The sequence below is a fragment of the Diabrotica virgifera genome, chromosome 1 (assembly GCF_917563875.1).
Source record: "Diabrotica virgifera virgifera chromosome 1, PGI_DIABVI_V3a".
In the NCBI taxonomy this organism is placed as follows: domain Eukaryota; kingdom Metazoa; phylum Arthropoda; class Insecta; order Coleoptera; family Chrysomelidae; genus Diabrotica; species Diabrotica virgifera.
This window is the reverse complement of record NC_065443.1, coordinates 117,102,126-117,390,483: the sequence shown is the minus strand read 5'-3', so window position 1 is coordinate 117,390,483 and position 288,358 is coordinate 117,102,126. Positions and strand designations below refer to the sequence as shown.

Here is a 288,358-nt window from a genome sequence, read left to right as displayed (position 1 = left end):
CATAATTGTTATAAAATCAACTGTTCCAGAGTTACGGAGGGTGAAAAGTGGAAGTTTTCGATACTTTTTATATTTATCGATTTCTCCCCCCTCTCCCCCCAAACCCGACGCTCAAAATGGTGTGACTTTTTTCTAAACATTATGTGGACCATATAGAACAATTTGATGTTAAAGGATAACTTTCACTGTGGATGTCTGGGTTTTTGGTATAGTTATACCATACATTGCCCAAAAAATATAAAAAGTATCGAAAACCTCGACTTTTCACCCTCCGTAACTCTGGAACCGTTGATGTTATAACAATTATGTATACAAGATTTTTTGTTTTAAATTTTATGTAGAACATTTTTGTATATAGTATATAACATTGTTTACGCTAAAGCATAGTTTTAGAAATAGTGACAAAAAACGTAAAAAAACTACTAATTTACCGATTTCTCCCTCATCTGCCCCCCAAGCCGGACGCTCAAAATGGTGTAACTTTTTACTGAACAATATGTGGACCATACAGAACAATTTGGTGTTGGAGGAAAACTTTTACTTTGGATGTTTGGGTTAGGCCTTTTTTGGACCAGTTATACTATACTACCTCCGTAACTTTGGAACCATGCATTTTAGAAAGATTATGCATAGGTCCTTTTTTATTTCAAATTTAATGTAGAACAATTTTGTATAGAGGGTTGTTCATGCTAAACCGCATAGTTTTAGAAATATTGACGAAAAACTTAAAAAACTACGAATTTGCCGATTTCTCCCCCTCTCCCCCCCCCCCCCCAACCCGACGCTCAAAATGGTGTGACTTTTTTATGGACATTGTGTGGACCATATAGAACAATATGGTGTTGAAGGATAACTTTCACTTTGGATGTCTGGGTTATGCCATCTTTTGGATCAACTATACTATACTAATAATAGAAATATAACTTCTTACGTGCGTACAAAGTACAAACGTATTGTTTTTTTTATTTGTGTGCTCTTATTTATTCGATGTAAAACTGTTTCATTTCTTATTCGATCAACCTTAATTCAATATTACCTCTGGAGTCAAATATCTAGTTTAAGAATTATAGAACTAGATTGTTGATCAGTCAAGTGTACAAATTGTTTAGGAGAATTATTAACAACAGACTGACTTACAAAATAGATAATTACCAAGCGGTAGAACAAGCTCTGGCTTCTGCAAAAGATATACTACATCTATCAGACCATCTGCTGATAATTTCAAGAGAGTTCATTGATGTAGAAGCAAAATGAATACCAACTATCCGTATTTCTTGCTATCGTAGACTAGGTATTACAGTATTGATATGTAAGTATGGTAGATCGAAAGGTAATGATATGTATTGATATGTAAGCCATAGAAGAAGCTAGAAATAATTGTAGACTGGAGTCAATATATAGGCAATTAATAGGTACAGAAGAGCTGGGGTACCTCGGATTAATATCAATGAGAGCTCGGATCCAACATTCTTCTTCATGTACCATGTTTTTTCAGAACGTTGGTTACCATCATAGCTATCTTAATTTTAGTCACTACCACCCTAAATAGCATGGTTGTATCAACACAATACCAATCTCGCAAGATCTTTAATCATAAGGTTCTTCTTCGTCCTGGACTGCATTTGCCTGATATTTTTCCTTGCATAATATTTTGCAGCAACCTATATTTGGGACCTCTTATTACATATCCAAAATACTCCAGCTTTCTCTGCTTGATGCTTTTTATAATCTCGGTAGTCTTGCTGGGACGCTCTAGTATTGTGGAGTTTCGAATCTTCTCCAACGGATCCAACCGCAAAAATTAAAAACCGATTAGAACAACCCTATCTTTGTAAAAATGAGAAACGTATTTTGCAGCCACGATCTTAGTATTGACCTTCGCGTTCGAATGATGTTTTCAATATTTGTCCAGTTCTACTGTATGGAGTGGAAGCGCGAACTCTGTGGAGCTATGCTTAAACGCTTGGAAGCCTTTGAGATGTGGAATATAGACAACTCCTAAAAATAGGCTGTGCCAAAAGAGTTAGAAATGAGAAGGTCCGTAGACGGCTGAACTAAACAACACAACTGATCAATACATTAAATTTAGCGATAGTAACATAAAAATTGAGATTATATTGATTTTTTCCCACCTTTAGACGTATCAGAGGAGTATGTCAACTAAAACTGTCACTGTGACAGTGACATTTCTCAAACTCGTCCGATACGTCTAAAGGTGGGAAACAATCAATATAATGTCAATCTATAAGTTACTATTGCTAAATTTAACACTTCCACTAGGTTCATCTCTTTTTATCTCACAACTTAATATGTTTTCCATCTTTTGCGTTATTTTGCCGGTTATTAGTGCGCTCGTCACTGTATAATAATAGTCGAAGTGGTGAGACCGCACCCGTCTGAAAAAATTTCTGATTCGATTTCTTTGTGGATTCCTATTCAAAAATGTCCCCTTTAAACAAATTTGAAGAGTGCCGGGCCGAATTTTTGGGCAGAAATTGTTTAAACTATTTTTATCTACTCTATGTCATATTATGTGTAAGTTTTTAGTTTGTGAAAACTGTCATTATAGATAGCAGTGCGTGAAGTGTTTAAAGTGTGCGTGAAGTAACAATGTATTTTAAATGGGACTTACTTTTTCGCACTGTTTTTAACACCCTTTCATATAATCAAATATACTTAACCTTCGCGTTGTCATGGTGATGACATAATGAGCAATAAATTACGACAAAAGTTTTGACAGTTTTGTGGTTTGAAAGAAATTAGAATTTTTAAATGTCAAAGTTCTAAAAATTGTAGAATAGAAATGAATTCCGGTGACGAAGAGTTACAGTTTTTTTATTTGTTTATGGTAGAGTAGCTAAATTTTGTATGAAACTGTGCGTGAAGTACTTTTTGCGAACTTACGCGATGTTTAGCACTCGCTCCGCTGTCGCTCGTGCTCTAAAAATCGCGTGCGTTCGCAAAAGCACTTCACGAACTGTTTCATAAATAACTATTTTAAACAAATACAAAAGATCACCTTTTTTTGCTCTGGAACATATATTTATAGGTTTTTGGGTTATTTTAAACAAGAAAGGTATCTGTAATTTTTTTAAAAAATTGACAGTTTTCGAGTAATAGGCGATTTAAAATCTGAAAAATGCGAAAATACGCATTTTCGAGGCTTAAAAACTCATATTTAAATTAGTATTTTTGAGGTTACCTGATACTTAAATTGAAAATTAAACATTCAGCTTCAAGATTATGAAGAGTGATCGCGTCTAACCTTAATGTGTACCGTTGTTTTTTAATTGTTAAACATGCGTGTTTATCTGATTTTTTGCCGGTGCGACGAGTTTTTTTTTTAAATCTCCTATTTTCCTCCGAAAAATATTTTTTCTAGATTCTTTGTGATATTCTAAATAAAATAAATTTCTTGACATTTTTCTCAAAAGTTAATAGTTTTAAAGTTACAAGCGATTTAAAATCCGAAAAATGCCAATAAACGCATTTTTGGATTTTAAATCGCTTATAACTTTTGAGAAAAATGTCAAGAAACTTATTTTATTTAGAATATCCCAAAGAATCTAGAAACAATATTTTTCGGGGGAAAATAGGAGATTTTTAGAGGAGAAATAGGAGAAATAAAGCTCGCCGCACCGGCAAAAAAATCGGATAAACACGCATATTTAACAATTAAAAAACAACGATATAAATTAAGGTTAGACGAGATCACTCTTCAGAATCTTGACGCTTCAATTTAAGTATCTGGAAACCTCAAAAATACTAATTTAAATATGAGTTTTTAGGCATCGAATGCGTTTTTTCGCATTTTTCAGACTTTAAATCGCTTATAACTCGAAAACTATAAATTTTTGAGAAAATTTACAAGATACCTTTCTTGTTTAGAATGACCCACGAAACTTAAAAATATATGTTTGGAGCAAAAAAAGGTGATCTTTTATATTTGTTTAAAAAAAATTGTTTAAACAATTTCTGCCCAAAAATTCCGCCCGGCACCCTTCAGATTCCTTTAAAGGGAACATTTTTGAATAGGAATCCACAAAGAAACCGAATCAGAAATTTTTCCAGACGGGAGCGGACTATAAAGAGACGCATTGTTTACATCTGATCATTCAGGGAAAGATCAAAAGTAAACTAGGCTAAAGAATCTAATACAATGGTACGAAAAATGGACTACATCATTATTCAGAGCTGCTGTTAAAGTCACTATAGCGAATAAGGTAGCCAACACGACAAGACGGTTGATATCGGTCATGGAACTAGAAGAAAAAAAAAATATAAAAATGTATACCATTTTTATTCATTCAGTTGCGGTGCGAAACCAAAACTGTCTTAATTTTCACTCAGATCAGAGAGTGCAGCCAGCACCCTTATCGACGATTTCACCTCTTGTTAGAGGTTCATCAGAGACTGCATAGGCTGCTTTTCTCTGGCCCAGGTAAAAATCTTCGACATATCCATCTCCCACCGCAACTGACGAGGTGGTAGTAGGTGCCTAGCGGCATCTGCTAAATAAATGACTAAGTTTTTCAACCTAATAAAAATATTTGTAAATTAAATATTTTTAAAAGATTTTTAATTGAACAACTTTATTGGCCCATTTCCTGGTGACAACCTCCAAGGCTTCTACAATATGCAGGCCAAATGGATGCTGCAGTGAAGACTAAAGGGAAGGAATTCTACACTATGCAATTCACAACCCCCGTCTGCAGCGTGGTAAAGTTCCAACGGAAAATGGACCTAGTTACTCTATAGGAGTAATACTAATAAAAATAAAAATGTATACCATTTTTATTCATTCAGTTGCGGTGCGAAACCAAAACTGTCTTAATTTTCACTCAGATCAGAGAGTGCAGCCAGCACCAGGTGAAGTGCAGCAGGTGAGGTGCAGCAGAGAGTGCAGCAGGTGAAATCGTCGATAAGGGTGCTGGCTGCACTCTCTGATCTGAGTGAAAATTAAGACAGTTTTGGTTTCGCACCGCAACTGAATGAATAAAAATGGTATACATTTTTATTTTTATTAGTATTACTCCTATAGAGTAACTAGGTCCATTTTCCGTTGGAACTTTACCACGCTGCAGACGGGGGTTGTGAATTGCATAGTGTAGAATTCCTTCCCTTTAGTCTTCACTGCAGCATCCATTTGGCTTGCATATTGTAGAAGCCTTGGAGGTTGTCACCAGGAAATGGGCCAATAAAGTTTTTCAATTAAAAATCTTTTAAAAATATTTAATTTACAAATATTTTTATTAGGTTGAAAAACTTAGTCTTTTAAAAAAAATAATTTTTAAATCGTTAGAATTAGAAAAAAACTACATCCGCGACAACACCGCGCCACAATCCATTAAATCTCCCTCCGTCAAACGTCAAATTAGTTTGAGTTGCTAGTACTCGGTAGTCAATAAGACATACAGGGGTTGTCTCGATGGAATTAAACGAGAAGGCGGAAGTAGGTCAAAGAGTTAACTAGCGAATTCTCAAAACCTCTCGATTACGTTTCCAATAAACGGGAATTTGCAATTCGAGGGGGAAAACAATCCGGAAGGAACACACACATTTCAATTAGAGCTTCAGTCCTACATCAAATAAACGAAATGTACGGATAGACCTTGACGTATGTTTAGATGCTTTCTAATTGTTCAAATACCCTTTAAAATGTTTTCCAATGAAGTTATTACAGTAGGGAAGAAAAGTATGCTAAATTTTCAATTACTCGAGAGTTACGGGGATCTACTGGGTTGTGAAAAGTAGGCACTAAAACCATAAAAAGTTAAGTTGAGTTTTCCATAAATTGGGGGACTTTTTTCCATTTCCAACAATCGTTTTTTCCGATTATAGCTCCATCTATCCATAATTTGAAAAAATGTCTCGAATAAAAGTTACTTATTTTTACGTAATCTGTAATAAAAATGTGGGCTCCTATTTAAGATTTTAAAGTAACCCCCACTCATCTCCGTGGGGGGTCGTGTTTGGTGTCATTCGATAGATTTTTCAAAAATATTGAATACGTGTATTTTTCAGTTTACCGATCTGATGTTCATTTCGCGAAATATCGCGGAATTCGTATTTAAAATTTACCCCCCACTCCACGTATTTTTTAGTTTTTTGATCTGACGTTTTTTTTATTTAAACAAAAATGACCTTGCATCAACTACTAAGACGTATTAGCGGGGGGTACAAACACAAATTACAAGTATGTATTCAATTTCTTGTATAGAATAGAATAGAAATATGCTTTATTGTCACTGAAAATTATACAATTTTATGGACAAAGCTTAACATAGAGTCACGAAAAAGATATACATAACAATAACAAATACAATTTTATAAAATTAGATAAATCGTCAATAAAAAAAATATAAACAAGTTAAAAAAGTGAAGTAAAAAAACAAAAACCAATATATTGCAAAATTACTATAAATTGCAAAATTGAACATACAACATAATATAATAAAACACAAACAAAGGAACTAATAAGTTTATGCTGCTGTATGTGACACCCAAATATAGATAAATACATTTTAGTTACTTGTACATTACTGTGATTTCTTAGTTAGTCATTAAGAAACTCTTCTACTGAATAATATGGTCTTTTAGATAAATGAGCTTTTGTCATTTTACGGAACTTGAGAAAGGATGTTGCAGATTTGAGTTGTAAAGGGAGATGGTTGTATAGTTTTTTGCGGAATATAGTATAGATTTCTTTACTAACTCAGAAGACGGGATCGGTAAATAGACATCAAAAGTTAAATTTCTGGTGGAGTAGTCATGATGAGGCCTTGCTGGAAAGACATGCATGTGTTTACGAATTAAGCAAACAGTTTCTAAAATATACAAAGATGGAAGGGTTAAAATTTCGTGATCTTTAAAGTAACTTCTGCAATGGGTTGTTCTTCTGAGGCCAAACACATATCTTATTGCTCTTTTTTGTAATTTGAAAATAACATCAAATTGGGCAGCTGTACTAGACCCCCAAAAAGGAAGACCATATCGAAGATGAGACTCGAATAAAGAAAAATATGTTATTTTAGAAGATGCTAAATTGAGTTCCTTCGAAACAGATCTTATGGCATAGCAGGCTGAGGCGAGTTTCTTACTTAACAAATCGATATGAAGGGACCATTTGAGGTTGCTGTCTAAAAGAATACTGTGACACTATTTAGTCCGCTCACAAATTGGCCTATTTCTTCCCGAAGCTTCTCGGCGTTACGAGACAATACCATTCCTATCCACGGCGTTCGGAGCGAGCGCTGCCGAAGTATATATAAAGAACCGAAATTCGTTCGCAGGCCAGTTAGTTACTAATTTCGACGCGATATTATATTGTTACGTTTTTGTGAACGGGTTTGAAATGTATTTTTAAAGTAGATAAATAAATATTTGCAAATAAATTAAATAAGTTAGTATGTAAGTGTAAAATAAATTAGATATATTGTTGTAAAATTAAGTGTTAAATTGTAAGTGTTATAAATTAAACAATTTCAAGTAAGTCTTTTATTTATTTAATAATAATTAAAAGTCAATTCGCGTAATAGTTCACAAATAAATAAATCAGTACAGTAATAACCCAACAACTGGTGATCAGAAGTGGATATAATCAACATAAATTTTCGACTTAAATATAGTGTTGAATCTTTTAAAAATAAATAAAATATAAATCGTAATAAATAAAGTGTGTGATCATGTCTTCCTTGTGTAAGCTAACAACTGCAGATCTGAGGCTTGAATTGGAAGAAAGGGACCTGAACTCTACTGGCAAAAAGGCTGATTTAGTCAAACGTCTAAAGGACGCCCTAAAAGAAGATGGTCATGATCCAGAAGCCTATTTATTTGAGGACAAGCATGCTGCTTTGGTTTCATTAATTTCGAAAGTTTCCTGCTGTGTGACCAAACTCTATGGACTAGTATCGTTGCTACAAAACCAAGTCTCTGCTTCTGAAGTAAAGATCAAGGAGATGGAAAAGAAGATAGAAGAGGATAGGCCCAAATACAAATCGGAGCCACGGCCGATAACTGAAGGCAGTGTAAGTTGTGCTCGAGTCAAAATTCCAACTTTCGACGGAAAGTCTTCCTGGAACAGTTATGTGAAACAGTTCGAAGCAGGTGCAAGAGCGAACGGATGGTCTGAAAAAGACAAAGCTGTAAACCTGGTTATTGCTCTTCGAGGAGAGGCTTTAGGTGTACTTGAGACCGTAGCAGTAGAGGAAACTAATGATTATGAACAACTTATGAAGAGACTAAACATGCGCTATGGGCAGGAACATTTGGAGTATGTCTATCAGGCGCGGCTTAAAAATCGACGACAAAAGAAAGATGAAGCTCTTCAAGAATATGAGCTAGATATTGCCAGGATAGTGCGATTTGCTTATCCAACAGCTCCCAAAGACATGATGGAAATGTTGGCTGTTCAAACATTTACCGATGGTCTTCGTGATTTTGAAATGCAGATAACACTGCGATTAGCTCGTCACAAGACGCGGGTCGATGTATTGTCCGCGGCCCTCGAGTTCGAATCAGCTACGCAGGCCTCTGGTGAGTACAGTGCAGTTCGAACTGTGAAAGAAGAGGATGAAGACAAACTTGACCAGCTGGTAAATATGGTGAAAGGCTTTACATCGAAGAAAACGAAGACCATGAATTGCTGCAATTGTGGTGAAAAGGGGCACGCACGGAGTTTAAGGAAGAACGCAAATCAAGAAACTCGCCAGCAGGAAATAAGAGAACGCACAGACCCTAGGGGGGTAGCCTCGACTCAGAACTACTCTAAAGACCATCTAATACTAATAGCTTCTTTGAAATGTCGTGAAGATAGTGTATATGTAGATGGAGAAATAAATGGTAAAAAGTATACATTGTTGGTGGATACCGGAGCGACCAGGACCAATATACGACCGTCAGTTATAAACAGCCGTAAGAAACTCTTACCAACGAGGTTGCGACTACGGACTGCCACAGGTGAAAATGCCAACACCCACGGAGAAATCCAGATACAATTAAGGATTGAAGCAGAAAAGTTCGTCCATACTGTCATAGTTGCAGACATCGAAGAAGATGTTATATTAGGAATGGACGTAATGAATTTGCATGGATTTCAATGGGATTTTAAGAACAGGGTAATCAAAGTGGGCAACGAGGAGGTATTTCTTCATCCACATGATGACAGCACTGTGCTAGCAGCCATTAAAGAAGATACAGTTGTGCCTGCGAGGAGTGAAACGATCATCGTAGCGCGGCTACAGGGAATTGTAGAAAAAGGAACACCTGTTATGATGGAACCATGGAACCACGACGAGGAGGTTGGCCGAGGAATCATAATTGGAAAGGAATTGGTTACTTCTGCTAAAGAAATTCCCGTGAGATTGATTAATGTCAATGACTACCCGGTGACCATCAAGAAGGAGACAAAAGTAGGAACTTGTATAATCCGTCAGACGACAACACCAGATAATTCCAACGACAAGTTCTACCAAATGGTTGCAGTTGCAGGCCAATCTCTAAATCAAATGGAAAAAAGGAAATTAAGGGAATTTCTTAGGCAATATCGTGACATATTCGTACCGAAAGGAGGAAAGACAGGAAGAACGACAGTTGTCAAACATAAAATTGACACTGGTACCGCTAGGCCAATTCGTCAAACAGCTCGACGATTACCACAGGCAAAGAGAGAGGAAGCTGAAAGGATTGTTCAAGAAATGAAGAAAGACGGGGTGATAGAACCTTCTACGAGCCCATGGGTCTCTCCGGTGGTCCTGGTCAAGAAGAAAGATGGAACTACGAGGTTCTGTGTGGACTACCGTTTGTTGAACAATGTTACCAAGAAAGATAGTTATCCTCTGCCTCGGATCGACGACACGTTGGACACATTGGCTGGAAGTAAAATGTTTTCTACGTTGGACTTGAAGTCTGGATATTGGCAGGTAGAAATGGATCCAGTGGACAAGGAGAAGACGGCCTTAATAATAACCCAACAATACCAAGAAATTTTACAGAATCAACGGTAGAGATCTGGCTGCTATTCACAAGCAGGGGTTGAAGAGCACCTTTATATCATAATGCTACCGTTTTATCCACGTTAAAGGAGAGTAAATTAGAGTCAGACCAGGTTTTTATCGTAAGAAGATCAGAAGTTATAGTTGCATGAAGAGTTGCAATAGTTGAGTTGCTCCAAGTGATACTGGTATCATCAGCAAAAAGAAAAATTTTTCCATCGATTTTTAAATTAGTGATGTCATTTATAAAGATAAGGAAAAGTAGAGGACCCAATACTGAATCTTGTGGTACTCCACATACAATGTTTTTGAGACTAGAGTCAGTATCATTTGCTCTAACCAGTTGTTTCCTATTATTTAAGTAAGATTTGAACCAATTCAAAAAAATACCTCGAATTCCATATAAATTAAGTTTTTTAATCAAAATGTTGTGATTTACACAATCAAAAGCTTTGGAATAGTCACAGAAAACAGTGGCAGTATAAAGATTATTGTTTAGTGCTTGGTAAACCTCGTGAAGTACAGAAAACATGGCATCAGTTGTGCATTTATTAGTTAAGAAGCCGAACTGATTTTGTGATAAAATATTGTTATCAAAGAGAAAGGACATAAGTCGAGTTTTTATGAGCCTCTCAATAATTTTGGAGAGTACCGGTAGTAGGGCAATAGGTCTATAGTTGCAGGCATTAGATTTTTCGCCACCTTTATGAAGAGGAATAATAATGGCTGTCTTTAGGCACTCTGGAAATTTACCGTTTTCAAAGGAATCATTAATTAGTGACACGAGGAGTTCTAACACATTATTTGTGAGATTTATTTGCACATTTGCACATATTTATTACAGTACTACAAGATTATTTGCTTTTGATACTATTGATCGTTTGGATCAATTCAGATTTATAGATTGGTCTTATAAAGAATGAATTCGAGACAATTTCTGAATTAGGGAGATAGGAAATGGGATCTTGTTGAGACTGAATAGTTGATGTTATATTTTTACTCACGTTAATGAAGTATTCGTTTAGATTTTCAGGGTTTGGAAGGGCAAATGTTTGAGCTGCGTGGGTTTTATTTCGAAGATCGTTTATTATGAACCAAGTTTCTTTTGCAATACTTTTGGAGCTTCCCAGACGATTTTGATAGTAGGCTTTTTTAGCTGATTTGATGAGTTTTAAGTATGTGACTCTGAAAGTGGTGATATATTGAGTGACAGAGACGTTGGTAGTAAATTTCTTGATATAAAGTAGTGAACGCATATTTTTTGCTGATATGCGGATACCTTTGGTAGTCCAGGGTTTGCGACGTTTTGGCTTAATTAATATAAATGAAGCATTTTGGAATTTTTTCGTCCAGCATGGAGTTATGTACTTGAAATTTTCACAGAAGATAGGGAATAGCCCAAGAATCAGTTTCTATATCATGCCGCTGTACGCTAAAAGCTTAGGGGTGGTTGCCATCCCATCTCGGATGCGGAAATTTTTCATTACATTTTGACCATGGAAATCGATAAAAAATGCAATTCTAAGAAAAAAATGTTCTTTACGTTTTCTTCGTAAAACTAATATTTTTCGAGTTATTCGCGGTTGAAGGTAACAGTTTTTCGACGAGGAGATCGACTTTGAGGGTGAGAATAAATAAAAAAATATACATTTAATCAAAAAACTGTAGCTTTAAAAATTTTATCTTTTAAAAACACAAACAAAATCCTTTTTTATAATTTTGCTGCAACCAATACAAACTGAGATATGGCATGTTAAAGGTTAGCTTTTTCGACAAATGTATAATTTGAAATATTCAATGCCAAATAACGGAAAACTTTGCATTTTTTCCATTTTGCAAACGGAATTAGACTTTAATGCCCATATTAAGGTTTACAATGTTTTTATATAATTTTTGAACATAAGGGGTACTTTACACCCCTAAAAATAATAAACGCCCTTGAGCATGATATATAATATAAAGTACAGGGTGAGATGATCCTAATACCAAATTTTTATGCAAATCGGTGCAAGCCGAAATCATTTTTTTAGGATAAATAATGTACTTTGTTATAATTGTAGTTAAAATGAGGAATATTTTTAGGTAATAATGGATGAATAGAAAAGTAATGATTTCTTGATATCTTCTGAATATCTTTATAATAGAAACTAGGTCTTTAAAGTTGAAAATGTTTGTGATTTCTGCTATCTCAGATGTATTTTTTAACATTCCATTCACTATTTCGTTTCCAATTACTCCACTATGTCCTTTAACCCAAAGTAAAGTCTTTGTTTTTTTGTGGATTTTAGATTATGTAATAATTTTTACATAATCTACAACGTTCTCGAAATAATTAGAAACACACCAAGTTAGTGCTTTCTGTATGGCAGGGCAGCAGCCTCTGCAGTAAAAATAGAACAATCAAGAATTCGATATTGTTCTTCATACTGAATAATTGTTGTTTAAAACAAAAAAATTCGAAAAGAGTACTTTCATCCGTTTTTGATCCAGCTCTATAAATTATTGTCAAGTTTGTTTAGTTTAGTTTTTTATTTATACGCTTGCAAAACCCTACTTGATATTTTACTTTATAAACTTCCATAAATATGCAGTCTGTTCGTATTTCCGGCTTAAACTTTTATAATATTTAATAGAATTCGCTTTAGTGTTCTTAATTGCAAACAACTTTGTAGGCATAAAATAAAACAAGATCTCCAAAGTCTAGTAACACAAATTAGAAGTTATATTTGTCGGGGCTGCAAAATTTTTAGAACTTTTTGAATGTTTCCTAGCAAATTGTTAAGTGTTTAAAGTTTACGATCTCTCAGAAACAGAAGCAAACAAAGAAAAATCGATACACATTGTTTGCACCAATTATGAAGTTTCAAGAAAGAGTTTACGGCATTTTAAACAGTCACTTGTTCGACTAGAGTCTCATTCTGCTGATTATAAGGGTAAACCGATTTTTTCTGCATCATTTAGCTCATTATACCAATTACGGAGTGGTGAGTTTATTATTATCCTTTAATTCAGTTTTTCCATTGTTGCCGCTCTTTTGTCATTTCCACCATTCACACACAATGGGATCAACAGTGACGAATTTGACGTACTTACTGGAGTCAGACAGGGATGCGTGCTTTCTCCGTTTATTTTTAACATAGCTATTAGACCAGGACGGATCTGTTTTGAGGTGGATGTGAGAGGTGGCATTCGGATTTTTGCAGATAAAGGTAGGTGACAACTTCAATAATTATAATTGACTTATGCTCCTTCTCAAATATGCCCGGAACATTAATAAAAAAATTAAAATATTTAAAGATTTCGAAAAACATCGATTTTTTTCTTCTTTCATTGCTTATAACTTTAAAAAAATTAAAAAAAACAGTAAAATCCTGTATAAAAGGTATATTTAAAAACCCTCAAAAGGTCCACATCAAATTCATATAACTAGTTTTCGACTGGTTTACCAGTCATCATCAGTGCTTACGTGCAATGTACATGCTAACCACCAAGATAGTATGTGCTTGCCGTCTCACTTCCAACATGTGAACAAGTCATATCTAGATCTCAGATGTTACCTAGGGCAAATTAGATAATATTTTAAACATCCAGGCTTAAGGTAGCATTTTATACCTATGTTTCCTTGACGGACTACTTTTACTGGGCTTTGACCCACATATTTTTGTATAATACTATCTTGGTGGTTAGCATGTACATTGCACGTAAGCACTGATGATGACTGGTAAACGAGTCGAAAACTAGTTATGTGAATTTGATAGGGTTTTGAGGGTTTTTAAATATACCTTTTATACAGGATTTTACTGTTTTTTGTATCACATGGTATACAGCCAACTACAGGAAAACTTTTTCCTTGTGGATTTTTTAAAATAATTCATTTTGGAACAAAGTCGTAGAAAAATAAAATAAAGATAATTAAATTTTTTATGACACACGACTGGTTAAAAATGTCTTAAAATATTACCCTTCCTGCAACATAGCAATAAATACAAAATATGGGGGCAAAAAAGCCTGTTTTTATTTAATGTTTTTCAACCACTTTGGTTGAACTTAGAACCTTCGTAATTCGCTTAGAAAATTCTAACAACATACTTAAACCGCCCACCAAATTTCATTAAAATCGACCTAATAGATTTTGCATAATAATTTTGCAATCTAAATTTTTTTTAAAAGTTCAAATTTTTTAAAAACTTTCTGAACAAAAAGTAGACCATTTAAAAGTTTACTAATTTTTTTACACATAAAGAGGCGCTCTACCTATCTAATACACTTTACAGAATTAAAATCGGATTATTAAAGCGGCCTCAGCACTGTTTTAAAGTTGTAAACAATTTTTTGGCTTTTAAACAAATACAGTGAGGACGTTTGAGTTGGAATAAATTCAATTTCTCGAGAATGAGCGACTTTGGAGATAAATCCCGAAACAGGTCGATGCTTATTTTTAAATTATAATTTTTTGGCATATACAGTGGGTGATCAAATTATTAGAGTCACTTCAGAAAATTTTACTTTTTGTTTAATGGTATGTAATGTTTTTTCTTTACGCGGTCCACAGTTGCCTTTGAAACTTTAATAAGAAATGGATGCTATCAACTGTTGGAGTGATAAGTGTTGCATAATAAAGTTTTTATTTCTGCTATTTTCCTTGGTGAGATGTCTTTAGATTTTCCCATGATGTTCTGGTACCACTAGTGTAACTAACGTGCAATGTTTAATAAATTCACAAAAAATAGTATAGCGCTGTCAGAATGGGTGCGTTCGGACGACCACAGCGGCTGGACAGCTGAGCCAGCAGTAGCTGTCAGACGTCACCGCTGGAAGCCAGCCGCTGAGAGATTTACTAAGCTTTCCCTATCACGGCTGGATACAACCACTCAGCCGATTTCTGCTGACTGCCAGCCGCTATGGTCGTCCGAACGCACCCAATATCACTAGAGAGCAATGGAATCTCTCACAGTTTATTATAACTCTAAACACCAAGAATACAAAATAATAGGTACACGAGTTGCAAGCTAGGCTGGACAGCTCTGACAAACAATGGCATATGAGTCAGGCATTGCCACGCCCGTGTGTTGCCACTATTGTCAGACTATTTACTGCACTTTCGTAAAGTGTAACAAGTTAGTCAAAATAATGGAAACAAACTTAATAACAATATATTATATGGCACAAATATACAGTGCTAGTCAAAACTCCGTACCCCCCCTCGTATCTTTTGAACGGTTATACCTATAATAGTGAAATTTGGAGTGAGGAAATAAACGGACGTAAGCTTCTTAACTAGTTATGACAGGTGACGTAATAGTGACAGATGACGTTACAGAGCCACTGTGACCGATAATTTTAAATGGGACCTTATAGCAAGTGATACCTCGTTTGAAAGGTATTTAAAATACCTATTCAGTCATACTAATTTTTTTGGGTTTAAGTTGATTTTGATTTTGGTGAATAAATTAAATAAATATAATATTGTAGTTTCGAATTTAATTAATAAAAATTCAAATGTCCGCCTATGGATTTTTTGTCAAAAAAGTTGACGTTTTTTTAATTCTCTAGTAGTTTTTACGTCAACGTCAACCTGTTTGACAAGTAATCATAGGCGGAATTTTGAATTTTTATTAATTAAATGCGAAACTACAATTTTATATTTATTTCATTTATTCATCAAAATTTGCTTAAACCCAAACAAAATTAGTATGACTGAATAGGTATTTTAAATACCTTTCATACGAGGTATCACTTGCCATAAGGTCCCATTTAAAATTATCGGTCACAGTGGCTCTGTAACGTCATCTGTTACTATGACGTCACCTGTCATAAGTAGTTAAGAAGCTTACGTCCGTTTATTTTCTCCCTCCAAATTTCACTATTATAGGTATAACCGTTCAAAAGATACGAGGGGGGGTACGGACTTTTGACTAGCACTGTATATCTTTTTTTGTAAAACATTGAATTTCACTTGGTGGCTCTAATAATTTGATCACCCACTGTATATCATACTAGTGACGTCATCTATCTGGGTGTGATGACGTAATCGATGATTTTTTTTAATGAGAATAGGGGTCGTGCTATAGCTCATTAGAAAGGTTATTTAATTCTCTATTCACTAATATAAACATTAACATAATTATTTATACAGTCTGCCCAAAATTTTTTTAATTAAATTAATTGAGACAAAAAGAAGAATGTACATTTTACTGTTGTCCTAGAATAGGAAAAAATGTTTATTTGAAAAATAGCTATTGTTTTCGCTTAAATTCAATATTAAACTTGCCACCCACCAGCCTCTTAGCAGTTTGAACATTTAATTCATTTTTCAAATTACATAACATTTTTTCTGTTGTATGACTGCAGTAAAAATGTATTTTGCATTAAATAAATTACCTACATTTTTCTTTTTGTCTCAATTAATTTAATTCAAAAAAAATTTTGTGGGCACCCTGTATTAATAATTATGTTAATGTTTATATTGGTGAATACAAAATTGAATAGCATTTCGAATGAGCTATCACACGGCCCCTATTCTCATTTAAGAAAATCATCGATTACGTCATTACGCCCAGATGGATGACGGCACTAGTATGATATTCTATGACGGCACTAGTATGAGAAAATGAATTTATTCCAACCCAAACTTCCTCACTGTATTTGTTTATAAGCCAAAAAATTGTTTATAACTTTAAAACAGTGCTGAGGCCGCTTAAATAATCCGATTTTAATTCTATAAAGTGTATTAGAAAGGTAGAGAGCCCTTTATAAATATGTAAAAAAATTAACAAACTTCTAGATAATTCTACTTTTTATTCCGAAAGTTTTTAAAAAATTTGAACTTTTTTAAAAGAAATTTAGATTGCAAAATTATTATGCAAAATCTGTTGGGTGGATTTTAATGAAATTTGGTGGACGGTTTTAAATATGTTATATGAATTTTCTCAGCGAATTATGAAGGTTCTAAGTGCAACCAAAGTGGTTGAAAAACATTGAATAAAAACAGGCTTAATTTGCTCCCTTATTTTGTATCTATTGCTATTTTGCAGAAAGGGTAAATACTTAAGACATTTTTATCTAGTCGTGTATCATACAAAATTCAATTATCTTTATTTTATTTCTTTACGCCTTTGTTCTAAAATGAATCGTATTGAAGTTATAAGCAAAGAAAATAGAAAAAAAGCGATGTTTTTAGAAATTTTTAAATATTTTCATTTTTTTATTGATGTTCCGGGCATATTTGAGAAGGAGCATAAGTCAATTATTATTGTTGAAGTTGTCACCTAATACTCCAGGGTGATAAGCTAGAAATATGTTCGGGACACTCAAAGATCCGGGTAGCTGACTACTTTTTTAGTTATTGTAGACCTATAGGAAAACACCTACCTGTTTCCTGCCTAGAGTTCGCTTCCGTTTTTTAATAATTAACAATTTAGTGCAAAAATCGCGATTTTTGCGCTAAATAGTTGACATAAAATTACAAAATTGAATTTTTTAGAACATTAAAAACCTTCAAAATGCCGATTTTTGAAAGTTAAAAAGTTAATTTGTTGCTACGCAAACTGCAAAATAAGTCAAAATCGTTATTTGTTAATAACTTTTACTGAAACTACCTTAGAACTTTAGTGTTTCACCCAAAGTTGGGTATTGGGGTACTTAACAAACCCACATAATTTGAGACCGATCCATTAATTAGTTTAAGAGTTATTCAAATTGTTTATCCCAGAGACCTTTATTTTGCAATAACATAAGACAGAAAATAATGAAGATAGGGAAATTCTGCGTATGCCAAATGAAAGTAGAAAACTGATGCTATCAAAATGTACTAAAAAAAGATAAAAAAATTGTCTAATATAGTCAAAAATCCTAATGCCTTTGTGAAATTTTGTAGTTTATAAACATTTAGAATAACTTTAAAAGTATTGTTCGTAGAAAAAATCATTTTACATATTTAGTCTTGTCTCCAGGGGGGTACAACGGCCTCCTTTATTCAGATGGACTTACCCAAGTTTTTATTATATATTTTGACCCGTAGAATACGAATTCATTGGGTAACAGCTGGTCCTGATGTCGATAAGATTGTTGTGTGTGTGTGTGTGAGAGATCCTGGCATCAGACAAAATCTATTTGCCACAAAACATGTAAATTCTTAATTACATTAAATGATTTCATATTGTCTATTTCTAAACTATACCGCTATTTTTGAATTTCTGATAAAATTAATGATGGAATCTAGTACCGCTTTATCTGGGGAAGAAAGGAGAGCTGTAATATTTAGTGGCAATGGACACTCGTGATGAATTAGTTCTTGATACAGAATTGAAGAAGATTGAGAGTTCAGAGAACATTCAAGAAATATATGATTTAGATCACCAATGGATACATTGTCACAACTACAGACAGGAGAGTTAAGTATTCCAATTTTATATAAGTGAGATGGAAAGCGAGCATGATTCAATTTTAAACGAGTCAATACTGACATTTGTGCTCTATTATAATTAAAGGTGAAATGAGGAATGTCTTTTGGAAGTGTAGGGTGAATTTTGAAATACGGGTTTGTAGATTTATTTGCAATTCTTTTGTAATCAGTTTCCCATTTCCTTCTGATATTAGGTTGGAGAGCATTATTCAAATCTTTTAAATTAAATACTTTGTCCATATGGTGGCAACTGTGACTACTTTTTGCGGCTATATCCGCAATTTCATTACCTTCGACTCCGCAATGTCCTTTCGTCCAAATAAACGAAACAGTTACATTATTTTGTTTAAGATCCATAATTAATTTTTTAATGTTCAAAATTAAGGCATTTCGGAATTGGTTTATTGGGTGACCGCTAATAGCTTGTAATGCTGATTTTGAGTCTGAAATTATTGCCACATTCGTGCATGTTTGAGTTGCACACCATTTTAGTGCCTTTTCAATAGCAAAGGACTCGGCGGTAAAAATGGAACAATAATTTGAGATTCTGTACTTTTCAATATGATTTATGTTTGAAACAAAAAATGCCGAACCTGTGTTTAGCTCCGTTTTTGACCCATCTGTATATATTTTAGTTAAGTTCGACCCGAGACCATTTACAATGGATTTTATCATGGCTTGGTTTAAGATATTACAATCTGAATACCGAGGGAATATGGTGATAGGTTTGTCAATTATAGAATCGAAACTGTGTGCATACAATGGTATTTTATTAAGTTTAACAATATCATTTTGAAATAAGTTTGTATCAATAAATGCATCTGACAAAGGAGGAGACTTTTTCTTTTTCCAATAATGATTTGTCAAATTCTCAATTACAAGAAAGTTAATTTTTGCGATCAAATCACTGTTGTAACATCTATATTTTAATAGACTTTTATTTGCTAAAAACTGTCTTCGAAAACTAAGAGGAAGTTCTTGAGACTCTGCCAGAATGGCATGATTTGGTGAAGATGCCATTGCTCCCAAACATATTTTCAGAGCTCTATATTGTATTCGATCAAGGGTAAGTTGGTTCGTATTGGAGGTAGAACCATAGAGAGTACACCCATAATCCAAAATCGAGCGAATATAAGACTTGTAGAACATTAAGGAAATTTGTTGATCCGCGCCCCAGCTCTGTTTGGAGAGGAAGCGCAGAAGATTAATTCCCTTTTCACATCTTTGTTTGACATACTTAATGTGACTGGTCCATAGAAGTTTACTATCTATAATTATACCTAAATATTTATATTCTTTTACGATAGGAATAGTGTATTTACCTATAGAGAAATTATCGACTAACTGATATCTGTGCCTTGTGAAACACATCACAGCTGTCTTTTCTGGTGAAACACTAAAACCCATATCGTCGAACCAGTTTTGTAACCTGTCAAAAGTACGTCTTAAGTCTATCATGCAGCGATCGTAGGTATTATGGGTGACATAAATGCATAAATCGTCCGCGTATTGAATAATTTGTATGCCATCGCTCATCAAATCATGCAAGTCTGCAGTGTATAAGTTAAACAAAAGGGGACTTAAAATAGAGCCTTGCGGAAGCCCGTTGTAAAGTACTCTTGGACCATGTAAAACGTTATGACTATCTCGCAAAAATACTTTTCTATTAGCAAACAAATTTAAAATATTTATAGAGACTCTTTTATTGATGCCAAACGTTACCATTTTTGAATATAATATTTCCAAATCTACCACATCATAAGCCCCTTTAAGGTCCACAAAAAGACACAACATGTAATTATTTTTTGATAGACACAATTGAGCATCTGTAACTAAATGGGAGATTGCATCAATTGTGCCTATACCTCTACGAAATCCATACTGATTTTTTGGTAAAATTGATCTGTTTTCGACAAAATGTTCGAGTCTAAATTTTATAAGCCTTTCGAAAGTTTTTGTAATACACGATAACAATGAAATAGGTCGGTAGGACGAAGGTAAGTCAGGTGGTTTCTTAGGTTTCGCTAGAAGACACACAATTATATTTTTAAGACTATCTGAATACTTTTGTTTCAACCACCAATCATTAAAAATTTCTAAGAGAAGAAGTTTACCACTTTCAGGCAATTTATTTATTATCGTATAAGTAAACCCGTCAAGTCCAGGTGCAGTATTTTTTGATTTTTTTAAGGCTAATTCTAATTCCGAAAAGCTAAAATTTTTTGAGAAGGTGTCTGAGTCTTGATGGAAGTGAAATTGATTAATGTCGTTAAAAATTGGACCTGCAGCAGATGAAGGAGCCAATGTATCAAGAACTTTTTGAATAAGGCTTTCGTCTAATTGTGGTTTTCTTTTTTGATGGTGTTTATTGCAAATAGATCTTACAGTGTTCCATATCTCAGTCAGAGGAGTGTTTTTATTTAATTTATTCAAAAACATTTTCCAACTGTTTTTTTGTTTAAGTTTGAACGTACGTTTGACATTAGCAGAAATGTCTTGATATTGTAGATAATTGATAAAATTACCTTGTTTTTTAAACTCGCTGAGAGCTTCTTTTCGTTTTTTAACAATCGCAGAACATTCCTCATCCCACCAATAAGGTCTTGGTACAGAAGGTGTGAAAGATTTCTTAATAGGCATAGATTTCGATGCTGCGACCGTGATTGCATTGAGGAAAAATTCGATTTTGTCTACCGAAGTTGAATTCCTATCTAAATTATTGAGCTTACTAATTTCTAATTCAAAAATATTTCCAAAAACAGACCAGTCAGCACGAGAGTCATTCCATTTTGTTGATGGGTTGATGACAAAGGAGGAGGGATTGATTTGAATTTCTATATTGATTGGGTAGTGATCTGAACCTAATGAATCTGAATCTACTGACCAAGCTATACGGTCGGCTAAAAGGGGAGATGTTAGAGTTAAGTCAACGGCTGAATGATTACTAGTTGGGGATATTCTTGTTGGTGTTCCGTCATTCAATGTAATTATTTCACAATAATCCATGGCCTCCACTAATATTCTACCATTTCTGTCGTCTGCAATTGGCCCCCACATACCGTGGTGAGCATTAAAATCTCCCAGAAAAATAGTTTTTGCAATATTAAACTGAAGGAATAGGTTGATCCAGTCATTTATTTCTATTCTAACATCTGATGATCTATAGATTGATACTAATGAGAGATTAATTTTGTTCAAAAAAACTGCGCATGCTTCTATACTGTCATCGAAATTATTATTAATTTCGGATTCTTGGTAATCTATTCCCTGTCTGATGAAAATACCTACGCCACCGTAACCATCTTCACGACATTTATTGATAAAGTTATATCCGTTAAGTCTAAAATGATGACCGGATGTGAGCCATATTTCTGATAGAACTATTATATCTGTATGGTAGTTGTTAATATGATGCATAAGACTGCCTTTGTTACTATAAATGGATCTACAATTCCATTGTAATATAGTTAGTTTTTCTGTAATATTTTTAGTAGCCATTTTCACTATCTGTGAGAATGGATTCTAAATTATCTTCATTATTATCGAATATTGTAATGATATTGTCCCTGATTTTATTTAATTCAAATTTTCCTTGATTATTAATTATATTTGTAATTAATGAATATATCTGTGAGATAAGTTTATCTCGACAAAACATGAAATTATTCTGTTGTGGAGCGGGTGTATATGGAGGAAGAGAAATTTGTCTTTTTTGATGGGAATTTTCTAAATCTGAATTACTAGTGCTTGGAATCTGAGAAGAAGTGTCAGTTCTTCGCCTTTTAATTGTTTTTGATTCTAATGCGGTTGAATTTGATTTTGGTTTATTTAAAGGAGCATAATAAATTGTTTTGTTTGCTGGTGCTAAATCGGGAAAATTTTCAAGATTATTTAATATATCAAACCTATTGTTGGTATTAATTTTGGCATAAGCTGGATTGTTAATCGATAATTCGGCATCCTTAAAACTTTTATTTTCGAAAGCCATTACTTTTTTTATGTCGTATTGTTTTTTGTACATTGGGCAATCTCTTGAAATTGAAGGATGATCAGAAGATTTACAGTGAACGCACATTTGCAACTCGGAATTACATTCAGCGGAAGAATGCTCATTTGCACATCGAGAACAACGAGATTTGCCTTTACATTGAACGATATTGTGTCCGTAACGTAAACATTTTCCACATTGGACAACTGGATGGATGTATGGTTCTACAGGGAAATTAACCATATTTATATTAATAAAGGACGGAATTTTATTACCTTTAAAATTTATTACTACCAATTGTCTATTGACAAATTCTTCTTGTTTGGTTTCAGGGTTTATAATTTTTCGTTTCATTCTTCGCACTTCCGCCACTGGAACTATAGAATTAATTGCTTTTTTCAAGTATTCTTCAGTAAAAAAGGTATCAACGCCACGTATTATGCCTCGTTTATGCGTGAAAAATTTTGGGATATAAGCAATCAACTTATTTTTTGTTAGTATTTCGTGATTAATTAATAAATTAGCAATTTTGTATGTTCTAAAAATTACCTTAACACGTTTTAAACCTACAGAATGAATATCAATAACATCATTTCTAAATTCAATTACTTGTTGTAAATAAAAGCCAATTCTGATAGGAAAAAGACGACCAAGATTCTTATCGGTATGTTCCAAAAATACCTGATACGGACCTGCATCCGTTGGTTGATATTTATTATCAAAGTCATATTTTTCGAAACCTGAGGATACTGTATCCATTGAAGAAACATTAATTTTATTATCATTATTAATTATTTGAATATTAGTATTTAAATTAACCGAGGGCGGACCAGGACCGCCCCCGTTACCTGACATTTTCTGTACAGCAAATCTGTCTTCAAAACTCTAGTTTTCCGCAGAGTACCACAAAACAGAAACTATTGATTAAACTCTGCACGTGGAAACAAGGCCGGAATGTACCAAAAAACTGCCAAAATTAATAATTCTTTGGGACGAACTCCAAAAAACGAACACGACTTTGACAGTTATTTTGGATAAGATTGTTATAGACAAAGAACTTGAGGAATTACATAACAGCGATTTCTTGCAAAACAAATTTTTTTTTATTTTTTGGGTCATTCTAAACAAAAAATGATCTGACAAGTTTTTTCGTAGGATGCATAGTTTTCGAGATAAACGCGGTTGAACTTTCAAAAAATAGAAAAATTGCAATTTTTGAACACGAATAACTTTTGATTAAAAAATAAAATAGCAATTCTGCTTACCGCATTTGAAAGTTCAACTCAAATTATATCGGTTTTGATTATTTGCATTGCTAAAAATTTATTTTTTTATTGTTAAACAAAGCTATAAACACCTAGTGCGTGAGTGATGTTTTCAATGATTTCTCATTTAAAATCTAACGAGTAGTATATAGGTAGAGTAGCTACAAGTGGAAACGCATGTACATACCTATTAGGCACGTGAAACACTGTGTTTATAGCTTTGTTTAACAATAAAAAGATAAATTTTTAGCAATTCAAATAATCAAAACCTATATAATTTGACTTGAACTTTCAAATGCGGTAAGCAGAATTACTATTTTATTTTTCAATCAAAAGTTATTCGGGTTCAAAAATTGCAATTTTTCGATTTTTTGAAAGTTCAACCGCGGTTATCTCGAAAACTATGCATCCTACGAAAAAACTGGTAGGAAAAGATTTTGATTAGAATGACCCAAACAATACAAAAAAAAATGTTTTGTTTTGCGAGAAGTCGCTGTTATATAATTCCTCAAGTTCTTCGTTTATAACAATCTTATCGACATCCGGATCACCTGTTACCCAAAAAATTCGTGTTCTACGGGTCAAAATACATAAAAAAATTGGGTAAGTCCATCTGAATAAAGAAGGCCGTTGTACCCCCCCTGGCGACAGGACTAATTAGAAAAGCTGGTATTTTACACGAATTTTTAAAAATGTAGTTTTAGTCGTGGTAAGTGAAGGGGGAGCTGGGAGCCGACAAATGCTAAACTAGAGAGACAAAACTAGAGAGACTAAACGAGACAAAAAACTAAAAAAGGCAGCTTAAACTACTATCATTTTCTATATCTCGGGATCTACTGGATATATTTTGATCGTTCTTTTTTCAATTTGTATGTAATTTTTCTGTACATTACAAATATGCAATTTGTCTAGACATTTATTAATTAATAAACGATCTAATTTGTTTAAACAATTAAAAAAAATGTTTCCCAAAAATCCATGATTTTAATCATACTATCGTTATTATTCATAAAACAAGTTAAGGTATATTTTGATAAATAAATTATCTTCAATAAATAATTATCTAATAAAAATCATTTATTTATTAAAGTGTACTAACGAAAAAAATCGAAAAAATCGCGATTTTTGCACTAAATCGTTTTCAAACAGGTAGGTTTTCTTCTTATAGGTCTACAATAACTAAAAAAGTAGTCAGCTACCTGGATCTTTGAGTGTCCCGAGAAAATCCTTATTACCCTGGACTATAACTTTATCTGCAAAAATCCGAATATCACCTCGCACATCCAAAAGTAGACGTTTTTTCACAGCTCCGCCCTGGTCTATATAGACTATGTTCTGCCCGAACTAGACTCCGACTCAAAAGGGATGCAATATACGTTAACCACACGCCTAAGCAATATAGAATACGCCGACGATATCTGCCCATTAGGATAAAGACTCCAAGATGTGGCTACCAATTGGAGCCACTTTCCACTGAAGCCAATAAAAGAGGTTTTAAAATAAATATTACTAAAACCAAATCCATGAGAGTAAATGCAAGGAACAACACGTTATTTACTATCGACAACATGCAGATTGAAAATGTGGAATCGTACCTTGCTCAAGTGTCATAATAGCAAACGGAGGTACCGAAGACGATATTCGTATGAGGATACGAAAAGCTCAACAAGCATTCAGCATGCTCAACCCTGTTTGGAGGTCTGGCGAGTATACTCTAAGGACAAAGATCCGAATATTTCAGTCAATCATCACGTCTGTTGTAGCCTTGCTCCAGTCTACTCTACGGATGTGAAACTTGGAAACTGACCAAAACCCTTACAGATAAGCTGCAGGTCTTTGTTAACAATAAGGTCTACGGGGAATTGTTCATATTTTCTGGCCTAGCGTCATCAGAAATGAAAATTTATTACACCTGACTGAGCAAAAGAGTAGGGGTTGCCAGCTTCTTGAAAATTTCAAGATCTTATCTTGATCTTGTCTTGATTTCAAGACAAGATCAAGACAAGAAGTAATTTTAGATTTTAAGACAAGACAAGAAATTTTATATCAATACCAAGATTTCTTGTCAAGAAAACAAGAAATCTTGAAATATCTTGTCTACCTAATAATAAAATAGTAGATTATACCATGAGTCAATAATGATGGCTATTATTCCCGAGGAATATTTACGAACCGAGCCGCGTTAGCGGCGAGGGAGTAACATTCCGAGGGAATGAGAGCCATTATTGCGAGTAGTATACTCTACTTTATCTACGACAAATTAATTAATTTAAGATTTTTAATGAACAACTTTATTTGTTAAAAACATTAAAATTAGTAATAGTACAATTAATATGTATATTTACCTTATGTAAAAGATAAATTTCATCAGGAGCTTTGTCAATCAATTTCCTAATTTGCTCTGGGGTTAGAGTGGAAGACTTTTTTGCTTGAAATCCTTCCGATTTTCTCTTTAGAAACGCTCTTAGTTTGCCGTATTTTTCCAGATCAACGTCATGGTTTATTCTCAACATAGATTTAATCATTGAATATAATGACCATAATGAAGACGGTTTATATTTTGCACTTAATTCAGCGAAATAGGCCAGCAGAACATTTTCGGAAAATGATTTCGCGTTGTTTCGAACACGCCATTCGTTGAAGGTTGCGTACGTTTTATTATAAATGGATTTCGATGTTTCAGGTATTAAGGTAGATGCTGTTGCTGTAGCTAGTTCTACAATTTCTGGTGATGTACAATTAAAAGATTCTTCATTTTCGTCCATCTCAACACAAACTGTCAAATATACTATTCGTTTGACAGTGACACTTTTTGAGGTTGATTATTTTGTTTCCGTGGTGAATTTTGTGATTGTTGTGCCAGAGGGATTAATAGCTATTAATCCCGCATTATTAATCCCTAAGGGATTATTATATGGCATTATATTGCAAACACCACAAGTATAATACATATATTATGTATCAGTCGTAGATAAACTATATTTTATTTTAATTGACAAACTTAGCGGATTTTTAAATCGGAATTGATAAGCCATGAATTAAGGCAGATAACACTTCTTATGGAGTCAACGCCTATTTAGCAGATTTCTTGGCTTTGTTATTGTTAAAGCTGCTCTTGAAAATAGCCTTTCATCAGGTACAGATGTTGCTGGCGTTCCGAGAAAATCCTTGGCCATTTTCGATAAAGACGGGTAGATATTTTCGTGTCTTCTCCACCAATCAAGTATGTATATTCTCAGAATCTTCTGACCTAGGCTCATTTAAGTATTTTTCAATTTCATACTTCCAAGATTCTAAGTTATCCTTATCAGCTTTCTAAAATAGGTAAGTAAAATCTAAATCAAATTCGTTATCTTCTTTTTTACTGGCTCTGGTATTGGATTCTATAGATCATTCTGGGATTTATTAAAGTAGTTAGCTTTAAATATTTGTTCAAATTTTTGTACTATCTCTGATTATAGAAGCTTTTCCCAAGATGAAGAGGAAAATTCCTCTACTTTATGGCGAGGATTCAAAATAACAACAATACAGTATATCCAATTAGTTTTGTTATAGTGTTTAAGTATTTTATTTCTCGCAGCTTGAAAGCAGTAAATTAATTGCTCATCGGTAGCGTCTCTATCAATTTTATTATTAAGTTCATGAGCCCATATTTCCAGTTTGTCCAAAAGTAAATTTACTCCAATTACCACCAATGGGAGTGTGCAATATTTTTCCGCATCAAGAATTGAAGAAAGTGTTTTAAACTTTCTCAGATACTGACAAAATTTATTGATCAGAACTATTCTTTATCTAACATTTTCCAATTATGTATTTAGATTTTGGTTGTCGTCACAAAATATAGTTTTAAGCATTTTTTACACTTAAGCCCCATGTTAGCATCTCGAAAGTTGAATGCCATCTTGTAGACACATCTAGCTCTGGCATAGTCATCTTACAATTTATGGCCTCGCAAGCACTGTTAAGTTTAAGTTGCATTTACCCTGAGTTTTTGATTTTTCTTACAAGGTGTTTAATTTTACTTACAGGAGAGTTAAAATCAAAAGTACTAGCATTTATAGAATTTTCTACTTCAACCTCATCCTCCAAATAATCAGAATCCTTTTCGATGTCTAAACTGTTTCGATTTGGCTCAGCAATTGTTATGAAATCCTGGACAGCTAAGCTTAGAATATGTGCGAAACATACAAAATGCTTACCGTAAGCATGCAACTACACATCAATTTTGGGTTCGTCAGGAAACAAATGCAGATCAGGGACTCCCCCCAGTGGCAGTGGAGGCCGTGTTAGCACACAACGCAATAAAAAGGTCGCCGTGGAATCATCCGACCGGGTAATCAAGAAATTTCAAGATCTTGAAATTTCTTGAGCCAAGCCAAGATATAAGATGTCAAGAAAACGTCACGACAAGATTTTTTTAAATTTCTTGATTTTTTCTCAAGACAAGACAAGAAGTTGTTGTCAAGACAAGAAGTTGTTGTCAAGACAAGAAGTTGTTGTCAAGACAAGAATTATTGTCTTGTCGACCCCTACAAAAGAGGGTAGAAAATGAAATAAAGCCAGAAAGTGGGATTGGATCGCTCAACACTCCGAAAAAAGATAGTTCCAGTATTGCAAAGACTGCACTAGAGTGGAGTTCCAAACGAAGAAGAAAAGAGGTCGCCCAGCACATACTTAGCGAAGATGCATCATGGACGAGATAAGAGGTCAAGAAAAGTCTTGGAATGAGGTGAAGGCCCTAGCGCAAAATATGGTGCGTGTTCACTAAAGCTCTGTGCTCCACTTAAGAGTTCAAGAACCTGATATAGGAAGGAGTTAACCATTTAAAAAAGTCATTTGTTCGACTATTGTCTCATTCTGCTGATTATAAGCGTAAACCGATTTTTTTGCATTATTTAGCTCATTATACCAATTACGGAGTGGTGGTTAATTATGTGGGCATATGAAAGGTAAAGCTTTTTCCTTCTAATAAACCGCAAAATAAGTTAAAAAAAAATATTTTTGTGACCAAAAATTATTTTGTAAAGTTACTGCTATTTTTAACTTAAGTATAAATAATTATAATAACTTAACTGTTGTTCTTGGACAAAAATTTTTAGATATTATTTAGACAAAGAAAGAAATAGAAGTTATTCGAGTCGATTAGATTCGTCAATAAGATTAGATTAGTCAATTAAATTAGTTATTTATGAAACAGTTCGTGAAGTATGCTTTTTGCGAACGCACGCGATGTTTAGAGCACGAGCGACAACGGAGCGAGTGCTATACATCGCGTAAGTTTGCAAAAAGTACTTCACGCACAGTTTCATACAATATTTTATCTATGATGAACAAATAAAAAAACTGTAACTCTTCGTCACTGGAATTTGTTTCTATTCTACAATTTTTAGAACTTTGACATTTAAAAATTCTAACTTCTTTCAAACCACAAAACTGTCAAAACTTTTGTCGTAATTTATTGCTCATTATGTCATCACCATGACAACGCGAAAGTTAAGGATATTTGATTATATGAAAGTGTGTCAAAAACTTGTGTGTTACTTCACGCACACTTTAAACACTTCACGCACTGCTACTATAATGACAGTTTTCACAAACTAAAAACTTAGACATAATATGACAGAGTAGATAAAGTATATTTATAAACTAAATTTTTAATTGTTTAAAAAAATTACATTATTTGTTTATTAATAATATTTCTAAAACATTGCATATTTATAACGTACGCAAATAGTAGGTACATTAGAATTAAAAAGATCAACATTAATCAACTAGAACGGGAGATACAGAAACTTAAAACATTTTGAAGTTGGTTGAAATTATTTTTGAACGCTTGATTTTTAGTTCCCCCTTAACATTGTCCGACTAATCTTCATTTTAAAGTTATTTTAGCCTCAATTTTAACGCTCACAGACAATACTGTTTATCTTATCCTTACCTAGCCGTCCCAGAGTAACTTTTTTGTATAGATTCGTATAAAACTTTCAGCTTCTTAAATATGAAAAAATATTCCGTTACGAGTAATAGTTTCAAAGTTATTAGAATTGCTTAGACGTTAAAAACAACAGTAATTTTGATTTGTTTAAAAATGAGCCGTCCACGATGCGCCAAAGATGAAGGGTTATATTAAAACGTTAAATTTAAAATGTTAAATTTATAAAAGCCGCAAAATCTCTGGTTCTAATCAACCAAAAGTCATGTTATAATTTGTGGGATTTTATTACATATATCTATTATAAAAATGGATTAGTTAATTTTTTTAATTGTTTATTTACCCAGTCATTTGTTTAAACAATTTAAAAAAATATTTTGTGAAACAAAAGGTTATGTAGTGATAGTTAACTTCAATATTTATTTATTTTATAAGTTTTTATAAGTAAAAAATTAGCGTTTAATCTTTTGTCTATTTTGTTTATTGCAGCTTATTAGCTATTGATATTTGCTATTACCAAATTTACAAAAGCAGGCATAATTAGATGGAAAAGATGAAAACTTGAGTACATACCTAAATATGTGATGAGAGGGCAAAAATAAACATATTTCACAATAAGTAAATTATATTTTCAACATAATATTACAATTTATGAATTACACCTCTTAGTTAATTGAAAAGCATAAATCGGTAATGTTGTATAGTCTCTCTTACAAAGAAAAGATCAAAAAGAGTAAAGATCTTAAATGGTTAATCGCCATTTTAGAAGATTATAAAATTCTTAAGTTTTTTATTGCCTCACAAAAGGAGCCTGAAGCATAACTCTTTTCAGGAAAGTATAAAAACGTTAAGTCGCAATATTAAGTTGCTTGGAGAGTTGACTATACAACATTTAAGGAAAAAACGATAACTACTCGAGGTTGTCATATGTACGATAATTTCACTAGATACAAGGTAATTAATTAGTATTTATAATTATTTATTATTTTTGTATTTTTTAAATTCGAAAGAATATTTTAATAAGTTCCAAAATAACAGATAACATTATAAATAAACAGTGGTGCAAGGTATACAACTTTAAACCATAAGATAAAAGAACCCAAATGTCAAGAGAACAGCAATCCTAGTGAAAAAAGGTATAAACCTAAAAAGGTCCTTGTTCTCTGGTATAAACACACACATAACTGCCTACACCAGCGGGACTCAAAACCATGGAAGAATCTTCTATCGCAGTCCACAATACAAATAACGTCATCGTACGTCAGACCTAGAGATCCCATATTCCAGTGGCGAATCTACGGGGAGGAAAAATAAGGAAATTTCCCCCTCTAACAAGTTCCAAATTAAGGAAAAAAATTGTTGAAACATAAAAATATATTAGCTGCCATGAAACTTAAACCACAGACAGATTAATTGCGATAACCACAGATAGATAAGAAGACCTGGATGCATTATTCAACCCAACAGAACCAACAATCATCATAGTTGGTGAACAGATCCACTAACTGGTAGTGTCAGATCCACTAACTGGAATGACACAGCTACCAACAGAAACGGGAGAAAGCTTAGTCAGCAATCTCGAAAACAGAGACGGAATAACAGTGACTGGGCCAATAGAACCAAAGAACTTCCTTGGAGACAACAATCTACCTACTCACCTAAACATAATTGTAACAAAGAATCTACGACTCCACACAGAAATACAGGCGCTAAACCATGTAACATTAAATCATAATTTACTGGAGATTGGCACATGGGAAAATATCCACTCCTCAACTTACAAGAAGAAGAAGACAAAACGGTCTTCTTCAAAAGACTACCGACGACTCTTCAACAGCAATACCGAAAAGAAACATATCAGCAGTAGAGGTAGATTCGGTGTTATCAGTCAAGAGCTAAGGAAACTTTTAAGAAAGCTAATTAGGGAAAATAAAAGGGCAAAGAAGAGAGCTAGAAGAACAAGAGCCCAAGAAAACAAGGACAGAACAAAAAGACTATATAGGCACATCAACGACGTCCTAGAAAGACATGCGAGCGAGAAATGGACATCCATGAAACCTAGAGAACCATAGAAAATCAATGCCACCTCTACATGGAAAAAACGGTGTAGCCTACACCATCGAAGAGAAGACCGAAGTTATAATAAATATCTTAGAAAGACAGTGTTCCATAAACTACCACCAACAAGAATACTCTGGACTTTGAAGACGAAGTCGAAGAATACTACTACAGAAGACCTGCAGAAGCAGGAGATCCAACACTGAAACATACATCTCCAAAAGTAGTAAGAGACCTGATCCGAAAAAGCTCACAAAAGAAAACACCTGTCGTTGGTTATTTCAAAAGCAGTCATTTACCTGGACAAGATTATAAACGCACTGATAGATTCGGAAGATTCTCTAACTGATGGAGAGAAGCCTATGTGAAGTCAGGAAAAACAGCATTATTTCACAGAAATCTAGATCAATATGCCGAATGCCAGAAGCCAGCAAAATTGCTGAAAGAGTAATACTCCCAAGGCTCAAAGAAGAAACAGAAAGACTACAGGTTTTAGAAAGCCAGTTCGGATTTAGAGCCAGACACTGAACCGAACATCAGGTACTCAGGTTAACTGTTTAACTGCGAAAATTTTACTGTCACCGTTGCATGTTATGATTTTTTTGTGACGAATATTCTTGAGTTGGGGTTGATTTCATGTAATCGAATGAACTATCTTTCAGTAAAATCGTCCCAGGAACGCAACTTATAAATATTGGCAATATAATTTTAAAGACTTCTACTTTAAAATGTATAAAATATATGTCTGAATTGCCGATATAAATAAGTCAGATTAAATAAATTATTAGAACAATTTTTTACTAAGCAACAACATTTTTGTTTAATTCATTAATATTTTTTGTATTTTGACAACGGCATCCGATTTGGAATTTGGAACGTCGGAACGTTAATAAAATCATTTTCTTTTAGTAAAATTGTGGTTTATTTCCCATCAAAACTAGTTAATTATTATAAATGCCACAAGAAAATAGCTTCAGAACAACATTAACTGAATACATGGCACAAAGTTCTAATTTACAAAATAAAGAATTGTAGATACAGCCATGTCACCACAGAGATAATCTCCCATTCCTCGCCAACCAAAAATTTAAAATTTAGAAGTCGGAATTACGGAAGAATTCGGAAGAGGAGACTGTTCTGTATCCGTTGTTGTAAAACATATACACAGCCCCGAGAACACCAGGCACCATAATCATCCTTTATGCAGACGGCACGTCAATAGTGGCCAAGCACAGAAACCAAGACATGGCAACTATAAACCTTCAGACAGCACTAGACACACCAGAAGAATGATGCATACAGTGGAAAATTGCGGAAAATTCGGAGAAGGCCCCAGCAGTGATGTTTTTGAAGAAGCTCTGCGTACTAGCCGAACAAGAGACTCACGTTCACATCCTATGTTACAAGAACAGTACAGAAGACAAAAATGGTACAAGCGAATATCAGAACCGTATCTTTGGGAAGAAGCGAATTAACATTCAACAAAGACAAGTCTCATCCCCAGCATCATACTGTCCATCCTGACCTACGCATCTCTCGCTTGTAGACAGAAGATCTGCAAAACGAACAGAAAGATCTAAACTTTCCACAAGGAAGCAGTACGAAACTGAACGTATCAGACAAATCAGACGAATCAGACGACGCAATACTGATAGCCCGAGATGAAGTTAGTCTGCCAAGATTATTCCTTAGTTTTAACATAAGAGCAAAATAATTCATTATTACAATTTCATCTCAGAAAACTAAATCAATAGTAATCAGTAAAGAACCAATCAGATGTAAAAGAGAAATGTATGGCATCGGGATCGGGATTGAACAAGTAATGGAAATAAAATACCTTGGAATTATTACACTGCCCAGCTACGAGATCTGCTACAAAAAGCGCATAGACTGACAGAATGCCTTAATAACACTATATGGCGAAACCGACATATTAACACTGAGATGAAGTCAATAATTTATAAAGCTAGTGTAAGACCAATAATGACATAATATGCATTAGATGCAAGACCCGATACACCCACAACGCAAAGACTGTTAGAAATGGCAGCAATGAGAGTACGAAGAAGAATTACAGGAAATGCACTAAGAGATCGAAAGAGGAGCGAAGACATTATAAGAAAATGTAACGTACAGTATATAAACGAATGGAGACTAAATAGAAAAAATAATGGAATAACTACATAAGCGCAAAATGGGGGAGACACGTGTGGTCGTAGTAGCAAGTAGCAAGACATAAATCACCAATCGGTAGAAGAAGTATCGGTCGAGTGCCCAAAAGATGGAGTGACAACCTTCCATAGAGGTATCAGTCCACCAAGAAACAAGCAGAATTGCTTATAAAGAGAAAGAGAAATAAGAAGATAATAGGTAATAGATAATAGATAATAGATAATAGATAATAGATAATAGATAATAGATAATAGATAATAGATAATAGATAATAGATAATAGATAATAGATAATAGATAATAGATAATAGATAATAGATAATAGATAATAGATAATAGATAATAGATAATAGATAATAGATAATAGATAATAGATAATAGATAATAGATAATAGATAATAGATAATAGATAATAGATAATAGATAATAGATAATAGATAATAGATAATAGATAATAGATAATAGATAATAGATAATAGATAATAGATAATAGATAATAGATAATAGATAATAGATAATAGATAATAGATAATAGATAATAGATAATAGATAATAGATAATAGATAATAGATAATAGATAATAGATAATAGATAATAGATAATAGATAATAGATAATAGATAATAGATAATAGATAATAGATAATAGATAATAGATAATAGATAATAGATAATAGATAATAGATAATAGATAATAGATAATAGATAATAGATAATAGATAATACATAATAGAGCTGTGTCAAGAAGTGTATGAGATTAGATATAATAGAGAGATATTACGAAAATTCTTGATTGGGAAATAAGTATAAAATGTCGATCGTATTTTGTTTTGGTTTTACCTTTTCACACGTATGGCAACACTGGAACTAGTTAGTATTCGATTACCACGTAAAAGCAACCCAGCAGATTTATTCGACAATTTCAATCTGATAATAGCAGTAAGCACACATAATCATAAATAGCTGCTTCATTATAATTCATATGCTAAAAAACAAACTAACATTCCTCAAGAACCGGCAAAATTAAGAAGACATTAAGGGTGAAATACTGCTTTTTATGTCAATAAAATACCCATATACATGAGTCTCGGCTTTTTAACTTTTCCCGCTGCTGCTAATGGGACGGACTCGCCTTATTAAGTTAATTGACCATATCCTGTGGATGCTAAATATTTAAGGAGTCTTTGAAACAATAACTGAAGGATTTGACCAAAGCTAATGAAAGGTAGTTCGTTATTGGTCATCATCATCAAAGGCATCGTTAGAGTAAGTGCTCATGGAGTGCAGTCTTCACTTCACACAATGTTAATACTGTTCTGAAGCTACTTTCTTTTACCACTTTCTTTAACCAATGTTAAGAAATTAAAATTAGGATAGAAAAGGCTAGAGCGAATTTTATCAAAATAAGAAAAGGCAGCCGTAAGATCTATAAATGTTATGGCAGATTTTTCACTTCTTTCAAAGCCAGCTTCGATAAATGTAGTTAAGGACAGCACTTGGTCACAGCCACAGCAGCTTCGTCCTCTTCTAAAACCAGCTTGCTCAATTGGTATAGCGTCCTCAATGGTGTTACATATTTGGTTATATAAGAGTCGTTCTAATAATTAATAACAGCAACTGAGTAAGGCGATAGGCCGGTAACTTTTAGACAGCTTGTTGTCTTTGCCAGGCTTCTGGATTGCGATAATTTTTGTTCTTTTGAATTCTGGGGGTAGCACACCTGTAGTCACAATGTCGCTAAAGAATTTTTTGAGCCACTGTCGTGTTTTTGTACCAGTGTGGACTCAGGATACATTCCATCGAAGCCAGCTGATTTTCCTGTTTTGTTTTGGTTAAGCGCTTCGTTTATTTCATCCAATGAGAAAGCACGTGAGTATTCTGATGTTACGGGGGTATTTGCTTTAAGTTGTTTAAGAGCTCTTCTTACGGTCAATACATGAGTTTTCTCAGATGGAGCTCGAGAGTTCTTAATTATTCTATTAGCTATCTTATTTAGCTCAATTATTGATTTGTTTAACTGTTGTACTCTGCTTGCTTCGCCAAGTTTGCGGATCAGTCCCCATGCCTTCCGACTGAAACGGGAGAAATCAATATGTTGTAAGGTCCTTCCATTTATTAAGTCTAGTTGAATCCAGTGACTTCAGTAAGTTGTCACTAATTTCGGGATCTTCCGATTTTAAAAATTTGTCAGATAGTTTTTGGCTTTCTTCCGTCCAACCTGGGATGTACCCCTTTTGGAAACCTTGGGGGATATCAAAGTAAGTTATCAATCGAAGTAGCACAGAAAACGACAATAAATATCGTTCCCATACCACCAGATTGGCAACAGGTGGAATACTTTCTTTGATTACACCTCCTGAGATTTTCAAAATTTATAAATCATACAGGATGCCGAGAAAATTAGGATGAGAGAATTTTAAATAATTCACAACTCATCTGCTCAGCGTGGTAAAAGTTCCAACAAGAAAGATTCCTTAATACTCCTACAAAGGAGTAAATGAATTAAAAATGTATAAACATTCTCAATTTCTTTGCAACACGAAAATGCAGCAGCTGCATAATGCTCTGGTTAAATCGGAGAGTGAAGGAAGAGTCTATACCGGGCCCAAACCTATATAAAGGCCCAAAGTGTGATGCCTGGGGAAATCGGAGAGAAGAGGATATGGGACTACTGATGAGGGGGAAAATACCACCGAAACCGGAATAGACTCTTCCTGCACTCTCCGATTTAACCAGAGCATTATGCAGCTGTTGCATTTTCGTGTTGCAAAGAAATTGAAAATGTTTATACATTTTTGGGGGATATGTTTTTGGCGATAGAGATAACCATTCCTAAAAAACGGTGATAATTATTGGCCTTTGGGTCAATGAAGCGAATGCAGGTGTCCAGCAAATCCGATATCGGATGGTAATACGATGTTAACCGACAACGGAATCTTGGACTGTTAATGTTGACTTAATGACAAAGCTGGAAGATTTTAAGATGTGTCTTTTCAGGAGAAATTTTAAAATACCATTGACCGATCATACTACGAACGAAATGTGTGTTCTACGGAATGGGAGGAGACAGAGCTTTTGAAACCATTAAAAGGAGAAAGACAGCATATTTGGGGGCACATAGAAGTGATAAGTATGAGTTGTTGCAGATGATTAAGAAGGGTAAATCGGAGGAAAAAGAGGTCCTGGTAGACGACAAATATATCGGTTGAAAACATTCCCGACTTCTTCTTCTTCAGGTGCCATCTCCGTTACGGAAGTTGGCAATCATCATAGCTATTTTAATTTTTGAGGCAGTAGCTCTAAATAGTTGTTTTGAGCTGCATCCAAACCATTCTCTCAGGTTCTTTAGCCATGAAATTCGTCTTCTTCCGCTGCTGCTTCTGCCATCTATCTTTCCTTGCATTGTGAGTCGCAGGATGCCATACTTTTCGTCCCGCATCACATGTCCGAGATACTGTAGTTTTCTTTCTTTAATTGTAAGTTCAACTTCCTTCTCTTTACCTATTCTTCTCAGTACTTTGTTGTTCGTAACTCTATCTACCCATGAAACCCTCATAATTCTTCTATAGGTCCACATTTCAAAGGCGTTAAGTCGTCTCATTGTCTCTACATTTAGCGTCCATGATTCCACTACATAGCATAGTACACTGTATACATAACATTTTGTTAGGCGTACTTTAAGAGCTAATGTTAAATCTTTGCTACATAGGATGTTTTTCATTTTCATAAAATTAGAACGTGCTTTTTCGATTCTGACTTTGATTTCTGCAGTGTAGTCATTATTTTCTGTTATAAGTGTTCCTAGTTAAGTGTACTTTTTTACTCTTTCGATCTGCTGGCCCTCTACTATCAAGATTTCGTTATTATTATGGTTGTTTTTATTAATTTTCATAAACTTCGTCTTTTTGATATTGAGAGAGAGTCCGTACTCCCTACTACACCTTACTATTTTACTCATGAGTCTTTGCAGGTCTTGTAAACTATCGGCTATTATTACTGTATCATCTGCATATCTGATGTTGTTAACTAAGACTCCATTTACTCTTATGCCGACTGTTTCATTTTCCAGAGTTTCTCGCATTACCTCTTTAGAAAAAGCGTTAAATAATAGACGTAATAGTATGCAGCATTGCCTGACTCCTCTCTTTATTTCCATTTCTTCAGATGTTTCTTTTTCAATTATTACTATTGCTCGCTGATTGTAATAGAGGTGTGTTATTAGTCTTAAATCTCTTTCATCTAGGTTTTTAGTTTTCAGAATTTCCATGAGTCGATCATGTTTTACTTTATCAAACGCTTTATTGTAGTCTATAGAACAGACGTAAAGAGGACGGTTAACATCTAAACATCTCTGTGTCAGCACGTTGAAGGAGAATAATGCCTTTCTGGTACCCATACCATTGTGGAACCCATATTGAGTGTCACTAATATCCAACTCCACTTTAGAGTGTATTCTGGCGTGGATAATCAGCAAAATTTTCAAGGTATGTGACATTAAGCTTATCGGAGGTTCGGTAGTCACTGCATTCTTTGGCATTCACTTTGGCAAACACACAAATGATGATGTCAACATTTCTCTAGGGATGATTCCCATAGTATAGATAGCGTTGAACAGTTCTACTATTATGTCCAGGTTTTTCTCGTTGACCAACTTTATCAGCTCGCTAGGTAATTCATCTGGACCAGCAGATTTATTGCTTTTCATAGAGTCTATTGCCTGACTAACCTCTGATTTGATTATCTCTGGGCCCACATCTCCGGTTTGGCTATCTACGGATGTACTAGCTTCTCTCTGGTCATGAAATAGTTCCTCGATGTACTCTTTCCATCTTCGTAGTTTTCGTTCTGTCTCCATTATATTTCCATTTTTGTCGAGCAATATATTTAAGGTTCTTCTATTTCCTATTCCGGCTAGTTCTTTGATTTTTTTATGTAGGTTGAAGTTGACATATCTGTTTTTCAGTTCTTCTATTTCTTTACATTTTTCAGAGTAGGTTTCTTTAGCCTCCCTAATTTTTCTTCTTATTTGGTTTTGAAGCTGTGTATAGTGGGTATTATTGATGATTTTGTTTTTCTTCTTTCATTCATCAACTCTAAAATTTCCTCCGTCATCCATTCTTCTTTCTTGCATTTGGTTGTTGTAAGTACTTTCATACTTGGTTCTAATATAGAGGTTTTGAATAATTGCTACTGCTGTTCTACGTTGCAATTATTTCCTGGGTTTCTGTCTAGATTTGTGTTGATTTCGTGTTTCAGATTTTCTTTTGTTTCTTCTGACTTTAGTTTCTGTATGTTAAGTTTATTGTTGTTGCGGCTTTTTTGCGTCTTTTTTAATTGAAGTAGAAACCTAGCAATTAGAAGACTGTGATCAGAAGATACGTCCGTTGCTGGATATGCCTTTACTGCCTGAATTAAGTTTCGATATCTGTGCTTTATTAGGATGTAGTCAATTTGATTTCTGACGATTTTGTTGTCTTTGTCAGCTGGCGATTTCCATGTATAAAGGCGTCGCTTAGGTAATTTAGAGAATTTATTTGCGGCTATAACATTATGCTCCTGGCAAAATTTTATTAGGCGATCCCCTCTGTCGTTTCGTTCGCCAATTCATGACTGGACCGGGTTAAACACGCAGACTTAAAAAAAGCAGAATTTAGAGACAAATTTGCAATAGCTTTAGCCCACTTTCATTATTGGAGTTGGTACTAGAAGAAGAAGAATGTCATTTAAACACATTATACCTTTGAGGATAAAAACAAGGAAGTAAAAATTACATGAAATACCAAAAATATTGAATACGGTTCTGTCGTATTTTATATCTTTGCGCTGCTAGACAATTATCAAGATTATTACAAATGTATACAAGTAAATAAATAGCGAACGAGAGAGAGTAAGTACACTGTTGCCGACAGAAGAGACCGATGCCAAGCGGCATTTTCATTTGAAGCAACTGGTGTAATTCACGAAAATTGCCTTTTCTGCGTTATTGTCATCATGTTAGTCCTGGAGATGTAGACGAAACGGCCTACAGGTGCTATATTACTTTAATACAGGCGATAGTGATCAAAGTCATCAAACGGGATCAAAGTCATCTAACGTTTTAGATCTGTCAGTGATAGAGATGTATCAAGTCAAACTAGTTTGATTTTATTCAACAAACTTGACTTGACTTGAAAACCAAACTTCTTTTGTAAAAAAGTTTGACTGGACTTGAATTTGATATCTTTAGATTTGACTTGAAATCAAACTTCTTCAAACAGTTTGAAGTTTGAATATACTCTTACTCTGTACTCTGCTACTCCTCAAATTAGTTTGTAGTTCATATTAGGGAGTCTATAGTTGACTTGTTTATTACATTCGTGTTGAGGTGTGTGCTTTGTGAAAACATAATATCTCAACCTGAATATTTTTCGGCTCAGAATAAGTACCGGAACAAAATGAGTCTGATTTTGAAGGTATTCCCACTGCAAAAATTAAAAGAAAAAAATCTTTAATCGAACCCGAATTAATTAAGATACTGATTAATAAATATAGGTATTGATTTATTTGATGTTGCGGCAGGTGATTTCAAAACAATGAAAATTGCAAAGTACACAGAGTTGGGCAAAATACTGTATATAAGTATTTGAAATACAAAGTACAAAAATACTCTTGCGCTTGTATTTCAAATACAAAATACAAAATAAAATTTTGAAAATACTTTCAAAATACAAATATAGCTACTTCCTGACGAATTTTATTCAATAGAAAGCAAAGCAGTTGCGGATATTTGCCTTGGGAGGGGAAATTTGGTTTAGGGGGAACTTCCAATGAAACACCAACCAAAAGACATAAGAAAGATAAACCCAAACTACATAAAAGACATAAATAATAACTTATATGTAAGTATTAAGTTCCCTCAATTTTTCTAACTAGCGTGTTTATTGGTTTGAATTTGTCTGTATGTGGTTTAAGTTTCAGTAAGGTAATATATTTGTATGTTTCAACCATTTTTTTCTTTAATTTTGAACCTTGTTAGGGGAAAATTTCCCCTTTTTCCCTCCCCGTAGATCCGTCGCTATTACAAAGAGGTTATAATCTGGTGTTCTTTATCAAAACTTTTTTGGAGGTTAACCTCCTTAAAAACAAAAAACCGAAAATGAAAAACTTATTTGTTTGAATAAAATGTTATTTTAAATTATATACATTACACATACATTCTAACACATTGATCGCCGTCGACTTTTTATCTAAAATGATTAAAAATTTAATCTTAGGTTCATTATATTTCGAAAGGGAGCGTTCAAGTATTACGTAACGCGATTTTTGAAGATTTTTGAATAGGGGTGATTCATCCTAACAGATTTACAAGACATCAAAAGGTGTATTTTTCAATTTTAAAGTATTTTCAAAATACTATTTTGAGTATTTGAAATACAAAATACTTTCGCCTCTGGTGTTTCAAATACAAAATATATTAGTGTATTTTAAATAGTATTTGAAATACAATGTATTTCAAATACATACGACCAACTCTGAAAGTGCATACTTGTATTATGTAAAAATAAAGAACAGCCTTATAAAATTACAAATAGTGAACTAATTCTTTAAAACAACATTGCAAAGTCGCAAGAAATTCATTAAACCTACTCTATCAAAAATAATAATTTTGTTGTTCCTTCATTAATTTTTGTTAAAGTAGATTACGCTTGGTATGATAAAAAAACCATTCAACGAATTCTTTTTTTTTATCTAATAACGCTCAAATAAAAATATAAAAAGTGATATCGATAAAACTAAACTTGCCAGCAAGCAATTCTAAGAGTATTTACAGGAATCATTTTCAAGAATTTTAGGACCCTATTTTGAGTATAATCGCTCCCTGTATCAAGTTACTTTTATATGGCACTCATTGTATTATTAATTTTCTTATCTTAATTGGCAACTAACATATCTCTACTAAATAAATTATTTTTCAAACTCTTTCAAACTAGTTTAACAAACAGTTTGAATTTTCAAACCTGTACGATTGACCAGTTTGACTTGACTTGAATTATTTGTCAGAAGGATTGACTTGAGCTTGACTTGAAATTAAGTCAAACTCAAGTCAAGTTCAAACATTTAAGTCAAACTTGTGCAACTCTAGTCAGATATCAGTTAAGCACATTGGCGTGCTGGCCATATAAATGAATCGGTGCAATCACCGAGAGGCCGCGGCCTCTTGAGGTCGGTCAAATAGGTTTTCACAAACATTTTCAGATGTAACAAAAACATATTTTTTTAATTTCTAATCGGATGTTAATTTTGCTAATAATAATAATAAAACATTTAAAAAAATCAAATTTTTTTTTATTGTGAAATACAGTTTAAGTAAATGAGTAAGACTCTATAGTATATATACATAAATGGATTGCTACAGATAATATTATTTATTTTCATACATACAAGTATATTTATAGTTTTCCAATTTCCTTCAAACATGTATGTACTCTGCAGAATTAGAAAATTGAAAAACGTCTTGCTCATTTTTGACCGAATTATTGAAAGTGTTTTTTCAAGACGATTTGATCAAGACAAATCAAATCGTTTTATGATGATATAAGCACTCTACATCCTAGAAATTTTGATACAATAAAAAATGGTATACCTTTGATGGCATTTAAATCATTTACTGAACCTGAAGAACTGAAAGAAAGTTTTATCCTACCATATCTGCGACTGCAATTAGAGAAGAACTCACGAATTTTGCTGATAAATGGATTGTATTAAAATAGAATTTTGCAAAATACTGAGATTATACAAGATGGAGTTAATGATGAATACGTTCAACCTACAGAAAATATGAAGGATGATATTATTAGATAATCCAAGTGATAATGAATATGAAGTAACAAATGACAATGTTGATATCGTGAAAACCTCACCTCCGTGTGGTACTAAAAAGTGTAAAGATTGTATAGCTTGCTGTTACGCTGTTTTGCATAAGTAGGTACAACTTATATCAGTGCGTGCTTATCCAAATTTAAATAGTATAATATAAAGCATTTATTAACTCTTTCATTGACACAAATATCTTGCGAAAAAAGTTTTTCAACATTGAAATACATAAGAAATCGGTTAAGAAGTACTTTAACACAAGATCACTTTTATGCTAATGGCTATAGAAAAAGAAGCTTTGTATAAGCTTAAAAATGATGAAGTAATCGACGAATTTGCTCAAAAATCTATTTTAATGCGGAAATTATTGATCGAGAGTTAAGTAATTATTTTATAAAATAATTATTGCAAAAGACTATTTAGATTATTGCGTTGTATTAACATTTTAAATATTGTTAAATTAAAGTATTTACTCTGTACTTGTATTTGTACTCTCTTGTATAATTGATTTACTAAAATGCAAATGCAAATATATATGAATCATTGATTCAAAAATAATTTATATTTTTGTTTTTTTTTTGTTTTTTTAAATACCTAATAAAAGATCCTGATAATAGAAGGTAAAATGAGGATGGGAGGCCGCTTATCTATAAAATCACCGGGCCGCTTGAAAAGTTCCAGCACGCCACTGGTTAAGCAACGTTTTCCTACTAGTACTACCCAACTCGAACAAACCTAGAAAAACTATTTGAAGACCAAAGAGATAATACCTTTGAGCTACAAGAATAGGTAAATGATGGACCAAGAATATTACAACAGAAAGTTTATTCTGCAATAACGCAGCTAAAGGATGGCAAAGCAGCAGGGCCCGACTTTCAAGCAGAACTACTCCAATTAATGGACAATGAATCAATAACAATAATCACAAACTCAACATAATATACATATATAACTCTGAAGAAATATCAACAGAATGGTACAAGTCTGAGTTTATTACTCTTTCAAAAAACCAGTAGCCAAAAAATTCGACCAATACGGTATGTAAACCTGATGAGTCATCTCCTAAAATTATTCCTTAAGATAATCCATAAGAGAATTTACAAGCTGTCATCATCATTCTCTTTGCCTTATCCCTATGCGGGGTCGGCTTCCCTAATTGCATTTCTCCACACAATTCTATCTTGGATCATATCAATGTTAATACTTTTTACCAACATGTCCTGCCTTATCGTCTCCCCCAGGCCTTTTTTGGTCTTCCTCTCCTACTCCTTCCAGGAATGTGCACTTCAGCTATTTTTCGTATTGGGTGATTAACGTCTCGACGTTGAACATGACCAAACCATCTTAACCTATGCTCTCTTATTTTGGCATCAATTGGTGCCACACCTAGACTTCCCCTAATATACTTATTTCTAATTTTATCCTTCTTTGTCACTCCACTCATCCATCTAAGCATTTTCATTTCCGCCACATACACTCGTTGTTCCTGTTCCGTACATCATAGCCGATCTTATGGCTGTTATAGAATTTTCCCTTCAGTTTCATTGGAATTTTTCTGTTACACAACGCACCACCCGTTTCTTTCCACTTCATCCATCCAGACCTAATTCTACTGCATGCATCTCCATCTATTTCTCCATTACTCTGTATTACCGATCCTATGTACTTAAAGCTATTGCTTTTCACAATAATTTCACCATCCAAAGATACCATTTTATTAAATAAAATGGTACAAGTTTTGTAGTAACTCCATCTTTAAATGAACATTCCAAATTATACTATGTTTTTGTCCTACTAAGTTTTAAACCTTTTTCCTTCAGAGCTTGTCTCCACTGTTCCAGTTTTTGTTCTAAATCTCTTTCACTATTTCCTACTAACACTACATCATCAGCATACATTAGGCACCACGGAATGCTACCCTGTAGTTTCGCTGTTATCTGGTCCAAAACTAATGAGAATAAGTAAAGACTAAGCACCGAGCCCTGGTGCAATCCTACTTTCACCTGAAATTTATCAGTCTCTCCCACACCTGTCTTAATACTAGTCGTTACTCCTTCATACATATCTCTTACATCCTTCACAATCTTTAGATATTCGCCAGGGACTCCTTTCTTATTGAGAGCCCACCACAGAATCTCTCGAGGAACTCTACCATATGCGTTCTCAAAATCAATCAATACCATATGAGCGTTGGTCTCTTTATTCCTGTATTTTTCCACCAGTTGCCTTACAATGAAAATTGCATCTGTTGTTGATCTGCCCTGCATAAAGCCAAATTGATTATCGGATATTTCGGTTTCTTCACGTATCCGTCTATCAATTACTCTCTCCCATATTTTCATGGTGTGGCTAAGTAGTTTTATAGCCCTGTAGGTTGTACATGTACATTATTGTATGTCTCACTTGTTTTTGTAGACAGGTACTAATATACTAATATACTGCTTCTCCATTCGTCTGGCATTTGTCCAACTTCCATAATTCTATTAAATAGACCTGCTAACCAACTTATTCCTGCCTCTCCCAATGCTCTCCAAACTTCCCCAGGAATATCATCTGGTGCGACTGCTTTTCCTTTCTTTATTTTTTGAAGCGCTTGAGCCACTTCCTCGTTTGTTATTCTGGTAACCATTGCTGTTACTGTCTCCGTTAACTCCACAGGCTGTCTGTCAAATTCTTCATTTAATAAACTGTCAAAATACTTTCTCCATTCCTTTTTGACCTCCTTTTCGTGAATTAGTATTCTGTTATTTTCATCTCGGATACATCTAATCTGATTAAAATCCTTGCTTTCTTTGCTCTCTGTTTGGTTATTTTATATATCTTTGCTTCGTCTTCCCTGGTATCAAGTTGATCGTATAGGTTTGAATACGCTTCTGCTTTAGCTTTTGCTACTGCTACTTTCGCTTCCTTTTTGGCGACCTTATAGTTTTGAAGATCTATGTCCGATCTGGTTTCTTGCCACTTTTTATATAATTGTCCCTTCTCTTTTATTTTTCCTTGTACTTCATTTGACCATCACCAAGTCTCTTTATCCTCAAACTTCTTTTCTGACGTTTTCCCAAGTATTTCAATAGCCGTCTCTCTAATAATATTGTCCATTTTTCTCCAAACTGTGTTAGGGCTTCCTTTCATGTTCATAAAGAATTTACAAGCTGTGTGAAAGCCAAATTTCCCCAACCAGTTTGGGTTCATAAATTCTGTTACAAGAGAGGCTTTGTTCTCAATACAAATCTTATTCCAGAGATAATGCAACCTACAGCACGCCAAGATACTGCAAATACCAAAAGAAGAATCAGAAATTAACAACCAAGATCTGAAAATAATTAGAAACCTTTACTGGAATCAGACCGCAAACCTTAGAGTTGAAGGTGAACACACCGAATATGTGAAAATCATGCGTGGAGTGAAGCAAGGCTGTATTTTGTCTCCTCTAATCTTCAACCTCTGCTCTGAAAGATTATTATTTATCGAAGCTGTGCACGAAATTGAAAAAGGGATGCTACTAAACGGGTACCTGCTAAACAACATCAAGTATGCAGGTGGCACCATGGTATTCGTGGACAACCCAGAAGACCTACAATTCCTTCCTTTTCAGGGTGGACGGAAAGTCTCTTTACAGTAATAAATTGTTTTTGTTATATTACATAGAGAAAAAAGAATGTATGTGTACTTTATACGCACGTAAGTTATACGTAAGTTATACTTCTATTATGTATATGATTTCAACGAAATAAATATAATTTCAACAGGTTATTTGTATTTTATTTAAAGATTAAACTAATTTTTACATACTACTTTCCAAAAATGTTTATTAAAACAATACCAAAAATAAACAAAGTTAGAAAACACACGGATTCGAACCGGGGACCTCTCGATCTCCAGTCGAACGCTCTACCACTGAGATATACTCCCTTTGTTTTTACGGATTACAAGATTTCCAGACATAGTGACAAATAGATCAAATGAAGTATAAAAATACTTTAAATACCTATTACTTACTATCTTATTTTCGAGGAAGACAAATTCAAAGACACAAAAATTATAATAAATATATTTACTAAACACACTAATATATTCTTTTCACACCCTTTTTGGACTGGTATAGATATATAGTCCAGAGAAATAAGATTTTTCTCGTGACACATCCCCCACCAGGCCGAAACCAAATCTTTTGAGTAGTATGGACATGTATATTAATAACCTTTATGTTTTCTGCAGCCGATTTTGATGATATACATAGTTATAAACAAATGAAGATGAAAGAACGGTAAGTTTTCGCTTTTTTCGTCTATAACCAAAAAGTTAAGCATTTTAAACAAATTTGAGAGTGAGAAACTCATAAATTGTATAAAAAAAACTTCAATATGGCTTTCGCTGAATATGTCTGTCCTTATTGGTTGCTTAGAAAATTGCAAAATAAATCATAAGAGTCTTTTATAAATATTCATAACTTATGTAAAAATTAACTTAGAACCTTATTATTACACGAATTGCTGAGACTTCTGGTGCTTAAATTATATTTTAAATTTCAAAGCAATTGGTCAAAGAGTTTAAAAGTTATTTAATATGTTTATCCCAAATTCATCTTTTTTTGCAAGACTATAAGTCAAAAAATTATGAGGTTACAGTAAGACTTCTGACAGTTTATGGAAGAAGAACATTTATACTACTGACTTAATTTAAAAAAATGACAAAAAGTAATTTTAAACAGTGTAAAATTATTTTGCAAAAACACGTCGTTTTTTTGCTTACTTATATAAAGACCGGATTATATGTTTTTTGCATATCGATAACCATCAAAGATACAATCAAACGCTTCAGGATGTGGACGAATTATGATAATTAAAGGCGTTTGACACTAATTTAATTTTACATATTTAGAATATTTTCTGTTTTTTAACATATTTTGATGGTTTGAACATATTTTCGACCGTTTGACATATTTTTAACATATTTTGGCATATTTTTAACATATTGTGGCATATTTTGACATATTTTTGGCTGTAAACAGCTTGACACAGTTAACCATGTAACAATGGTTAGGTTTATAAATGATGCATTCATGAACTTTTTCCTTCCCGACATTGTTCCAGCTAACAAAATCTTGCTTATGGTTTCCGATGCTGCGTCATACATGGTCAAATCTGACCAACAACTAAAAGTTTTATATCCCAATTTAATTCATGTGACGTGTTTGGTGCATGGTTTAGACAGAGTGGCGGAAGAAATTCGAAATTCATTTCCTACATTTAATAGTTTAATTAGCAACGTGAAGAAAATATTTGTAAAATCGCCTTTAAGGATTCAGATATATAAAGAAAAATTACCAAATACTCCTTTGCCACCGGAGCCTATAATCACAAGTTAGGGAACATATTTAAAAGCTGCCTGTTTTTATGCGGAACATTTTCTCCCTATAAAAGAACTAATTTTATGTTTTGAAGAAACAAATATTGGTGCGATTTCAAAATGCAAATCAAGTTTAGAAAACAGATCACTGCACAATGAGCTTTGTTTTATTAAATCGAATTATGAATTTGTTTATAAAACCATCCTCAATCTTGAAACTGAATCGTTTCCACTACAAGAGTCCCTTAATTTAATTCAGAAATTTAAGGAAAACGCTGAAGAAGTTTCTGGAAGAATTGGACAATCAATAAATAAAAAATGGATTGAAACTTTACAGAAAAATAGTGATTTAAAATTATTATTACAGGAAGCAAACCAAATTATTTGTGGCGATTTTGATGTCAATACCAATTTAAATGCGGAGATTGTTAATGTTTGCACCAATCACATCAGTTGATGTTGAACAAAGATTTTCAACATACAAATTACTACTAACGGATAGGCGGCATAATTTTACTATTGAAAATATTTAAAAACATTTGATTGTGAATTGTTTTTATAAGAAGGAATAAAATGTAGAAACGTAAGTAATAGTAATAGGTACTAAATAGGTATACATTCGTATATTTAGGTTAATTTTGTCAATATATGTACTTACCGTTATTTAATAAAACTTTTATACATTTTTTAATGCATATTTTCTTGTTACTTTAAAATGTTTTTCACATATTCCACATATTTGGAACATATTTTAAACTTTTAGGGAATATTTTCAACATATTTTACTCATATTTCAGACATATATATGCACATATTTCAGTCAAATCAGGAACATATAATCCGGTCTTTACTTATAAACAATTAGAATAACTTTTGAACCGTTACCCGTAGAAAAATTATTTATTCATATTTGGAAACACTGAATTTTTATACACATTTAGAAAAAAAAACAATTGTCCTAGGACAGTTAGGGAAGAAGATAGCCCCCCTTTTTTTAATTCACATGTTTTTGCAAAATAATTTTGCAGTATTTAGAAATATTTTTTGTCATTTTTTTTAATTAAATTAATAGTATAAATCTTCTTTCATAAACTATCCAAAGTATTAGTGTAACTTCATCATTTATTGGGGTTTTAAATAAATATACCTTTTACACAGAAGATTTTTTTCTTCAATTTTCATCATTTTCTGACTTATAGCGTTGCAAAAAATTAAATTGGGATAAACAAATTAAATACCTTTTAAACTATTTGACCAATTGCTTTGAAATCTAGGGTATGATTTAAGCACCAGAAGTATCAGCATTACTTGTAATAAGAACGTTCTAAGTTAATTTTTACATAGGTTATGAATATGTATTTATAAAAACTCAAAATTTATGATTTATTTTGCAATTTTCTAAGCAACCAATAAGGATAGACATATATAATATTCAGTAAAGAAGTACAACTTCAAAAATAATAACACAATTTTATTTGTAAGTTATTTATTTATCTAAAACATTGGTATGCATTCCTCCACTGTCGCAACACAACTTTATACGGCGCCATGTTCGTATGTTCATCCGTCTCATGTGACGTCCGTGGTCACTAACGTAAAAACTTGACGAACCCCGTTTCGCAAGTGCTCATTCAAAGCATATCTGCTTTTCTGCTTTTTTTAACCTCCTCCTTCATAAAACCCCACAGTGGATTGTCCGGAGTTGTCAAATCTGCAGTTCTTGGAGGCCAGTGCATTGGTACAGGACATTTTGGAGAATCTTGTCCAATCCATCGGTCCGGGAAGATTTCATGCAGGCAGTTGCAGACAGTCAGAGCAAAATGGGTTGGAGGCTCCATCTTGTTGAAAATATACAGTGTTGGCAGTTCTCTGAGTAGTAGGTACATTCTTTCACGGTTTTTGCTGTGAATTTTAAAGAACGACTTGGATTGACATGAAATTTGGTATACGCATAGCTAACATGTCAAATAAAAAAAGTGATATGGTGCCGATGTGTGCTTTTACCCTGAGGGTGAGTTTCACCCCATCTCGGGGTTGAAAAAATATATGTTACGTTAACGTAAACATTTTATTTTCTTATCTGAATACTTAATTAATGGATTATTTCAAAAAAAAAAATTTTCATCTTTTTTCGAACAACTTTAACTCCAACATATGTAAATTTGATACTGTTTTTATCTTAAATATTAAAATAATCTTTAAACGTTGTGGCTGAAGTAATAATACAACTAGGTTACATTGACAGTTCTTAATGTCATTTTGAGTTCTTCTTCTTCTTACTCTCTTTCTTGGCTTGCATACTTGTGCATCTGCCAGTACATTTGATTATATTGCAGCTCGTCTTGCTCTAAGCTAAGCAATGCTGCAACACTGAAATGAAAACCTAAAAATGTTGCCTTGATTTACCAAGTAACCAGGGGAATATTGGGGGACGTAAGTGCGGGTCGAAGTATTTTAAATTCATAAATTCATTTTGTTAATATTTAAATGAATAATCACTGCTTCTAGTTGTTCATGAGTAAGATGTTGCAATATATTTTGAACATTGGAATTCTTTGGCACTCCTAATTTTGTAAGTTCGATTCTCAAATTAAACTGCTTGGATACTCTTATTGGACACTGCAGAAGAATATGATCTAGATCCTCAATTTTTCCGCTTTCACAGTAAGGATGTTCTTTTACTTTTAATCTATATAGATGTGAGCTTGTGCAACAATGTCCTGTTCTTACTCTTATCATATTTGTCAAATGCCTTCTATCTGTGTATGGGAATTTGTGAAACCAGGGTTTTTCTGGAAATGTTACTTGTATTTCTGAATACCATCTTCCTTTAATTTGTACTTTTGACTTCCAATAATGATTGTGTTCATTTTTTATATTATCTTTTAGGATTGTCCAAAGTTCTGTATAGTTTATTTTTATCTCCTGGGGAATCTTAAGACACCTGCCAATGTTTGTCAAATTATCCACATGTTCATTGCCCTCTATTCCTGAGTGACCTGGAATCCAGCATAGTTTATAGTTTCTGCCGATACAATTGGCCTCGATAATTAATTTTTTTGTTTCTAGTGCAATATAATCACTTTTTGAATTAATACCTATTTGACTTAATTTTTGTATAGCGCTTTTAGAATCACTAAAGACAATACAATCAGTAATTCCCTTATTTAAGCACTCAGTTATACCCTTATTAATTGCTACTATTTCTGCTGTAAATATATTCATAATTGAAGGTAACTTAGATGAAAATGAAAAATCAAGGGTTGCTCTTGAATTCAGTTGTCAGTTGGCCATTGAAATTCAATATGACCTCTTGTTTTTAAAACCTCTGTCAATTTTTAACTTTTCTCTCAATTAATTAGGTTATACTTAATTTTAGGACTTTTAGAACACTGGTGATGGATTTTTTAATCCGAAAACGTTTTGTATTATTGTGACCTTTATTTAGGGTATTTTAAAATATACCTTTTACAAAAAACCTTGTATTTTTGTGATTTATGGTATACAGTCAGCTACAGGAAGTTTATTTTCCTCGTGGATTTTAATAATATATTGTTACTATGAAACGCTTACAATTTTGAACATCTTTAACAACAAAATACTTGGGTCACAGAATATATCCTGGTCAATTATGTGCTTGGATCGTCCATCAATAACAAACAATTAACTTTTTATTAAGTTCACGTCTTAAATCAATTATTTATCAAATACACTATCAATATTATTTAATCAACAACTCAAAATATTCCCGATGCCATGTCAAATATTTAAAATTGTCACTGTCTTGTCATCATATTTTATTTGACTCGTTGCGTTATACAGTGACGACGTTTGAGTTGGAATAAATTCATTATCTCGAGAAGAGGCGAATTTGGAGAGAAATCCTGAGATAGGTCGATTTTTGTTTTTAAATTATGACTTTTTGGCGTATATATCATATTAGTGACGTCATCCATCTGGGCGTGATTACGTAATTGATGATTTTCTTAAATGAGAGTAGGGGTCGTGTGATAGCTCATTTAAAGGTTTATTAATTCTCTATTCAGTAATATAAACGTTACCATAATTGTTTATATAGGGTGTCCAAAAAATATTTTTTTTAATTAAATTAATTGAGAAAAAAGAAGAATGTATGTAATCCATTTATTTCAAAATACATTTGAGTGCTGTCAGAAAACAGAAAGAAATGTTTATTTAACAAATAAACATTGTTTTTCGCTTAAATTCAATGTTAAAACTGCCACCCATCTGTCTCTTCTCTTAGCAGTTTGAACATTGAATTTAAGTGAAAAGCAATGTTTATTTATGAAATAAACATTATTACCTGTTTTTCTGACAGAAGTAAAACGTATGTATTTTGAATTAAATAAATTACTTACATTCTTCTTTTTGTGTAAATTAATTTAATTCCAAAAATGTGTTTTGTACACCTTGTATAAATAATTGTGTTAATGTTTATATTACTGGATAGAGAATTAAATAACCTTTCGAACGAGCTATCACACAACCCCTACTCTCATTTAAAAAAATAATCGATTACTTCATCACGCCCAGATGGATGACGTCACTAGTATGATATATATGCTAAAAAGTCATAATTTAACAACAAAAATCGACCTATCTCAGGATTTTTTTCCAAATTCTGTCATTCTCGAGATAATGAATTTATTCCAACTCAAACGTCCTCATGTATGACAAAGATAGCGAATGTTCGATTTGGAAAATATCACCACGGACATGGTGTCCATTTTTTTCAAATCCTGAAAAAACTAACAAATATTTTTAAAAAATTTAAACGCAGAATGAAAGACTAAATTGTTATCGAGGGCAGAAAGTACCTTAGAATAAATAAAACTTTTCTTTTGAACGAGATATTTGAAATTAAAATTCACACTACATTTTCTGTTAGTGTTTCACCCCTGTAACTTATTAAAATAAACATTATAGAAGTTTTCAGGGACTTTCTTTCTCGATAATAATGTAATCTTTCATTCTGCGTTTAAAATTTTCAAAAATATTTATTAGCTTTCTCAGGATTTGAAAAAAATGAATCCTATTTAAATAGCATTAGAGCCTAAACTACGTACCCATCCCCTTAATGATTGTGTTAATCTTCGTGTACCATATAGATTTTATCTCCTTTTTACTGTAGTAACTAATATTCTAAACCTAAAAGATCCTAAATCCTAATTGCGTTAATTAAAGTTTTTGTTTGTTCTCTAAACTTTTGTTTCATACCTTAAAAACTGTGTTACGACACTTCGTTATCCATTCTCTTTAACGACATTATTTTCTAGTACATTATTTGTCTAAAACAATGCATTAAAAACTGTAATTTCATTATATAAAACCCTAAAGGCACCAAAAGATAATTCGAGTCCACTTACCGCCACTCATAAAAACTTTTCAAACAAAATGTAAAGACCAGTTTCCCGGAAAATTCCTAAGGACGTCAAGGTAATTTTTTATTTTCATTAGAATTTTTAAGAGCAGACTCAGATCCAACTTTAGCACAACTTGATTAGTGTCAAGAAAGTTTGGATCTGATTTAAAATGAACTTTTTAATGTCTCAAGTTATATAAGAGATTGTGGCGTGACATTCAGTGATGAATTGTACTAATGTAAAATATTATTTTGAGTCAACAGTAAGTCACAATGTATTTAAGGGTGAACCAGGACATACCATATGCTCGTTTTGTAATTTTACAAAAGTGTTTGATAAAGTATCATTATAGTTCTCTTCATCATTATCAACATAAGAAGTAGACTTACAATTTATCAAGAATCTCCATTTTGGACTTCGTTCCTTACCCTTTAATTTTTTATTTAATCACGTGCAGCATTCAACTCATATAATCAAGTGTTTCCACTTCTACAACATTCACTTTTTGTTTTTATTTCCCTGTAACTGTCGATTAAGCAGTAATATGCAGTGCTCTATATAATAACTGGTCTATCAAATCAACTGTTTTATAGAATATACCGTCCAATACCGATCATATGTTTTTGTATCATAACATATTTACCTTCATTTCATTCATACTGCTGAAACTCTACTGGACAGTAGCGTTACAGCAGTATGGATTCTGATTGATACAGTATGGAATGATCAGTATAATTCTGAATACACTTTCCCGCCAGTGGATGTTAATAACTTAAACGCAAACCGGATTTTGATGGTTCAGCAGATTCATCAAGAAGAGACAGCAGTCTACCTAAAGAATGATTAACTAAATGGGAACTGGAAAATACAGTACAACTGAAGATGTAGTTCTACTAGGAGAGCTAGTGAACCCCTCCGAGTAACGGGCTTCCTGTAAGGCTAGAAATTTGTACAGGGATAAGTCATAGCACGCCAAGGCTAAAAACCATGACCTGGCAGCCATCAGCCCTGCACGTGTATCTACCAGGTGAATCGAAAGTTGCATGGTTTAGGGGGTAAAATAAACTTTCTCCTGTAAAGCTTAAATTTAAGCATGTGTTTGAGTAAGTCATTTAGAGGAAATGTGTAGATACAATACCAGGCGATTCTGAACAGCATAAGACCTTGCCAGGGAAAGATTAGGGTTTCTTTTCTTTTTTCCTAAAATTATGTAAAAAAATTCAAAAACTATATGAAAAAATGAAAATTTCAATGTTGCCAAGATAGGCAGATATTACAATATCTAAAAACCCTTTGTTTTTTAATTGCTAATCAAGCGGGCGCAACACTGTAGTACATATTATGTAATGGCCGTAAATATATGTACGGAAAAATATTCTGATTCAATTGTTTTCAATCTTGCTTGAAAAGGTTCCCTATTAACAAATTTGCTTGTTGTCATGGTCAAAAATGGGTCAAAAATGTTTTAAACAATTTTTTTAAACTTGAAAATTTTCCGCATATTATACAGGGTGTAAGAAAAATGCAGGTCATAAATTAAATCGTATATTCTAGGAAAAAAAATTGATCGATTAAAACCTAACTCACCTTAGTACAAATGTGCACATAAAAAAAGTTATAGCCCTTTGAAGTTACAAAATGAAAATCGATTTTTTCTATATATCGAAAACTCAGAGATTTTTTATTGAAAATGAACATGTGGCATTCTTATGGCAGAAACATCTTAAAAAAATAACAGTGAAATTTGTACACCCTATAAAAAATTTATGTGGTTTTGCTCCCTTAAACCTGCCCCCAAACTTTTGTGTAAATTCCAATTAAATTAGTATTGAGGTACCATTAGTTAAACACAATGTTTTTAAATATTTTTTGTCTCTTATTACTTTTGCGAAAAGCCAGTTTTTATCATGCATTTTTGTTACACCCTGTATTCTCGGAAAATTTTTAAGTTTAAAAAAGTTGTTTAAAAAATTTTTGACCCTGGAAACATGCAAATTTGTTAATAGGGAACCTTTTCAAGAAAGATGTGAAAAAAAAATTGAATCAGAATATTTTTCCGCACATATATTTAATGTCGCGACCGCTTGATTAGCAAATAAAAAACAAAGGGGTTTTAGATATTGTATTGCAAAAACTCTTCGGGATTTCATAATCGATGTTTAAAGAATATCTACCTACCTTGGCAACATTGAAATTTTCAGTTTATCACATAGTTTTTGAGGATTAAAAATGACCGATTTCGCAATTTTTAAATTTTTAATCGCTTATATGTCGAAGAGAAAAGTCACTAAATAAAAGACCTTTTATGTTTGGAATGATTTAATAAACCTAAAAATACTTGTTCGATGCAATATAAATAATTTTAGGAAAAAAACAAAAGAAACCCTAATCTTTCAACTCCCTGGCAAGGTCTTATGCTGTTCAGAATCGTTTGGCATTGTACACATTTCTTCTAAATGACTTACTCAAACACATACTTAAATTTAAACTTTACAGGAGAAAGTTTATTTTACCCCCTAAACTATGCACTTTTCGATTCACATGGTAGAAACACGTGCAGGGCTGATGCCAGCCAGGTCATGGTTTTTAGCCTTGGTGGGCTATGACTTATCACTATACAAATTTCTAGCTTTACAGGAAGACCGTTACTAGGAGGGTTCAGTAGTTCTTAGACTATTCCTAAGAGAGAGTGATGTCGAATAAAATGTTAGAAAATCAAGATTCGCAGAAAAAAAGGAAGAAGAGAAGAGCAAATCCAACAGAGTGGAAAAAACTAAGGTGAAAATTCTTAGAAATAACGGAAGTTCTTATCTTTCATCGGCAAAAGTTCCAAAAGAAGTTTAAGCGAGGGTTATTCAGAATATTCAGCAACCTTGTGAAAATAAATGTAGACTCAAATGTTCAAATAAAATCAATCGTAAGATGCGAGAAAGAATATTTATTCAATACATATTGGCAAATGTATGTATGATTTTGTAGCTACTGACCAAAGAGCGAAACATGGTAACCATAAAGTACTGAAAACTAAATTGGGACCGAACATTTGTGAACATATTAATAGCATACCAAGAATAGCAAGTGATTACTTAAGAGCTCAAACAAGAGCTGTGAAAAGCTATCTCATTTCCTTATCATGAAATATGAAAAATTCTATTTGGAAGTGATTTGTCCACTTTTATATATGATTATTTTTTTTGGTTAGAATGCATTAACAATTGCCATATTTAATCTTGTTCTTCTTTATAGACCTGATTGTCTGCTTTTCAATGTGCCTCCATAAGGTGTCGTTCCATCGGCAATAACATCAATATTGTAATATAATTTTTAAACATTTAATGTCTGAATGCTTCTTCTATCCAGTGGCGGATCTACGGGGAGGGAAAAGGGGAAATTTCCCCCTCTAACAAGGTCCAACATTAAAGAAAAAAAATTGTTGAAACATAAAAATATACAGGGTGTTTCATTGGGAAAGTAATATACGTTAACTGTAGAAAGAGGACACTTAGGCGATCTCAAAAATACCATACTTAATGGATCTTACTCCATTAATAACAAAGATACTGGGTGTTTTATCTATTTTTCCATTTTCTTAATTGGTTCATAACTTTTTAACCACACTGTATATTTATTTTTATTGCAAATAATTATGTGAATTGCAAAGCTAAAAGTAAAATAAATTAAAATATGACTTAATTTTAATTAATACCATTATTTAATCTAAATTGGTAAAATGTTAATATTTTAGTGTTTTTTTTTTATGTGTGAAAAATAGTTTTTGGCGAATATTCATCTTTAAATAATAAATAAATAATAAAGGGTCAATAAAGAATACATCACTTTAATCCACAAAATAGCTAAAAATTATAACAAAACAGCGAAAATTTGCAGCATAATCACTATTCAAAACTAAAGTACTTATTCAAAATTATCACCATAAAAAATTATTTTTTTTATACGTAGGTACGGTAAATTTTTGTAGTTAGGTACCTAGCGCCATGTGTACTGTGTACTATGTGTGTTGAGTAAGTGTCGTGTTACATTGCAAACTCGACGTCATTATCTTTGCAAAGAGACGCTAATTGTATCCGAACGTCTGCGGTCCCCCCGGTGAGTACCGATCCCACAAGGACATAAACTATTTTCATTTATTAATTTATAATAAACGAAAAATTTCTGACTCTGGTGAGATTCGAACTCACGACCATTCGGACCTTTCGATCCAAAGGTAGGCGCTCTTACCACTGAGCCACAGAGGGGGTCATCAAAAATTATTGCTATGTGTGCAAATGTTAATCTTTTACCAATTTAGATTAAATAATGGTATTAATTAAAATTAAGTCATATTTTAATTTATTTTAATATGAACTTTGCAATTCACATAATTTCAGAATTCAAATTCAATTTTTTACCAGAAAAATAATTTTGCCGAAAATTCAAAGTATACCACTAATTTTGTTTTTCATCTTCTTTTCAAATGCAAAATCTATTTTAAAAAAATTTAATATACAAGGTGTTTTTTGGGTTGGAACATTTATACAATATTTTTTAATCCGGACCTGGATTTTTTATAATTGTAATTAAATTAATTGACTGGACACCTAAAAGAATATTCGCGTGTTAAATATAAAATCAATATACAGTGTGGTTGACAAGTTGTAAGCTGTATTTCAATTTTTTTCTACTTAGAGCTCTCGCAATTCACTTAATTTCAGAATTCAAATTCCAAATTCCACCAGAAAAATCATTTTGCCGAAAATTCAAAGTATACCACTGAATTTAGTTTTTTATCCTCTTTTCAACTGAAAAATCCATTTTAAAAAAATTTATAGTACAGGGTGTTGTTTTGGGGTCGGAAAATTTTTCCAATATTTTTTAAGCCGGACCTGGATTTTTTACAATTGTAGATAAATTAATTTATTGTACACCTTAAATGATATTTACGTGCCAAACATAAAATAAATATACAGTGTGGTCAAAAAGTTATGAACCAATTAAGAAAATGGCAAAAGAGATAAAACACCTAGTATCTTTGTTATTAATGGAGTAAGACGCATTAAGTATGGTATTTTTGAGACCGCCTAAGTATCCTCTTTCTACAGTTAACGTATGTTACTTTACCAATGAAACCCTGTATTAGCTGACATGAAACTTAAACCACAGACAGACAAATTCAACACAATAAACGCTAGTTAGAGGGGTCCGGACAAATAATCCCCGGACAAAAAATCCCCACAAATTATTCCTGGACAAAAAATCCCCGGATAAAAACCCCGGACAAATAATCCCAGGACAAAAAATCCCCACAAAAAATCCCCACAAAAAATCCCCAAGAAATATTTGCTGCCGAATAGGTCTCTAAAAGTTTTCCCGAAATTTTGCCAAATTTCGAATTCCAATTTCATGCTGAAAACTTCAAAATTTAAATGACAAAAGAGTGAGTTTTTTTCAAAAATCGTGGAAGATATGGAGAATGAGCTAAGGCCCCGTTCTCTTGACAGGCGCTTAACGCGCGTTTTAATAACGCTCGATTACAAATACATACATTTTAGTGAAGACCGTTCACATGCTAACGCGCGTTTTAGGTCATTAAGACGCGCGTTTTAGGTCATTAAGACGCGCGTTTTAGGTCATTAAGACGCGCGTTTTAGGTCATTAAGACAGCTTTGGCATGTTAACGGTCTCAAGTAAAGTGTATGTAGTTGTAATCGCGCGTTAAGCGCCTGTCATGAAAACGGGGTCTTAGCTCATTCCCCATATTTTCCACGATTTTTGAAAAAACTCACACTTTTTTGTCATGCATAAGTTTTCAGCATGGAATTGGAATTCGAAATTAGTTAAAATTTCAGGAAAACGTTTAGAGAACTATTTGACAGCAAATATTTCTTGGGTGATTTTTTGTCCGGAAGTTTTTGTGGGGATATTTTGTCCAAAAAAATTTGTGGGGATTATTTGTCCGGGATTTTTTGTTGGGATATTTTGTTCAAAAAAATTTGTGGGGATTATTTGTCCGGGATTTTTTGTGGGGATTTTTTGTCCGGGGATTATTTGTCCGGGGATTTTTTGTCTGGGGATTTTTTGTACAGGGATAATTTGTGGGGATTTTTTGTCCGGGATTATTTGTCCGGGGATTATTTGTCCTAGCTTCCCCCATATCTTGGGTGCCAGATCCCAATATAATGAATACGACAGAGATATAACAGAGATAGACCACTTTAAGTACCAGTTAATGGAATTAAAAAGTATGGTCATCAACTAATTCTGGCAGAAAACAGAATTTACTGTAAATTCAACAACCTTCTAAAAGAAAGGAAGCTCACTCAGAGTACTAAACTGAAAATTTACAGAGCAGAAATTACACCAGTAATTAATAAGTGATGAAAAAACATTTAATAAAGACAGGCTTGTTTTGCCCCCTTATTTTATATTTATTGCTATTTTGCAGCAAGGGTGTTAAATTAAGACATTTTTAACCAATCGTATCTGATAGAAAATTTAATTATCTTTGTTCTATTCCTATACGACTTTGTTCTAAAATGAATCGCTTTAAAGTTATAAGCAAAGAAAGTAGAAAAAAAAAGAAATTTTTTGAAATTTTTAAATATTTTATTTTTTTATTAAGGTTGCGGGCATATCGCACCTTGAAAACCATAGGGCAGTAACTGCAAAAATCATAATATTGAGTTATGAGCATTTTAAGTTTTTGTAAAGTTAATTTTATTTACTGTAATTCCAAAAATTAAGCTGCAAACCTGGTATTTGACACAATTGTCTTTAATTTTACATATTTTTATATGAATTAAAAAGTACGTAAAATTTCCCCCAGGAAATAGGTATTTTAGCACATACGGCCATATGGTTTTAAAAAATATATCAATTTTCGCACATGATACAGTCAAAATTCATATAAAATAACAGTTTTTTATTGATTGTACTTATTTATTACAAATTTTTAGTGTTAACACTTAATCAAAGTCTTGCATATTATAATCTGTCGCTTATATATTGTCTGTCGGTTATAATTCGCTTTTCTTTTGGGATAAACCCATCTGCAGTATGACGTTGTATATCAATTTGTTATAGTCTTGTCGCTTATTTCCAGTGTTGCAATCAAATCTCTATGCAGCACTCTATGTTTTGTTTCATTCAAAGGATGTTTCCTTAGTAGATCTTGCTTTCATTTTACGAGCGTGGGTCACATTTTGCACATATTGCCATATAGATCTGGGGTTTTGTTCCAATTTTAGAACCGTAGAGCATCAACTACTGCAGATAATGCCTGATGGTATACAAAGAAGAATCGATTTTTGACAAAAGCCATACAGATGTATCTTTCTGGTGCCGAATTTAAAATTTTTTTCAAACGCTGCTATATAGCATTAAAAAATAGATTTTTTTTCCTATTAGACTGCATTCAAAGGTCATTTCATGAAAAAATTGCAGATATTGCCATATGGTTTTCAAGGTGCGATATTTGAGAAGGAGCATAAGTCAATTATTATTAACGAAGTTATTACCTAACTTTATCCGCAAAAATCCGAATGCCACCTCTCACATCCACCTAAAAACAGATTCTTCCTGGTCTAATAATATATGAAAAAATTTTTGTCCGACAAATATACCTATTGGGCGTTTTAATAAGTCCGACACGTAGAGCATTTCAAATGACAGGAATTATGTTGGTGATAGATAGCAGTCTGATTTTTGCATGAGAGTTTAATGAAACGGTAACAAATCAATTGTAAGTTCTGTCCGACAAAATACATGGGACGTTTTCGTAGTCTGACGTTCGAAACCTGTAACCTGTTCCACAATTAAAACTTCCCCTGTTCCAGTGTTCCCATATATCAAAATTTGTCAGACTAGACACCGTTAAGCTATTAACAAATTTCCAGCTTGCTATTAATAAACTTTTTTTGGCACGCAGGATCCAGGCCTGATAGGTACCTAATGGTCTAAGTGGTAGAATTTAGAAAATTGATGAACATCGTCAGATTTATCAAGGCACAAACCCTCTGCTGGATGGACATAGATGATCTCACCAACTGGAGATCAGTAAGAGATAGACTACGAGGAAGGCTCAAAAGAAGATGGGAGAACCAGTTAATAGAGGGCCTAGGAAGATATGAGTTAAAGAATGGAAATCCGTATGCAAAAAGAGGAAAGAGTGAAAAATGAATATGGATGCCACGCAACCAATATTAAACCAAGAAATGAGGTAAAAATGCTAGATTTATCGATACCGGATTAATAAAACAATTGAATATAACAACCTCCAACTATAGTGTTATTATCCAATACTAGAACATTAGTTCAAAAATAATTAATTGAAAATGAGTTCTGTAATGTGAAAAGTATTGAACTTTCTTTATAAAACTCCTTTAAATCATAATAGTTATTTATGCTATAAGTGTTAAAAGTACACGTTTAAGGTGATACAGTAGCGATCAACAGGTAGCAAAAACGCGTTCCAAGATTGCGGCTGTAATTTTGAATATTTTTTCGAGATATTTGGCACACATATTCGTAATATAATAAAGAATGGCGGTGCAGAGCCCAATTTGAAAAATATATTAATATGTGGAAATTACTCTGTAATTAAATACAATATTAAAAAAACGAGCCGGTACCGCCATTAAGAAGAACAAAAAAATACACTTTCTTCAAATAAACTTTTTTATCCGATGCCTAGATTTTGTGTCATTTTGAAACTACTAAAATTTTTTATTTCATAAAAAGTTCATACTAAAATTTTTTATTTCATAAAAAGTTCATAGTTCCAAAATGACACAAAATCTAGGCATCGGATAAAAAAGTTTATTTGAAGAAAGTGTATTTTTTTGTTCTTCTTAATGGCGGTACAAGCTCGTTTTTTTAATATTGTATTTAATTACAGAGTAATTTCCACATATTAATATATTTTTTAAATTGGGCTCTGTACCGCCATTTTTTATTATATTACGAATACGTGTGCCAAATATCTCGAAAAAATATTCAAAATTACAGCCGCAATCTTGGAACGCGTTTTCGCTACCTGTTGATCGCTACTGTTTCCTCTTAAGGCACGCATGTGAAAGTTTGCAGAATGAGCGATAGCGAGTTCTGCACTTCACATGAGTGCCTTAAAAATGTACTTTTTAACATGCATATCATACAATATTTTTTCTACAAACGTAATTACAGGACAATATCTACAAAAACTTTTACTTGAACTTGACTGACATTACATTTTTATATTTTTTTGACATTACATCCAAATTGCCTATACGGACAATACGAACTGCAGTGCCTTAAAGCAGCATTTTTAACGCTCGTATGGAATGCTAAAAAATGCATTTTTAACACGGTTGTAGAAAAAAGTAATTAACTCATGATATTTACATGAAATTGTATTGAAAATCATCAATTTGAAAAAAAAACTCAAAGGGTTAATAACTGAGATAGACATAACTCAATAAGGAAATAAATGTAAAAATCAAAGAAGAAACAATTAGGATTTATTTATTTAAAAAAAAATTATTTGTTCTTTGTATTGCTCATGTCAGCCCTTCTTACTTATTTTCAGTCAGCAGGAAATCACTTGTTCACATTTCCAAAAATCGGTTAACTCTGCCCATCGGGGGTTAAGATTAGTGTAAAAATTCCGAGTGGCGCATCGCCGTGTTAAGGGTGATGGGGAACGTTTATATCTCGCGCCGTCATGGCCGTGCAGGCTCAGTGGAGGCCGTTTGGAGTTTTGTGAGTTAGTCGCACAAGAGAAGAAATCAAACAGAGAATAATAATTATTATAGTAAATAAATGCTATTTTGGCCTGCATAAACACCTGAAAAGTAGAAACTTAAGCCAGAAAACAAAAATAACAAAACATAAAATTATTATATAGGTACTACCAGTGCTAGATCTGAAACGTAAACCATCTCCAGGAAAGATGAAAGCCTCTTGTTAATATTTTAACGAAGAATCCTGAGAGAAATATTTAGAGGTGTAACTTGGAAGGAGGAGGTACAGCTATGAGATATACTACAAATACAAATAGATATCTGGTGCTAAAGACGTGATATCTCTCATAAAAATAAGATCTCAGCAGAATAACCCTCCTAGTCAACAAGAAAGTCTAATCATCTATGTTTTGCTTCATATTCTACCTGGATTGCTCGTTGGTCCACATATGCATTGAAAAAACTTCCTATTACGATTCTCTGCTCTGACGGAAAAGCTGTAATTAGGTTTCCTAACTGATCATGGGAAGCCTCCCTTGCATTCTCACCCAGACCAAATTAAGAAGCATTCACATAGACAATATTTAACTCTAGATTACCAAGTAGGCATACTCAGAAGAAATATTCAAAAAAGCATTAGAAGATGAAGTAGCAGGCATAAAAATAAATGGCCTACCCATATGTGAAATTAGATACGCCGATGACACAATACTAATAGCAGAAACTATTACAGATCTACAAAGAATTTTAGATAAGGTTGTTGCAACAAGTGAAGAATTAAGAATTTGGTCTGTCACTAAACATAAAGAAAACGAATTTCATGGTTATATCAAAGAAAAATATTAGAAACATCAATCTACACGTAAATAATAAGACGATGGAACGAGTTCAGAATTATAACTATTTAGGGACGAACATTAGTGAAACAAACGATTATATCAAAGAAATCCGAATTAGAATAGAAAAGGCTAGAAGTGCATTCACTAATATGAAACAAATATTATGTAGTAGAGACCTCAGCCTAAATCTTAGAAAGCGAGTACTAAAATGTTATGTATTTTCTGTTCTTTTGTATGGTGTGGAGACATGGACTCTCAATAAACAATGCCTCAATAGATTGGAAGCATTTGAGATGTGGACGTATGGAAGAATGCTGAGAATCTCCTGGAGAGACAGAATAACCAATGAGGAAGTACTAATGAGAATACAGAACAGCAGGGCGATACTGGATTCCATCAAAATAAGAAAACTTCAATACTTGGGTCATATAACACGTGGTGACAGATATGAACTCCTAAAATTAATTATGCAGGGAAAGATTCAAGGAAGGCGCAGCATAGGTAGGAGAAAAATGTCCTGGCTGAGAAATCTCAGAGAATGGTTTGGATGCAGCTCAACTGAACTCTTTCGGACTGTAGTGTCGAAAGTGAGAATAGCAATGATGATTGCCAACCTTCGTCGCGGAGATAGCACGTAAAGAAGAAGACCAAGTACAAGTTTCACGGGTATTTCTGAAATTGTCCTCAACCGGAAATTTGGACGGCGGCTTTGTTTGCTTCCGAAAATTTTTACCTCAGGAGATGCCATTATTTGAATGTAATGTTTTTTAAGTTGGCGGAGATCTGTTAACTCATATGACCTGAAAATATTTTTGGACAATTGATTCCTGAATGATTCTTCAAGAGCACCAATACAACCAAAGGGCAGTGTTACCCCGCACCCCCTTACATTTTTCTGTAGAGGCCAGGATCGTTACTAAGGATTGCTCTTCCTGCCAATGTATTGTTCATCATATTATTCCCACATTCCCCATAGTCCATATAAAGATAAAAAGCTCACTCAGAGTACTAAACAGAAAATTTACAGAGCAGCAGTTAAACCAGTAATCACATATAGGTACATATGGTGCTGCTGCTGAAGTACTGTGCTTGATAGATAAATATGAAGAAAGATTAAGTATCCTATAGAGAAAAATAGCTCTTAGCTCTTAAAGTACGCCTAATGCCTCCTCTACACATCGGCAGACGCGTCTGCGGATGCATCTGCCGATGTATCATCACGCGCTGACCACACATCTGTAGTACACATCTGCAAATCGTTCAGTCTGTGTTAATTCTCGGATGACGCAATATCTACTTTGAATTCACTGCGGAAACTAATGCGTCGTAGAGGTCCGAGGTAAAGAACAGACGATCAAATTACCCCATCTACACATCTGCAGATGCATACGCAGATGCCGTCCGCGGACACGTCTGCCGATGTGTAGAGGAGGCATAACAAAATGTTACGTCTACAGTGTTCTGTACTATGGAGTGGAATCATGGACGTTAAATGTAAAGACAATGAGACGACATAACGCCTTTGAAATGTGGACCTATAGAAGAATTATGAGGGTTTCCTGGGTAGACAGAGTTACAAACAATGAAGTACTGAGAAGAATAGGTAAAGAGAAGGAAATTGAACTTACAATTAAAGAACAGGAGCTACAGTATCTCGGACATGTGATGCGGGGCGAGAAGTATGGCATCCTACGACTCATAATGCAGGGAAAGATAGATGGCAGAAGAAGCATCGGAAGAAGACGAATTTCATGGTTGAAGAACCTGAGAGAATGGTTTGGATGCAGCTCAAAACAACTATTTAGAGCTACTGCCTCAAAAATTAAAATAGCTATGATGATTGCCAACCTCTGTAGCGGAGATGGCACCTGAAGAAGAAGAAGAAGAAGAGAAAAATAATTCGGAGAGAAGGGCCCACTAAACTTAGGTAGGTAATGGTGAATTTAGAAAATAGATAAACTACGAAATAAGAGAAATTCTGAAAGGAGAAAACATTGACAGATTTATCAAGGCACAAAGACTCTGCAGGATGGACAAATATGAATGGGAGTTCCAGAAAGGAAAGACCCAGAAGTAATTATCAAGAAAATCAGCAACTGGAGATCAGTAACAGGTAGACCACGAGGAAGACCCAAAAGAAGATGGAAATACCAGATAAAAGAGGGTTTTGCACAAAGAGGAATGAGTAAAAAAAGACTGGATGCCACACAACCAATTCTAAACCAAAAAGTAGATGCGGACTGATTCTCGCGACAAATGAAGTAAAAATTAAATCCTAGGTTAATCGATTATTCCTGTTTCATCGACTTCGAAAAAGCGTTCGACAGGGTCCGACATGAAAAACTAATAGAATTATTGAAAAACAGAGATATAGACAGACGAGATTTACGAATTATCATCAATCTGTATTGAAATCAAAAGGCCAATATAAAGATAGAAGAAGAAGAATCCGAGAATATTGATATAAAGAGAGGAGTAAAACAGCGTTGTTTTCTGTCGCCGCTACTGTTTAAGCTGTAACCTTTAACCTGTGTAACTGTACAGTGAAGCCATATTTCAGGAAGCGATAGCGGAGCTAAGTGATGGAATCTCTATAAACGGAAGAATAGTAAATAACATAAGATTCGCTGATGACACCGTTATAATGGCAGACACTCTGGAATCTCTACAGGAATTGCTAAATAGAATTAACGATTATTGCATTCGATACGGACTAAAAATAAACAAGAAAAAAACTAAATTTATGACTGTCTCAAAAACAGAACATGGAAATGAAAGGTTAATGATAGAGCAAACCCAAATAGAAAAAGTAAAGACATACAATTATCTGGGAACCTGGGTTGATTAATGACCAAAGCAAAGAAACTAAAGTCCGAATTGAAACTGTAAGGCAAGCATTCATAAAATTGAAGACACTGCTTACAAACAAACCTTCATTTGCCTCTCAGATTGAGGGCTCTAAGGTGTTACATATTTTCTATATTGCTATACGGAATGGAAGCTTGAACATTGAAGAGACAACACATTCATAAGAAGAAAAAAGGCGTTCGAAATGTGGTGTTGAACAGAAGAATATTGAAAATTCAGTGGGTTCAAAGGATTACCAGTGTTAAAGTGCCACCGACGTTTAAATAAGGAGTTAGAAATTATGAAGGGAATAAAAACTAGAAAATTAGAATATTTGGGTCACATTACCAGAGGAGAAAAATATGAGTTGCTGAGAATTATTATGCAACGAAGGATCCAAGAAAGAAGAAGTATAGGAAGAAGACGCATCTCCTGGCTGAGGAACCTTAGAGTATGAGTATGGTTTAACTGTAGTTCATTACAACTGTTCAGAGCAGTAGCCAACAAAGTGACCATAGCCATTATGATATCGAACCTCCGATAGGAGAGGGAAGTTTTAGAAGAAGAAAGTTAATCGATACAGGATTAATAAAACAATAAAGCATTTAATGCTGCAACAGTACTTAAAATAGAATTAATTTGAAAAGTTCTATATAAAGAAATATTAATACAGTGGAACCTCGATAAGTCGGATTAATCGGGACATCGGCCGATCCGGGTTATCGAAAATCCGGGTTAGCCGGAGAATATGGTAAAAATTATTAAAATACGGTATACTTAGAGATAAACTCCATTATAAATGCCAAAACATGAAATCCATATGCACAGTACATCTAAATTACATACAGTTGTATAGAGTATTGTTTATTTCTTGGTAAAAAACTCAGTTGAAATGAAAAAAATTTTGTTTTGTCTGATGAAAATCGGTTTGGGTTAGCCGGACTTCCGAGTTATCGGTGGTCGCCTTATAATCTCAAACAATAAACCCACGACGTTTACATAAAATTGTATTGAAAATCATCAATTTAAAAGAAAACTCAAAAGAGTTAATTGAAATAGATTTCTCTAACTCAATAAGGAAATATCAAAAAAGAAACAATTAGGATTTATTTATTTAAAAAAAGTTATTTGTCCTTTTTATTGCTCATGTCAGCCTTGCTTACTTACAGAAAATACCTTTTCAGTCAGCAGGAAATCACTTGTTCGTATTTCCAAAAATCGGTTAACCCTGCCCATCCGGGGTTAAGATTAGTGTAAAAATTCCGAGTGGCGCATCCCCGTGTTAAGGGTGGTGGGGAACGTTTATATCTCGCGCCGTCATGGACGTGCAGGCTCAGTGGAGGCCGTTTGGAGTTTTGTGAGTTAGTCGGAGATCGGCTTTCGTGTAGCGGTGAACAGAAAGACGTAGTGAGAGATAACGAATACGAGAATCGCGGAACGACGAAGAGAATCGTCAGGTGTGCTTTTTTGACGTGTTGGCGCGTGGTCTGCAACATGCGAGTCCTCACACAGGTAGGATTTTTTTCTTATTCAAAATAACAATTTTATGCTGACGAAAATAAAAGTTGTGGTATATAATTCGATTTATATGTCATTTATTTAGTATTTGCTATAATTTGTACATTCCGCTATAACTTGTTATTTATAGAATTTTCCATTCATCTCAAAAATTTTACAAAATGTTATTGGTAAAAAGGTGTTAAAAATTTTCAGATAATTGATAATTTGTACTAATTTCAACAAATTTGTATAAAATATTGGCGTAACTGGCGCGTTTTTAGCTATTGACGAGTAGTTTTAATATTTTTTGGGGATAAACCATAAATTTATTGAATCTTCAACTCTCAGATCGAAAACAGAGTTTTCGAAATCAAATTTTTTAAAATCAACGAAAGCTCTTGATGTTTTGGTAGCATAAACTAATTATATCGCATAAACTCAATATAGTTAATATTGACTGTTCCTCTTAAACTGACACCTTGTCATTTTGATCCTTTTTATGTATTTAGCTTTATTATATCTATTTATTGAAATTGTGTTCTCTTTTGTTGTCTATCCAGTATTGTTTCCAGCATCTTTCTTGATATCTCCAGTCCATTGCATCTAAGATCCTTTAGTCCTTTCCTCCTTATATTTCTTTGGTGACCAATATATTAGATATTTCTTTATTCCATGTCTAATCCTTTTGTCGAATGAATAGGACCGCATTTAGGTCAATTGGCGCCCTAGGCAATTCTCTAGTATACACCAAAAGTGGATTTAATCTACGATGTTTATATACATAATAACAGAAAAAATTGTCATTCCAGTTTGATCACATCAGAGATTTCTTTCTTGATTTTTCTTTGGTAAAATCATCTATCATGTCGACATAATTTATCGCCTTTGTTACGTCACTTTCTAGGAACAAAATGGACAAATTGTTAAGACGTTCTTGCGCCATACTTGATCGGAAATTATTTTTAATTCTTAAGGACCTTAATGACCTTTCAGCGGACACGTTGGCAACTGGGATGCACAACTAAATGTGCAAAGCAATGTCAAAATTAAGGAAAATATCTTTCAATTCATTCTTTTTTAAATATTTAGATATGTCAATTAGTGATTTTATTGTGGTATCCAAATGACCCTTTAAGTGAATGCATTCATGTGTAATGACGTATCTAGGTCGTTTTTATAAATTTGTATCAGATTTTCAGGATCTTTAATAATTTCTTCATTGTTTAATTTTTGCAAATCTGTTATAACACGAAAACATAACATTCCAAACGTCTATTCAGGCAGGGCTCTTATCAGTGTCGATTATAGAATGTGTGGATTTTCATCTCATCACTAGCTGAAAAGTTTAAGTTTAGTTCATCATCGGCCCCCTCATCAAATTGATTTCTTTCTCTTACTTATTTCTTTATATGTTTTATTTGGGCACAATTTTTTGGCTTCCTCTTCATAAATGGCCAAATTATTTGTAATTAAGGTAAAGTAATTTGAAAGAGCTTACTCTTTAACGACAGAACCCAGATCCATTGCAAGACTCGGGACATACTTAGTGGATAGGTTCACTCTTCCTAAAATATGTTGCCAAATGACAGCTAATAAAGCCATTTCAAAAGCGTCCATTTTTTCAAATATAGAATATTTCACAGCTGCAGTTTGACACTCACAAATATTGTTTCACTAAGAGATTTCACAACAGGTGATTTTAAGTTGTCAGTCAAAATTTTTCATCTATATTATATGTGGAAACCGAGAAAAATGTACTTATATAATTCTTGTAAAAAATGAAAAAGAAGTGGCGTTCAGACAGGATTCTGCTGCAAAACAAAGTACGTAGGTACTCAGCCAGTTTATTGTGATTTTTTATTCTGGCCTACGGCAAGGAAAATAAAATACACTCTTTTTCGATGTAGAATAAAGTAGCCAATTCCTGAACTTCATTTCACCGTTTAACATTTTTCTGAAAAAACGATTCCTTGTCAGGGATCTGTTTATTCCAGTTGAATGCTCTCTATTGGCGGAACAATGGTAGGTTCCAAGTTTCAGTATAAATCAGACTAAATTAAGTCTTTAGTTTCTGCATATTACGCAAAGTACATTTACATTGCAGTGTTCAATTGCACCAGAAACAGAAAAACACCAGAAGTTGCAAATGATTTATGGTGTAGGTTTCGTTGTAATTATTTCAGAAAAATAACTTTTCATTTTTCTTTTAACTCCTTTTGGCTCTTGTGTTCCTAGTTATGGCCCAATGTTAGAACATTTCTGTCTATAACCTCGTATCATTCAATGCTCTTTTTCTCCCAAACTCCCCTCCCCAAACCCGTTTTTTAAGTTTATGATTTAGTCACCCTAGTATAACCTAGTACCATTCAATGCTCTTTTTCAAACCAAAAAGAATTATAAATAAAAATTAAAAATGGAAGAGAACAACAAAAGAAAATGTTTTAGTGTCTACTACTACATACTTCATTTTCCCGATTCTGCATTTTTTTGCTAATCTCACAAACATATTTAGAATACTGAAAATTTCCTCCAACTATCTAATAATAACTGTTTAAAATAACTCGATATAAACCACGCAATTATTTCCACCGATATGGTCGTTGATCCAAAGTGGACTTAAAGGAAAAACAGTTAACTACCTAGTAATTTTTTAGATAATGACTTTACATTCACTCATTTTGTATAATTATTGATAATCACAACAACAAGCATAGTTGCATCTTTTTATATAAACGTACTTAAATTTTAATTCCATGCGCAACAAAGTCTTCGTTTTTATTGTATGTACTTTCTCTTAGATGGTCAAATTCTTGATGGCGTGTAATATTTATAGTTTACTATAATATTTATATTTATACGACAAATTTGCAAATTAATAATATAGCTCCGGATATTATAATAATAGGCTCCGGATAATGCTGAATATTATATTTTTTATGCTTCAGTGTACTATGAATATGAAGATAACAGGACCATTTCTTCACTTTATTCATGCATTAAACTGTAAGTTATAAACGGGGCAGTAGATACTTTAATAACAGTAGTAGTATTTAAGTGTTTAACGATGTAAGAGTTACCGCCAAGTTGTAGTAGCACCAAGCAGTACCAATACATTTTCACAACCAGAACAAATCTGAAGGATTTGCATCAAGAATAGAGCCGAGCAACGACATAGACTTTTCACAATGTTGTTTAATACTTGTATGCAGATGTAGACCATATAAATAAACAATGGCAGATACTAGTAAGAGAATTTAGAAGAATTAGAAACAATCTTTAGAAAGTAATAAAAGTTGAAAACATTTGAAAACATGTGAATCGAAGGCGCACTTTATTTGTTGTATGCAAAAAATACCGTTAGATATCTAAAAAAAATGTAGTAAGTGTGTCCAATGAGCAATGGTAAAGATAAAAAAGGATATGACATAACAAAGAAGCTTGTCTAATGTCAAAATTGGCAAATTTTTAACAATAACTGTAAAAGGGATCTAAACAGTCCCGTTACTATCTACATCTATATCATCAATTTCTTTACCTGTAGCCCTGCTTCCTAAATTAAATTCTTCATAACTTTCTATCTTGGGCCATATCAATATCAGTCTCCTTTAAAATATCCTTCTAAGCGTCTCCTCCCAGGTCTACTTTGGTCTTCCTCTTTTACTCCTTCCAGGATTCCGCAGATCAACAATGCTTCACATTGGGTGATTATTGTCTCGACATTGAGCAATTAAACAAACCATCGTATTAACCTATGCTCTCTCATTTTGGCATCAATTGGTGTCAGTCCCCCAAATATATTTATTTTTGAAGTTATACTTCTTTAGGCGCGATTGAGAGTAAAATTTCATAAAACTGCGCTCATGCGCACACAGACAGTATGGCGTTTTGTTGCTGAATCTTTCAAGTTATGTATAAATATATCAGTGCAAGAAAAGGTGTGAAAAGAAAATATTAGTGTTTTTAGTAAATATATTTTATAATTTTTGTGTCTTTGGATTTGTCTTCCTCAGGAGTAAGATGAGTATTATTAAAACATTTTATTGTATATTTATTATACTTCACCTTCCAGTCTGTTTGTTACCGTGAATTGTCATTAGGTACGTCCGAACCGATACAGACACAGTCCTCGTAGCGTATTTGATATAGCATTCGGCCAGAGATCGAGAGGTCTTGAGTTCGAGTCCGGAGCAATCCTATACTTTTTTTTTTATTTTTTTGAAAGCGGTAAGCACAAAATTAAATTAGTGTTTAAGAAAATTAAAACAAACTGTTTAAAGTATATTTAATTTTAAGAAATCATATAATAGAAGTATAACGTCTTACGTGCGTACAAAGTACACACACATTATTTTTTTAATTTTATCGTTTTGTGTTACTCTCCTCATCCATCTAAGCATTTCCGCTACATACATTTGTTATTCCTCTGTCTTTTTATCTGGCCAACATTCAGTTTAGTACATCATAGCTAGTCTTATGCCTGTTTTATAGAACTTTCTTCCTTCCACTTCATCCATCCAACTCTAATTGCACTGCATGCACCTCCATCTATTTTCCCATTACTTTGTAATACCGATCCTAGGTACTTAAAACTATTACTTTTTACAATCCTTTCACCATCCAAAGTTGTTGATACTATTGCTATGATGATGATCCTTTCTTATATCGTATTAGTCTGCTTACGTTCGCTTTCTGCAACCTCAGTGATTTCTCGAGTAGTGTAATTTCTGTGGCCTATTTCCCATTCACCAGTTTTTCTTTGCGTACGTCATTCTCTTTTGTATATTTCTATACATTTAACTAGCTCTCGTTTTTCTACTAGCTCTTGTTTTTCGTCATCCATGATTGTTCTTTCTATTCTCATTTGTTGTCTAATGCCGTCGTTTCTTATGTGTTCCAGTCTAGATCCTCTTGCTGACTTCCTCCAAAAATCTTTCTCAGTGGTTCTCCTAGGTTAATACTGGTTTTAATATTGTGTTGTGAATTTGTTTTTATTTTCTGTTCTTATATTTTTTTGCCACAGTACCCTGAATTCAGGGCTCCTACCTCTTTTCCCTTTACTTTATGTTGTATAGTTCATACGTTATCTCAGATCTCTGCTGTCCCTCGTACATTGTTTAAACCTAACAAAATGTCTCTTCCTGTCATTGTTATCACCGTCGGCAGCACAAGTAGTACTACACCGACATGTTCACATACGTTATGGTATTTACCAAACGCTTGTGTGTCCGATAAACGATTTACAAGTAGCAGTGTAAACTTGTCAAGCACCTGTACTGCCTACTGCTTGTGCAACATACAGGGCGATCTGATCAAAAAAGACATATTAATGTACGGGCGGATTTTTTGTAATGTGAAACTTGTAGTACTACACAAGATTCCTATATTGGAATAATTATAAATATCGGTACCTTCTGTTCTCAGTTTGGTACAAGAATTTACAAAGATAATAGAACAAACCAATAAATTCGTATCATGTGCTATCAAAAATTGTACTACATAAACAATTGTCAATCCCAGTATCGCTATATTTTGTTCATGTTCCATCTTCTTCTTCAAGGTCCATCTTCTATAGCAGGATGGAAATCATCACGACTATGTGGACCCTGTTGATCGTCGCTCTTAATGCATAAAAAACTACTGCATTCAAACCATTTCCTCGAGTTCTTAATCCAGGATGTCTTCCAACATTTCGCTTACTCAAATTTTCGTCTTTAGATAGTTAATATTATTTCCTCTTCATTTCCGATCCTTCTAGTTACTTCCACATTTGACAATGTTTAAATACATGATACCTATTCGTAGGATTCTTCTCTAACACCAAACTCTAAAGGGGGCGAACTTATTTACATGTACTTGTTTTAGTGTCCATGCGTCCAAGCCATAAAGAAGAGTAGAGAACACGTAACACCGAAGCATCCTTTGGCGTAGTTCTAAAATTGTATCCCCACAACAAAGAAAGTTTAATGAATGATGTTCATGCTATTTCAATACGTGTTTTAATTTCTTTTGTTTGGTCTACAATTTATGTTATTCATGTTCATAAGTATTTGTAGTTATCTACATTCTCAATTATAGTATCTTCAGTAATCAACTGGATGTTTGTATCTGCTGATTTAGTCATCATTATACATTTAATTTTTTCAAATTCATCTTCCGCCCGTCATCGTTGACAAATAAATAATTGTTGTTATCCATCATCATTATGAACAATATCAGATACGCAGATGACACATTGTTAGTGACAGGATCAATTGAACATCTTCAAGCGTTATTGAACCGAATGGTGGCGTTCTGCGCGATATATAGACTGAAACTCAACGCAAGAAAAACCAAGTTTATGGTTATTAGTAAACAGGCAGCCGTAAATAATAATAACTATAACGTAACAATTGGTAATGGCTCAATTGAACGCGTAAGTTATCTTGCATATCTGTGTACTCATATTAATGAAAGCCGGAACCCTAGTACAGAAATAAAAAGAAGAATTGCCAAAGCAAGAACAAGTTTTATGAAATTTAAGAAAATCCTGTGCAGTCATGATCTCAATTTGGAATTTCGCATAAGAATGGTTCGATGTTATATATTCCCAGTACTACTTTACAGGTTTGAAGCATGGACCCTGACAGAATCGCTTTTAAAAAACCTAGAAGCATTTCAGATGTGGGTCTACCGCCGTATTCTGAAGATCAGTTGGATAGAAAGAGTCACAAACGAAAGGGTTTTGCAACGTTTGAGCAAAAGTTGTGAAGTAGTGAACACGGTTAAAAGGCGTAAATTGGAATACTTTGGTCACATAATGCGTCACCCAGACACATATATGACATACTTCACCTTGTCATGCAAGGTAAAATAATGGGAAAAAGAAGTGTGGGCCGCCGTACAACTTCTTGGCTTAAAAATCTACGCCAATGGTTTGGGAAAACTAGCACTGAACTATTTTGTGCGGCTTGCTCTCTTTTGGACCTCTCATACCTCTCTCTAGCCACTTTCTTCTCCATAACCTTCTGTTGCACTTCAACGTTCCACCACTAAGTTTTTTGTCCCTAGGAAAAGATGATGATGATGATGACTGTATATTTTGTGACTATAATGTTTGCCCATGAGGTGAGTTTTGTGATACTAATACATAAACCGACAATAAATATCGTTCTACATACCACCAGATTGAAAACAGTAGAAAAAATTAACGTTCACTAAACTAGAGAGAAACAGAAAATCTAAACAGAAAAAAATAAGTTTATCTTATATAAGAACGGTTAAGTCATCATATGGTTTTCATTCCTTGATTATTTCTACCTTTTCCCAGCACTTTTTCCACCATTTGTAAAATAAATCTCCAACTGTTGATATGTTTTTTGCCGTTGACAGTTCCCCCCTTCCCCTCCTATCGTCGGTCGGCCTCGGATTAATTTGTTCTAGCCGGATCAAAAGAAGGATCACTGTGTATAAGTGCTACCGCATACGGCTCACTTTTTATGTTGTTTGAGGCCTTTTAATAGTGCCGCCGCTTATTTATAAAATTAATTGTTCAGATTACGATACAGGTATGAAAAGTTGATGGCGTGTAATAAAGATTGCCGTATTGAAAGAGAAGAACATTGGTAGGCACAAGGAAGTTTAAATAACACTTTGTTAATAGTGATGACCTGCTTATAGGGCGGTATTTGCTCACAAAGGAAGCATTGTTTGAGCTTTCTGAATTACTTTCTTTGTAAATAAGCGAGTAGATTGTTCCTAGTTGAGATGTAAACATTTTCAAACCACATGAAACAATAAAACGCTTAGTAGACTCTATTTACAATAAGGTACAACTGTTTTCTGTTGTAAATGCCACGTATGGCTTAAAACAAAGCCATAATTAATGGCTTCAACCAATATTGTTGATTTTTTCATGAACAGACAACAATAAAAACTAACACACTAGCGAATATAATGCAGATAAACTGCTGCTCAAAAGTTAGAGATATGGAATATTATGCTCATTTTTATAGTTGATTTTTTCGTGAACAGATTGACGGATTCCGCTCATTTTTTTTTGTTATTTTAGATTTTTCTTTAGTATTTACACAGTTGTGCAAAGGTTTACGCAAACTTCTTTTTTGTACTTATACCGGGTGGAAGAATAGAAATGTTTTTCTTATGTTAAGTTTGTGCACCCTGTAGGGAGGACGAGGTTCAGATGTTAGTATACATCGAAATTGTATTGTAGTCTAATGTTTTGTGAACATTTTCTTTTTTGAATGTCCTTGATATCTTTAGAAACAAAGAAGATAGGTGGTTTACTCTTTAACAGGTGTTTTAACTGAAACAAAACTAAATTAACAATAAATAATAGCAGTTAACAAAACTTCAAAAACAGAAAGGCACATAAGATAAACAATTCTTATCGACACCTATAAGAGTTATTTGTCGACCAGGTAAGCGGTATGCACAGCGTAATATAAGAGAGACGAGATTGTTTAATGGAGGCCATGTGATGTTTTGGAGCGGAATTTCTCCGAGAATAAATAGAGATTTGGTGTCTTCGTGGAGGCTCCTTAAATAGCGAGAGGAACATTACACAGATTTTTTCTTTAAACACTCTGTTCCTTTCGCACTATATATGTAGAAACTAAATTCATCTTAGTGGTATGACAAGACATGGCCTCTTCCCGTGTCGCATGTCGTCAGTAAAAACACATACTAAAGAATAAAACCGTCTAGTTTCTTTGTTATTAAAGATATCAGAGAAACTAAAAAAATAAAATATTCGCAAAATATGAGACTACACCATAATACCTATGTATACCCACCTTTATGTCTTTTCCTCCCTACAAGGCGTCTCAAACTTTTGTTTCGGTTAAGAGACATGTTAAACTACAAAAAAGTCTCTTTTCTTTGTTTCTAAAGATATCAGGGACATTCAAAAAGCAAAATGTTCACAAAACATAAGGCTACAATTAAATTCTGGTGAATACTCACATTTGCACCTCGTCTCCCCTACACGGCGTCTCAAACTTAACATAAGAAACACATGTCTTATCTTCCACCCGGTATAAGTACAAAAAAGAAGTTTTGAGTAAACTTTTGCACAACTGTGTAAATACTAAAGAAAAATCTAAAATGATAAAAAAAATTAGTAGAATCCGTTAATCTGTTCTCGAAAAAATCAGCTATGAAAATGAGCATAATTTTCAATATCCCTAACTTTTGACGAGCAGTTTATATTTATTAATAGTAGGTATAACTGCAGATCACTTATTTGCATCACTGCAAAAATTAATTAAACATGTTATTAATTACAGATCAATTCTTTACATAATTAAATTTTATTTGACCCACTTCTAATGACAATTGATCGATGTCTAATTTCCACGCCATTCTATGTAAACCACGTCAGATTCGCTGATAACATCGTGATTATAGTGTGAGCATATTCGTGAAGTTACAAACTATGTAGGAGTAGAGAGTATCTAAATCGCAGGCAGCTCCCAATACGTCATCCTAGAAATGAGTATGACAAAAACAAAAACAATGACAGACATAAACGATCCCAGATATATAACTATAAATGGCAATGAGATAGAACAAGTCCAAGAATATGTCTACCCAGGCCAAATTCTGAAACTTGACAAAGAGAACCAAAATGCGGAAATCACTTTGGTGCGGAAAGAGTAAGACTGGCATGGGCACTATTTGTAAAACTTGGAAACTTGAAAAAGTTGGATACATAAGAACCGCAGAGTAACTCAATTATTGAGGACCAAAGTGTTCAACCAGTCCATCCTTCCTATCATGACATACGAATCTCAAATCTGAACCATAACTAAGGCAAAAGTGAACAACCTAACCACAACAGAAGGGGCAATGTTAGGTATACAGTTGTCAGATAGAATGAGGAACGACTGGGTAAGATCAAGAACAAAATCTAGGATATTACAACAAAAGTTGTCAAACTTAAATGAAGCTTCACAGGTCAGACTGCTAGCCAAAAAGTCCAACGTTGTAATACCACAATACAACATTGGAAACCTCACAAAGATGACCAAGAGAAAGAGATGAGATGGGTAGACGATATTAAAACATTAGCAGAACTACATTCGAAGTATATTGCTCAGGATAGAGATCCATGGAAGGAGTTGGAGGAGGCCTATATCCAAATATGGACGATAGAAAGCTAAGAAGCAGAAAAATAAAAAGATTGACAAATTTAAAATTATTTACCGGAGCTGATAGGTACATTGTAAACGTATGATACTAGATTATTTTTACATTTCCAAATATAGTGCAAAAATTAATAGGGATTTACATAGACTATGCTGTATATAGACTATAAAGTGAAGCACGTTTTAAAAAGAATCTGTAGAAATAGTCTCTGTAGCAGAGAATCTCAAACATTCAACCATATCTTGCATGCCTACGATCAGAGCCGTCCGGTACATCTTTTCAATATGATGCAAATCTTCGAAATGCCGCCCCTTAAATATTAGTGAAACTTACCTAACTTTTATTTTTATTAAAAGAAACTACACAAAATTAACGAAAACTTCTATTTTAAAAACAAATATACTTTAAATTAAATGAAATATGTATTAACACTACATTAAGTGGGTATGCGCAAAATTTGCTTGAAATGCTTTTTAAATGCATTCATTTTTTTTTCGAATCCTGAGAAAACTATTTAGAATTTTTGAAAAATTTAAATGCAGGCTAAAAGATTACATTATTACAGAGGGCCTAACGTCCCTGAAAATATCTATAATGTTTATTTGAATAAGTTACAGGGTGAAAAAAAAAAGAGAAAATTGAGGGTAATTTTTAATTACAAATATCTTATTCAAAAGAAACCTTTTGTTTATTCTAAGGGACTTTCGACCCTCGGTAATAATGTAATCTTTCAATCTGCGTTTAAATTTTTCAAAAATATTTGTTAGTTCTTTCAGTATTCGAAAAAAAGTGAAAGCATTTAAAAAGCATTGCAAGCAAATTTTGCGTCTATGCTCTTAAGTAACATTTACAAAAATTATAATGTTACCCTTCTGACTTTAATTTTGGTAAAACTCATCAATCAGATTGGTGTAATCTAGTTGGGAGAGACAGGTGTAGCAGGTAGTGAGAACTCTATTGAAATAAGTGCTAAATTTTTTAGTTTTGTTTGTGTTATGTTCGTAAATAGTTTTTAATTTTGAAAAATTTCTTTCCCCACTAGCTACCGAGACAGGGAGTGTTAATAAAATTCTTAGTTTACAACTACATTTGGGTATAAAGAAATTTAGTCATTTTGGCACAAATAGTTCAAAACCTCTATAAAGGTGTCATGGAATATGGTATCATTTGAAATATATCACGCAATTCTTCTAGAAGATCATTATATCATCAGATTTTTTTCTTCTTCTATTGAAAGTATTGAATAAAGATTCATACAATATTTTTCTAGTGTTTCATCATCTATTTCCCTCAATTTAAAAATATCATATATAAATTTAAAATTTTTATTATGAGTTTCTAGAAGCGAAAATCGATCAATCAAAGAATTAACGGCAATGTTTAAAGTATAGATGAACAAATTTATTTTAAATTTAGCTTCATCTGTTAAGAGCTCCTCCGCATATTCTTTGTAGTCAAATAAACGCTTTTTTCTCCTCGCTCTAATTTCATTTTCAGCTGGAAATTCGGAACTTATATCAAAATTTTCTGCAATTTCATTAAACTTTTGTTTGGTCATTAGCCATATTGTCTCTAATTTTTAATTTTTTCTATAGTTTCTGACAATATTTTTATACAATCTGACAATTTTTTTTTATTTTACTGATTATGTCGCCCCCCTTGTGATGCGACCGCATTGCCGCGTCATAGCACGGCACTGCCCTGCCTGCGATGTATTAGATCCAGGCGGCAAATATTTTTTGGAAACAACCAAGTGACTCCAAATAATGCGTTTCCCATTCAGTAGACATGCATAAGCTGGTACAGGGTACCAGTACCAGAGTCCTGGAATGTGGATCACAAAGAAGTGGAAGATGTACAATTAGCCGATTGACAGCAGTACGACCTGTTTATAACAGGCAGTTTCCAGGAAAAAAAATTTTATTTTGATTTATGATGTTTTAGAACAAGCAAAACTTTTTATCAAAAATTACATTTTTCGCTACTATACGCTTTTTTGGACACCGTATCCATAGACACATACACATTTCTAGGTTGATTTCTATATACTTAAACATATTTTCTTTCATTGTATAATTTTTACATCTCTCTAATTTTGATATTCTTTGATTGGGATGCGTCACAAAAAATTACAGTAAAATACATAAATTTCAAGCAATATGAAGATGAATCTTCAGTTAACTGAAGAAATGGCGTAAGGAGCTTTCAGCGACAAATTCGTTAGTTATTTATTAGAGTATAAAATTATCTCAAATTAATTTACACACCATAATATTTTCACTTCCATATTAATTATTTTATAAATATATAGTAGTATAATATAGTATTTTTACTACAAAAGCGATATTACGTAGGTCAAAATTTTTGACGTAAGAGAACTGTCAAAACATTAGAATGTGACTTTTCATTACTGGCATATTTATTATAAACATGGCAATAATGAAAAGTCACATCCTAATGTTTTGACAGTTCTCTTACGTCAAAAATGTTGACCTACGTAATATCGCTTTTCTAGTAAAAATACTATATACAACAGTATACCTAAAAACGTTTAAAGAGCTATATGATGCTGAAGAAACGCTGAATATAAATGAATACGAAACACATATAAGTGCTACAATCAATGACGAAGAGGTAGAAGCAAATATCAAGAAGCTAAAAGACAGAAAATTACCTGGAACGGATGGTACACCAAAGGAACTTATAAAGATGGAGGCCCAAAACTTGCAAGTAAACTGTCGCAACTCTTTAAAAAAATCTTAAACGAAACAGAAACACCAGAGGAATGGCATAAGAGCATTACAATCCCCATATTTAAAAAAGGACAAAAAACTTGCCCACAAAACTACAGAGGAATAACACTCTTAAATACAACGATGAAACTTTTCACGGGTATTCTGAAGGTCAAACTGGAAAGACAAATCACTAATGCTGAAGAACAACAAGGTTTTACAAAGGGGCGATCTAGAACAGACGCAGTATTTATAATAAAACAAATAAAAAAAGCTATAGAGTTCGGCATGCCAGCGTATATTTGCTTCATTGATCTGACGAAGGCGTTTGACAGAGTTCGCCTGGGAGACATTCTAAATATATTAATAAAAAATAAAACACCGACCAACATAACAAAGATATTCCATAACCTTAATAACAACAACGTAACCAAAGTTAGAGCAGAAGAACAGTTCACTGAAAATGTTATAACACCGGGAGGAATTAGGCAAGGAGACCGTTTAAGCCTCTTCTTGTTTAACCTACTCATGGGCAAAATTATAAACAAAGTAACATCTCTTAATCTCGGATATAGAATGGGCAATAAAAGAATTGGTATAGTGTGTTACGCAGATGATGCAGCAATTATTGCTGAATCAGAAGATGATCTTCAGAGACAGCTCTTTCAGTTCTTTCAAGTAAGCCGCTAACTAAATATGAACATTTCTACCAACAAAACTAAACGTATGACAATACCAAAAAATCCGCTCAGATGTAAGTTATTGGTTGAGAATAACCCCATAGAACAGGTAATGCAATTCAGATATCTGGGCATAGATATATCAAGCACTCACGACCCAGTAAAGAACCTGAGGAGTCAGATCAACAAAGCGTCTGCATTGTCAGGATGTTTGCTGGAGATAGTCTGGTCAAATCCGTATATGCGCACAGATAGTAAAATTAGAATCTACAAGACTTGCATACGACCGATCATAACATATGGCATAGAAGTGCGCGAAGATACCAACAAAACAAACGGATGCTAAGAGTTGCCGAAATGGAAACCCTAAGAACAATAGTGGGAAAACAAGAAGAGACAGAGTAAGAAATACAGACATTAGAGATCAATGCAAAATTCAAGATATTGTAAGATGGGGAAGGCAGCGCAAGAGGATGTGGTGCAACCATGTAAGACGAATAGATGAGAATAGACTCCCAAAAATTTCTCTAGAAAACAACCCGCCCGGTTCAAGACCCCCGGAAAACCACCTAAAAGATGGAGGGATAGTGGACAATCTACCTCCCAGGAAATTAACCAGAGGCAGCTTCAGAATTAAACAGATCAAAAGATCTCCAAGAAGTAAAAGAAGAAGAAGAAAACCTAAAAACCCGTGTATTTGACCAGTACATCCTTCATGTTCTGACGTATGTTCCAGAAACATGGACATTAACAAAGGCCAACATAAACAAAATATAAATAACTCCGAGAAAAATGGAAAGATCCATGTTGGGAATAAAGCTACAAGACAAAAAATCAAACAAATGGATAAGAGAGAAAACACAAGTAAAAAATGTAACTGAACATATAACAGGGTTAAAGTGGATATTTGCGGGCCACAATGCGAGAAAGGAAGGTAAAAGATGGAATGCTGAAATACAAAACTGGAGACCGTGTACAGGAAGAAGAGGAAGACCTCAGATGCGATGGAAGGATGATATTGTAAAAGCTACAGGAACTCACTAGAAAAGCACAGCCAAGGACAGACAAATATGGAAAGATTTGAGGAAGGCCTATGTCCAAAGGTGGATAGAAATGGGCTAAAGAAGAAGAAGTAAACGGAGTAAGTTATCAATCGAAGTAGCACAGAAAACGACAATAAACATCGTTCCCATACCACCAGATTGACAACAGGTGGAATACTTTCTTTGGCTACACCTCCTGAGATTTTCAAAATTTTTAAATCAAACCGGATGCCGAGGAAATTAAGATGAGAGAATTTTAAATAATTCCCAACTCATCTGCTCAGCGTGGTAAAAGTTCCAACAAGAAAGGTTCCTTAATACTCTTACAAAAGAGTAAATGAATTGAAAATGTATAAACATTTTCAATTTCTTTGCAACACGAAAATGCAGCAGCTACATAATGCTCTGGTTAAATCGGAGAGTGCAGGAAGAGTCTATACCGGTTTTGGAGGTCTTTTCCCCCTCATCAGTAGTCCCATATCCTCTTCTCTCCGATTTCCCCAGGCATCACACTTTGGGCCTCTTTCCGGAAGAAGTTATTCGCGCTTTAATTGTGTTTTTTCAGAAATATCTTTAAATTTTTCTACTGTTCATCTTGTTGAAAACTAGCCACTCACCGGTAAAAATATTTCGAAGATTATTGTTATAAAATTTCACTCAACACTTCAACTTCGGTCAATAAAGTTTTTATCTGAAATTTTTAATGTTTGTGCTGACGTTAGCTATCGTGTTTCCCCCTTTTAATTACTGTCCAAATAATTTCCGGGCTTATTGGAACAGCTCCCAGAGCCATTAAAATCAGAATTACGATTTTTCGACATCATAAAGGTAACAATTTTCATCCAGCTTTTCACTCGTGAAGTTATCCATAAAAGTCGTGCTTGATCTCTATAAAGTATAAGGCCATTTTATTTTCGTTAAAAACAATGTTGATACTCCAGGGAAATGAGGCAAAAATATACCATGTTCGGGACACTTCACCAGCCAGGTTGCAAGTAGGTTTTTTGGATACTATATACCTAATACATTATAAATCCAAATATGCCCTTCTAGTTTAGAGAACTAAGGAAAAAAATATCTTGTTGGTGGCACAACCCCCTCCAGGCCGAAACCAAATTTTTTGAGTAGTAAGGACATCTATTACAATAACCTATATGTTTCCTGCATAGTGCGGCCGATATGTGAAACAATTGCACATTTAATGGTACAAGCATATAATTTGGACCACATATACTACAAATATAAAGGTTCAAATTTAGATATGAGGCCATCTCAGATTTTGCCGTTTACAAAAATGGCGGGCATTTAAAATGGCGACTATACATATGTGTTTAATAGTACCATAACTCTTGAACGAAAAGTCCGATTTCAAACAAATTTGGTATATAGGTTCTTTTTTTGATTTACAAGATGGATGTGGTGAACCAGAAGAATCGGTTTACCAAAAGTTGTGTTTTTACTGGTTGTTTATGTAAAAATATGTTTTTTTTTTCAATTTTTTCCCTCTGTATATATTAATTTTTCAAAAAGGTAATACCGCAATTGAAACGAGCGTAAAAATATTTCGTAGGAAAATATTTTAAAATTTTTAGTTATGTTACTTACCATTTAATAAATGCATAACGTATCTTCACATGTACCTATATGTGGCAGATTCGTGCAAATATTATAAGAATTATTGTGAATTTATTGGTAGAATCATATAATTTGGACCACATATACTACACACATCAAGGTTCATATTTAGATATAAGACCATCTCAGATTTTACCTTTTACAAAAATGGCGAGCATTCAAAATGGCGACTATACATATGTGACTAATAGCACGATAACTTTTGAACGAAAAGTCTGATTTCAACCAAATTTGGTATGTAGGTTCTTCTGTTGATTTGTATGATCAAGGTCTTGAACCGAAAGAATTGATTTACCAGAAGTTGTTTTTTTCTTAATTTTTATGTAAAAACATGTTGTTCACCCTGTATATATTAATTTTTCAAAAAGGTAATACCGGCGTTGAAAAGAGCGTAAAAATATTTTTTAGCAAATATTTTGAACTCTTTAGTTATTTTAATTACCAATTAATAAATGCATAACGTATCTTCACATGTACTTATGAACCTATGTGCGGAAGATTCGTGCAAATAATATAAGAATTATTGTGCACTTAATGCTAACAGCATATAATTTGGACCACATACACTACACATAGAAAGATTCAAATTTAGATATGAGGCCATCTCAGATTTTGTCTTTTACAAAAGTGGCAGGCATTCAAAATTAATCTGCCGCACATAGGCTACATGTGAAATGTGAACATATGTTATACATTTATTAAAAGGTAATTACTTACTTTACTTTACTCCTCTTGATTCCATTTGGAACATAGGGCCTCTACAGTCCCCCTCCATTCATCTCTGTTTCTGGCCAGGGCTTTCACTTCTTTCCATGTTAACCCATTGTCTTCTAGCTCTCTGGTAATATTTCTTTTCCAGGATGTCATTGGTCTGCCTTGTTTTCTTTTTCCAGTTGGTTGGTAATCCAGGGCTTGTTTGGTTATATCATCTTCATTTTTCCTTAATGTGTGTCCAATAAACTTCCATTTGCGTCTGTTTATCGTTTTGGCTATCGGCTCTTGATTAGTTTTTCTCCAAAGTTCCTTGTTACTTATCCGATTTGGCCAATATATTTGCAATATTCGTCTAAGGCATCTATTTACAAATGTTTGAACCTTTTGTATAATCTTTTTCTCTATTTTCCAAGTTTCTGCTGCATATAGCAAAATGCTCTTTACATTTGTATTAAATATCCTGATTTTGGTTTTGGTTGTTAATTTATTGGACTCCCATGTTTTCTTCAGCATGTAGAACGCATTTTGGGCTTTAGTTATCCTTCCATTAATTTCCTCTTCTATTCCACCGCTAGCGTCAATTATGCTTCCCAGATAGCAAAACTTCTGTACATTTTCTACTTCTTCTCCTTCAATAAATATACCCATTTCTCTTTCCGTATTTATCTTCATAAGTTTGGTTTTTCTTGTGTTAATCTCTAGTCCTATTTTTCTTGCTTCTTTTGTCACATTTTCTGTTTTTTTCTGCATATGTTGTCTTTTTTCGGACACCAGACATATATCATCTGCAAAGTCTAGATCTTCAAGCTGACCGAAAGCATTCCATCTAATTCCTGTTTTATTTTTCGTTGCCTTCTTCATGACCCAGTCAATTAAGATCAAAAATATGGTTGGAGATAGAATACACCCCTGTCTGACTCCACTGTCTATGTTGATTGGTTCTGTGAGTTTCCCATTGTGCATGATATGTGCGGTATAGTTTTCATAGAACATTTTGATAATTCTTATATATTTTAATGGAATTCCATATCTCTTTAGTATTTCCCACATTTTTTCTCTGTTAATCCGGTCAAAGGCTTGTCTAAAGTCAATGAAATTTATATAGATTTTGCTCTGCCATTCTATTGTTTGTTCTACAATGTTTCTTAATGTGTTAATATGATCTGTGCATGCTTTATTACTCCTGAAGCCCGCTTGGTTTGGTCTTAACAACTGGTCTATAGTTTCTTTCATTCTTTCTAGTATCATCCTTGTCATGACTTTACTCACTGTAGAAAGTAGTGTTATTGCTCTCCAATTGTTGCAATTCGTTTGATCTCCCTTCTTGGGTATCTTTACAATTATACCTTTTTTCCAATCATCAGGTATTCTCTCCTCCTGCCATATTCTGTTTATTAGTACATACAGGATTTCTTCCGATGTTTCTCTATCTGCTTTCAGTAGTTCTGTGGTAATGTTATCTATTCCAGCTGCTTTCCCTCTTTTCAGCTGTTGTATTGCTTTACTTACTTCTTTTTTTGTGAATTCCGATTCGGTGCAGCTTAGTTCTTCCTTTATTTCTTCATTTTCCATTTCGTGTTCTATTATTCTGTTGGCATATACTTCTCTAAAATGTTCGATCCATCACCCTGTATATAATGTTCACCCTGTATATATTAATTTTTCAAAAAGGTAATACCAGCGTTGAAAAGAGCGTAAAAATATTTTTTAGCAAATATTTTGAACTCTTTAGTTATTTTAATTACCAATTAATAAATGCATAACGTATCTTCACATGTACTTATGAACCTATGTGCGGAAGATTCGTGCAAATAATATAAGAATTATTGTGCACTTAATGCTAACAGCATATAATTTGGACCACATACACTACACATAGAAAGATTCAAATTTAGATATGAGGCCATCTCAGATTTTGTCTTTTACAAAAGTGGCAGGCATTCAAAATTAATCTGCCGCACATAGGCTACATGTGAAATGTGAACATATGTTATACATTTATTAAAAGGTAATTAACATAACTATAAAGTTCAAAATCTTTCCTAAAAAATATTTTTACACTCTTTTCAATGGCGGTATTACCTTTTTGAAAAATTAATATATACAGGGTGGAAGAATTGAAAAGGAAACAACATATTTTTACATAAAAAACAGTAAAAACACAACTTCTGGTAAACCGATTCTTCCGGTTCAAAACCTAGATCTTACTCATCAAAAAAAGAACCTTGGTGCCCAATTTGGCTGAAATCGGACTTTTCGTTCAAAAGTTATCGTGTTATTAGTCACATCTCTACAGCCGCCATTTTGAATGCTCGCCATTTTTGTAAAAGGCAAAATCTGAGACGGCCTCATATCTAAATTTAAACTTTTGTATGTGTAGTATATGTGGTCCAAATTATATGCCTCTACCATTAAATGCACAATAATTCTTATATTTGCACGAATCTACCACACATAGGTACATGTGAAGATACGTTATGCATTTATTAAATGGTAATAAACATAACTAAAAAGTTCAAAATATTTCCTTAAACATATTCTTACGCTCTTTTCAATGGTGGTGCTACCATTTTGAAAAATTAATATACACACAGGGTGAAAAAATTGAAAATAAATTATTTACATCATATAAAATAGTTTTACATAAGAAACCAGATAAAACACAACTTCTGGTAAACCGATTCTTCCAGTTCACGATATCGATCTTGTAAATTACAAAAGGAACCTATGTAGCAAATTTGGTTGAGATCGGACTTTTCATTCAAAAGATATCGTGCTATTAGTCACATAATATGTGACTAATAGCACATATATTATGTATAGTCGCCCATTTTGAATTACCGCCATTTTTGTAAAAGGCAAAATCTGAGATGGCCTCATATCTAAATTTGTACCTTTATGAGTGCAGTATATGTGGACCAAATTATATGCTTGTGTCATTAAATGTGCAATTCTTATAATATTTGCACGAATCTGCCGCACTAGCAGCTGATTTTGATGATATACATAGTTATAAACAAATGAAGATCAAAAAACGGTAAATTTTCGCTTTTTTCATCTAGTACCAAAAAGTTAAGCATTTTAAACAAATTTGAGAGTAAGAAACTCATAAATCGTATAAAAAATTTCAATATGGCGTTAGCGGAATATGTCTATCCTTATTGGTTGCTGAGAATATTGCAAAATAAATCAAAAATTTTGAGTTTTTTTAAATATTCATAACTTATGTAAAAATTAACGTAGAACCTATTACATGGAGTGCTGAGACTTCTGGTGCTTAAATCATACTCTAAAGTACAAAGTAATTGGTCAAATAGTTTAAAAGGTATTTCATTTGTTTATCCCAAATTAATTCTTTTGCAACACTATAAGTCAGAAAATGATGAAGTTACAGTAATGCTTTTGATAGTTTATGAAAAAAGAAGATTTACACTATTAATTTAATTTTAAAAAAACGACAAAAAATAATTCTAAATATTGCAAAATAATTATTTTGAAAGAACATGTGAATTAAAAAAGGAGGGCTAACTTCGTCCCTAATTGTCCTAGGACAATTGTTTTTCTGTCTAAATGTGTATAAAAATTCAGTCTTTCTAAATATGAAAAAATAATTTTTCTATGGGTAACGATTAAAAAGTTATTATACATAATTGTTTATAACTAACCAAAAAATCGACATGTTTTTGAAAAATAATTTTACACTGTTTAAAATTACTTTTTGTCATTTTTATTTAATTAAGTTAATAGTATAAGTGTTCTTCTTTCATAAACTGTCCGAAGTATTACTGTAACCTCATAATTTTCTGACTTATATATGAGTTATGAACATTTATAAAATCTCAAAATTTATTACTTATTTTGCAATTTTCTAAGCAACAAAATAAGGATAGACATATTCCGAGAACGCCATATTGAAGTTTTTTTATACGGTTTATGAGTTTCTTTTTCTTATTTGTTTAAAATGCTTAAATTTTTGGTAATAGACGAAAAAAGCGAAAATTTACCGTTTTTTGATCTTCATTTGTTTATAACTATGTCATCATTTGCCTTATTCCTATGCGGGATAGGCTTCCCTAATTGCATTTCTCCACACAATTCTATCTTGGGTCATATCAATTTACCAACATGTCCTGACTTATCGTCTCCCCCCCCCCCCCCCCCCAGAGGTCTTCTTTGGTCTTCCTCTCCTACTCCTGCCAGGAATCTGCACTTAAGCTATTCTTCGTATTGAGTGATCGTCTCGACGTTGAACATGACCAAACCATCTTAACCTATGCTCTCTCATTTTGGCATCAATTGGTGCCACACCTAGACTTCTCCTAATATACTCATTTCTAATTTTATCCTTCTTTGTCACTGCACTCATCCATCTAAGCATTCTCATTTCCACCACATGCAATTATTGTTCCTCTTTCTTTTTCACTGCCCAACATTCAGTTCCGTACATCATAGCCGGTCTAATGGCTGTTTTATAGAATTTTCCCTTCAGCTTCATTGGAATTTTTCTGTCACACAACACACCACTCGCTCCTTTCCACTTTATCCATCCAGCCCTAATTCTACTGCATACATCTCCATCTATTTCTCCATTACTCTGTAATACCGATCCCAGGTACTTAAAACGATTGCTTTTTACAATCAGATTACCATCAAAAGATACCATTTTATTTGTAGTAACTCCATCTTTAAAGGAACTTTCCAAATACTCTGTTTTTGTCCTACTAAATTTTAAACCTTTTTCCTCCAGAGCTTGCCTCCACTGTTCCAGTTTTTGTTTTAAGTCTCATTCACTATTTCCTACTAACACGACATCATCAGCAAACATTAAGCACCATGGAATGTTACCCTGTAGTTTCGCTGTTATCTGGTCCAAAACTAATGAGAATAAATACGTAGAGACCGACCGAACGTGATTTTTTTGGCCGAAGCCGAAGCCGAAGTTCGGCCTGTAGGATACCTTCGGTCGAAGCCGAAGGTGGCTAAAAATTTATTATATGTTAATAATTTAAATAATGTGCATTATATTTTTATTAACTGATAAGTGATAAACAAAAATATGAAATTATAAGATAAAAAGCCAAACATTTATACATTATTTGGTAATAGAAGCGATAATAAAAATAGATAACATTAAAAAACTTTAAAGTAAGTGAGTATTTATGATTACTGGTTCTGGTAGGTAGCTAATATTCGAAATCAAACATCCTAATAAGTATTATACGTAAGAAAAAGAAGCGTGTCACCATTCATAGTAGGGATAGTCGATGGTCGATGTTTTTCCATTAATATTTAGGTAGTCAAAACACCAGTACTCATTGAGTTTTAACAAATACAATAACATTATTATAGTTTTTCAGAATTTTACTACGTGAGAAATATTCAAATGAAGATCTTTGAGACATCTTGGCCTATTGTTAAAATTTATATCCTACCTACTATCTGCAGGTTTGTAAAACGTTTTATTTTATGGTATAAAATAGGGTGTAAATATTATTCAAATTATCAAAGACTCGCCGAAGCATATATTGTTTAGAGATTATTCATATAGTATAGTAATACTGACAGAGCATTTTATTATTCCACCTTCGGCCGAAGCCGAATTTTGGCCGAAGGTTTAAATATTGGCCGAGGGTGGCCGAAGCCGATGCCGAAGCCGATTAATCGGTCGGTCTCTATAAATACGGGCTAAGCACCGAGTCTTGGTGCAATCCTACTTTCACCTGAAATTTATCAGTCTCTCCCACACCTGTCCTAACACTAGTCGTTACTCCCTCATACATATCCCTCACAATATTTACATATTCACCAGGGACTCCTTTCTTATTGAGTGAAAAGGGTTTCACCAGGGACTAATTTTGGTGAACATGGCTCTTATGAAATCCATTGATTTAAAAAAACATTAAATGTTCCTCTTTTTTTTTTCATTACAGCTCACCTATTTTACGTACAAAGGACTTTTAACAGTACTCATTTTAAAGCCTATTTTAAGCATTATAACATCCTTTCTCGTTAGCGTGCATAAAATTTATTCGCTCTCCGCTAGATAGCATTGAATACATCGATTAAATTTCACACAAAATAAGAGACGGCTTTGATCTTCAATATCTCGCTTAATATTACACATGAACACTCTTTAAAAAACCAATTTGTTTATTTTTTACCTGCTACAATTTTGTTCAGTATAATATTATCGTTAAAATGCATATTTTTGGAGATATTTGCAAAAAACTGTTGATAATCGTGAGAAAATTCCGAATTTTCAATTGCCAATAACGTGAAAAGTATTGGGTTTTTGAAAAAACTTTATACAACATTTTTTGTTTAAAATTAGGTCTTATACCGATATCTGAGTTTATTAAAAAAAATTCCACCACCGAAAAGGGGTTGCAATCACCCCCAGGGTGAAAACGGAGTTCGGGTCAATATCACTTTTGAAGTTAAGGGTAGGATAAGCCTAATTCCAAAATTTCATGTAAATCGGTTCACAGTAAAAAATTTCTGAGCTAAAAAGCTTCAATGACTGCACTAACACTCCAAAATACTTTCCTTTTCCCATTCTTTCTTCTTTCAGTTGTCATAAGTGTGTACAAGAACATATTATCAGTTTTTTCAACATCAGATAAAGACTACATAATATACTAAGGCTATTTTGTATGAATCCTCCAGCACGATCGACCGCGAAGTAGAAGAGGTAGAACGGAAGTACCGGCGGTGAACCGGTAGAAGAGAGAAGCCGCGCTGGCTGCGTAGCCGTAGCGTATAGGTCTCCGCTACGGCGGCACTACTTTGTATCTCGGAGTAATAAGGGCCTCTACCACGGCCGTGTCGCACTAATTGCAAGATCAAACGGCGCGCCACAATGGTAATGAGAGCGCAAGTAACGACAAGCCCCTCTCGCGCCCGGCGCCCCCTGCCGGCCCGAGACGCTTCAACTCTCAATTACAGATTAACGAATGCTCCGATGCTTTTTCGCCTTTGGATTTGCTCTCCTTTGGACGAGTGGACGAGACCTGTAATGGGATGAAAGGTCCTCGCTTATCAAATATATGCTTCAGCACACCTAATGTTTGTTAAGTTTAATTATAACGCAAATAAATTATTTGCCATTAATGCCCAAAATGACATCAAAACTTCAGAATAAAACAAAGAGTCGTTTTTAATAGCAATCTGTAAAATTTGTAAAATTGTAGAAGTATAAAGAAATACAGGATGGATTACCCTTGTTACTTATGGAGTTGGTCGTCAAGAATACACTCAAATACCCCTATCTTATTTATTCAATTAACAAATACCATATAAGTGTATTCAGTTGGCAGATGATTATATTATTTTGCTCTAAACGGTAGCAAACCCCAAACTCAACTAACTCCCCTATCTATTCATGTTCACGTATTTATCAACACATCGTTATGTAAATATGTTTGTCTATGTTTTTTTATTCCTTTGTCAAGTTTATCGTTATATCATAAACAACCTTGCTGATGTCTGCAAAACTACATGCGTGAGTTATTTACTTCACCTACGCTGTTTTACTTGAGAATTTGAAGCGTGTGCTTTATGTTTATTGTTTTATAAATAAATATCTAACAGATTAATTTAGGATTTTTAAAAGATCTGAATACAGTAAGGAGGTCTCTTTTTATGCTGATTTTTTTCATGCGATTTTGAAGTTATCGGTTTGTATTTCATTCAAAAATTTCTATTATTAATAACTAGTATAATTAAAATTAACTATTCCCATCCAGATGTCATTAATCTGAGGGTTTGCAATTCGGGTATTCCCCTTGTTCCTTGATGTAGCATGTAGCTATTACATCAAGCTGAGTTTCGCATTAAAAGGTATAACCTGTAATTCTTCGTGACCAGACACCTCGTAACGCGACAGTTCATAACCGGACAGTTGGTAACGGACAATTCGTAACAGCGACAGTTCGTAACGGCGACACTTGGTAACGGCAACACTTCGTAACTATACAAATTCGTATTGTCCGTTACCAACTGTCCGGTTACGAACTGGCGCGTTACGAGATGTCATGCAGGGCCCCCGCGAGGCTGAGCGGCGCCCGCGTGCAGTATATAATTTTAGCGCCCTTAAATCTACTATATCCCCTTCGGAAATAAATCAATATTTCTTTATTTTTTACTCATATTATGTAATAAAACCACAAAAATTGCAAGAACTATTTTTTTTCTTGAAACTGATTTGCTGATGATGGCAAAAAACATATAAAACATTAATATATTGGTTAAGAGCGTAGTTGCAAAATTCCGGGCCAATGCTTTTTAAATGCATTAATTTTTTTTTCGAATCCTGAGAAAACTAATATTTAAATATTTTTGAAAAATTTAAAGGCAGAATGAAAGATTACATTATTACCGGGGGCCAAAAGTCCTTGAAGACTTCTATAACGTTTATTTTAATATGTTACAGGGGTGAAAAGTATTTAGTAGGATTTTTATTTTTAAATAGGTATCTCATTAAAAAAACTTTTTGTTTATTCTAATGGACTTTGGGCCCTTGATATGTAATAATTTAATCTATCACACCGCGTTTAAATTTTTTCAATATATTCGTTTTCTCAGTATTCGAAATAAAATAGTACATTTAAAAAACATTGGTCCGAAATTTTGCCTCTACGCCTACACTCTTAAATCTAGAAAGCGGTACCTTAAATACAAATTGAATTAAATGAGTGTTTTTCTAGATTTGACTGCAGAAAATTCTTTTATACTACCTACAAAGTCAATTTTATTGACGAGCTCTTGCTATATAGCTAATATTGTCAAACCAGATAATCTTTCCTCTACCATAGTAGAACTCTAATAATTTTTAATAACTTTAATTTTGAAAATGATGTCTCACCACAGCAGCAACATACACAGTTAAAAGTGAGGAGGATTCTTAATGAAATAGTGATATTTGGTAGAGATGTAGTTAGATATTTTCAAATATAGGTATTTTGATTATTAAGAGTTTTTAGTACTTAGTAAGTACAGTTTTTACTGGATCAATTAGCTTCTGTTGAAGAGCAAGACAGATTTTTTAAAATATCATTGTCACTTAATGTAAAAACATGATCATAACTAAACATCACATCAAATCTACTACTTAGCAAACTTAGGACTTGATCAATTACCATCATTCACTATTAAATTTAAGCTACGTGCAGCGAAAGGAGCAAAAAAAGCTCGAGAATTATCCTACCCTTGTCATACACGCATATTGGTACCGTTATCATACCCTTGACCTCTCATGTCTTTTATATTTAAGTTTTGTAATAATTCAACTACAAAATTAAATAACCCTTCCCCTGTAGTGTCAAATATTAAATAACTAATAATTAATAGCTAAAAAACTCTCTTGTATTTGAACTTTTTTTTAGAATTATCGTTTAATACAACATAAGCAAAACTAGGTTTATTTGCTTTGTACGACTTGAATATGGGGTACAATCTATAAAATTATTGAATAATATTTGGAACTATGCACCATACCCTAAATATTATTTTTTACTTTAGAAAACATTAATACTGCAAAACAGATATTCGGATATTATATTGTTTTTAAAAATACAATTATTGTAGTAATTATTTATTAACACCAAATATAAAATAAGGTTTTAATTATTTTTTCAGTAATAACACAATATTTGATTTTTGAGATTTCTCTATGAGTCCATGAAAAAATTAAAATTAAAATTGTATAAAAAATGATCTCATTGATAAATATTTGTATTGTTTACCAAACCTTCGGTTAGGCGCCCTTTCGGGGATGCGCCCACGTGCGTCGCACGCGTTGCACGCTCGGTTACGGGGGCCCTGATGTCATGGAACCAATATATGTTTTTTTCACTTTTTTATAGGCTATAGTTTTGTCAAGAATATTTTTTTCGACAAAATGCTTACGTTTTGAGTTATTTGCGAAAAACCGTCTAAACATATTCACTTGCAAATAACTCGAAAAGTATTGATTTGATGAAAAAACTCTATAGAACAAAAGTTGCTTAAAATTAGTTAATTTATCCATTTCGGGACTTATCTTGGACATATATTTTTTCACCCCCGAGATGGGGTGAAACTCACCCCCAGGGCAAAAGTACACATCGGCACCATATCACTTTTTTTCTTTGACATGTTAGCAAAGCGTGTGCCAAATTTCATGTCAATCCAAGCGGTTCTTTAAAATCTACAGCAAAAACCGTGAAAGAATGTACTATTAAGGTCTTTTAGAATATTATGTAGACCAGCGGTTCTCAATCTGTGGTACATGTACCACTGGTGGTACATATCATTATTTGCGGTGGTACACCAAACGCAAAACTGTCAAAATCACCACTATTACAGTTAATTAGATTACCTCTCTAGATAGGTGATAAGTAGTTATTACAGTTAGGTGGTACCAAAAATATTAAAAAGTATTTTGTGGTACATGACTCAAAAAGATTGAGAACCACTGATGTAGACCGTATGATTGTGGTTCCTTTTTCTGCACTTTTTTTAGTTTGACTCGGAATACTCCCATCAGTGGAACATGGTCCGTCTCCAAGTCTGCTCCAGCTCCAGGATAAGTCTTGACAGATGTAAAGCAGTTTCGGAATCTTTTATTAATTAAACTATTTGATTTCTAATAATTCTTTTTTTTATTTACAATTTGCTTCAACCACAAAGGGTTATTAGCAATGAACTGTATTGACATCAAATTACAAAGTTCATATTTAATTTGGTTAATGAGTCCTATAGTACGTAAAAAATTGAGAGTCTTGGATGAATTATTTTCAGTAGTAATAACCCAAGGACATTGATAATTGTTCGAAAAAATTTTATAACAGATTTCGAAAGCTTGTTGCTTGGAAACAGACCGACGCTGTAGGCGGAGGTCTGTTGCCTGTAAGCAACAAGCTTGAGAAAGTTGTTAAAAAAATTTTGAGCATTTATCAATGTTCGAGGGTTATTCGGATAGAAAATTTTTTGCTGGTTATGAAAAAAAAAATACAGAGCAGAAACAATTTATTTAAATGTGCAATTAACAAAGGAACAATTAGAAAAATTTAATGAAGATCCAACATGTTAGTTTCTATAACTGATGAAGATGTATTTCCACTACGCATGCTGTTAATAATTTTATTATGATGTTTTGACAGTAGCTTCTTTAAACTCTGTACCATCTTTTCTTCTCATGTTCACAGCCCAATCCTTTAAAATCGACGCCAATTCTTCCACCGTCCGATTTCCATCTAATTCATATTTTCTATCATTGCAAAAGTCCATAAACGCTTTCCATACAAATTTTTTACTGTAAACAGTATTCTTTGGTATATTTGATTCGATAATTTCATTAATATTCTCATCAGTATTACAACCAAATCGTGACATTTTGAAATATTGAATATTTGAAATGTCAAAATCGAAATGAAACGAAATGTAGGTATCCGTAGCTACATGATTGAGTGAAAACAGCCCATGGGATCTGTTTTCAGTATAATGTTGGTTTTATTGGTTGTATTCAATCAGATGACCACAAATTAATTGATTTCATTGGATTTCTAATTGAGCAAAAAATTTTCACTTAAACAATCTTTAAATGTATTTGGTAACTGTTGATGTTGTCGTTCTATAATGTAGAGGGGGCAGTCTATTATTATATGTTGCACTGTTAGTTCACTATCACACACATAACACATCGAAGGGGCTTCCTTCTTTAATATAAAGTCGTGGGTGATCTTCGTATGACCAAGTCGCAATCTGGACATGATCACTTGGTCTCTTCTCTTAGTAGGATGTTTCGACGGCAATTCACTTTGTTTGATTGTTCTTACTGTAGAGTTTGATTTGTTCCAATTTGTTTGCCATTTTGTCATGATCTTGTTCTTAAAATATTGCTTTAGATCAGTATGAACGCAAGTAGTTATGATGTCTGTTAATGGATTCTCACTCGCATTTTTTGCTAATATGTCAGCTTTATCGTTTCCACTTATCTCGCAGTGTGAAGAATACCCAGAGGAACTGAACTAATCTTTGATTTTGTTGGCATATCAAGAGTTCCGCCTTAATTAACAGCAGGACAGGATGTTCGGGGTATACTTGCTTTAAGGCTGTTAATGCACTTAGGGAATCGCTAATGATTATTGAGAATTTGATGTCATGTGTGTTAGCAAACGTTAATGACTGGAGGATAGCAAAGAGTTCAGCTGAGAATATGGAGGTTTGGGGAGGGAGCTGGTAGGAACTGTTATAGTTATCTGTTGTGAAAGCCGCTCCTACACCATTTGCAGATCTGTAAATCGGTAAAAATATGGATGTGATCATTAAAACCATTTAATATCTCTAATAATTTCTGATTGAAGATTTTTGCTGGTGTGTCACATTTCCTGAATACAGATAGGTTTGTATTACAATCAGGAAGAGCAATTGTCCATGGTAGCATGCTTTGACTGACTTTAAAAATATTGTAAGTGGTTGGAATTATTGTGTCTAAGCTTTGTAACGTTGCTCTCACTCGATGATCTAATAATTCTTCCTTCTAATAATTCTCCTTTTTTCGATTAATGGACGTTATTCCCGATGTCAGTTCATCATTTTCTTTCTTGGAAAATATTTGTAACTACCGTTTAAATGTGTGTAGAACGAGATGGTTATGAGCATTGTTCGAGTCCACTCCTGTGCGAATAGTAGAGCAGAAGAAGAAAAAGAAGCTTTTGCTTCTTGTTGCCTTTCCACCTCATTAATAATGGCGTGTCGGAACAAAGTGACCATCATAATCTAGCACAAAATTTAACACCCAGCAAAAATGTGCATAGCATGCGCCCATGTCGGCATACGTTTTGTCGGCTCGACTCTTCTTCTTCTCTTCGTTCTGCCGGCTCGCTCTTTTCTTTCAATAATCATTTAACGGAAGAGTAGTATGTTATGTTATAGTAAAATACCGATAGTAGTGAGAGTAGCGCGCGGAGATTTGTGCATCTAAGGCGATGTTGCCAAGTTGATGTATCACCAATCTACACACCTGAAAGCACGTTTGATCAAATAATGCGTCTTGATTTTAATATTTGTATGCTATTGATTATGTCCAAAAAAGAGGGCTAAAAGGAACTACAATGTTAAAGTGGTTATATGGTTTCATATGGTAAGTAAATTGAGCCCCAAATATGAAAAACCGCGGACTGCCACCATTTAAAGGGATCTTCTTCTTCTTTGGGGCCGTTCAAGTATTACGTAACGCAGGTGGGGTCAAAAATCGCGTTACGTAATACTTGAACGCTCCCTTTTGACGTCATAACCCTGGATAGATATTTGCCTTTCTGCCTATGGCCTTCCATTTAGACCTCTCTTGTACCCTACTCTTCCATTTTCTTATATTCATGATTTTCAGTTTCTATTTCTATCGAAAGTTTCTATTCAGATTCTATTTCTATATATAGAAAAGCCTCGATAGAAATAGACCTTGGGAAAGAGAGATACCGCATGATCAAAAAGAAGTCCACAACTACCTGGACCGAGCCTAAAAATATAAATGCATTTGAAGAACATATCAACAGCATTCTTGAAAGCGATAGGAATACAGAGCTAAATTTTAACACCCTTAATGACATTATAATAGAAGCTATAAAAGAGAGCCAGAAGATACACTGCCAAAAGACATCACATAAGAAAAGAATAAGCTCCCAAACACAAGCATTAATGGAAGAGCGGAGAAAAATGCAAAGTAATAGAAGTAAAGAACACTATGAACTTAGAGAGATAAATAAAAGAATACAAAAATATATTAGGACGGACAACCGCAAATATAAAAACGAACAAATTCAACAAACAATTGAAGATAACAAGAGCCTCAAAGTTCTAAGAAGACAATTAACAATGGATGGAAATATTCTCATCAACAGAGATGAATTATTAAGGGTAGTAGACGACTTCTATACAGAACTATACAACAGCCAACAAATCCATGATGAGCCACAAGAAGATTCAAGAAAAAGATTAGTCAACCAAGGATCGGAATTGATGCCTGATATATCAACAGACGAAATCAGGAACGCATTGAGAAAAATGAAAAGAAATAAAGCTCCGGGAGAAGACAATATCGTTATAGAAGCCGTAAAGATTGGAGGAGACAGACTTTTAAACAACATAAAGGAATTGTTCAACTTATGTCTGTACCAAAGTGAAACACCTAGTGAAACAAACAACGATAAACTTAAGGGGATGGGTACGTATTTTCGGCTACAATGCTATTCAAATGGGGATTCATTTTTTTCGAATCCTGAGAAAACCAATAAGTATTTTTGAAAAATTTAAAAGCAGAATGAAAGATTACGTTCTTACCGAGGGCTGAAAGTCCCTGAAAACTTCTATAATGTTTATTTTAATAAATTACAGGGGTGAAAAACTAAGAGAAAATGTAGTGTGATTTTTAATTTCAAATATCTCATTCAAAAGAAACTTTTTATTTATTCTAAGGGACTTTCGACCCTCGATAATAATTGTCTTTCATTCTGTGTTTAAATTTTTTAAATATATTATGACATCGGGAATATTTTGAGTTGTTGATTAAATAATATTGATAGTGTGATTTGATAAATAATTGATTTAAGACGTAAACTTAATAAAAAGTTATTTTTATTATTTATGGAAGATCCAAGCAGAGAATACAGCAGGATATATTCTGTGATCCAAGTATTTTTTTGTTAAAGATGTTCAAAATTGTAAGCGTTCCATAGTAACAATATATTAATAGACTACTTTGATTAATCTAACATCTACGACATCGAAGATATAAACGCGAGCTGGGAGAAAATTAAAAACAATATTGAAGAGGCAGCAACAGAAGCTCTAGGAAAACGCAAAGTCATACTGAACAAAAGAAACAACAACAATACACCATGGTTCAGAAAAGAAATAAAAGACAAATGTAAAGAGAAGAGAGACGCCTACATGAAGTATAAAACATCAAACACTCCAGAATCCAGAGACACCTATAGAAGAATACGAAATGAAACAAAGCAATTGGTACGAAGAACAAAAAATGAACACTGGGAACAGTTTACAAAAAGGATGGAAAGCGACTTCTACGGAACACAAAAACAAATATGGAGATTCATAAGAAACCAACGGAAAGAAATGGCAGAATTGAAGGAATACAATAACATACCAGCAAACGAATGGGAAAGATACTTGACGGAACTGTTTAAAGGAAAGGAAAATCATAATCAAAATAATAACCTACCTGAATTAAGACACGAAATTGAAATCAGTTTTCAGGAAGTAGGGGTAGCCATAAATTCACTCAAAAATAGGAAGTCACCAGGACCAGACGGAATAACCAACGAGCTTCTAAAATACGGAGGAGAAAGTATAACCCTAGAGATGACAAAACTTATACAAAAACTAATATTGCACTGCAAGATACCAGACGCATGGAGAAACAGCATAATGATACCAATGTTCAAAAAAGGAGACAAAGAAGACCCCAACAATTATAGAGGTATAAATCTACTAAACACCGCACTTAAGCTAACCACAAAAGTCCTAACCAACAAAATCAATAAACTAACAACTTTATCAGATGAACAACAAGGATTCAGATCCGGAAGATCCTGCGTAGACGCCGTATTTGTACTGAGACAAATCACAGAAAAGGCCATTGAGTACAATAAACCAGCATATCTATGTTTTATAGACCTGACAAAGGCTTTCGATCGCATCCAAGTCGAAGACGTCTTACATTTACTGTATGGAAGAAACATACCAATCAATATTATACAAACCATCGAAAACATCTACTTTCATAATCGAATACAGGCAAAGATAAATGGAAAACTAACGCAGTTTATACCAGTACAAAGTGGAGTCAGACAAGGTGACTCATTAAGCCCACTGCTCTTTAATATAATAATGGACGAAATAATAGAAGCAGTACGTAAAGGTCGTGGTTACAGAATGGGGAATAAAGAAATCAAAGTATTGTGTTATGCAGACGACGCCGCATTAATCGCCGAGACAGAAGACGATCTCCAAAGATTAACACACATCTTTAATACAACAGCCAAGAAATACAATATGATAATATCAGCAGAAAAAACCAAATGTATGACAACATCTAAATACCCACTACGATGTAAAATCGAAATTGATGGGAAAATAATAAAGCAGGAAGCAAGGTTTAGATATCTGGGAATTGATATAACCAGTTACGGAGATGTTGAAGAGGAAGTACGACAACAAAGCTTAAAAGCAAGTAAAGCGGCGGGATCTCTTAATGACACAATCTGGAAGAACAAACACTTAAGACAAGACACAAAAGCAAGAATCTATAAAGCAGCAATTAGACCTATATTAACATACACGGCGGAGACAAGGCCTGACACATCTAAAACGAGACGACTACTAGAAACAACAGAGATGAAAATACTCCGACGAATATCAGGGAAAAGTCTGTTGGATAGGGAGAGGAGCGAAAACATAAGAAGATCATGCAATATAGAAGACATAAATGGATGGGTGACAAAACGGAAACAGGAGTGGAACGAACACATTAGTAGAATGGCAGAGGATAGGATAGTACGAATAGCACGAGATAAGTCACCAAATGGACGAAGAAGTATTGGCAGACCAAGAAAAAGATGGTGCGATAACCTAAACAATTTAGGAGGATAATATTGAAGAAGAAACAGGCTTTAAAGCCTACATACAAGAAGGAAGAAGAAGAAGAAGACTACTTTGATTATTAATTATTAAAAAATCACTTTAACAATTTTCCTCTTTTCTCGATTGAGTATTAGTTTTGTTGTACATATAAATTATTACAATCACTGAATACATTATAGTTAGTGAAAAAATTATCACATTTATTAACTGAATTAATAATTTGCAATTATACAAATAACAGTTATCCAAGAACATTCAAAAGCCATCTCTTTAAAGTTAATGAAGACATTGTCAAGTAGAATGACATTCTAGTAGTGTTTACATATCCATACCAGTAAGAATTTTACTACACGTAATTTGCCGTGTAAAGACAGAAAAAGTAGAGATAGCCGTAAAATATTTGCGAATTATGTACCGATGGTCTTAAAAATCTTTTTTAAATTCTGGGAGAGGTTTGCCCTGAATCGCAGTCCCGTATTTTAAATCACATCTAGTTCTTTAAGAGCAGATTTTTTAGCCGAGTTATTGCATATGACCGAGCTGTGCTCAATTTCTGATCTCATTAAGGATAAAAGATTCCTAGAATCTTTGAGTACGAATTGTGTCCTGTCCTGGAATTTTCTATCCACTACACCAAAAAGAAGATCTATTATATCTGTATACCTAATAATAATCTTACAATAAACCATATTCGGTGGTATGGTTACGTGAAACGAAGGAATGAAGATAGATGGCCAAAGAAAGCTTTAAATTATATACCACAACAAATAAAAAGAAGGGGAAGGCCTTCAGTTGCCTGGGAAGAAAATGTACGGCACATCATGAGAGATAGGGCCATCAAAGAGAAGAATGGATGGACAGAAAAAAATGGCGGTCGAAATGCGAGAAGCGGCAGAGGCTGTAGGATCCTCGCTTATAGATAAATAGATAGACAATAAACCAAGGGAAAACTAAAACTATGATGTCAATACCAAACACTACAGCTAAAATTTTAGCGAGCTATAATAATAATATAGAAAATGTTGAGTCTGTTAAGTGTTGGGATGTTGAGTTAAAGACTGATTTAAATCGGTATTATTTAGGATGGGCACAGGCACGGATCTAGAAACTCATAATAGCGGGGTCAGACTTACCGCAAATATTATATTTTCCAGATGTAGCAATACAACTCACACTTACTCTAAGGATAAAATTCACACATCACAGATACCGACGGTATCAAAAGGATTGAGCTGTGATCTGTGTAATTCTGTGCTATTTTGTGCTTTGTGCTATTCTAAAATAATAAAAAAAAATACTTATAGACTAAATACAATAGGGGGGTCCATGGCCCCGTTGGCCCTCCCCTGCATCTGCGCCTGGTTGGCAGCATTTGGTCGATTACAAACAGTATTTAAATCAAACTTACCAAATACTTTTGGGTATTACATTATCCTAAATTCAGGACCGATATTCAGGATACGATTTAGAACACTAAATTCAGTCACCGAAGCTCGCGATTACACTATCCTAAATTTAGGATCGTAAATTATAAAAGACAGGGTTTGAAAACCAAGTGTTAAAACCACAGGGGTTCGGTTTAAGCAGGTAAAACTTTTAAAAGCAGGTAAAATTATTAACAGTAGACGAAGGGCCACTGATGGACCAAGACGTACCCAAGATGTACAAAAGAAAAAAATCATTTTAAGACGGCTGATTCTTTCATATATTGTTCCCTATGCTTCCTCGAACACCGTACCGGCCATCTGGCTACTGATACAGGTTGCGTTCATTACTGCGCAGCACACTTGTACAGGTCAACATATCGAATTTAAAATTATTGTAAGACGAAAAAGTTTTTGTCATTACTTTCTAAACATTATTAGAAATATGAACTGTAATTGCCAGACATTTCTGTGGTTTTAAAAAGTAATGACAAAAACATTTTTCGTCCTAAAATAATAAAATAATTTAAATTCAATATACAGGGTGATTGATGAGTGTGATAAAGCTCAGTAGATCCGCTGTAATAATAGATAGCAATAAAAATTAATAATAAATAAAAATTGTGGCCAACTTTCAGCTTCACATTACGAAATTAGTTAGATTGTTACAGGGTGTCCGATAACAGTGGTAGACCAAACTTATGTTTTTTTAAATGAAACACCCTGTATTTTATTTTATATTCGAAATCCTCTTAACTTCCTCATCACAAAAGTATAAAGGTTTGTTATGTTATATAGGGCTTTTACAAAGTTATAACCAATTTTTTATGAAAACCGTAACAAGTTCAGCTCCTTCTATAAATAAAAAAAGCACATCAGCGATGGTTTATTGATGCCATATTTTTTTGTTAATTGTGAAATTTTTTAAGAATTGTCGATATTGCTAATTTTCCTTATATCGAATACAGGGTGAGTCAAAACGCAAGTACATTCTTTTCTCAGAAATTTTAAATGGAACACCCTGTATTTTATATTACTATCGAAAAAATCATTACCGTACTTTAATTTTTGTATAATATTCCATATGCCTAAAGTCAGTTTTCGAGATATTCTCATTTTTCAGAGCAAGTTATTAATTAGGGTGTTCTATTTAAAATTACTGTGAAAATAATGTACTTGCGTTTTGACTCACCCTGTATTCGATATAAAGAAAATTAGCAATATCAACCATTTTTATAAATTTTGACAATCAACAAAAAAATATGACACCAATAAACCATTGCTGTTGTGCTTATTTTTATTTATACAGGGAGCTGAACTTATTACGATTTTCATAGAACATTGGTTATAACTTTGTAAATACCCTGTATAACATAACAAACCTTTATATTTTTGTGATGGGGAAGTTAAGAAGATTTCGAATATAAAATAAAATATGGGGTGTTCCATTTAAAAAAACAAAAGTTTGGTCTGCCACTCTGTTATCGAACACCCTGTAACATTCTAACTAATTTTGTAATGTGAAGCGCAAAGGTAGCTACAATTTTTGTTATTAATTTTTATTGCTATCTATTACTATAGCGGATCTACTAAGCTTTTTCACACTAATCAATCATCCTGATTTTGTGTTTACCTGCACAGGTGTGCTGCGCAGTAATGAACGCAACCTGTATCAGCAGCCAGATGGCCGGTACGGTGTTCGAGGAAGCATAGGGAACAATATATAAAAGAATCAGCCGTCTTAAGATAATTTCTCGAAAACGTTGCTAGCTCTTAGACCATGACCAATGCCACTCAGTTATCAGCATCCCGTGACATGTTTATCGTTTTGGGTACAAAAGGTACAGTATTATGGTACCTGTACCAGATGTTCTGTGATTGTACACACATCCGATTTTAGACGGCGCTGTAGCGTGGCCCCCGTACGAAATTATTCCGATTCGACTTTTTTGCACAAATTTACTCAAAAAGAGGTCCTTATAACAAATCCGCAGGGTGCTGGGAGGTGCCAAGATCGAATTGTTTAAACAATTTTTTTAAACAAATTCAAAAAATCAATTTTTTCACTTCGTATACTTTTTTTTTAGATTTTATGGGTCATTCTGGGCAAAAAAGCTCTTGTGATTTTTCTCTAAAATTAATTTTTGTCTAGTTATACGCAATGTAAAATTTGAAAAATGCGAAAATGGCTATTTTCAAGGCTTAATATTTTAATTAAAAATAATTATTATTATGAAAGTCAGAAAGTGACCAAATCAAAGTTTAAAACCTCTCCTTCAAGAGCCTGAAGAATTATTGTCATTATTTTATTACAAAGCTATTATTTGTAATTATTAACAATTAGCGCTATATAATAATAATTTTTAATCGAGTTATTAAGCGTTGAAAATGGCTATTTCCGCATTTTTCAAATTTTAAATCGCGTGTAAATAGACAACAATAAATTTTAGAGAAAAATCACAAGAGACCTTTTTTGCTCAGAATGACTCAAATTATCTAAAAAAAATTGTTCGAAGTGAAATAACTTGTGGATTTGTTATAAGGGGACGTTCAAGTATTACGTAACGCAGGTTGGGGGAGGGGGGGGGGGGGCAAAAATCTTCAAAAATTGCGGTACGTAATACTTGAAGTTAAAGTTTGTGCAAAAAAAAAAGAATGTGTGTGTACTTTGTACGCACGTAAGAAGTTATACTTTTATTATATAATTTCAAAGAAATAAATATACTTAACAGGTTATTTGTATTTTATTTAAATATTAAACTAACTTTCTTACCTACCACTTCTAAAAAATTTCTATTAAAACAATACCAAAAATAAAAAAAAGAATATGAATCGTCCGGAATTTCTCGATCTCCGGTCACACGCTCGACCACTGAGCTATATTCCCTTTGCTTTGACAGGTTACAAGATTTCTCATACATACTGACAAATTGAATAGACCAAGTGAAGTATACAAAAATACTTTAAATATACTTACTATTATTATAAAATATCTTATTCCCCAGGAAGACAAATCCAAAGACACAAAAATTATAATAAATAATACATTTACTAAAAACACTAATATATCCTTTTAATGACTTATTGGCGCTGACAGCGCTGATACATACATATCTTGAAAGATTAGCAACGAACTACATACTGTCTGTGTGCGCATGCGCCCGGTATTATAAAATTTCACTCTCGATCGTAAAGAAGTATAACTTCAAAAATCTAATCGAAATAATTTCGCTAACCGGGGAGACGATACAGCCTATAGCGCTAATTGTTAATATGTAATTAAAAATAACAGCTTCGTAATAAAATAATGACTAAAGTTTCAGGATCTTGAAAGAGGGGGTTTTAATCTTTCAAGATCACAAGATCTGATTTGGTCACTTTTTACTTTCATAATAATAATTTTTAATCAAGATATTAAGCTTTAAAAATAGCCATTTTCGCATTTTGCATTTTTCAAATATTAAATCGCGTATATCTCGACAATAATCAATTTTAGAGAAAAATGACTAGAAACCTTTTTTTGCTCAGAATGACCCAAGTTATCTAAAAAATTTGTTCGAAATGAAACAATTATTTTTGTGAATTTGTATAGAAAAAAAGGGTTAAACAATTTTTCGACCACTGCACCGCCTGGCACCCTGTGGATTTGTTATACGGACCTGTTTTTGAGAAAGTTTGTGCAAAAAAATCGAGTCGGAATAATTTCGCTAACGGGGGCGACATTATAGTCCCGACTATTTAGCCATTTAGAATGTCGAAAACCATCCTAATTAGGATGCTAACTGACTAAATGAGATTACACTATCCTGAATTCAGAACGTTCTAAATATCGGACACTAAATTTAGGAAGATGTAATAGCCTCTTAAAGGCAGTAAAAGTACTTTAAACCTTCGATCAGTACGTATTGCCGGTTCTAACATATGGAACTGAAATATGCGCTTTTTTGTGGGCATAGTCCACAAACGTCAAGTGACTCAGAGAGCTATGGAATGGAGAATGCTCAGCATTAAGCTCAGCGATCTCAAATCCAACTAAGAGGTAAAAAAACAATCAAAAGTTACAGATGTGGTCCAAAAGATTGCCATTTTAAAATGGAACTGGGAAGGACACATAGCAAGGATGTGAGACAACCGTTGCATGAAGCGAATAGTTGAATGGCGACCAAGAACAAGTAAGAGAAGTAGAGGCTGACCTCAAACCAGATGAACTGATGACAACAAGCGAATGGCTGGCCACAAATAGATGCAAAAAGAAACGAACAGAAATGAATGGACACACCTAAGAGGGGCTTACATCCGATGATGGATGGAATAGTTGTTGATGATGACGATAATGATAATGATGATGAATAACAAACTATAAGAAATGTATGAAATACACGATAAGAAAGTTGGCTGAAGAATACCAGAAGTGAATATCGATATAATGAATAATAAATATCAAAAAACAAGGAAATAGGGATATTAGGAATATACATATAAGTAGTGAATATTAATCCTAGGAATAAACGGTCCAGAAAACCAACATTGTAGTAGATTATTTACTTATAATACAAGCAAGAATAAAAAACCGCTAAACGCCTTAAAAATGAGTTGCGCATACAATATTCCAGCTACAAAAGATCTGATATGAATATTACGTGGCGTGAAAATGTATTTTCATTTTGATGTAAAACAAAATTCTAGCTTTATTTTAAAAGATTTTTCCATAACATTTGCTAAATTTGAAGTAAACGCGCCACAAAAGAGTAACTTTGATACAGTTTGAATTTTGAAACTCTTTTGTGGCGCGTTTACTTCAAATTTAGCAAATATGATGGAAAAATCTTTTAAAATAAAACTAGAATTTTGTTTTACATCAAAATGAAAATACATTTTCGTGCCACGTACCTAATATTCATATCAGATCTTTTGTAGCTGGAATATTGTATGCGCCACTCATTTAAGGCGTTTAGCGGTTTTTTATTCTTGTATCAGGAGTTTTTCAAAGTTATTTATAAATTAAATGTATGAAGTTGAATGTAATGTTTCTCTATTACTCGTTAAGCTTTATAAATGGTCACCTTTGTTGCACTATCTTCCAAATGATCTAGTGTCCATCGAATGTACACTAGATTTTTTTCTATTCGAAATATATTGAAAAATGATATTGAGATGACCGGTAAATGAAGTCGTATTGCCCGTTGCCAGATCAAATTTAGCGTCGTAATCACTACAACTACATCAACCATTTCGGTAATAATCGTTAATTGGATTATACTTTTGTAGCTTAATAACTTCTAAAAGGCTTAACCGATTTTGATCAGTAAACATGAGTTTGAAACGTATTTACCAGTAGTATCTGATGGATCTACGGTCAAGTATGATAACTGAAGCTATTACAGGAATTATTGAGCTTGAGAGACCTTTTTCCCGTAGGAAATAGATTTGATCATACTTATGAAGCCTATAACTTAAAAATTCGAATTTTCCCGGATATGACGTATACACCGTTAGATTCGTCTAGAGTCCTTCTACAAACGCTCAGTTATTGGCGCAATTCGTAGGTTGAAATTTTGAGTAATTGTCGAAAAACCAAAATTTTCAAAGTATAGTTTTTCAGTTTTTCGGCTATACTGAGCCGTGTGTATGTCTGATCCTGACGGCTTAGGCACCATTTGAAGGCTTAACTCAACACTATTGATTTTGTGTATTTGCGATTCTCCTGTCCCTTCTTGATCCGAAGATATATACCTACCCCCAAAAAATATGTCGCTTTGTACCTACCAAGTCCTCTAGCTGGCTTATAGGTGGTCAGAAGTCACAAACTACACCGGTTCTGAATCGGCCATGACCCCCTCTTCAAACACAGAAAAAAAAATTCAAATCGGTTTAACTTTTAAACACACATACATATACATATCCACAAACATTTTCCCTTAAATTTTTGAAGTTTTTGGGAGTTTTGGGGACGAGAACGAAAAACAGACCCTAAATAGAAAGGGCCGTAAAATCCACACCCTTGGACCAAAATGGATAGTTGACATATGAATGGGTGAGTCTTTTCCTGAACTTTAAGATGGGACTTGGCCCATCTTTCAAATCAGTCAGATTTAGAAAATCGAAAATTTCGTGTATATTATAGTGTCGCGTGTAGGGGGGTGTTGGTGTGCGCCACTGGCGAGAACTGCCGTTCTCTGGTAATTAATATTCAGGAAATAATCCCAAAACATCTGAAGAAAATTAAACGTACATATTAGCTAAGGTTGTTCTGAAGCTATTTCTTTTTGTGGCATTTTTGTAATTAACTATTCTAATTGGGAAATAAGCCCCAATTTAACTTGGAAAAATAATTTTATTAACGTTTCGACTTCCACATCGGACGTCGTTGTCAAAATACAAAATATTAATGATTTATTAATATTAATAAATAAATAAATACAAAATATTAATATTTTGTATTTTGACAACGACGTCCGATGTGGAAGTCGAAACTTTAATAAAATAATTTTTTCAAGTTAAATTGTGGCTTATTTCCCAATTAGAATAGTTAATTATATTAGCTAATGAATTCGCAAATACTGTTCAACACCAATCAGAGATGACCATTCGAATTACAGTACAGCTAACCTTTTAGTACGAATCTAACAATTCCCATAAATCTGACTGTAACGCATTCGAGTAGACAGGTGTTTGTTATTTTTGAAAACTGGTTCTGATTGACTAATATCAATTTAGGGAAATCTACGGTGCCTTTGGCAACACCGCCGATAAATCAAGGTAGGTGCGTGCCGGTGCTCTCTTTTGAAGTGTTGCCGACTGATGGCGGCGAGATCAAAGGCGAACGGGTCTTTCCCACACGCACCACCCTCTAAACAAATCGGCGGCCGAAATCAACAATCATGAAAAGAAACAACTATGAACATAAGCGTCGTCCTTTGGGTTTTTTAAATAGCTTGAAAGAACTTCAAAGACGATGGAAATTAATAAGGACGTGGTAGACTTCGTTCTCTGCCAGCTGTTGATATGAAAAGTCGGATAAGTGGCCAGAGGCGTGGAGGGAAACTGGATGCTGAAATCAATTGTAGGGAGTATGTACTTGGATTGGACTATACGAGAAAGCATTATCCGGATTCAATGTTTTGCCAGGACTTCAGGACGATGGAAGAAATAAAAGAGATGAAAGGTGTCCACGTACAATACACAAGGATTGAATGAGATAGTAACAGTAAACAATAACTGCAATAACTGCTTCTATTGAACCCTACACAATCAGATTGGCAATGCGCTAGTACAGAATTGCAAAAGAATAGAACAAAAGAGACTGATGACGTATTTGAACAAAAGTTCAAGTATACTGATGGCGTATTCTTATGTCGATAATAGACAAAAACTGAACTGCTATATTATGATGAACAAGGTAAAGTGCGACGCAACCCTTATAACACGCTCTGAGGTAATAAATACTACAAGGCATATCTTCTTCTTTTTCTTCATGTGCCTTGTCCGTTGCGGACGTTGGCTATCATCATAGCAATTTTAATTTTGATTGCGGCGTTTCTGAATAACTCGATCGATGTTAGTCCAAACCATTGACGTAGGTTTTAAAGCCATAAGTGTCTTCTTCTTCCGGGTCCGCGTTTGCTTTCTATTTTACCCTGTATTATCAGTTGAAGTATATGATATTGATCATGTCTCATAATATGACCAAGGTATTCAAGTTTCCGTTTCTTAATTGTGAAAGAGATTTCTTTTTGTTTTCCCATTCGGCGCAATACCTCTACGTTGGTGGTGTGAGTCGTCCAGGATATTTTAAGGATACGTCGATATACCCACATTTCGAATGCATCTCCTAATTAATGTTTCCGTTAGTGTCCATGCCTCTGCGCCATACGGCAAGACTGGAAATACAGAGCATTTTAGCAGCCGTATTTTTAGTGGGAGAGATATGTCGGAATGGGTATATAATCATCAAAAAATGGCAAAGCGAAATGAAATTCTAAGTGAACAAGCTTGTAAATGATAGCAATATTTTAGACTATAACTTCGTTTTTCAGTACTATTTATACCCAGAGCCGGCCCGAGGGCCGTGCGAGCCGTGCGCCCGCACAGGGCGCCAAGGGTTTGGGGCGAATTTCCTTCCACCCCAAAAAAAGTTAAAATGCGATAAATTATTAAATTATGTCAATTTTTTAAGCCAATTATTCATTCATTTATAATGAATTAGTAATATTTCAGAAGGCCTTAGTAAGTTTTAATTTTTTATAGACAAATAATTTGTATGTTCAGAATCATCCAGGAGGTCTACAATTTCTTCGCAGGATTACCACATCGTTGGGATGTTCTGAAACAACACGTAACAAACTTGACCCTGAAACCTTTGAGTGAGACTAGGTGGGAGAGTCGAATTAATGCGGTTGTGCCTGTGCCACTGAAATATCAGCTTGAAAAAGTCTATGACGCGCTTTTTGAATGTAGTCAAGACCAAAAAAGGCTAGACGGATATGCAAGAAATACAGCTACAAGTTTGGCCAAAATGTTGAAAGATTTCCGATTCATCTGCTGCTTAGTAACGTGGCATATGATTTTGTTTAAGATAAACCTCATACGCAGAAAACTTCAAGAGGTTAACATGGACATAGCAAACTCTCTTGCTTTGATTTCTTCAACGAAGCAATTTTTTCAAGAAACAAGGAGTTATGCAAGATTCAACAGAATATTAGTCGATTGCAGGGAAGTGGCCGAAATGTTTGAAGTTGACCCAGCATTCCCTAAAGAAAGTGAACTTCAGCCGAGAAAAAAGAAGAAAATGATTTCTTATGAATCAAGTGATGAAACAGTTCTTGATCCTGAGATCGTGTTCAAAACTAAATTCTTCTACGCGGTCTGGGATCAGTGTATCTCTTCTCTAGGAGAAAGATTTGAGCAGCTTCAAAACTATCACCAACTGTTTGGGTTTCTACATTCAAAGACCACAAGTGATGACAAAACCTTATTAACATGCTGCAAGGACCTACACATTGCTCTCACTAATGGCCAGCACAGTGACATTGATAGTCTTCAACTATATTCTGAATTGAAACTTGTCAAAAACATGATTCAGAATGTCGAAAAAGAAGACAAAGGCAAAATCAAATCCCAGTTGACATGTTGAGCTACTTAGCAGACAACGGATTTATGGAGAACTTTCCTAACCTGTGTGTAGCACTGCGAATCCTTCTTACTTTCCCAGTGTCTGTCGCGAGTGGAGAAAAGAGTTTATCCAAGTTGAAAATAGTAAAAAATTATCTGAGGTCTTCCATGTCACAAGACAGATTGGTGTGACTAGCTTTGATTTCAATTGAGTTTGCAGTGCTCGATGCAATATTGATGTTAATGCAATTGTAAATGAGTTTTCCCAGAGAAAATCTAGAAAAGTTACCTTTGTTCAACTTAGCCTATAACATAAAAATACAATGTCATGTCTCATTGCCTTACAAGGCCTACCACTTTATGTCCAAAGCTCAACATTGTTATAGTTTAATTCATTTTAAAGCTTAATTCTTATTAATTTAAAACTATTTTTTCATTGATAAATAACCATAGTTATTAAATTTGTATAACCATTTTTCTACGAGCGTGCAAAAATGTCTACTTTCACGCACGCATTTTAGTTTAGAAAGTTTCACTTTTCCGCACGCGTGTTACTTTTCCGCACGCGTGTTACTTTTCCGCACGCGTGTTACTTTTTCGCACGCGGTTTTTACTTTTCCGCACGCGTGTTAATTTAGATATGTTAATATGGCCTTAAAGTAATTATAATACATGCAATAAACTAATATTTAGATATTATTTACTAATTTATTTCAAATCTTATTGTGTTCCTGTTTCAATGAAATTAACGCGACAATTCGATGAAATAAAATTATTTTGACATAATATTCGAAAGTCAAATCGGTAGACAATAAAAGTCGTTTTGAATCATTGTCATGGAAACCAAGATCGTCGTCATGCTAACTAATTATATTGAAAGTTTTGTTTTGACAACCTTGTCAAAGAATTAATTTGTGTATGTAATTTCATACTAATTAAATTAATTGATTAAGATTTGGTAATTTTTTAAAGACTCTTAGAAAAAATATTGTTCCTAACTCTTGCAGAAAGTCTCTTTTCCGCACTCGACTTATTGCCGAACTCCCGCTTCGCGTCGTTCGGCAAACTGCAGTCGCGTGCGGAAAAGAATGACTTTCTGCACTTGTTAGGAAAATAACTATTTCGAAACTGTATTCAGGACTTGTAAATAAAATCTAATTGTATAACTTGTCAACTTAAGTTCAAATAAAACATGATACTTACAACCTTACTTTTACAACCATGATTTTACTATAAAGTTGAACTTTTGAATTGCCCCCTCGGGAGGGGGGGGGGCGCCAAAATAGTAATTCGCACGGGTGAAATATTACCCACGGGCCGGCTCTGTTTATACCAGCGTATACCTATACCTAAAGGTTGGTCCAATTCATTGTTCATAGCTCTACCTAAGAAGACAACAGCAAGAACTTGGTATGATTAGAGAACCATCAGTTTGTTAAGCCATTTATTGAAAATTTTTCTAAAGGTAATACATGTCCGTATCTATAATAAATGCAAGAAATACCTAAGTGACACAGTTTGGTTTTCGTAACGGGTTTGGAACGATAGAGGCACTGTTTGGGATGAACATACTTACTCAAAGGTGTCGTGATATATCGGTAGACATGTACTTTTGTTTTATTGACTTCCAAAAGGCATTTGATCATGTTAATCACTCTATATTGATCGAAGTTCTAAGAGACATTGGCTTTGATGTCAGAGACGTTCGCGTAATTGCAAATTTGTATTGAATCAAACATCAAGTTTAGTAGAAGGTTTATAATCACAGACTCTTAATATTAATAGAGGAGTAAGGCAGGAATGCCTTTTGTCGCCCCAGCTTTTCAACGTTTACTCCGAAAGAATTTTCACAAATGCACTTTCTGCAAAACAAGAAAGAATAATTGTGGACGGTAAAGTCATCAAACATTTGCGGTATGCGGACGACACAGTAGTCCTAGCTTCTACTCAAGAAGATCTGCAAACATTACTTGATAGTGGCGTTGAGAGCTGTAAGGAAGCAGATCTGGATCTAACATAACGGAAAACCAAAATACAAAATACCAAACTTAGCAAGTTGATGGAATTGTTTACCTTGCATATCAGTTAAACTAGCGCAGAGAATCACGGTGAAAGTAGATCCAGAATTTAGCAGGCCATAGCCGCTTCCAGAAGGATCTCCAGTGTAGTATGAAACAGAGGCCTAAGATTGGCATTGAGGATCCGCCTAATACTTCACTGCTCCGTGTTCTCGTTCTACTTTATGGTGTCGAATGTTGGACTATGAATAAAAGTGATCTAAATGTGGTGCTACAGACGAATTTTAAAAGTTTCTTTGGTGGAGAAGATTCGAAACTCCACAATACTATTTTTTTTTCATAGAACATCTCAACAAGACTACTGAGATTATATAAAGCATCAAGAAGAGAAAGTTTGAATACTTCGGACATGTAATGAGACTTTCCAAATTATAGGTTGCTACAAAATATTATGCAAAGGAAATAGCAGGCAAACGCAGTCTAGGACGAAGAAAAACTTCATGGTTGAAGAACTTGCATACTATTTAGGGTGGAAGTGAATAGAGCTAAGATAGCTATTATGGTAACCAACGTTCTGAACGAACATGGTACATGAAGAAGAAGATTCTAATGGATATTTATTCTTCTTCTTCACAAATAACTTTAAATATTTATATTGATACACGAGACTATGAATCTTTTATTATGGACGCTGCATCAGTGCGATCGACGTGCCACATTGAAGCTTTAAAAGGTATCACTAAGAAAAACAGAACCGTTTTTTTATGAATGCTTGACTATTTCTTACACCTGCACTAAAAATATATTTTGATTTTTTAATAATTCTGACATAAAATAGAATCTAAACAGTTGTGTTGTTTCTCGTTAAAGACACATTATATACCCTCGTATACCCCTGTATTACCTCATTTTGAATTAAACACCCTGTCGGGGACCGGAAAATGGCTGTCCGATTTAATATGCACATATATGCAAAGGTCACGTCATATCCAAATCACTTTTCAAACAGAATCAATTTAAGACGCTATCATTCAAGTGTGAAATGCTTCGTTTATTAATTCACGCTGCATGGGACAACCAGAAATGTTAAGGGATTAAGGGTATCTCAAGTAGCAGACTGCACTGAATAAGTAATGCGTTCATTTCTGGTTTATAAAGGGTTGTTGAACATCAGCGCAGAGGAAGTCATAATTATAGCTACTCTGAATTTAAAACTACAACCGAAATAAGAGGTATGCAAAATAGATATTTATGAAACGAGTTGCAAAATGGACGTTTTCTCAGCAATATGTGAAAATTGCACTACGATCAAAAAATCAAGATTAGTATAAATGCCATTTTTCTTGCTTTGTATGGAAATTCATTTATGTTACCAAGAAATAGTGCCAACGTCATGATGAAAGATGTGCATACAGTAGAACCCCGCAAATCCGAACTAAGTGGGGGGACAGCCTGTTCGGATTCCAAAAAGTTCGGATTATCCGAAACTTAGCCTAACTAATAATTCAAAGCTTTCATTGTCGTTGATTTTGAGTCGCAAAACGTTCTAGCAAGAGTGTGCACAATATTTTTGGACTCAAGGTAACTGCAAGAGAACCGAAGTAAGTTTATATTTAACCTTTATAGGCACTATGTATAAAGTATGTATTCATTTTTAAGAAATTTTAAATATCAAAGTCCTATTAACCCTGCATTGTTCAATTTTCTAGTTCTACTCTGTATAATAAACATATTTTGAAGTTTTTGTCTTCTTTGCTGGCTGTTGCTCTGAATAGTTGTAATGAATTACAGTTAAACCATTCTCTAAGGTTCCTTAGCCAGGAGCATGTCTTCTTCATATGCTTTTTCAGGTCACTTTGTTGGCTGTTGCTCTGAATAGTTGTAATGAATTAGAGTTAAACCATTCTCTAAGGTTCCTCAGCCAGGAGATGCGTCTTCTTCATATGCTTCTTCTTCCTTGGATTCTTCCTTGCATAATAATTCTCAGCAACTCATATTTTTCTCCTCTGGTAATGTAACCCAAATATATCAGTTTTCTAGTTTTTATACTTTTCATAAGGGTCGACCTATTCTGTAAAATAAATTCTAGAAAAATATTATGGATATGCAGACCACATCTACACTTCAACTCTCTTCTTCTTCTTATTCTTCTTCTTCTTATTGTAATAGGACTATGTCCTGTTTCTTCTGTTACAGTCTCTGCTGCGATCCGGAACTTCAGCTCTCGTACCATCGTTTTTTGGGTCTTCCTATTGGTCGCTTGGTGTTGGGATTTAACACTTTAACACACTTTAACTCAACTAAATAAAAAAAGAATGGCTAGGGATAAACCAACTGATCTATTATTTGTGGACTTGACGAAAGCTTATGATACAATATCTCTATGTAAACTTTAGAAAGTACTGAAAAGTTCATATATTAATATTACACTTGTGAAAGCAATATAAGGATTCCTCAACAATCTTCGATCAAAAATAAAGATTAACAACCATGTCTGCAAGAATTTTAGGAGAAATAAACGACTAAGACAATACTGCAATATATCTCCAACACTGAAGACATGTGGGGGAAAATTAAAAATACTGTCCTGGAGGCAGCAAATCAAAGTATATAGAAAGGAAACCGTAAACAAAAAAATCCACGGATGACAAACGAAATACATATTACAAATTATGGAGAGGAGACGAGTGATAAAAAACAAAAACCTAACAAGATACAAAGAACTCAACTTGGAAATTGAGAGAAAAATAAATGTAGCTAAGGAAGAGTGGATGAAAAGAAAATGTAAAGAGGTAGAAAATTTGCAAATGAAGCACAAAGATAGAGAACTGCACAAAAAGGTTAAAGAAGTAGCTGGAATATGGAAACCCAAACAATTATCTATTGTAACAAACAAGAAAAACCAAATAAAATTAGACTCTGAAAAACAGGAAGAAATATGGGAACAATATCTTAAAAATTTGTTTGATGATCATAGAAACCCAAACAGTTATCTATTGTAACAAACAAGAAAAACCAAATAAAATTAGACCCTGAAAAACAGAAAGAAATATGGGAACAATATCTTAAAAATTTGTTTGATGATCATAGAACCGAAGAGGCCCCACAAATAGATCATCATCATCATCATTCAACCCGGATCTATCCACTGCTGGATATAGGTATCCCTCAGTCTTCTCCATGTATTCCTGTTTTGTGCTGTTGGCATCAAATTTTTGTCGATACGTTATATGTCATCAGACCATCTTGTTGGCGGACGACCTATATTTCGATATGCTTCTTGTCTTGGTCTCCAGTGTATTATTCGCTGTGTCCATCTGTTATGCGACATTCTAGCTACGTGCTTCGCCCAGTTCCACTTTAGGTTCATCATTCTTTCTATGGCATCTGTCACTCCTGTTCTCCGTCTTATTTCCTTGTTCGTAATCTGATCCCTACGAGAAATACCTAACATCGAGCGTTCCATGGCTCTTTGCGTAACACAAATTTTATTTCTTATTTTTTTGGTTAATGTTAGAGTTTCTGACCATATTATGTAAGTACTGGCAACACGCACTGATTAAAGGCTTTTCCTTTGACACACATAGGTAGTTCTGACATAAGGATCACAAATAGATACAGGTGGAAAATTAAATAGTCTCACCGAAGAAGTTTTTCAGACAATAAAAGACGCAAAGAATAACAAGGCACCCGGCGAAGATATAACAACACCCGAACATTTTAAACATCTTTACCTTCTTTACATCACTACCTCTTTAATAGATAATATGAATACGGCACTCTACCACATGACTGGGTAACATCTACATAGGTAGCTCTTACTAAAAAACAAAAAGCAAGTAAATGTGAAGACAATCGAACTGTACCCATAATGACTCCTGCCGCTAAGATTTTTACGCGAATAATTTATAACCGAATTCACAATAAGTGTGAAGAATATCCGAGTCGTTCTCAATATGGTTTTAGAATAGGTACAGGCACCAAAGAAGCAATTATGGGATTGACACTGATGGGAGAAAGGTTTCTTGAAGTTCAAAAACGGCTGTATGTGTGCTTTGTCGATTATAGAAAGGCCTTCGACCGCATCAAACACGGAAAATTGATTGAGGTGCTAAAAAAAGTAGGGTTGGACGGACACGACATAGCTCATAAGTAATACATACTGGAACCACACAGGATACGAACCACCTTCGAACAGAGAATGGAAACACCAATTACATAAACATAAAACGAGGAGTGCGTTAAGGGTGCGTTTTGTCCACCCTATTATTTAATGTATATGCCGAACATATAATCACAGCTTCTCTTGAAAGTTATTTCTTGTAATAAATTTTTGTAGTTGCAAAGATTTAGTTGTCAACACTCCTCGTTATATAGCACTTTTTTCCACAAAGAGAATTCGTTAAGTATTCGCAAATCCACATTTTTGTTATTTCAATTCGTTTAAAGCGTGACAAATGCCATTAATTAACCATCAAGTGTGACTAAAAAACGTCCTTTTATGTCAGAACGCAAAGAAATTTCTATCTATCCGGTAAGGCCTGGACCTCGGCGAGAAGTCCGCCTATGGTAACGCGATTTCATAGCGGCTTTTTCAAGAGACCGCGCATGAATAGAGTTTTATGTTCTATGGATGTGTTGTAAATAACCAGAAGAGAATATGCAATATTCCCTAACAGGTGAGAACTGTGCAGGTATAGAACAGGTGGATGCCAGCTATTCCCAAAGAAGGACGAGGAAGGGACAATGAGACCAGGTGAAAGGTTGAAAGGAACTGTAAATCAGTACGAAAGTATGCAAATATAATCAGGTTTTTTAATTTTTGTAATATCTCAATAGGTAAACTATTTGACAGAAATTAAAAATTTGACCTGTAGAGGGAGATCCACTGACTCTTTACATAAATTAAATTAAGATAAGTTAAAACACGTTTAGTTATTAGATTATTCGAAAGGTTGCTATGGAGATAAGATTCGGGAAAACGTAACAAAAAATCGGGTCAAAAAAGTGGTAACTTACTGCGACAGTCAACATACAGTATTTCTCATGATCATCTTTCAGTGCGTCACAGTTTTTCGATTTCTTTCTAACGCATTAAATTGTATGTGACAGAAAAAAAGGCACGTCGGTGATTACATTTCGTCGGTGACATTTTTATAACATTTATTCTAGTTATTCTAGTTGTCGATAGATGGCGCCATAATAAAAAAATAATTTTTTTTAATTAGATAATAATATTACAAATATAATCTGTATAATTTATAAGACTATACAAATCAAAGAAAATACCATTTTATAAATGCAAGAAACACATTTGATTTGTTTTTATTCCAAATTGAATTGTCAGATTTAACTAAAATGTCATGTTAGAATAAATGTCATAAATGTGTATTATCACGGACTTACCCTTTTTCCTATCATTTGTTACGCACTGAAAAATGATCATGAAAAGGACAATACATTAGATTGATGCAACAAATATTCCAAATAGCTGCTAATTTTTATTTCTTTCATGTTTTTATTTAACTTTTATGTTATTTAGTTTGGAATGAATATTATATTTTTTACTCAAAATAAAGAAATTCATATCAAAATTTCGATATCATTTTCAATCTCTCCTATTTTGCCAGCATGAAAACTGATATGTATATTGTATATGCGATGATTGTATACCACAGCGGTCGAATATGAACTCTGCTTCTCTACACAACCTCTGGCAAAACAGGTGTAATATCACAGACCGTATCAAATCGGTCGTATACGACCGCCGTTACTCTACCTACTTATTGAACTGTCGGTCGTATACGACCGCCTGGCAGTCGACATGTTAAAGAAGCTTGGAAACCATATTTTGAAAAACTGCTGACCAAAAACGCTCAAAATGATGATGTACGTGGAGTGGAACGCACAGAACATGAACTATTTTAGTGCAGTCACTGAAGGTTTTCACCTCCGATTTCGTTGAACCTCCATCGATTTTTATGAAAATTGGTGAGTAGTTAGAGAATACTTCAAGGAACAAAGGTGACATGATGCCAACTTGCGCTTTTACCTTGGGGTGGATGCCACCCCTTCTCGGGGGTGAAAATTAGTTCATTAAAAATAATACCAAAAATCGATAGAGGGACAAATTCTAAGCAAAATTTGTTATATAAAATTATTAATATAAATCAATACTTTTTGAGTTATTAAAGATCAAAGATTTTATTTTTTCGTAAAAAAAATGCATGTTTGAAAGCTGTTTTTCACGTACAACTCAAAAGCTATAAGCTTTTACAAAAAAGTTATTATTACCAAAATTAAAGATAATAAGAAATTGAATACATTTTTCATTTAAAGAACTACACTAATGTAATTTCAAAGAAGTTATGGGTAATTGAAGGTATACTTTTTTTTGACGAGTACGCAAATCTTAGTATTCAAGCTTAAATAACGGCAAAACGATGCATTTTATAAAATATACCAACTAAACACTTGTCAAAGTACTTCGGAATACCTATCAAATGAGCTCCATAAGATGTTAATAGCATTAAAATTAAGCAAGTTATGATGAAAATAAGAGAACCCTTTGGAACATTTTTGGAAAAAGTGAAAAATAAAACATCGCCATTTCCACAAAAATTGAAATTTATAGAAATCCTTACAACAGTTTCTTTATATTAGCATAAGTAATGATTTCAACAATTTTGACCGGTTTAGAATGCATATTTTTGAAAAAAAGATATAATTTTAAAAAATCAGAATTGTTCAGATTATCGTAGTTTTCATTTTCTTTTAATAATAACTCCAAAAATACTCACTATACAAAAAAAATTATATATATTTAAATTTTAGTTTTATTTGTACCAAATATTTTACCTTTTTACTATTTCTGTAGGGTACAAAATAACCGAGATAGAAACGTTTTAAGCTTAAATTTTGCCTGCGAGAACCATGTAACCGGGCAATTAAACCTTTTATTTTTAAAAAAGTAAGGGGTTTAAAAGATTAAACTCAACTTTTTTTAAAAGCCCTTAGTTTTATCTTTCAAATAATTTTTAGACGAATCTCATTTCTCAAAATTACCGGAGTTATTTAAAAAAAAAAAACAATAACATTTTTTGAAAATTTTTTAAAAGATAACTTTTGAAAAATTTTTGGAGCAGAAATTTTAATGCTATCAACTTGTTCGTGGGCTCATCTGATAGATAATTTTAAATACTTTGACAAATGTTTTTAATGCTATCAACTTTTTCGTGGGCTCATCTGATAGATAATTTTTAATACTTTGACAAATGCTTATAAGTTTGTGTTATAAAATGCATAATTTTCCCGTTATTTAAGCTTAAATACTTAGATTTGGGTAGTCACCGAAAGAAATATACATTGTAACAAAACGATCCCTTCTACGCCGTCTATGTAGGGAACGCGTCGGTAAGACGCGTACCATAGGATAAGACTTTCCGGGAACCAACGGTTTTTAGGTAGCACAATGCATCGATGGAAACGGATGTATTTACCTGAGAAAGATACAAAAGACCTTTCTCAGTTTGCTGTTTTTATTTTAGTTAGTTAGCATTGAGATCTTGTAACGTATAGACGAAAATACACCTTTTGTTCGATTATCGTGATTTTCTTATAATCAACCCTACAACCTGAGATCATTACCCTAAGTAATCTTCACATTGTCGCCCAACTCGTGGCTTGGGGATTTCGCGATAAATCGTATATTTCGGTAGTTTGAATGAAAAAGCGTGCTTCAGCATATTTGGACACTCTTTCGCGTGAAAAGTGAGTTTCGATAACTTAATCGGACTATTTTCACTGTTATAACCTCGCTAACTCCAGTTAAAATAATATTAAGTGCTTCGCTGGTTAAATAAATAATCAAGTGGACTTTTGTTTGTTAATAAATAACAAAGTGATTCGTTTTAGTTATTCAGACACTTCTGTGTATTTTTATTATGTATTAAACGATTGATTGCTTTCGGCTACGTGTAAAAACCTTGTGTTTTGTGAAACTCGGAAGTGAATTAGTGCTAGAGCTGTTCCAAGAATTGTACAGGTGGTATGCAGAAAGCTGTTGGAGGTATCCCTTATCCAAGCGTGGACACAGGAGAGCTATTTACTGGCAAGTACATTCCAATTTTGCATGACCAATCATTTTTACAATTTGCGTTCCACGCAAAACATTGAACATTCGAGTACCATAAAAATTATTTCTAAGTCGGACTCTATTTCAAATAGATCGGTGGCAACAAACATTAACGACATGGCTCAAAACGTAGTATTGACAAACGAACAATTTAAAGAGCTGTTATCGAAATTAGCGGTACAGAGTGCTCCCGTTTCGCCGGCGTCGGTTCAAAGTGGCAACCTATCGAAATGCCATTCGCGTTTTGATGGACACAAAGACACCGACGTTAATGCTTTCATCAGCGCTGTCGAAATTTATAAAGATTGCGCATTAGTGTCGGACGAGAATGCTTTTCGGGGAATCGGTATGCTTTTCGATAATTTCGCGGCAAAATGGTATCAAGGCGTCAAAGACACTATTAAGACATGGGAGGAACTTCTTAGTCTGCTTAGAGTTACGTTCGGTCCTAAAAAACCTGCTTATCGCGTGTACCGCGAGTTATTTGCCGAGGAGCAAAACGAAAAAACAACAGTAGATGTCTTTGTTTGTCGTTGTAGGGCGGTTCTGGCACAACTAGACCCAGGCAGCCTTACAGAAGAGATCCAGTTGGATATGGTGTACGGACTATTAAACAAGGGGATTCGAGAGAAGATTTCGAGGGATTCCGTTTCCACTTTTACCGCGCTGCTTACGGCGGCACGAAAGGTCGAAGATGTGTTTGAGAAACCTTGTTCTGACGATAACAAAACTCCAAACAATCGACAAACTTACGAAAGACGTCCGCGATGTGGATTTTGTCGCGTTCCGGGTCATTCTAAGGACGAGTGTCGAAAGTTACGTGATAAACAATCTAAAGACACACCGACAATTCCGAAAGAAACCGCGAGTTCTTCGCGTACGATTAGTGCTACCGTCGGAGCATCCACTTCGAACTCGTCGCGAAATAGTGTAAACAACCCGTTATCATGTTACGGATGCGGGAAACCGGGTTTTATCAGAGCCAACTGCCCAGTTTGTAGTCATACAGTAACATCTTCGCTAGATTTCTCTTCCTTAGACACGTTTATTTCACCTCAACCCAGACCTGTTCTACGTATTAATATATTAGGTCATGAGGGCCAAGGGTTAATAGATACAGGTGCTAAACAAAGTATAGCTGGTACAACGTTGTACAACCTTTTAGAAAACAAAGGACAAAGTTTTAAGCCCGAGCAAATTTCTGTAAAATTCGCTGATGGTGTTGGGAGAACAGAACTAGTGTTGACAACTTTAGTCGATGTACACATAAGAGGTAAAACGGTGCCTACAAAGTTTATAATTTTTCCTGATGCACCTAATAAAACTCTGCTAGGTATCGATTTTTTGATAAATGCACAAATCGCTCTAGATTTTCACAATAGAGAATGGTATTTTGCAAATGACAGCACACGACAGCAGTTGCTTTTTGAAGATACAGGTACAGAATGTATTGAAATTCATTTTTGTGAAAACTTGAGACCAGATGAAGGAACGATGCTAGCGGATTATGAACGCAATCGACTGGATGAATTTTTAGAAGGTAGGAAGGATACTTTCAGAATGGGGGGAGAGCCTACAGCCTACGCTGAGCATCGCATTAACACAGGAAATAATGCACCCATCGCACTGCCACCATATCGGATGTCACCTGCAAAGAGAGAGGTATTGAAAACCGAGCTAGATAAACTCCTGGAGGAGGGCATCATCGAAGAATGCGAAAGTGCGTGGGCCGCGCCGGTAGTATTAGTACCGAAAAAGGATGGCGGTACGAGACTTTGCGTTGACTATCAACGTTTAAACGCCGTAACTACTAGTGACTCGTATCCGTTACCGCGTATGGACGATTTACTACACGCCGCGAAACGAACATTTTACATGTCTACGATAGACTTACGATCGGGGTATCATCAAGTCAACGTCGCGGAAGCGGACCGTGATAAGACTGCGTTTGTGTCACCGTTCGGGACTTTCCGATACTTACGGATGCCTTTTGGTCTCAAGGGAGCCCCAATGACTTTTCAAAGACTCATGGACCGTTTTCGTCGTGGTCTTAGTAACGTAGTGGTTTTAGGTTATTTAGACGATATCATCGTACTATCCAGCTCTTTTGATGAACATTTAAACGATCTAAAGTTAGTGTTCGATAGACTAGACCAATTTAACCTTCGGGCAAATCGGAAAAAGTGCGTGTTTGCTCGCGAAAAAGTAAAATACTTGGGACATTTGATCACTCAGCAAGGAATTTCGGTCGATCCGGATAAAACCGCTGCTATATCGGAACGGTTACCGCCGAGAAACGTTAAGGAAGTGCAATCTTTCCTTCAGACGGCTAGTTGGTTCCGCCTGTTTATAAATAATTTTGCGGACATATCCAGACCCTTGAGTGACTTAACCAGGAAAAATAAGCCATGGAAGTGGACGGAACTGGAACAGAACTCATTCGAAACACTTAAGAAGTTACTGATTACCGCTCCAATTTTACGGCAAGCAGATGAAAACCAACCGTATATCATTCGTACTGATGCCAGTGGTTACGCGTTAGGAGCAGTGTTGCTACAAGGAGATATCGATGACGAGCATCCCGTGGAATACGCTAGCAGACTTCTTACCGCTGCCGAGCGCAACTATTCTACTTCGGAAAGAGAAGCTTTAGCTGTTGTATGGGCCTTAGAAAAGTTCAGAGGTTATATTGAAGGTACGAAGATAACGCTGCAGACTGATCACCAACCCTTAAGGTGGCTGCTAAGCCTGAAAGCTCCCACAGGAAGGTTGGCAAGATGGTCACTATTGGTCCAAGGTTATAACTTAACCATCGATTATCTGCCAGGTAAACGTAACATGGTAGCCGATACACTTTCCAGACCGCCATGTGAACACAATGATGTACTGTCTTGCGAGATATGTGAAGTGCAAATTGACTTGCCTCATCGATCGGCATATGAGACCAGGGTGGAACAATTGAAAGATCCAGATGTCGCCAAAATAATTCAATCATTCGAAGACCCAAATTCGAATGAATATGTAAAATGGACAGATCGTGGATACTTGCTTACACAAGGAGTACTCTACCGTTATTCATCGGAAGAAGACGAAGAAGAGGCTCAGTTAGTAGTACCCACACACGAGCGTGAAGCCATTATGAGAGAATATCATGATGCACCGACGGCTGGTCATTATGGTATCGAACGTACGTTGAGAAGAATTGCTCAAAAATTCTTTTTTCCAGGCATGCGTCGTTTTATTGCTGAATACATTGATAAATGCCAAGATTGTCAAAGATATAAGGCCTCTAATCAGAAACCAGGTGGACTATTACAAACCCCTGTGTATGCGCAACGCTTCGAGACACTTGCCATCGACTTATTTGGACCGTTACCTGAAGGATCGAAAGGTGAACGTTGGATTCTCATAGTTGAAGACTCCTGTACTAAGTGGGTGGAGTTATTTGCCTTAACTCAAGCAACTGCACAAGAATGCGCTATGAAGCTTATTGACGAGGTATTCTTACGATTTGGCCTACCGAGAAGGATTATCAGTGATAATGGTGTGCAATTCGTGTCTGACGTGATGCAACAAGTTTGCTATGTGTTGCAAATCAAAGAGACCTTTACTCCACTCTATCACCCTTCTGCTAATATGGTAGAGCGCAAGAATAGAGATTTGAAGCCGAGACTTGCTATGCTTGTAGGAACGGAGCATAACATTTGGCCTGAGAAGTTGCCAATGGTTAGATTTGCCATGAACTCAGTATGGAGCGAGTCTACAGGACAAACCGCTGCTTACTTAACTTTTGGACGTGAGCTGCGAACTCTAGACCAAGTTAATCGAGATATTCGCCAAGTTGTAGAAACTGAGAATTTTATACCTCAAATATCTCCATACTTAAAACGCATGACTGAAACATGGCATGAATCGAAGATTAAGCATGACAACGCCCAAGATAGGCAAAAGAAATATGCTGATCGACGCCTGAAGGAACCCAGTCCATTCAAAGAGGGAGATTTAGTGTGGGCCAATACAACTGCTCCTAGTAATAGGTCGAAAGGACAGACGGCTAAATTCTACCCGAAGAGAGATGGACCCTATAGGATCAAGCGAGTGGTATCGCCTGTAAATTATGAGCTTTGTGGAGTGGACACCCCTACTGCCCTCGGTGTGTTCCACGTATCGGCGCTTACACCTGCGAAGCTCAATGACTCTGAAGTTCCAACCCCTGTAGTGCCAAAACGAAGACGAGGACGTCCCAGGAAGAAAACTACATCTTCTGCTGGCCTCTCCTCTAACGATATCGATGCCAGGGGGGGAGACTGTAACAAAACGATCCCTTCTACGCCGTCTATGTAGGGAACGCGTCGGTAAGACGCGTACCATAGGATAAGACTTTCCGGGAACCAACGGTTTTTAGGTAGCACAATGCATCGATGGAAACGGATGTATTTACCTGAGAAAGATACAAAAGACCTTTCTCAGTTTGCTGTTTTTATTTTAGTTAGTTAGCATTGAGATCTTGTAACGTATAGACGAAAATACACCTTTTGTTCGATTATCGTGATTTTCTTATAATCAACCCTACAACATTCAATTACCTATAAACTCACTTTTAGTTAACACTAAAAGGTTTTTCAGGGAAAGGTTTTAAAGGATTTTTAGTAAGGAATTTATTTCATTTTTTATTATCTTCAATTTTGGTGATAACTTTTTTGTAAAAACTTATAGTTTTTGAATTATTTATAAAAAATCGGTTAAAAACATGCATTTTTCTCAAGAAAAATTAAAATCTTTAATCTTTAATAACTCAAAAAGTTATGATTATTTTCAATAACTTTATATAACAAATTTTGCTTAGAGTTAGTCCCTCTATCGAATTATGGGGTTATTTTTAATAAAATAATTTTCATTCCCGAGAAGGGGTGGCATCCACCCCCAGGGTAAAAGCGCAAGTTGGCACCATATCACCTTTGTTCCTTGAGATATCCTCTAACCACTGACCAATTTTCATCCAAATCAATGGAGGTTTAACGAAATCGGAGGTAATAGCTCATATCCACCTTCAGTGACTCCACTATTTGAAGAAGCGAAAAAATCAAGAATCCCAAACTTAAATGTTTCGTAACAAAATTAAATGTACCTTATAAAATGGATAAAAAAGACAATATTATTATCTGCTATAATCTTACGGTATCTGGAGGCATTGATGATGATTAATAATATTGTTCTAAAACTGCGCTGTCTTAGATTTTTGATGGTATAACCAAAATTTTAAAATCAATAGTTTCTATTTCCAAATTAAAACTGACTGCTCTACGTCGAAAAACAACCAAAAATTCACTTAAAAATTGAGTTCCAAAAATTTAGGAACCTCAAATATTATGAGAATGTATCTGTGTTTACATACTCAATCACAAAACCAAACATGCGTTGGTTTGTCCAAGGGCTAACGCTATTTTCCGCTAAATAGGGTTGAAATAACCCTCTCCCGTTCCTAGAATCTTCGCGGCGAGAAAAAAGAACCAAAAGGCATTGTTCAAATAAAGAAACTGTTAACATTAAGATGATTATTGACCGCAAGACCTGCCATAAATCTCTTAAGAGGTGTTTGGTAGGTGCATTCCATTGATCACGACTGTAATCCTCTCGAAAAGGTTCACTATCCAATTAGGGAATACAATGAGCTGTAAATCAGTTCCTGCTTATTTTGTTTTAAAGGAAGTTAAAGATAACGTTACCTGCAATTTATAGGATTAATAATTGAAGTGGTTTCATTAAATATAAATAGAATTAAATTGATAATGAAAACGAACAAATTGGGTTCTATATTCTTATTTGAAGTTACTAAACGGTTACATTGCTTGTAAGGAGTAAAGCACAAAACCAGCAAACACAATGAAAACTGTTTAGAAAGTAGAAAGCAATAGATTTTAAAATTCTGGAAATTGGCTAAAGGGGTTGCATGTTGCATCATTTAAAATGTATAGCCTGAGCTGTGGTAGTACCTATTAATACTCAATTAAAAATTTAGTTAAAAAAACGTAGTATTTGCAAAAAAGTTAAATTTTAAATAATAAATGAAAGATTAAGTAATTGTGTTGGAAAAAATAAATATGCCATTGTAATATGTTTAAACTAAAACTATTTGTTTTTTTTCCACGGAGTACACGTTTCCATTTTCAAGGTAGAGTAGTAAAGTTGGTTTTCTGTCATTCCTTAATATTCCTTGTGGCCTCCATTATTCTTCCCTAATGATACATCAGTCAAGTATCTCTAGTATGCAACCATTTATATAGTATTAAATTACGTAATATTGTTTCTTTAATTTTTTATTTTCCTAAAATTCTCCCCTCTGCTCTTTTGGAACAATATTATGGAACCAACATCAAGACGGAAATAAAGATCATACAGTTGCATTTCAAATTGTTTTTGTTTGTATTAAAAAACCAATTACTTCACTAAAAAATTACATAACTAAATGAAAATAGGGCAATTTGGGTAATTGATTTAATACCACAGCATTTGTAGTATTTCGTGGAAATCTTACTACATACATGTGAAGCGCCTGAAGCCTCATATTCACATCATCCTGTAAGGTCACTTTGTTCCACTAGCTAAACAATTCATAAGAATGTTACGGCAAATTATCATAAAAAATTTAATGGGATCAGGTGTCTAAAAAACTATAATGCCACGAAGGAGACGAAACAAAACGTAAAACGTCGCATTTCCTTTAACATATCAGAATACGGTACACTGTTAAAATATTCCATACAAATATTTTAATAATCGAAGTAGGTAGAGAACAATGAGTATTAGTGTAACCATGATTATCCAAAGTAACGTGAAGAATCTTCTGCTTCTTGAGCCTATTTGCCTATGAAATTGGTCCAGATGAGGTGAAAGCTGATTTTGCTGCTTTTAGGTCCTTTCTCACTTCGGAAAGAATTATTCACCTGCAAAAATCAAGGGAGTGCCACCGAAATTAGTATTCCGCTGTCTCTCCAAAACGAAATTTTTAACGTTAACAATATGGAGCTTTTGTGCACACAACTACGTAAACGTAACGCATCTTTTTGACATATACGCTTGCGCATTAATGGTTGAACTCCCGTATCTCGATACGTATTACCTAAAGTAACGCTCTGATACGTATGTTTAGACCAGTGTTGCCAATCTGCGGATAATTATCCGATTTGCGTACCTTTTTGAGAGTTGTCGTATCTTCTTCGTATCTTTAAATAAATGGGATATTTGCGTATATTTTTCAGTGTATCTACAATTTACTAAAACTTTCTCATCCATATATTCCCAACACCAACAACACATTAATTTTGGTTTCACCCAAATTTTTATACCGGATGAATGTTAGTGACATCCGATACTTTTCATCTTTTGACAAAAGGGACATGTGCCAATTTTTTTTAGAATTTAAATGCACAAGTGCATCCACTTAAGGCATACTAATCCAATTCAAATTTCAAAAGCCGTCTGCCGTCCGATGTTATTTATGAGTTTTTAGTTTTTAGTCTTTAAACTTATCAAAGCTAATTCACGCACGATTTAGTTTTATTTTCATTTTATGTAGTGCAGTCTAGGGACGGGAAAAACCTACCGGTTATAACCTAAAATCGGTTTTTTCTCTGATATAATCGGTTTTTCCGGTTGTTTCTTGTCCCGGTTATAACCGGTTTTCTCTTTTTAAAGTAACAACCGGTTAAAACCCATATAAGTGGAAAAATACTGAATTCAGAGAAAAAATAGAAAATTTTTTCGCCCCACGCTCGTAAATGAGAAATTTTAAGCTGACTGGAACCTATTGTACATAGGCTATGTCTATAAAAACCGAACACCGGTTTTTGGAACAAACGGTTTCTTTGACCGGTTATAACCGCCAGGTTAAACCGTAGGTATTGATTTATTTATTATTTATTTTTCTAGTACCGAGTTTTAGGTAGTTATTACGTTTTAATAAAATAATCTTTAAACGTGTTTTTTTTACTTAATAATTATAATAAAAATAACGATCCAAATAATGAAATATTTAGATTTATTTATTTATTTAGGATTTAACACTTACGATAATACAAAATACGAATAATATAATAATAGTAAGTAAATAGTATTTTCCACCTACCTCTACCGAAAGTATACTTTTCCTGACCTGATTTTAAAAGTTGCAAACTTGCACTTTTGCTCCCTAGGGAGGAAAAGTAAAAGTGACGTCATGGTATTTCATTCATGAAATTTAACTTATTGACCAATATCTATTTTCTATTACGTAAGTATCTATACATTTTAACGTTTATTTATAAAACACCCTGTATTTTGCAGAATTGTAAAAACAGTAAATTGTTATTTTGATTTAACAATGTTTACATGAAAAATTACTTGTTATTAATTTGACGAAGGTGGAAAAACCATATGCATAAATTGGGGGTAAAATGTCTTTTCCTCCCTTGAATGATTACTGCCCTCCGCTACGCGTCGGGCAGTAAACTTCATTCTCGGGAGCAAAAGTAGCCCTCCCTTGTTATACAAATAGCTATTACATACATGAATTAGGTAATCAGCTATAGGATACGAGATTTTCATCTATAAACGAAAATTTTTAAACTGTGAAACAGAGAATCCAGTAGATTAAAGGGCCGGTTGTTCGAACGCTAATCAGAAATGGAATCAACTGATCATTATCAAATATTTAATTACTGTCAATGTCAACTTTGATTGGGTTGCTGAAAAGATAATTGATTACAATTATGAGATTAATTGATTGATTAATCAATTATGTTAAGAATTGTTACGTTAATTAGTAATTAATCAATCAATTAATTATGTTAATTATCATAATGATAATTGATTACAATCAACTGATTGGCGTACGAACAACGGATTTTGTTATTTGATGGTTGTTAAGGGGAGTAAAAGAATAATATTGGCAACATTGATTTTAATAACAGAATAATTTTTGACCTAGCGTACCTTTTCGTGACAAATCGGATATTTTTCGAGAGATCATCGGATAATCTAAAAAAATATGATTGGCAACACTGGTTTAGACGCATCCCTATCGAGACAAAAGTTACCGAATGCACAAGTGTCATCAGAGTATCAGAGGATTGCCCGTGTATAAACATTTAAGGTTATATTCATTTAGTCTATTTGAGTAAAATTATTCTATGTTTGTTATTAGAAATTGGAACTTATAATTTAAAATTTGATTGTTTTTAAGTTGTCTATGAATAAAGCAAAACAAACAAATCTTGTATTTAAGAAATACAGTGATCACCACAATGACTAGATAAACAAGTGACCTAATTTCAGTAAAAATTTCAAATAAATATGAACAAACTATTTACATTATACTGGAATTCTGATGTAGGTACAGTAATTTACAACTAAAAGTAGGTATAAACAAAAATAAAAAATTTAAAACTAAGGAAAAATAATATTTTTATATTTAAATAGAAGCAATTAAAACCATACAATTTCATCATTCACCTTTACCTTTTTTTATATTTATATACTAATTGTATCTATATTGTGTAAACATTGTTTTATTATTTTAATGTCAATGGAATTTAAAAATGACTTAATACTAAATTACGTTAGCAAAACTACCTATTAACGTTCATCATTCTTACGGTACGTTAGTGCTTTACGTATAGGGAGATACGTTACGTTCCGTAGTTACAAAAACTCCCTATTAAACATTAAACGTTAACATTAATATCTATATGACAACTTTAGCATGGTTCTGATTAATATTCGTTCTATAAGATATAAAACTGTTTGCTAAATTCGTAAACATCTACATATCTTTCCAGCAAGGCCTAATCGTGACTATTCCACCAGCAATTCTACCTTTGACGTCTATTTACCTATCCCCTCATGACATTCCGCAAAACAACTGTACAACCATCTCTCTCTGCAACTTAAATCTGCAACGTCTTTCCCCAAGTTCCATAAAATGACAAAAGCCTATCTATCTGAAAGACCATATTATTAATCAGTAGAAGAATGTCTTAATCAATAACTAAGAAATTAAAGTACATAACCCCTTACGTACAAGTAGTATTTTTATGTATATTCGGGTATCATACATATGTAACAGCTTAATTTATTAAACTTATTAGTTCCTAAGGTTGGTTATTTGCAATTTTTTAAATTTTGCAATAGATTGTTTTTGTGTTACTTCATCATTTTTTTTATTTATATTGACGATTTATGTAATTTTAGTAAATTGTATTTGCTATTGTTTTGTTTTTATGACTGTTTGTAAGCTTTGTCTATAAAATTGTACAATAATTTTCAACAACAATAAAGCATATTTCTATTCTATTTTGAATCCACTCCTGGACAAAAGCCTCCACACTATTCTCTGTTTTGTGCTATGTGATGCCAGTTTCTGCAATTCGTTGTTGTTTCAGAAGAGGCTGAAGCACAAGCCCACATATGTGGTGGAAAACGAGCATCGTTACCTATATAATTTTCTGAAAGATAGTCCAATAATGCTGTGAATCAATCCTCTAATTTCTAGGTAAGAAATTAAACGCAAAGCAATCTCCTACATTGTGATGCTCTAAAATGTTTAACCAAAGAGGTATTTTAAGAAATGCCCTATATTAGAATTTGGGTTCCTATTGTCTGACATAAGGCCGAACTTTTGTTCGTAGCTGGGTTTTAATAAAAAAAAATTAATTGTATACTTACGTTAATTTTAGATTTAAATATGTTTTTATGAAGTTTTTTATTATCCATAATTCAAATAATAAGAATAATTATTACAAACAAGGAGAGGAGTTAGACAGGAATACACTACCTCTCCAAAATTATTTACTCTTGCAGTAGAAGATGTCGTCCCTACCATTTCCAACTATCGAATGTGAAAAATCGGGTTTTTCATATTCGATACGTTGCCGTCGCATTATAGGTACGTGATACATCTTGAGGCAAATTCTCGTTATTTTAGCTTGATTAGGAGCGCGGGAAATATGCTGTTTAAACCATCGAATATGAACATTTTTTCATTTGGTTAACTGCAAACTGACAAAAATGGTTATATTCGATACTTTTGTTTTGTATAAATATAACTAAAGTTATATTTGTACAACGCTAAATGTCGAATATGTCACATTCGTTAGTTTGTATTGTAATTTATTCAACAGTTATTCAATTGTAATCTGTAAACTGTCGAAAATGCTAAACTGCTGAGAAGAATAAAATGCACGTGTTTACAATTTGTGCGAATTTTGTTTCAGTATCGCTTCCAAGAAATTCTTGTGAGGCAGTTTATGATTTCATTTTAACGGATTTTCATTATTTGATTATACAGTTATTCGCTATTATACATTCGCTACTTTGAATCATCGGACCGAAACAAATCTTTGATTAATACAAAAAGCAAAGTAACGAATGTGATTTTTTGGAAAGAAAAAAATGATAAGCAGTTCAAATTCGTTATCAACCTAACAAGGATTAATAAACATTACATACAAAAAATATAAACATTTTCCCATTTGTCAATGCGCTGATTTAGGCGATTTAGCGACAAAGGGACGATGTGTTCAAGAAGTTAAATTGGGAACAACGCAGAATTATAATTTATATCAGATTTTTAAGTCATCTAATATTTGCCGATGACATAGTACTCATAAGCAATAGTACCTACATAGAAACTAATCTACATGCCAAAGGAGCTTAAACAAGAATCTGAGGAAATCGGTTTAAAAATATTTTTTAAATAAAACAAAAGTGATGATAAATCCAAATATCAAAATCGACTTACATGGAAGTGAGATCGAAAGTGTAGAAGAGTGCCTTTGTCCAGGAGTGAATGCAAGCAGTCTGAAGAAGAAGAAGAATAATAATTATTACAAATGCAAAATTATTGCATTATTACAAAAAATCTACATCAATTATCAATGTAGGCATGTGGTAAAAGGGAGGGTCCCTGTAAGGTTAAATGTTAATATAAAATGGCCAAAATTAATTTTAGCAAATACGATATGCCCTGCTTTAACGGTATGTAGGTACCTATATACCTTTGTAAAAATAAATATTTTTAATTACATATTTAATTATCAGAAAATTATAACCGACCTACAAATCTGACCGTCCTACTATATCTCTTACTTACACCGTAAGTTCGGGACCGTGCAAGTTCGACAAAGCGACCTCTATTTCTACGCTCTGTACTTTTATTCGCACTTTTAATTATATTGGCCAATTATATTAGTCCTGGTTGCTGGATAATTGTCAAGGCCATAGTCCAAAAAAATAATAAGAAGAAAAAATAAGATGCAGGTTATGTTATGCAAACATAAACAATTGTATGTAGTAAATAAAATTAGTTATTAAAATGCAGTACTGCAAGCAAAATACAATTAATTAAATTTACCTTTATATAATAATTGCATATCATATCAGTATTGTGAAGCAATATATAATTTTTCTGCTTCAATGACAGAAGGTATGAAATATACGTCAATTTGACAATTTCAATTGACAATATGAATTATTTAAGATAGTTGCAATATTTCTCCGCGACTCGCGCACGGTCGTTTCTCGTTTCCCTTCCAAGTACTTGCACACCGCGATCGTCCTTGGGCTCAATCGTCCCCTGTCCATTTGCACATAAAAGCAAAATTAGGCAAAAGTTTGCTCGACTTTTAGTCGAGAACCAGGGATCCTTTTATTAGCGTCATTACATACATTTTCTTACAGTGTATTCATTCTAACTGTACGGTAGTGTAGATCGTAGCATAGAATATCACGTTTCTAAAGTTAGAAAATGCTATCGAATAACTTTGAAATATAAAATGAGTAATTTAATTTAAAAACAGTGTAGGTGCTTGGGCGGCGAGATCAAAGGATCACAGAGCCTCTTATTATCTTGCTACTGTCGGTTGTACCGAACCATAGCCGGCTACAACACCTTTTTGTAGGGAGTGCCTTATCTCCATGCCCGTATCTTTACTGTATCGGTAAGGTTTGCTCAAAGGATGATCTAAGTTTATACAAGACCTCTTGAAGACTTCCACAAAATTTTACTCTGAAAAACATGTTTTAAATTTCAATTACAAAATATAGCATCGGGTTAACAATACGCCGTAAATCTACTAAAGAATACGCTGCAGAAACAAACATTACTGTTTAATTTGCAGAAGATGTTTCACTAAACACAAAACAAAAGTTTCGTCTACCAAATTTTGTATCACAAGACAGGAGACTTGAAGTAGCTGGACAAGAGCTGGACTAATAATTAACCCTGGAAGATCACACCTATTTTTTCAATAAACCGCACACATGGGTATCAGATACCCAATGATTTTTTGTGAAGAAATAAAAAAGTAACTATTTTATGATTTCCAGAGACTCTGTAATCACTATTGAATACATAAGAAAAATTAAATCGATCATTTTATTTTCTCTCTCTTAATTATTGTAGTAACACAAGAAAAAAATATTGAAAATACCTAAAAATAATTAACGAACATTTTCTAAAAAACCGGGAAAATAATTCAAAATATTTTAATTTAATTTAACAACAAAATGGTCTTTCTAACTAAAATATAACACCGTTTGATTATAGAACTCATATTCATTCTTAGCCAGGTATTTCAGTTTCACTCATTTTAGTGACTACATTCATAAGACTCTGTGCTCCATACATTATGCTTTATAGCAAGCCGAGCATGCACACTTTGCTTTTCCATCTTTGCCTTTGCAGAAATAACACCTAGTTTGCTTTATTAAATTTGTGGGATGTTGTGTTGTTAGGTCATTAACTTGAACGCACACTTGTCGCAAACCCCACATATGGATGCTACATACCTTAGCCTGTATTCAATAAATTTTCGTGATTGCAAGTATTGCTCAAATGAGACCGCAACTACACACCCGTCATTGGCAGACTAAAGACTGAATTTACATAAAGCAGCATTACCATTGAAATGCAGCTGCGCAAGCTACATGAAGTTAAGTGTCGCGATGGGTATCTCACACCCAAGTGTGAGCTTCCAGGGTTAAGATAGAACTGGAATTCAAATCAGCCAGATGAAATAAAATTTTAATACACGTAAAGCCTTTTGTATTAGGTTTGAGATTGGAACCTTTTCTAAATTCAAGTTTAGGTGCAAAGAAATGATTTGTAAACGCTCTTCTTTAGTTCAATCGTTTGGGTCAAATCTTTAGACGTTAATTTGACCGCCTTTTCTTCAATACATATGAATGTATAAAAAATGTAAAAAATTAAAAATTATTTTTTATGTTTATTAATAGTTTAAATAAAAAAAAAGGTTTTAATGGAAAATGCTTAAATTTTCGTGTTTTTTACAATGTAGAAATTTGAAACTTTTACAGATTGTAGCTAATTATATGAACTATACATAATTTCACTTCTTACTGTAATTGTTTACGTTATGCTTCATAAATAAACAATAAAGTTTCAAATGTTTTGCCGATTCCGACTACTTTTTATGTTTGTACATCATATTTGTTTATAAACACCTAAACGGTGAAAAGCATGTAAGACTAAAAAGGAAAAAATAAAAAAATATGAAAAAAAAATGTTTAAGAAACGCTTTTCTTTAGTTACTAGTGAATAAAATTAAAAATATTATAAAAAATGAATTAAAATGCAAAAAATAAAATCAAACTCGAAGGATTAGTCGAAAAAAACTGTTAAACAGATTAATTATAAAAAAATCTCACACATTCGTCAAAATATTGAAAAAATCTAACACATTCGTTAAAGAAAAGCGTGTGAAAATCCTTCGAGTTTGATTTTTTTTATTTTTTACTTTTTAGTTAATTTTTTTTAATTTATTTTTAATTTTAGTCACTCTAAATCGTCTATATTCTCTGCCATGATTGCGGTATTGTCTGCAAATCTTTTATTATTAATGATGCTCTCCCCAATCCTTACACATTCAGTTCTTTCCCATAGTGCCTCCTGAAATATTAGTTGGGAGTACCTACACATTAAATAATTGTGGCAACAGCACGCATCTCTGTCTGGCTCCTCTTTAAATTTCTACTTAGAAAAACATTGATTACAACCTCAAAATGACGAAAATGACGAAAAATGAAAAAATCAGTTTTAGATCCCCGAAAAAATTCTTTCTCATAAACGATTTTACTTTCTTTTTCTTGAATGTTTTTTAAAGGCCTCTTTTTGAGTAAACTTTTATATTATATTTGTTTAAATAATTGAAAATACCGTTGAAATTAGAATTGACATTGACATACACAAAAATAGATAAATAATTTAAAAATTGGTCTCACAACAATTTTTTTTTTTCTAAAAATTATAGGTAAAATAAGGTGGGAATCTTTTACCCTAGAGTGTTGTCACAGAAAGTTTGCCAATAGGGAACTGGCACTAAAAAATTTTTTTGCATAAAATTGTTAATTTATGTTTTAAAATGTTATATTCAAAATATTACGTGTTAACAATCAATAGTGTACGTACAACATATGGTCAAAGTTCCGCGCCTAAAATTTCTGTTTCAAACAACTTCAAAAGCGAGAGCTGGGGTCTGACGTCACAGGCCACTCGTATCGTTTGCCCATTCGGTGGGCTATTGCATTTATATAGTTGAAAATAATATAGTTGAAATATCTTGTTTTGCTCTGTCGCAAAAATGATTTTTTCTGTGACAGGCAAAATATTAACATTTTATCTCTGTTGACATGTATCAAAAAGTTCTTTTTTATGAAATTACTTTTGTCGTTTCTTGTGTTGAAGAACAAAGAAAGATACAAGTAACTTAAAAATAAACAAAAATTTTAGTTATAAAAGTAAGAGTAACTAAAAAGTATTGGTGCTACTATAGTATGCGGTCTACAGTCGGGTTTCTACTATAGCTTGCGGTCTACCGAGGGATGCAGTGTAAGTACAAGCTGAGATGATAAAGATATTAACTTGTAAAATTACAATATTGATTCTTCTTACTTATGCGTATTATTAACTTTGTAAAGAAGGATTTTGTTGGCTATGTACACGTTCTATCGGTACGTCTGCTAATCACCATAATCTTTTCTCAGAAGGCTTTGAACACAATAATGAAAGGTTCCAGTAGGTACTAATAAACATTACAATAAAATATAATCTTTATTATAATGCAAATTACACCGTAATCTTTTCCAGGATATACGAAATCCTTCGATTAGAGGTAGGTAGATCAAACCCACGGGATAAACCGTATACTATAATATAATGGTACCAAACTATTCTTATAAACGGTTTAAACATGCTTATTAATAACTCTTACTTATTTGCCTTGACACCTCGCATTTCTCCAATAGAATAGCTTTCACTACTTTTTATAAAAGTTGCCACCATGAAGATATCAACGGTAGGTAAGTTAGTCAGATTGACCTTTTGAAAAACCCTCTTCCGTCATATTATGCGTTTTAAACTCTTTACAAAGTAGCACTCAACTTTATCAATTTCAGTTTAAAACTAAGCTGATTGGAGAACTACTTATTACAATATATAAGATGAACATAAATAATAGCTAGGAATTTTCCATTAAAGACGATTAAAATGTAATATACCCGTGATACCTACCCTAATCGCGTTGTTTCCGACTGCTAGGCCCGGTTGACCGTGGCCCGCGACGTCGAACCAATAGAAGGACGTTCAAGAGCCTCCTAAGATATTTGAATTTTATAGCATTTTCAAAGCGTCGTAATTAGCGTACGGGTTAAAAATATTTGTTTTTTTCGCATGCAAGCGTTTTAAGATCATGTTACCTTATGCTTTTTAACATCATTTTAATATTTAAAAATTTATGCAAGTTCCCTATTCTTGTACTAATTGTACTGTATTAACTGACACTTAGACTAAACAATACATATCTGTCAGGTGGAAATGAAATGGACACAGACAAAAGGATGGTCCAGAAGAGGGCTCAAAAATAAGTGATCTTCTGAAACTTCAAATAAAAATGTAAAAGAAGGGTACAGAGAAGCCACCCCAGTTGCTAAATCTATTTCTGTCCCATATAGCTCTCAATTAATCCCATATACCAAACCGTTAAAGAGATTTTTGCCTAAAATTGTGAAAAACGAAGATTTTTCTTAAAATGTGATTGAAAAGCCTCAATATTTGTCTTTCTTTTACTATTTGCTTTCAACACCCAACCAGTATATAAATGCAGCTAGAGTATTATTGAAATTATCGGCCTTTCTTCAACACAATGCCACAATACCTGAATGCTCTTAACACTGAAATAATAACCTCATAAAACAGTAATTCTCAGATAATAAAATATAATTCTTCAACAAAAGGTCTGAAGTCTGAAGCACTTGACGTTTATTAAATAGATGCAAATGGTCCATTTTAAAGTACCTGAAGATGGATTAAACAAATATTCACCCTGGACTTCAGTGGGGTATGCCGACCAGTGATTCATGATCATAATCACAAAAAGCAGGGTTGGATTTAAACAAATGGTTGTTTCTATATATCAGATTGATTTGATAAATTGTGACTACGTACCTTCTAATTTATTTATTTCTACTATTGTCCTTGATGGAATTTTTCATTCCTGCAAATATGTTTATCTCGAGTCATATTTTTTGTTTGGAACTAGTAAACACTCCAAGTAGGTATCCTATGTCTAATAAAATAGAGTTGGCGAAGTAATAATTTTAAAAATGAATAACCATTTTCAATTTCGTTGCAAAACGAAAATACAGCCGAACCATATTCTAGTCCAATCAGAGAGTGCTGCAAGCACCTCTACCGGTTTCGAAACTTATTAGTCTCTAATCAGGAGGCACATATGCTGCTCTCCCCGATCCAACCAAAACAAACCCCAGCGTGCAGTCCCGGATCGCAACGAACGAAATGGCATAGATGCCCTAGCGGCAACTGCTAGCAAAAAGACTAAATTTTCACTCTAATGGCATATAAAACAACATAATGCTATTCTACATCCCACCAGAATGAAAACAATGGGAACCTTCTCTGGTTACACCTCCGAGGCTTCTACAATTTGCAAGCCATACGGATGCTAATAATTTTAAGTTTAAGGTCTTGGCCACACGGGCGATTTTTTACGGCGCGATAATTTACTGCGCCCATTGGTTTGACTACCTCCTCTACCAATTTTTGATGAAATGATTTCATCTAAAATTGGTGGAGGAGTTAGTCAAACCAATGGGCGCCGTAAAAAATCGCCCTTGTGGCCAAAGTATTAACTCACTGATTTACAATTAGTCCAGTCAATGAAGGTAAAATACAGTGTAACTGTATAATTTTCTAAGCCTACATCGATTAACATCATTTGGCTAGGTTCTACACAATCTCTACTTCAAAGTTGATTCTGTGTCGTTGTGTACTTTTTCCATGGGGAAGATGCCACCCCATCTCGAGGGTAAATTTTTTATTAATAAACGTAACACCTGGAATCAATATATTAATCAAGTTTAAGCAACTTTTTGGATATACTTATATTTTTGATTCTTCTTTGTCAAACGCCAAAATTGAAAATTTTTTTCGTGGAAAACTCATACAACCTTTTAATGTAGTGCTTGAAAAACTCTTTATTTTATTTTTTTTTTACAAAAGTCTCCACTATCATTCCTAATGGAATTATGACAAATATAAGGTAAAAAAGTAATTGATTTTTAATCCATAACTTACTTAGTTTTTATGCTATCGAGCTTTTCAAAAATCCATTTAGTAGATTTTTTCATGATAAGATCAAATTAGTTAAATGGTTTTCGCCCTTATATTGAGAGGGTTGTCATATCCATATTATCTTACTTAATTTTTGTCTAAAAATTTTAAAAAACCAAAATTTTTAGAAAGCAAAACCTACAATTTAAAGAACTGTAGAGGGGTAACCATTATTTATAATTAGGAAGTGATTTTACGTTTTTTTGTACCTTAAAATACGGACTAGGCTTATTTTCGTCATAATTTCCTTTTCCAGATTTGGTACTAGAGACTTTTATAAAAAGTAAAATAAACGATTTTTGGAAGCACTACAAAAAATATTGGATTAATTTTCCACGAAAAATGTATTGGTTTCTTTATATTTCAGGTTGAAACTATCAATTTTGGTGTTTGACGAAAAAGAACCAACTTTCAATAAACTATTTCTTCGCTGGTATGTCATCTGCAGACACCATAAACCCACCATTATTTTTTTTTATATGCTACATTTTTATATCATGAGTTTTTATGAAATTTTTTATAGCACAAAAGTTTTGTACATTTAAGGTTAATATGCATTCCCGGTGCGATTTTTAATAAAAAAAATCGATCCCCGGGAAATGGTGGAATCTCTCCAAAGTAAAAGGGCATAGAGTCAACAGTGAAGTTTAGGGTAGTAGCCTAATAAAATAAAAAAAGTCAAAATGTAAATTCGTACAGGTTAAAACAAATTTTATATTAAAGTTTAGGTGGGTAAAAAAGATATTTTCAAGAAAGTAATCATACAAGGGGATCATTGTTTAAATAATTAAAAAGGGGTCATTTTTGCAAAAAAAAATACTTTTTTAACTGCTGAGGTCATTCACTTATTAATGAAGGTATATGGGATTTTTTTCTACAAAGTTGAAGGGAAAATCTTTCACACAAGACTTACTAAATTAACTTTCACCCCCTATTTATTTAAATAATTGTATATAAAACTTTAAAAACAAATTTGCAAAAAATTATTTTAAGCGTTTTAAATAAGCACTATAAAATATCTTATTTTACAGACTAAGTTGCGCTATGTTACCAGTATTAAGCAAAAAAAAATTGGTCGAAAAATATTAAATATTTTTTAAAATATTGAATTTGTTTATTAAATGTTACTATATTTTCAATTGCAAAAACGCGGTTGTTGTCACAGAAATATTCACTTGCTTACGATCTCATTATTTTTATTTTTATGTATATTTTCGATAAATGTATTGATAAATTCAAATTTCAATTAAACGCCCCCCTAAAATGGCATTTGAAAATTATTCAAATTTGTTTATAATTTGTTTTTTTTTAAATACCGTCGCGGGGTTTAAGTATCTTGAAATGCCGTTTCAATAATTAGATTCCTGGGAATTTTTTACTAATTAACAAAATTTTTTTGTCGTTTTTTCTTCTTCTTTTTTTTTCTTGGAGTTATATTACTACGGGCCCTTTTAGGGTTAAATTTTATTAAGAATGTCGAATCTCTGAGTTGTAGATTCTGGACCTCAAAATATTAAGATTGTTCAAAAATCACTTAAATAAAATGTGGCTACTTACTGAGTTACAGGGTGTTTTATTTAAAAATTATTTTTACCAAGTACTTTAAAACTATTTGACGTATCCTTATCATACTTGGCAGATAGTGTGGCTATTATACACCCTACTAAATTGTGATTAGTAAACGTTTCTAGGTAGTGCCAGAGGCGTACGACAGGGGATGGTGAATGATTGACCCTTCCCAAATTCTACGCCACTGAGTGAATTACTATTTTAGCGAAATTTTTCGATTTTCCAATACTTTGTATGTAGATAACTTTATTGGTATCGATAAGAGAGATATTGAAGTTTAAAATGAATGAATCAAAATAATTATGCCGTTTCATTTTTAACGTCCAATATCTCGAAAACTATTGACTTATCGTTACCAGTAAAGAGTATATTATTTACATAGAAAGTATTGGAGATTGGAAAAATTTCGCTAAAATAGTAATTCCCTCAGTGGCGTAGAATTTGGGAAGGGTCAACCATTAACTATCCCCCGTCGTACGACTCTGGCACTAGCTAGAAACGTTTACTAATCACAATTTAGTAGGGTGTATAATAGCCACACTATCTACCAAGTATGATAAGGATACGTTAAATAGTTTTAAAGTACTTGGTAAAAATAATTTTTAAATTTTTAAATAAAACACCCTGTAACTCAGTAAGTAGCCACATTTTATTTAAGAGATTTTAGTTAAATATGAATATTTTTAGGTCTAGAATCTACAACTTAGAGATTCGACATTCTTAATGAAACTTAACCCTAAAAGGGCCCGCAGTAATGTAACTCAAAGAAAAAAAAAGAAGAGGAAAAAAGACAAAAAAATTTGTTAATTAGTAAAAAATTCCCAGGAATCCAATTATCGAAACGGCATTTCAAAATATTTAATCCCCGCGACGTTATTAAAAAAACAAATTATAAACAAATTTTAATAATTTTCAAATGCCATTTTAGGGGGAAGTTTAATTGAAATTTGAATTTATCAATACATTTATCGAAAATATACATAAAAATAAAAAATAATAAGATTTATTACAGGTGAATATTTCTTTGGCAACAACCGCGTTTTTGCAATTGAAAATATAGTAACATTTATTAAACAAATTCAATATCTCAAAAAATATTAAATATTTTTGGACCAATTTTTTTTTGCTTAATACTGATAATATAGCGCAACTTCTCCTGTAAAATAAGATATTTTGTAGTGCTAATTTAAAACGCTAAAAATAAATTTTTGCAAATTTGTTTTTAAAGATTTATACATAATTATTTAAATAAATAGGGGGTCAAATTTAATTTAGTAAGTCTTATGTGAAAGATTTAGCCTTCAACTTTGCAGAAGACAATCCTATATACGTTCATTAGTAATTGGATGACCTCAGCAGTTAAAAAAAGTAATTGTTTTGCAAAAATGACCCCTTTTTAATTATTTAAACAATGATCCCCTTGTATGATTTGGATACTTTCTTGAAAATATCTTTTGTACCCACCTAAACTTTGATATAAAATGTGTTTCAACCTCTACGAATTTACATTTTGATTTACATGTAGTGTAATTTTATTTTACTAGACTATAGTAACTACAGCCAAATTTTGGTTCAAATCAGTGCAGGCTTAGAAAATTTTGCAGGAAAATTGTCATTGACAGGACTAAATGGCAAAACCAGATAAGTGTGCTGCTGAGCATTGTCCTGAAACCTGAAACAATATGTTCAATCAAATCAAATGCATCCATATATGAATAATGATGAAAAAGCCAGAATATTGGCTTATTCTTAACTAAAATAGTAAATTGATATGAAAATGTAAAATTAAAATAATTTCTTTTAATTTATGCCTTTTATTCACTTTGTAAAGATTTTTTTCCGGTACTGTAATGTAATAAAGGTCATACACACACCTCATCCCTTGGTAGACCGCAAGCTATAGCAGAAACGCGACGGTAGACCGCATACTATAATGCAGTGTTTTTCAATCTGTGGGGTCGCGACCCCTCGGGGGTCGCGAAGCCTTACTCGGGGGGTCACCAACTGAAAGAAAATTTGAGGTTCTTACACAAAAAAAAAACAAAATTTTAGTGGGAAGGATGTGCTTGTTTATTTTTCAAAAGTTTATCAAATTGTGGTGCTATTTTTGAAACGATAATAATCAAATCATTTTCTAATTGTTGTCTATTTCACATATTTACTTTTAATGTCTACGATTGAAGAAGACGCCAGTTCACACAAGTACGAAATGACGAATTGCACTAATAATTTAAGAGCTTCTCTTGCCTGCTACGGATACTGGTGTTTTCCTTTCATCCCAAATACGTCGACACTTGGCGAATAAAATTCAATTTTAAGCATGCCATGAAATTCTTTCATTTTTGTGGTGACATCAGCCAGATCTATTTATTTGTCCAAAAAAGGGTTTAAAATACATCTATACCCATTATCAGCTGCAGAGTGCAAGTCTGGAAAGTATGTCAAAAGTTGCTCTTGTAATTTATGCAAGCTCTGTATCATGGACGCTTTGAAATGTTTGAAATCTTGAAAATCATGGAAATCATATCTTCTGAACGCACGGAAAAGACTCAAGTAATTTGTTTTGCAGGGAGGTTGACCACAAACGAGGTTTTGCGTGAAATGCTTTTACTTTATCTTTAGCTGTTAAAATATTCCTTTGTCTTTTTTAAATATTCTTCTTTAAATTGTTAAGGTCACTAAAAAGATCTGCCAAAAATGCTTATTTCAAGAGCCAAAAGGGTCAGGAAAACGATTAGCATATTTAGATTTTGCATCTTGTAGGAACATTAACAATTCAGCTCTCAGTTCCAGAACTCTTGTCAATACCTTTCCTTTGGATAGCCACCTGACCTCTGTGTAAAAAAGGAGATTTTTGATGAAGCGAGCCCATATCGTCACAAACGATTCTGAAAAGCTGTAATTGCAAAGCTTTACCTTTGATAGAATTCACAATTTTTATTATCTCCTTTCGAAAGTCAGTTAAATCAGAAGTTACTACCTTAGTAGCTAGAGCCTGTCGATGAATAAAACAATGTGTTCAGGATATTTTATGTTCAGCATTATCGATTGTATTTTTTTGCAATGAGTTCGCCATTTTTGCCAGTCTTAGCTTCAGCGCCATCGCTACAAATAGCGATACATTTTTTCAAATAAATATTGTAGACGCATTTTCTAAAAACATATCGTACAAACACTTGCCAGTATGATTTGCAGGAAGTATTTGCAAAATAAGATTTCTTCCGTGATACTGTCATCTGCTTCAAAGCGTACAAATACTAGAAACTGTCCACAGTCGGAAACAAAATAGGAACAAATTATCACCTAACGTATGTGGTCTGTTAATTACATTATTTCTTTGGCTTTCTATGACACAAGGGGGTCGCCAGAATATTTCAACCTGAAAAGGGGTCGCGAAATCATTAAGATTGAAAAACACTGTAGACCAGTAAGGATCTGTTTTTAGGTGGATGTGAGAGGTGGCATTCAGATTTTTGCGGATAAAGTTAGGTGATAACTTCGTTAATAATAATTGATTTATGCTCCTTCTCAAATATGCGCGGAACATTATTAAAAAAAATTAAATATTTAAAAATTTCAAAAAATTTCGGTTTTTTTCTACTTTTTTTTGCTTAAACTTAAAAACTATTCATTTTAGAACAAAGTCCTATAGAAATAAAACAAAGATAATTAAATTTTCTATCAGATGCGATTGGTTAAAAATGTCTTAATTTATTACCCTTGCTTCAAAATAGCAATAAATATAAAATAAGGGGGCAAAACTAGCCTGTCCTTATTCAATGATTTTCCATCACTTAGGTTACACTTGGAACCTTCCTAATTCGCTTAGACAATTTTTGTAATGTGCTAAAACCGTACACCAAATTTCATTAAAATTGACTTACTAGATTTTGCATAATAATTTTGCAATCTAAACTTTTTTTTAAAAATTGAAATTTTTTAAAATATTGCACAACAAAAACTAGAACATACAAAGATTTGTCAATTTTTTAACATATAAAGAAGTACTCCACCTATCTAATGCACTTTACAGAATTGAAATCGGAATATTTAAGCAGCCTCAGCAATGTTTTAAAGTTATAAACAATTTTTTGGCTTATAAACAAATTAGTGCTGTGGCCAGGAGGGGGTGCTACGGGCTTCTTTATTTAGATGGACTAACCCAGGTTTTTTATGTATTTTGACCCGTAGAACACGAATTTTTTGGGTAACAGTTGATCCGGATGTCGATAAGATTTTATAAACAAAGAACTTGAGGAATTACATAACATCGATTTTTCGCAAAATAAAACATTTTTTTGTATTTCTTGGGTAATTCTAAGCAAAAAATGTTCTTACAAGTTTTTTCGTAGGATGCATAGTTTTCGAGATAAACGCGGTGGAACTTTCAAAAAATCGAGAAATTGCAATTTTTGAACGCGAATAACTATAATTGATTAAAATCGAATAAAAAATCGAATAAAAATTAAAAGCGAATAATTGATTAAAAAATAAAATAGCAATTCTGCTGACAGCATTTGAAAGTTTAAGTCAAATTATACCACTTTTAATTACTTGCATTGCTAAAAATTAATTTTTTTATTATTAAACAAAGCTATTTGTTTATAAGCCAAAAAATTGTTTATAAATTTAAAACATTGCTGGGGCCCCTTAAATAATCCGATTTTAATTCTGTAAAGTGTATTAGATAGGTAGAGCACCTCTTTATATGTAAAAAAATTAGCCAACTCTAAATGGTCTACTTTTTGTTCAGAAAGATTTTAAAAAATTTGAACTTTTTTAAAAACATTTAGGTTGCAGATTTATTATGCAAAATTTATTAGGTCGATTTTAATGAAATTTGGTACACGATTTAAGTATGTTACAAAGAATTTCCTAAGCGAATTACTAAGGTTCTAAAGGTTCTAAGTGCCACCAAAGTGGTTAAAAAATATTGCATAACAACAGACTTATTTTGCCCCCTTATTTTGTATTTATTGCTATATTACAGAAAAGGTAATAATACCTTAAGACAGCGGTTCTCAATCTGTGGTACATGTACCACTGGTGGTACATTTCATTTCTTGACGTGGTACACAAAACGCATCAACAGCCAAAATCAGCACACTATTATAGTTAATTAGATCACCTAGTTAGATATGTATTTCAGTTAGGTGGTACCAAAAATAATAAAAAGTATTTGGTTGTACATGACACAAAAAGATTGAGAACCGCTGCCTTAAGACATTTTTTACCAGTCGTATATCATACAAAATTCAATTATCTTTATTTTATTTATCTACGACTTTGTTCCAAAACGAATCGTTTTAAACTTATAAGCAAAGAAAGCAGAAAAAAATCGATGTTCTTCGAAATTTTTAAATATTTGAATTTTTTTATTAATGTTCCGGGCATATTTGAGAAGGAGCATAAGTCAATTATTATTACTGAAGGTGTCACCTAACTTTATCTGCAAAAATCCGAATGCAATCTCTCACATCCAAAAATAGACGTTTTTTCGCAGATCCTTACTGGTCTACTGCTATAGTACTGCTATAGTAGCAACGATCGATCCTAAATTATGCCAATTGTCACCAGTCTGATCCTGTCCGATGCGGCACCTTTGTGCCACCAGATAATGGCCGGGAATTTTGAAAATTTATTGACTATTAAGATATTCTTATTGCATAACGTCAAGAATGTTCTAGTGTTTTTGTTTTATTATACCAAGAATGAGGATTCCTCGAAAACCGTAACAGCTGTTTGCATTTTGAGAATGAATAAATTGAATGCAAATAATTGCCCAGAGGGAATTCTAATTAATATTTGATTAGTGGTTTTTTAAAAGGCCATTATAAAAGTACACTCACCGGCAAAATTAACCGCCCACCTTGTATTTTTCTTCCAATTTTCAGAAATTGTCAATCTTGGACGACATTTTGTAAAAGATACGGTGAACACTACCTTTGAGGGAAAGAAAACAACAAAATTATTGAAAATAAAAGTCATTTATCACGGCTGCTGTTTTTTCTTCAAGAAAAAATTTATCTACCGTAGTTCTGTAAATATGTCGCAGGTATATTGCCGAAGATTTCGGTGTATATTTGGGATGCTTATTGTATTCTGTGTTCCATTCAAGGCTTTGCAAGGTTGTAGGCTAAATCAGTCATATACTGTTCCCATTATAAAGGCTTGTTACCACTCTTAAGCAATATACAATATTTTGAACAATACTATTTAGCAGAGTTTATTATTCCGTAAAAGTGCATAACGGCCATCTTCTAGTTCGGCTACAACTCATATTATAAGAAAGTTGATCAAACATGTGAACCCCTTCTTAGGTTTCATTATAGTTTAAAATTATCGCCGCTTTATCATTCTCTTTAGAAATTTCACCCCTTCGCGCATTGTAGATAGCAATAAAACGCATTTATTATTTTTTTGGCATGTAAGACACCAACGTTTTTCCTTGGGAAAAAAAATATTGAAGTTTTAGGATTTCGTCTGGAAGTACATATATCTTTTTTATTTTTTCTTATTGTTCCCAACATAAATAAGTAAGTTTGTATGGTTCTTTCAGTAGCTCATCAGCAAGGCCAACTGAAGTAAACCAACTGACATAGCTATTTTGATTGGTGCCGTAAAGAGTTTTTGTTGGTTTTACAAAAAAATTGCTACTGGAGGACGCACTATCTTCATTCCTTTTCTTAAATTGACAAGCGTCAACTAGGTACTGTGATGAAGAGTCGCAATGCATAACCATCTTTATGCCTATTGGACAGGCATATGAAGCACTGCAACGATTTTTAAATAGATTACATTAAGTTAGTATAAAATACGGACTACAAATGAACGTTAAGAAGACCAAGTTCATGATTATTTCTAAGCAACATACAGTAGGAAGGCTAGATATCGAGGGAAAACAAGTAGAAAGAGTGAATAACTACAAATATCTGGGAACCTGGGTAAATGAAAACAGTGACCATGGTAGAGAAATCAGGACACGCATTGAAATTCCAAGACAAGCATTTATAAAAATGAAAAAAATGTTTGTTAATCGAGACCTTCCTCTAGAGCTTAGGATGAGAGCCTTAAGATGCTATGTGTTCTCGACTTTGTTGTATGAAATGGAAAGATGGACACTAAACGTAGGCAATATAAAGAAGTTGGAAGCATTTGAGATGTGGTGCTATAAAAGGATTTTTAAAATACCATGGATCCAACGAGTTACAAATGTAGAAGTGTTAAGAAGGCTACAAAAAGATTGCGAGGTGATAAAGAACATCAAAATAAGAAAGGTGGAATATTTAGGCCTCATTACCAAAGGTGCGAAATATGAAATATTAAGGCTCATAATGCAAGGTAAAATGAAGGGTAAAAGATCCATAGGTAGAAGAAGTTCCTAGCTGAGAAACTTAAGAGAGAGGTATAGTTGCAGCTCAGTAGATATTTTCAGAGCAACTGCCAATAAGGTACGGATAGCTGTGATGATAGCCAACCTCCGATAGCAGAAGGAACTACAAGAAGAAAAAAGTTAAATGGTTCGTAATATGCTGGATCTATAGAATAAACCAGAAAGAGTAGGATCAAACATACATTTGACGTTAAAATGGTTATTTTTTTACTGCAGGGAGGATCAACACTGCAAACAATGTCATGGTTCATTTTTCCAAACATGTCATACCCAGGATTCGGATTTAGCATACTTTGTATATTTTCTGGTAATCTCTTCATTAGTGTGTTCAAGAATTATATCGATTATGATTATACCATTGAAAATAAAATGCAATAAGCGATTTTCAATAGTTACATACTCTGCAGCGTTTTCTTTTCCGTTACGATCAGTCAAAAAATGACTAATATTTCTGCTAGCAGTTCTCTTTACTTCTTAGTGGTACTTTACCGACCACTTATGGTCATCTTTACCTGTTTGGTTTATTGTATTGGACATAATTATGCCTCCGTCCATCCATGGTATTTTAGCCAAGGGACCACTGTAACTGAACTATGTACCTCAACATCATTCTCGCTAAAAGGTAGGAGCAATATCTCCCATGTGTGAATTGATGAAGTGAATCAACTATTTTTCTAAAAATTATTAGTATTCGTTGTCTACTTTGCCTACTTGCGGTTGAGCCAGATAATACGAAACCTTCTAGACCTAGACTATATCGTCCCTGCCATTTCCAACTATCGAATGTGAAAAGTGGTACTTTTCAGGAGAGCAAAATAACTCTTTTTTAGAGACTCCTAAATCAACGCATTGACAAATGGGAAAGTTTTTATATTTTTTTGTATGTAATGTTTAATCCTTGTTAGATTGATAACAAATTTAAACTGCTTATCATTTTTTTTTCTTTCCAAAAAATCACATTCGTTACTTTGCTTTTTATATTAATCAAAGATTTGTTTCGGTCCTATGATTCAAAGTAGCGAATGTATAATAGCGAATAAAAGTATAATAAAATAATGAAAATCCGTTAAAATGAAATCATAAACTGCCACAGAAGAATTTCTTAAAAGCGATACTGAAACAAAATTCGCACAAATTGTAAACACGTGCATTTTATTCTTCTCAGCAGTTTAGCATTTTCGACAGTTTGCAGTCAACCAAATGAAAAAATGTTCATATTCGATAGCTTAAACAACATATTTCCCGCGCTCCTAATCAAGCTACAATAACGAGAATTTGCCACAAGATGTATCAAATTGCGAGGGCAAGGTATTAAGGTATCGAATCTGAAAAACCCAATTTTTCACATTCGATAGTTGGAAATAGTAGGGACGATATAGACACAATTTATCATCATTGGTTTTATTAAACCATGTTGTTCCTTTGTAAATAATTGACAACTTCTTTCAAGCTCTATTTCCTTTGTGTCAATAAACATTTCGATTTGCATTTTTATTATTTTTATTTTCGGAGCAATCACTTTCGAACACTCCAGCTTTTAAGCTTTTCTGTTGTCCCTTTTTATTCTCCCGTTCCGCGGGCTCAAATGCGATCTACCAGACCAAAAGCGTATAACCTAAAAGAAATCGATCAGCATGCAAGTACACTTAAAAATAAGAAAAATACCGAACCCATCTGGTTTTTCGTCTTCTTTCAAGTCGCGAATGAATTTGAATGTCATTACTTTTTACGATTGTCATCTCTGGTACAGGTTAGAGGTGAGATTGGAGAATATCTTTTAAAAACGTCCTAATCATGGGTAGGATATTAAAAAGATGGTCTTCTTCTGCAGTGAAGAATACTTTCGAAGCTGTTGATATACAGAGGTGACATACGTCAGCTCTAAAATTACGCATGAGCGAATTCCACCGCTCTCTTCTACGTTCAGCGTGAATTATTTAACAACATGGCCGGCTGGCCATAAGTCATAAGTCAGTATATTCGTCGACCTCGAAACGAACGAATGAGAACAAACGTCCGCGTTAAGTTTACGTTATTACGAAGCCATTACCGTCTTCTTTCGAAGGCTGTCAATTATCACGATGAAACGAATTTCGACTGGATTCAAGTTCTCTGTTTAACCCAGGTATGACAATATCAAAAGGCACCGCTAGGAAAATATTCCAATTTGCGGTTCAGAGAACCCGTATGAAACGAGTCTGTGTACTCTAATACAGAGTATGGCATTAGTAAAATAAGAAAATCTACGGTTTCGTTTTGATTTAAATCTGTCTCCCTCCATCCTCCGATAGTACTATTTCTAGGTCTACCTGTTGTCAAGCTCTGAGGAAGACAAATTATGTACCCGTGTTGAGCTGCCCCCCCCCCCACTTGCAAAAATCAAAAAACAAATAGCCCTGATTTATGAGCTATTTATGAGCTCTCATATTCCGCAAACTAAAAATTTTGAGCTCGTTCCACTGAGCAGGAATTTAATACTTTAGTGGGGGGGGGGGGGCTGAGTCAGCCACTACTTAAAAATAGGAATATTGAATCGGTTTTTGCGGCAGAATTACGAGCTATTTATGAGCTCTTGAAATTATATCGTTTCGATTTTTGAGCTCATCCCCTTCACCCCCAAACAACCCTTTAATTGATTTTACTTAAGAGAAAAATGCTGAGAAAACTTAAAATATGTCGTATTGCGGATATAATTCCTATAGCTTATATACTCTAAGAATAAACTATTAAATCACGTGCATTTCGATTATTGAGCTACAACCCCTTCGCAAGAAAACCACCCTATCTTCCCGGCTTAAGAGAAAGTTGTACTTAAAATGCATTAAACTAATGATTTGGCGACTACACACCATTGAATAATTTATAAGCTTCCAAATTACGCGCATTTAGATCAGTAAATTGCAATTTATTTTGTATAGTGCAGTCACTGAAGGTAAAAATCAACGATTACCTTCAATTTCGGTGAACCTTCATCGATTTTCACGAAAATTGGTCAGTGGTTAGAGGATACGTCAAGAAACAAAGGTGACATGGTACCACCTTGCGCCTTAACCCTAAGGGTGGATACCGCCCCTTCTCGGGGGTGAAAATTATTTTATTAAAAATAACTGCACAAATCAATAAAAGAACAAATTAAAAGCAATATTTATTATATAAAGTTAATCAAATAAGTCAATACTTTTTAAGTTATTAAAGATCAAAGATTTTAATTATTTGTGAAAAAAATGCATGTTATGAAGCGGTTTTTCGTAAATCACTGAAAAATTGTGTTTTTACAAAAAAGTTAATAGTAGTTTAATTCGTACAGCTTATATTCTAAGAATAAACTCTTAAATCACGCGTTGTTCGATTATAGAGCTACAACCCCTTCGCAAGAAAATCATCCCATATTCCCGGCTTAAGAGAGAGTTGTACTTAAAATAATTTAAATTGAATATTTGGCGACTACATATCGTTTAATAATTTATGAGCTTGCAGAATATACGCATCTCAATTATTGAATTGCCATTTTCTTTCTATAGTGCAGTCACTGAAGGTAAAAATCAACTATGACCTTTGATTTCGTTAAATCTCCATTTATTTTCACGAATTAACAATAACAACTTGGGGTTTTAACCTGGGGTATATGTCACCCCTTCTCGGGGGGGAAAATTACTTTATTAAAAATAACCCCACAAATCGAGAGAGGGACAAATTGTAAGCAAGATTTGTTATATAATGTGATTAAAATAAATCAATACTTTTTGAGTTATTAAAGATCAAATATTTTAATTTTTGTGAAAGAAAATGCATGCTTTAAAGCAATTTTTCATAAATAACTCAAAAACTGTAAGTTTTTACAAAAAAGTGTTTATCACTAAAATTGAAGCTAATAAAAAATATAATAAATTGCTTACTTGAAAAACCCTTTAATATTAATTTAAAGTAAGTTATTGGTAATTAAATGTATATTTTTTTCTGCGACTGTTCAAATCTAAGGATTCAAGCTTAAATAACGGGAAAGAGATGCATTTTATAACTTAGGTACTAAATACTTGTCAAAGTACTTAGAAATACCTATCAAAAATGAGCTCCAGAAAAAGTTGATAGCATCAAAATCTGCTCACCAATTGTCGTGAAAATGAATAGAGATTTACCGAAATCGAAAGTCATAGTTGATTTTTACCTTCAGTGACTGCACTAAAGAAAGAAAATGGCAATTCAATAATTGAGATGGGTATATTTTGCGAGCTCATAAATTATTAAACGATATCTACTCACCAAATAATTAATTTAAATTATTTTAAGTACAACTCTCTCTTAAGCCGGGAATATGGGATGGTTTTCTTGCGAAGGGGTTGTAGCTTAATAATCGAAAGGCGCGTGATTTAAGAGTTTATTAGAGATTCTTAGAATATAAGCTATACGAATAAAACTACTATTAACTTTTTTGTAAAAACTTACAGTTTTTCAATGATTTCCGAAAAACCGCTTCAAAACATGCATTTTTTTTCACGAATAATTAAAATTTTTGATCTTTAATAACTTAAAAAGTATTGACTTATTTTAATAACTTTATATAATAAATTTTGCTTATAATTTGTTCTTTTATAGATTTGTGCAATTATTTTTTATAAAATAATTTTCACCCCGAGAAGGGGCGGTATCCACCCTCAGGGTAAAGGCGCAAGGTGGTACCATGTCACCTTTGTTTCTTGAGGTATCCTCTAACCACTGACCAATTTTCGTGAAAATCGATGAAGGTTCACCGAAATTGAAGGTAATCGTTGATTTTTACTTTCAGTGACTGCACTATACAAAATAAATTGCAATTTACTGATTTAAATGCGCGTAATTTGGAAGCTTATAAATTATTAAATTATATGTAGTCGCCAAATAATTAATTGAATGCATTTTAACTACAACTTTCTCTTAAGCCGGGAAGATAGGGTGGTTTTCTTGCGAAGGGGTTGTAGCTCAATAATCGAAATGCACGTGGTTTAATAGTTTATTCTTACGCGTATATACGCTATAGTAATTATATCCGTACTACGATATATTTTAAGTTTTCTCAGCATTTTTCTCTTAAGTTAAATCAATTAAAGGGTTGTTTGGGGGTGAAGGGGATGAGCTCAAAAATCGAAACTATATAATTTCAAGAGCTCATAAATAGCTCGTAATTCTGCCGCAAAAACCGATTCAATATTCCTATTTTTAAGTAGTGGGGGGGGGGGGGGGCTACTAAAGTATTAAATTCCTGCTCAGTGGAACGAGCTCAAAATTTTTAGTTTGCGGAATATGAAAGCTCATAAATCAGGGCTATTTGTTTTTTAATTTTTGCAAGTGGGGGGGGGGGCAGCTCAACACGGGTAAATTATGTTTCTATAACGAAAATATAATTTTGACAGGCTAGTTGAAGAAAAAACTAACATATGCATAAAACAAGATTCATAATGTAATATTAAAAAATTGGAGCTACTGTAATATGCGGTCTACCTATGCATATAGCTCTATTATAGTGTGCAGTGTACCGATCGCAATCTGAAAGTTCCTGAAAGATTTGCGCAAATTAATGAAATTCAAGGAAACTCTTAAAAAGGAAATTCAAGGAAAAAATATTTATTCACAAGTAATATAAATTGAAAATGAAAGGAGACTAATAATAATTTACAAAAAAAATGCCCCCCAACTATTTACAACAAAAATTTATATGTAACCTAATTATTTACAAAACGACACAATTACCAAAGAAAAAATTATTACGATTAAATTTAAGAGAGAAAGGCAGTCAACGAATCTAGCTTAAAAATGTCATGCAGGCACATTAACCAAGAAGATTATGGTGTGATTTATATAATATCTAGTAAATAAATAAGTTTATAGTATATTCCTGATTATTTCATTCCTAGGAGATTCTGACCAATAGAAATCTACATAAATCTAAATTAAATCGATAATTTTTGATAATTTCCAGATGCCCTTCGTTGCTACGAAAAAATACATTAAGTGACATTAATAACAATTAATGTTTTAAAAATGATAAAAGTGATGACTTTCAACCGTCAAATTAATATTTATAACCATGCCCCGTGCACTCTAATAAAAAAAATGTAATCGTATTTATTTTCCTTCCAATTTGTCAGAGGCGCTGATGTCGGCATCGTGATTGGTGGAAGATGACTTTTGACAAATCCTGCGCTATCTCGCAGCCTATCTGTGTTCAATGTTCAGTCATTATATGGTCGGTTAGGTGTTTGTGTTTGTGTCACCATAAAAAGCTGATATTCAGTTTTGTTTTTTGATATTTTTGTTATTTAGTAATCGAGTACCTTTTTAAAGGTAAGTTTTTCTGATTGTAAGGTAGAGATTTTATGATTGTAGGTACTGTTTATCCAACAGTTTTAAAATACACATTTTATTTCGCGTTTTGTTGTTAGGTCTAATGGCTCCGATCAGGTGTTGTGTGCAGACGGTGGAAAAATTCAACAAGTAAACATATTTTAATCCAAATTAAATACTCATATTTCTATGTAAAATGTCACATTATTGTATAAATAAAAAATTAAGAAACAAAAGTTGTTTGTCCGTATGGAGACTATGGCTATGATGTACCTAGCATGGAGGCTAGATTACGTCACTTTTCCTATCCAATCAACAACAAGAACTTTAAAATTTCATACCTATCATGTCGAAGCTAGAGACCACTTATGTGGAGGCCAGATTTGTAGTATCCTTCCAATTAACCAGGTGCTGAAATGGCGCTGAAATACGTGACATATTTTTTGAAGAGTTAGATCGCATTCTACCCAATCACACTTTTTTCTATGTTTATAACAACTGTGTATTTAATTGTAATAATTTCTACTTGCATAAATAAATTACAATAAAATTTTGGTGTTGAACAGTTTTATTCATGAAATAATCGCAACAAATTGTACTCGATCTCTAAAATTAATATATAATTTTTGCCCTCGTGACACTTTGATATAATTTCACTCGCCTTCTGCTCGTGAAATTAAAACTGTGAAAGTGTCACTCGGGAAAAATTCAATAATTTTAGAGATCTTGTGCAATTACTACTGAAAATGTTTATTACTACTTAGCAATAAACTGTTGCCTACAAACGGTTTGTTGCCTTTTATTATTGTATGCAAAACTTCTGAGAAAAGACTATAGTGTTGATCGGTGGACCGCAAGCTATAGCAGAACGCAACGGTAGACCGCACACTATAGTGGCATCAAAAAATATTTATGAGATTGAAAAGGAACATGGATGTCGATATTAAAAAGAATTATAGATTAATTTACAATTGCGAAAGCAGTAAAAATGCACATCGACATATCTACATAAAAACATCTTTCATTGGTTTGAACAGCCAGGGAATCCTTTTAGCCCTGTCGGGATACCATTTGACCTTGCATTAGGAGCTGCCCCAAATTTTATTTTTCTAATCTTTAGGGGGGGCAATAGTAGTATAAATTTAAAATCTCGACTGAATTTGACCGTTGCGTTAGCCGCCATCTTGATTTTAAACGAGAATTGTTTTTGCTCAATATCTCCGCCACTTTCAACTTTTCGACAAAAAGTTTAAGGACTGAAATTGTTGCAATTACGATGTACTACAATTTTTCGAGAGAACCAGTGGCGGGTCTATGAATGGAAAAATTCCCCCCAACGGGGTCCAAAATTAAAAAAAAATTGTTGAAATATTAAAATATGTTAGCTGACATGAAACTTAATTATCGACAGACAAATTCAACCAATAAAACCCGCTGGTTAATAAAATTAAGTTAACTTAATGCATATAAGTTATTATTTATGTCTTTTATGTACTTAGTTTGGTTGGTGTTTCATTGAAAGTTTCAAAAATTGTATAAAATATAATTCTCTTTATTTTTGTTAATTTACAATTATGTTGTAAAGTTAATAATAAATGAGAAAATTAAATAATTATGCTTCCCCTCTCGGAGAATATTGATCGCATAAAAAAAGAAATTGTAGGGAATTGCGTTTCCAACAATTTTAGTTCCTACCGTTTTTGTTGAAAAGTTGAAAATGGCGGAGATATTAAGCAACAACGGTTCTCCTTTAAAATCAATATGGCGGCTAATGCAACCGCGGAATTCAGTCGAGATTTTAAATTTACACTACTATTGATCTCCCCTAAAGGATAGAATTATAAAATTTGGGGCAGCTCGGAAAAAAGATTCAATTCAGTAATTATGCTCCCCCACCACTTTTTAATATCTTCTCACTTAACTCAGAAAATATCAACCGCATGAAAAAAATTGTTAAAAAGAAATTGTAGGAAATCATATTTGGAACAAGTTGAAAATGGCGTAGATATTGAGCAAAAACAATTGATACAAAATCAATCAGGTCTTACGCTCGCGCCATTATCGCATACATACTACTTTAAATATTAACTTTAGCAAAAAAATGAAAGAAACTAAAATTGTGTAGAATTCAATTCTCTCTATTTTTGTATAGGAACATTTTTGTCGTAAAACTAACAATAAACGAGATAATTCAATAATTATGATTTATGTATATATAACTGTCACTATTTTCCGCCATAACTCGGAAAATATCGATGGCACGAAAAAATTGTAAAAATAGAAATAATAGAAAATTACATTTTCAACAATTTTGGTTGTTATACTTTTTGTCGAAAAGTTGAAAATGGAGGAGATATTGAGAAAAATGGTTCTCGTTTAAAATCAAGATGGCGGCTAACGCAATGGGGGAATTCAGTCGAGATTTCAAACTTACACTAATATTGACCCCCTCTAAAGATTAAAAAAATAAAATTAGGGGGTAGCTCGTAAAGCAAGGTTAGGCCTGTTATTCGTCTAACCCGACTGGACTATTTGTAAATTGTCTCTTGGTCCTTATCAAAAATTGGTGCAAAAATCAATTAAAAATATCGGTTATAGAGATCAACAGTAGCTCCCACCTCTATCAGTACTCCAACTTCTGAGCCGTTTTGTGTTTGCGCGTTGAGTCGGTATTAAAGATCCCTTTTTTGAACTTGGTCTTAATTTTATCATAATATCACAAGCCAGCCGACTGATTTGAATACTTGAAATATCTCCTTATAAATGAAGTATTTGAAAGGAACTGGTTAGATCAAAGGCGGCAAATGCAGGACCGACTTTTAATTATTTACTATGTAGATTTATTTAATAAGTGGATGATGATGGTACAGTGGCTTGACTTCCAAAGATTAGTCGTTGTGGCTAAGATTTCGACAACCGGAATATAAAAGAGATGCGTTTCCGGTAATCTATATACAGGGACTATCTGTGAAGAAATGAAATTTTGGTATCTAATAACTAACTAAACTGGAAATTTCGTGTTCTTTTTCACAGTGGTGAGGTTTTTGTTTGTTTGTCTGTCTGTTTGTTTAAATTGTAACAAACAGCATTTATTAGGTACATGAAATGAATATTTTCTTCTTGGTTAACGGATTCCTCCGAACGGTTACTGTTTGTTACTGCTAAGTGTTCGTTAGTATCATCTCCTATTCAGACAAACTAGTGCTTGCAATTGCTTCATCGCAACAATTTCTTATTCTACTTGACGTGCTCATCCGGGACGAATGTGGGCGATCATCATTGTAATCCTTATCTTATCTGCAGCAGTGCAGAGAAGCTGCACAGATGTTGTGTTGAACCAGGTTCTGAGGTTCTTTAACAAGGACCTTCTTCTTCCTGGACCCCGCTTTCCAAATATCCTTGCAACAATTTCCATATGTTGCCATGTAAATAAAGCAAAGCAAAGTGTATAGCAAGCGTTAGATGAAATTTAATTAGCTGTCAACCTAGTGATCTGTTCTACACTAGCTACTTCTTTTTAGAGTCAACATTATACTTCCATCTGATGTTTTGAATATCGTATTTCGGAATTTTCTAGTCTGTGTAGGTGCAGTTAATAATGAGCCCACTGAAAGATTGTATGAAGATACTGATGGAATGTTTGCCGTTTTTACTTAGAACTCTTTAATTCGCTTATTGCGTTGAATCACTCCGGATTCTTCTCGTGTATTGTCAAAGTTTGTTGTATGAAAAAAAAACAATAAAATCCTTTATAAAAGGTATGTATTTAAAATCCCTAAAAAGAGCTACATCACAGAACTAGTTTTCGATTGGTTGACCAATCATCATCAGTGCTTACGTGAAATTTACATGCTAACCACCAAGATATAGTATTACAAGGATATATAATAAGTGACAGTCACTTGCTGCCATACTGTCATCATGTGAACAAGTCAAACCATAGCTCAGATATTTATTACCTGGGGCGTACTAATGGAATATTTTAAACATCCATGCTTAAGTTCGCATTTTTAACCGATGTTTCCTTGACGGATTACTTGTAAAGGGTTTTTACCCACATATTTTTGTAATAATATATCTTGGTGGTTAGCATGTCAATTTCACGTAAGCACTGATGATGCTTGGTCAACCAATCGAAAACTAGTTCTGTGACGTAGCCCTTTTTAGGGATTTTAAATATATACCTTTTATAAAGGATTTTATTGTTTTTTGTATTACATGGTATACAGCCAACTACAGGAAAACTTTTTACAGGAAAACTTTTTCCTTGTGGATTTTTATTGTATGACTTAGTTTTCGTTACAATTTTCTTTCACTTCCGATCTCTGCATAGGTCCCTTCAGTTTAACACTACTTGGTATTTACCTCTAGGTCGTCTCCTTAGTCTCTCAGTTCATGGCTTCCATCTGGTGCCTTCATAATCAGTAGGTCGTTTTTTCTTCTCTCTATGTGTTCCAGCCATCTTGGTCTTGGCGCTTTAGTAAATTATACTATATCTTCTTCCTTCATTATGTCCCTCATTTCATGGTTCAATCTTCTTCTCTCTGTTTCCAATCTTATCGGGCCTATAATTCTTCTTCAGATTTTTCTGTCGAATATTCCTAATCTGTCTTCATCTTCATCTGTAGGGTAAATTCTCTTAGCTGTGTATGTGTTACTGGTCTGATTGCAACTCTCTGTATTTTCAGTTTTGTATTTCTCGATAAGTTCTTATCCTTCATTAGCCTATGGTATCTCCAGTATGTTTTGTTGCCTACTAATACATGCTCCGTTACTTTCATTACTTCTCTTATTTTTGCCATTCACAATCACTTCCAAGTATTTAAATTGTTGATCTCTTTCAAATGTGTAGTTTTCTTCTTGATTCCCTCGTCTATCCCTCGTTATATCTTCTCTTCTAGAACAGATTAGATATTTTGTTTTTCCTTTGTTAATTTCTAGACCTCTTTTCCTTGGTTCATTTGCCAGGATTGTTAACGCTTCTTTTAATATTTCCTTATCTCCTTTCATAAGAACTATGTTATCATCTTTTAACGCTACTATTTTCAATTCCTCTGACCTTGATTGTTTCTTCTACTGCTATGTTGAGTAGTATGATTGATAGGGAATCATCTTATCGCTTTCTATTGTAATTTTACTTATGTTTGTTATGTATGTTTGATAAGAAAATTTAATATTTTATAAACAATATTTAATTTTGCTAACAGTACACTTATGTACTACACTTAATTCTTGAATCTAGCACCCAATTGTTACTCAAAAACTAGTCAAAGTTCTCATGAAGATTCTGTTTAAATTTATCCTTTTGTTTTGTTAAAATGCCATAACAAAATAGTTTAAGACAATATTCTTTTGTTGGTAAATTTTTAAGTTGCTGAGCATCAACGACATACATTTTAATAGATTCTACTGAGATTTTTCAAGTACTTCGGCCTACTAGACATAACGTTAATTTAATATACCTGCTCTTTCAGAATGAAATAATAATTGGACGTAATAACAGTGCCCTGAAGAAGATATAAATGTGGCAATACATCAAAGAAACATCTGGTTCATCAGCGGCGTTATTTATTTGGCGTTTAAAGAACGCTTGTTGAATTTGGATCGTTTGATGTGAACAACTATCTGTAGGTAGCTTAGAAGAATGTACTGCAAAGGACCATGTAGTCTACTATTTCCTACATCTTTGAACTCATATTTTTACTCTGAATAGCGAGCGTCTCACACATGAGCCTGCAATTTGTCATCAAAGTTGACAAGAGCGTTCATTACAAGGCAACAAAATCAGAAAAGCATCAGATTGTATAATTTAGTTAGTTTACAAAGTATGTGGAATTTTCTTCTTTTTACTTTGTCGTTACAATGTAGATAGTAGAGCCATCATTACTTGTGCCTTTTATAGGGCCGGTATTAGTAACGTTTGTCTGATTACTAAACTCAATAAAAAACATATCGGAGATACATAATTTGATATTAACCCTTTCAGTCACAGCATCCTACTACGAGGACACAAACTTGTTCATCATCAATTTGCCGAATAGTGGCATATACATCATCATCATTCACTTTGCCTTATCCCTATGCGGGGTCGGCTTCCCTAATTGCATTTCTTCACACAATTCTATCTTGGGTCATATCAATGTTAATCCCCTTTACCAACATTTCCTGCCTTATCGTCTCCCCCCCAGGTCTTCTTTGGTCTTCCTCTTATACTCCTTCCAGGAATATCCACTTCAGCTATTCTTCGTATTGGGTGATTAACGTCTCGACGTTGAACATGACCAAACCATCTTAACCTATGCTCTCTCATTTTGGTATCAATTGGTGCCACACCTAGACTTCCCCTAATATACTCATTTCTAATTTTATCCTTCTTTGTCACTCCACTCATCCATCTAAACATTCTCATTTCCGCCACATGCATTCGTTGTTCGTCTTTCTTTTTCACTGCCCAATATTCAGTTCCGTACATCATAGCCGGTCTTATGACTGTTTTATAGAATTTTCCCTTCAGCTTCATTGGAATTTTTCTGTCACACAACACACCACTCGCTTCTTTCCACTTCATCCATCCAGCCCTAATTCTACTGCATGCATCTCCATCTATTTCTCCATTACTCTGTAATACCGATCTTAGGTACTAAAAAAAACTATTGCTTTTCACAATCATTTCACCATCCAAAGATACCATTTTATTTGTAGTAACTCCATCTTTAAATGAACATTCCAAATACTCTGTTTTTGTCCTACTAAGTTTTAAACCTTTTTCCTCCAGAGCTTGTCTCCACTGTTATAGTTTTTGTTCTAAGTCTCTTTCACTATTTCCTATTAACACTACATCATCAGCATACATTAGGCACCATGGAATGCTACCCTGTAGTTTCGCTGTTATCTGGTCCAAATCTAATGAGAATAAATAAGGACTAAGCACGAACCTTGGTGAAATCCTACTGGCACCTGAAATTTATCAGTCTCTCCCACACCTGTCCTAACAATAGTCGTTACTCCCTTATACATATCTCTCACAATCTTTACATATTCGCCAGGGACTCCTTTCTTATTGAGTGCCCACCACAGAATCTCTCGAGGAACTCGATCATATGCTTTCTCAAGATCAGTGAATACCATATGAGCGTTGGTCTCTTTATTCCTGTATTTTTCCATCAGTTGCCTTACAATGAAAATTGTATCTGTTGTTGATCTGAGCCTGCATAAAGCCAAATTGATTATATATCGGATATTTCAGTCTATCAGTCTATCGATTACTTACAATTATATCAAAAAGTAAGGAGGTGCTTACTGAAGAGGAAATCTTCGCCCATCTGGAAAATGACGATAACTCAAAATTTAATAAGCCAAAAAAATGAGGAATAAAAATATTTGCCTGATAATAATATTTGAGGAATAAAAATATTTGAATAAAAATATTCTTGCTGGACTGTATGACTTTATAATTTACGAAGGAGCAACTATCGAGATAATTATAATAAACTTGACCATGTTTGGCGCAGAAACTGAAACAGTAATGCAGCTACTTACAGCAGAGAATCACAGAAAAAAACCATGAACTGTACCTACTTAATTCGAAAAAAATATTTTTGCTGTTGGGATTGTAAGAGTCAACAGATTTGCTAAACCTCCACTAAAAATCAACAAAGACATGAAAACAGTGAGAAGAGGTATTTGTGATACACTTGTAAGTAAAGACTAAGTGGTCATCACGAAATGGTTTGATAATAAACCAGTGATTGTTGCATCTAACTTTGTGGGTAAAGGATAACTGGACAACTGCCAAAGATATGACATCATCATTCTCTTTGCCTTTATCTTATCCCTATGCGGGGTCGGCTTCCCTAATTGCATTTCTCCATACGATTATATCTTGGATCATATCAATATTAATCCCGTTTACCAACATGTCCTGCCTAATCGTCTCCCCCCACGTCTTCTTTGGTCTTCCTCTCCTACTCCTTCCAGGAATCTGCACTTGAGCAATTCTTCGTATTGGGTGATTAGCGTCTCGACGTTGAACATGACCAAACCATCTCAACCTACGCTTTCTCATTTTGGCATCAATTGGTGCCACACCTAGACATCCCCTAATATACTCATTTTTAATTTTATCCTTTCTTGTCACTCCACTCATCCATCTAAGCATTCTCATCTCCGCCACATGCATTCGTTGGTCCTCTTTCTTTTTCACTGCCCAACATTCAGTTCCGTACATCATAGCCGGTCTTATGGCTGTTTTATAGAATTTTCCTTTCAGCTTTATTGGAACTTTTCTGTCACACAACACACCACTCGCTTCCTTCCACTTCATCCATCCAGCCCTAATTCAACTGCATGCATCTCCATCTATTTCTCCATTACTCTGTAATACCAATCCCAGGTACTTAAAACTATTGCTTTTTACAATCAGTTCACCATCCAAAGATATCATTTTATTTGTACTAACTCCATCTTTCTAAATGTCTCTAAATGAACATTGCAAATACTCTGTCTTTGTCTTACTAAGTTTTAAACCTTTTTCCTCCAGAGCTTGTCTCCACTGTTCCAGTTTTTGTTCTAAGTCTCTTTCACTATCCTACTAACACGACATCATCAGCATACATTAAGCACCATAGAATGTTACCTTGTAGTTTCGCTGTTGTCGAAATACGAGCCTTGGTGCAATCCTACTTTCACATGAAATTGATCAGTCTCTCCCACACCTATCCTAACACTAGTCGTTACTCCCTCATACATATAGGTTTGAAGACGCTTCTGCTTTGGCTTTTGCTACTGCTACTTTCGCTTCCTTTTTCGCCACCATATAGTTTTGAACACCTTCTTGCCACCTTTCTTGCCACTTTTTATATAATTTTTCCTTCTCTTTTATTTTTCCTTGTACTTCATTTGACCACCACCAAGTCTCTTTATCCTCAAACTTTTTTCCTGACATTTTCCCAAGTATTTCAATAGCAGTACCTCTAATACTACCGGCCATATTTCTCCAAATTGTATTAGGGCTTCCTTTCATGTTCCAACATATTTTGGCTACTATTCTTTTCCTGAATAAACCTTCTTTCTCATCTTTTGGCATCCACCACTTGATTTTTTGTGGTCCTCTCCGATATTTTGGTTTAGCTTCACTTTTTACTTCAATGTCCAGAACAAGCAGCTTATGTTGTTTACTTACTGTCTCACTAACTAGTACCTTGCAGTCCTTGCATTCACGTATGTCTTCTTTCCTTATCATGAAATAGTCTATTTGGGATTGATGTTGTCCACTTTTGTACGTAATAAGTTGAGTTTCTCTCTTTTTAAAGAATGTGTTAACAATCGCCATATCTAGTGCTGCTGCTAATTCAAGCATATCATCTCCAGCTTCATTTGTAGTTCCAAAGCCTAATCCCCCATGTATTGCTTCGTATCCTGCCTTGGCTTGGCCCACATGTGCATTGCCTGCAACTGCCAAAGATATGACAAAAGGAATAAACAATATAATGATGTACTTTAACTAAGAGTAGTCCAAGTCCAAGAAAATGGACTCTCCTATGAGTACCTATGGACTAGGTTTGATGGATATATACATTTACCTACTTTTTATAACAATCTAGTATATGCAAGTCTCAAAAGTGTAACGTACATCTTTGTATGAATAAGAGTAAAATAAATTAATTATTTTGTAATGAGTTTTACCTTGATTTCCTCATAATATAAATATAATATAACAATGTTACTAACAGGACGGTTTTGATGTCATTTTTGAATCTGATACAATTTATGATATTCATAATAAAGACGTATCAGTAACATCATTAGATATACGTCCAAAAGGGACTTAAATTTCATCCTTTGATTTCAATGTTCCTTTTATGTAATTTAATGAACGATCCTCAAGAAAGTCGACCCTAAAGGTGTTACAAATAATAATATTAATTGCCTTATTTATGTACATATACAGGGTGTAACAAAATACAGGTCATAAATTAAATCAGTTTTGATTGAACAGTTCGATTGAACCTAACTTACCTTAGTCCAAATGAGCATACAAAAAAAGTTATAGCCCTTTGAAGTTACAAGATAAAAATCGATTTTTTCCGATATATCTAAAACTATTAGAGATTTTTTAATGAAAATGGACACGTGGCATTCTTATGGCAGGAACATTTTTAAAATAAATTATAGTTAAATTTGTGCACCCCATAAACATTTTATGGGGTTTTGTTCCCTTAAACCCCCCCCCCAAACTTTTTTGTACGTTCCAATTAAATTATTGTTGTGCTACCATTAGTTAAACACAATGTTTTTTAAACTTTTTTGCCTCTTAGTACTTTTTGGAAAAGCTAGTTTTTATCGAGATATTTTGAATATTTGTCAAATCCACCACATATTTGTATACTGTTACGTACGATTGTAGAGACCTGGTAATAATATGAAATTTTTTTTATAAATTACAGTTTGAGGTATATTTTGAACCATATTAGAAAAGAAGCCACATCTCGATAAAAGGTGCCTCATCGGAAAAATACTAAGTAGAAAGATGAAAACTGGTATATTTATTTATATTCCAGAGATTAATCGATTTCATTAATGGCGAATTTCTAGTACCGGTCATAGGCGTCCGTTTTGGGTAGGTCAACGTAATTTGTGTTTCATCGTTCATCAAATCATGCAAGTCAGCAGTGTATAAATTAAACAAACGGGGGCTTAAAATAGAGCCTTGCGGAAGCCCGAGTTTTGGGGGGTTTAAGGAAACAAAACCCCCATAAAGTTTTTATGGGGTGCACAAATTTAACTATAATTTATTTTTAAAATGTTCCTGCCATAAGAACGCCACGTGTCCATTTTCATTAAAAAATCTCTAATAATTCTCGATATATCGAAAAAAAAATCGATTTTTATCGTGTAACTTCAAAGGGCTGAAACTTTTTTTGTGTGCATATTTGTACTAAGGTAAGTTAGGTTCAATCGAACTATTTTTGGACCCAGAATATGTGATTTAATTTATGACCTGTATTTTTGTTACACCCTGTATAAGTAAACCGAATTATTAAAAAAAGAAAATTTATTGGTCGATAACTGGAAATTTAAAAAAATAACTAGAAATATATAGTCTTTTTTTATTCCAGATATTTTCCTTGTGGTTTGGGATGTGCCTAGCCTTCCACGGTGGTCAAGGTGAAGTGACAGTTCAACAACCAATCTACACGAATACCATTCAAAGGTTCGACCACAGCAGCGATCACAACGGAACGCATGAAAACGAAGTCAAAGCTTTAAAGAAGGTGTTTCTGTCCAATAGATCTATTACATGCAACGATGGATCACAAGCTGGGTGAGTCTACTAAGAAACTACTAGAAGCAGAACCGTAACCATAAACGAATTGTACCTGTACATTTATCAATCAACGGTATAACTGTTAAATAGCATTAGGCATACTCACTGTTTATTAAGTTTAAACATTCCTATGACTATATCAAAACATGTATGATCATCATCATAAATATCGTTATAACCCTTAGTGAGTCTTTGCCACGTTTACCATTGCCTTCCATGTTTGTCGGTCCTGTGGCACTATTTCTCATTGTCTCGCTCCCATTTTCTCTAGATCTCTACAGACCTTAGTGTGTAGACTATGAGACGGGTTATGAGAATAGCCGCATTCTAATTATAACATAACATTCTTGCTTTGCGACGCCGATAGTAATATCGAATATCGTATCCAAACTTTTTAAAAATATGTCACCTTAGCTGATAAAAAATATACCTAATAAGTAATTAAATTTTTTCATTATTAGTTTTCTAAGAATTTAAACACCACAAATCTTATCGGTATATAGAATAGTAAGACTATTATGTATTGTTTTTGATGAGTGTGCTATGAGGTCCCTCGGTTAAACAAAATTTGCCGAAACAGCGCGTATAATATTTAAAAGTATGTAAGTACCCTAACAAAATACCGAAATAGTATTTAATAACGATATACACTTCTCCAAAAAATTTACGCACCACCTTATAAACGGGTCATTGTTAATGGCTCGAATTTCCTAAACCTGTTGTCCGATTTAAGTGATTTTTAATATGTTGTGTTATTTTTATAAATATCACTTTAATAATATTGTTTCTAGACAAATCAATTATTGCCATTGTACACCGGGTATAGGTACCAATCAAACTGTGTTTTTTCTCAGAGCTAGCATCACTCTGTGGAATATTCTAGGATGTATAAAATACTGAAATTAAAACAATAGCCTCATATTTTTTTAACATTATGTTTTTTTATTCATTCGCTTATATTGGATAATAAAATACATAAGTTTCTAATAAACTTTAGTTAGTTAGAACATAGGCACGGATCACTTAGCTCGTGGGTTCAAACCCCACCCGATGTCAATTGTCTAGATTAGTAATTCTCAATATTTTTGAGTCATGTACCACAAAATACTTTTTATTATTTTTGTTACCACCTAACTGAAATCACCTAGCTAGGTAATCTAATTAACTATAATAATTGTGGTGCTGATTTTGGCTGTTTTTGCGTTTTGTGTACCACCGCAAATAATGATATGTACCACCAGTGGTACATGCACCACAGATTGAGAACCGCTGGTCTAGATATTTATTAATTTGGCTGGTCTTTACTATGGCTATGATCTTCCAGCTTAAAATGTACCTCTCTGTTAGGTTGTTCAAAGATATGCAATAGGCTAATAGGCAACTCCGAAACTTGCAAGATTCTTGCTTCAAGACCAAGACCAAGAACGGGAGCGCAATACCAAGACTAGGTGTACTGGCGCAAACCAAGACCAAGTCTCGTCTTGGTCTTGCATTTGGGCAACACTATGTTATACATATTTATATTCCAAACAAAAACTGCCCTACTATTAGTTTAAGAGCTAGAGCCGAAAAATCATCGTCATAAGTAATATGGAGTTTGGCATGTGAAATGTGTCTATCGTATATTGATAATTATGACCCCTTTCAGGCTGACACCTCAGTGGATACAGGAAGTAGCAATAAGGGATGAAAGGAGAAAGTTAGTTATAGTCTTTAAAGGTTTTCACCTACTATTTTGTTAAAACTCCATCAATTTGCATGAAAATTGGTGACTAGTTAGAGCATACCCCAAGAAATAAAAATGATTTGGTGCCAACTTGCACTTTTACCCTGGGGGTGGATACCACCCCTTCTCGGGGGTGAAAACTATTTTATTAAAAATAACCCCACAAATCGATAGAGGGACAAATTATAAGTAAAATTTGTTATATCATGTTATTAAAATAAATCAATACTTTTTGAGTTATTAAAGATCAAAGATTTGTCTGTTTAAGAGCACATGCGTGAAGTTACGGATGATAAAAAGAACATATTAATTAATTGTATGTTACTAAAATATTATTTTTATATTATTTCGATATTATAAATTTAGCAAAAGTGTATTCGAATATGTCAAATGTACCCATTATTGAACACCCCCAGTTTCTGGACATATTCAGTTAATATTGATAGAAAAAATTCAATATCGAAATAATATAATAATAATATTTTACTAACATACAATTAATTAATATGTTCCTTTTATTATCCGTAACTTCACGCATATGCTCTTAAATAGACAAATATTTGATCTTTAATAACTCAAAGAGTATTGATTTATTTTAATAACATGATATAACAAATGTTACTTAAAATTTGTCCCTCTATCGATTTATGGGGTTATTTTTAATAAAATTGTTTTCACCCGCGGGAAGGGGTGGTATTCATTACCAGGGTAAAAGTGCAACTTGGCACCAAATCAGTTTATTTCTTGAGGTATGCTGTCACTAGTCACCAATTTTCTTGCAAATCGATGGAGGTTTAACAAAATAGGAGGTGAAAACCTTTATTGACTGCACTAACTTTCCCCTTTCATCCGTTATTGCTACTTCCTGTATCCACTGAGGTGTCAGCCTGAAAGAGGTCAGCATATTACTTATGACGATGATTTTTCGGCTCTAGCTCTCCGTCTATATGAGGAGGAGAAATAAAAAAGAAAAGAAGAGGATGACGACGAAATAAATAGAGATATGTTTTAGAGGTACATCAAAGCAATTTGAATAGCAGATTGGAAAGAATAACCGGATTTAGCCGAAAAAAGTATTGATTTTCTTTTAATCGGTTTTTCTATCTGTTTTTTTTTATATTAATCAAACAGTATAGGACAAAATTGGGGTGGATACATTTTCATGTAATTTTCTTTTTATAAATAAAGTTGTGTAACATGCATGATGCAGCTCTTTTCATTTGAAATTTTTCCGATTTTAAAGCTGCTTATGACAGTGTATTAAGACCAAGTCTCTACAACGCTATGAATGAGTTAGGAATTCCAAAAAAACTCATATGCATGATAAAAGTGACAATGGCGAAGATGATATCAGCAGTAAAAATTCAAAACGACTCGTCAACCCCATTTGAAATACATAGGGGGTTAAGGCAGGGAGATGCGCTGGCGTGTCAACTTTTTAATGTAGCATTAGAAAAAGTCGTACGAGACGCTAATATAGATAGCAGAGGAACAATATTCACTAGATCTGTCCAAATTCTAGCATATGCAGACGACGTGGACATTATAACAAGAACCAGAGCGAGAACTGCGGAAATCCTAACCGAGCTAGTAGCAGCAGCAGAACAAATGGGGTTACATATAAATCGAAACAAAAGAAAATTCATGGCGACTAACACAAACACAAGAACTGGAAATATTGACGCAGATCTAATCATCAATGACCAAAACTTCTAAGCGGTCAAAGAGTTCATATATCTAGGGACATCGGTTAACCCCAATAATAACACATCAGAGGAAATAAAAAGACGAATAATAATTGCAAACAGGTGTTATCATAGTCTATCAAAGTACTTAGCTAACAAACGTCTGTCTCAAAAAACTCGTATAAGGCTGTATAGAACATTGATAGTCCCCGTTCTCACATATGGATCAGAGGCATGGACGCTAACTAAAACAGATGAATCCGCTCTGTCGATTTTTGAAAGAAAGGTGCTACGTAAGATATTCGGAGCGGTCTGTGAGAACGGAATATGGAGGCGTAGATATAACTTTGAACTGCAGAATATCTACAAGCATACGTTTGGTGGAAAAGATATTATCACTATAATTAAGCGAAACCGCCTGCAGTGGGCAGGACATGTAGCCCGGGCCCCTGAATCGAACATGATAAAAAAGATTCTAACAGCGCAACCCGTGGGAATGCGAAGACGGGGTAGACCAAAGCTGAGGTGGATGGACGGAGTAACACAGGATGCCGAGAAGATCGGAGTCGGCAACTGGAAAATGCAAGCAAGGGACAGAACAGAATGGCGTAGAAAGCTTGAGAAGGTCGAGGCCCTCTAAGGGCGGTAGCACCAAGATGATGATGATGATGAAATTTTTCCGAGTAAAGCACTTTTCCGTTTTCCATCAAATATTGATCCCATATATTATTGCTAGCCCACTCCACGTCAATTAAAAATTTTATCCAATATTGCAGTCTATTAAAAGGTTTGAAAAACCAAACCCACAAGAAATTACTTAAAAGCGATTTTTTAAAATTTACTAAAAAATAAAGATTTGTTGCAGATTTTACCTGAGACGATCGCACTCTAGCACAAAGTGGATCATTTTCCTGGAGGGAGGATGGTATTGTTACGATGTACATACATGTCGAAATCGATGGTTGAAACAAAGACATTACATGACCTCATCGAAGTGGCCAGAGACTAAAGACGGTAAGCTACTATTATTGTTGAAGTAACTTATTTACATCACAAGACCCTATAATATACTACGACTACTACTACTATCGGTTTACAGCGTTCTCCGACGCCTTCCGACTCCTTAAGGCCATTTTTATCTGTTTAGCCATAACCTTAAGGGATTTCTCTTTCCTCTAGTTCTTTTTCAATTCCCTCCCTCCAGCTTCTTCCTTCTTCTCGGCCTTCCTATTTTCCTTCTCTCTTGTGGTGTCCACGTCAAAATCTGTTTAGGGATCGTGTCATCTAGCATTCTCTGTACATGGCCGTACCATATGAGTTGTTTTATTTTTATGTCATCAATTATTGTATGTGTGAATCATTTCTCATATTCTCTCATTTGGTATTCGATCTCTTCTTGATTTGCATGCTGCTCTTCTCCAGAAGTCCATTTCTGTTACTAGTAACATTTTCTCTGTTCTTTGTTTCAGTGGCCAAACTTCACTGCCATATGTGACTATACTTTTATGTATGGTATTGTATATGAGCTGTTTGTTCGCTTTAGATATTGTTTGGTCCCACAGAATGCCGTTCATCACGGATACGGCTTTTCTTCCATGTATGTTTCTCTCTTTAATAGCAGCATCGAGTGTTCCATCTTGATTTATCTTCATGCCCAGGTACTTGTATTTATTAAAGTGTTTAATTTCTACCCCATCGTCTAATGCATTTAACTGCTTTGTTCCTAAAATACATATGGCTCCAGTTTTCCTAGTGTTGACTTCGAGACCCCATTTGCTTTAGTCTTCTATAAGCTTCCGTGTCATGTAACTCAAGTCGTCATGATCCTGAGCAATCAGAATTTGGTCATCAGCGAAAAAAAGTGTATAGTGTTGTCTCGTCTTTCAGAGGGATGCCAATATATTTTCTTTTCCACAGCTTGAGTGCTTGTTCCAGATAAATTTTGAAAAGGGTAGGCGAAATGCAGCAACCCTGCTTAATTTCGCGGCCTTAAATTCCTCAGACATCCATGATCCAGTTTTAATGTTTGCAGTCGTTCCATTATACAGACTTTGGACTACTTTGATAAGACCATGTTTAATGTTGGTTTGCTGTAGGGTTGACCATAGTTTGCTGAGAGTCACACTGTCATATGCTTTTTGTAAGTCTACGTAAACTTTTTGTAGGGCCTACAAGACCCTATATAAAATCCATTTCTCTATGACAAAATGATAAGTCCCAGACCCAAAAATCTGAAGACCTCAACCGTAGAACCAATTTCTGGATACAACCTCAATCTGTGTCTTCTACAATTTACAAAGCAAGAAAATCTACATTTTTTTACCTAGACGAATGGACGGAAGGTGACTGCATATTGTAAAAGACTCTTTCGTCTGATTTATTCATCGTCTGCTTGCTTTGTAAATTGAAGAAGGCACAGATTCCACGGTAGAGGTCTTCAGATTTTCGAATTTTCATTTCCTTAATAGATGTCGCTACAGCGTCCGAAAAGAGAATTATCTAACAATAAAACACTGAAAACGTTTGTTTTCTATACTTCCACAAAATTTATTATAACTATGTGACTACAGCTGTTTCGGCAGAGTGCCTTTCTCAAGTGATTTATTTTACTATGGGTTTGCCTTTTCAAAGTCTTTAACTGAAGAGGTTGAGGAGTGGGGAGCTGTTTGTCTCGAGTTGGTCATTCAGAATTATATCTGTATTTTTTAATTTATTAATTTCCATAGATTCTAATAAAGATAGCTTAAGGCCTTTATTTTGAATATGCAGAATTTGAAACTCTTCATTAAAAGAATGATTATGATCTAGAAGGTGAAGTGCGTATGTAGAAGTGTCTGTTTTTCTGTTGTTGAAAGCCCTTTTGTGTTCTGCCAGTTTGACCGATGTAAGTTTTCGGACAGTCACCACAAGTTAGTTTGTAGACACCACTCTGTAGTTGTTTTCTCTTTCGGCTCTTATTGTTCTTAATATATTTGCTTAAGTTGTTGTTAGTTGTGAAAGCTGGTGTTATTCTTTTTTTATGTATCTGGCTATTGTTGTTGTTATCTTGCCAGTATATGTGATAGAGCAGAAGGTACTGGGTTCTTTCTATGGTGGTGGATAGACTAATTTCAGGGCTTTCTTATAGAGTTTTTGGTTTAAAATTTTATTAATTGTTTGTTCGTTATAGCCATTGTTTACTTCTTTTTGTTTAATGATGTTCATTTCTATTTCGAAGTTATTTTTTGACATGGGAATTTCTGTCAGTCTATGTATCATGCTATGGCAGGCTGCTAATTTGTGTTGTGTAGGATGGGATGATGTGTCAGTGTATAGTTGTGTCAGTATGGGTAGGTTTATGATATACGGTTGTTGTGTAGTCTGGTAATTGTTACATCTAGAAAGTTTATGGACTTATTATGTTCTGTTTCTATTGTAAACTCAATATTACTATGAAGTGAATTAATGTATGATAGAAATTGGTCAAGTTACCTGTTAGTTCCTGTAAAGCATACTGGTATATCCGTATATCATAAACCTACCCATACTGACACAACTATACACAATTCATCATCCCATCCTACACAACACAAGTTAGTAGCCTATCATAGCATGATACATGGACTGACAGACTCAAAAAATATCTTCGAAATAGAACTGAACATCATGAAACAAATAGCAGTAAACAATGGCTATAACGAACAAACATTTAATAAAATTTTAAACCAAAAACTCCATAAGAAAGCCCTGACATTAGTCTATCCACCATCACAGAAAGAACCCAGTATCTTCTGCTCTATCACATATACTGGCAAGATAACAACAAAAATAGCCAAATACACAAAAAAGAAGGAATAACACCAACTTTCAGAACTAACAACAACTTAAGCAAATATATTAAGAACGATAAGAGCCGAAAGAGAAAACAACTACAGAGTGGTGTCTACAAACTAACTTGTGGTGACTGTCCGAAAACTTACATCGGTCAAACTGGCATAACCTTTGACAAATGGATAGCAGAACACGAAAGGGCTTTCAACAACAGAAAAACAGACACTTCTACATACGCACTTTATCTTCTTGATCATAATCATTCTTTTAATGAAGAGTTTCAAATTCTGCATATTCAAAATAAAGGCCTTAAGCTATCTTTATTAGAATCTATGGAAATTAATAAATTAAAAAATACAGATATAATTCTGAATGACCAACTCGAGACAAACAGCTCCCCACTCCTCAACCTCTTCAGTTAAATACTTTAAAAAGGCAAACCCATAGTAAACTAAATCACTTGAGAAAGGCGCTCTGCCGAAACAGATGTAGTCACATAGTTATAATAAATAATGTGGAAGTATAGAAAACAAACGTTTTCAGTGTTTTATTGTTAGATAAAATGAACTTCCATCAAGTAATGGTCGAATCCATCAATTATTTAAAGATAATTATTTTTATAATTCTGCTTAAATAGCCAGTATGTTTTCCTCTCGATTCAGCGTAGATCAAATAGTCTCTCTGAAGATCACTGAGAGGGTGAAACGTATATGAGAGGATGATGATCGCCTCTGAACCGAAATGAAGCATACACTGTCTTTCATTTTCTCCTATAACAATTTATCCAAACTATAAAGTACTCTTCTTCTTCTTCTTCTTCTTCTTCTTCTTCTTCTTCTTCTTCTTCTTCTTTCTCGAAACTCCTTATGTCCCTCAGGGGCGTCGGAGATTTTATTCATTCTCTATCCATATCTTCCATTTCTTTGCTAACTCTTTCATTTGTTGGTGTGTTTTTCCTTTTTCCTGTCCAATTTCTATAATCTGATCGATCCATCTCTTCCTTGGCCTCCCTTTCCTTCTTTTACCATATCTTTTTAATTCTATTACCTGCTTTGGTAGTCTTCCTTGGTCCATTCTGTTAATGTGTCCATACCATTTTAATTTTCTTTTTTGGATCTTGGTTATTATCAATTCCTGTTTCAGTCTTTGTCTAATATCTTCATTTCTTATTCTGTCCAATTTCGTTTTTCCTGCTATTTTTCTCAGCTGCTTCATCTCCCCTGCGTTTATTATACTGTCTATTTTTGCATTGTTTACCCATGTCTCACTTGCATATATTAAAGTTGGTACAGATATTGCATTGTATACCTTCAGTTTTATTTCTTTATCTATTTCTTCCTCTCCAAATATTGTTTTATTTAGTGCATAGTAGATCTTATTTGCTTTTTTCGTCCTGTATGAGATTTCTTGATCTAGCTTTCCTTCCTCTTATATTATTACTCCCAGGTATTCAAACGTCGAGACTGTTTCTATTATTTCGTTTTTGCACCTAAATATCGTTTGGTTTATTTCTTCCCTTTGCTTTTGGGTTACTATCATGGTCTTCGTTTTCTTTACATTTACCTCCATTTTCAAATTTTCTATTTCTTCCACCCAGATATCGATTAATTTTTGCATTTTCTCTTTATTGTCTGCTATTATTACTAGGTCATCTGCATATACAGGGTGTTAGTAAATAAGTATGAAAAATTTTAATGGCTAATTCTACATACAAAATTAATGCCGGTTTGCTTTATAAACATATGTCCCCAAATGCTTAGTTTCCGAGATACGGGGTGTTGAAATTTTTATTTCAAACTGCCAATTTATTTATTGCTCTAAGACCAGTTGAGCTATGAAAATGAAATTTGGTGAGTTTTAGGAGGTAGTTATTACGCATTTTTTGACATACAATTAAGTATTTTGTATTCATCATTGGCGCGCCTACGGGTAATGGTCTGAATTTTTTTAAAGAAAAAAATAGTACGCCACTGAGATATTTCGAATTAAAAATTATTTTTAAATTTCACGTCTAATTTATGATTAAAAACCTTTCTTGCCTTTTTTGCATATGATGCACAGTTTTTATGCAGAAAAATAAAACACCTTGACGCGTATTTTTCATTTTTTGAATACATTATCAAGAAATATCCAATAATAATACTAAACTGGAACAGTAACAGAAAATATTACTAATAAGATTTTAACTAGGTGCAGAGCTACAACAAATGTTAAAAAAGACCTCCTTTAGAGGTTATAGAAGAATTTTATATTCATCATTGGCGCGCATACGGGTAATGGTCTGAATTTTTTTAAGAGAAAAATAGTACGCCACTGAGATATGTCAAATTAAAAATTATTTTTAAATTGCTGGTTCAATTTACGACAAAAAATCTTTCTTGCCTTTTTTTCATATTCGGCGCCGTTTTTATGTAAAAAAATAAAACATCTTAACGTTTACAAAGTATTTGAACTAAGTTTCTATGCATATGGAAACTATCTCAAATACTTTGTAAGTGTTAAGTTGTTTTATTTTTTTGTATAAAAACTGCGCCTCATATGAAAAAAAGGTAAGAAAGATTGATTTTTAGTTTAGCAAAAATGATTTTTAGTTTGACATATCTCAGTGGTGTACTATTTTTTTCTTCAAAAAATTCAGACCATTACCCGTACGTGCGCCAATGATGAATATAAAATTCTTCTGTTAGCTGTAAAGGAGATCATTTTAAACATTTTTTGCAGCTTTGCACCTAGTTGAAATCTTATTAGTAATATTTTCTGTTATTGTTGAAGTTTAGTATTATTATATTGGATAGTTATCTTGATGATGTATTAAGAAATGAAAAATACGCGCCAAGATGTTTTATTTTTCTGCATAGAAACGGTGCACTATATGAAAAAAGGCAAGAAAAGTTTTTTATGAAAAATTAAACGTGGAATTTAAAAATAATTTTTAGTTTGAAATATCCCAGTGGCGTACTATTTTTTTCTTTAAAAAAATTCAGACTATTACCCGTATGCGCGCCAATGATGAATACAAAATTCTTAATTGTATGTCAAAAAATGCGCAGTAGCTACCTCCTAAAACACGCCAAATTTTATTTTCATACCTCAACTGGTTTTAGAGCAATAAATAAATTGGCAGTTTGAAATAAAAATTTCAACACCCCGTATCTCGCAAACGAAGCATTTGCGGACATATGTTTATAGAGCAAACCGGCATTATTTTTTCATGTAGAATTAGGCCTTAAAATTTTTCATACTTATTTACTAACACCCTGTACCTATAAAGTACTCAAAAAATAAAAAAGTTAGTCAGTTTACTTATTCTTGCTCTCATGTATGATATATTTTTAATGATATCTTTGGTTTGCTTACAGTTGGTGGTTTACTTTCGCCAAACATGAAGGAGAATCCATTCTGGTGGAACGCAAACCACGTCTTTGTTCCATATTGCACTAGCGACTCCTGGAGTGGTACGAAGCCACCATCATCTAATGACATGTTCAGCTTTATGGGTTCTTTCATCGTAAGACAAGTGGTTCGGGACCTCATTCCTTTGGGACTGGAAAATAGTACGGATCTCATACTGAGCGGTTAGTACCAACAAAAAATTATTTAAGAGACCAGATAATTATTGTAGTTGTACGTATTTTATTTTATCTCGTATTACTCACCTAAAAATATTTTATAAAAGATCTTTTGGTCTTTTTTCTATGATAAGAGGAAGCCAATCTCTTATATGTGCAGTTCATTATAGCCCGATCAGGGAACACAAAATTTTACGAAAACCTCCAAAAAAATAAAGGAAGGATGAAAATTTGGAAATAGGTAGTTGAAATTTTCTATTTTATATAAGAAAAAGTTTACAATTCTACATCCCCTCCATTTTACAAAAATTGGGAAATACGGGGTGAAAAATATTTTCTCTTGAGTGAAAAAATATACGTTCAAAATAGGCCCGGAATTGGATAAAATGACTAATTCTAAGCAACTTTTGTTCTATAGAGTTTTTTCATTAAGTCAATACTTTTCGAGTTATTTGCGAGTGAATATGTTCATTTTTAACAAAAAAAAAACATGATTATGGACGGTTTTTCGCAGATAACTCAAACAGGAAGTACTCTAGCGAAAAAATATTCTTAGTAAAAATATAGCTTATAAAAAATTGAAAAAAATGGTGTACGCATCAGGTCGGCAGACCCAGTATAAGCAGAGTTGTAGCTAATGAAAAGTAGGTTCTTCTTCGTCAAATTCCAAATCGAATATTTCAATGTGAAATATCCAAAATACAGAGCACTTTTCGGGGAAAATTCATTACAACTTTTTTAAAGTGTTTAAAAAAGGTTTACTTTTGTTTTTTAAAAAAATGTCTAACATAAAAAAACATTTTTTTTAATCTTGATATTGAATTGTTCATGGAATTAACTTAAAAATTATTAGTAATACCAAAAATCTTAAAAGAGTAATAAAATGTACGTTTTGCTTTTCTGAATATTTTTCACTTTTTGTTTTCTTGTTGTACTAAAATTGATTATGCTATGGCTATTCAAAATTTGCCTAAACTCGTGATTAGTTACACGTTCAAGCCATTTTAACTACAGCTTTTTCAAAAATAAGCACTTTGGAAGTGGTAATGATAACATTTATTTCTGATGCTAATTTGAGGGTGATTTTCGCGATTTTTTTACCAAAAAAAAAAGGGACCAACAATATTTTGAGCGTAACTCACTTACTTTTAATGTTACAAGTTTTTTTTAAAAACGAAAATAATCATTTTTTTAAACACTTTAAAAAAGTTGAAATGAATTTCCCCGAAAAGTGCTCCGTTTTTGGGTTATTTCACATTGACATATTCGATTTGGAATTTTATGAAGAAGAACCTACTTTTCATTGGCTACAACTCTGCTTCTACTGGGTCTACACACCTCAAGCATACACCATTTTTTTCAGTTTTTTATAAGCTATATTTTAGCTAAGAATATTTTTTCGCTAAAATACTTACTTTTTGAGTTATATCCGAAAAACCGTCCAAAAGCATGTTTTTTTCTGTTAAATATGAACATATTCACTTGAAAATAACTCGAAAAGTATTGACTTAGGGAAAAAACTCTATAGAACAAAAGTTGCTCAGAATTAGTCATTTTATCCAATTCCGGACTTATTTTGAATGTATATTTTTCAGCTTCGAGAGGGGGATATTCCCCTCTATTTTTGAAAAATGGGGGGATGCAGAATTGTAAACTTTTCTTATATAATAATAAACAGTTCAACTCCATATTCCCAAATTTTCATTCTTCCTTTACTTTTTTTCGGGGTCAGATTGTTCTTTGATCGGGCTATTACATCTGTTCTGCTACGTTAAACTGCATAATGTACTTATTTAAGCATGTACTTTTTAGGTACATACATTTGTTACCACAACATTTCTAATTCCTTAAAGAGTACCAAACTATTTTGATCTTTGTTATGTGGGTAAAGGAAGATCATAAAAAAAACATTCGGATCATATCGGATGACGGAGTGTGTGAGTTCTATTCACTATAGATCTAATCTAGTTTGGCTGCATTATGCATTCATTTAATTTGTCTTCCATTTCAACTATGACAACAACTTCAAAATCGTCGGCATAGTCCACAAGCTAAACGCGCATCGGTATTTGAAGACTCAGATTACCATCAGAGTATAAATGTTCCACAAGGTGGGTTCCACTGTGATACACCCTGACTAATATTAATGCTCTCATAAAGTTCTCTTCCTAGTTCACATTTATTGTCTCGTTGTTTAAATAGACATTTATCACTCTAAACATTCGACCAGTTATCTCCCGGATAGTAGCTTGCAGAAAGCTAAGAATACTAATGACGGTTTTACACAATACTTATTAGTACGCCGTGTAACAGTTTTCGTTACACTAGTTATCTCTTTTACCCTCGTTAGTACATTAATCATTTCGAACAGACCTCATCTCTTTTCAACTCTCCCAGCAGTGTCTCATAAAAAAAAATGTGTGTGTACTTTGTAGGCACGTAAGAAGATATTCTTCTATTATATAATAGGTAATTTAAACAAAGTAAATATACTATATACTTAAAAGGTTATTTGTACTTATTTTATTTAAAAATCAAACTAACTTTCTTATCTACCACTTTCAAAAAAGAAGAATATCTTCAAAAATTATATAATAATATACTTACAATCATAAAATCTATAAAAAAAATAAAAAAATAATAACTTGCTTGGGGCTTGAACCCACTTCACGTCTACCGCGCCGTAAGAAAGTTGACGCCATTTCAAACTGCACCAAACTCTCGTATACGTCATGTGGGAATATACACAAACTAAACGTTTACACCATAAATTTATATGAATTTAATAAAATTATTAGTTTGATTCTTGTCGAAATAAGATACAACAAAATATAGAGTAAGAAAACGATATATGAGATGAAGATTTGTAGAAAGTTTGTTCGTAATCAGATTATGTAAATTAAAGCATTGCCTACTAATAGGTAACTACATTATTTTGTTTACATTTTCCAAATAGATAGGTATTGAAACTATTAGGTATTTCCAACTGAAACATTTAGAATTACGTACCTGAGGCTTTTCAAAACTATTTAAAAAGTCACTATAATTATAAATTTGATTTTATTTCTGTCCACACATCAATAAAAACTAATATTATACAATATTTTTGTTTACCGATAACCTCCATATTGAACAATTATTGACAGATCATTTCAAAATTTCAACACCCAATCAGAGCCCGTATAACAACTAATACCATACTGTCGGTGTGCGCATGCGCGCGGATCAATCAAATTTTACCCTCAATCGATTCGCCGCTAAAGAAGAATATCTTCAAAATAACCTTGAGATACATATGCCATCACGTTTAGCAAGCATAGTAGTTTATATTTTAGTTCGTTCCTCTCCTGTCGTTCCTACTCAATCACAAGTCTTCCTTCCTTCCACAAAATTCAACTCAACAACAAATTGACATACAAATGAATCATCGGTTTCACACATACCATGAGGTCGTGGTGCATTACCTATCTTCATTCGAATTGTATTAGCTGTGAGTTCCGTTTAGCTTATTCAGGAAACCCTTCAATGTGGCGCAGCTCTTTATCTTCATGGGCCTTTATAATATTTTCTGTAATCAGTTTTTTCTTCTTTTATCATTCGTCCTTTATCAGAACCACCTTATTGCCAAAAATGAGGCATCGAGGAAGAAGATCGTACAGAATCTTATGTATTGTATGTGATATATTTCTAATACTTTTATTTTTTCAGGTAGCAGTGCTGGTGGTACTGGTGTGATGCTGAATCTAGACTATGTAAAAGAACTTCTACACGAAGAATTAATGTTAACTCAAATTAACGTAAGGGGAGTAACCGATTCTGGTTGGTTCCTAGACAGGACTCCTTATACTCCTACTAATAAACCAGCTGTAGAAGCTATCAGAAAAGGAATGGAAATGTGGAGAGGGAAGGTACCAAGGCGGTGTAGAGAGGAGTATATGAATGAGCCGTGGAGGTGTTATTTTGGATACAGGCTCTATCCTACACTTAAATGTAAGTAACATGTTCTTCGAGACTTTGTTTTCAGCTAAAGCTTAACCTTTCTGACTGTAGTCTACTGAGTGGATGTTTGAATTTTCAGGTTTTATAGACCTTTCTTCTTCTTCATGTACCATGTCCTTTCAGAACTTTGGGTACCGTCATAGTTAGCTTAATTTTATTCACTGCTACCCTAAATAGCATGCTTGTATCAACCCCATACCAATCTCGCAAGTTCTTCAACCATGAAGTTCTTCTTCGTTCTGAATTTCGTTTGTCTGCTATTTTGCCTTGCACAATATTTTGACGACTTTGGTGTTAGGACCAAAGGAGACTTTGGGATTATTTGTCCATCTTCTAGATAATTAGATCTCATAGAAACTTTTCTTTAGCTCATATAACAAAACAGTATTTCTTAAACCCAAATTTTAACAAACTTGGTGAGAGATTGCAATTCATGAGTCAATCAACTTAGATACGATTCTAAACAGTTTCTTTAGCAAGTCTGATGGTAATATTAGTACAGTATCATCATCATGAAGATCTATTTCATCCATCGTCGGATGTAAGTTTCCCTTAGGTGTGTCGTTCATTTTTGTTCGTTGTTTTTTTTTGCATTCATTCGTGACCAACCAGTCGCTTGATGTCATCAGTCCCTCTAGTTTAAGGTATGCCTCTACTTCTCTTATCTGTTCTTGGTCTCCATTCAACAAGTCCCTTAGTCCAACGGTTGTCTTCCATTCTTACAATTAAGTAAAATATGTAAATAAAAAATAAATAACCATTTTCAATTTCGTTGCAACACGAAACTACAGCCGCATCATTATTCCAGTTCAATCAGAGAGTGCAGCAAGCACCTCTACCGGTTTCGAAACTTATTAGTCTCTTATCAGGAGGCACATATGCTGCTCTCTCTGACTCAACTAGGACAAACCCCGGCGTGCAGTCACGGATTGCAACAAACGAAATGGCAGGGATGCTTGCTGCACTCTCTGATTGAACTGGAATAATGGTGCGGCTGTAGTTTCGTGTTGAAACGAAATTGAAAATGGTTATTAATTTTTGATTTACATGTTTACTCTGATTGGAGTACGAAGGGAACCATTCTCGTTGGAACTTTACGGTGCTGAGCAGATGGGACGTGAATTATAAATTGTAAAATTCCCTCATCTTTCTTATTCTCAGCATCCGTTATGGCTTGCAAATTGTAGAAGCATCGGAGGTGTTACCAGAGAAGGTTCCCATTGTTTTCAGTCTGGTAGGATGTGGAACAGCATTTTTTGGTGTAGATTGAAAACGTAGTCTTTTAAAATATGTAATTATCATTAGAACATAATATGGCTAATCCCATAAAAACAAAACATTTAACTCTCTGAGTTATTACACTTGGAGCTTAATTTGAATACTGTTTGTAATTTTCCATGCAAATGCTGCCCATGCTAACGAACATCTATTTAAATCAGCCTTCAGATTAAGCTTTGATAGTTCGATTATTTGTCACAAGTATACAGGGTGAGGCAGGTAAAGGGCCTATTAGAAATATCTCGAGAACTCAAGGTAAGAAAATTATGAAAATCGGAATACAGGGGTTTTGAGGTGTGAACTATTTAATGAAAATATTTTGGTCTCTTTGCTACTTCCGGTTATACCGGAAGTTGGTTGTAACTTCGTTTTTTTAAATGGGTATATTTTTATATTTTTGGATTCTCCTTGATATCTTCTTTCTTAAAATATAAGTTTTTGTAAAATTATACAGGGTAGGTTAAAAGATAATTACGTTTTTTTATTAATTTCGTAGCAAAATTCACACCCTGTAGAATTGTAGTAGTTTGACATAATAAACTCTATTTATGTTCAAATGATTTTTAATATAGTCTACTATGTTAAGTATAGTCTACGTTAGTCTATGTTAAGTATAGTCTACTATGTTATTGGTATAGTTAAATTTTTCCTTTTTGGTATACAGGGTTGATCGAAACTCAGAATGAGTATTTTCTGAGTTTGCTTAAATGGAACACCCTGTATTTTAGTATTGTAATGAAATGTTATTTAAGGATACTTTTTAATTTCTTAAGCAATCCCTATACCTAACTGCTTCAATTTGTGAGTTATTGGTGATTCAAACCAAACATTAATTGCAACACAAAATACCTGAAATTTTATAAGGTTGGCCGTAAAAATATTTAATCACAAATAATTTTTCGGAGATAAATACATACTAATCGAGACTGATACTTAAAATTGCCAATAATGGTTGAGCTATCAAAATATCTACGTAGTTAAGATTGTTGGTGCGATTAAAAATTAAGCACAAATTAAAGCAGTTGGGTATAGGGAATGCTTAAAAAATTAAAAAGTACCATAAAATACTATTTCATTACAATACTAAAATATAGTGTGTTCCATTTAAGAAAACTCAGAAAATACACATTCCGAATTTCGACCCACCCTGTATACTAAAATTCAAAATTTAGCTATACTAATAATTGGTAACAATAGTAGACCATATTAAAAATCATTTGAACATATATAGAGATTTTGAAGTAAAACTACTACAATTCTACAGGGTGTGAATTTTGCTACGAAATTAATAAAAAAACGTAATTATCTTTTAATCTACCCTGCATAATATTACAAAACCTTATATTTTAAGAAAGAAGAAATCGAGGAGAATCCAAAAGCGTAAAAATATATAGGGTGTCCTATTTAAAAAAACGAAGTTACAATCAACTCCCGGTATAACCGGAAGTAGCAAAGAAACCAAAATATTTTCATTAAATAGTTCACACCTCAAAACCCCTATATTCCAATTTTCATAATTTTCTTTACTTTAGTTCTCGAGATATTTCTAATAGGCCCTTTATCTGCCTCACCCTATATATACCTACGACTCAACCTTTTCTCTATTGCTGTTGTCCAGAATTATGCATTTCCTCAGTTATATCTAGAGATTAGTTTTTGCTAGGCTTATGTTTAATCCTATTTCTTTTGATTTTATATTTAGGTCTAACAGCATTTCCTGCAGTTCTTCTTTGTATTTTCCTATTAGCGCAACATCATCGGCAAATATTAGATGGTTCGTGTTTACGCCGTCTATCGTCACTTCTATATTTGGCAATTCTAAAGTTCGAAACATAACTCTGGAGCTTAAGTAGCTCGGATGAGATAGAATCTCCTTGTCTAAACTCTCTCTGTACTTTGACCTTTTCTGTTTGTTTCTTCTGTTTTTACTTGCGATGTTACATTGTTATGTATTAATGATTTCTGTATATCGATCATCACCTCTATTGTTGCTTAAGGCATTAAGGATTGCCCAATTTTCTATGAGCATTTCTAAGAACGGCACCGTTTTTGGGAAAAATAGGTGAGAGAGAATGAGATGCAAAGTAGTCAAATAAGAAATTAACAAAAACATCTAGCAAACCTTCAAACTAATATAATTACATGACGTTTGGATTATTTGCTGAAATATAATAGATGGCGCTATGTATTTGTATATTTTTTGTTGTTTATTGATAGACGCATCTGATTTTAGCTATACTAATATTTTTCATTTAGTAATTATGCCAGATTATTATACAATCACATTATGGGAGAATACATACATTAGAATTGTTTTACGAATTTCGGTGCAGACAATGCCTTTCATCAATCAGCGAACAAACGCCCCATCAAATGAACATAGGCCGAAGCAAATGGTGCCAAAACAAACGAAACAAAGCTCACAAACATCAACGAAACAGCTTTCATTCCCAATGTGCGGTGGCAGTGATGCCGCCGTTTTGGATTTGAATCACTTGTTAACGGCACATAAACGACCGGCAATAACGAGCAAAATGAACTATAAATAAGGTTGGTGTGATCGCTTGATGGGGTTTTATACAAATCTATATGACATATTCAATGGTAGACAATACATTGTATATACAACTTGGAATTATTCAGTATTTTTACTATGTTTTCATCAAAATACCGGATCTTGAGGTATTTCATGGTATATATTGCATAAAATAGTAATTCCCGCCAAATATGGCAAAATTTTTGAAGATATGTTGCATTAAAAAGTTAATACAGTAAGATTAGAGAGAGTGAAGACGGAAAAGTTTTAAATGTTTAAAGAATTAAGACAATGTGACATTATCGAGTCATCTCTTCAAAGAGCGAAGATATCGTCTGAAATACTGTAATTTATAACAATGAAACCTGACTTAAGATAAATCCTCATTGGCTTAATACTACCTTTCCTTAACTTCGTTTACCGGTGACAGTAACGGTTAGGTTTAAAATTTACACGTTTCTTAAGATATCTCGACACAGAAAAAAGTTATTGGCATGAGGTTTTCGCTATTCTGTTGCTAATTTGATTTTATTTTGTAATACAGGATTAAAAATGCATACTTGTATTTAGTATTTTCCAAAGAAAACTAGATTTCTGAAAATAATTAAATAACGCCTCTTAGCTGGCATATTACTTAATAGACTGTTTCGAAATTATAACTCTTACATTGACGAAAAAGAGCTGTTTTCAACAAGACCAAGTTTGCAAAATTAGATTTAGCAAAACCGGACTTACAGCCATTTTTTCATTACAAGGTTCCCACTCACCCCCACCTCTTATTTGCAAAGGTAGACTTAAACTTGTGAAACCAAATGTGCAGAATTTTATGAAGAATACGACGATGGGATTTCCAGTGACCTTTCGTTAGGCAAATTTTGTAAAATTTTGATTTTTTAATTTTTGATATTCAATTACGCCCTCTAGCGGTGAACCTACAAATATGAAAATAATTTCCAGGCTTTTCCCGAGGCAACTTTTGTTATAAATATTTTTTCTCAAAGCTGTGCTATAAACGGTTCCTAAAATATGGCCGAGAGCCATTCTTATTGACACCCGGTACATACATAACAGAGCTTTAATATATATAACAGATTTTTTTATATTTACAGCTGAACTCTTCGTTTTCCAATGGCTTTTCGACGAAGCCCAGATGGACGTAGACAACGTAGGTGCCCCAGTCACCAAACAACAGTGGGACTACATCCACAAGATGGGAGATGCTCTCCGCCACAGCTTCCAGAACGTTTCTGCTGTCTTTGCTCCAGCGTGCATCTCTCATTCAGTTCTAACCAAAAGGGACTGGCAAAATGTAAAGATTGACGACATCTCAATAGCCGAAGCGTTACATTGTTGGGAACAGAAAACAGCCAGAAGGAGGTTAAAAAGGGTGAATAATGGGAAAATGTTGGGCAATATGCAAGGTAGGATGGGGAAAAGGAAGAGGAATCAAAGAAGAAACAGGGTGGCATATGAGGGTTTGATGGACAATGACGATAGGGTTGGACACATGCAAAATGCTCCCATCAATATGAAGAGAAGGAGAAGAAATAGGAAGAATAAAAGGCCGAATAAAAACAAAAGTAAGATTTAATTAATTATACTTTTTTTTTTTTTTGTTTACTTTTGTGTTAATCTGAAACATATTTCTCTCTAATGTTATTTTGTTCAAAAAAACATTACGATGGTGTTGTAATGTTGCTATTCAGGCTTCATCATTCGGCTTATATGTTTGTTCCATTCTACTCTTCTCTTTCTTACCCAGTTCGTGACGTTCTCCACTTTGCATCTCTGTCATATATCTGTACTTCTAACTGTTCCCCATACTCACTCCCGTCTACTTAGTAATGTAGGAAAAGTATCTATTCGTTACAAAGTACTTGTTACTTACGAATACCGAAAGTAACGATTACTATAATACAGAAAGGCAAAACGTTACTTTGATTACTCTGATTACTTCGTTACTTCATACCAATCGTATCAGAGCGAGTATCTAACGACTATTGTATCTACAACCAGTACACTTGATTACTTTCTAATAAATCGTATCCCAGCGAGTAACGGACGGGACCGGTATTTTACGAGTGTTATCGAATATCGTTATCGGTATGAAGCGTTTTAAGGGTGTGAGGGTGAGGAGAAGATAGAAGGTGAAACAGAGGGAGGTATATGGTATACGTAAAATATGTAATGTATGTCATTAACAAAGGATCGAATGCGAGAACTCTATATTTTTATTTAGATCGGTGAAGGTCGTTATTACATCGGAATACCTATACAAAATACCTACCTACTGAGAAATACGATTCTCGATATGATTACCGGTACTCAAATACAAAAGTAACAAAAGTAATCATAGTAATCAAATCATTTTTATCCCTTAAACAGATCGGTGAAGGTCGTTGTTATATCGGAATACCTACCTACTGAGAAATACGATTCTCGATATGATTAATACCGGTACTCAAATACAAAAGTAACAAAAGTAATCATAGTAATCAAAGTAACGAATACTGTAAATGATTACTTTATACAAAATTACCTAACGATTTGTAACGAATACTCGAAAGTAACTATAGTCAACATCACTACCGCCTACATATTTTTTCTAATCGTTTCTGTCGGGTATGTCATTATTGATCTGAAGATTGTTTTGTAAATTATTCCTTTAATTTCTTTTCCGATATTTTCATTTCTTCATAATGTTTCATTCAGGCACCCTGCGGCTCTATTCACTTGATCTTCCACTTCTGTTTCAAGCCTCGAATGAGAAAATAGCCCGGTGTTTTAACGTTTTGTTTCTTCCGCATATTTATGCCATTTTTGTGTTAGTTTTTTGTTATTTTTTTGGGTGGCCTAGGTCTTTTTTCTGGTTTTTATGATTTTTTGAGCGAATTTGGGATGATGATCGGCTGAGGTTGGAGTTGCTCAAACGTTGTGGAGCTAATTATTTGCTATCTCTTCTTAGTTATTGCCAAGCAGCAGCTGTTGTTTGGGTGTTCTATTTTTCCATCGGTGGAAGACATCATACCGTATGATCTTATTATTATGGTAGGGGAGCCCAAGCGGGGATTTTTGCAGTTACTCGAGCGCGTCAGATTATCATATGGGGAGAAACCTTGTACCCTAAAAATGTACCTCTACCATATATTGGCTCTTAATGCAGGGGAGTTCGTTAAGGGGGGGCCGAAAAAAAATCTATTATTAGAAAAACCCGAAATCGTCAGATTAAGATAAGGTAAGTTAAGTATATGCAAAACAGTGTATATTTCAAAAATCTGGCGATTTGAGCGGGGCGTAAGGAAATGGGTGAGTCACAAAGTTTCACAAGAAAAAAGCGAATATGACAGATCGAAAAACTAAAAAATACGTACTCAAGATTTTTCAAAAATCTATCGAATGATATCAAACACGACTTCCCATGGAGAGGGGTGTGGGGTAAATTTAATATTTTAACAAAATGAATAACCATTTTCAATTTCGTTGCAAAACGAAAATACAGCCGAACCATATTCTAGTCCAATCAGAGAGTGCAGCAAGCACCTCTACCGGTTTCGAAACTTATTAATCTCTCATCAGGAGGCACATATGCTGCTCTCTCTGATCCAACCAAAACAAACCCCAGCGTGCAGTCCCGGATTGCAACGAACGAAATGGCATAGATGCCCTAGCGGCAACTACTAGCAAAAAGACTAAGCTTTCACTCTAATGGCATATAAAACAACATAGTGCTATTCTATTTCATTCTGGTGGGATGTAGAATAGCATTATGTTGTTTTATATGCCATTAGAGTGAAAACTTAGTCTTTTTGCTAGCAGTTGCCGCCAAAGTTTCGAAACCGGTAGAGGTGCTTGCTGCACTCTCTGATTGGACTAGAATATGGTTCGGCTGTATTTTCGTTTTGCAACGAAATTGAAAATGGTTATTCATTTTGATTTACATTTACTCTGATTGGAGTACGAAGGGAACCATTCTCGTTGGAACTTTACCGCGCTGAGCAGATGGGACGTGAATTGAAAATGGTAGAATTCCCTCATCTTCCTTAGTCTCAGCATCCGTATGGCTTGCAAATTGTAGAAGCCTTGGAGGTGTAACCAGAGAAGGTTCCCATTGTTTTCATTCTGGTGGGATGTAGAATAGCATTATGTTGTTTTATATGCCATTAGAGTGAAAACTTAGTCTTTTTAATATTTTAAATACGAATCCCGCGATATTTCGCGAAATGTATATCAGATCGAAAAACTGAAACATACACTTATTCAATATTTTTAAAAAATCTATCAAATAGCACTAAGCACGACCCCCACGGAGGTGGGGTGTGGGGTTGCTTTAAGATCTTAAATAGGAGCCCCCATTTTTTATTGCAGATTTGGGTTCCTTATGTAAAAATAAGTAACTTTTATTTGAGACATTTTTTCGAATTATGGATAGATGGCGCTATAATCTAAAAAAACGATTGTTGGAAATGGAAAATTAAATTAAAAAATGGAAAATCCCCACTAAAATGGAAAACTTTACTTAACTTTTTTTGGTTTTAGGACCTACTCTTCAAAACCCAATAGCTCCCCAAAGCGCTCGAGTGACTGCACATTTGGCATACTTTGCTCCCCTACCATTATAGGTCTGGATCCCGCGTATAAAAAAAAAGTTGATTAATAGCAAGCTGAAAATTTGTTAATAGCTTAAGGGTGTCTAGTCGGACAAACTTTGATATATGGGAACACTGGAACAGGGGAAGTTGTAATTGTGGAAAAGGTTAAAAATTTGGAACGGTCAGACCACGAAAACGGCACATGTATTTTGTCCGACAGAACAGACTTAAACTCTCCGAACAGAGATTAAACTCTCATGAAAAAATTAGACTGCTATTTATCACCAAATGGGCGTTTTAATGAGTGGAACATGTAGAATATGTCAAATGACAGGAATTATGACAGGTGATAAATAGCAGTCTGATTTTTGCATGAGAGTTTAATCTCTGTTCGGAGAGTTTAAGTCTGTTCTGTCGGACAAAATAAATGTGCCGTTTTCGTGGTCTGACCGTTCCAAATAACCTGTTCCACAATTAAAACAGCCCCTGTTCCAGTGTTCCCATATATCAAAGTTTATCCGACTAGACACCCTTAAGCTATTAACAAATTTTCAGCTTGCTATTAATCAACTTTTTTTTCATACGCGGGATCCAGACCTATTACGTTTTTGTGAATTAACATATTATGCCCTATATACAGCGTGTCTACTTAAGTTGGAAACATATGGGAAACTTTTTCATTATTAATTTTACGAAAAAAGTTATTATTTATAAAAAGTTCTGCATGCCCCAAAACCTAAGGTCCAATCATCAGATATCAAATTTTCTCAATATTATACGAGGTATGTCAAAAAATATGAATTTCGGTCAAGGGTAAAGTACCTTTATTTCTCTCAATATCGAAAATTCTTATGATAAAAAGTTGTTTGGAATTAAAAAATAAGATAAAATATGCAATTTCATGCTTCTAATTAAAAAAAAAAAATTAAAATTTTTTTCTCAAAATGGATACCCAACATCGTTTTTAATTATTACAAATATGATAACTCGTTTATTATTCATTTTACGAAAAAAAGTTATTCTTCATAAAAAGCTTTGCATGGTCTAAAATCTAAGACACAAACATGATATATCAACTTTTATTAATTTTATACGAGGTGTGTCAAAAAATATGAAATTCGCTCAAGATTATAGTACCTTATTTCACAATATTTCAATTAGAAGAATGTAATTGCATATTGAAATATAGTTTTTAATTCAAAACAACTTTTTTAATAACTTTTCAATATTGTGAAAAATATAGGTACTCCTGAGCGAAATTCATATTTTTTGACATACCCCGTATAAAATTAATAAAATGTGATATCTGACGGTTGCATCTTCGGTCTTAGGACATACAGAGCTTTTTATAAAGAATACCTTTTTTTCATAAAAGTAATAATGAAAGAGTTTACGTATGTGTAATAAATAAAAACGAAGTTAGTATCAATAAATTTGAGAAAAATTTGGAAAATATTTTTTTCCAATTAGAAGCATGTAATTGCATATTTGATCTTAGTTTTATTTCCAAACAACTTTTCATAATAAGAATTTTCGATATTGAGAGAAATAAAGGTACTTTACTCTTGAACGAAGTTCATATTTTTTGACATACCTCGTATATTATTGACAAAATTTGACATCTGATGATTGAATCTTAGGTTTTAGAGCATGCAGAACTTTTTATAAAGAATAACTTTTTTTCGTAAAATGAATAACAAAAAAGTTTCCCATATGTTTCCAACTTAAGTAGACACGCTGTATATTAAATCTTTTATCCCTAATTTAACACACTTATTCTTTTTTTTAGTTCGACCGAGAAAACAACGTAATCAGGTAAACAACGAGAACAAGCCTCCACACAACTCCCACAACTTCTCTCCATTAGATAAAAGACCGTCCAGGTCAGTCTTACAGAACTCAAGGTGGCCACGCAAGAGACGATGTATTCACCGAAGATTAGAGCGATGTTCCTGGCCACAGTGTAACCATTCTTGCCCCAAATTGCACAACCCCTTCACTGGGGAAGAGATGGACTTCATAGAATTGCTGAAGTCTTTCGGATTAGATATGAACAGCGTGGCTGACGCCCTGGGTATCGATATACAAACTTTGAATAATATGGATCATTCTGAGTTATTGAATCTCTTAACGCAGCAATCAAATTAACAGAACAATGCATTAGTTTTTTGTTGTTTTAAGTGGTTCTTGTTTTCTAATTACTGAATGATAAATTGTTAGTCAAGCAAAGTCCAAGAATATTCAACTCTGCTTGACTAATTGAACAATATATTTACTAAAATCGCTTAGAGAAGAAAGAATTGGTCATCTAAGGCAGATAAACAATTTTTGTGCTCCTGGACAAAGAATTGAAACATCAAAAGATCAAAAGACTCAAAGTTTAAGAAACAATGAGCAAATATTTGGTGGATTCTGAACGATCCACTAGGTAACAGGCATTATAGTATTTTAAAAATTTGACTTATTTTGTTCTTATCTTTGTGATTTTATATTTTAAAGTTTCCTTTATATTTTCCTTTAAATATATGCGGGTAAGAATATTTGATTGGTGCGTTAGTCAATATTTATCATAATATCTATTGTGTGTTCATTTTTTTTATTATAATTTAGTAGTTAAGTAATTTAATAGTTCATTTTTCTTCTTATATTTTTATTTCTACATATTTCCTAATTTTAGTATCCTCTTAATAGCTTTCAGCTCACATTTCTTTGCTCAAGTCCATTGCTGCCCAATTAGGTACTCCTTAAGGGGATAAGCGCAAAATCTGGGTCCAATGATATTTAAATGCATTAATTTTTTTCTAATCCTGAGAAAACTAATAAATATTTTTGAAAAATTTAAACGCAGAATGAAAGATTGATGACTGAAAGTCCCTGAAAACTTCTACATATAATGTTTATTTTAATAAGTTACAGGAGTGAAAAAAAAAAGAGAAAATTTAGTATGATTTTTAATTTCAAATATTTCATCCAAAACATACTTTTTGTTTATTCTAAGGGACTTTCGGCCCTCGGTAATAATGTAATTTTTCATTCTGCGTGTTAACTTTTCAAAAATATTTATTAATTTTCTCAAGATTCGATAAAAATGAATTCATTTAAATAGCATTGTACCATGATTTTGCCCTTACCCCGTTAAGTACCTCTAATTTTTCTTATTCACATCCTAAATTAGTTGTGTACACTATAAACCATCTTCTTACGTCTTACTGCGGTGTTTGAGTGGTTAGGGAGATGGTCTCAACAGATGAAATCAATTGCCCCCCCCCCCTTCAGAAAAAGAATCCGTTTTGCCAAAAGAAGCGAATGAAAGTACTATCTTTATTATGCGACACTAGTACTTAAACAAACAAAAATATTCAAATAATTATGTTACCATGGCAATAAACTCGAACTTACGTGATCCGTTGAAAAATCCTTGAATCCCTTGAAATTTTTTTGAATAGGTACTCTTTTAATTCTCTTTCTTCGATTCTGTTACGCTGCAGCTAGTATTTATAAAAAAAACCTAATTTTGTTGTTGTAAAAACCGATTTGACGTTTTTATCTTCCTTTTTGATCTTTTTATTTTGCTTCTTACTAAATTTTACTAAAAATGGCGAATGCGCAATATTTCTTTAACTTTCCAAAATATAGTATTAATATCAGAATGATTCGCTGTTTATAGTTTGTGTTTGTAAATAAAAAATGTATGTATATAAAAAATACAAAAGCTGTCATACTAAGCGTTAGATGTAATATCGAGCCATAGAGACAAATAATAATTTAAATAAGTTGTGAAACTTAATTGTTTTGACTTAATGGTCTACTTGGTTTACTTACTTTCACATATGACATTAAAAATGTCTTTACTACTTCAAGTGTTTATTTTAAATAAAGTTTATAAGCTCGAAACGCCTCAACAGAAAAGAAACAATAATTTTTTACAGCGTTGCCATATTGTCGTAACAGTAAATATAGGGAATTATTTTTTTTATCTTTTTCTTAAAACATTTAAATTTGACAGTTTCTTTCAGTTGTGATTTTTCTCCATGGCTCGTTAGCCGTTAGTTGTTAAAATATAATTCAGACGTATTTATTTATAAATTATAGTAAAAATATTTTTGTATTTATTATTTTTGTCTGTTATGTACACAACACAAATAGAAGTTTTAGTTTTAGAAATATTATTTTTCATGATTTGATCAATGATTTGTTCACAAATACCAAAAATGTTCCCTGATGGAAAGAGAGTTTAACACATGTAGCATTAAGAGCACACATTGCATTTTTGAACAAATACTATAAGTTTAACTTAACACAGTGGAACAATAATTTCTTTGTCTTGTGTAACCAACTTTTGACTGGTTACAATCTCTGAAACTAGTCTTTGTCTCTCTTGTGTTTCCGTATAGTGTATTTCGTATGGTATCAATTTTTCTAACAGTATATTTCAGAAATATACTGTTCCAAAATAATTTTATTCATTCAAACAGTTTCTAGCACGCACTAAACATTTATGTTGAGGTCAAATTGTCTATACTGTGATGATGCCTTTATGATCTTCAAATCCCTGTGTAATCGTCCATACTCGTTACTTATTACTTATATTTTTCTACTTGTACTTTTGTACTTGTATTACTGTAAGTCACAGAAACACTATGGATTGAACGTAAGAACCTATCTTGGTTGCATAATTTATTAAGACAAAAGGCGGATATTCCAATAGAAGATCTGCTTTGAGCCACTTCTGATAGACAAAGGCTCTATAATATCGTTGAGTTGTAGATCTATGTAGATAAGAAACTTGATGTGGTAGCACGTAGCAGAAAAATTACTACAGTTTTGGTATCAGTACTCTTATTTCCATCCATCCATCCAATGGCACTACAGCCCAAATCGAGCCTTGGCCTCATTCAACAAGCTTCTCTAATCATTTCGATTTACCGCTGTCTTTTCCATGAACGCGTTCCCAGGAAGTTCCTGGCATCCTCATCGACTTTGTCTTCCCATCTCTTTTTAGGTCTTCCAACAGGTCTTTTTTCCTGCATTCTTGCATTTAACAATTTTCTGGGGATTCTATTCTCATGCATGCGTACCACGTGCCCTGCCCACCGTAATCTCTGCAGTTTAGTGTATTGTGCTAGAGTTGGTTCGCTATATTGCTCGTATATTTCTCTATTATACCTAATTCGGCAGTTGTTATTTTCACTGATTGGACCCAGTATCTTACGTAATATTTTTCTTTCAAACACATCTAATGCATTGACAGGTTTCTGTGTCACCACCCATGTTTCACAGCCATAACTTACTGTGGGCCTGATTATTGTTTTATAGACCCGGATTTTTGTTTTCCGGTGTACGTCTCGCGATTTGAATATGTGGCACATCGCGAAATAGGCTTTATTTGCCAGCACAAGCCTTCTATTTATGTCCGGTTCTTAAATTGTGTTATAAAAGTGTTCCTCTGTGTAACTTAAGAAACAGATTCTATTTTATTTTATATGGTGTCTTAAAAGTGTGCTGTAATTAAAAAATACTGATAAAAATTTAAAATTTAATGTTAAAAGCAATTAGGGTGGATCCCGCGTACCAAAAAAAGTTGATTAATAGCAAGAAAATTTGTTAGCTTAACAGTGTCTAGTCGGACAAACTTTGATGTATGGGAACACTGGAACAGGGGGAAGTTTTAATTGTGGAACAGGTTAAAAATTTGGAATCAGATAAGAAAACGTTCCATGTATTTTGTCGGACAGAACTTCCAATTGATTTGTTACCATTTCATTAAACTCTCATGCAAAAATCAGACTGGTATTTATCACCAATTGGATATTTTAATAAGTCAAACATGAAGAACATGTCAAATGACAGGAATTATATTGGTAATAAACAGCAGTCTGATTTTTGCATGAGAGTTTAATGAAACGGTAACAAATCAATTGGAAGTTCTGTCCGACAAAATACATTTGGCGTTTTCGGAATCTGGCGTTCCAAATTTTTAAACTGTTTTACAATTAAAACTTCCCCTGTTCCAGTGTTCCCGTACATCAAAGTTTGTCCGACTAGACACCGTTAAGCTATTAAATAACAAATTTTCAGCTTGCTAGTAATCAATTTTTTTTTTGGTACGCGGGATCCAGGCCTAAACGGTTATTCCTCGTATCTTAGAAATCATTTTGCACTATTGCACTTTGATTAACTGTTTGTAATGAAGGATTCTGTAATAAAGAATTACTGATTTACTACCTTGTTTATTGAGTTATATTCGAAAATTTTATGATACGGTTTAACACATAAACTTCCAGGCAGGCTTACGCACACTCTCTAGACATCTAGTATAAAATCCCCATAAAACCTTAGAAAATTGTCAGATTATAGTATAGAAAAATTGTGAGAAAATTACGTCACTACCTAAGTATAACATGTAAGGTATATATATTACCTCCATATATGAAAACATATTTAAATTACGGTCATGACGATAAAAAGGTCAAATTATTTATTACTTAATCTTAGCGATAGGACACTCAGATAGTGTGATGTACATAAAAATTATTTATTAGTATTGTAGAAAATATTTATTAACTCAAACTCAAAATGTCATTAATTACACAAGTTTAGGGCATTCTCAATGTACAAGATTTGCAAAGAATGTGATACTGGATTATTATATTTTTCTGAAAATTTTAGTATATAAAAGGTTTTTTTTATTACAGTATATTTTCCGTTAGCTTCTCCGATACATTTCGCAGTCACAAGAATCTTTTTATTTTCTATCCGCGTCTTACCAAATTTTTTCATTTTCTTTACATATTAATAAAAATATAATAGGTACCTAGTAATTTTTTATACTGAATAACTTACTTGAACATCTTCACATTAAAATTGTTAAAATACAGAAAAATCAAATTATAATAAATTAGTTTTGGTTTTTTGCGAATTTTGTACATATTAAATTGATGGTCTCTGCCCCCTTTACAAATACCCAAAGAATGTTTGCCCTATCCACTGCAGGACTGATTTTTGTTCTACCTCAGTTGTACAGATTTTCTTTAGTCAGTAGGTTACCTTATTTTTTTTTTTTTTGTAAAAATGTAAAAGAAATACACTAAGTATCAGGAATTTATTTGTCTATTTATTTTTGTTTGTACCTTAAGGTTAGCTCGGTCACAAGAAAATTTGGTGCGAATATTGGATTAGTTGGACACTAAAACTAGGCAACTACAAAACCATAGTCGTCATCAGGGCCGCGCCGTCCATAATGGCGAAGAGGGGCGGTGCCCCCCGGCACCGTATTGAAAAGGCGCCGGTAGGTGCCGAAAACAATTTTTTTGGCAATACCGAAATTACCAGAATTTTTTTACCAGAAACAATAAACAAAAGTAATGACATCGACTAAGGACAAGAAGGATTTTAACCACTGGTGAAATCAAACCAGAAATATTAACAATATTTTATTGTAAAATTGAAAACTTCCCAATCGTAGGTAAATAAAAATAGCAGCTAATATTACTTTGATCCCATAAGTGTACGAAACTTTATTTATCTCATTTATCTGAACTATATGTTTGTTCTCTAATAGTGTAATCGTTGTTTTTTGTATATAACGAAGAAGTGATTCAAGCACTTCAAGAATAAAGAAAGTAAAAGCAGTTGGAAAAGATAATATTTCTGGGGAAGTGTGCAGAGCATTACGAGAGATTGGAACAAGGTGGCTAACAGGTTTATTTAATAGAATTAGAGAAGTTAGACAAATGCAAGACGAATGAAGAAGCAGTATATTAGTACCTGTTTACAAAAACATGGGAGATACAACAATGTACAAACTACAGGGCCATAAAACTACTTAGTCACACCATGAAAATATGGGAGAGAGTAGTTGTTAGACGGATACGTGCAGAAACCGAAATATGCGATAATCAATTTGGGTTTATGCAGGGCAGATCAACAACAGATGCAATTTTCATTATAAGACAACAAGGATGGAAAAATACAGAAATAAAGAAACAAACGCTTATATGCTAAATCTTGAGAAAGATTTCTCTAAAGATTCTGTGGTGGGCACTCAATAACAAAGGAGTTCCGGATGAATATGTAAATATTGTGAGGGATATATATGAGGGAGCAACAATTAGTGTTAGGGCAGGTGTGGAAGAGACTAATAAATTTCATATGAAAGTAGGATTTCACGTGTATCAAGACTCAGTACTCAGTGTTTAGTCTTTATTTATTCTTATTAGTTTTGGATCAGATAACAGCGAAGCTACAGGGTAACATTCCCTGGTTCTCAATGTATGCTGTTAATGTTGTGTTAGTATGAAATGGTAAAAGCAACTTATAACAAAAACTGAAACAGTGGAGACAAGCTGGAAAAGAGTTTAAAACTTTTTGAATAGTAATAGTACTACTTACGATCGGTATTATATAGAGTAATGGAGAAATATATGGAGATGCATGTAGTGGAATTAGAGTGGGATGGATCGATTAATGAAGTGGAATGAAGCGAGTGGTTTGTTGCGTGACATAAAAATTCCAATGAAGCTGAAGGGAAAATTCTATAAAACAGCTATAAGGGAAGCTATGATGTACGGAACTGAATGTTGGACACTTAAAAGAAAGAAGAACAACGAATGCATGTGGTGGAAATGAGAATGCTTAGATGGATGACTAGTGTGAAACAGAAGGATAAGATTGGGAATGAGTATAATAGATGAAGTCTTAGGGTGACACCAATAGATGACAAAATGAGAGAGCATATGTTAAGGATAGTTTGGTCGTGTTCAACGTCGAGACGTCACCCAATACGAAGAATTCTTGAGCTGCAGGTTCCTAGAAGGAGTAAGAAATGAACACCAAAGAAAACCTGGGGTGAGACGCTTAGCAGGACATGTCGGTAAAGGGGATTAATATCTATATGATCCAAGACAGAAACTTATGGAGAACTGCAACAATTAGTGAAGCTGACCCCGCATAGAGATAAAGACAGGAATAATGATGAAACAAATAGTTTGTAGGTTTTCGCTTTGTGCATAACTGACGCGACACCTAGCGCTTTCATCTGACCTTTTTGGATCTCACAATTTTACGTTAAGCACATGATAAATAGGTAAAAGCTATATACCATTTTGACAAAAAATTTTATACATACAATGACAATGACATTACAAAGATAGCTCCAATATTGTCATATTTCGCCTGTACTCACGTTGGCATCGTTTCAAGGTACCCCACCATAGTCACGCATGGAGCGAATACGGTATACCGATTCACTAAGTTGCAAAAAACTACTTACAAATAGAGGAGGAAAGGGGCGCCTAAAATTTCTTGCCCCGGGGCGCTTGAAAGCCTAGGCGCGGCCCTGGTCGTCATCATCATCACAGAGCCAAATTTGTCCACTGTCGGACATAGGCCTCCTCAAGATGTCTCCACCCTTCTCTGTCCTGCGCAGCTGCAATCCAGTTTGTCGCTATTCTTTTAATGTCGTCGGTCCATTAGACCACCTACCAGATGGACCGACGACATTAAAACAATTGTATAGTTTCGAAAATGTAGACACTAAATTACAAGAAATGGTGATGGAGTTATTCTTGGCCTTTCATAGGAGTACACATATTTTTTGTAAGAATGAGAGGAAGCGCTACTTATATTAAAGAATTTATAATGTGGAATCGGCCATAATGGAACTGAACAATTTAGACATTGTAATTATACGGACCAACAAAAAGGCAAAATATGCATACAAAATGCTTAAATTAAATTAAATAATTACGTGAAGGCGGAACCTCTACCTCGTAAACACTAAAACCAACCAAATTTCCGAAGTAAATTTTGAAAACCTAAAAGTTTACCTTGAATAATATTCCTTTGCAGATTTTATGGACTCTGTTCAATTGTCTAGTCGCAAATTAATCTCACTCTAGTCCAATCAACAGCCATTTTCTCGTGGAATTTTGAGAACCAAGGTCGATTTTCTTGAACATTTGGATTAATTATAACCTTTGTCAAAATCTACCCTACGCCGAACGGCGCTTTTGCCCTGGGGGTGAAATTAACTACATCTAGAAGAGATTTGCGTCGGAAAGTCCTAGGTACATAAACCCAATAACAACTGAGCTATGGCTCTTTAAAAGTTGGTTTTTTCGAAGAACCACGAAATAGAGAACCTTTAATCTCAAACAACTCGAATGCTGTGCAATTTTTTGAAGAGAAATCTTTTAAAGTTCATTAAGAAATCTTTCAAATAAGCTCTAACAAAAGTTTTTTGCATAAGAACTGACTGACTTATGACGAAAATAAAGTCGTTTTCTGCTTTTTTCTTTTTGAAATGTAAAAATTAAACCCTCGTCGTTACAATTCTAATAGAAATGAATAGCCTCCCACTTGAAATTAACCTTATTTAGGTATAATTCATACGATCCATGTCATTTGACCGGTTTGGAATGCTTAGTTTAGAAAAAATAGATTAAATCGAAAATGACATTTTTAAAATTAAAAGAAAGTAATTAAGTATTTTCTGTGGGAAATAAGCCACAATTTTACTAAAAAATGAATTTATTAACGTTTCGAAGCCCAAATCGGGTTTCGTTGTCAAAATACAAAATACTATTAAAATAAACAAAAATGTTGTTGCTAAGTAAAAAAATTCTTCTAATAATTTATTTAATCTGACTCATTTATATTGGCAATTCAGACGTATATTATAATATAAATGAGTCAGATTAAATAAATTATTAGAAGAATTTTTTTACTTAGCAACAACATTTTTGTTTAATTTAATAGTATTTTGTATTTTGACAACGAAACCCGATTTGGGCTTCGAAACGTTAATAAATTCATTTTTTAATAAAATTGTGGCTTATTTCCCATAGAAAATACTTAATTATAAGAATGCCACAAGGAAATAGCTTCAGAACAGCATAAAAGAAAGTATATTTTTCTTAAATAAATCTAAAAGTATTCATAATATAAAAAAAATGTTTCAAATATTAATGGTAGAATTTCTATTATTGAAAATTTTGATTTCTTTTTTGTTTTTGTATCATGAATACTTTACAGTTTATTTAAGAAAAAAGCACTTTTTTTAAATTATAATAGTCATTTTCGATTTAATCAACTATTTTTTCTAAACTAAGCATTCCAAACCAGTCGAATCACATGAGTCGTATCAAAATTATACCTAAATAAAGTTCATTTCAAGTGGTAAACTATTCATTTCTATTAAGATTGTAACGACGAGGGTTTAATTTTTACATTTCAAAAAGAAAAAAAGCAGAGAGTGACTTTATTTTCCTCATAAGTCAGTTAGTTATTACGGAAAAAACTTTTGTCAGAGCTTACTTGAAAGATTTCTTAAAGAACTTTAAATGATGCCTCTTAAGTTTTTCCAGAAAACTGCACCGCATTCGACTTATTTGAGATTGAAGGTTCTCCATTTCGAGGTTCTTCAAAAATATCCATCTTTTAAAGAGCAATAACTCAGTCTTTATTGGGTTTACCTAGGTGTTTTCGACGCGAATCTCTTGTTTTTTTAATAGCCACAATTTTGTTCTTAATGATTTTTTCTATAAAATTAATTTTCTATAAAATATTAAAATTAAGTTATTCATGAAAAACAGTTATAAAAACGTGAGTTTTTTCAATGAAAAATGCATACTTTCAATCGCAAATAACTTGGAAAGTGTCAATTTTGCAAAAAAATTTTATAGATCAAAATTTACTCAGAATTGGTCACTCTATCGATTTTCATAGTTGTTTTGATTAAAGATTTTCATTTCCTAGATGGGGTTGTTTTCACCCCCAGGGTAAAAGCGCAGTTCGGCATAGGATAGATTTTGAAGAAGAGTGGCAAAATAACTTAAACCCAAATTTTCATTAAAATCGGTGTTGATTCTCAAAATTCCACGGTTACACAGTTTTTTACCGCTGATGAGTGGTCTACTCCTATTAATAACCTAATTGGAAAATTTTTACATAAATACGGATATCTAACGACACATGGTCCTGCCTTTGACAAGGATTTGCTCCCTATTAAAACTACGATATCTAACACTGACACAATTTTGGGAAACCTATTGGAAAAATTTTCAGTAGTAATTGCACAAGATCTCTAAAATTCTATATTAATTTTAGAGATCGAGTGCAATTTGTTGCGATTATTTCATGAATAAAACTGTTCAAAACCAAAATTTTATTGTAATTTATTTATGTAAATACAAATTAGTACAGTTAAACAAACAGTTATAAATACATATTAATTTGACGGCTGAAAGTCATCACTTTTATAATTTTTAAAACATTAATTGTCATTAATGTCACTGAATGTATTTTTTCGTAGCAACGAAGGGCATCTGACGTAATATACTTGACGACGGGAAATTATCAAAAATTATCGATTTAATTTAGATTTCTGTAGCTTTCTATTGGTCAGAATCTCCTATGAATGAAATAATCGAGATAAATTGAATTGCAAGCCAAAGTGCAAACACAATGTCAGTCTGCTATGGCCTTAACAATAACCTAAATAACAAAATCATTACAGTTGTATAAGCCTTCCAGAAAATTGATCAAAAATTTGCAGAAATAATTCGACAAGAAATAGCAAGAGTACTAAAAATGCCAACATTACATCCAGGTAAAGAAGATCACTGGCATCCCTCAACAGCCAAAAACCCATCACAATAATTCCAGCTGACAAGTTAGAGCCATAGTGATTCTAAATAAAAAATAAAAACGATTATAACACCAAAATGAACCTAAATCTAATGTATCAAAGAGGGACCCAACCACATACCTGAGGAATTCCACCAAAAAATAAACTCCGCTTACCAAGGGAGTTCAAAAGTGTCTTATTTCACAAGAAAAATTCAGTAGATATCTGAAGCTGTACTGACTACTAATTAGGCGAGGCAATGAAGCATTAAACCTAGAAATTTTGTGCAGTAAGATGAATCGTCGTGCAACTTTTTGTATTCGATTCGAGAGAGTGTCAAGCAATTTTGTGAACTAAATTGATCTTTGGCAAAAAATTTTGGGCATAAGAAAATGCATTTTCAAAGTACGTTTCGAAGAGATGGAAAATGAAAAATTTATAACTCAGAAAATATTGACGGAAATAAGATCAGTTTTTATACTTGGAGGTTTTGGAGATCACTGAACACGAATTTCATGACAGCCATGGTCTCCGAGGTACTTGGTGCCCAGGGTGGAACTCGTCGCCTGGGTCTTTCGAATAATTCGCGGGACGATCGAATAATTCGTGAAATGAAGATTGGAGCGAAAAATTGGAAAATACGTGTTCAATATTTTTCAAAAATCTATCGAATGACAATAAATACGACCCCCCTCCAGCACCTGGAGGTCGGGTGGAGGTAACTTTAAAATCTTAAATGGAAACCCCATTTGTTATTGCAGATTTGGATTGCTTACGTAAAAATAAGCAACTTTTATTCGAGACATTTTTTGGAATTGTGGATAGATGGTGCTATAATCGGAAAAAATGATTTAACGTGATACCATAGGTAAATTATAGAAACGGTCTAATATCTCGAGAAATACACTTCCAAATAAAAAACCAAAAAATACGTGTGTAATATGTTTCAAGAACCATCAAACACGACTCTCCACTCCACCCCCTGGAGGTGGGGCTGGGGGTACCTTTAAAATCTTAAATAGGAGCCAAAAATTTTTATTGCAGATTTGGATTCCTTACGTAAAAATAAGTAACTTTTATTCGAGTTATTTTTTCGAATCACGGATAAATGGCGCTATAATCGGAAAAACACTATTTATTAGCGCCATCTATCAACAATCCTGAAAAATATTTCGTAGAAATGCTACATACTAATTTTTTCATGAGGAATCCAAATCTGCAATAAAACATGGGTAATCTTTTGTGATTTTAAAGTTAACCCCCACCCCACCTCCAGGGGGTGGAGTGGAGGGTCGTGTTTGATGTTATTCGATAGGTTGTTAAAAAATATTAAACATGAATTTTTTGCTTTTTTGAATGAAGTGGAAGATGTCTTAACCCAACAAAAAATAGGCAAAGCTGCAGGTATAGATGGATTAGATGCCGAGTTGTTGAAATATCTGGGAGAATTGGGCAAAAAGGAACTTTATGAACTGTTAAACCTAACATGGAAAACTAAAAAAATACCGAGTTGTTGGAACACGGCTATAATATTGCCTATACACAAAAAAGGAGATTCGAGAGAATGTGGAAATTACAGAGGCATATCGTTGCTCTGTTCAACATTAAAAGTCTACGAAATTATCCTACAACGGAAGCTCCGGAATTTAGTCGAGCCTAGATTAGCAGATATTCAAAGTGGGTTTAGGCCAGCACATAGCGTCCAGGACCATATCTTCACTCTACAGCAGATCTTCGAAAAAGCCATACTAAAAGATGAAAAGGTATATTTGGGATACGAAAAAAGCTTTTGACATGGTAAGCCGGGAGGGAATATGGCAAAGCTTGACAAATAAGGAAGTGGATATGGAACTGATAACCACAATCCAGAGTTTGTATTGCAATACCATAAATCAGGTAAGAACAGGCAATCTTATTTCCAGCAAATTTACAAATAACGACGGAGTCAGACAAGGAGGGGTATTGAGCTCCCTACTGTTTATCTGTGTAATAGACGAAGTAATTAAAAAATGCTGACCAAAAACAAAAAATATACCATAGGATACAGAAATCTACAACAAACAAAAATCGAAACCTGTGTATTTGCAGATGATATTGTTATTGTGGCAAGAACTGAAAGAGCTCTGGAGGAGAACATAAGAATCTGGGAGGCAGAATTAAAAAATTACAATCTAATAATTAATATGAAAAAATCAAAAGTAATGGCAATATCCAAGAAAGATGTTAACTTAAATATTGAAATCCAAGGCAAAAAATAGAACAAATAGATACATTTAAATACCTTGGAATAATTTTAAATGAGAAGGGGACACAAGAAGACGAAATTGGAAATAGGATATATCATTCGCTGTATAAAAACTTCTTAAATAAAAAAAGAAATAACTAGGAAAAACAAAATGATAATATTTAAAACAATTAACGTACCTATCGCTACATATGGAGCAGAGAATTGGGTATTGCACGTCAAACAAGAAAAGTTGTGGGAGCTAGGAGAATCGATAAAAGACGTAGCGGAGATATTATAAGAGAATTAAAAGTAAAATCGTAAAAAGTAAAAGGAAAAAATTCATGAAAAGAAATTAAAATGGACTGGGCACTTATTTAGAATAAACGACGACAGACAGGTTAAAATGACATGGGAAGCGAGGCAGATAGGGAAAACCAGGAGAGGCCGACCAAGGAAAACGTGGAATACAAGTGTGATGGAAATATTGCAGAATAGAGGAAAATCGTGGCAGGAAGCCAAAGAATTAGCTAGGGACCAAAAAAAGTGGCAAGTTCCCAGGTTAAAATGACATGGAAAGCGAGGCCGATAGGGAAAAACAGGAGAGGCCGACCAAGGAAAACGTGGAATACAAGTGTGATGGAAATATTGCAGAATAGAGGAAAATCGTGGCAGGAAGCCAAAGAATTAGCTAGGGGCCGAAAAAAGTGGCGTAAGTTCGCAGAGAATAACGAGTAAAGAAGACACCTCGACACCTTACGGTATAAGAGGATCATCGATTATGTTATGTTATATTATGTTTTTGCTTTTTTATTTGGAAGTGTATTTCTCGAGATGTTAGACTGTTTCTATAATTTACCTATGGTATCAAAATAAATCGTTTTTTATGATTATAGCGCAATCTATCCACAATTCGAAAAAATGTTTCGAATAAAAGTGGCATATTTTTACGTAAGGATACTGGATATAATAAAACGCAATAGATAGATAGCTATAAATGTTTGTAACCTAACTGATCATTTTTCCGCCATTAAAACTAATTTAAATATTAAAATATATAAATATGTAAACCAGTTGATTATTAATGATCTTCGAATATAGGAAATATAAATAAATATAAATGTTATAATTACTAGTTTATTATTTCATGAGGCGTGTTTGATCGATGTAAAAAACGTAGATACAAATTTCATGGAATAGTTAATACCTGTATAAAATTTTTATTATTTAGTACATTCCTACGATTAAAAATAAATTACATTGTTTATTCCTATATACCTGTTTCGTAATCAACTCGTTATTAAATTATACAAGGGGAATGTGATAATATATTCCCCAGGCAGAAAAAAATGTGTTACGTGTTTTGTTCATGTCAAGAATCTTCTTCTTCTTCTTGGGCCACTTCTATCGGAGATTGGAGATCATCAAAGCTATCCTGACCTTGTTTACAGCTGACTTAAAGAGTTCATTAGTGGTGCAGCCAAATCATTCTCTCAAATTCCGCAACCATGGCATTCTTCTACGGTCAAGAATCATTACATGTAATTTGAGAAAATATGACAATTGCTGGAGTGGTAGTTTTTACTTACTTTCTATTAATTTGTTTCATTTAAAATAAAATTATATCATTCAAATTGTTTTACACAGAAAAAGTCAACAGTAATGTTGTATCTTAGGATATCGTTGGAGGAAGTGTTTGCTTTTCAAGCTGTCATGTCAAGAGTCTGTTCAGTCATCCAAAGTTTTTTCCTATCTATTTTTTCTTTGGGGTTTGCGTTGTTGATGGCTTATTTACTGATCCATTTCTTTGTGTATTTTCACGTTTTGTCATGGTCTTCGGTAGTCACGGGTAGGGCACCTAATTTACTAATAATTCTCTAAAATTGTCTGGGTGTTTTGGAACCAATTTTTGCTTTTTATTTGTAACATTGTCTCATTGTGTAGCTTAATGCAGAATTCTGCTTTTAAAATTTTGTGGTAGGGGTAGGAACCACGTCTTTCGAACCAGAGCTAACATAGGATCACAGGAACCACAGACGAGGTTCACCTCAAATGCTTTCAATTTTCTGCACATATCTCCATTCAAGGTCCACGATTCAACACCATAAAAAGGACAGAGAAGACGTAGCATAGCAGCATTCTGCTATAGCAAGAGAAAGGTTCTGGCTCTTGAAAAAGACCCCATACGGTTGAAGGCGGATCTAGTTTTTTCGATGAGCGTTCTTATCTCTTGGTTATTGGTCAATTCTTCATTTATTATGGTGCCGAGGTAGTTGTAGTGCCCGTTTATTTGAACGCATTTTAAATTGGAAGCAGTTAGACCAAAGTGAAGGTTGGCAGAACAAATAATGAGAATGAGAGATGGTCGACAAATAAAGAGGCTATTGGAATGGAGTTCAAGTGAAAACAAAACAAAGTTCGGACAAACACCAACATGATGGACCTATGAGTTACCATTTTTTTAACTTGTAAAGAGAGCTATTTTTTTAAAAATGAAGTTATTCGGTGAATAAAAAATAAATAAATAATTATTCTGCGATTACTAAAATTATTAAATAGTTTAAAAACGATGCATCATCACCAAGTAAAGAATAAATCACGTAACCCCCGTAAGAATACATGGAACAGAGTGGTGGGGTCTAAAATACCAAATATGAATGATAATATGACGTATATAGTATAGCAGGTTCACGCTCGATTTACTTTGACTTTGTTAGTAGCATTAATTTATCAGCAGGAGCGCTTACAGTAATTTTTCCTGCTAAGTTTTGATCGTATTTTTGTAGCAGAAGAACCCTGTTCGGAAATGAGTCACTGACAGCACAGTTTAACTTAAACAAGGTAGCCTTTATGTTTATTGGCTTTATTAAGAGGTCAAACGATGTCGAGAGTGTGTCGGGTACTTTTTGTTTTGTTTGTGAATAGTGTTATTAATACAGGTATGTTTATATTTATATCAAAACTTGTTAACTTTCATACAGACATATAATTTTATTAGCAATTATTCACTGGTGCGAATAAACAAACAATACAACAAACTAATTTGGTTTTACCTCGTGGCAAATAATTATAAACAATTGTTATCAAAAGTTAAACAAATTTAAATGTATACTTTAGAATTGTAAAAAATGTTATTCAATATTGATCCTTAGATATCTTTCGTTACACGGGTGTAAGAACCAATATATTTCACCATATTTTGTTTCCATGCAAACGTGGTTGGTGTTGGTACAGTCAAAAACACAAAGGGGGTAGTAAGGTAGTACATGCGAAAATAATGGCGCACGAAACAAACAGCGCGAAAATTCAATGGCAGCAACTTGTCGCTGTTAAGAGTTGAAAAACCTCATCGTTACAGATTATTATCTTCTGCTTCTTATGGTGCCAATCTTGCCTTGAAGTATGGTTCGATATAGGTTGTATCGTTCTTCATTACGCATTCTATGGTCCACGTTTTGCAGTTTGCGACGTTATTTGGGTATGAATAGTTCGCGCTTTTTGTCCATTCTGTGTAGAATTTCTTTAATGTTAATTGTGTCTATCCAGGAAATCCTGAATTTGCATTTATAGCACCACATTTCAAGTGCTTCTAGTCTCTTCAGTGATGTTTCAGTTAAGGTCCATGACTCCACACCAAAGTAGGAGAATACGTATCATTTTAATAAACGAACTTGAATTTCCCAATTTTATATCGTGACTGTTAAAGACTTTTTTCATTTTGACCAAATGTCCCTGGCTTTCTCAATCCTTATCTTACCTGCCATCAAGTATTCCAACTGTTCTCCCTATTTTTGCTTAGAACTATTTATTTCGTTTTTTTATGTTAAAATTGGACCTAAACCTGCTATTTACTTCTGCTGCCCTGGAGATAAGTATCTGCGAACTTTCCAGACTATCTGCAAAAATGACAGTGTCATCAGCATTTCTTATGTTGTTCAGTCGTTCTCCATTTATAAGTATTCCCTAATTCCCTCGTCTATATCAGTTAGCACAAGTTTATAAAGTTCTCTTAATATAATATTAAATAATAATGGGGATAGTATACGGCCCTGTCGCACACCTTATTTTATTTGTATGTCGTATATTAAATGATCCCCAACTCTAGCAGCTGTAGTTTTGTTTATAATAGATATTGTTTATTTTACGACTTTCTCTACTGTCTAGGCCAAGTGAATTTAATTTTGCATCAGTTCGTCGTGACTTATCCCATCAAACGCTTTCTGATAATTAACAAAACACACAAATATATCACAAGTTGCTAGTCTAAGAGATGCGAGCGGATTTTGTGCGTGATAAGTAATATGGAAAAACTATACGGGGATATGTTAACACGTTGACGGACAGAACATCTATAGACGTCTAATTTCCATTGATGGGATGTGATACAACGTCTATAGACGTTGCATTTTTCCCTATTCTACTATGCAAATACATATAGTGTCACAACACTTGCTTATACATTTGACGCACTGTCCGTCAACGTGTTAAACTAGTTGTGTACATGACTTTCCCCAACGGCCGGAAACTAGAATGGGGTACGAGGGTAGTTATAAGGGGTCAAAGTCGCGGTTTTTATTATCTTTTTTGTGACGCTCATGATCGAGATAAGTGCACCAAAAGTTGGGAATAAGTAGGTCATGACGTAACTAAGTAAAATCTCTAGGGGCGGAACGCTGCGTGGCTGACAAAGGGGTGGGGGTAGGGGTGAATATAAAAAATATAAAGGGTCTTTTGTGACGTTCTTTGATTGATATAGTGCACCAAAATTTGGGAATAAGTAGACCATGAGATAACTAAGTAAAATCCCCAGAGCCGGAAACCAGAGTGGGGGACGAGGGTAGCTATAAGGGCTAAAAGTCGCGGTTTTTATTATTTTGTTTGTGACGCTCATGATGGAGAAAGTACACCAAAATTTTGGATTAAGTAGGTCATAACGTAACTAAGTAAAATCTCCAGTGGCGGAACGCTGCTTGGGGTACAAGAAGTGGTAGGAAGGGGTGAGTATACAAATATAAGGGGTTTTTTGTCGTTCGTGATCGAGATAGTGCACCAAAATTTGAGAATAAGTAGATCATTACATTATTAAGTAAAATCTCCAGAGGCGGAACGCTGGCTGGGGGACAAATGTTGTGATGCGTCACAAAAAAAAAATAATACAAACTGCGAACTTGACCCCTTAAAACTACCCTTATCCTCAATTCTGGTTTCCGCCCCTGGAGATTTTGCTTAGTTACGTCATGATCTACCTACTCCCAAATTTTGGTGCACTATCTCAATCACGAACGTCGCAAAAAAACCCTTATATTTTTTATATTCACCCCTGCCCCATCCCTTTCTCGGCCACGCAGCGTTCCGCCCCTAGAGATTTTACTTAGTTACGTCATGACCTACTTATTCCCAACTTTTGGTGCACTTATCTCGATCATGAGCGTCACAAAAAAAATAATAAAAACCGCAAATTTGACCCCTTATAACTACCCTCGTCCCCCACTCTGGTTTCCGGCTCTGGGGATTTTACTTAGTTATGTCATGGTCTACTTATTCCCAAATTTTGGTGCACTATCTCAATCACGAATGTCGCAAAAACCCCTTATATTTTTTATATTCACCCCTGCCCCACCCCTTTGTCGGCCAGGCAGCGTTCCACCCCTGGAGATTTTACTTAGTTACGTCATGACCTATTTATTACCAAATTTTGGTGCACTATATCAATCAAGAACGTCGCAAAAGAACCTTTATATTTTTTATATTCACCGCCCCTAGAGATTTTACTTAATTACGTCATGACCTACTTATTCCCAAATTTTGGTGCACTATCTCGATCATGAGCGTCACAAAAAAATAATAAAAATCGCGACTTTGACCCCTTATAACTACCCTCGTCCCCCACTCTGGTTTCCGGCCGTTGGGGAAACTCATGTACACAACTAATTCAACATATACCCGTATAGTTTTTCCATTTTAGTTATCACGCACAAAATCCGCTTCCATCTCTACGACTATGCGTCTCTACATCGTTGAAAGAGAACATATTATTGCAAAAAATGCCTCTAGCGTACCCAAAGCATCCCTGAAGCCGAATTGTGTGATTCGCTTGTATTCTTCATACTTTTTTATTTAGCCTCGACAATTAATGGTCATTGGCACGGTACAGTTGATTTTACAATCAGATACCTAGTGTAGTGTGTAGTGTGTGTGTTGAGTAAATGTCTTGTTACTTTGAAAAGTCGACACTTCATTGTCTTTACAAAGAGACCCAAATTGTATCCGAACGTCTCCGCTCCCTCCGGTGAGTAGGTACGGATTCCATAAGGATAGAAATTATTTCACTTATTAATATTTAATAAATGAAAAATTTCCTACCCCTAATGCGATTCGAACTCACCACCCCCGTATCCAAAGGTAGGCTCTCTTACCACTGAGCTATAGAGGGGATATACTCTTTTAGGTATAATTTGTTAAAAAGTTTTCAGAAGTTGGCATAAGGTTTGTGTCGCCATATTTGTTTGCAGTGGTTTTTTTTGGTATTGCTGTGAAAGTTGATCTAAGCTACTAACAACTGTTGAAGTATTATTTCACCTTGGTATTATTGTTGAAGATCAAGGTACGCAGGGGCGGATGGGCCCACCGGGATACCGGGAATTTTCCCGGTGGGCCGTCGTTTGTGGGCTGCCACGCGCGGACCTAAACCCTTAATTTTTCAACTGCATGAATCTTGATTTTTATAAATCGATGTAAAAATACTGATACGGTTGCACCTAGACCTAGCAAATACCTAGACTAGACTATAAAAGTAAGAAAAGAACCAAAAATTATGTTCAACAAAAGTAAACAGGATGTATACTTTCTTTAAAGACTGGTCCAGCGCTGTTCTTTATTATGTTATTTTCTAAGCTCCCTCAAACAGCGTATACCTGCTAAATGCTACCTGCTATTTTTGTAAGCTATTATTGTATTAAAATTTACCCAGCAAGAAACACGAAAATAAACTTAAACACAATGTGTGTCTGGCACTGGCCTATGTTAAAAACATCTGCGGACAATATGCACTCCCGGCTTACAGTTTGTATCAGTCATCGTAGTTATTGTTTTCTTAGTAAAGGAAGCCCCTGGACCTTGAGACCCTAAGGATTATTTTTCGTTTTACAGTTTGTTTATTACTGTCGACGACTGTCGTTATTTGAGACAGCGGTTGTGCGAGTTTGCAAATTCTACGTCCGTCGCGTCGCCAGAAATCTTTTGGATTAACTAACGCCTTATCACTTAGTTCCGGTTCCGAAAGACACGAATTATTATGTGACGTGCGCTTTTACTTCGGGATTAGTTGAATAGTGGCGTAGAAGGATAATAATAAACATTTACCTACTTCTAACTTAACCAATAACGTTATATTACTTAAGCCGATTTATTAGAGTGGAAGTTTAAGGTAGGAAATAATTATTTAAAATAATTTTTACTATACAGGGTGTTTCAACACTATACACCGTGTCCGGAAAGTCGCGGATAAACAGTACAAGGTGTTATTCTGTACTAAAAGTTCGTATTTTTTTTTAAATAAACACATTAATAAATTAGGCAGGTGCAAGCTTTCTGTTTAAATCATTCGATTAAAATAAATTCTCGTACACTCTGTTTCATCTTCTTTCCCAAACAAAAAATTTACTTACTTTTAGTGTTTTGTAGTATTGTTAAGTTCTGTAAAAAACTATAAAATTTGTAAAAATCTATTGCTTTCAAGTGTTTTTTTACGTCTAATTCGCAAACAAATCGTTTTTGGGTGTTTGTTTATAAAGCAAGAATGTTGGTTGTGATGTCTCCTACCACGTTTAAAGGTTTGTAGGTATAGTTATGAAATACTCTGTATAAACATGCTCAAAAAGCGCCTATTCTAGCTGTTCAATAATTATGAAATTTGTTACGTTAGGACGAAAACTGCTTGTATGATAGCCGTCAGAACCAATATACTAAGTGAATAAAAAATCAAATACCAATGCCACCAAAACGAAAAGGAGGACAAGAAAAAAAACTAGAAAGGGAGAAGAAAAAAAGATGTGAAATAGCAAAAAAATGTCACTCTTTGGATAATTTGCTCAATAGTTACTCTGTTCCTTCAACTTCAGGGGTAGAAAGTGATATTAACACGGAAAAACAAGAGCAAGAGCAAAAATCCGAAGAAAATTTACCGGTTTCAGAAACTAAATTTGAAACTGAGTTAAAGCTGTCAGAGGACTCGGACGACGACATAGAGACAAGTGATGAAAGCGATAGTGAAGCTAATGTAAAAAAGGCACTTAAAGACGAAGAGGCGCTACTAAAGCTGGGACAGCCGGAAGAGACAGAATCTGGCAATTTCTTCGACCGTCCCGATCCCAATAAATTACAGCTATTTTTTGAATTCCATCCAAAGGTACCTGTCGCACAAAAAGATGTACCTTTCAATGTGGAAAAAGCGTTTACGCGTAATAATAAAACAAAAAGGAAATGGTTGAGCTATAGTGAAGAAAGAAAGGCACTTTTCTGCACAATTTGTCTTGCTTATTCAGTTGAGAGTAATAAAGATCAAAGTTCTGCTTTTGCAAGAGGTATGTCTGATTGGAAACACGTATATCAGCGAATAAATGAGCATGAAAGTTCAATCAGTCATGGAAAAAACTGCGAAACATATTTCATGTATATTAAAAATCAAACAATTGAAAAAATACTTTTTGGAAACGTTGTTGAAATGAGAAATAAAAAAGTTGCAAGCAATCGGCACGTTTTGGATGTTATTATTGATGTTATAAAACTAATTGGCAAACGAGGACTTTCTTATCGGGGCACAGCAAATGAAGCTGCATACAATCTAGAAAATGAAAACCTAGATCATGATAATTTTTTGGAAATAATCTTACTTTTATCGAAATTTGATGTTATTTTGAAGAAACATTTGGACGCCATTGTTAAAAAAAGCAAAAGTTATCACAATAGAAAAATCAAACGTCGAGCTGGAAATTTCTACACATTTTTGTCAAAAACTACTGTAAATTCAATCATTGTCATAATCACAGAAATTATTCTAAAGAAGATTTCTTCAGAGATACAGACTGCCACTATGTTCTCTATAGAAATAGACAGCACTCAAGATATTTCAGTAACAGACCAATGTTCAGTTGTAACAAGGTATGTTAAATTGTAAGTATAATAAAATCTTCACCTTTGCTTATTTTATTTTATTTCAGGTATGTTTACAACGGAACAATTCACGAACGCCTTCTTGCAGTTGTTCCTTGTCACAATTCAACAGGGAAGGGATTTCATACCATGATTCATGACATACTGGTAAAAAATGGTTTGGATGAAAAAAATTGTATTGCTGACTCTACTGATGGGGCGGCTAATATGCAAGGGAGATATTCGGGATTCTCCAGTTTCATGGTCCAGGAAAATTCAAATCATGTTCATGTTTGGTGTTATGCGCATATTTTAAATCTTGTTCTGACAGACATTTTTAAATCCCACATTAAGGCCGCATCATTTTTTTCATTACTGAATTGTATAGCAGCATTTTTTAAAGAATCTCATCAACGCATGGGTTACTGGTTGGACATTGGCAACAATGCTAGATCACAGAAACTTCAGGTGATAGGAGAAACTCGTTGGTGGTCAAAGGAAGCAGCGCTCAGTAAAATTTTTGGTAATTTTAATTAACCTAATAAAGCACTGTACGTTGATTTAATTGACATTCTTAATACAATTGAAAATTCACAAAAAATTAAGCCAGATGCAAGAGCGACTGCTGCAAATTACAAAGCACAATTACTGAAATACGAAAATATTTTAATTGGGCACATATTCTTAAAACTTTTCTCTATAACAGGCCCTTTATCAAGATATATTCAGACAACAGGGTTAGATTTATTAAAATGTAACTTTATGGTTAATGATTCTATACTGAGTTTAAAAAAAATGCAACGAAATTTTCCAGACATTGAAGCATCTGCAGATAAATTTGTAGGGTGGGCTAAACTCTCTTTTGAAAGGAGAGACTTCGAATTTTTTATTGAAGAACAATTGCCCGAGTTTCGATCAAAAAAGAAAAAGAAATTCTTTGATGAGAAAACTTCTGATGAAATCCCAGTAAGCCCAAAAGAAAATTTTAGAATTGTTTTTTTTAACGTTATTGCGGATACTGCAGTAGAATCAATCAGTAGAAGATTTGCAAACAACGCTGAATTATGTAGGGATCTGAACATTTTAGATCCAAATAATTTTGAAGAAATCGCCAAAGGTGAGCTACCTGAGAATTCTCTAAAAATATTGTCAGAAAAATTAATACAGTTTGATTCAACTCCTGCAAAGTTGAAAGAAGAGTTAGCAAGCTTTGCAAGCAACTGGAAACATATTAAATTAACAATTGAAGATTCATATGAAATAAATTATGCTAGACTTGATGTGGGGTTAGACGACTCTTCTTCTGCACAGTCAGATGTAGACGAAGATGACTTGTATAACAAAACAGAGTACAAAATCAAGGGTGTGCATCGAATCTAACAAATGTCAGAACTGTGTCATTTGTTGCTACGGTTCAATTTTAAAATATAATTTGTTTAAGGGGGCTTATTCCACGCTGGTATTGGCTTATCAATATATACTTTCATTGCCCATCTCGCAAGTGGCATGTGAACGATCGTTTTCAACTTTAAAATTTATCAAAAATAGATTAAGAAACTCCTTGTCTGATAATAGACTCGAGTCGTTCATGCTGATGAATATTGAAAATGATATACTGAGCGATATCAACAATGATGAAATTATTAATCGTTTGGGTCAAACAACCAAATTAATGAAGGACGCTTTAATGTATTAATATAATAAATAATAGGTAACCATTTAGTGATAGCTATATATGTAAAACGATATTTCATTCACCTATAGTTTATAACACATTAATTTGTTATTTATATATCTTAAATATCTTAATATAGAATTTTCTAGAGAAAACTTTGTATTTTAGATTCCAAGTTTCTATAGTTTAAAAAAATCAAAAAAACTCCCATGTATATATATATATATATATATATATATATATATATATATATATATATATATATATATATATATATATATATATATATATATATATATATATATATATATATATATTTTGGGCCGCCGTCGTTTATTCTCCCGGTAGAATTTTACTTGCCCATCCGCCCCTGAAGGTACGTAAGTCTTTTTACTGAGTCTTTGTCCATGATTTTCAAAAATGCTGCGTAGAAGGACCAAAAATCAAAAATGCTCCTTGTCCTTAACCCTAGAAGTACCAAAGAGGGTTAAAAAGTATCCAGAACATTGCATTACATCCTATTTTCTAAATACCTTTGTTCATTCATACCGTCTTGAAAGGGACGATATCATTCATGTGTCAAATTAGCAAAATCTTAAAGAAAAAATGCCAATAAGTGGGCAAAAACAACCATAGTTTGTTCAAAATGCAAGTATGTATGCGGTAAGCACAGCCAGAAGTAAAAAATGTTTCTGCATCCAACGTTGATGCCAATAATTCCGCTGAAGCCGAAGACTCCGGGTAAATTATAAATTCGTATCTTTTAACTGTTCCATTAACGTCTGAGAATAATATAAAAGTGTTATTTTTAAATTAGTTTAAATAAAGAAGCACGTTTTTGATTAATTTATGTGTGGACATTTATTGACCCTCCTTGGTCCTCATTGTTTCTACTAAAAGGTTGGTCCTACGAGGGTTAATGCTGTTTATAGCAGATTCTACTTTCGATTCGAGTACACAACTAGTTTAACATATCCCCGTATAGCTTTTCCATATTACTTATCCAGGCGCGGATCCAAGGGGGGTCAATGGGGTCAATTGCCCCCTCCTTGAGACTTCGCCTGGTGTCGCCTTTTTTTTAAGAAAGAGATAATTACGATTGAAAATAAATAGTGAGTTTTGTGTCCTGTTGACAACTGAATAACGGAATGAAACATAAAACAGAATTTCTTCTCCAAAGTACGTGTTCTCAGTCTTACTGTATGGTGTCGAGTCTTGGACTGCGAATAAAATCGATCTAGTTACCTAAATCGCCTTGAGGCTTTCGAAATGTGGTTCTATAGAAGAATTTTAAAAGTATCTTGGGTGAAGAAGATTCGAAACTCCACAATACTAGAACGTCTCAGCAAGACTACTGAGATTATAGAAGGCATCAAGAAGAGAAAAGTGGAGTATTTTGGACATGTAATAAGGAGAAGTTTCAAATATAGGTTGCTACAAAATATTATGCAAGTGAAAATAGAAGGCAAACGCCGTCCAGGACGAAAAAGCACTTTCTGGTTGATTTAAGGTGGCAGTGATTAAAATTAAGATAGCTATGATAGTAACCAACGTTCTGAAAGGACATGGTATACGAAGAAAAATAAAGTAACAGCCCATACCGAAAAAGAATCCTGCGTACGCGAGTGACGAGAAAATTTTTATTTCATTGCCCCCTCCTTGCAAGGTTGCTGGATCCGCCGGTGTACTTATCACGCAAAAAATCCGCTCGCATCTCTTAGACTAGCAAGTTGTGATATATTTGTGTGTTTTGTTAATTATCAGAAAGCGTTTGACGGAATAAATCACGACGAACTGATGCAAAATTAAATTCACTTGGCCTAGACAGTAGAGAAAGTCGTATAATAAACAATATCTATTACAAACAAAACTACAGCTGCTAGAGTTGGTGATGTGATCATTTAATATACGACATACAAATAAAATAAGGTGTGCGACAGGGCCGTATACTATCCCCATTATTACTTAATATTATATTAAGAGAACTTTATAAACTTAGTGCTAACTAATATGGACGAGGGAATTAGGGAATACGTATAAATGGAGAACGACTACCAAAAAAAAATTAAAAAAATAAATAAAAACAATTTAAACATTATTAGTTTTACATTGAAATTTTTTATTCTATTGACTTTAAAATGACTAGTTTTAATTTGCTTGTTAAATACTTGATTGTTTTATTTAATTGTTACATAGTATTTGTTATTAAATTGGTTAAAAATAAATTATGTTTGACTTCGTGAAATATCAGATGATTCCATATAATATAAGTTTGGGTGTGTGTATATAAGGTTGCCGGTTTGAGTTCATATTAACAAAATATGTACCTATTGGGAAAAACACCAAAAGCTCATAATCTTGTATACATAATGATTGTTATATTTCGTATACAGGGTGGGGCATTAGTATGACAAAGTCCAATTCCTCGTTTGTCGTAAGAGATACGAAAAAAAGTTATTTAGGTAAAAGTTGGGGCACTGATAGATCCATAATTTAAAAATATTTTCATATGTACAGGGGCGTGCGTACTGACAGGGTGACACAAACTTTTGTTTTTTTAAATGAAATACCCTGTATATTTTTACATTTTTGGATTCTCCTCAATGTTTCCTTTCTTAAAATATATGGTTTTGTAATATTATACGAGGTACTTTAAAAGATAATTCCGTCTTTTTGTTAATTTCGTAGCAATATTTACACCCTGTAGAATGGTAGTGATTTGACATCAATTTTTTATTTTAAGTTCAAACGATTTTTTAGTCTACTATTGTTAAACATTAACAGTATAGCGAAATGTTAAATTTTAGTATACAGGGTTGGTCGAAACTCGGAATGAGTATTTTCTTAGTTTTCTTAAATGGAACACCCTGTATTTTAGTATGGTAATGAAATGATATTTTATGGTACTTTTTAATTTCTTAAGCATTCCCTATACCTAAGTGCTTTAATTTGTAAGTTATTCGTGATTCTTTAAGCCAAACATTAATTAAAAAAAAATTACGTGAAATTTTATTAGGTGGCCGTGAAAATATTTAATCAAAAATAATTTTTCGAAAAAAATACATCATAATCTAGCCTGATCCTTAACTTATTAATATTGGATGAGATATCCAAATAAATTCGTAGTTAAGATTGTTGGTGCGCAAAATATTAATATAAACATAAAATATTCTACCTAGTCGGCTATGACACTAAATTCTCTTAAAAATTTAACATTTTTATAGTTCCAGTTGCTTTGTTACCATCACTAATATGAATTTTTCTAATGAGGAACTAATTAGATTTTTGTGCTAATGGAGTATAACAAAAATGTGCTACTAGCAATAAGAATTTTTCATCAGAAATTCCCCGATAGACGACAACTAAGAAGAGAAACGTTTAAAAATATACTAGAACGGTTTCAACGGACTGGACACTTAGATTATGATAAATCTGATCAAACAAAAACTATTGTAAGTGAAGAAAACAGGAATTAAATGTAATCCTTAGTGTCACTGAGGATCTGCATATTAGCACAACCGTTCTTACAATCTAAGTATCTAGTCTGTTGAAACCGTTTTAGTATACTCTCAAAAGTTTCTCTTTTTGGTTGTCGTCTATCAGGGAATTGCTGATGATAAATTTTTATTGCAAGTAAATCACTTTTGTTATACTCTCCTAGCACAAAGCCTTTTTAATAAGTTACTCATTAGAAAAATTAATATTAGTAATGGTAACAAATCAACTGGAACTATAAAAAGAGTATAATGTCAAATGTTTAAGCAAATTTTGTGTCATATCCAACTAGGTAGAAATTTGTATGTTTGATTAATATTTTAAGCACCAACAACCTTAACTACGAATGTATTTGGATATCTCATGTAATATTAATAAATGAAGGATCAGGCTAGACTATTATGTATTTTTTTTCGAAAAATTATTTTTGATTTGATATTTTCACGGCCACCGAATAAAATTTCACGTAATTTTTGTTGCAATTACTGTTTGGTTTAAAGAATCACGAATTACGTACAAATGAAAGCACCTAGGTATAGGGAATGCTTAAGAAATAAAAAGTACCATAAAATATTTTATTACAATACTAAAACACAGGGTGTTCCATTTAAGAAAACTCAGAAAATACTCATTCCGAGTTTCGACCCACCCTCTATACTAAAATTAAACATTTCGCTATACTGGTAATTATTAACAGTAGTAGACTACATTAAAAATCGTTTGAATATAAATAGAACATTTGATGTCAAATCACTATAATTCTACAGGCTGTAGATTTTGCTAAAAAATTAACAAAAAAACGTAATTAATTTTTAAACTGCCTCGTATAATATTACAAAAATGTAAAAATATACAGGGTGTTTCATTTAAAAAAACATACGTTTGTGTCACCCTGTCAATACGCACGAACCTGTATATTTGAAAATATTTTAAATTGTGTTACTATGTGTGCCCAAACTTTTACCTAAATAACTTTTTTTCGTATCTCTTACGACAAACGAGTAATTGGACTTTGTCACACTAATGTCCCACCCTGTATGTATACTGTAATATTTATATAAGGTAGTGAGATTTTTGGTTTTTTCCCAATATTCTCTTAAATAATATTATTTAAGATTCTTTCAAGCGAATACTTTATCTTACAGGTATGACAATCAAGGTCGAATGTTAATGAATGTTTTATTAAATGAATGTGTTGCTGCTTACTGCTGCTAGGAATGTGTTGCTCTGGTGATAATTCAGTACTAATATGTAAATCATTTATCCACAAAATTTTTCTTCTGTCTGGATCACGTTTGACTACAATTTTCTGATTGAATATTAGTTGCCTCTGCTCCTTCATGTGCTGTTTCCATCATTGGGTTATGAGTTATGATGGGAGATATTTCTTGTATTTCGCTGTTTTGATAGGTTCTTAAAAGGCTAATGCCGCTTAACTTCTAATTTCACGTCACCAAGCCAATGTTTTCTCCCTCTCTGTGGCCTGTTCAACAAACCCTCCTCTCACTGGCGACTCTTTTCCGATTCTGACCTCCCAAAATCCATAGATCATTCTTTCGACCGGTCTCCATTCAGTGATGTTAATTTAATACTTTTTATGACGTATCAAAATAGGCTTTTCTTATTTTGACTATTCTATAGTTGTTTCCTGTGTTTTGTTTTCAAAATTTGCCAGTAGGTACGCCCACAATTCTAATCCCTCTAACTTATTAAGGCCTTTTATCTCTATAGTTCGTGTTTTGACTTCGTACGGCAAAGCAGTTCACACGTAATATTTTCTTCTTCTTATTTCTTGGTTCTACAACTCTAAGTGAGTCTTGGTCGCGTTTACTTTTCCTCCACTCTTGCCAGTTTTGTGCAATAATCTGCCATTTTTGTACATCCATATTATACGAAGAAACATTCAAAGTCAAAGTCAACAAACTTTTCATCGATGGCGATTGAGGCAAAATGCAAAATCCTAACTAGCTATAAGCTGCAAGGCGATGTTAGGAATACCTACCTTTATATTCATGATAGTTAATTTTCAATTATAATCTCATCATTTCCTTATACGCATTTAAAGATTTTCCATTCATCAGAAGAACATTGTGAGACTCAATGTGAAAAGAACCGAAGCATCTATGTAGGAATTACTAACGAATAATGTAGTAGAGCACTCTTTTAGTGGCCTCTAGAAGAAGAAGAAGAAACGTGAAATCAAAATACTTCTCTACGATGATTATTTAAGTAAACTGCCATATCTTCTTCTTCTTCTTCTTCTTCTTTTTCTTCTTCCTTCTTGTATGAAGGCTTTAAAGCCTGTTTCTTCTTCAATATTAGCCTCCTAAATTGTTTAAATTATGGCACCACCATTTGCTTGGTCTGCCAATACTTCTTCGTCCATTTGGTGACTTATCTCGTGCTATTCGTACTATCCTATCCTCTGCCATTCTACTAATGTGTTCGTTCCACCTCTGTTTCCGTTTTGTCACCCATCCATTCATGTCTTCTACATTGCATGCTCTTCATATGTTTTCGCTTCTCTCCCTATCCAACAGATTTTTCCCTGATATTCGTCGAAGTATTTTCATCTCTGGTGTTTCTAGTAGTCGTCTCGTTTTATATGTGTCAGGTCTTGTCTCCGCCTGTATGTCAATATAGGTCTGATTTCTGCTTTATAGATTCTTACTTTTGTATCTTGTCTTAGGTGTTTGTTCTTCCAGTTTGTGTCATTAAGAGATCCCGCCATTTTACTTGCCTTTAAGCTTTGCTGTCGTACTTCCTTTATCATAACTGCCACATCTGAGCCTGCTAAAAGCTCCACGACTTCCGGTATCTGCAATAAAATCTGTAGTCTTCCCTGTGGTAATCCTATTAATCAGATGTTAAAATTCTTCAATAATATTGATAATATTGGTACTATTGCTTTCAATTAACACACGGTGTAAATTGCGAAGAACTTTTGATTTACATTTGATTAATAAGATTACCACAACTTGTGATGAATACAGACTCTAAACTCCGCTAAGACAAACGTGATGGTTGTTAGTAAATCGTCAATACAACCCGAAATGGTAACAGCTTATGGTGAACAACTGGAAAGTGGATAGAACTAAACTAACAGTACTACCTATCTTGATTTTAATCTAAATGAGAACTGGGACATGAGGAAAGAAATTAGAATACGTATAAAGATGGCAAGAGCTGAATCATTTACGATGAAGAAACTGATATATGGAAACAATATCACCGGAGTCTGAAAATTAGATTAATGTGATGTTATGTGTTCTCTGTAACCCCAAGCTATCAGTCACAATAAGATTGAGAACACTAAAGTGTTATGTGTGGTCTCTATTACTATATGGCTGTGAGACCTGGACATTAAAACAGTATGACGTCAACAAACTGAATTCTTTCGAAATGTGGATGTACTGCCGAATGCTAAGAATAAGCTGGACCAGCAGAACTACAAATGAAGAAGTACTGGAAATAATTGAACACACGTCCTCATCTGGTCAATACAATCAAAATTAGAAAGACGTCATATCTAGGACACATAATGCGCCATAGGGAATTTAAGCAGCTCCATGTAATATTAGAAGGCAAAATCGAAGGTAAAAGGCGGTATAGGAAGAATGAAAAAATCCTGGCTCCGCAACATGAGATATTGGACCCACACAACAGGGAATGACTTAATTCATCAAGCCCAGAACAGACAGAAATTTGCCATATTGATCGCCAATCTCAATAGAGAAGGCACTTAGGAGGAGAAGGATGTGTTCTCTCCTCTTTTGTATCGTGTCGTAGTTTGGACTTTAACGGATACACTTCTCAAGGAACTGGAAGCCTTTGAAATTTGGGTTTATCGGAGAATCCTACGAATAAGTTGGTTGGATAAAGTTCTTAACGAAGTTGTTTTGGAAAGAATAGGAAAAGTTACGGAAGTCGCCAGAAAAGTTAAGAATCGCAAACTTGAATATTGTGACCATGCGGTGGTGCCCAAAATCCCGACAGCCAAATTCCCGACAGCCAAAATCCCGACGACCAAAACACGCGACACGCCAGAATCCCGACACGCCGGAATCCCGACAGGCCAAAATCCCGACATGCAACAATCCTCGCATAAGTAAAAATTCCGACCACTACATTTTGAGTATCTATTGTTTCCTTTTCAAATGCAATACCAAATCATATTATAGAGTATTGAAATTGAATAATTATTACTTACTAACAAGTACGGGTACTAATTATTATGTATTCAAAAAAATATATATAAAATCTTTTTTTATAATATAAAAGCTATACTTACTGAAATGGAAGGTTGTAAGTGACATGATAATATCTTATATATGAATATAAACTTGAATTCAGGATTTGATTATACATATATTATTGGCCTATATATTGGCAAAAGAAATAATTTAATTCATATACCCATTTTAGACATTTTATTTACAAAATTAGTTCATATTAAATGGTAAATACTTTTGTTTAGTAACAAAAAATAAAAAAACAGATGGCCATAAACAAAAAACAAGAAATACATGTAATTATATGTTAAAAAGAAACTTATCAAACCTGTCGGGATTTTGGCCTGTCGGGATTCTGGCGTGTCGGGATTTTGGCCGTCGCGATTGTGGCTGTCGGGATTTTGGCTGTCGGGATTTTGGGGTAGACCCGTGGCCATGATATGCGACACCCAGATATATATAATATACTCTATTTAATAACACAAGGCAAGGTAGACGGAAGAAGAGGGCCACGTCGAAGAAGAACGTCATGGCTTAGAAACCAGAGAGAATGGTTTAAGAGAGCCTCTGCATCTCTCTTCCTAGCTGCCGTTAACAAACTTACTATAACCAATTCGATATCCAACGCCCGATAATAGAGCACGATACACGAAGATTCTTTCTGATCATCTTACAAGAAAAAAATACATGATTCGTACAAACAGCGATTCTTAACTCAAGAAATCAGATTTTTAACACGTTCAGTGCTACTCTTATATTAGTAACATTGCTGCCGGCCTGATACATATTTTTGAAATTTTTGGCTCCCCGTTATTGTTAATATGTGTGTTACTATAAGCGTTAAAAACAAGACAAAATAAGTACACACATTACCACAAGTGCTATCACTCCTACGATACACACACTACAAGTGCTAGCATATAACTAAACATTATATTCGATATGGTATATGACGCACCGGTGCATCATCCGTCCCTCTACAAGAACTAGTTTGACGCACCGGTGCGTCATCAGCACTGAACGTGTTAACTGTCTTTAATCGAGGGAAACGAGAAAGCTGATACACCGCCAAGGAAGCTCCATCATGCAACAGAGTCACCGACAAAATGCGACTTTAAGTTATTCTTAAAGAAATCTGTGTATATCATATTTGGGAGGACCATACTGAGAAAATATGCAAAAACCAAGTTCTAAAAAAGCTTCTTCTTCTTCTTCTTCTACGGCACTTCAGCCCAAATTGAGCCTTGGCCTCCTTTATTTTTTGCCTCCACCCTTGCTTGTCTGTGGCTGCTCTTCTCCATACACGGACTCCTAAAAGGGCTTGTGCGTCGCTGTTTACTGTGTCTACCTAGCGCTTTCGTGGCTTCCCAATGCTTTCGTGGCTTCCCAACCGGTCTCTTTCCTTGCATTCTAGCATTCAGTGCTCGTTTTGGTAGCCTATCCTCTCCGATTCTTTTCTAAAAAAGCTAACAGTTCCTAATCGTCTCTTCCTTTTCTTCCTAGCATCTCTGACAAGAAGAGACAAGGTCATAATAGGAAAATTAAGGATAAGACAGACACGCTTAATTCATGGTCTTTTGGTCAAAACTAATATCTATGAAAAAAAAGAATATTTAAAAACGATAATAACCATATACTGGAAATTTCAGTTTTGTTTATCTTTCAGTTTCCACTAGTTTATGCTCATAGTGTTACTTTATTTTCAATAACCAATACTTGGTTTCAGATGCCTCGAAATGTGGAGATGTACATCTCACAGTTTCACCAAGAGACGCATTTTTGGAGATGAACTGGGTGACGACGTGTGAAGGTGCGACAAATGTTCCGGATGAAATTATATTATCTAGAAAAAATATGGAATCAAGTGACGTAAGTTTAAAACAAACAAATGATAATATTGACTGTATTTGTAACGTTTAACAAATTATGTACCAAAACAAAACTAAACAAAACAATATCACGTGTTTCCTCTTTTTACATCAACAAGCTTCCGATACACTCATTACACGCTTTGTGAAGGACCCGTGACTCATTTTAACTACTAATTTTCACCTTTAAATATGCAAAATACTTTCCGGGAAAATGTTAATTATCAATTAACTAGTGATTTTGCCCGTTGCCATGCGACAGGGTATTCAATCAATCGTCATCTACAAGATTTTGGTTTTCTATTTTATAACAATTTTTTCTGCTTGTTTGATGAAGTTTTAAACGGCTTCTTTTCCTTCATTACATCATACATTCATGATACACCTAGGTAAGAGAAGATTTTAGCTATAATTGATATTAAAACTGCATTTCCAATGTATCAAAATTCATGAGATTAATACTGACATCGTTGTCGATTTTAAAGATGTTTTGCTTCTATTTGTAGAGAAACTATTTGTAGAAAATCGAAATCTGTATAAAAACCAAATGTTAAAATTGTTCAACGAATTAAACACATTCCAAAATTTTGCAAAAATACAATACATTTGCCATAGTATTATAAGTAGTCCAATCGTTAGATATTTGACCTCCAAAAATTAATACGAATAAACTAAAATTTGCTGAGAATGTTAATTTTGGGACCCCAAAAAAAATGTAAAAAAGTTGGCCACTCCTACCGCCGGGCTTCCTCCTAAAACCCCCTCGAAGGGGGTGTTCCCCCATGCTGTAGAAAAAAATGTTTCAAACAAGAAATATAGCTGAGATAATTTTGACCAAAAATGTTTATTATTCTCCGTTTGAAAATTATTAATAGCACAGTTTTTACGACGCAGGACCTCGATTTTTTACCCTTCGCTTCGTTATCGAACGTATTCGCTCCGTATCTGTTTAGTATACGTAACGAATACGTTCGATAACGAAGCAAAGGGTCAAAAATCGAGGCCCTGGTCATCTGTATTAGTTTATGACTTCGAATACAATGACATATACAATACAAATGACTTGCGTCGTAAAAACTGTGCTATCAATAATTTTCAAACGGAGTATAGTACTTTTTGTGTAGAAAGTACCGTTTTCTCTGAAACAAGGCTGGAAGCGACTGGCGATTTGGAACGTCATTTACGCACTCCAAATCAATTTTTTTAATATAATGTGTAACAACTCGACGGTAAAAATTTGATATCTTTTGATTAGAGTGTCCTATCAACAAAAATCAAAATGCGTTTTAAAGATGAAAAGGGCAGCTTTCGTATCCAAATTTTTCATTTTGTCGCAAATGAAGTTAGTTTACTACCGCAACTGTTAAATAAATAAAAATTGCACGGTTTTTCCCATTTTTTCATAATTCTTCCTTCTATTTTATCGTGCCCCTTCGTATCTGTTTAGTGTACAAATAACAAATGATCGATAACGAAGCGAAGGGTCAAAAATCGAGGCCCTGGTCATCTGTATTAGTTTATGACTTCGAATACAATGACATATACAATACAAATGACTTGCGTCGTAAAAACTGTGCTATCAATAATTTTCAAACGGAGTATAGTACTTTTTGTGTAGAAAGTACCGTTTTCTCTGAAACAAGGCTGGAAGCGACTGGCGATTTGGAACGTCATTTACGCACTCCAAATCAATTTTTTTTTAATATAATGTGTATCAACTCGATGGTAAAAATTTGATATCTTTTGATTAGAGTGTCCTATGAACAAAAATCAAAATGCGTTTTAAAGATGAAAAGGGAAGCTTTCGTATCCAATTTTTTCATTTTGTCGCAAATGAAGTTAGTTTACTACCGCAACTGTTAAATAAATAAAAATTGCACGGTTTTTCCCATTTTTTTCATAATTCTTCCTTCTATTTTATCGTGTCCCCCCCTAATTTTTACTTACACCCTCCTATTTTATTGTGTCTCCCTCTAACTTTTCCTGACACCCTCCTATTTTATCCTATCTCTCTAATTTTTTCTAACTCCCTCCTAGTTTATCGTGTCACCCTCTAAAAATTTCTTGACTCCCTTCCATTTTAACGTGGCTCTCTCTAATGTTTTCTAGCTTCCTTCTATTTTATCGTTTTTTACTCTAATTTTTCCTTATTCGTTCCTTCTTCTTCTTTAAGTACCGTGCCCAAATTTTTAGGCGTGGGTAGCTTCCATAACAATTTGCCGATATCGTTCTCGATCTTGTGCGGCATGTAACAATTGATCTGCTGATAAGCCAGTCCATTGACGAAGGTTTCGGAGCCATGAATATTTCTTTCGACCAATTCCTCTTTTTCCGTCGATCTTTCCATTGAGTATTAACTGCAGCATCCTGTATCTGCTACCTCTCATTATATGTCCCAGATATTCAAGCTTTCTCTTTTTTATCATCTTCATTAAGTCACCTTCGCCTTGACCTACTCTGTTTAAGACTTCTCTGTTTGAAATGCGTTGAACCCAAGATATTCTGAGCATTCTACGATACGACCACATCTCAAAGGCTTCTAATTTGTTCATCATGTTAACCTTCATGATCCAGGTTTCACATCCATATAGTAATACAGGATACACATAACATTTTAGGAACTTGATTCTTAGTTGTAAATTCAGCTGAGAGTTGCTCAGAATAGATCTAAGTTTCATAAATGCTCCTCTTGCAATTGCTATACGAGTTTTAATTTCTTCATCCGGATTTAGTGTCTCGTTTATCCAACATCCTAGGTATTTAAAATGGTTAACTTTTGTTATTGATTCATCACTGACAATTAGTTGCATAGGGCCGACGTCTTGTTTACTAACCACAAGTAACTTTGTCTTTGTTGCATTTATGTTAAGTCCGTTAATGGAGCATTCTCTAGTGACTCGATCAATAAGGAATTGAAGATCTTCGATATTTTCAGCCATGATCGCGGTGTCGTCTGCATATCTGATGTTGTTAATAGTTTTTCCCCCGATTCGAACTCCACATTGTCCTTCCAAGGCTTCATTAAAAATTATTTCTGAGTATACGTTAAACAAAGTTGGGGATAACACACAACCCTGTCTGACACCTCTTTGAATGCAAATTTTGTGTTTCTTTGCCGTCTACCAGAATAGAAGCTTCTTGATTCCAATATAGATGTTGTAAAAGTCTCAGATCTTTATCATCTATTCCAATCATTTCTAGATATTCAAACAACCTATCATGTTCAACTCTATCAAACGCCTTCTCAAAATCTATAAAGCAGACGTAAATTGGTTTCTGTACTTCCCATGATCGTTGAAGTAATGTTAACATTGAGAACAAAGCTTCCCTTGTTCCCAATCCTTCTCTGAAACCGAATTGTTTGTTTCCCATTGTCTGTTCACATTTCTGCTTGATTCTATTAAGAATTATCTTAAGAAGTAGCTTGAGAGAGTGGCTCATGAGACTAATTAGTTTAAAGTCTTTACATGATGATGTATTAGGTTTTTTTGGGAGTGGAATAAATGTAGACTCCAACCATATCTGTGGCATCATTCCAGTCTCGTATATATGGTTATAAATGTTTGTTAATTGTGAGACATTATCGTCATCCAGAAGTTTGAGCCAGTCTGATGGTATTTGATCAGGGCCTGGAGATTTCCCATTTTTGCTCTGTTTGATGGCTTTCTCTACTTCCGCTTTTAAAATACTAGGACCAGTATTCGTATACTTTGTGGTGTTAAGTGGTGGCCTCGTATCCAGGAAGAGCTCTTTTATATAGTTAGTCCATTCTTCCTTTTTTTCATCCAAGTCGAGAATTATGTTACCTTTGGAGTTTCTCATAAAGTGAGGAGTTCTTTTTCTCTGAGTGTAGGTAATTTCTTTAAGCTTTTTATGTATATTAAACTCGTCATGTTTTCTTTGTAGTTCTTCGTTCCTAGTTTATCGTTTACAGGAGTAAACCCAATCACGGGAATGAACCCATTCACGGGAGTAAAGACATTCACGGGAGTAAACGCACTCACAGGAGCAAGTTGGTTGTACATTGGATGTAGCATGTTGAAATGCAGATCATAATATGCAAGAATGAAACAAAAATGGAAAATAAAAATTACTTCAAATCATTGATTTATTCATTCGTGACAGCTTATTTTAAGTTTAAAATAATTATCTAATTAATTGTGCATACAATTTTACAAAACATTTTTAAAAACTATATTTTTATTTATAGTTGGTCTGTGCCCATTGAATTGGCAAGTACCTAGCATCTTCGAGCAGGGAACCATGGCACCCTTTTAGCATGTGTTCCACTATATCTATTAACATCGACTTGTAGTCATAAAATTTTAATATATTATATTATGTAAGCCATATATGATGGGGTTAACACTATATACAGTGTGCTAGTTTCAAACTACTCGGCAGGATGCACTGAAGATGTTCTGTATAGAACGAAAACGTTTTGCAATCCATGACATTTTAAATAGTTTTTAAATAAACGATTTTATATCAGAATACATCTCGAAGTTTTTACTTCTGTATGAGTTTTTTTTTCTATATTTTTATGTACATATGAGTTGGTAGTTGAGATTTATTTCCTAGATGGCGCTATGAGTTATCCTCCCGGACAAACGCGTTTCCTCTTGACGTGTCTCCTACGCTTTTACTTGATTAGATTAATAAATCATTTGTTACTCACTTTATCACCTGTGAATCCTTGTGTCCATACTTACTGGCTGCCAAGCCCATAGATTAAATCATCAACAACTACGTTTCACAGCGCTGTTTGTCCACACCTCTTCGTTATCCTTAAATAAATAGTAACTAATCTTGATATTAATTTATAGGAGGATCATGGCATCATATTGAGGATAAAACCAAGTGATTATCCTTCTGGGTATTTAAAAACCACTGCAAAATTCGGTCAACCGTATCTGCCGGGAGGATGGGACTTGGAAGACGAAAAAACATCCAGAGCTCCCGGTCCTCACTGTTTCGCCTACTGGATAGCTTCTTCCCATAATAATGACGTTATACATTCAAGATGCCTTGCCGTTCAGCCAACATGGATGACCGACAATAGGTAAACATTAATGGTGTGTATAAGCTGGAAAAATTATGAGAGACGTATGAGAGAAATGTGTAACTTCTATTGCATGTACAATCTTGAGGGATTTTCAATATTGAACATTACTTTTAAGACAGTTTCTAACATCCCAAATGGCCTTGCAAGATGACCTTATTTTTAAATATTTGTGTTCAAAGATATCACGGCTACACTTTACCAATGAGTAGTTACATATTATGGTCTTATTTTGCTGCTTTGGTATCTCTTCACTCTTCACCAACTCGGAACTATTCTTTTCCGTAATTTGATTATCAGCGACTGTTTCTTACACTGTTTCTCCCATTACACGTAAATGTTTAAACATTTTTCTTTCTTTAACATTTACCAATATTACCTTCTATTTTATATGCATAAAAGAGAAGAAAGAACTCCATATAAAATACCTGAATATTAATAGAAACTATGAGGACTTAGAGCAGAGACACTGACTCTAACCAAGGCAACAGCGTCGAAAATGCGGGTTGCTCAAAGGCGCATGGAAAGATCCATGCTGGGCGTAACTCTACGGGATAAAATAAGAAATGAAGATCTCAGACAAACAACCGGTATCGCAGATGTTGTAGAACGTATCACCAGGCTCAAATGGAACTGGGCAGGACACGTCGCCAGGCTGAAAGATTCAAGATGGGCACGAAGGCTGATGGAGTGGAGACCAAGAGAAGATAAACGAAGTAGAGGAAGGCCGCCTACACGATGGACAGATGATATCAGGCGGATTAGTAAAAACTGGCAAAAATCAGCACAAAACCGTGAAGTGTGGAAACAATTGGGGGAGACCTATGTCCAGCAGTGGACGTAAATTGGTTGGATGATGATGAGGACTTAGAACTATCAGGAAAAAAATAAAAAAGAAAAGGCCAATAAAAAAATGAAAGAGGGGGGGAATACACAGAGATAGAACACCACATAGGAGGAATGAGAAATTCAGAGTCATGGCTTATCTCGCAGTCACTTCAAAGAAATAAAACAGAGAAAATCAAGATAGGAAGACTCAAAGAAAACCTACTATAAAATCAAAGAAGACCAGGCAGAGTTCATAGCGGAAAAAGCATCCTTAGATCACATTTACACGGTCGATCAACTAATAGATAAAAATATGGCCCAAAATAGATCCGTCCATCTGCTTTTGTAGATCTTAGAAGGTCTATGACTCGATACATAGAACCAACCTATGGGAAGCAATCATGGTACAATAAAGTTTCATGGTACAATTTTGCGCATGACATTTGACAGCTGAGGTCAAGTGTGTAACGTAGCAAAGATCCCTGTGAGCCATTATTTGTAATGATAGTTACTATTATGTGGATTATTTTGCAAAATTCTTATAATTAACTCGTTTTAGCGATTTTTCTCAGTTTTTTGGCTGGACTCAAGTGTAGCTACAAATTTTGAGTACCTAAATTACAACGTGATCAACAACAAATTAAGAAGTGGGATACTCTGTATATTTGAAAATTATTTTAAATTTGTAGCGACCCATTTTTATGTGGATATTTGGATATTACTTTTTTGTATCTTTAAACAACTGAAATATCGAACTCTGGAGTACCACTTATCAACCTGTATGTATAATAAACAAATAATAATTAAAAAATGCTTTATAATAGATATCTGTGTTAACAAAATAACAAGTTTCTAAAATATCAGTTTCAAAACCGCTCTAAAATAACTACCCGAAAATCAACAAAATTAAATTGCTTAGCTAAAAAATATTTTTTATTATTAAATATTATAATAACACAACTTTATCATTTCTTTATAATTACTGTAATTAAATTAGCCAAATTATATTAAAAATTTAAAATTAAAAAGTCTTTTTTATAAAACTACATTCAAATATTGCGTGAAGAAGGATCTTTACTACGTCATGAGCGAAAGCGACCGATTTTGGAACATTACGTGCCATACCTGGGAAATTTATTGTATCATGGGAAGCAATGGAAGATGTCGAAGTTCCACGAATATTAATAAAAGCGCTCTACAAGAATAACAACGTAGCTATCAAAACAGACAATAGAATATGTAGTCCATTTAAGATGGCAAAGGGACTGCTACAGGGCTGCTCCACATCTCCTACCCTATTCAAAATATTCGTGGAAATCCATGAAACGATGGAAAAGAAAGTGCGAAGGAATGGGTATACCAGTAAGAAACAAATATCTATATACCCTAGGTTTGGCTGACGACCAAATAGTGATCGCATAAGACAAAGATGGCCTTAGTTTTAGGATGAGAAAACTGGAATATACAAATAATGGGATGGAAATAAACCTAAAGAAAACTGAATACCTAACAACGGAAAATATAAGATTAAAACAGCTCAAAATAGGCTAAGGTAAACAAATCAAAGGAACAGACAAGTATTTAGGTTTCATAATATCAAACAAAGGAACAACTGAAGAAGATATAAAAAATAGACTAGGATAAACAAGAGACTGCATACGAAAATTGAACCCGCTACTGTGGTACAGGAACTCAGGAACATCAGCATAAAAAACAAAAAGAAGAATATATAACACCATGACAAGAAGTATCCTCAGTTTAACTCAGTTATGGGTGTGAAAATTGGATAATAGATAAGGAAACCAAAAACAAAATAAGAGCAACAGATATGTAATTCCTGAGAAGAAGCTGCAGAGTACCATGAAGAGATAGAATAAATAACAGAGATTAAGAAAAGAATGGGAATGAACTCAGACTCACATATAATAGACTACAAAAAACAGAAGGTACCGGCATGTCCGAAGAGCAGACCAAAAACGTTAGATAAATAGAATAACGGAGTGGAGCCTAGTAGAAAGAAGGAAGAGAGGCAGATCCCCAAGATCTTTCAGAGATGAAGTGGACGAAGCAATGGACAAAAGAAATCTACAGGAAGGGGACTGAAGAACTGGTTGACTGAAGGAATGTAGTGAAAACTGTGGAAACCCTCATTATATATACCATCCATTTTACACTTTTGGCTTTCAAAAGTTTGTGCTTTTATTTATAACCCTTCTTTTTTCTCTCTCTCTCCCTCTCTCTTTCTCTTTCGCGTCAGTTAAATATTCATAATATATCTTTAAATTGGAGATATTTATTACATTAAACTTTTATTTCTTTTAGAAACATATTAGGAACTCGAAATATCGAAGATTTAATGATACCAGGGACTCATAACTCAGGAGCAAATACTGCCGGAGGAACATTTCAAGAGAAGTTCATTTTGAATCAAGATCGTGACATATGGACTCAATTAGTTTTTGGAATTAGGTATTTGGATTTCAGGATAGGATACTATGGAGCTGAAGGGCAAGTAGAATGTTAAATCATGCTTTATAGTCTAGTAAAATAAAATTACACTACATGTAAATCAAAATGTAAATTCGTACAGGTTGAAACAAATTTTATATCAAAGTTTAGGTGGGTACAAAAGATATTTTCATGAAAGTATCCAAACCATACAAGGGGATCATTGTTTAAATAATTAAAAAGGGGTCATTTTTGCAAAAAAATTACTTTTTTAACTGCTGAGGTCATTCAATTACTAATGAAGGTCTATAGGATTATTTTCTGCAAAGTTGAAGGGTAAATCTTTCACATAAGACTTACTAAATTAAATTTGACCCCCTATTTATTTAACTAATTATACATAAAACTTTAAAAACAAATTTGCAAATAATTATTTTTAGCGTTTTAAATAAGCACTATAAAATATCTTATTTTACAGGAGAAGTTGCGCTATGTTATCAGTATAAACAAAAAAAAATTGGTCCAAAAATATTTAATATTTTTTGAGATATTGAATTTGTTTATTAAATGTTACTCTATTTTCAATTGCAAAAACGCGGTCGTTGCCAAAGAAATATTCACCTGTATTAAATCTTATTATTTTTATTTTTATGTACGTTTTCGATAAATGTATTGATAAATTCAGATTTCAATTAAACTTCCCCCTAAAATGGCATTTGAAAATTATTCAAATTTGTTTATAATTTGTTTTTTTAATAACGTCGCGGGGATTAAATATTTTGAAATGCCGTTTCGATAATTGGGTTCCTGGGAATTTTTCACTAATAAACAAATTTTTTTGTCTTTTTTTCCTCTTCTTTTTTTTTCTTGGAGTTATATTACTACGGGCCCTTTTAGGGTTAAGTTTCATTAAGAATGTCGAATCTCTAAGCTGTAGATTCTAGACCTAAAAATATTAACTACTTATTGAGTTACAGTGTGTTTTAATTAAAAATTTAAAAACTATTTTTACCAAGTACTTTCAAACTATTTGACGTATCCTTATCATACTTGGCAGAAAGTGTGGGTACTATACAGTCTACTAAATTGTGATAAACAACAGTTTCTAGCTACTACCAGAGGCGTACGGCAGGGGATAGTTAATGGTTGACCCTTCCCAAATTCTACGCCACTGAGGGAATTACTATTTTAGCGAAATTTTTCGATTCTCCAATACTTTCTATGTAAATAATATACTCTTTACTGGTAACGATTAAGTTATTAGTTTTCGAGAAATTGGACGTTAAAAATGGAACGGCATAGTTATTTTGATTCATTCATTCATTCATATTAAACTTCCAATATCTCTCAAACTGATGACTTTATCGATACCAATAAAGTTATTTACATACAAAGTATTGTAGAATCGAAAAATTTCGCTAAAATAGTAATTCATTCAGTGGCGTAGAATTAGGGAAGGGTCAATCATTCACTATCCCCTCTCGTACGCCTCTGGCACTAGCTAGAAACGTTTATTAATCACAATTTAGTAGGGTGTATAATAGCCACACTTTCTGCCAAGTATGATAAGGATACGTCAAATAGTTTTAAAGTACTTGGTAACAATAATTCCTAAATTTTTAAATAAAACACCCTGTAACTCAGTAAGTAGCCGCATTTTATTTAAGAGATTTTAGTTAAATCTTAATATTTTTAGGTCTAGAATCTACAACTCAGAGATTCAACATTCTTAATAAAATTTAACTCTAAAAGGGCCCGTAGTAATAAAACTCCAAGAAAAAAAAAGAAGAAGAAAAAACGACAAAAAATTTTGTTAATTAGTAAAAAATTCCCAGGAACCCAATTATCGAAACGGCGTTTCAAAATACTTAATCCCCGCGACGTTATTAAAAAAACAAATTATAAACAAAGAATAATTTTCAAATGCCATTTTAGGGGGGTTTAATTGAAATTTGAATTTATCAATATATTTATCGAAAATATACATAAAAATAAAAGTATTGAGATTTTAAGCAGGTGAATATTTCATTGGCAACAACCGCGTTCTTGCAATTGAAAATATAGTATCATTTAATAAACAAATTAAATATCTCAAAAAATATTAAATATTTTTCAACCAATTTTTTTTTTTTCGCTTAATACTGGTAGCATAGCGCAACTTAGTCTGTAAAATAAGATATTTTATAGTGCTTATTTAAAACGCTAAAAATAATTTTTTGCAAATTTGTTTTTAAAGTTTTATATACAATTATTTAAATAAATAGGGTGTCAAATTTAATTTAGTAAGTCTTATGTGAAAGATTTACCCTTCAACTTTGCAGAAAAAATCCCATAGACTTTCATTAATTAAGTGAATTACCTCAGCAGTTAAAAAAGTATTTTTTTTGCAAAAATGACCCCTTTTTAATTATTTAAACAATGATCCCCTTGTATGATTTGGATACTTTCTTGAAAATATCTTTTGTACCCACCTAAACTTTGATATAAAATTTGTTTTAACCTGTACGAATTTACATTTTGACTCTTTTTTATTTTATTAGGCTATTATTGCGTGATCAATTTTTGTAGTATCATTAGTTCATTATTATCTTTTTGTATCGACATCTCTTTCATATTTTGTTTACAGATTTTTCCTAAACCACGACAAATTCAAAATCCAGGAAGTCCGACCGCTATTCCGACAGATTCGAAAATTCTTGGAAGCTTCACCGGATGAGATCGTGATTTTGGATTTCCACAGGTTTCCCCACCCCTCCCAGTTCCCACCTCATTTGCATACTCAATTCATCGAAATTGTGAATGAAGATCTGGGAGATTTGGCGGTACCTGTGTTCAATGGACGCAAGGGACCGACGTTAAACGAGATCTGGGCTACTAATAAGAGTTTGATTGTTGCTTATAATAATCAGCAGGTTGTGGAAGCTGCAAGAGATCTTAATTTGGTCGATAGTAAGTATATTTTGTAGATAATCAAAAGGATATATACAGTGTGAGTCATTGAAATCATAAACAGCGGTCGTTTGCAAGGTATACTCCAATACTTTTCGAAAATGGCGCAATTAGCATTTTTTTGATATCATTAGTCACTTTGGTTATTTTAATACTAACTTATTTATTTATTATTTTACTATTTTATTACTTATTTAGGGCCTAATTGTCTCAATAAATTTTTGGATTCAAAGCAAACTTTTAAGATTACAACTTCAAGTGGATAATGCTCCAATCGAGCAAGTGAAAGTGAAAACAATCAAATACTTGGGAATGATGGTGAATGACCAATAGGCAGATGCCTCAACAAGAAATAAAATGCCGCACCGAACAAGCAAGACAAGCTTTTATTAAATTTAAACTGCTACTTTGTAACCGCAATCTTTCCTTCAATCTCCGTTACAGAATGGTTAAGTGCTATAATATTGTTATACGGCATGGAGATATAGACGTTAAATATATCTTCCAATAATAAGTTGGAGGCCTTCAAAATGTGGATCTTCCAAAGAATGGAGAAGAATGTTCCACATATCATGGAAAGATAGGGTGAGAAACGAGGAAGTCTTAAGAAGAACAAATACAGAGAGAGAATTGCTCAATTTTAGTAAAGCACGAAAAATTGGATACCTGGGCCATATCCTGAGAGGGGAAAAATACGAAATTCCTCAACTAATCATCCAAGGAAAGGATGAGAACAAGAGGAGAGTAGGTCGCAAATAAATATCGTGGCTGCGAAATATAAAGAACTGGGCAGGCATAACTAACACTGGCGAAATTTTGCATGCCGCAAAAGACAGACGTCTGACCTTAGATAATTCGCCAACGCACTATAGGTAGTGTTGCCCAAATGCAAGACCAAGACGAGACTTAGACAGTCTTGGTCTTGGTCTTGCGCCAATACACCTGGTCCTGGTCTTGGTCTTGCACTCTCGGTCTTGGTCTTGATCTTGCAGCAAGAGTCTTGCAAGTCTCGCAGTCACCCATTAGCCTATTGCTATTTATTTATTAAGCGTTACTTTAGATCTTAGAATAACGTACATTTCATAGCTTCTAAAATTGCCGATGGGGGATGGCGTCTACTCGCAGTATTATAGTCGGTGTAAGAGAGAGAAAGTATTCGAAATCATGAAATAACAAATGTTATATTATTTGTTATTTCATTATTTCGAATACGTCCTCTCTTTACACCGACTATAACACTACGCATAGTCGCCATCCTCCACCGGCACCTTTAGAATCTGTACACTGTAACAGAGTGGGTACATTTTAATTTTGAATTAACATAGCCATAGTAATGACCAATAAAATTAATAAATGTCTAAACTGACATTGGTTAAGGTGTGAACCCACGGTCTAAGCGATCCGTGCCTATGCTCTAACTAACTGAGCTATCCATGGCTCACGGGATGTCAGTCTGTTCTAATAAACGTTTGCATTTAAGGCTATGGGTACATAATTCGCAAATATTTTACGTGTATCCCTACTTTTTCTGTCTTTACACGGCAAATTACGTGTAGTAAAATTCACACTGGTGTGGATATGTAAACATTACTAGAATGTCATTCTACTTGAAAATGTCATAATTAATTTAAAGAGATGGCTTTTGAATGTTCTTGGATAACTGTTATTTTTATAATTGCAAATTATTAATTCAGTTAATAAATGTGATAATTTTTTCACTAACTATGTTTTCAGTGATTGTAATAATTTATTTGTACAACAAAAACTAATAATCAATCGAGAAAAGAGGAAAAGTGTTTAAGTGATTTTTTAATAATATGTTATTTTGGAACGCTTACAATTTTGAACATCTCTAACAACAAAATACTTGGATCACAGGATATATCTGATGTATTCTCTGCTTGGATCTTTCACAAATAATACACAATAAATAAGTTTTTATTAAGTTCACGTCTTAAATCAATTATTTATCAAATACACTATATATCAATAATATTTAATCAATTTCTCAAAATATTCCCGATGCAATGTCAAATATTTAAAATTTTCACTGATTGTCAGTGTCTGACTGACAATATATGCTGACAATATTATATTCAGTTGAGTGCGTTGTAAGACAAAGACAGATTTGGAAAATATTACCACGGCATTGTGTTCATTTTTTTCAAATCCTGAAAAAACCAATAAATATTTTTGAAAAATTTAAACGCAGAATGAAAGACTAAATTATTACCGAGGGCCGAAAGTCCCTTAGAATAAATAAAAAGTTTATTTTGAATGAGATATTTGAATTTAAAAATCACACTAAATTTTCTCTTAGTTTTTTCACCCCTGTAACTTATTAAAATAAACATTGTAGAAGTTCTCAGGGACTTTCGGCCCTCGCTAATAACGTAATCTTTCATTCTGCGTTTGAATTTTTCCAAAATACTTATTAGTTTTCTCAGGATTTGAAAAAAATGAATCCCCATTTGAATAGCATTGCAGCCGAAAATACGTTCCGATCCTCTTAATAAGCTTACATGTTCTAAAGCATGGTTATAATACAAAAAAACCAAATTAAGGACATAAAGTTGACTGCATTTCAAAGACTATTATCTGTCTAGAAAGGGATTGATCGACCCCCAGCTTATACGAAGTGGAATAAAAGAGTTATACAATTTGCCATTTATTTAATTAAAAAATAAAATACAATACAAATTAAATTGCAGAACAGTGCGCAATTGCTTTAACGTTATTGTTACTTTATCTTTATATTAATTTTTTTGACCAAGAATTAATACAAAGTACATAATAAAATTCTTTTTACTCGTTACTATCCAAATTATCCAATACCCTAAATAGGATATTGTTACTTTCCTAGGCCAATAGTCCAATACCCTACCGTTACTTCGTTTGTAAATATTTCGGTATCTTGTGTATAGGGTAGCCAGAATGATCTGTTAATTTGTCTCGTTACTTTTGAATAACATTAACACCACAATTATTAAAGTAATTTAGAAAAAGCATGAAAATAGAGACTTCATCTTGTATCATTCAAGTGTCAATGAAATTTAAACTGTTAATTTCTTGTTTGTAGTCTGCTGCGCGATTAAAAAGAATGATTAGTTTAAATTTCTTTATCAAAGATAAGCATATCGAAAACTGAAAAGGTAATATAATCTGCCTCGCGATTGACAACGCGACATGTGTCGGTGTCATAAACGCCGAAAAAATGGCATACCAAAGAAAGAAACTTATTGTTCATTATGTTAAAATATAATATAAATAGACTGTTGTTTGATAGTTGTTAGTCGAAAATAGCCGAGAGCGAAGAAATCGTCTGCTGGAAATCAATGTTCAAAATGTTTTATTTTTACATTGTACTTATGACCTCTGAGTACGTATCAAATGTGGCAAATGTTCTTTTAATAGATATTTTGATTCGCTATGTATTGTTCGTAATGCGCATAAGTTTACAAATTTTTGTTAGATATTTTTTGCATCTCATAGAGTCTCTATGCATCTAAGCATATATTACCCGAAATATTATACTACCTAACTGACACTCGGTCCTAACTGCAAGACGCAAGAGTCTCGCAGGGTTAGTCTTGTTCTTGCTCAAATCTTGCAGGGTCAGTCTTGGTCTTGGTCTTGCTAAAATTAGGCGGTCTTGGTTTTGGTCTTGCGAAAATGCAAGAACAAGACCAAGACCGATTTTGGGCAACACTAACTATAGGTGCATGCCATAATAAGAAGAAGAAGGTATGTACAACTAAATTTGAACATACTTAAAAGTTTACTACACTGCTAAATTAATGTCTACCTAATCAAGTGTTCAAAATGCCCTTCGTTGTTAATTTAACAGTATCCTAAACGATGCGATGGTAGAATGCGTCTATTGAATTTCTCCATGTTTCTCTGGAAATTAATATGGAGTAATCAATAATCCTTTGCCTTAGATCTGCAACACTTGCTGGTTTAGTTTTATAAATTCTACTTTTCAAGTATCCATAATAAAAATAATCTTTAGGATTCAAATCGGGTAAACGAAAAGGTCATTCAATACTACCTAATCTACCAATCGTACATATGTTCAAGAAATATCTAATCTAAATAAAGGGCCGATTAAAGGGACATTTACACAAACTGCGCTGGAGCATCTCTTTAAAATTTACTCAAAACTTTCAAGGCAGCTACAATTTCATTTCTAAGCAGCATTTCATAATTATCGCTTTTTAAATTTCCTTTGTCACGTATCTAGTGTGGATCTACCTCACTATATACCTCAAATTTTGACGATTTACATTCTCACACAGTATAAATGTTACTTCGTCGGAAAAACATACCTTGCTAACGAAGTTCTCGTCAGTTAAAATTTTATTCATCAGTACCTTACTAAAATGTAATTTACTGTGGAAGTCATCTTCATTTAATTCTTGCAACAACTGTGTTTTGTGAGGTTTAAATAAATTTTTATGTAAATAATACAAGCAGGACTGAAAAATGACCTACTTACATCATGTATTTGTGCAGCTCTGCGTGAAGATGTATGTGGTCCTTCATCGAAACTCTGCATTAATCTAAAGTTTTATTGACTTTTATAACACTTTCTTCAGAACGCTTTACAATTTTTTGTATCATTGTAAATATATTATTAAATATTGTATAAAATATTTGGAATAAATTTGTTTTTAGGAAAACCCTGGCTATGGTATCCCCTTTCCCAATTTTGGGCAGATACCAAGTCTCTGCCAAAACTGAAGAAATATATGGAGACGTCCATTGCAGAACATGCTCAAACCAGACGCACTAATCCCTTGTGGTCACTGATGGCAGAACTAACTCCCCAACCAATCGACATCGTTTTTAACACATACAATTTAAGAAAACTGGCTCAAGATACTAACAGAGAAATTACTAAATGGTTTAGAGACGAATTTGGTAAAGATAGCAATATCGTAGCTACTGATTATTTCTTGGGTAATGACATTATTGACGTTGCTATAGAAATTAACACCAAAGGCAACCGTAGCAAAGTTATATCTAGGTAGAAATATTTAGTTTTCTATCAGATTTTTTTATTATTTGTTGACTGAATGTATATATTTATATTTTCAATAAAAAATGACAAGAATTTTGTTCACTCTTTTCACGTGGTAATAGATTTTTTTGTTTCAGTTGAAACCTACATTTCTTATTGTAGAGAAACAGACGAATATTTCGAACCGATCTTATGAATAATCTGAGAAGATATTGAAAGCTTATATAATATTTTTCTTGGATGGTCTATAAATTTATATTCTTCATCATCGTCATCCTGGTTCTACAGCCCTTAAAGGATCACGACCTTCTCAAGCTTTTTGTGCCATTCTACACACAACATTGCTTGGATTTTTCAGTTGGGAATACCGATCTCTCAAGATTGTGTATCTACTCCGTCTATACACTTTGATCTATGCGCTTTGATCTACCCCGTCTTCTAATTCCCACTTTGTGATCCTCATTCCTTTCTAATACTGTTGCGCTTTTTCTGGTTGATCTTCTTTAATATTCCTGCTGCTTGCTTTAGATTTTTCTACTTTTAACATATTATTCAGCCGTGTGATGGATGACCGAAGTTATCGTTAACGTACAGTTATCCTGTAGTTAAGTTATAATCCTCGAATTGGTGTGATGTACCTATCATATTTAACTTAACTACTTGCGTTATTTCTTGACAGTTCTTGAGTTATCTGATATATCAACTGTCACTTTATAACGCGACGTTAAACCTAAAACTATGAGATAACTCTGGAGTTATGTAAGGTTAAGTTCATCTTTTGACTTGTTTTAGACAGACATCAAGTGAATTTAGAAGCTAATAAGTTAATAATTAAGAATAGAAGGGTACCTAATACAATTTTACAAATTATACAAAAATCAAATCGAGAGATACAAGTTGATATCTTATTTTAAGTACCTACTGAGCTTTCTATCCAGAGTTGCCAGATGATATTTTATAAATCCACCACTTAGAAACTCAAATTCCCTCAAATTGAAGCTCAAATACCGCAAATTTAAATTTTTGCCGCATTTTAATAAATTAGTAGTCAAATGAAGAGAACAGTAAACCAAAATTATACTACTTATCAACGAGGGCCCTGGAAATAATTCATAGTTTCTATCGTGTTCGATTATATGGGAGTATAATATATTACAGTTCTATATACATTCGCAAATTTAGTTTACCATGACCCCTTAAAATCCTCCATAATTTTCCGCCCTCAAAAAATCCCACTACAATTTCTGCTTGGAAAAATTTCAATAGACGCTTTCAAATTACCCCAAAATTGTGGGAAAATACACCAATCTGGCAACCCTGTTTCTATCTACCGTTTGAAACAGCTGTTTGCTGTTCGGTCATCGGCGGTGGCCGACGACAGGTATTAACTTTTACGGTCATCTACCCATCCTGTAGCATGTTCTGAACAATCTCTTACACTCACTACAACTTGTACTATTTCTACATAAGGTTCTCTTCGTTACTTCAAACTTTGTTCCTCAAATGTTATTTCTAATATAACGTTGAAGAAATAACTATCTCATAACGGTGACGGATACATCACATCGAGTTTTAGCTAAATAGTTATGGGATCGTTATTCCTGAGAGTTATCTTAACTTTAACTCAAACGTTAAAGATAACTTCGGTCATCCATCACAAGGCTGATTATATGGTGTTATCTTTGTAGTATTTCTGTATCTCTACATATTCTGCTGTTGTCATAAATCTTTTGTCCCTTTGATTTATCTATTTTTCTTCAAGAAAAATTAAAGGTGTGAGGCTATGAGAAGAAGAAGACATCATCATTATATTTACGTTTAGCCCTAGGCGGGGTAAGCTGTATGGATAAAGAGAGAACAAGAAGACCCACTGCCTCAAATTCAATAGGGTTCTTGCGTACAGCAAGAGAAATCTTTAGGACCAATAAGAGAGTCCCTAGGAGCTTTAGTTCAAGAAAAACCACATAAATGTATAAAAAACGAGACTCCAGGGTTTTAGAGTGTTTTTTAATAAGAGGATCCTCTAACTAAAGCATCTCAACATGTGCCTATAAATATTGATTATCATAATCAACCATTACAATAATTACTTTTATAATATTGTTTTGATCAATACGTAGGTACATCATGTTATAGATTATGTTTTCATAGTCTTGTCAATTCAACGTATTCTAAAAAGACTAGGAAGAAGTTTATAGCACAAATAATGGGAAAACAATGATAAAAATATGTAATTTTCATTTCAGTTATTTAGAGAATAAAAAGAATTTACTCGACGTACCAGTGACATCTGGTGAAAATTCCCTACACTACTAGGAACAACAATGAATAATAATTCATTGATCTCAATGATTTAGAATAAAAAAATATAATTATATTATGTTACTAAGTTATATATGTACCTAATTGATCCAATGTAATTTTATAGTAAAGAATACGTTCAAAGTCAGACACATGAATTTCATTTTATATAATTTAATCTTTATTTAGTTCGGTATAAGCTGTATAGATGGCGTTAGCAATCTATGCAGCTTATATTCTGTAGGTATATCATATAAATTTTTACGAAATAGCTACATATTAGGTTTCCGCCACATGCATTAGCTATTCCTCTTTCTTTTTAACTGTTCAACATTCAGTTCCATACATCATAGCAGATCTTAAGACTATTTTATAGAACTTTTAATTCGGTTTCTTTTAAATTTTTCTGTCACTTAACATATCACTCGCTTCCTTCCATTTCATCCATTCAATCATAATTCTATTGCATGCTACTATATAAACACTATATTATGCAAAAGAATTATTTCGTATTAGTTTCACTCCTGAGTATCGACGCCATTTTTTTGTTGGATTTTGTCACGTTGAATAGACGGGAGGTGAAGTGCAAATTATAGACCTCCCTAGTCTTCTTTAATTCAACATTCGTTTGGTTCGCAAGTAATAGAAACCACGAAGACCTATGACAGTAGCTGCTTACACTATTTGGCAAAATGACTGTAAAAATTGAAAATTTAGAGTCCTCACCAATTTTTTGGCGAGTAACAATACATTAATCTCACAGGTACGAAAATTTTATGTATCTGCTTTATTCAATAAAAATAATAAAACAAGCACATAACAAGAACGATTTGTTTAATAAAAGAAAAGTCATACATTGCTAGGCATGTGAAATTAAAATATCAGTCCTTGAAAGTAGTTTTCCACGTATATAAAAAAAGATAAAATACAAAAAATAATTAGGCTCATTATCATCAAGAAGATAGATACATCATCATATTACAGTGTTTTACCTTTGTACAAAAACTTAACATTAAATATAATATATAAATTAGAGCTTCTGGCTGTATTTTACATGTGACTTGATTCTTTACATAGTAAAGACATACAATATACATCAGTCGGTCAGTTCATAGAGATATTAAAATACCTACACAATGAGCAGAATAACAAAAATTGCAGAATTCGTTTATGTTTATTTATGTGTTTTTTTTTATATGTGTTTCGTTATTCTGTTCAATATGTACGTGATAAAATATAAATTTAATACATTCCTATATTTTAGTTACTAATTTTATCTAAAAATATTATTACTTGTTTTATATAAAATCACTTAACAAAAAGCTAAATTGTGATTTTGATGAAGAGAGGAGGGGAGATGATTTACTAAAGAAAGTTTGGAGGGAAAATTTGGATAGTTTCAGCGGTAACTGAGATCAATAAGTATTATTCAAAGAGTTTTATAGCAGTTTTTAATACTCTGTAGCAGTTAAAAAGTCTATTTGTAAATCTAAGATCATCATTTAATAGAGCCACAAAAATTTTTAATTCGATTTATGAGATAGAATCAATGAAAATGAAGTAGATCTATTCAGAAAACTCAACAATAGTTTAAACACAAAAATAAAAATAAAATAAGACGTGACTATAATAACAGTTAAAATTGGAATATGCGCTAAATGTTAAACAAAAAATTCAAGTGCAATAATTTACTCAAAGTTATGGCAAAAAAGAGCCTGGCACTTGACGTGTGCCGACACAAGTTAATACTTCACATAGCGCGTTATTACTACACATACAGGGTGAGTTTTTAGTGCGGGATCGGTCGATAATTCCATTACGGTATAGAATATCGAAAAAAGTTATTTAGAAAAAATGTAGGCCATGACATTCTCCACGCTTGGAAAATATGTCCATTTCTACAGGGTGATCAATAACAGCGTGGTATATCAAACATATAATTTTTTAAATGGGACACCCTATATATTTTTTCATATTTATATTCCCCTCATAATTCTTGTTCATATAATATAGGGTTTTGCATTACTATACAGAGTATTTAACAAGTTATGACCATTTTTATTTCGAAATCCCTATGAGATTAACACCCTGTATATAAAGAAGTAATTCATAGACAATAATTTGTTTTATGTAATAAGATAAACATTATACTGTAGTTTTTAAATTAAGTCCAATTGAAATCATTGACGAATGTTTGTATACAGGGTGAACTACAAAACCAAATTACGATTTTCTCTATTTTTTTAAATGGATCACCCTATATTTTATTTTTCAAAAATATTGTATTTATTATACTCTTTCATTTTTATATAGCATTCCCTATATCTAAACTTATTACTTTCGGAGATATTTTTAGTTTTTTTAAACTTTCGGGAATACATTCAATTTTTCTAGTAGAAATAAGTTGGTATTGAATGATAATTAAACAAAATTATTTTTATTTAATAAATCACTATCACAAAATATAAACCATAGCAATATGCAATGAATGTATCAATAAATGTGATATTAAGGAATTATCATATTTCCCTAATATACAAGAATCATACAATTCCTACAAAAAAAATATAGGTATGTTGTGTATAATAAAATTACAAGATTATTTTTATTTAATAAACAACTCACACAAAACATAAATAAAAACAATATACAACTAATTTAATAGTTTTTAGATTATTACATCAACAGCATTCTAAGCCAAGAAGTTTTTAATAACACATTCCTAATAGCAGATTGTGACCCGCAGTTATTAATAATATAATTTTCATATTAAATTTCATTAATATGCATCAATAAGAAATCCCTACTTTGTTAACACTCAAACTAGGTGATATATAAATGTTTAAGGTGATATTGTTAGAGATTATGTGATTGGTCCACATTTTTTGACGGTTGAGGTTTTTATACGACGGTGCTCCAGTTCTTCCAAAATTGATTTTTTTCAAGTGGGGCTATATAAAAAACCTTGTATACCAGAAGCATCCAACAACGCTTGATGATATGAAAAATGGAATAAAAGAAGCTTTTAATAATATTGACTTACAAAAATGTTAAAAATGTGGCTCGGTCATTTGAATATCGGTTACAAAATTGCATAGACGTTGAAAGTGGTCATTTTCAACATTTACTTTAGACTTATATCCTTAACATCACATTAATTGGTACATTCATTAAATTTTGTTATGGTTTATTATTTTTTTGTTAGTTATTTATTGAATGAAAATATTTGTTATATTATTACATTATACTTATTTGTTAAGTTATTTATATTTATAAGAATATGTAATTGAATGTATTCCCGGCAAATGAAGAAAACTAAAAATATCTCAGAAACTAATAAGTTAAGGTATAGGAGATGCTATATAAAAATGAAAGAGTATCATAAATACAATATTTCAAAAAAATAAAATATAGGGTGATCTATTAAAAAAAATTGAGAAAATCGTAATTTTGTTTTGTAGTTAAAAAGTGCTTATAAAAATGAATGTTCTACTAAAAAATTCTTGGCTTAGAATGCTGTTGATATACCAATCTAAAAACTGTTACATCAGTTGTATATTGTTTTGATTTATGTTTCATGTAAGTTATTTATTGAATAAAAATAATCTTGTTATATTTTTATATACAATACAAAGTTTTGTTTGTAGGAATTTTACGATTCTTGTATATTAGGGAAATATGATAATTTCTTAATATCACATTTATTGGTATATTCACTGCATATTGCTATGGTTTATATTTTGTGTTAGTTATTTATCTAATAAGAATAATTTTGTTTAATTATCACTCAATACTAACTTATTTCTACTAGAAAAATTGAATGTATTCCCGAAATTTGAAGAAAACTAAAAATATCTCGGAAAGTAATCATTTTAGATATAGGGAATGCTATATAAAAATGAAAGAGTATATTAAATACAATAATGTTGAAAAATAAAATATAGGGTGATCCATTTAAAAAAATAGAGAAAATCGTAATTTGGTTTTGTAGTTCACCCTGTATACAAATATTCGTCAATGATGTGAATTGGACTTAACTTAAAAATTACAGTATATTGTTTATCTTATTACATAAAACAAATTATTGTCTACGAATTACTTCTTTATATACAGGGTGTTAATCTCATAGTTATTTCGAAATAAAAATGGTCATAACTTGTTAAATACTCTGTATAGTAATGCAAAACTATATATTATATGAACAAGAATTATGAGGGGAATATAAATATGAAAAAATATATAGGGTGTCCCATTTAAAAAATTATATGTTTGATATACCACGCAGTTACTGATCACCCTGTATAAATGGACATATTTTCCAAGCGTGCAGAGTACCATTGCCTACATTTTTTTTAAATAACTTTTCTCGATATTTTATACCATAATGGAGTTATCGACCGATCCCGCACTAAAAACTCACCCTGTATGTATGTGGTAATGAAATTTTATCTCTTTTTTTTATATTTGTTATTGACTCCATTCGATCCGATTCGATTTTATTTAATTTTATCTAATTTTATATAATTTTTTTAATGTTATTTAATTTTATGTAATTTGATTCATTTTTATTTAATTTTATATAATTTTATTTGATTTTTTTAATTTTATTTATTTTTTTTTTAATTTTATTTTATTTACTTTAATATAATTTTATCTAATTTTATTTAATTTATTTTATTTTAAACAAATACTTTAAAATTAAAATGGGCTAAATTGTTCCACTCAAATTCACATGAGTGTTATCGCTTCCTCCATCGTAAATAAAGATCTTTGGTCCTCTATAAATATTTTTGAGTATTTAATATTCATTTTTTGTTAAACAATCCTTTAGAAAAGGTATATCTATTAAAAAAAATAACCACTTCGGGCTACATTACTGAACGTTCTCGGAAGGAAAATTTCATCTTTAGTGCTGCTACAAGCTATACATATTTAGTCACTACATATGTACATGTCACTACATATGTACATGGGTGAAAACTTTTTAAATGTTATAAAAGTAGTCTTGTATTACTGATAATTTTATAGGATGTTAAATTTTAAGGTGATTAACTTCATGACAAAGTAAAATTCCCAACTACGTGGTTGCTGACCCAGAGACTTCAGTTGCTATCTAAGGTTCGTTTAGAGAGGTTCTTTTCGGGCCAGGATTGGAAGTTTTACGTTGCCATGAAGTGAATCACCTTAAAATTTAAATATTCTATAAAATTATCAGCAACAATGTAAGACATACCAATATAACATTTAAAGGGTTTTAACTCATGTTTTTAGTGGCTTTAAATATGTATACCTTACAACAGTACTGAGGATGGAATTTTCATTCTGAAAACATTCTGTGATCTAGTCCGAACGGGTTCTGTTAAAATAAATATACATTTTATACAGGATTTTTAAATAAAAAAAAATTAAATACCTAAAAATCTTAAAAAGGACGATAGAAAAAAAATAAAATATCAAACGATGGAGGAAACTTTTATAATCATCAGTGAAATTTTAAGAAGTAAAAGAAAGATACAGAAATATAAGGAAATGGACGTTAACTGAAATAGATGGAAAAAAGTGAAAAGTGAGAGAAAAGAACAGGAGTTGCAAAGAAAACGGAAATCGGAATGGGCTCATCCCAGAAAAAGAGGAATACCTATTCAAGTTAAGACTGCTGCAGCTTTTATGGAACCGTAAGAATAGGGCAATGATGTTAAGTTGCGCGTGATGTAAAGTCCATCGATAGTATTTTAGAACATGCAACTCATTTGTTATATTCACCTTATCACATGTCTAATTTATACTGCGAAAATTACCTGGGTAGATACCTTAAAAGAGCTTCACACAAAATCACAGTTTCAGCTTAAAACCCAGACAGTCCATTAATGTGGTGTTTGAGTAAAACCTATTCTAAAACTGGTACTTTCTTAAAATTGCACACAATTGTTCTATGAACTAACCCGTTTTCTTTTCGTAACGTTATCTACAGATAATTTATATCACAGACGAGGTATTATTGTTAGTATGCTTCACTTCGAAGTCGCTACTCGGCAACCTCTCCATCACCAACGACATCTCACCAATCGGCGCTGCTGAATCGATCAAGTTCTGTGCGCTCAACGACGCCATGTTGTCGCTGAAGTTCGTTATCCTGGAGTTGTTCCTCGAGTGAACGGTGCTTCTTCTGAAGCTGCTCCTCAGGATCGAAGCAACTTCCGCTGCCGTGAGAGCTGTGGAAGTCGACTCCAGGTTTCTCAGTCTTTCCAGCGTTGACAGACGGGTGCTGGTGGCGGGTCCGTCTGGCATTGAGATCGCGACGTCTGTTGAACGTGATGGGTTGTTCATCTCGACTAGCACTGCGTTGTAGTCTGGGGGTGGGAGAGGGGTAGTGGTGGACGTTCCATTCGTGTTTGATATTGGGGTACGCTGTCTAGAAGATCCTTCACCTAAAACAAGAAATTGTTTAAAGTTAAAAAACGCTGTATTGGTCCAGAGAAATAAGATTTTTCTCGTGACATATCCCCCTCCAGGCCGAAACCAAATTTTTTGAGTAGCATGGACATCTATATTAATAACCTTTATGTTTCCTGCAGCCGATTTTAATGATATACATAGTTACAAACAAAAAAAGATCAAAAAACGATAAATTTTCGCTTTTTTCGTCTATAATATAACCAAAAAGTTAAGCATTTTAAACAAATTTGAGATTAAGAAACTCATAAATCGTCTAAAAAATTGAGATTAAGAAACTCATAAATCGTTTAAAAAAACTTCAATATGGCGTTCGCTGAATATATCTATCCTTATTTATTGCTTAGAAAATTGCAAAATAAATCATAAATTTTGAGTTTTTATAAATATTCATAACTTATGTAAAAATTAACATAGAACCTTCTTATTACACGAATTGCTGAGACTTCTGGTGCTTAAATTACATTTTAAATTTCAAAGCAATTGGTCAAATAGTTTAAAAGTTATTTAATTTGTTTATCCCAAATTCATTTTTTTTTGCAACACTATAAGTCAGAAAATTATGAGGTTACATTAAGACTTCTGACAGTTTATGGAAGACGAACATTTATACTATTGACATAATTAAAAAAAATGACAAAAAGTAATTTTAAACAGTGTAAAATTATTTTGCATAAACACGTTGATTTTTTGCTTACTTATAAACAATTAGAATAACTTTTTAACCGTTACCCGTAGAAAAATTATTTTTTCATATTTAGAAAGACTGAATTTTTATACACATTTAGAAAGAAAAACAACTGTGGACGAATGTAGGACAATAATGGACGAAGTTAGCCCCCCCTTTTTTAATTCACATGTTTTTGCAAAATAATTTTGCAGTACATATTTAGAATTAATTTTTGTCATTTCTTTTTAATTAAATTAATAGTATAAATATTCTTCTTTCATAAACTATCCAAAGTATTAATGTAACTTCATCATTTTCTGACTTATAGCGTTGCAAAAAAAAATGAATTTGGGATAAACAAATTAAATACCTTTTAAACTATTTGACCAATTGCTTTGAAATTTAGGGTATGATTTAAGCACCAGAAGTCTCAGCATTCCGTGTAATAAGAACGTTCTAAGTTAATTTTTACATAAGTTATGAATATTTATAAAAACTCAAAATTTATGATTTCTTTTGCAATTTTCTAAGCAACCAATAGGGATTGACATATTCAGCGAACGCCATATTGAAGTTTTTTATACGATTTATGAGTTTCTCACTCTCAAATTTGTTTAAAATACTTACCTTTTTGGTTATAGACAAAAAAACAAAAATTTACCGTTTTTTGATCTTCATTTGTTTATAACTATGTATATCATCAAAATCGGCTGCAGGAAACATATATGTTATTAATATAGATGTCCATACTACTCAAAAAATACTACTTCGGCCTGGAGGGGGTTGTGTCACCAACAGGATATTTTTCCCTTATTTCTCTGAACTATATTTGGTTTAAAGAGTAACCAAGGTTTATATTATTATATAATCTAATAAAAGGCTAGGACGACATGTCAAGCGGAAACGAAGTTTGTCCAGGACGATAACTCCTAGCGCCACCTACGAAAGAAATCTGAACTATTAAACTGAGAAACTCAAACTGACAAATTTGACTTGCCAAACTCGATTTCATAAGACTACTTCTCGTAAAAGTCAAACTACAAACTAAAATATCATTTCAACCTATTGAGTCTTAATCAATCATAATTTTGTTCTCGAAACGATACGGTTGATTTATTGCTAATTTATTCTACAAATTAATGATTCAAATATCCTTACTCAGAAGTTTTACTACTTCATCAGTAGATTTTTTAAGCAAAATGATTTAAAGCTTTATGTTAATTTAGATTTACTTCATTTACATGCAAGAAGTTTATTATTTTAAAAATTTAACTTTCGACACCCCCATCGAACAAGGTTGTAACTCAAGTTACATCTTTTTTCAGATTTCAACACAGGCGAATTCAGCAAAAAATTGCGCACACATCAATATAAACGACATAGTTTAATTCTCAATAGTTTGGTTAATACTCAATTGAAAAAAGTTGTATTTTAACTTACGCGGGCCATTTTAGCGTGAAAAGGCACTAACACTGGATACTCCCTATGTAAAATACTTACTTTCTTTATACTTGACGATTAACAAGGTTTTTAAATGAGTTACAACTTTGTTGCACGTATGTTTAATTTATAACGTAGTCAAACATATGGTGCATCTCATAAGTCAAATTGTTGAAATAAAAGTAAAAACGGATTTACGGAGTTTTTTTTCCTTTTTGATAGTTGCGGTGGACAAAATAAGTATCGAATAGTGTTTGCTACGTACTTCTATCTAGTGAAAAAGTTTAATTACATATGTATTACATTACACATTACACATGTATTATTACATTACACATGTATTTTTAGAAATAGCACATTCACAATACGAGGGTGATACAATGCATGCCCTTATAGAAAAAGGGAAAAACATTGAGTCGTATATGCTCCACACCAATGGATAACCATGATACGATACGCCAAAGCATCAGGCAAGCCTAAATCCGTAACTGAAATAAATCAGAAGCAAATTCTAAATTTTAACCCATTTAAGGACACACATATGTTAATTTTGGAGTAGATATTAATAGTAGAAGAGTAAAGTAATAAAGTAAAATGGTTTAAAATTAAATATTTACAGATACGCAATAAAAATGCGAAAAATTTGAAATATTTTATACCATGGTTTTTTCATAGTGATAGAATATTATTGTTATTGTAAAATTTATAATTTCCAATTAAAATTGTGTAAACTGTGAGTTGATGTTTTGTTTAAATATTCCATAAAACCCAATTTTCTCCTAGCTATATTGCAAATAACTCAAAACATACAACCTTTTAATAGTTAAATGGAAAAAATAATTAACACGGAGAGTGTAAAATGGTTGTTAAGCGAGTTACAACCTTTTTCTACGAATACTCATGTTTAATCTCAAGGTTGTATCTCAATCAAATTCAAGATTCACAATAGCTAATAAAATTACAAAGCATACATCTCACAGTAATCCATTATTATGTTATAAATATCATATATCACATTAGTGTAAAAGGGTTTAATAATTTCGCTACAAATTTTAAAAAATTCATGTTTTCGTTTTTTGCCTCTCCTGTAAAATCGCTAAAAATGAGTTACAACCTTGTTCGATGGGGGTGTCGTTTTAATTGGTGAGACCTAAAAAATATAATACCGATGAAGAACGAATGGAAGCTAGGAATGCTCGAAGAAGGAAAGTTAGAACTTAGCAAAATTAAGAACAAATAGCTCAGGAAGCGGAATCTAAGCGGCAAGAAAAATAGAGCTCTGAAGCTAGATTAAGTAGGCAGCAGCGAGAATCCGCGACACAGAGGACACGAAGATCATTGGAAGATGATGTCGAAAGGGTAGGTCGACTAGACCGAAATTCAGGACTTCGACAGGCACGCCAATGGCAGGAAACTTCAGAAGAAGCCGCCAATAGAACAAGGACGGGTAACTTGGTGCGGCTTCGTCGATATCGAAATCTGGAGACTGAGGAAGAACGACATGCAAAGTTGGCACAAAACCGTTGAAAAATTTGAGGGAGTAAAAAAAGTTTGAGGGTGTACGAAATTCTGAATAATGAGAGTTTAATACTTATCACCAACCTAGAACATTGGCTATCCGCCTAACACTTCTTCTAATACTCTGCCTCAGAAATTTGGCAATCCTGGCACCAGTGGCGGTCGTGTAGGAAGGAGGAGGCGTATATTTCGGTGGAGGATCTTCCGCAGCTGCATTGGCGGCGTTGTTCTCATTTCTTATGGCCTCAGCTGCCTCTTGGGGTCCTACGTCATCCATGTGCTCACCAATTGGCGGACGGTAAAGTAGTTGAATGCGCTAAAAATAGAATAATTTATTAGTTTGACCTAATTTTTTATGTAGGTAAGTGATTTAATCGCAGATCGACATCAATTTGTAAAATTTTATTTTTCTAATCTTTAGGGGGGTCAATAGTAGTGTGAATTTAAAATCTCGACTGAATTCCGCGGTTGCATTAGCCGCCATATTGATTTTAAAGAAGAACCGTTGTTGCTTAATATCTCCGCCATTTTCAACTTTTCGACAAAAATGGTAGGAACTAAAATTGTTGGAAACGCAATTTCCTACAATTTCGTTTTCACAATTTTTTTATGCGATCAATATTCTCCGAGTTAAGGGGGAAAATAGTGGAAGCGGAGAGGAAACATAATTATTGAATTGTCTCATTTATTATTAACTTTACGACATAATTGTACATAAACAACAATAAAGATAATTATATTTTATACAATTTTTGAAACTTCCAATGAAACACCAACCAAACTAAATACATAAAAGACATAAATAATAACTTACACGCATTAAGTTCACTTAATTTTATTAACTAGCGGGTTTTATTGGTTGAATTTGTCTGTCGATAATTAAGTTTCATGTCAGCTAACATATTTTAAAATTTCAACAATTTTTTTTTAATTTTGGACCCTTTTGGGGGGAAGTTTCCCATCCCCCCTCCCCTCTTAGAACCGCCACTGGTTCTCTCGAAAAATTATAGTAAATCGTAATTGCAACAATTTCAGTCCTTACACTTTTTGTCGAAAAGTTGAAAATGGCGGAGATATGGAACAAAAACAATTGCTATAAAATCAATCGGGTCTTACGCTCGCGCCTTTACCGCATACGTACTAGTACCTTAAATATTGATTTTATCAAAAAAATGAAAGAGATCAAAATTATACAAAATTTAATTCTCTTCATGTTTGTATAGGGTAAAATTTGTTGTGAAACTAATAATAAACGAGATAATTTAATAAATCAATAATTATGCTCTGTCACTATTTTTTCCCCATAACTCGGAAAATATGGACCGCACGAAAAAAATTATAATAAGCGAAATTATAGAAAATCGCATTTTCAACAATTTCAGTCTACATATTTTTTGTCGAAAAGTTGAAAATGGCCGAGATATTGAGCAAAAACGGTTCTCATTTAAAATCAAGATGGCGGCTAACACAACGGTCAAATTCAGTCGAGATTTTAAATTTACACTACTATTGACCTCCCCCTAAAGATTAGAAAAATAAAATTTGGGGCAGCTCGTAATGCAAAGTCAAATGCTATCCCGACTGGGCTATAATGAAATTTTATGGAGTGATTGCACTATTAAGTTACATTTTAATTGTTATCAAAATTAGCTTTCTTAAAAATAAGGAAAAATATTGTAGTTTAAGATTTCCTGTATAAAAATTACCGTTAGGTATTCTAAAACAAAATATATTTTTATTTTTTTATAATCAACATCTCTAGTTTCTTCGTCAGAAAATACGTGTTTTAACATGTATTACTGCGAGGGTCCTAATATATCTTTAACTAATAGCAAATACAAAAGATAAAATAAAAAATACTAACGTAGTTTTGGGGTTCTTCAAATTCCTTTGAAAGCAAAACAGAAATAAAATAGATCAGAATACAATATGTACTAAGTGAAGTTATATAAAATTATATCAACTTTTTTAGAGCTGAAAAACTGCTGTTGAAAAATAAACCGACGTGCTACGATTAGATACAAAAGCCCTTGGAAAGTTTATTCAATTTATGAGGCTTCCTTTTTTTCCTTGTCCAGTCTCCTTGACGTTGCTTCAGTTTGGTGAATATTTCTTGGTCCTGCATGGCACGTATTTAAATTAAACATTTCTTGTTCTAAACATGTTCTTATTAACTGTTCAAAATTTAGCCCTGTCCATTGTCGGATGTGTCTTAGTCACGATAGTGTTTTCCTTCCTAGTCCTTTATTTCACCTGATATTTCCTTTCACTATTAGTTGAACATATTGGTAGGTACTTATTATTTCTCAATATGTGGCCTAACCAGTAAAGTCTTTATAACTTTCACTGTGTCGAAAAGTTCTCGTTCCTTGCCTATTGCATGCAGTACCTACTTCTTCGTTTGAGGTATGCGATGTCTATGAAATTTTGATAATTCTCCGGAAGATCCACATTTCAAAGGCCTCCAATTTATTTACGGTTGATATTTTAAGGGTCAACGTATAGAGAGAGTTGACTAGACGTAGCATTTTGATAAACGTAGTCGAATTTCGAATTTAATTCGACAATCACATAGCAGTATTTTGATATTTTGGCTTGTTCTATTCTTGATCTTATTTCTAGAACAGGATTTAGGCTGCTATCGATTCAACATATTACTTTTTTAAGTATATTATAAATTTTACCATTTACACTATAACAAGAATCTATTATATACTTACTTCTAAAATATCATTAGATCCGTTATTCAAATATCTATAACTTTGAATAACCGCCACCAATGGTATACATAGAATAGGTATAAGCTGTATCATCGATCCAACCTGTCGAGCCCAAAGAGGCCAGTATTCTGCTAACGGAGCATGATGCCAGATGAACATGTCTCTAAAGTTGCCGTTTTTGAATGTTGATATGCACAAAACCTAAAAACGAGAAAGGTTTTAAAAATTGTTTGAATAATAGTCAATTAGTCAATGTACTTTAACAATTATAATAAAAAAAAAACTGGGAGGATCGAAAAATGTTCTCTTTCCCAGAAACTGATGCGACGATCCTCTATTCTGATACTCAACAATTGCATTTCTTTTTAATTTAGTCTTCACCATTCTGAGTATTCATAGAGAAATTCAAACGGAAGAAATAAAAAGAAGAAGAAAGTTAGCATGGGCAGCATTCGGCAAACTGAACTATATACTCAGAAATCAGCAAATTCAACTACATCTTAGATCTAAAGTTTTTGATGCATGCATTATCCCGATATTAACATATGGGGCACAAACATGGACAATCACAAAAAAGAATATGAACATACTCAGAGTCACTTAACACGCGATGGAAAGAGCAATGCTTGGCATATCACTTAAGGACAGGAAAACAAACACATGGATAAGACAGAAAACCAAAGTCACCGATGTGGTACAAAAATCACTAAAATTGAAATGGGAATACGCTGGACATGTAGCTAGGAGCGATCTTAACAAATGGCACAGAACAATCCTAACCTGGAGACCATACGAACAAAAGACCCAGAGGCAGACCTCCTATGAGATGGGCAGATGCTCTGAAACGAACTGCCGGGAAAAATTGGCTACAAGTAGCGTACAACAAAAAACAATGGAAAGGAAGACTTGAAGAGGCTTATGTTCAGATGTGGACGCGAATGGCTAGACGAAGAAGAAGAAAGATTGTTCTGAGTACGCTAGTAGCGACCTCTATAGGTATGAAGCAAGAAGGTTTTCGATAGAGAATTAAAGCAATAACAATGATGTATCTTGGATGGCAGAGACTTTCGCATAATTGAAAATTTGTATTGGAATCAAACAGTATCAGGTTTATTAGACGGTTTAGAAACACAGGCTCTTAATATTAAAAGAGGATACGTCAAGGATGCCTATTGTCGCCCCTGCTTTTCAATGTTTACTCACAAACAATTTCCAAAAATGCACTTTCTGAAAAAAAAAAGAAGGAATAATATTATTGTAAACGGTGAATTCATCAATAATTTGCGATATGAGTACGATACAGTACTCCTCTTCCACTCAAGAAGATCTGCAAACATTACTTGATAGTAACATTGAGAGCTGTAGGAAGCAGGTCTGGATCTGAACATACCGAAAACCAAAATGGTACCGAACTTGAGCAAGTTGATCGAATTATAGGTAAATATGAAATTAGATCCAGAATTGAGCAGACCAGAGCCGCTTTTAGAAGGATATTCAAGGTATTATGTAACAGAGACCTTAAATGGACATTGAGGATCCGCCTACTTCGCTGCTACTTGTTGTCGGTCTTACTCTGATCTTACTTTATGGTGTCGGGTCTTGGACTGTGAATAAAATTGATATAAATCGCCTTGACGTTTTCGAAACGTGGTGCTATAGAACAATTTTAAAGCTGGAGTATTTAGGACATGTAATGAGAGATTCCAAATATATCATGGTTGGAGAACTTGCGAGATTTGTATGGTATTGATACAAGCTTACTATTTAGGGTGGCAAGGAGTAAAGTTAAGATAGCTATGATAGCAACCAACGTTCTGAAAGGACATGATACACGAAGAAGAAATGATGGAGCTCGAATTGAGAAGAAATGTAATCGTCTACTTTAATTTCAACGTCTTTTTCCCTACATAAAGAATGGAAAAGAGAGTGTTGTTCAAGAATAAACTGTAGATATATTATTATCGGAATAAAACGTTATTCCTAATATCGTCCTATAGCTTTCAGTAAGCTTGGATTTGCAGATCATAGAAGTCTCTTGACTACTTGTTGCTTCATATAGAGGTCGCCACTAGCGACTCATGCATGCTATGTTACTATAACGGCCATATAGAAAAAGAGCATTTAATTCAGTTCGAGCTATCATAAGTATTCCTGATTTGAGGTGAATCCCCGAAACACGTAAAGAATAATGGTGGAGCTCGTATTAAAAAGAAATGCAATTATTGTCTACTTTCTTGTAAAGCTGTCCAATGCGGCTCTAAACAAAGATGTTGAATCAAGGCCGGTTCAGTCTGATGTTTCTAAGCCATGATTTTTTTTTGGATTGAGGTGGAACGCTCTAAGCAGACTAGGGAAGGTGTCCCTAGTACTGTTGGACTCGGACAGGAGAGGAGAACACGCTAGGACCCAAGCCAGGAGAAGCCATGAAATCTGGCGCCTACCGGGACCCCGTTTTCCTTCAATCTTACCCTGAATGATCAGTTTTCATTTTCGTTTCTCATTATGTGTCCCAGGTAGCTAACATGTCTAACTTTGATGATATACAGCAGCTCCCTATCTGTACCTATTCTCCTCAGAACACTTTCGTTGGTGGTGTGGGTTGTCCAAGGCATTTTCAAGATTCTCCTGTAAAGCCAGAGTTCAAATTCTTCTAACTTTTTCATCAGCGTTATGTTGAGTGTTCAGGTCTCCGTTCCATACAAAAGTATTGAGCGTACATAGCAATGCAAAAAACGACATCTAAAGGCAAGCATTCACAGACCCGCATCGTACGCATCGGACGCATCGTACGCAATGGATTTTAGTTTGGTTTTTACAAAAACTTATGTAACTGCGTCCACTGATCCGCATCGTACGGATCGCATCATCGGCAATGCCGAAGGGTTGCTTCGAGAGGCAACTTTTGCGATGCGTGCCGATGAATCATTCGGAATGCCGATCAGTGGACGCACCCCACGCGCTCTTTCGGAATTTCGCTTGGTCCAGTGGGAGATAATCTACGGCTATTTGCATTTGACGATTGTCTTGTCCGTAATGAAACAAGTAAACTCAGTTTTATAGTGTCATTTTTAAATAATTTAATATCTTTGACATAGGTATATCAATATAATATACAATGTGATCACTATTTGCAAATAAATTTTTTTTTCATTTTTTTAAATGGTACACCCTGTATATTAGTATTGCATTTTGTAGTAAATATTATAGGCTTTATTTTGATATCAGGTTGTATATAATACCTAGCATGTTTCGTTTTGTAGATATTAAAAAAAGAACTATATATTTTACGTTTTTGCGGATTTTTTATTACTAAACAGATACATTCAAATATCATATTTTACCATACTAATCTAATAAATGTAGTTAATATGCATAAATTAATTATTAAATTAAATAAGCAACAAATTTTAAAGTCTACCTTACTAATTTTTCTACCCTAGCAGGTAGTGGCATCGGCAATAGGGATGTTCACAAAATATTAAAAAGTCATTTCAAACATGTAAAACGATTAAGAAACACCCTAGGAATAATTGTCCAAAATTTCAACAAAATTGAAAAAGCCTCTCTATAAAAAATCTTTATTAGAAATCTAGCATTATTTTAAATTTCAAGAACGCTTCTCTATTGGCCTGACGTCACTAGTTGCATACCTCAAGCGCGCGCCATTCTCATAGTGTTACTGTTTACCTGTTTGACGTTTCAGGTCATTTTATTTTGTTCTCTTCTTGTTTTATCAGGGTTAAAGTGGAGTTTTATAGTGAATTTGTTTAGTTTAAAGTGGATAGACTGTTTGTAAGGACATATTTTGGGTTTTACAAAAATAAACAAATAAAATGGAAGAAGGTTTTCAGAAAGCCGATTCGTATAAACTACCGACTGTAGTGTATATGTAACAATGGTGCATGATTTATTGGCATCTTGTAAAAAAATAAATCTACCACAGCTTTACTGAGTGTATATTCCATATAATTTTCCATGTCTTCTTTAAGCTAAAAAAATAAATGCTTAATACTCCACAAAAAAAAATAGAGAAAGTTGTATGCATGCATATTGTATACATACATTGGCTGGTTATTACTTTACCTTGGTTAGGTGTATTAAAAATATTTTTATTCTTCTTCATGTGCCTTGTCCGTTGTGGACGTTGGCTATCATCATGGCAATTTTAATTTCATTTGAGGCGTTTCTGAATAACTCGATCGATTTTTGTCCAAATCATTGGCATAAGTTTTTAAGTCATGAGTGTCTTTTCTTCCGGGTCCGCGTTTGCTCCCTATTTTACCTTGCGTTATCAGTTGGAGTATACGATATTTATCATGCCTCATGATATGACCGAAATATTTAAGATTTCGTTTCTTAATTGTAAAAGAGATTCTTTTTGTTTTCCTATTCGACGCAATACCTGTACGTTGGTGTGGGTCGCCCAGGATATTTTGAGGATACGTGGGTACACCCACATCTCGAATGTCTCTAGCTTTTTCATTAATGTTTCCATTATTGTCCAGGCCTCTGCGCCATATAGCAAGACCGGAAATAATAACATTTTAGCAGCCGCATTTTTAGTGGGAGAGATATTATGTCGCAATGGGTGAAAATATTTCTCATGCATGTTGTTAAATATGTCCTTTTCTATGTCCTTTTCAACCTTAGATCTTATTTCGGTTGTTTCGTATTTCGAGTTGACAACTGTTCCAAGGTAAAAAATATTTTTGAACTTGGGTATTATACATTTTCATTTCAACCAATCTTTTCACTAAATTATTAATGATTTTAATATAATATACAGTCATACCTACATCCACATGTAGTTATTTCAAGGTTTACTTTTACGGTATGTATTATTAGAATCCCGTTTTTAGGAATATCTCAGTTTAAGGAATACAAATTTGAGGTCCCGAAACTTTTTCATTTACTCTTTAAGGGGGTAGGTGCAAAATCTTGGTCCAATGCTATTTAAATTCATTCATTTTTTCGAATCCTGAGAAAACTAATAAGTATTTTTGAAAAATGTAAATGCAGAAAGAACAATTACATTATTACCAAGGGCCGAAAGTCTCTGGAAAACTTCTATAATGTTTATTTTATTAAGTTAGTTCTTTAAGTTAGTTATTTTAAGTTCTAGCTGCAACAAACCATTTCTTTTTCTGTTTTAAATTGGCTGGAACGGTAATAAAAATCTTGTCAGAACTGTTTTTTGATGTATTTACACACCCAGGAACAAAACACCACTTATTTGGCTTCATTTTTAATAATCAAGTACGTAAAAAACTGCGCACATTCAAATACACTTCGTAAATAAGTATACAAAACTAGTCGTCGATCAAAGACGTTACGACTGCTGACGTCACAGACCGTAGCCTCGCTGCAGGGTACCGTTTTTCTAGCCTCCAAGAAAATCAACATTATGAACTCATTTATCTTAAAAAATATACATTTTTAAACAGTTTTATGATTGTTACGTTTTTATATACCTTGTAATCTATTGAATTTAACTATATTTAAAAATCAGTGAACATCCCTATTCGATCGCTGCCGATACAGTGGACGCAGTGTGAAAAATTAATCCGATGCGTCCGATGCGAACCTGTGGACGCTTGCCTTAAGGCTGATATTAATGCTACTGTTGCAAAATACGCTTTTCATTTTGATGAAGCATTACTTTGTCTACTTTCAATATTCAAAATCGTTGAAAGTTATCTAAATAGGAAATATATCATATGTTTTTCTTAACTTACCATTAATGCAACAGGAAGGATGACGTTCCAAGTGAACGACAACATCGCCGGCGCCCAACTCATTACACAGGGATGGTTGTTTTGATAGAACAAGGCCGTCACAACGGTATCCCCGCTATAAGGTCTTCCTCGTACCATAAACACCGCCATTATTTGAATTATGATTACTATCACCAACCACCAGATGCCTCCAACAGTGTAGTCGAAGAAATAAACGACATAAATGCCCATCTATAAAAATATTGGTGTTAGTTTTTTTGCAATTTATGATCAAAATATTAGTAGGTAATCTAAGTTTATTTTTACTATTCATAGTTTGGAAGTAAAATGCCTTGGAATTACATTGTCAAGTTACGGAGACCTGGACAAAGAAGTGAGAAATCAAGTACAAAAAGCAAATAGACTGGAAGGATGCCTTAACACTATATGGCGAAACCGACATATTAACACTGAGATGAAGTCAAGAATTTATAAAGCCAGTGTAAGGCTAATAAGGACATATGCATCAGAAAGAAGACCTGATACAGTCACAACCCAAATACTACTGGAAACGGCAGAGATGAGAGTACCTACTGAGAAGAATTACAGGAAATACGCTGAGAGATCGAAAGAGGAGTGAAGACATTAGAAGACAATGTAACGTACAGTGTATAAACGAATGAACACTAAATAGAAAAAAAGAATGAAATAACCACATAACCAGAATGGGGGAACACGTGTGGTCAAAATAGCAAGAGATAGATCACTAATTGGTATATAGAAAAAGTATCGGCCGACCGCGCAAAAGATGGAGTGACAACCTTCCACCTTCCATAGAGACATCAATCCGCCAATGAACAAGCAGAATTGCTTATAAAGAGGAAGAAGAAGAATAAGAAGACATTTTTGTGGTTATAGTATTTCTGATGCTATTTTAGGACGAACTTTTTAGTACTCTGACATTTTTCAAGGTCAAGCTGCAGTCTCATGCATTCGACGCAACCGATGCGCTGTGCACTTGTCATATGGTAACTTTATACAATTGGTCTGCCTTATGCGTCCGACGAGACGCAAGGATTCGCATGTGTCTGCTGCATCGACTGCATATGATAGCAGTGCTCTACAGCGACTGCGTGTGTTCAATTCATAAAAAAATTGAGCGTTCGTAGGTTATTGACACGTGTTCTGTGACAAAAAGGTATTAAATTTTTTGTTTTAGTTTTAAAAATGCAAGCTAACAACGATGCTAGACTCATAGAGCTAATTTCTAAGAGGCCAATGCCTTACAATGCAGTAAATAATGATTACAGGGATGTAAATAACACGGACAACGTTTGGGAAATAATAGCAGACAGCAGTGCCGGCGCTAAGGTATAAGATGCCCGCCTGCAGAACTAGCACAACCCCCCCCCCCCCCCACCACACACACATACACACAGATACTCATACAACCCCAGCCTCGGGGACAATATGTGTGTTTTAATGGAATGGAACAGTGAGCAGTGAGCCCCACATGTCCGAAGATCACACCGGTCACACTACGTAACCTGGAGTAGTACCTATCTGACCGCCCATAACCTGGAGTGGTATCTATCTGACAACCAAGCTATACCACCACCCCTCCCCATCGCAGTACATAACGAATGAGGAGGCTTTGTACTGAAAGTTACCTTGGATGCCCTGGGTAATGGAACATCCTCTGTATTACTTTATGTAATTAAACCACCTGATTTTAGCAGTAGCTAGAAGTGCTTTTCTCCCTATTACTGACTTGATTCTGGAATTGTGTCCTAAAAATGTGTGTTCCGGGCAGCGAGGCACCGACACTTTAGTGTCCCGCTATCCGCAGATGTCTCCGGTAAATAAAGTTCGGTGTTTTGGACCCACCATCTGACAAAACAACTTCACTTAAACTTTTTAAGAAATTGGCGAGAGAACCAAGATTGTTTTTATGTCATTCCTGCTTTTTCGGCATTTCTTTTTCGATTTGTGCCCCAGACATTTTTTTAATCCATTTTTATTTAACTAAATAAAAATAATAACTTTAAAACCACAAGATTATGCTTCTGCAGTAAAGTGAAACCGTAATTTAAAATAATACTGAGTACTTAACAAATATAATTATATATTAATTGAATGCAACACTAGATTCTTTAACTGCAGAGTACAACTAAAAAAACTATTCTGTAATATAATCAGATAAAAGAATACTAAATCTAAAGAGCTCTAAACTAAATTATATAAAATGTTTATTTTAAGGATAAGGATTATGATTTTATGGGATTAATACCTAACTTTATACCTATAGCCCAATAAATGACGGTTTTGGAGTGTAATTTCCAGGGGCAACTCCGAATTGCATGAAAATTTGGATTTAGATTCTACTTACCCTCCATTTCAAAGTTGAATTTGTGCCGTTGGTTGCTTTTACTTGGGGGTGACATTTACCCCTTCTCGGGGGGTGAAAAACGCGTGTTTAAAATAAGGCCGGAAATGGATAAATTGACTTATTTGCAGCACCTTTTGTTCTATAAAGTTTTTTACGTAAATCAACACTTTTCGAGTTATTCGCGATTTAAAATGTTGATTTCTCGACAAAAAAACTACGTTTTCAGACCGTTTTTCCCAAATAACTCAAAAAGTAAATATTTTATCGAAAAAAATATTTTTAGCAAAAGTGTAGCCTATAAAAAAAACGAAAAAAATGGTGTACCAGTGAAGTCTACAAATTGAGTAGAAGCAAAGTTGTAGCTCATGAAAAATACGTTCTTATTCGTCTAATTCCAAATTGAATAATTAATTCAACGCGAAATCACCGAAGAAAGAAGCGTTTTTTCAGGAAAACCATATTAACATTTTTAAAGTATCGAAAAAAAGCTTATTAGTTGTTTTTTACAAAAGTTTACAGCATCAAAAATAAACGAGTTACACTGAAAAAAAGTTGGCCCCTTTTTTTTGTAAAAAAAATCGTGAAAACCTCCCTCTATTTAGCACCCTAAATGAAATTAAGCGTTTGGCTTTACCATCTATTTTAACTGTATGTGTATTGTTTATATGATATGTAAGTTTGATTGGTTTGAAGTGCTTATTTTTGAAAACACTTGGTTTTATAGTAAAAAAAATTTCTAAAATTTTTTGAAAAATTTTATTTTTTCAAAATAACTTAAAAAGTATTAGTGATAAGAAAAATCTTAAAGAGTAAAAAAATGTAGGTTTTGCTATTATAAATATGCTAGTTTCATTTTGTTTCTCCGTAAGACAAAAATTGGTTAAGATATGGCTGTTCAAAATTTGCATACACTCGTGATTAGTGACCCATTCAAGCTTTCTCCTATATTTCTCTTATAACCCTTTCAAAAATAAACTCTTTAAACCGGTCAGACTGACAGATCATATAAAAAATAGATAGGTAAGTAAATTGTTTGTAAAGCGGTAGCGATTAATTTCATTTGGGGAGCTAAACACGGCGAGATTTTCATGATTTTTTACAAAAAAAAAAGAGGGCCAACTTTATTTTGAGCGTAACTCGCTTATTTTTAATGCTAAAACTTTTGTTAACAATTAAAACAAAGCTTTTTATAAACACTTTAAAAAAGTTTAAATGGGTTTTTCCCGAAAAGTTCTTAATTTTTCGGTGATTTCACCTTGAAATATTCGATTTGGAATTAGACGAATAAGAACGTATTTTTCATGAGCTACAACTTTGTTTTTATTTGATTGATATACTTTACTGATACACCATTTTTTTGAGTTTTTTATAAGCTACACTTTTGCTGAGGATATTTTTTTCGATAAAATATTTACTTTTTGAGTTATTTGCGAAAAACCGTCTGAAGACGTAGTTTTTTTGTCGAAAAATCAACATTTTCAATGGCAAATAACTCGAAAAGTATTGACTTAAGTAAAAAACTCTATAGAACAAAAGTTGCTTAAAATCACTCAATTTATCCATTTCCGGTCTTATCTTGAACTTATGTTTTTTCACCCCCGAGAAGGGGTGATTGTCACCCCCCAAGTAAAAGCAACCAACGGCACAATTTCAACTTTGAAGTGGAGGGTAAGTAGAACCTATATCCAAATTTTCATGCAATTCGGAGTTGCCCCTGAAAATTACACGGTATCGCCGAATTTCCCGTTCATTTACTGGGCTACTATTAATAAGTATATAATACTTAAATTAGACAGACGGCAAGAAAACAGTATCACAATCTTGTTTATTTTATTAGAAATCATTCATTTCCTCTCATAACTGCTAATCCAAAACTAACAACTTGAAAGAAATTTGAAGAAAATAAACCAACCATTCTCATTAAGAGCAAAGTTGCTTGATTGAAATAGATATCTTTGACAAATAAATTATATTGCTGCATGGTAAGAATTCTAAGCGGCATTGCATATTTTTGTATATTTTACATGTGTGATATGCAAAACTAACAAACACAGATTTGGGGATTATGACTAATTTAAACCACATTTAAAAAATTAATTTTTCTGAAAAAAGGTCATTCTGACTCCCCCCAAACGGGGGCGCCCGCCTGCAGTGCATCCCTTACAGGCCCGTTATCGCCGGCCCTGGCAGACGGCTTTGAAGACAATAAAATCGCTGTTTACATAAATATAAATATATAAATTTTTATTGAGCCACAAAAAAAATACTGAGTATAAAATATTTTAAATCATAACTTTAGATTTTCAACTCTCCTCCAATTCTTGCTCTTTTAATATATGAGGTGTAGCATGCGTCTAAATGCACACGAGAGACCACCCAACCAAGTGTGTTACTCGCTTGGGTCAAACGCAAGTAACCTTCGCATAAGAGAGACCTTTACTTAACTATCAAAGAAAAAGAAGGTACCTAATGGAACGAGTAGAATAGCAGTGAAATAGGACTACAAATATTTACTTAATTCAACTATATTTGGTTATTGTTATTCTTTCTTAACAATATATTACACCAATTACACCATATACATAAAACTAGATACTCTACCTCTGTTGCCATTGGAAGTCCAAGTATGAATCCGCAAGCACAGCTGAAGAACGTGATGGTAGTCTCCCACGATTTAAGAATTTGAGCTTTTATAGCCATTATTCCGGTGATGACGCAGTGCCAAATGGCCAGTTGCTGGGCGATTCCAAACATTATAAGAATGAAATAGAAAAGGACCGCCCAAAACGGAGAAACTTGGTCTGCGCCCATGACGGCAAAAGTTGCGGGTACCAGTTCAGTCGCCAGCCTCAGGACCTAAAAAATAATAAAGAAACGGTATTTAGAAATGTATTCACATCAAGATTTTAATTGCCTTTTGTATCAATTTAATTTATACTATACAGGGAGCAAAAGTACATGTTAACGAAAAGCTGTCAAAGGAAATTGAAATTAGACGTGGGGTAAGACTGGAATGCGTGTTGTAGCCAATTCTGTTTAATGCCAAATCGGAAGAGATCCTGAAAAAAGCTCTAGATGATGAAACAGCTGGAAAAATGGTAAATGAAGTTCACATTAACAACATTAGATATGCGGATGACATCACTGTCATCTTAGGCGAAAATATTGAAGATCATCAGAGACTTGCCTGTTCTCTTGTACGGAATCGAAGCATGGACGTTAAAGGCCAGATCCAGTAACAAACTTGGAAGTTCTCGAAATGTGGTGCCTGTGCCGAATGCTTAGAATATCATGGGGAAGGACAGGGTCAGAAATGAGGAACTATTAAAAACAGCGGGCTTCCAGAATCGGGAACTTTTTGAATATGTAAAACGTAAGAAGACTGCCTACTTAGGGCATATACCAGGAAAACCATGTACTTTTCAGTAACTAGTACTTGAAGGAAAGATAGAGAACAGGAATGACAAGACAGTGTTATTTATGTACAGCGAACGCTCTGGACAGAAATGCACGGCACCTTACCAAAGAAATAACAAAAATCTTCTAAAAAACGAAAGCAATGTCGAACAAGTGGACAAATACAGTGATGAGCGCGCTAATAACCGGCAAAATAGCGCAAGAGATGGAAAACACATTAAATTGTGAGATAAAAAGAAATAAATTTAGCGATAGTAACATATAAATTGACATTATATTGATTGTTTCCCACCTTTAGACGTATCAGAGGAGTATCTCAACTAAAACTGTCACTGTGACAGTGGCATTTCTCAAACTCGTCCGATACGTCTAAAGGTGGGAAACAATCAATATAATGTCAATCTATACGTTACTATCGCTAAATTTAACACCTCCCCTATGTTCATCTCTTTTCGATTTTGTTTTTTTGTTCTATTTTTTTTTGTTAATTAAGAAATTTAACAGAAGGCTTTTAATTACTACATAAAAATGTATGACTGATGTGTCATAACATTAAGGGCACCCAAAGTCCCATTTAACGACAATGTTAACATTATGTCACATAGCTCTGCAACCAAAGCACTTAGAGACCTAATTTTTGTTTTATTTTGAAACTACATGCATTGTTTAGTCCCGTTTAGATTTTTGTAAAGTTAGAGTTAAAGAAACATGTATTTTAACATTTTTTAAAATACTCTTACAAAAAAAACCCAAAAAAGTTTGGATTTTATTTTTTATTTTACTTGTTTTTAAACATTTTTCAATAAAACTTTACGCGGGACTAGAGATCATCTATCTACAACCACTGTAAAAATTTGGACCTTATATCATCTAAGAATCCAGAGATATCTGACATCAAAAGTTAAAAACCTAATATTCGGGAAATCGCACAAACATAAAACACTCTAATAGGTTATAAAGCTACTGGTACACGGTAAGTTGAGTGCAGACGTTCAGAAAATAAATAGTTTCGTAACCATGGATATTTTGTACTATAATGTGTTATATATCGTTGAAAAGAGAAGATTTCAGAGAATAATTTTCAATCATAACGCAAAAAACTTAAAAAAAATAAATTTTCAGACTTTGGGTGCCCTCAAATTGTTTTCATTTCTATAAAGGTAATATTTTATATCCCCAAAACAAAATGGTATTCCATAATTGGCGACTTTCCTCTAAAGTTGGAGCTAAGAGTTTGGTTGGCGAGGTGCTACGTTGTCTAGACTTTGTTTTATGGAGTGGAAGCTTGGACCCTGAACGCTACACCAATGAAAAACTGAAATCATTCGAGTTGTGGGTGTATAGAACAATTCTGTATAATATTGTAGATAGAACACAGTACAAAGAACGAGGTTCTGAGAAGCGTGAATAAAGAAATGGAAATCTTGAATAAAATCAAAACTAGAAAACGTGTTCCAACTGGGACAAGAAAGGAAAAGATCAAAGGAAAGAGAAGCATAGTAAGACGTAGAATATCATGGCTGAGCAACCTGAGAGAATGGTATGAGTCTGCATCAAATAAACTTTTTACAGCAACCGTCTCTAAAGTCTGAATAACTATGACCTCCGTCGTGTAGAACGGAGTTGAAGATGTCACTTGAAGAAGAAAAATGTGTGAAAATGATGTTTTAAATGATGATTATAAAATATAACTTGTTAACGCTACTTCAAAAATATTTTTTCGTTCTTACAAACATCTACAGTGCACAGATTCTAAAGGGGCCATCATTATTTCGAATACTTTCTCTCTCATACACCGACTATAATACTGCGCCTAGTCGCCATCCCCCACCAGCACCTTTATGATCTGTGTACTGTACGTTCGTTTAATTGTTTTATTAGTTTTACTGGCTAATTTGTTAGCTATCATTAATCCTTAATCCTTAATCATTAATTGTAAATCTGGAATGTTTTTCATTGAACTGATACTGAATTCCTCGTAATCTGGAAAGGCAACTTGGTAACAAGAATTTAAATAATACTGTAACTTACCATGTACCCGCTTTCTTTGGAAAAATCCACATTTGGCCTCAGAACTCTTTCACCAAGGTTGAATGAATTATGAGGCATATTTCTCACAGGAGTGCTTGATAGACTATGAGGAAGAGCATCCTTCGTAGAACGTAGAAAAGTGTAAGAAGCCATACTCTCTGAAAAATATTTAAAAAAAGTTATTATTTCTTAATTTCTATAACCGTTGATTGAAATATTATTATAACCAATATATCAATCAACGCTATAAGTTATTAGGTACACTGTGTTTTGTATAGGATACTACCATGATTGAATTGTACAAGCATCAAAACTTAAAATATGATAATAAAATAGGTACAAATGCAATAAAAAATAAATAACTTACCAAAAGAATCAGGTAGATACGTGTATCCGTACGCCTTGAGTATCTGAACACATGTGTTGGCCAAAAAAGCAACTAATAGTAAAATAGTAAAAGTTATTACAGCGACAAGACTAGAATCTCTTTGTAACAGATGTTTGTGTCTGTTGTGTGATGCTATCTGCATTACAGCAGCCCCCAGCAAACCCCAAGTCAGGAAAACTTCTTGACTAGCAGCTAACCAACTCTAAAAAAAAAGAAATGATTAATATAATCAATAGTCCGCTATTAAGATCGAGTCATCTTTATTATTGACCCAGGTACCATTTATTTTGATGCCGCTTTCGCATTCCTCAAGAGCTTCCTGGAAGATACTTTCTGAATATAAATTGAATGGTAGTGGGGAGAAAATGCATCCCTGTCTGACACCTTTTTTTCACATCCATTTTATTACGATCCATTTTATACAAAATAATAAACAATGTAATATACGAGTTTTAAGAAAGTGACACAGTCGGTATTCACCCAGTGGTGAACACCTAAAAGAGTACAATAACAGTACCCATTCAACATTAGTACAATAATAATTGAATTAATACAGTTATTAATAATTAATTGAATTAATTTGAATAGTATAATAGTAATTGGAATGATTAATTAGTTTCTAATGTTGAGGTCAAGAGTGTCCGTTCTTTTTAGTCTTCTATTCTGTAGGGGTGTCAGGAGATTGGTGACCAATATGTTTGGGTGGACCTGTAGTCTATTGTGGTACTTGGAGCACAGAGAAATAATTTTTTCTTTGACGGTTTGGACTTGCAGATCCCTATGTATATTATTATTAGAAATGTACCAAGGAGCTTGGCAGAGTTGCCTTAGAACTTTTGATTGAAAGCTCTGTATCTTCAGTAGGTTTGTTTCACTGGAAGTTCCCCAAATTTGGATGCCATACGTCCAGATGGATTTCAGTACACACTTGTAGATCAGCAGTTTATTGTCTAGACATAGGCGTGATTTTTGATTCATGAACCAGTACATATTTCTATATACGAGTCCCAGTTGCAGTCGTTTGTTCCAAATATGCTTTTGCCATATTAGGCGGCTGTCTAGGTAAATCCTCAAGTATTCGACGTCATTTCTTATTGGCAGTGGTGTGTTGTTAAAGGTTACAGCTGGATTGATCCCCTTCCTTAGTGTAAACGTAATGTGTGTTGACTTGGAGCTATTAACTATGACTCTACATAGTTTAAACCATATTTCAAGTCTATTTAAGTGACTTTGTAGTATATGAGAAGCTATGGTTGGATTTTCGTGGCAGGCCACTAGGACAGTGTCATCAGTATATGTTGCAATTATTCTACCACCTGAAGTTGGTATATCTGCTGTGAACAGGAGGTACAGTGTGGGTCCAAGGACACTTCCTTGGGGTACGACAGAGTGGATGGGATGTAGAGTAGTGAGGGCATTCTTTAGTTTTATCTGATACGATCTGCCGGTGAGATATGATTGTAGGAGCATGCAGATTGAATGAGGCCGTTGTCTTTTAAGTTTTGATAATATACCTTTATGCCATACCTTATCGAAGGCTTGGGAGACATCAAGGAAGGCTGCTGTACAATATTTCTTGTTCTCGAGTGCATCTCTTGCGGTTCTGACTACCCTATGATTGTGCCATGTTGTTGTCGAAATCCGAATTGGTAATGAGGTATTAGGTTTTTTTCTGTAATGACAGTGTCTATTATTTTCAAGAGAAGCCTTTCAAACACTTTGGAGGGTAAAGGCAAAAGGCTAATAAGACGATAGGATGAAGGTTGGGTTGTGTCTTTGTTGGGTTTATGAATTAAAATGATTTGTGCTACCTTCCATTGGGAGGGGAAGTAGCACAATCTTAGCACAGCATTGTATATGTACATTAATAGATTAATTGCTTCTTCAGATAGTTCTTTGAGTATTAGTCTGTTATCAGGTCGTATCCAGGTGATTTTTTTGTATTCAGGTTTTTGATTACTTCTTCAATTTCGGTAATAACTTTTCTGGTGGAAAGACAAATCTGATAGGGTTCATCTGCTATATGATTGTGCCATGTTGTTGTCGAAATCCGAATTGGTAATGAGGTATTAGGTTTTTTTCTGTAATGACAGTGTCTATTATTTTCAAGAGAAGCCTTTCAAACACTTTGGAGGGTAAAGGCAAAAGGCTAATAAGACGATAGGATGAAGGTTGGGTTGTGTCTTTGTTGGGTTTATGAATTAAAATGATTTGTGCTACCTTCCATTGGGAGGGGAAGTAGCACAATCTTAGCACAGCATTGTATATGTACATTAATAGATTAATTGCTTCTTCAGATAGTTCTTTGAGTATTAGTCTGTTATCAGGTCGTATCCAGGTGATTTTTTTGTATTCAGGTTTTTGATTACTTCTTCAATTTCGGTAATAACTTTTCTGGTGGAAAGACAAATCTGATAGGGTTCATCTGCTATATCTGTAATAAATTTTTCTTCGTTCTCTGGAACCTCTTACATCTCTGAGAATTTTGAGCTTGCGTTGTTTCGTAATTCACCTTGACGACAGCTGTTTGATATCTTGTCGTACCCAAATTGTAGCAACCTATAACCTTATCGCATTTTGTGAAATTCTGTAGTGAAGAACTTTGAGGAATAATTATCAGGAATGGCTCATCACACTTATCAGTCGGTAGTCTTTACACTTTATTGCGTTGTTCTTTTTTTGCAAAAGGATAAAGGTAGATACCAGCCATTGGACAAGGAATTTTCCTTTTTTTATAAATCTGGTTGAAAAATCTTTGGAGTATCGTAATTCCTTCTTTATCTAGCAATCTGAGTAACTCAATAGGAATTTGATCAGGTCCAATTTCTTTCCCGTCTTTCGAGGTATTTACTGCTCTAGTAATTTCTTCAATTGTAATCTCGGGGCCAGATAAGTTGTTAATATCTATCACTTTTTCCTGAACGACTTCCAGGTCAGGCCTCTCGTCTGCAAAGAGATTGTTGATGTCTTATTGCCATATGAGTTTCCTCTCTCTATCATCTTGTGCCATTTGTCATTGTTCATTTTTTAAGTAAGAAAACTTCTTTTTTCTGAATATTCCAGAGACCTCCTTTATTTTCTTATGTAGATTGTGGTGATCATGTTGTTTTTGTATCTGTACCATTTCCTCACACTGTTTCTTTAACCACTTATTTTTTTGCCATCTCCCTTCTTATGCTTCGTTGTTGTTCTCGATATTTGTCTCGTTCCCTTGCTTTTTATATTTTCTTCTTTCTTCGAGCATTGCCAGGATTTCGTCAATCATCCAATTTTTCTTTTGTATTTTTTGTTGTATTACAATGTTGTACACCTCTATTACAATCAGCGAGCAATAGTAAGAATTGAAAAAGAGACATCTGAAGAAATGGAAATAAAGAGAGGAGTCAGGCAAGGCTGCATACCATCACCTCTATTATTTAACGCTTATTCTGAAGAGGTAATGCGAGAAACTCTGGAAGATGAAACAGTCGGCATAAGAGTAAATGTAGTCTTAGTTAACAACATCAGATATGCAGATGATACAGTAATAATAGCCGATAGTTTGCAAGACCTGCAAAGACTCATGAGTAAAAAAGTAAGGTGTAGTAGGGAGTACGGACTCTCTCTCAATATCAAAAAGACGAAGTTTATGAAAATTAGTAAAAACAACTATAATAATAACGAAATCTTGATAGTAGAGGGTCAGCAGATCGAAAGAGTAAAAAAGTACACTTACCTAGGAACACTTATAACAGAAAATAATGACTACACTGCAGAAATCAAAGTCAGAATCGAAAATGCACGTTCTAATTTTATGAAAATGAAAAAGGTCCTATGTAGCAAAGATTTAACATTAGCTCTTTAAGTACGCCTAACAAAATGTTACGTATACAGTGTACTATACTATGGAGTAGAATCATGGACGTTAAATGTAGAGACAATGAGACGACTTAAAGCCTTTGAAATGTGGACCTATAGAAGAATTATGAGGGTTTCCTGGGTAGATAGAGTTACAAACAACGAAGTACTGAGAAGAATAGGTAAAGAGAAGGAAGTTGAACTTACAATTAAAGAAAGAAAACTACAGTATTTCGGACATGTGATGCGGGGCGAGAAGTATGGCATTTTGCGACTAATAATGCAAGGAAAGATAGATGGCAGAAGAAGCATCGGAAGAAGACGAATTTCATGGCTGAAGAACCTGAGAGAATGGTTTGGTTGCAGCTCAAAACAACTATTTAGAGTTACTGCCTCAAAAATTAAAATATCTATGATGATTGCTAACCTCCGTAGCGGAGATGGCACCTGAAAAAGAAGAAGTAATCTGTACTCAGTAATACCTATTACTTTAGCTCAAAATTATGCATGGTACACCTACCTTGGGGTTTAGAAAAAATTCCCCCCACGAAGTTTCGGGGAATATAACGTTAACATACTCAGGTGGCATTAAACCTAGTATTTTGGCACACAAAATGAAGGTTCCGAATACTGGCACCAACGTAAACACATAAATGACTTTTCCGTAGGACCGCAGCCCTTTGCTGAGGGATACGAACACAATCATCCATACTACTGCTAGGTTGAAAGCGAGTTGGAATTTGATGGTACCATAGGAGGTTCCGGATGGCAAGTGATGTCGTTGTAGGACCACCCCGTTGAAGTAGTCTGGTAGTGTCTCGCTGAGTTTGAAGGTGGAGTTTTCTGTGTCTATATCTAAAATAAAAACAATTGTATTACTTAGTTTTATTTTATGTCTAGTAGTCCTTGTAATAATACAGTACGAAATCAAGAATAAATAAGTAGTCCAGAAAGCCACTGCGCATCCGCTAGGAAAAATATTCTAATTCGGATTTTTTGCACAATCAAAAGGACTCCTTTTAACAAATTTGCATGTTGCCAGGACCAAAAGGTGGTCAAAAATTTTTTAAACGTTTTTTTTTTTTTGTTTTTTTTTCCTATAATTATTTTTTTTGCATGGAAAAAAGTTTTTTTAGGTTTTTTGGATCATTCCAAACAGAAAAGGTCTTTAGTGACTTTTATCTAAAAATGATAGTTTTTGACATATAAGCGATTAAAAATTGAAAAATTGCGAAATCGGCCATTTTTAACCCTCAAAAAATATGTGAAAAACTGAAAATTTTAATGTTGCCAAGGTAGGTAGATATTCTTTAAACATCGATTGATGAAATCCAGAAGAGTTTTTTGCAATACAATATTCACAACTCCTTTGTGTTTTAATTGCTAATCAAGCGTGCGCGACACTATTTTCCACCGACAGTATGGTGCAAATGAAAGGAATAAATTCGTTATTTCGTAAACCAGCGGCTTTAAGAAAAAATCCCGAAACAGTTCGATTTTTATTTTTAAGTTATGATATTGTGGAATATATGGTATACTAGTGAAGTCATCCGTCTGGGCGTGATGACGTCATCGATGATTTTTTTAAATGAGAATAGGGGTCGTGTGGTAGCTCATTTGAAAGGCTCTTCAATTCTCTATTCAGTAATGTAAACATTTACATAATTATTTATACAGGATGTCCGTCTACTTCTTTTTTTGTCAAATAATTTAATTTAATAAAAATTTTTTGGACACCCTGTATAAATAATTATGTAAATGTTTCTATTACTGAATAGAGAATTGAAGATCCTTTCAAATGAGCTACCACACGACCCCTATTCTTATTTAAAAAAATCATCGATTACGTCATCACGCCCAGATGGATGACGTCACTAGTATACCATATATGCCACAATATCATAACTTAAAAATAAAAATCGACCTTTTTCGGGATTTTTCCTTAAAGTCGCCGGTTTACGAAATAACGAATTTATTCCTTTCATTTGCACCATACTGTCGGTGGAAAATAGTGTCGCGCACGCTTGATTAACAATTAAAAAACAAAGGAGTTTTGAATATTGTATTGCAAAAAACTCTTCGGGGTTTCATCAGTCGATATTTAAAGAATATCTAACTACCTTGGCAACATTAAAGTTTTCAGTTTTTCATATAGTTTTTGAGGGTTAAAAATGGCCGATTTCGCAATTTTTCAATTTTTAATCGCTTATATGTCAAAAACTATCATTTTTAGAGAAAAGCCACTAAAGACCTTTTCTGTTTGGAACGATCCAAAAAACCTAAAAAAACTTTTTTCCACGCAAAAAAAATAATTTTAGGAAAAAAACAAAAAAAAAACGTTTAAAAAATTGTGACCACCTTTTGGTCCTGGCAACATGCAAATTTGTTAAAAGGAGTCCTTTTTGAGTAAGATTGTGCAAAAAATCCGAATTAGAATATTTTTCCTAGCGGATGCGCAGTGGCTTTCTGGACTAAAGGAGGTGTGGCGCAAAAGATCACAGTGGAAAATACAAGTAACAGTAATTTTACAGCTCTTAAGTTACGAAACAAATTATGATGATTAGCTTATTGATCTTAGAAATCAATTCACTTAACACCTATAAATCTCAACTGATTGATAATGTATTAAACAAATAATAAAAAAAACTAAGTTTTCAATCTAATAGCACATCCAAAATTTTTATTCTACATCCTACCAGACTGAAAACAATGGGAAGGAACCCTCTCTGGTAACACCTCCGAGGCTTCTACAATTTGCAAGTCATAACGGATGCTGAGACTAAGGAAGATGAGGAAATTTTACAATTTTATAATTCACGTCCCATCTGCTCAGCGCGGTAAAGTTCCAACGAGAATGGTTCCCTTCGTACTCCACACAGAGTAAATGTAAATCAAAAATGAATAACCATTTTCAATTTCGTTGCAACTCGAAACTACAGCCGCATCATTATTCCAGTTCAATCAGAGAGTGCAGCAAGCACCTCTACCTACCGGTTTCGAAACGTATTAGTCTCGTATCAGGAGGTACATATGCTGCTCTCTCTGACCCAACTAGGACAAACCCCTACGGCAAAAAAACTAAGTTTTCAATCTAATAGCACATAAAACAACATCCAAAAATTTTATTCTACATCCTACCAGACTGAAAACAATGGGAACCTTCTCTGGTAACACCTCCGAGGCTTCTACAATTTGCAAGCCATAACGGATGCTGAGACTAAGGAAGATGAGGGAATTTTACAATTTATAATTCACGTCCCATCTGCTCAGCACGGTAAAGTTCCAACGAGAATGGTTCCCTTCGTACTCCAATCAGAGTAAACATGTAAATCAAAAATACTAAAAATAAAATTTACAATAAAAAATAAAATAAAACAATAAAAAAGAATGTGTGTGTACTTTGTACGCTCGTAAGAAGTTATACTTCTATTATATAATTTCAAAGAAATAAATATACTTAACAGGTTATTTGTATTTTATTTAAATATTAAACTAACTTTCTTACCTACCACTTTTAAATTTTTTTTATTAAAATGATACCAAAAATAAAAAAAATAAAGAATATGAATCGTCCGGGATTTGAACCCGGGACCTCTCGATCTCCGGTCAGACGCTCTACCACTGAGCTATATTCCCTTTGCTTTGACAGGTTACAAGATGCTTCATACATACTGACAAATTTAATAGACCAAGTGAAGTATACAAAAATACTTTAAATATACATACTATTATTATAAAATATCTTATTACCGAGGAAGACAAATCCAAAGACACAAAAATTATAATAAATGATACATTTACTAAAAACACTAACATATCCTTTTAATGACTTATTTGCGCTGACAGCGCTGATACATACATAACTTGAAAGATTAGCAACGAACTACATACTGTCTGTGTGCGCATGCGCCTGGCATTATAAAATTTCACTCTCGATCGTAAAGAAGTAGAACTTCAAAAAATAAATTTTTTGATTTACATGTTTACTCTGATTGGAGTACGAAGGGAACCATTCTCGTTGGAACTTTACCGTGCTGAGCAGATGGGACGTGAATTATAAATTGTAAAATTCCCTCATCTTCCTTAGTTTCAGCATCCGTTATGGCTTGCAAATTGTAGAAGCCTCGGAGGTGTTACCAGAGAAGGTTCCCATTGTTTTCAGTTTGGTAGGATGTAGAATAACATTTTTGGATGTTGTTTTATGTGCTATTAGATTGAAAACTTAGTTTTTTGCTAGCAGTTGCCGCTAGGGCATCCCTGCCATTTCGTTCGTTGCAATCCGTGACTGCACGCCGGGGTTCGTCCTAGTTGGGTCAGAGAGAGCCGCATATGTGCCTCCTGATGGGAGACTAATAAGTTTCGAAACCGGTAGAAGTGCTTGCTGCACTCTCTGATTGAACTGGAATAATGATGCGGCTGTAGTTTCGTGTTGCAACGACATTGAAAATGGTTATTCATTTTTGATAAACAAATAATATTTAAATGTGGACATCTGAAGTTATGTTCCACAATTAGAACATGTGAGCCTATACACCATTCAAAATAAGGATATGACAGTATGGTATTGACTGAAGCATTATAATATAAGCAGTATTATCAAGAATATTGATAAAAAACTCTCGAACAGTTTGATGAACCTCAATAAACGAGAGATCAAAACGGTCACTGAAATGGTGACTGGACATTGCCGTTTAAGAAAACACCTATACAAACTAGGTAAGGTGAATGAACCATGGTGCAGAAAGTGCGAAATGGAAGAAGAGACTGCCATACACATGCTATGCCATTGCAGTGTGCTAGGTGATGTAATGCTGATCGCCAACATCCGGAACGCATAGGCACCTTAGGAAATAGAAGAAGGTGATGTAAGGCAGGACTTCACTGGTCAAATGAGGCTTGAACCAGAAGAGATCCTAAAACTACCAAAAAGAAAACTGTTGGCCTTCGTTGAGGCCACAGGACTTATTAAAGTTTAAGGAGAAGAACAAGGTTTGGTACTTGGTCTTATGACCAAGTGGCAGAGACTAACGAGTCTCGCCTGAGTTAAGAAGAAGAAGAAGCATTCTTATATTTTCAGTAAAAGTAGTTTGTTATACACAATAATAAAATTTCTCTTTAAAATATCAATCGGATAATATTACTGTTGGCCAAAAAAATGGAACACCTATTATAGAAGGACAAATATTTATTTATGGACGTATACATTGTAATATTATTCTTATTATTTAATATAGTCCATGTTGTGAGGACGTTCTCGTATGAAAAAATGTCTGATTCGGTTCCTTTGCCGATTCCTATTTAATAATATTACCCCAGTCAATGGGAGCAAGAATAGGATATTACCTCCGAATTCTATCCTACTGCATGGATTTTAATGAAATTTTGGGCCTAGCCTCTACTTATCTCTTAATTCAAAGTCTACCCTATGCCGATGTGTGCTTTTATCTTGGGAGTGGTTCCCACCCCTTCTAAGGGGTGGAAAAATTTTTGGTTAAAATTACCACGGAATTCGCTAAATAACCTAATTCTAAGCAAAAACTGTTCTATAATTTTTTTTTTTGAAAATTCCATACTTTTTGATTTATTCGTGGTTGAAAATTAGCCATTTTCATTGAAACATTATACCTTTTCGAACGGTTTTTTGCGAATACCTTAAAAACTATGCATCTTTTTTTATAGGCATTTTTGTAGGCTATAAAAAAACAAAAAAACACTTGCCTTCATTAATCTTCTAGTTATAATACAAAAAGAGATATGGTAGGTGAAGATAGTTTGTTTTTTGGTACATTCTCAAAATGGTGTAGTGAACTTTAAATAACAGAGAAACGGTCGATTTTAGGTGTACAATGCTACTAATAAATTTTGTAGTGCTTGAAAATGAGCAATATTAAAGGTCCATTACATTAAAACTAAGCGAGATATGCTGCAAACAAAATTGATAACTAATGTATTTTAAACAAAATGAGAAGTAATTTTAACCCCCATCCACCAAAATGTAAATGCATCGTTTTCCTTCTACAATACCTTTTATTATAGTGTTATTTCTATGTTCAAAAAGGTGGACGGGTTTAAAATGAGTGGTTTTTGAAAAAAAAGATCAAATTATAGAGCGCATTTTTAAATTTTCTTAAAAATCTTTCTTTTTCTCCTTGTAACTTGAAAATGATAAGAGATGCAGTAATAAAAAATAAAAAGGAAATTTTTAGCGGAAAAACCCTACATTTTTGTGTGGTATCTTTTTTTCGTATCTCATCATTTTCGAGTTACATGGAGAAAAAGAAGATTTTTAAGAAAATTTAAAAATGCGCTCTATAATTTCATCTTATTTTTTTCAAAAACCATTTATTTAAAACCAGTCCAACTTTTTGAACATAGAAATAACGCTATAATAAAAAGTATTGTAGAAGGAAAACGATGTATTTAAGTTCTGATGGATGAGAGGTTAAATATACTTCTCATTTCTTCTTAAAATACATTATACATCAACTTTTTTGCAGAATATCTCGCTTAGTTTGAATGTAATCGACATTTAGTATTGCTTATTTTAAAGGCCTTTTCAAGCACTACAAAAGTTATTAGTATAATTATACACCTAAAATTGACCGTTTCTCTGTTATTTCAAGTTGAAATCACCGATTTGAGCATGCAGCAAAAAAAAAACAAACTCTTCTTACCTACCATATCCCTCTTTGTATTTTAACTAGAAGATTGATGAAGGAACGAATCTCTTTGTTTTTTTATAACTTACAGAAATATTTTATATAGTTTTTTTATTAGATGCAAAAATCCGTCCAAAAAGGTGTCATTTTTCAATGAAAATGGCCAATTTTCAACCACAAATAACTCAAAAAGTATTGAGTTTTCAAAAAATAATTCAGTTTTTGCTTAAAATTAGGTTCAGTAGCCTCTTCCGTGGCTATCTTAACCAAAACATTTTTCACCCCAAGATAAAAGCACACATCGGCATAAGGTAGACTTTGTTTCTTGAGCTATTCCATACTTACTGTGAAAATATCAAGTAAATCGATGTAGTAGGGGAATTCGGAGCCAAATACCCTCATCGACTGCCCTATATCCCTTTTAAATAAATCAGAAGGGTACCGGGCGAAATTTTTTAAAAAATTTTTAAACAATTTCAAAAGATTACCTTTTTTCCCCCACAGAATTTTTTTAGGGTTTTTGGGTCATTTTGAACTCATTCTAAACAAAAAAAATATTCTGTCATTTTTCTCAAAAGTTGATAGTTTTCAAGTCATAAGCGATTTAAATCCGAAAAATGTGAAAACGAGCATTTTCCAGGCTTGGAAACTCATATATAAATTATTATTTTTGAGGTTGCTAAGTGCCTAGGTTGAAGTTTAAACATTCAGTTTCAAGATTCTGACGAGTAATCATTACTAATTTTAATTCAGACCATTGTTTTTAATTATTAATTATGTGCATCCACTCGACTTTTAAGCCGCCTCGTGTCACACTATATGGTGCGTCTCTGTCTCACTATATGATTGGTATAATCTCGATATTTTTAATTAGCACATTGGCAATAATTAATGGAATAAATAAATAAATTATTTAAAAAAATGTTAGAAATCATACAAGTTTAATAAATGTCAAGTATTTTATTTCATAATTAACAACTAAAAAACCACGGCCTATACAGAAATATGTGCTATTACTCATCAGAATCTTGAAATCTAATGTTTAAATTTCAATTTAGGTACTTAACAACCAACAAAATAATACTTGACATAATTATGAGTTTTCAAGCCTGGAAAGTGAGTATTTTCGCATTTTTCAAATTTTAAATCGCTTACAACTCGAAAATTATCAACTTTTGAGAAAAATGACAAGAGACCTTTTTTGTTTAAAATGATCCAAAAAAAACTAAAAAAATATTTTACCGAGCAAACGTAAGCCTGTTTGAAATCTATGAATATGTTGGAGAAGTCAATTTAGTATTCATACGATTTGTTTACATCTTGTTTCACTGTTAATAGCTCGTTAGTTGTAGATCTTCATTGTAAAAAAACCGATTGATATTCTCCGACAATACTGCCGTCAATTAAAAATTTTGTATGCTGTGCACAAGAGGGATATGCCGCGATAGTTTTCGTAATTCAGTTTATCCCCCTTTTTTTATAGATTGGACATATAATGCCAGTTTTCTAGTCACTAGGAAACGCATTTCATCATTCCAAATCTTCTTTATAAGAGCATTGTCAATATTTGGAGCCATGTTATTCCTTTATGCTTATATTGCTTTTTTTATCTCTTCCATCGTCGGAGATTTGTCATTTTCGGTGTCTCTCTCAATGTGCTGCATGTTCCTATTCTCTTAACTAAATTTGACCTCATTAGACACATACATTCTCTTCACTTCCTCTGAGTCACTTCCTCGTTTGTTATTCTGGCAATGGTTACCAGAATAACAAACGAGGAAGTGGCTCAAACGCTTCAAAAAATAAAGAAAGGAAAAGCAGTCGGACCAGATGACATTCCTGAGGAAGTATGGAGAGCATTGGGAGAGACAGGAATAAGTTGGCTAGCAGGTCTATTTAATAGAATTATGGAAGTTGGATAAATGCCAGACGAATGGAGAAGCACTGAAGAAGTATATTAGTACCTGTCTACAAAAACAAGGGAGACATACAACAATGTACAAAGTGCAGGGCTATAAAACTACTTAGCCACACCATGTAAATATGGGAGACAGTAATTGATAGACGGATACGTGAAGAAACCGAAATATCCGATAATCAATTTGGCTGTATGCAGGGCAGATCAACAACAGATGCAATTTTCATTGTAAGGCAACTGATGGAAAAATACAGGAATAAAGAGACCAACGCTCATATGGTATTCATTGATCTTGAGAAAGCATAAGATAGAGTTCCTCGAGAGATTCTGTGGTGGGCACTCAATAAGAAAGGAGTCCCTGGCGAATATGTAAAGATTGTGAGAGATATGTATGAGGGAGTAACGACTAGTGTTAGGACAGGTGTGGGAGAGACTGATAAATTTTAGGTGAAAGTAGGATTGCACCAAGACTCGGTGCTTAGTTCTTATTTGTTCTCATTAGTTTTGGACCAGATAACAGCGAAACTACAGGGTAGCATTCCATGGTGCCTAATGTATGCTGATGATGTAGTGTTAATAGGAAATAGTGAAAGAGACTTAGAACAAAAACTGGAAAAGTGGAGACAAGCTCTGGAGGTAAAAGGTTTAAAACTTAGTAGGACAAAAACAGAGTATTTGGAATGTTCATTTAAAGATGGAGTTACTACAAATAAAATGGTATCTTTGGATGGTGAAATGATTGTAAAAAGCAATAGTTTTAAGTACCTAGGATCGGTATTACAGAGTAATGGAGAAATAGATGGAGATGCATGCAGTAGAATTAGGGCTGGATGGATGAAGTGGAAAGAAGCGAGTGGTGTGTTGTGTGACAGAAAAATTCCAATGAAGCTGAAGGGAAAATTCTATAAAACAGCCATAAGACCGGCTGTGATGTACGGAACTGAATGTTGGGCAGTGAAAAAGAAAGAGGAACAACGAATGCATGTGACGGAAATGAGAATGCTTAGATGGATGAGTGTAGTGACAAAGAAGGATAAAATTAGAAATGAGTATATTAGGGGAAGTCTAGATGTGGCACCAATTGATGCCAAAATGAGAGAGCATAGGTTTAGATGGTTTGGTCATGTTCAACGTCGAGACGTTAATCACCCAATACGAAGAATAGCTGAAGTGCAGATTCCTAGAAGGAGTAGGAGACGAAGACCTGGGGGGAGACGATAAGGCAGGACATGTTGGTAAAGGGGATTAACATTGATACGACCCAATATAGAATTGTGTGGAGAAATGCAATTAAAAAGCCGACCCCGCATAGGGATAAGGCAAAGAGAATGATGATGAGACACATACGTTCTCTTACGCTGAATTCAGAACCAATGCTACTTCAACCAATGTTCTTAAGTCAATGTGAAGCTCATGTGTTGTGAGTTTTTGCAAATTTCTTAAGGGTTGGTAGCATTAAAATCACTTACCTCTTCTATAATAAATAAATGGCTCAGCCCATCGATATCTATCCATTTTCGTGATGAACGAATCCCGAAAAAACACAAACATCCACGAGACGCCGATGATACTGTACAGTCCCATCAACGCCTGGGCCAAAAGCAGCGACACTCCAACCCCTTGAAAAAGCGGCGATATCCTCCACATGTCTATGACTCCTGCCCCCAGCTGCTGGCCCAGGCATAATTGGAGCGTGAACAGGGGAAGGCCGAAAACCAGCGAGAGGAAACAAAACTGGAAGATGAAGTTGGCACCGAAATGGACTGTCAGAATGGAGAAGCGGGAGATGTTGAAGAGACCCAAGGTACAACCCAGACATGCCATCATGGAACTGAGGCTGTGAGGCCAGTGTCCTAGTGGACTGTCTGCCTCGGGCATGTCCGATTGGCGGTTTCTGTCACATGATCTGAAACAAAAAGCAATAGGTTAATATTGTAGCGTGATTAGTGTAATTACTTCTAATTACAATAAAACTAGCGGTTCGTAATTTATATACGACTTTATTTATATAAGTTACAGACGAATTTATCTTATACACTAAACTTATTCACAAAATATGCCCGTATTTATACCCAGTTGTTATACTGGAACAATCGACTCCCATCTCGAGCTATCGGCTTGTTCCGCCTACGTGACGTACCTTCCAGAATTCTCCGGCGAGGCCTAGCACATCCGATTACGTCATTCTCGAGGTGTTTACTGTTATACGGGGATCGGCCAAGATTTCTCTTCCGCTACACTGCTCCCCTCTTAAGATCTGAGCGTCTCGATCAGCAACTCTAAATGAAGGCCCAGGATGGCGGAATCTACACGACTCTCCAGCTCTGCATACACCCTTCAAGAAGAAATAACAGTCTACTGTCTTTGAAGGGTACGACATCTTCGGGTTCATGCAACACACAGTGATTTGTACACCAGTTCCTCTGAAGACCACTTCAAGCATGCTTCTCACAATCTTCCAATCCAGATTTTCTACTGCATGGCCTATTTTTGGTAAAGCCAAATTTTTGATGTCATAATTACACACGATTTTCTTCAAATTAGTTAGAGCACGCCATATGTTCTCGTAGCTTGGCGTGTCCGTATAAGACTTTCTGGTCACCATATACAGCAAAGATCGAGGACCATCTTCCAATCGCAGTACTCTTCCAATTTTAGGCTGCTGATTTCTTAACTCGTCCAGGCGGCCGAACTTTCTATTGAATACGGACGATATTCCTTTAGTCATCTCGAGGTCTTGGGCAACACAGTGGGCCAGAGAGACGTTTTCTGGAACACCAAACAGATCTTGCTGAACTTCTGTGGTCACGCCGAATCTAGCACTCTTTCTCGCTGCGTAATTTGACATAAATTGATTAAAACTTGGCTGTGCGACATCTTTCATCTCCTGTTGGAGGACTCGTGCTTCTTCTGTTTCATTTGAGCCAGCATATGGTGCAAGACGATTTATGTGAATAACTTTTGGTTTACCGTTTGGCAACTTCTTAATTCTATATATTACGTCATTTATTTTCTTCTTAACTTCATACGGACCTTCCCATTGTCTTTGCAGTTTAGGACACAAGCCTCGACGACGTTGCGGATTATAAAGCCAGACAAGATCACCTACTTCGAAGCTTTCATTCTTGCATCGAGAATCATATTGATCTTTCATTCTGTCACTGGCTATCTGGATGTGTTGTCGGGCAAGTTCATGAATGTTGTTCATTCGTAATTTCAGGCGGTCAACGTAGTCTTCGCCTGCAACATGTTCCTCGGAAGGTCCGCAGCCAAACTCTAGGTCGCAGGGCAACCGAACTTCACGACCCAACATCAGGCAGGTTGGTGTTTGACCTGTAGTTTCATTTACGGCCGAGCGGTAGGCCATCAGGAATAAATGAATGTGTTGGTCCCAATCTCGCTGATTTTCAGATACAACTTTGGACAAGTGTTTACCCATCGTTCGGTTCATCCTCTCGACCATCCCATCTGATTGAGGATGCAGGGGTGTTGTTCTGGTCTTATTGACACCAATCAATTTACAAACGTTTTGGAAAAGAGCTGACTCAAAGTTTCGCCCTTGGTCGGAGTGGATCTCCAAGGGAACACCAAATCGGCTGAAGAATTCTTTAACAAGTACCTCTGCAACGGTAGCAGCTTCTTGATTTGGTAATGCATAGGCCTCGGTCCATTTCGTAAAATAATCCATGGCTACCAGGATGTATTTATTTCCAGCATCAGTTTCTGGAAATGGACCTGCAATGTCGATTGCTACTCTTTCCATAGGACTGCCAACATTGTACTGTCTCATGGGTGCTCTCTTTTTACCAACTGGACCATTACCGGATGCACACAGTTCACATTTCTGGCACCATCTTCTTACATCATATTTACAGTTCACCCAATAGAACCGTTCTCGAACCTTTTGCAGAGTCTTCGTAATACCAAAGTGTCCACCTGATGTACCGTCATGCAACTGACGCAATACTTCTGACACTTTACTTTTAGGTACAATCAACTGAAGCTTAGATTCTGTACCATCATCGTTCTCAAAGGTTCTGTACAGAAGATCATCTTTTAGTATCAGGCAATTCCATTGGCTCCAGTAGGCCTTGACTTCCGGACTACATGCACTAATGTTTTGCCAACTAGGTCTCTCACCTCGACGCATCCAATCCAATACTCTTTTTATACATGGATCGTCTTCTTGGGCTTCTTGTAACTGTTGTGGCTGCCATTGCTCATTAACGACGGTAGTTCGTCTCACAGGGCAAAGCTGTTCATCTAG

The 288,358-nt window shown here is 33.7% G+C and overlaps 3 protein-coding genes across 6 annotated transcripts in view; 2 read left to right on the top strand and 1 right to left on the bottom strand.

Moving 5' to 3' along the window:
- Positions 1–68,151: 68,151 nt before the first annotated feature.
- On the top strand, positions 68,152–198,146 carry LOC114349525 (palmitoleoyl-protein carboxylesterase NOTUM). The gene is made up of 7 exons (XM_050659704.1): positions 68,152–68,308; positions 167,654–167,859; positions 172,139–172,287; positions 178,443–178,658; positions 182,361–182,642; positions 187,575–188,045; positions 192,844–198,146. Exons 1-7 carry the CDS (start codon positions 68,291–68,293, stop codon positions 193,200–193,202), a joined length of 1,701 nt encoding a protein of 566 aa, XP_050515661.1. The 5' UTR covers positions 68,152–68,290; the 3' UTR covers positions 193,203–198,146.
- Positions 198,147–208,585: 10,439 nt separating this feature from the next.
- LOC126890619 (uncharacterized) lies at positions 208,586–242,729 on the top strand. Of its 2 annotated transcripts, none has more exons than XM_050659710.1 (6): positions 208,586–208,845; positions 226,185–226,327; positions 231,153–231,388; positions 234,539–234,724; positions 237,291–237,613; positions 242,291–242,729. In XM_050659710.1, the coding sequence occupies exons 1-6, from the start codon at positions 208,788–208,790 to the stop codon at positions 242,644–242,646; spliced, it is 1,302 nt and encodes a 433-aa protein (XP_050515667.1). In that variant the 5' UTR covers positions 208,586–208,787; the 3' UTR covers positions 242,647–242,729. The 2 variants fall into 2 exon arrangements, with proteins under 2 accessions (XP_050515667.1, XP_050515671.1); XM_050659714.1 differs by having other exon boundaries at positions 208,602–208,845; positions 234,539–234,685.
- Positions 242,730–250,799: 8,070 nt separating this feature from the next.
- The window catches only part of LOC114349527 (sodium-dependent transporter bedraggled), a 413,358-nt gene continuing 375,799 nt past the window's right edge, over positions 250,800–288,358 (bottom strand). For all 3 annotated transcript variants that reach the window (XM_050659642.1, XM_050659638.1, XM_050659648.1), the window contains 9 exons: positions 285,561–285,997; positions 276,035–276,369; positions 271,657–271,879; positions 271,290–271,447; positions 268,443–268,697; positions 263,474–263,704; positions 257,739–257,939; positions 255,103–255,334; positions 250,800–251,365 (listed from right to left, as the gene is read on the bottom strand). In XM_050659642.1, coding sequence (XP_050515599.1) covers positions 250,914–251,365; positions 255,103–255,334; positions 257,739–257,939; positions 263,474–263,704; positions 268,443–268,697; positions 271,290–271,447; positions 271,657–271,879; positions 276,035–276,369; positions 285,561–285,997 — 2,524 coding nt within the window. In that variant the 3' untranslated portion in view covers positions 250,800–250,913. The remainder of the gene's footprint in view (positions 251,366–255,102; positions 255,335–257,738; positions 257,940–263,473; positions 263,705–268,442; positions 268,698–271,289; positions 271,448–271,656; positions 271,880–276,034; positions 276,370–285,560; positions 285,998–288,358) is intronic.

Coding starts and splice junctions, on each gene's coding strand:
- LOC126890619 (XM_050659710.1), top strand. CDS start 208,788: ATGTCGAGAGTGTGTCGGGTACTTTTTGTTTTGTTTGTGAATAGTGTT. Junction 226,328..231,152: donor AAAATATGGAATCAAGTGAC/GTAAGTTTAAAA, acceptor ATTAATTTATAG/GAGGATCATGGCATCATATT. Junction 237,614..242,290: donor AGATCTTAATTTGGTCGATA/GTAAGTATATTT, acceptor ATTTGTTTTTAG/GAAAACCCTGGCTATGGTAT.
- LOC114349525 (XM_050659704.1), top strand. Junction 167,860..172,138: donor AACGATGGATCACAAGCTGG/GTGAGTCTACTA, acceptor GATTTGTTGCAG/ATTTTACCTGAGACGATCGC. Junction 182,643..187,574: donor GCTCTATCCTACACTTAAAT/GTAAGTAACATG, acceptor TTATATTTACAG/CTGAACTCTTCGTTTTCCAA.